Genomic DNA, 258,597 nt, shown 5'->3' on the forward strand with positions numbered 1-258,597 from the left:
CTGCCACAACATTCAGACCAGTAACTGGTCTTATATATGTTCTTTGTGACATGGAGCATTATCCTGCAGGAAGTAGCCTTTAGAAGATGGTGAACTGTGGCCATGAAGGGATGAACATGATCAAAAACAATACTCTGTGACATTCAGACCATGACTGATTGGTATTAAGGCCCAAGGTGAACCAAGAAAACATTCCCCACACCATCACACCACCGCCACCACCAGCCTGGACTGTTGACACAAGGCAGGTTGGGTCCATGGATTCATGCTGTTAGATTCTGTTCTTGGCTGACAGTAGCAGATCCTAACATGGTCCTCTGCTGTTGTATGTCTCGGTTCAATAATGTGCTCAGCGAGTGTATTCAGTGAAAGCAAATTTAAAGATCCCCTTCAAGTGCAGTGCTCTGCTTTGAATGATAGTTTGTGTCTGATGTTTTTTTTTTTTTTCACAGAAAAGTGTAATTATCTCATCAACATTTCATAAAAGTACACCTGACTGAATGTCCCACAAAATGAAGAATTGATTAATGTACAAATTAATTTAAAAAGTTTACCTGCTATCAAGTAACAACAAGAAGAACTCATTTTTGACTTGAGGGGGGTCAAAAACTGCATGAGGCAAACTGCACAATAGCACCCCCAAATGACATGTGTCACACCACAGAAAAATCTGCATAAACTAATGATTTTTACCAGTTGGATTTGACTATAAGTCTTGTCTCGCAGTGTCTTATAGGTCTTTCATGCAGAGTGTAATCACACAAAGGAAACTGTCCCACAGGGACTGTTTTATTGTAGTGCTCTGTCTTTTGACCTCCCCTAAGACAGAGTTCATGAGGATTCTATTGTTTTATTGTCACCAGAGCTAATAAATAAAATAATGCATTATTAAACATATTAAAAGTCTGCCTTTATATATATATGTATGTATGTATGTATGTATATATATATATATATATATGTGTGTGTGTGTGTGTATATATATATATATATATATATATATATATATATATATATATATATATATATATATATATATATATATATATATATATATATCAGATCAGTGTTTTGATGTGTCTTTTTTGTGTTTATCAATAAAAATATATAATTTTTTATTTGATGGAAAACTTGAATATTTATATTCTCTTATTAAAGTGTGTGATGCTCATCTTGATTTAGGGGATAGGGCTCTAGACGGGATTAGGAAGCCGCAAAATATAAATATAATTGTTAAATTGTTCAAGAACGAGTTACCCTTTATGTATTAGACCCCTGTGTTGCAGCTGAGAGAAAGATGTCCTCAGTAAACAAACAGAAGACAGTCCAAAACATGAGGCCTCGTTCTGATTAACAACAAACGTCATTTAAAGGGGGAGATGCCTGTCACGTGGTCCTGTTAGCTTCCTGTTTACCGCCTGTTGTACACTCAGACTGTAGTGGGCAGATTGCAACACAGCTCTCCACAGCTGGGGCTTTCATTCGCAACAACAACACACACGCATGCAGCGTTAAGATCCTGCAGATACAGGACTGACTTCTGTATAACTTTAATCCCTTTATTGTTATGGTCGTGGTTACCAAGGAGACATGAAGACGTGACATTGAAGAAACGTGAGCAGGCCGGGAAGGATCCTGGAGATTTCCTGACTACAGCTGACTGGAGTTCGGTCAGCTGGTGCGGAGAGCCGGCCAACACTTCCCCTTATGTCAGAAACGCAAGCGAAACAGTGGTGATGTGGTGGAGGACTACAAGGGTCTGAAATTGTGTCGAATGAGTTTTCGTGGATCTGGGATAAGTGGAAGCGACAACAAACGCCTGGGAAGCTGAGCTAGTCCATTAGCTAGTCGTGCTAACTCCGCTTTCAGCAGCCGCCCCGGTGTGAGTGGCTGGCAGCTCGGACTGGCTAACGGCTTCTGTTCTGAGAGGGGAGCAGCTCGCCGGTGCCCTGAATTCAGGAAGAGTCCCCGGCTCCGGCCCCCTCAAGCGGGCAGTCAGGAAGAAGCTGGCTGGGAAGGGATGGCCTGGTCGGTCTTCCCGATCCAAAGGACAAGGCTCTGCGGTGTTTGAAGGAGGTCGAGTTCGGCTAGAGGCCACCGCCGCGGGTCGAGTCGCTATGATGGCCGCCGCCTCCTCCTCCGCGGCCGGCGGCTTCACGGCGTCCGGGCTGTCGGTCAGAAAGAGCGAGGAAATAGCGGAGTTGATAGATTTGTTTTCCAAGACGCAGTACAGAGCAAAGGAAGTCACTCCACGGGTAAGACAGGGGTCATCATTCGGTGTGCTTTAGCTGCTTGACAACCTGTCATTCTGTCTTGTGAGCGGTACGCCGGACTGGCTTACAGATTCAAGGCATTTAAAGTTTTCTTATACATCAATAAAACAACATACAGTGTAGGTCCCTATTAATGACTTTTTAGGAACCATAAGGAACCAGAGCTCACTTCGTCTGTTTCAGCTCCATCAAGCAGCACTTATTTACATAAATCTATAGTGTTTTTATATACAAACACTGCTTTCTACCAAACACTCTGGGTTATTTTGGTGCATGTTAGTGCTACTTCCTTTTACTGTACTCACAATGTGCATTCATATCTGAAATGAATGCGATTCTGTTTGTGTATTGAATTTTTCCTGAACGTAATGAATGGAAAAGGCCATGAACTCACTTTACTGGTTTAGGGTGGAGTCTGCATCTAAGTATGCCACCATATCACACATAAATAGCAACCTGTGTGTATGACGTTTAGAGGGGCTAAGTGGATCTATGACTGATGACTGTCAACATCCTATTGGGTCATTGTAATAAATGGGTCATCAAGCTACCAGTGTAAAAGTGACAATTATCTTGAATTCTAAGTTATGCAGCTTTAATTTGTGGAAATAGCTTCCATATAAATTCCTAGATATTTGCCAGTTATCAATGTCTGAAGTAATGATGCAAACAATGATGAATTTGGACTCCATACCCAGTTGACCACAACATTCTGAGTATCTTTAAATGTTTTTGGCTGTCTTGTTTAGAACAAAATAAAATGAAATGACCCTATTCCCCAGCTCCATCATTCTCCAGTTGGTTGTTTTTTAGTTGTTTTTAAGCCACTCATGTTTTTGTTTTTCTTCAGGTGGAGGAAATAGAGAAGCGTTGTCTGGAGTTATTTGCCAGAGATTACAAGTACAGTATCATCCATAACACAAATGGAGAAGTATGTGGCCATTACCCCCGGCAGATCGTTTTCCTGGAGTACGAATGCACAGACGTCGAGAGCGACAGGTACCTCTCCCGCTACTCAGCCAGTTCACCATTTTCCGATACAAAGTCCAGTCCACTCAGTTACCAATTACTCCTTGTTTGTTTGGGTCACTCCTCTTATCATGCACACCTTACTGTGGTGCAGGGAGCAAAGGTCAGCCTCCATTTCCAGCCCCTGGGATCACATCAAGACAGCAGAGCGGTGAAGTGACTGTCCTGTCACATGAGCTCACATTGTTGCCGGAAATGGGAAACAATTTGCGATGACTCAATAAATCCTTATTTCCCACTGCTGATTAATGCAGTTTGACTGTTTTCCATTGTTGTGCTGGAAATAGAAGATGTGCTGTACTACAGAACCAAAACATCAAAAGCCTTCATGTAATGTACTGGCTGGCAAATTTCCCACCTATTGATTTGCAGCAGTACCCACAATGGATGTGTACGCTCAGGCATATTAATATTATTCTGGGTGATAGGATAGTTATGATAGTCACCCTGGTATTAATGTTATTACAGAATCTCAGTTGGAAAGTTTCTTCAACACACCTTCATATAACCAACCTTCAATCTTTATTCTGTGATGTTTGTTTATTTATTTATTTATTTTTTCAAACTATTTTTTGAAATTTTGTAGACTAAACCATCCATTGGTTTCAGAAATAATCAAACAGATGAAGTGATAATAAAAATAATTGTTTGCAGGGCTTTTATTTGATGAGTTCACATGATGCAGTGAATAATGATTTAAAAAGGGTAAAGGGTAAAGAGCCTGCATTATCACCTGCCATTGACTGATTGATGTGTATCATTCATTCTCATTCAGTCACTTAATCTCTTCCTGGCTGTTGTCAGTTCACTGTACGTGTTCCTCTTCTCCTGAGTTGATCGTTTCAAGTCTGTTTGGCCAGATTAGCATCAGAAAAATACCTTGATGAATGTAATGAAATGGTTAATGGTTGTAAAGTAATGATTTGTGGCTGAGGCTTAATGTCCCACTTAACTGGAGCCTACATCAGAACAATTGTTGTTAAGAACAGTTGATTATTTGGAGGCGGTGTTATTTCAGCTGTCGCTACAGTGTGTTGTTAACACTAATTGTTGATTGTGCTTTGTAATTACATTGTCTGTATATGTATGTGCTAAATCAGATTTTAGTGGAGTCTAATGGATACTGTTGGTTTTTTGTGTGTACAGGTTTGAGAGCACAGTACAGATCAGTAAGCTGCAAGACCTGGTGAACAGGAGTAAGCTGGCTCGCTGCAGAGGGAGGTTCATCTGCCCCGTCATCCTCTATAACGGCAAGGTACTGCTGTAAACAACTGTAAAGTCCGCACTCTGTCCTCAGTTTCAGTTTCACTTCTAGTCAACTTTCTGCTTACACAGTCTGACAAGTTTCATTACACTGTGGTGAAGTCCTCACTCTGTAATGGTTCTTAACATTTTTCTTTTTTGTTATACTTTGTCATTTGGAGTTTTACTGACATTCGATGAGAGGCGCCTGCTCCCTGGACAGGTCACCAGTCTGTCACAGGGCTTCATCCTTATCCAATATTACTTAGAAGAATATAAAAAAGAAAATCCAAATTTGCAGGTACACATATGATCTACTGTGCAAAACATTCCAGGCTGCACAAAACATAACACCCAAAAATCACCATTTTATTCTGACATTTTTTTACAGAATTCTCGATGCCAGGATGGAATAGGGTAGAGCTGACTGAACAATTAATTGAATAAATAAGTGAAAAAAATATTTGAAAATGTTCCATATTCAGTTGAACATTGAAGTCAAGTTTCTAAAAATAAAAATGCCTAGACCCACATCTTCCATTTTTACTGGTTTTCTTAGTCTCCAGTGATATTCAGTAGTTTCTTTGGATTTTAGAGTGTCGGTCAGACAAAGCAAGCAGCATACTTACTTTGACTTTGGGAAATTGGATTTTTTTTCTTTTACTACTTAGTGGTATTCTATGAACTAAATGATTTATTCAGAAAATGATCAACACATTCATAGATAATAAAAAAACCCTTTGGCTGTAGCCTGAAAATGAGAAGTTTACAATGTAATCACAGCGTCCCCTATTTGATTTTAGCCAGGGACCTGCCTTTCACATCACCCCCCACTTTTTCTCTTCCTTCACTTCCTGTCCCCAGAAACTTTTAAAATCCAAAACACTGTGGGACACTGGAGGAGACGACTTCAAAACCCCACACAACAACCAGCCCATGTGGCTTTGGTTGCTGTGTTTGAACTAGAAGAGCAAACTGAACTGAAAATACTAAAAATACTCCAGAGCAGCTCCACCATATTCAGCCCAACAAGAAATGTGTTTGTGTTGAATATTAATGGAGCATGTGTACAACAAATGCACACAGTCACTTGAACAACCCTGTGAGTCCAAAGACAAGGTGGATTTAAGTCAGAGAGAAGTTTGGGATTCCTTATTTAACCCCGCAAATGAAAATATCTTGTGAGTTGAATTGGTTTGTTTTGTGTTCACTTCTGTCTGCAATCACAGTCTTGCATTTCATGCAAAGCAACTTTTTCTGTGATACTTAAAATAAATGTTTTCCATAAATCTGATCCTGGCTACAGAAAATGTGAATTTAACACATGTAGTCTTACTTGCTCTGTAAGATAAATCATATTCTAGTTCAGATGTGGAGATAAGTACATTTGTTATGAACCTGTACTCACGCTGTAACACCGGCTGGTTATGAAGCTATAATAAGAAATACCTCAAAGAGTCGCCTCGTCTTAGAAGGAAATTTTCCAATTTTCAGTGTCCCCCCCCCACTTCCTACTTTCATGTTGTGGTTGGACAGGTGACAGACTATGAATTATTTCATGTGGGTATGAGCAGTAAAACCACACTGTCTGATCTTGTATTTTTTTTGTTCCTCATTGTAGCATATTTGCAGATCGTCCACTCTGGCAGGCTGGGGGGAGTTGTATGGACGCACGGGCTACAACTACATCTTCTCAGGTACAACGCACACACACACACACACACACACACACACACACACACACACACACACACACACACACACACACAAACTTCAGCCAAAACAGGAAGTTGTGGCCGACTTATTTTTCCATGGCAGGTTTCAGTTCTGTATGTGCAGCCACTCTGATCCGTGAGTGGCTGCAGCGGTTTGCAGACAGCTGTCAAACTTTTCCTACTAGGACCTAAAGTTCCTCTAAATAGATGGAGCGTGGCTTCATTCAGAATCACCAAGTCACCAATTACTACAAATATAAAGACATTTGTCTCCATCCAGAAGTTTCCATCCAAATGTGGCTAAATTTGAACAGAATTTGTATAAAATAGAAATGAACATACGTTTCCATCCACCGATGGAAACAGGTTTCTTATGCACAAAAATATGTATAAAAATAGCTGAACTTACAGCCTTTCTCATTATTATTATTATTATTATTATTATTACAAATGCTCGTTGAAATCAGACTACACTTCAGTAAAGTTTAGGCCAAGGCACAGTATTTTTAAGGAAAGCATACAACAGTGAGCATCCATGTTTCTGTTTGGGTTTAAGCCAAATTCTCTTCCCGCTGGTTGTGATTCTCTCTGATCGCTCTAAACGTTCAGCTCCTTATTCTCAGGCTTCACAGCCTTGAAGGAAGGGCCATCCGTTCCCGTCACTCCTTTAGTAATTGACTCACATCAAGCAGAGCAATGATCAGAAGGATAAAAGCCCTCTCTTGATGTTCCTCATTTCTAAAATACTTGACATGCACTAAAACAGGTTTGTGAAAGTTAGCAAATGAGTCTTTACCTCCACCAAGCAGGCTGCTTTCACTCGTGTCTGCTTGTTTGTCAGCACAGGAAGTACAGAGCTGATTTGTTCCAAACTTGGTGGAGGGATGGGGCGTGAACCCATTCCGTTATAGTGCAGATCTGGATGAGTCACTATGAATGTGAATTTCTTTTCTCTGAAGTCTGGTGTATGTTGTTTGATGTTGGCCTTCATGTCTTTCATGTGTTTTTATATCTAGTGGAAGTTTACCTCATGTCCATCTGGTATGGCTGTGTCCTTTTTTTTAGGGGGCAGTGATGACACGTGGACGGAGACAGAGGAGGTTCCAGAGGATGACAGTGCAGTCAGGTAATCAAATCACTTTAACCAGATTAGCGTCCGTCTGAGCCAAATCACTGTGTGACATTAATCGCTTTTCATGTCCATAACACGACAACAGTGAACGACCTCAGTGGAAGTGTTAAAAAAGTGAACTCCTACCAGAGTACCTACCGTTTCCTTTCTCGTCTAAATTCTCCTCCACTTTTATTCTTGTCCCTCACGCGCACTCTGTCCTCCTCTCTGTCCCCTCGTCCTCAGGAACGGAGACTCCCAGCTCTTCGACAAGGTTCGAGGCCACGACATTAAGCTGCTACGTTACCTCTCGGTTCGCTACATCTGTGACCTGATGGTGGAGAACAAGAAGGTTAAATTTGGCCTGAAGTAAGGAACAGCATTCACACTCTGGCTGTTATTTAGGTCACTGTTTACACTGGACTTTGCAGGAAGGAACCACATGGAAAGCATCTGACCAGTGACTCAGGGATTTTGCTTATTGCTTCAGATTGCTGCCGTCAGTTGAGTTGTGACGGTTGATGTGAGAGGTGTGCTGAGGCTTGTGTGTGTGTGTAAGGCTCGATCACATCATTCTGTGTATTTTAGTGGCGGATCCACTGGACTACATGTGGAAGAACAGATGGTACTGGTGATATTTTGGGGTATGCTTAAGTACAGGTTGACTGAAAATGCACAGTGAATAATCAAAGAGCACATTACATGCCAAGACTAAAGAAAGATGGAGGGAATGAGTCAGAATAAGATGTTAAAAAGGCAGGAAACTACTGTGGCTAGAAGAAGGAAGTGAAACCATTGGATTTACCTGCATGTATGCATAAATATGTCTTATCTGAGTTACAATTATGAACAAGCACTATCTATGTTAACTAATAAAACACAAATCATTTGATTGTTTTTGCCCATATTGAATACATCATCACAAAAAGCAGGCAAACTTGAGTCAGGAGTGAGGAAACCTGGAGTTAAATTTGAAACCAGAGGTTGAGGTTGAGCTTTTCTCAAGAAAACATCTGCTCATGTGAGCCATGGCCTGAAAAAAAAGAGACCCTAGAAGACCTATGACCAAGAATCACGGATTTGCAAAGAGTTTAGATATTCATCTGTGTAGAATGGCCCCTGTGTTGGCTAAAAATGTTGTGTACAACTGATCTCACCCGGTTCTTTGTCTCTGTCTGTGCAGCGTGACATCCTCTGAGAAGGCGGACAAGGCCCAACGCTATGCAGACTTCACCTTGCTCTCTGTGCCTTATCCAGGTAAACACCTACAACTCACGTCTTCAGTCACTGAAGCTAGTCAGAGCTAGTCAGAGTAATTGTACTATTTATTGGCAGCATGTTGCAGATACATCTGTATCAGCTTATATATCTGCAGATGAGTTAGAGGAAATTGCAATACGTCAGTGCCAAAGATCTATATGAGGTATAATATCAGGTAAAATATCATTATTGTTATATCATTAGTATTTTTAAACACTCAACTCTTTAATATCTACACTGGTATCAGGCATCTTCCCTGCTTCTTAGAACAGACCCTGCAACAAATGAAGAACAACTAGTAAAAAGACAGGAATAGCTTTTATTGACAAATCATTTCTTAGAAGTTCATTCCACAAAACATCAGTAGCTTTGACTGCTCGAATACATCACTAAAAAAAATGATTTAAAGAATACTTTCGAAACTGTGCATCCATCATTGTCATCTTTATAGAAGTGACTTTAAATCTTCCATAGACACGTTAGGGGAAAGAAGTCCTCCACAGATGTTCTTAAACATTTCTTATCATTTTCTGTCAGTTTAATGTGTGACCATATGATAACACATGATCTTTCTCTTGGCTTTATTCAGGGTGTGAGTTTTTTAAGGACTATAAAGACAGAGATTACACAGCCGAGGGTCTGGTGTTCAACTGGAATCAGGTACAGAGTCTGTTCAGTCTCTGATCATATGGCAGCAGACATGCAAATTAATTAAATGATTAATACATTGATAATTAGTTCAGCCATCAATTGATTAATTGATAGTCAGACTCATTGTCAAGAGTCAGTTAACTGGAAGGTAATTTTATTATACTTATGAACTGTGAGTAATTGATAATTGATTCATTATTGACATCACTATAAGGCAGCTTGGCCCTGTATTAATCTGATGTCCCTGTGTGTCCTCTGACAGGACTATGTGGATGCTCCTTTGACAATCCCTCTGTGCTTTACTCAGAACTTGAATATTGACTGGAGTCAATACCAGGTTACTACATCTTCTTTAACTTCTTCACTCAGTACACATTCTGCCAGCTGCACAGTGTTTCTCTCTAATATTTGTGGCGTGTCAGTGCCATCTGTTGTCCAACCTGCAAAGTGCTTTGGTCATCGTTCATAACCACTAGCATACAGTAATAGTCACAGTGTAACCACAGTGACTCACACTGTGAATCCAAACATTACTTTAGAATCCAAAAACACTGAATATCTGAGGCTGGATCTTGTTGAAATGTGTGTAAAATGCAGGTGCAACCATAAAAACATAGATATGGAACATTTGAACATCTCACTCTTCAGTGCTGTCATTCCTCAGTTATACCAGCAGTGTATTGACTCTTATGTGTATGTGTGTGTTTGATGTGTGTGTGTGTGTGTGTGTGTGTGGATCAGTCGTGGGACCTGGTGGAGCAGACCCAGAACTACCTGAAGCTGCTCCTCCACATCATCAACAATGATGGTAGGTGGTGGTGGTGGTGGTGGTTGTGTTTGTGGGAGTTGGATCCAAACCCTTCAGTTTACTTGCCTACAGCATGTATAGTTGGTTAGCTCACCGTGCAGTCAGTCCACGCAGGGTTTAGGGCTCCATGAGGACACACAGTCCACACAGTGTGTGCACTTCGGGCAGATGATAAAATTTACATCACACGCACCCTTGCGGAAATCCTGAATTGACCGTTTTATGAGGTTGGCAAACAGACTCATCTTTGCTATGGTAATTTGCCATCTACGGTGAAGAACCCGAAATACTTCCGCGCACTTTGGTGTTGTTTTGGTGATTTGAAGTTGTGAATATCCGATTAGCAAAGCCTTGCTCCCTCGTGTCCTCCTCCAATTTCATTTATTAGCCTAGTTTACTGATCAGGTCAGTAGGGCAGCGATACGTCAAGCTGGACCACAAGTTGAACTACTTTAACTACTTAACGACTAATTCGGTCATAGGCTGTAAATTCAAACTGGTCGTTACAGCGGGGATGTTTCTTTATTCATTATCCATTCACATATTCAACTGTCATCATGACTCGAGATCAAACCGGGGTTTTCTGGTGTTTCAGCGTTTACAAAAGCAAGAATAAAAATGAGGAAGACGTATAAGGCATTTGGACACATAAAAAAAAAAAATCCCCACAACATTTCTCAATTTTGAAAGACAAGGGAGGAACTACCCAGGGTTAGTGTGGTGTTCCTGATAAAGTTCTCCGTGAGTGTGTCTAGTTTATTCATAATGCTATAATGATCCATTTAGAGTGGTGTTGAAAGTGATTGTGTGTGTGTTGTTCCAGATGAGAGTGGCCTCCTGGTGCACTGCATATCAGGCTGGGACCGGACTCCTCTGTTCGTGTCCCTCCTCAGGCTCTCCCTGTGGGCAGTAAGTTCTCACCTCTTCTCCTTCTTTCCCTTTCTTTTTAAATCTCCTTTATTCTCCCCTGGTGTCACCCAGAAGCTCGTTTGGCCCCATCCAACATTCATTAGTGACTTCAGTAATCCCACGCTGAATCCATCTGCTTCGGCCCCAGCACCCCCTCTCATTCATACCTCTCCACATAAATTGAATTTACCATTTCAAAGGTGTGCTTTAATTACCCTCTTGGCTGACATGGTGTATACTGGAGGCTTTTCATGGAATGACAGAGTACACTCACGGAGTGCTTGTCAAACAGAATAAGAAATGTGTAGTAGGTGTCCAGAGCTGCATGACATGCTGTGGATGATTTGATCACGGGACTCACTTTTGTCACGTCTCGTCACAGGATGGCGCAGTGCACGCCAGCCTGGAGCCGGCCGAGATCCTGTATCTGACCATCAGCTACGACTGGTTCCTCTTCGGGTAAAAATAATTATTTAACATCATCACTATCATAATTTCATGACTTCCCTGTGATCCACATCTCACAGGGCAAGAGCTGGCATAAATACTTTAGAGGTGCATTTGCAGCTTCTCGGTGCCGTCCTGCTTTTGTGGCGTCTGTGTTTGTATGTGACGCATAATTGAAAAGTGACTGGTTAATGAAGCACTGGGAGCAGTGGGAGAGGAAGGCCAGGACAACATGAGATGAGACAAGTAGTAAGACTGTAGCTTTGCTCCTGACCACATCTTTTATCCTCCCACTGTCCACATTTTCTCTCTCTTACACACACATGCACACACACACACACACTTCCTTTGCTTGGCCAGTGTCCCAAGGGGACTTGGACAAACCTGCTGATGTATAATTACATGGGCTAGCTGGCACTGAAGGGGCTTGTTCCACCTCTGATGAGCTCACATTGGAGAGATCGTGCTGGTAATTATGAAAGGAGAAACCCAAGAGTGTGTGTGTGTGCATGTGTACATGTGTGTTTCTGTGGTCGTGTGGAGTTTGTTTTGAAACCATCGCAGCCCCTCACCAGTTCAAAGGGCTTTTTGAGGGTTAAGACTCAGTTTTAAGGTCCAGGTTAGAATTAGGTTTAGGTTAGGGAATGTGCTACATCAGCGAGTGTCCTCACAACTACAGAAAAGACCAACGGGGGTGTGTTAAGGAGGGAGTGAGAGAGAGATCAGTGAGGAAGGAGATAATGCAGAGAGACGGAGTGAGCACCCAGAGGTCCTGTAGCTTCTCATCAGGTGAAGTGATTCAGCTGAATCATATTTGGACACTGTCAGCAGCACCCGAACAGCTGTAATCACTGTGTCTCTCAAGAGAGCATAGTGTTTGTACTTTTTCTGAACAAGTAGTGTTGACATGCTTGTCTCATCTCGTGGTATCCAGCCAGATTCTTTTATATGCTGTGCTGCTGCTGCCCCCAATACAACTGAGGTGAATAGAATTTTGTTAATGCTCCTAAATACATTGGAAAATTCCATTTGAAATTTTCTCCAGCGGAAACAATGCTTTATTTATCCTGGATATGACGGATGTCTCTGTCAGCCATTTCTCAACTGTATATTTTTCCTCCACAATACAAAAATGGCATTTGTAGGATTGGATTCAGGTTCAGAGATTTTGTAACGTGTCTTTGCGTGAACTACACGGCCCTTTGTGGAATCGTTGTGAGTGTCAGCTGGTGTGTGATGAAGTACGTTTTTCTGTATCTGTTTCCAGTCACATGCTGCCAGATCGACTCTCCAAAGGGGAGGAGGTAAGTGTGTCTCCAGCTGAAGTTTATTTTGTCCATCATGATGATAGCAAGTAGATCAACAGGAAGACAGTGTTACATGCATCAGATCATAATCCAGTAGTTTAAATGCAATGTTTCTTTCAGATTAAAACAGATTTGCAGCAGTGAGGTTTCCAGATGAAAGCAGCAGAAATGAAACACCGATTTGTTCTGAGAAGCTGTGATGAAATGACAAAAGCATCTGAGGAAACAAATGGAATCGAAAAACTATTAGAATTCTCAGTTTGAAATTTCAAACTAAATAAGGACTGTTTTTTTTTCTAAAAAGTGCAGCCTCTTGGTTTTTTCCCCATATAATATTTTTTTTAATTTAAACCAATGAAACCCACTATGTCATTGTCTTAAACATAGATAATGGCCTTAACCAATCTGGTATCAGTTGTGCTCTGAATTGTCAGTGCAGATTAAGAGGCTGATTGGTGTCAGTGGTCTGAATCATGTGGCCCGTGTAGTGTGTGTTTCTGTGTTCACCTGCGCTCACAGACGAGTGAAATGAAATGAACGGTGCTGTGTTTCCTCCTCTGATTTAAACATTGTTCTTTCTCCCGCAGATTTTCTTTTTTTGCTTCAATTTTTTGAAGCACATTGTCTCAGAGAAGTTCTCTGCCGTTAAGAAACAGAGGTGTGTCCCTTCATTTAAGTAATTATGTTGTGTGTGTGTCTGTCATCTTTTTCTCTTTCTGTCTGTTGAAGTTGTCTGTTGTCAGAGTTTTTTACTCACGCTGTGAATGACCAGCTTCCTTTTTGCAAATTTCATCGTTGTGAATCCAGTATTCCTTCTTTTCTTCTGATCTATCAGATGTTATTTCATCATATCATCTTTTTCTTTCAGAAGGAAGAACTCCCACTTCAAAGACAGTGATTTCACTGTGGAAGACCTCTGCCAGCTAAGTAAGTCAGTGTGTTTCGTACATGCATCCCTCCACACCGGCCTCTAGGTCTTTGACGGACGGAGCTGATTTAATGAATTTATTAACACTATGTTTAATTAAAGTAGTGCTGTTTCCTCCGTTTTCATTCAGGAAACCTCCACATAATGTCTCTGTCAAAGGACAAGCTGCAACCATGAACAGGCCTTTAATATTTCTTTGTGTTATTGATTGCAAACGTCCTATTTTGCGATGCTACTTTGATTTTAATGAACTATGTTGTTAAAAAAAAGATAAGTATAAACACATGTCAGGATATGTCCTCAGTAGAGTCTGGGGTGATTTTTAATTTATTCTCATAATCTTTTCATTGAATTTTTAATGAGAGTGTTAAATCAGGATGTTTCATGGAAGCAGTTACTGGTGCTATTTCAGACATATTCCCCATGTTTTCCTTCTGACCTGCATTCATTTATTATAACGAAACTCATAAACTTGTGCAGGAAAAGTGTTAAACGTGTCATTATATTTTTTTATCTCAGCCCAACTCTGCGTCGCATTTTAGAAAGTTTCTTGTTTTGGTGACGTACTTGCGGGAGCACGGGGAGCTCCTGCCAGTTGCTTCTTGTCTGATGCAATGAGCAATCACAAAGGTTGTGAGTACTGTGAGCACACGGTGTTTGGGCAGAAACAAAGCAATGAGACTCTGGGTGATAACACAACGCTTTCATCTCGTTAGAAAATTGCAAAGGCTTGGATTCAAAACATCTTGCGTCACAAACCTCAATGTCTGTAGGCTTTTAAGCCTCAGCGGAGTCTTCAGGAGAATCGTCAGTACACCGCTCTGTGTCGCAGTTTCTGTTATGTAGCAGGTCTATGCTGGAAATGATGGAGGACCATTCAGTATTCATAACCCTTACACATAACAGGAAAGAGCATTTGACAGAGATTTATATTGAGAACCATTTTAAAAATCTGAAACGGTCTGTAATAAATATCTGTGTTAATTTAGCAATAAAAACCTGAAACCTGGACTAACAGGCCTCTCCTGTCTGGTTGCATACAGAATCGAGGGATCGTGGCAGCGTGACCAGTCTGAGCAGCGAGTTTTCCCTCATTACTGAGGAGGTGGGCGGCGCCTCCAGCCTCACCAATGACACTGTGGACCTGTTCTCCAGCCAACCCCAGGCCTCCAGCTGGTCAGTATCACAGGAAAAAAACAAATACACACACGTTAAATTCAGGTCATACATATTTATATCTATATCTCCTCCTCGCTAGATGTTCTGACAGTCCAGCCTCATAAGGGAATTCCACTGCACCGCTGTGTGTATTTACTATTTGGTTAATTAAATCTCTTTTCATAATAATGCGAACAGTGTTAACCATGATGAAGGTTAGTATTGAATTCCGTCCTCTGTCCTCTACACTGAGAGTCTGAACGTGGCCACAGCCCAATAATTTTAGTTAACTGTCAGATGTCGAGTGACGTGATGATCCAAAACAGTCAGCTGTTTTCCTTTCTTTTGTTTCATCATCACACAATATCAACATCAGTCATTCAGTAGTCTTTCATCACAGACTGTTAGTGCCACAGATACTCCTCCTCCTCCTCCTTCGTCGATGATGTTTTCTCCTCTCTCCTCAGGAGAAAAGGCCCCACCTCCTCTCCTCAGATGGTTGTTTGGAATAAGCAGAACCCTCTGGACGAACACCTCTCCCATCCACTTAACGAGGCCAGGTCTTCCAGCTCCTCCTCCTCCAACCAATCAGAACACGCTGTCACACGCACTGGCAGCAGCCCGTTGGCTGTCCCCGGGAGAAGGTGAGTCAGGGAGTCCAAGTTTGCGTGGCATCTTTATTTTTACACACACACACACACACACACACACTTGAGTAGTGTAAATTTTGGATGATCACCAGAGGCACAGTGCTTTAGCTCTGACTTCAAACCAGCGGAGCCTGTGGACTAAAGCTGTGAGCCACTCTCTTCCTCTGCTGCTCAGCGCTGACACTGAATATGAATGTTTTCATAATACTTTGTACATTAAACATATATAGTGTATGTACATTACAGCTGCCTTCATGTGAACCTGAAATGATGGGGGTATTTAGCACTGCTGTAACAAGCTTTACTAGTACTGATTACCCTCTTGCAGTATGATTAACATTAACCTAGTTAGGACTAACTACCTTGCCAGTATCCTGCATGGCTTATGTTGTCCACCAGTTTGCCAGCACACTGAGTTAGCCTTTCCTTCTCTGTCTCTGTCTCTCTGTCCCTCTCAGGTTAGCAGCAGACTACACTCGGTCAGGTTCCTCCCTCTCTACAGAGTATGGGAGTTGGCAGATAGTTTCTGGTTGCGGCAGCATCCATGACCACGCTCACTTCCCCCCACCACTGGCCTCAGCCTCCTCCACCTCGTCTGCTGTCGCTGCTGCCTATGATTCGCCCCTGCCCTTCAGTTTTAGGGATGATGGACCCGGTGGGAGAATGTAAGTAACCCTGCAGAGTTGTTTTTTTTTTTTTCAACAGTTCTCTCTGAGCGTCTCCAGGATTACCGTCAGAGGGGATACATTTTGAAAACACCACGCAGTCATCTTTTGTGTATGTTGTGGTTTAAAATGAATATTGTTCAGCAGCGATGGTTTCCTGTCAGGGAGTTTTTGTTGCTGCTCTCCGTCCCAGCAGCTGACGGAGGAGGAGAGTGAATGGAGGTGGATTGTCCACGGGGTTCTCCCTTTGACTCATCCTCCTACTCTCTGCTCTCAGCAGGGGACACCTTTTCATTTCTGCTGGATCTGACTGTCAAATTGAGTGTGTCCCTCCAGCATCACTTTCAGTTGAAAAAAGCAAATAATATCTATTCGTCTTAATCTGGAGGGAATGAAAGGAGCTGGGGAGAAGGGAGAGAAGCAGAGAGTTGATGAGGATGATGACTGTGTGAGCTCTTGAACACCTTGAGGCCCTGGCTTAATCTTTTTTCTTCTGTTTCTTCATATTATTATTTTTTTACAGCACTTTTAAAATAAAATCCATTTCCGTGCTTAAGCGTTTTCTTTCTGTCCTCTCATGTTGCACCCTCTTGATTGCCCCCCCCACCCCTCCCCCCGCTCCAGGTGTCCCTTCCCCTCTGAGCGTCAGGCCCGTCTGGAGGCAGTGCGGGAAGTCTTCCTGGCAGCCTACAGCTCCACCGTGGGCCTCAAGTCCTCAGCGCACAGCCCCTCCGGCGCTATCTCCGGCCTGCTGGAGCAGTTCGCCCGAGGGGTCGGCCTCCGAGGCACCAACGGCATCGTCTGAACCCTCTCAATGTGACTTCAGACCCTTCCTCTGCTTCCATCCACCCACAGCCGATTCAACATGTCTGGACTCAGTACAATAAAGTGCCAAATATCTCTGTTTAATTCAGGGGGTGAAGCATGACTTTCTTTTTTGGTTGATATTTTCTTTTTTTTTTTTTAATTTTATTTTAAATGCCCTGGATTTTTATTTTTTCTATGCTGCTCCAACTTTTCTGTGGACTCTTAATCTTTCATGTTGGGTTCATCTGTCACATTCAGGGAGGGAAATGTTTTCAGCCACAGTATCAAAAAGGGATAGTTAGAGAGTTAGAGGGCTTTGTAGCTGTAAATGGCTGAGAACATGGGGTCGGTACCTGTTACAGGCAGAATATAAACCATTCTTCCTTCCTCTGTTCTTCCTTTATGTCTTTTTTTTTTAATGCCTAAGGAGTCCTTGCAGTGACCTCCCCATGTACAGAAAGCAGTATGTTTTCAGGTGTCTTGTTTTGTGCTGCTGTTCTTTGCTGATCTAAGCACAGGAAAGCTGTTTCGTTCAGGTGGATGTTGAAGGAGAGAGAAACACAGCACGTCTTCTGTCAGAAATGGCACCAGGCTTTTTTCTTTTTTTTTTTTTGGTTTGTAATTTGACACGGTAGATTGAAATCTGAGTATCTAATCAGTTTTAGAGCTTACAGCTTTAGATATGGGGATTTTTTTTTTTAATTAAGTCTTGGTAACACAGTATTGAAATACCAAGAGTTGTTGGTCGCTGTAACTATTACTCCTGTTCATGCTGGGATCCTTCTGTAGAACGACTACACTGTAGAAATTCACTCTAAAGCTCAGCTAACATGAGGCTTCAGCGTTGTGGAAGGTTTATTGCTGGGGGGGGTTTGTCCTCGTGTTTCATCATATTTCTGTGACCTGATTAGAAATGTCAGTCTTGGCAAAAATCCCTTTGGGGGTTAATTGTTCAGTCTGACCACATCCAAGGGCCGAGGTGTTACAGGTGTTTACTGGAGGGTGGGATGGAAAGCTGCTGAGAGCGGCAAGATCAAGTGAAGTGTACAGCTGGGGATAAGGGTGCACACTTGTAAACATTGGTGCACTGTACAACCCAGCCCGGGTGTCTTGTCTGTGGACACCTGTCCAACCTCTGCGTGAAGAGGGAACACCTGTCACATAGGAAAGTTACAAAGATTGTCCTGAGAGTGTAGCTGTGCTTCGAGGTTAATCTCTCCACAGCCTGTGTGGACAGGAGGAATAATCACAGCAACCAGCAACTCTTCAAATGTACCTTTGGCATGTGAGAAGGAAAGTCTTGAAAAAAAAAAAAAATCTGATCCTGTTAAATCCAGATAACTTTCAAGTTTCATGTGATTTATAAATTTAGCTTTGATCATCAAACCTGTACAACAAGTGGATTCAGATAGAGCGGTTTTTTTGAAGATCATAACCAAGCAGATGAAGTGCTGAACACATCCAAGCTATATTTTTTCACCTCACCAGTGTATTATCTCCATATATCCTCTACTTGAGTCCATATCCACTCATTTCTTTTTTTGTTGTTCGGTAGCACTGACAGGTCCGTATAGAAGGCACGGAGCATTGTGGTGGTAAACGCCTTTGAACCGGTGCCCTTTTCGGTGTTCTCTCTGGCGGGACTCCAGTGAAGCGAGGTCCTTTCGATTCCTGCCAATGCTGAGATTTCTGCCCAGCCGTTAACCACACACACGCACGTTGTTCAGAAACCTGCGCGCCTTCTTTCAGGTCACGCTCGGACAGACATTTCTACCCCTCTTGGTAGATCCACAATTTTTAAGTCATTTTTCTCGACAGAAATTCTGTTGAGAGGTTTTATTTGAAACTACAGTTTTCGTGGCTGCCGTACCTCAGGACTGTTGTCGTCGTGCCTTTGTTCTCTTCAGTAACACTGGATCAGACCCCTGCTCTGTCTGGTCCAGTTTCAGGTGTATTTTCTGTTTCTGAAATGGTTTTAGGAGCTTGGGCTGGGAGGTCTGCTGCTGATTGTTAAGGAATGTTTTGACCGTAGAGTTTAAGCAGCGTTAGCTTTGCTATAAAGCTTTTTAGGGGTTTTCCTTTGATCGCTCTCTTGGTTGCCAGATAAGTAAAGTCTTTGTTGTTGTAGAGTAACCTAAAGCCGTCGAGTCTTATGGGATTTCAGTCAACGGACACAGTTGTCATTTACCTCCAGAGGAGTGAGACGTGAAGAGATTTTCCTTTCTGCCTTGACTGTAGCTGAAGGTAGTATTCAAGCAGGAATTTTGGGAAATACACTTTTTTTTCTCTTTGTCTCTGAGAGTGAAAATAGAAGGTTGACACTAATATCACGTTTGTGTGTTTGGGGACAGACCAGGAGTCAGGATTTGTTGACTCCAGCTCAGTCCTTAACACACAGACATCAGTCAGTCTTTGCATCTCACTTTCAGAAAGAAAGCAGATGAGCATGTTTTTCCCTAAGGTTCATGTCTTTGACTGGTAGCGTCCGGTGTTCTGCTGGACTCGAGGCCAAAGTCTGCTTTCTTAATACCACAAAACACATTGGTTAGAGCTGTTTTTTTTTTTTTAAAACCATGTGACTTTTCATCACTTTTTTTCTTGATGCAGTAAGAAATTTGTGAGAATTTGATTGGTATGACCACGTGTATCAGGTCTTTGCCAGGGACTGTCCAAATGGTTGCATTTTGTAGCTCCAAACAAACTGACAGTAGATCATTCTGTCCAGCTCTGTTTGAGACTAGTCGGCCTTTTTCTTATTCCAGGCATGGCCACTTCTCCCTGTCAGATTTTAAACTCTCTTTTTTAACATATCTTTCCTCAAGAAGACTTTGGATTGGTTTCATATCTTTTTTTTAAAAAAAAATGAAACCTATCATTATTTTATTCTGACATCATTTCCACTGTGTGCCAGTTACAGTACGGCTGCATTAAAAACCCTGTCATTTTCAAATAGCTGAAAATGGTCATTGACCTCTGAATTTCTTATTGTACTCCCCAAATGATTTTCTCACTCACTGGATTTGCATGACACGCTCAGAGTTTATCTCGGTTGTGAAATATAATGATTTTATTTGTTTTACTTTTTATTTCAGAATCTCTTTTATTGAATTGCTGTATTGCACTCATCCCGATCTCCGTGTAAAGACTTTGTACTGTTGATGCATTTCTAAGTCATTTGACCTGTTTTTCTTTTTTCTTTTGGTTATAAATTGTGCTTAATTGTTGGCAGGTAACAGGTCATAATGGAGGGGGAACTGAGCAGCAGGTAGCAAATTGTGAATAAAGAAAATAAGAACACATTTGTTACTTCAGTCTTGTTGGGATGAATTTGTTTTAGCAGATCATCTCTGTAGCTTTCTACTTGTGCTTCTGATGAATTCATTATCATCCACGATGAGCTGTGTTAACTATTTACACCATGTGATCGACATCCCCTAGCGACAGAGCTGATGTTAAGTGTTTTCCCTGAACACTCTGAAGACCTGTGCGTAAAGTGCAAATGAGAATTCAGTGTCAAATCTAACGTGGTTGCATAAAGCAGTTACATAACTGCACGTTTCAAATTCCCACTTCTATAGAGGTCAGAGGTCAAGGCCACCCACACACAGACACTGAAGCAGACCAGATGATTTCAGGAACCTGGACTCAACCCTGTCAGCCTGTGTGCTTTTTTTTAATCGAGTGCATCTTCCTGTTGGCTCTGAGGTGTGGCCGACGATGCCTCTAAATTATTCTCAGTGCTTATGAGATGTAGATAAACTACTCAGATGTAAAAAGTTTGGAAATGTAGGAGGGGTGGTTAATGCCACATAGGAGGAGCATGGCAGGCTTCTCACATTGTTACAAACCATTCCTCCTCCTGCTTTCCTTCTTCTTTTCCCTCTTTTTTTAAAAAATTTGCCTCTCCATCTTCTCCACTTCCTGCTTTGCTGTGTTCTTATCCTTCTCTCTGTTTCAGTTCCCTTGCAGATTATTTCATTTCTTTCTCTCTCCATTTTATTTTTCTTGCATTTTCTATCACCTTTATAATACCCTTTTTTCTTCCTGTTAGTCACAGAAACTTTTCATCTTATTTAAACAGCTTTGAGATCAGCAGGAAACACAAAATAAACCGTTTCCTCTCAAGCAAATATGAAATTCCACACCTATTATGTCCCAGACCAACCCAACTACAGTTCTGTAAGACTGAATGTTCAAGTAACCTCTTATAAATCTTAGCTGTTTTAGGGATAAATATAAAAAATGTCAAGAATAATTATTTTCTGCAATCTAAGGCCTGATCTCATGTTGTGGTCACAAGCACAGTGTGTTTGTAGTGGAGCTGACAGCACCATAGGAAGAGGCAGTAACACTGGCCCAGGAGAGTTAAAGGCTGAAGTATGAGAGATGGCAGCAGAGGCAGAGGAGCGTGGCTGGAAACTGAAGGCCTGCCCAGCAAAGGCTGGCTGAAGGGTTTGTTGCCAGATCACTTTTGTCCCCTGTAAACTGAACTCTGTCCTTTTAGACTCAGACAGGTAGTGTGTAAGACAGAGAATTAAACACAGCAACATTCACAGTACACTTTTCATTATAGACAAAACATCCAACGCAGGATAGTGATCAGTCATGAAAGAGAAACCGTGGAGAATATGCCAGTGTCATCAAACATGCAGGGGAAAGTAAAGAAATGATCACTCTGTTACAAAACTAAACCCAGAAGGAGGCAGTAGTGCAACATTCAGGAGGTCTGCTGCTGTAAAAGCTCAAAGAAGAAGAAGAAGAAGAAGAAGGGCTGTGACAAACAGGCTGATACTGCTGCCAGTTCCAGAGAATGACTGTGGGTTAGAAGAAAGGTGAATGACCGGGCCAACAGCAGGTGAGCACAGAATCCTGAGGTTCAGTGTTAGAACTGGTCAGGATGCAGACAGAGGTGGAAGGTGTGTGTTGCTTGCTTTGTTGAGGTAGCTCAAGAGGACAGGTTGTTAGGTTAGTGTGTTTGGTGGCTCAGGCAGCATGCTGCTTTGCTTCACATGCTGTTACCATATTAATTAGCTTAGCATTGTTGTTGTTAAATAGCATGCTTTTAGCTTCGGGTCTGGGATGTTATAGTGTTGAAACATGCTTCAGTTAAAGGAATCAAGTCAAAGGTGCTGCAGGGTGGGGATGGATTTCATCCTGTTGATGGACTTGCAAAGTCTCATGTAATCCTCACATGGTTGTACTTCATTTATGTGCACTGTAATTTCCTCCTTTAAGAAGATTTCTTCTTATTGTGAAGTTTTCCCTGATCTGGACTGAGGGTGTTGTACCGTTTTGTACAGTTGAGGCTAAATTTAATCCATGTCAATAAAACTGACTTAATATGATCACACAATGATAACACAAAAGGTATAAACAAACCCAACTGTACATTTTTAAACACAATTCAAATGCAACATCAGGAAATATGTGTGAAATGTAACAAACAGGTCAAGCATGTAAAAATAATAAAAAAAAAAACCCTCTTCCACCTGCTGTTGCCTCCACAGCTCCTCCTTTGGCACTAATCACCTCCCATACACAGACCACAAGTTGCGAGAAGAACTTGAGGAGGTCTCTGCCTCCACCTGGCGATGGCTGGAGAGAAATAAGGAGCGGAGAAGTGAGTAGGTCCGTGTCTGTTCTCCGGTCTCTCTCTCTCTCTCTCTCTCTCTCTCTCTCTCCCTCCCCCCCCTCTCTCTCTCTCTCTCGCCATGAATGAAAGCCTCCTCCTCAGGTATGCCTCTTAACCCTCAGCTGCGCTCCATCGACCGTCAACAGCAACAATTACTACTACCGGAGCCGGCTGGTTCACTCTTAGTCTGTCATCCTCCGGTGGATGCAACAAACACAGAGTAGCCAAAGGAAAATTAGCGCTGAAATATAAGTGCGAACTTCAAGGATTGAGAATAAGTGATATTTAAAAAAAAAAAAAAAAAAAAAAAAGCCTGAGCCATGGCGACAATAGGGGATTTCGACCCACTCAACTCCACCGTACCTGCGACAAAGATTGAAGTCACCGTTTCTTGCAGGTAAGCAAGAAACATTCTCCCACAGTCCGCACTTGTTAAGAATCAGCCTTTTTGCACTTAAGTATTTACACATTATTTGATATTTGACGTTAAAGTCAGTTTTATCGTCATGATTTTTTTTTAATGGGCTCTGATTTTCTGGTGCGTAATTTCCTGCCTTTTTTTTTTTTTAAACATTCAACTTCGACTTAGCCGCATGTTGTTAGTCAGTGTTGTGTGTCTTTAACGTGCACGGACCAACTCTTTCTTCCTAAGGAAAGAATTTGCATGTGCTGTGGGTGTAGAAGTGCGTGGGGGGTACAGTAACCAACAGTACCAGGATTTATTCTGAGTGCTTTGGAGAGCTCCGGAGAGCGCAACTGAACACATGAATGCGCCTACTGACAATAAAGAAAAGACACAGAGGGAGAACTGACTGGCCACACACTGACTGTGAGGCTCAGTAGGAACAGTACACTTTATTTATTTATTTACAATGGGATTTTTTTTTTAAATAAAAAAAAGTATGTAGGAATATTTTTTTTCAGTGATGCTATAAATCAACAACCACCAGACAAATATACAGGTTTAATAAAAAATAACTGTAAAAGATAATTGGAAATCTGTTTTGAAACATGGTCAGTGTTTGTGTGTGTGTGTGTGTGTGAGAAGAAGTCTTTGAAGCCGAGGCATAGCAGAAGAAAAGAATAAACAGAGAAGTGAAGAGCTGATGGTAGCCAGCAGGGTGTACTGTACGAATGTCTCCGTCGAGTCAAAAAGCTGATGAAGTGTTTGATTTGGCTCACAGACCAAACATATTCTCAGGACCGTCCTCATGTGTGTTTCTGCCCTTAGTCACTGAATGTAATTAGGATTTGCTGAATGCTGCAGGGCATGTGATGAACCCACACCCCAAAACCCACTGTCATCACTAACCTACAGTACAACACATGCAGGATAACACACTCACACTCTCTATGATTTTTATTTAATCCGAGTTCTAAAACCTTATTATGTACAAATGTCCACAGTTGATTCACATGACTGGGAATCAAAGGAAACCAGTTCACCTGTTAAAGTTTATTCATTCAACCGAGCATTTCCATGCAAAATGTTCACATGAATGTTTTTGCTTTATTATCAGTTATGGATTTTGTGCTTGGCTTCCTTCTGATTGGCTGTTGCTGTCTGTGCCTCGAGTAAAAAGCTGTTGTTTCATATTGTGAATTTAATACCCGATAAACAGCCAAAGGACCAAAACGCTGCATTTCAATGAAACTGCTGTGAGTCAGAAATGAGCATTTGGCCAAAAAACCTGCCTGTCTGTTAAAGGAAGGCCAGGGATCAGGTGATGGCAGAACGTCTGAACCCACCTAGTCTACATTTTATTTTGTAAATTATTTAAGTCATTGCCTGAGACTGAGCTTACCACAATAAAATGAAGAGGAGTGAAACTCACGATTTCTTTATAACCTGACTGAGGTTTGGTGAAGCCAGTGATTTCTTTTGCTTTTGTTGAGGAGCATGAAAAGCGAAATGTCTGGCTGTGAGAGCTTGGCGGCTCCATTCTTGACTAGTTCCAAGAAACCAAAACCAAAACTGAACAAAAAAAAAAAACTGAAGACGTGAACAATTTCAGCTGAGATTTGGTGTAAAGTGCTGCAGAACAAAACCTACACACTTCAAATTGCAGTTCGAAGCCAAAGTGCAATGCAAAGCGGCACTCAGTCATTGGAGAAGACAGTGACAGACTCGCAGAGAAACATGTGACTCTGCAGCATCCATCAGTTGGATGCAGTGTTTGAGTGTCTTTCAGGTAAAGTGTCTCACTGCTCTCATTATTAACCTCTGTTAGCTGAGGTAAACCCACTGTGGCAAAAAAAACAAACAAAAACCAAAAACCAAAATGACTTTAAGCTTAAATATACCACTAAGCACCAGCAGACCCCTTGGCAGAGTTGTGAATAATGGCCATGGTGTCCCTTCAGACAAAAGCATTTCCATGTCCCGGAGCAGGTCTCTATGCTAACAGAGCCTGAAGCTGCTGATTGTCACAGGCTGTTGTGTCTGGACGGGTTAGAGGGGGACCCTTTCAGTTCCCTGACACTGAAAGGATGGAGGGGGGGGGACAGAGAGAAGGAATCAGGAGAGACAGTCTTGGTTTAGCTGTGGATATTAAGCTGAAGGGGGCTTCTGTTAAATCAGGTGGTGGATGGTGATGGTCAGCCACAGTGACCCAGCGTGCCTCTCTCTCACACAGGCCTCTCTCACATGTGAAACACAGGTGGTGTAATGAATCATTTGGACAGTGACTGTGCTCCACTCAGGTGGGTCACTTCCAGCTCCCTCTTGCAGTACATGCTGCCTCACTGACTTGCTGGGACACTCATTAATGTTGTTGGTGACACCTGTAATCAAGTTATGCTTCTGTTGTGGTTTGTTTGCTCCTGGTTTTTGCTTTTATGCTTTTGACAGTCAGCTGACTGATCAAAAACACTGCTGCGCTGGACCTGCTTCACAGGTCACTTCCCGGCTGCTGAGAGAAAGTAGTTACACACATTTCATTGTTCCCATAATGTTTGCACTCCATTAGCTGAGCTGGATATAGTCTTGTCTGACTGAATGAGTAAATGTTTACTGTTACAGATCCTGTAGATAGATGTAGGTGTCACTTTTAAATGTCGTAGGTTCATTTTGAGGCTTTTGTTTTGAAAGTCCTTACCTGCAGTTTACTGTTATGGTCCCAGATTTGTTTAAGGTATAATCCTTAATATAACAGGCAGGTTAGTTGGTTACCCCAAATCACATTTGATTACATAACAATTTGTACACCCTCAAGTCTGAGATTATTCTTCTAAAATAATCATCAGAAATATTATAATGTTTTGCAGGAAGAAAGATAAGAGGGATTTTATTACAAAAATACTCAAACAACTTTTTTAAAACCTATTTTGGCCTTTAACAAGAATGAACAACAATAAATGGAGATAGATTTAGAGCTTGAAACAAATGTATATATTTTTTAATTTGAGTATGTGTTTAAGAGTCAGATATGTTTGAAAGGAGCTGGTTGAGACCAAAACAGTTTAAAGGAAAGTGAATATTATGAAATCTATGAATTTACGTCCATCTGCTTGAAAACTAAACATGATTCTGATTGAATACTAATGCTACTCTCTGTTTGATGTGTAAATTTAGGGACTTGTTTCCCAACACTTTAGAATTAGAATTTCCCAGGCCATAAGATGTCTTCAGTAGTGTTTTGCCTTCTGCATCACTTCCAGTATCATCTCCTGTGAACACTTTTGCAAGGATATGCAATTTGTAATGTACAATTACAGAATTTCCTACGTGGAAATACTGCCTATAAATAGCATTAAAACAGGTCTAGATTGTACAGGAAATCGTATGGATTGCGACTTTAAAATCAGCCTATTTTTAAGTGACTTTCTGAGTGCGTGTAGTTAAACCTCATGACACCACGCTTGGCTTGTAAAAGAGAACATCACTCCCGGCTGTCATCCTTTCTCGAGGTTTAGATTTCCCTTCCTGTCCCAATACTGACAACACGAGATAATTGGTCCTCTTGTTCCAGGAGACCAATGACATTCCTGCGAGCAGTCGGAGAACATGAAACAGATTTTGCTTTCCGTCTGGCATATAACCAAACACACAGTTCTCTAATGGCATTGAAGTTGACACGCATCAGCAGCTGAGCCTGTGACAGGAAACAAACCTTTCAAACAACAGAAATGAAGGTGGATTCGGATTCGGATGTCGTGCTGCCTGCGTCCTTAAAACTTTTTCATGTGGCCGCACGGGCTCATTACTGTGTGAACGTAGATGAATTTTCAGGGTAGGTTGTCTGAGGGTAAATATACAGTATGTGACTTTATTTCTAATAGGCTCTGTATTTCCACTGCAGGTGGTAATGAGGTGGATTCTTTTTTTCCATTCAGGTTAAGATGCTTGACACAGAGGTTTCTGTTCAAATTCAAAGACATGAATGGAAAAGGGAAATGAGAATCGGGGAGAGCGAGGAGGAATCGTGCCTGTGTGCAGGATTAGTATGTTAGTGATGAGACAGGCAGGCAGCTACAATTGACAACTCAGATATGCTTTAAGTATATTTACTCTGTATGTGACGGCTGTGTGACGTCACATTGGGTCAAAAATAGAAGAGGGAAAAGTCAATGATCAACAATGTTCCAATTTAGATGAAATGAAAAAGAGTTTGGACTCGAAGATGGATTTAGATTTCTCTCTGGTTTCAGAGTAGAGACTTAAAACCAAAAAAAGGATATAAAAAAGTTGAGTGAATATTGAATTTGCATTCAGCTGGGTGAGTAAATAAGCAGCTGTTTGCTAACAGGTTTGCTAATAATGAAAAAGAAGAAAGAAAATCTGTTATTGCAAGTTTAGGTAAATTTTAAGCAAAGTTCCGACCAATAATTATGAAGAGAATTCAAATCAGTGAGTATTTACATTGATTAGTGTTACTTTATCAGATTATTCTCAGTGGAGGACATCTTAAAGTCTCTCGTTTTACGTGTTTGAAGCATCTTACAAGTAAAGAAAATGGAGATAATGCTACAGGCGTTACTTTCACCTCACTCGTCTTAGTGTCCTCACTTCAGATCAGATGTGATCTGTGTGTCTGCTGTGGAGTCTTATTTCACTCTGCCACTAGGGAACAGAAGATTCTGTGCATTAAAAAAAAAAACAGTAACTTTTTTTTTTCTCTGATCACATACAACTTGTGGTATTTTTAGAGCCAACATTTTGTTCTACATTTTGTGGAGCAGTAGGGGTGTGTAGTGGTGGGTGGCAGTAATGGACTGATGCTGCGTCTGCACTAATGGAAATGAAAGAAGAAAAAGATGGAGTGAAAGCCGCTCCTCAAGTTTCATTTATACTCAAAATAAAAAAATAAAAAAATAAAATAAGGAGTGGTCTCATCTTACCTTTTATTTTTTTTGTATTATCTCATTTCCTTCTGTCTGGCTTATTTATAGAAGCTCTTCATACATTGATACATATTGAGTTGCATTGGTGCACAGTGGACAGCCCAAACATTTTTCACTCTGTTCTTCTGTCAGTGTGTGAGCATTTTTAAAAAAATATTATGGTAATTAACAGTTACACTCTTGCTTCTAAAAGCACCTCAGGAGCAAACTCCTCCTCCTCCTCCTCCCTGCCTCGTTACACTCCACCCAGCTCTTCACCTACATCCTTTGTTGTTTTTGCTGTCTTAGTTAATGTAGGAATCAGGAGCTTGCAAAGCTGTGACTCAGCCACAGCAAAGTCTTTTTGATTGGTTAGAAGGACGAGGCTCACTGCTACCAGGCTGTTCAGTGAGGCTTTGAACAGCGTGTCTCCACTTTCAGATATGTTTTATAAAATACTCCGATTAAAAAGTATTAGGACAAAGTTACAGCTTTAATGCAGGACTTTAGGTGTTTCCCTTTTCACATGTGGTCTCTTAAATTGGCATCAGACGATCAGGTGTATACAACACAACACTTCCAGGAGCATGTAGATGTGTACGTTCATAAGGGTAAAAATCCTTTATTGGATTGGCTGCGGTCAGAATTCTGACTGTGCTTATGCCTGTCAGCTATTCGCCTTCATCAGAGCTCAGTGGTGAAACATCACCGTGTGAGGATGCTTCCTCCGTGCTTTACTGGGCTGTTTCTGTCACACCGTGTATTTTTATATCAGAACATTATTCTGCTGTGTGAACACACACATCTGATTTGATCACTTTTCAGTATTGAATAACAGTATGGAGGCTCCGCCTTGAAAAGCAAGTGTTGGAAAATGACTCAGGTTTGGCTGCAGTGTAAGCATGTTGTGTTTTGTGTATGTAAACAGCTTTGTCAGATGATGTGTCAGTGCATACTGTATGTGGGTTAGACAGGCAGTCACATAGTGTAGAAGGAGGCCGTGTTGTTCTTCTGTCTTATATAATCGGCTGCCTGCCTGCCACCCAAACACATCTCCTCTGGATCCTGTTAGACAAGCTGAGTGTGGCAGCCACCCTGCAGTCTGCAGCTGGATTGTTTAAATGGGGCAAGTGGGAAATATGTGAGCCCCCCTCTCTCACAAGCAAAGCACCTATTAACCCCAATATTAGCCCGCCACGGGTCCCTGACTGGTGGGATGCCACGAGTATGAAAATAGCTCCCTGAAGTCTGACACTGACTAAAAAGGATGTTCTAGACAAGGTAGTTGATCATATTTGGGGGAGCTTTTATGATTGTATTCATTACAGGAAGTTGCTGAAAATGAGTTAGACAAGTATTTGGGTTATGTTTGGCTGACTGCAGAGCCTTATCACAAATTATTCTATTTGATCATTAAATTCATCAAGTTAAAAAAAAAAATATTTGTGGCTGAGAGACATTTTAATTAGATTTCACACCAGTTTTTAATGGCAGTGTTTCTGCTTAATCTGGGGGGGGGGGGGGGGGGGGGCGAAAGTGGCTGCAGACATCAAGAGTTGACTGATAATAAGATGTATGACTCATTTCTAATAAATGTTGTAAACAAATGAATTTAGAACTGAATCACTGATTTGTTTTTTTTCCTTTGGCTGATTGGCCAAGAAACAAGCTGAAAAGCCTGTCAAATGTAAACACAGTGTTCACTCTCATTTCAGTTTCAGAAAAAGATATGTGGCTCTTCAGCTGATAAACACTCCACTGTGTCCATCAGCTGTTAATGAACTTTCTTGTGTCCTAATCACTAATAAATGTAGACTAGACTAGTAATAAATAAAACTATGAACATGTACATCAAACAGTCAATGTACTGAGGAAATAAGTGTTAGATGGAGTTATGATAAAAATAATCTCCAGCTGTAGCCTCGGCTGATATGAGATGTTTTAATCTGAGGGTGCTGTAGGGCGCTGTATCAAAGTCAAGTAGTGTAGCTCTCACTTGAACAAAGAAGTCAGATTTCTCACATTGAAATTAGTGGGAATAGAGCAGCCAGCTTTGGGATTCATGCTGATTCATCTTCTACCATTTCAATTTCGGCTGTTAGAGCTTTAAGGTCCTGAAATCTGGACTCAGCGATCAGATATTGGAAGCTCAAACATGATCAATGAAAATCCTAGGTTTTTGAAAATCATATGGCGTTAGACGTTTGCTGTGTTTTTCAGTGGGGCTGTGATGGCGGCACAGTGTGGTTCAGTATGTGGCCTGATGCTAAAACGTGACATTGGTGGTTCTTTCAGAGTGAAATGCCAAGTAGGTCAGCGAGAACAGGGAGCCAGGACTTCTCAGTGGGAGAATGTCAATCACAGCAGGGGAGGGCTCTGATTGGATACCCAGCTTCCCCCATATCATGTCCCTGAAGGTCTCAAATATAAGGCCACATTACAAGCAAAAACCTTTGTCTCCTAAATGAGATTGGTGTCTCGCAGAGCACATTCTCTGCTCCTTTTGTAAAAGTGCAGCACCAAACAAAATCCTTCACAGTTTCAGATGAAAGACTTCAGACGTAGTCATACAAATATCTGATTATTTCCGTATTTCTGCAGAAAAGCTGCTTGTTCTCTCTGGTGATTCATTGCCTCTCGTTTTTGTGAAATCCCTGCTAACAAGCAACTCCTAATAAATCTCTCAATACACATGTTCATCCAAAGGGAGAAAATGCAAGCCAGCTTAGAGGAAAATTATTGAAAAATGGATCTAGAAAAAACAGAACTTTGCACCTCATTAGTCTGTGGCTCTGTTCATTTCATTCCCATTCATTTTCAGGGTACAGTGTTGTCAACGTTCAAACTCTTTAATACAAATATCTTGAAGCAGAAAAGAAACTCTTTACTACAGAAACCTGGCTAGCTGATGTTCAGTCCTGGCAGCAGAATATTTACTGTAAACAAAAAGATTACCCTAAAAACCATCAGGACAGCACCCTGTTTAAGTCCTGAATACTGTCTTCTGGTATATTCCTTTGAGACTGCATACAACCCCAACAACCTTTACCACTGAGGAAAGGTAACCAGTATGCAGCCTGAGTCACAGATGAGTCTATTAACATTTTTTAACAGCTCTGTCCGTCACCTTTCTATATTCTGGTGTCTGAACAGTAAGAAGACAATGTTCAAAGGGACTTTAGGACAAACATAAATATGAAACAATAAAAAGAAGAGGACAGAAATAAGATGTTCAGCCATTGGGATTAAGCAAATCTCTTTAAGTGTCAGTTAACAAAAATTACTATCACCCTTGTATCAAGGTTATGTGATGTCTTTATTTTGGCCTTTGACATTTCCAATAAATTGAAGGTTAGTGGAATTTTCTTTAAGCTCTTAAAAGGCCAGATAGTCCCCACATATTGTGGGGGACAGTCAACAGTCTCCTGTAATACAGTACAACTGCTCACTGAGGTTTTTTTTTTTTTTTTTTTTAAATCTGCTTTTCTGAAAACATCTATTATGATTTAATTAGTTACACACACAAAAAAAAAACAACTCCCATGAAATTTCTCCAGCTCAGCAGTGACGTCACCATCATCATAACCTGTTTCTCTCCTCTTATTATTTATCCTCGTCTTCATCTCTTTCTGTTCTTTTGGGATCCTGTTTAAAATAGAAGTGAGAAGCTTTGCTATTGTTGCAGTCGAGTCTGGACTATGGAGATAGACACGTCTATTCCCATAGCTCATCACTCAGCCTGGCCTGTCTGTCAAAGCTAGTGACATTTAACCAATGCCAAGCTAGTGCTGGGCTTGGACTTCTGGGAAATGGTGTTCATTAGAGGCTGCTAAAAATGGAAATATTGAATAAACAACAATATTTAATGGATTTTTTTTTTTTTAAGTTAACGATTTCAAATGGAGCAAACCGTGTGACACAATGCCGAGCATGGTTACGGTGCTCAGCTGTAGGTCATGTATGGATTTTTAGGAATAAAAGTATTATTACAGATTCAGTGGAAAGGTTTTCCTTCTTCTGGCAGAACATGAATTCTGGTTTCTCTTCACCTCTCTATCAGAGGTCTGTGACTTTGGTGGAGAGTTAAGACTGTTCAGCAGAGAATCGTAAAGACTGGAGGATGTGTGTGTGTGTGTGTGTGGGGGGGCCCATATGGCTCTGGCACGTCTGTGTTTCTGTTGGCAAGGGAGGGCTTCTGTAGTGAAGCTCAGGAATGAACATCAACATACTGAACGTAGACATGGACAGACCAGCATGAACAAGTGACGATACATACTGTGCTGCTCCATGCAGTCACTCTGACTCCCCCCTCCTCCATCACCCTTACCGCTACAAGCCCTGGAAAGAGGAGTGTTTCAGTGTGCCACTTACTGCTCCTCAGCTCTACACTGAATGCTGTATTTTTCTTTCTTTTTTCCTGATGCTCTTTATATTCGTGTGTATGTTTGATTCATTTCCTGTGCTACAGTTTTCCGTTTTATTAGTAATTGAGTAATTCCACAAATAAACAGAAATATATCAGAATGGTGCCCACATTACACCAATCACACACAACACTGACTGATTGTGTCGTGTTCTTATGCTCGAAGGGGAGGAAGTAAGCTGCTCCTGTGGGCTGGTGTAAGATAAATGGCTGTAGGCAGGGAGAGCTGCATGGCTTTCAATAGAGCTTCTTTACAGTAATAAAGCTGTGATATACCAGTTTGTTCTTACATCGTTCTGTTTGTCAACATGTGAATCTGTTTGGTAATTTGCTAAAACAGCTGCATCAGCTTGAAGTCACGTGACTCTGTCCAGACGCTGTGAAACCTCTCAGAGAGGATGCTGTGGTGGATGCTTGGCTGTGTGGACTTTCCTTTTCCCTTTACCAAGTAGTGTAGGTGAAGAACACCGTGATTAAAAAGTTATTTTCTATAGGGGCCCTATCATACTGACAGTTTTTGCCTTAGAAACGGTATAGGACCTAGGGCCCTTTTTACCTTGGGACAGTTTGAGGATCTGTGGCAGATATAATTGCCCTGTATGCACTGTGTATGTACCCTCTTTCCTGTGTATTTACTTTGTAGTAATTACATTAAACACAAATAGGAATATGTGCCCTGTGACAACAATACACTGTATGTTATGAACATGGTAACAAGATCATGTAATAATGCAGGACCCTCCTTTAATGCTGCAAACATTCCCTGACAGAGTTCATCACAGTAATTTAAAATAAGTGACATGCAGTGAACCTTGGGCTTTTGGGATTTTGGGCTCTCTGGGCATTGTCTGCCTCTGAGGGGTAATAAGTACTAACATTTTTACACAGCTCATCTTCTTTGTGTGTAAAATTCCTCAAATTAAAGCTGAAAGTCAGCACTTTAATCTCATAATCATCTTGAATTTCCAGTCCTCTGTGCTGGACCTCAGAGCCAGCTGTCCTAATAGTTTTACAGACTGCACTGCAGTGTGTATAAATAAATCAAGATGGAAGAGTGGACTTTATTTAATGTTTTGGTGATTCAGGTCAGACTGTCTCCTGTGCCCTGTGGCATCTGGTCACCCCAGAGATAGCATTTCCGTGTGTACACTGTAACTCCATATGGTGAAATGTGCCAATATGTTAACATGAAGCACCAGAGCCAAGGATCATATGTGCTGTGTCCTGATTCATTCTGTTTAATCAACAGCACACTGAAAAATTGTATTGTTTTTTTAGTAAGTACTGACTTTTTAAATGTGCTTAATTTTGTCACTTGTCTAGCATGCACTAGCATGCATACATAAAATCCACTTTGTTATAATGTGCTCTGGTGATACAGCTGTGCACGTGTCTATGACTTTTCATGACTTCATTGCTGCTGTCATGAAGTTAGTTGATAACCCAGTCACACAAAAGCTAGCATGTGACAATCCAGTGTTACTGCAAAGACGTCAGAGTGATGGAAACTGTTTATTAAATATAACTATGGTCAAAATCTAGGATCTCAGCCTCAGAGACAAAAAAAACAAAACAAAACCTTGCTCTAACTATCTGTCTCAGTCTCTAACAGTCTCTTTCCTTTTGTTGCAGAAACCTGTTAGACATGGACACCTTCTCGAAGTCAGATCCAGGTAACTGCTGCCACCTTCACATTCGTCCTTTTTAATCAAATTCAGTGTTCATGTCTGTAAATTCAGCTCTGATTTCACATCCTCCGCCTACCTTTTTACTCTGCGCAACACGTTAGTCCAACTGGATGAGTTCATTCAGCTTCATGCCTGCATTATTAAATCACTCCTTCATGCACCTTATCAGCACTCGTCAAGCGTCAGTGAGCAGTAACACAGCGAGCGTCTCCCAGAGCTTTAACAGAGACAGCACAGCGTCCCAAGGTAGAGCTGGAAAAGACTTTCAATCAAGTTTCTTCCCAATTAGGGCAACTAATCACTGGAGCCTGATTGACAGTTAATGATTACTGGCCACGCACACACACACACACACACACATGCACAGTATGGAAAAACAGTAACCTTTAGGAGCAGCAGTGAGCGGGGGGGAGAGGAAGAAAACAAGGGGAGGAGAATGGCAGAGAACAAGTGATTCAGAGAAAGAAAACATGATTTGCAATTAACAGTGAATGACAGAAAATAAATCACTTGGCTTTCAGAAAAGGTTTCGGCTTAACTGGCGAGACAGGGAGAGCCAGAGATTTGCATCTTCCTCTGCTGTGATAATACAGGAGTTAGCTGTACCTTTGGACCACACCAGTGTTATAGCTTATTGTAATCTATTTAATACATATGAACATAATTTTATCTAATTGTATTATATTGTACTTTTCATTACTGATTGTATTTTTTTTTTAAACTGGGCTGTTTGTTGTTAGTTTGAGGAGGATGATGATGAAATAAGAACATGACTAAATATATTTTTTGTCAATCTATAAAAACTAAATGAAAATTTCTAATTACAGGCCTAATTACAGTCAATTACAGTAAATGACCTAATTAGAGTTTAAATGTAAAGTGTGTCTATGGGACCACACACTGCTCCAAACTTGATCTAATCCAATGTTTTAGCTTCTCCTCTCAATGATAAGAAGTAAAGAGAACCTTTACCTTTAACCCTGCACTAAAAGAGAACAGTACCTGTAACCATGGTAACTGGAAGCAACAAAGATGACAGCTGTAGCTTCACAATCATTATGAGACAGAAATTTTAATGTACATGACACAATGAGACTAGAATTGCTGTACCTTTTGCTTGACGTTTATGTGTGTATTTGTCAGCAGTGTGTCCATGCAGGCCTGTTGGATTGTGTTTTCCACAGTGACTGTGCTTCTCTGTAGCACAGATGAAGGAGCCTCAGATCTCAGTGTCAAAGCACAAACAGTGCGATCACCAAAAAGAGAAGAAATTCTCTTTGAACATTAGTGGTACACTACAACCTGACAAAACCCATGTGAGCTTGTGTTGCCTTTGTGCTTAACACAACAAAATGTCTAAGTCCCCCTTAGGCAGAGGTGCTCTGTGTACTCTATGCTATTGTGTAACACGGTTGGTTCTGCAGTGGGAAATCTGTTTCAGCTTTATGGTACAAGAATCCTCTATAAGTACAGAAAGAGCTATGAGATGAGACACTTTCTGAGGTCCCTGCGGGGGATGAAGACCTTAAAGTGACACTTCTAACAGTTTGGGCTGTATTTCATCAATCTACACAGTCTAAAGCTCATGGTGCAAGTGCATGTAGGTTGTGTCCAAATCTGCTTTTGCTAGTTTAACAGCAGAAAAAAAGTTCTCAGCACCACCTAGCTTTAAAAGTCAGGTGCACCTGCAGCTTGGCAGATTGGCTCATAATGGCAGATTTGCCAGGCAGTAATAATCTTTTGCATGTTTGTGAGCCGCTTCATGTCCCTGTGTGTGTGACAAGCAGAGTGTACACATGCACCCACCTGTGTAGTCGCATTTTACTATCCTGACAATGCATCTTAAAAAAAATAACAGTGAACTACTGGACCGTTGACTTCAGACCAGGTTTGTGTTGATCATTTGAGTCCCTTTCTGCTTCCTCAAGATAGCAATGCACCAACCATGTGCCTGACCACAGCTCATTTATAGACAAACACGCCCATGGGTTTTCAGATGGGTACCGGAATACTAACAACTGCTTTGGTCTAAACTGGCAAAGACACTTGAGTTGTGCTTGGTGTGGCCAGGTGAAAGATAAGGCCCTTTAAGTCTAATACGGGAATCAGACAGCAAAGGGTTTCTGGGAAATGTAGTGTTAACATTAAGCAGAAGTTGCACTTTCAGTATCACTGGCACAAGATCTGCAGGACCTCAGGAATTCCTCAGAAACGTTAAATGTTTAAACTGCGCATGTCCCATATTTTGGTCAGCCACTGGTCAAATAGTGAACACGTCTGTTCATTTGTACTTTTACTGTTTTCAATTACATTTGCATATGAAGTTTCATTTGAAAATAGTTTTCTACCTTTACTGAGCAGTTAATAGTGAGAGGGCAGACAAGAAACCAAGGGGAGAGAAAGATATGACACGCAACAAAGGTTATATTCATGCTGTAATCATCAGGTCACCAGGGAGCTCATAACAACACAACTGACCAAGAGAAGAAGACTAAGAGCACAGCCATGACAACAGCTTTGGGAGGACGTAGATAGGCTCAGTGTTGCTTTGAGCTAAATGCTAACATCAGCATGCTAACATCCTCAGAATGACAATACCAACATGCTGATGGTTAGATGTTTACCATATTCTCCATCTTAGTAAGCATGTTAGTATGCTGACATCTGCTAATCAGCATTAAACACAAAGTACAGCTGATGATGATGGGACTGTCATTGGTTTCTCTGGTATTTGGTCATAAACCAATGTATGAGACAAATTCAAATTTTGACCTAATGATGCGTTAGAGAAACATGAATTCCTTTTCAACAGTTGATGAGACGTTTTATTAAAAACCAAAAATGTGAACCTGTTGCTGCAGCTAGATGAAAAGTCAGGAGATCACCACAGTCTGTGGATGACGAATGACTCCCCTTTACAAAAACAGACACTTTAAGGCCACTTTTGTTTTGCTTTCCTCGTGCATCGAGTATTGCACAACTGACGTGCAATTAATCTAATAACCACAGGTCTCCTGAGGGTTTTCCAGGTTGGTCACCTAGCCTTGCATAGTCAAAACTGGCTGAAACGTGCTAAATCAGACATTTAAATTTGTGTCTATCTGCTCTGATTGGCTGAACACTCCTTAATTAGGATAAGTATAATTAGGTTAAGGGTCCCCCCAGGGACAGTAATACAGTTAGAACCACTGCCTCAAGTGGATGTAACACTCCCACAAGAAAAATCTATACTTTTGTTTCCAGCTTTACTTGATGTAACATCTCACAAGACATCACACTTAAGACAACAATCAGTAATTATCAGAAAGCTCCCATGAAGCCCCAAACCTCAGGTAAACTGTCTGACTTTGTAAAATGTTGCTTCATCTGCAAGAACAAAAATGTAAATGTGATCTGGGATAAACTGTTCTGAACATGGATCTCATTAATCATATCAGAGAGTTTTCTAGAATTAAACAGTGACAGGCAGGCAGAAAGGAGATTTTCTACTGTGGATGTCAGTGAGGATTAAGGATGTTTAAATGAAAGATTCTGACAGTTATCTGGTTTATGTCCTACCTCTCTACTCGGTTTTAGGATTACCATCATCTTTGAATATCATTTTATAGATGTTAGTGTTAAAAGAACCTTGCCGGTGAAGCAGCTCCAGATAATAATGTGGCAGATTATGTAGAACTATCCATAATCAATAATCGGCTGCAAAATAAGAAAATCAGATTGTGTGTGATAGAAAGTGAAGGATCAGAGAGAAATAGAGATGCAGATTTTGGACAGAATATGCTTCTGGGTTTACCTACTGTTAGGAAGCACAGTTAAAAACGATCGCACGCACGCACGCACGCCCCACACAGTCATCAGTCAGCAGGCCAGGGGTCCATCACCAGACATGAGTCTTTCTTCCTGGGTGAGGCGGAGGTGGAGAGCCATGATGGAGGGTAATGATTGTTTCAGAGAGGTCTTGCACTTCAAAGCCGTCCTCCCCACCGGGGGGAAAGAGGGAAGCTGGACTCGCTGTGGCTACAATGCCCCCTCAGCTCTTTCATGTCCCCGCTTAGAGCCCTCTGTCGGACCCAGGCGTCCGGCCACAACAGGATGGGGTCAATACCTGCAGATAATGCCACACGGCCTTGACAGCTACTGATAAATGACAAAGTCAATTCACCCAGTAGATCCATGCCTGTAGATAACTGACTCAGTTTAGAGCTGGAGTCAAGAAATGGTAATAATCTATATTGATTCTCTACAGATCGACTGATCGGTGGCTAACTGTGTGTTAGAGGTCACATGCTGTCTGATTGGCTGCAAATGGACAAGTGGTTCCTCATCCATATTTGACATATACTCAGCCTAAATTGGCATTTTATAACTTTGAAAGTGGCTCCACTCATTATAACAAGGAAAAGGACTTCATCCAAAGCACATGGTGAAGCATTATAAATACATAGAACCCATTAGCAGTAAAGATGCACTTTATATAGCAGACTGTTTCAGAGAAACATGAAATTTCATTCAATGTTTAATGTCATGTTATTAAACACTTATCATTAATGTAAGACTAATTAACATGCACTCACAATTCACGCCACTAATGGTAACTTAATGTAAAGTCAGCAGATGTAGAAATACCTCCAGTGTCTTCAACTTAAAGCTGCAATAATCAATATTTTAATAATAGTAATGGATCAAATATGTACTGTGGAAGGAATCGCTTGTAGTGACGAACCATGGGAAGAGTTTCCTTTGGCTTGATGGAGCACTGAAGATCTGTGAGCTCGTTACTCTATGGCTATGGCCTGTAACTGTTTGTCTTATTAACCTCGTTTCCAGCTGCTCAATAAAAAAAAAGCTCTGATAAAAACACTGTAAGCTACCTGCCCATCACACACACACACACACATAGTTAGAGACTGGTTGGTGAACACAGTGGAGAATTTAGCAGCTTAGAGATGGATTATTGCCTCAAGGAGATGTTGGAGACCAAAAAAGAGCTAAAAAGATAGTGATTATTACCTGTTACATCTATCACATGAACAGAAAACATGTCTCCAAATAAATGTTAATGTTGCTCTTGATAAGATAATAATACCACATGTAGCTTGTCCTGCTGAAAGAAATTCAATAAATTCTGTGCTAACTCATTCAGTCAGTGCACCTGTCTGTTAGCCTGAATGGCTTCATCGCCTGTTGAGTGAGGTTTTGGCCACTGACAGTTGTTTCTTTACAGGTTGGGTTTAAAATCTTCCTTAGCAAGATCCAGAAAAATGTGGCCAGAAAGACTGGCTGATGAAAAACAAAGAACTCTGAAATCTCCTTATTTCCTTTGTTGACCTGAAAAAAGTTGAAATCATTAATAGATGGTTTCGTAGCATGTTAGCAACGTTGTCATTCATTTGTTCTGTTTTTGGCAACCTGTTGAATTTAAGTCTGTTACAGGGGTCAGGGTTGGGATTGCGCCTGAATCAGAATTTACCAAGCCAACCCTGATTTGATCATCTACAATAAACACTTTATGGCCTCTGCTGTGTTACAGTACAGCTCTGTTTACCTGCAGAGCAGCTGCACTAACAGTCCACATGAGTCTCATGTTTTCCCTTCAAGAAACCACGTAGCAAAAACATCACTTTTCCACACAGTCAGAGGAATAAATGTATGAGTGCGGGTCATAGTACAGTTATGAAAGTCTTGTGCAGAATGGAGCATCTTGTCCGACAGCGCAAGGTTCAATGTTCCAGGTTCAAGGTCTTTATTTGTCAAATGCACAACAGTTACAGACATGGCAGTATGTGCTGGCAATGAAATCCTCCAGCTTCAAGCTCTTCCACCGGTGCTAACATGTCAGGATGTAATGACAAATTTACAAAATAGCTAAAACAAAGGAGTGAAAAGTATCAAAGTCAATTAAATAGAAACATTGTCACCAGCAGTGACGGTGTTGACTTATCAGTGGCTTGTGCAGAGAATATCTGACCAGCAGTAGGTTATTGAGTGAGAGGTGCAGAGGTAGTGTAGGCGTATGTGTTGGTTGTTGGAGTGCGCATATGTGTGTGTCTTCTTGAGAAGGGGAGCGGGGTGAGTCTCAGGGCCTGTGGAAGGAAGCTGCTCTGTAACGTGGTGGCATGGGTCAGGTAGACGGCAGCAGAGAGGACAGTTTGTGGCTGTGGTCCCCTGATGATTCTCTGGGTTTTCCTCCCACACAGGTGGGCACAGATGTCCTCCAGAGCTGCCACTGCAGACCTGGTCTTGTGTTGTTGCTGTTCTCACTGCTCTGACTGTATCTCCAGTCAACTGACCTTGTCTGTCTGCTGCTTGGTGCTGAATGTTTTAGCTGAAAACAGCTGACTGTTCCTAGAAAAGATGGAGAGCTGAACGGCAGCGCTGGGTGATTACTCTGTTTGCAGCTGTGAGTGAGCTCCTTTCATGTTACTCACTGTCATTTGATCCGTTGTTAACATAAAAATATTGATTACTAGAAGTTAAGCCCTCCAACAGCCACTGCTGCAGCTTCTGTGCTGACCCCTCCTCCCAAACAGGAAACGCTCTGTATTCATTGTCTTTATTTTAATTGAGGTCACAATCACAGAGTACTGCATGTCAGCAACATTTGATAAATCAGCTGGGACTTATTATGAGCTCAACACTGTGCAAGAGGCCAACATGGCAATGAACTGCTGAGCTGTGGTCTGATGACTAGCATAAGATTCCCAGAGACTGAAGTTCTCAGGCAGCCTGTTAGTCCTCCTCTACAAGTCTGACTGAGCGGTGCCTCCCCTCCTTTACAAACATGGATGTAGATGAAATGATGTGCTATTACATTTTTGATAATGACCCAGAGGACACCCTGACGGTTGACTGTGCCCTCTATCTCGGAGAAAATAGCATCCTACTAAGCTATTCCTGCGCTGACTGTGGGAGACTGTGTTCACAGTCTGAGTGCACCGGGCTTCAGCTGTGCCTTCCTCTCTGTAGAAATGCCTCTGAGACCAGATTTTATTTCCAGCTATCATCTGCTCACATCCTTTTAAGTGGGCAGCGCTGATCAGGCAAAGCTCCCCCATGATAAGTTTCTCCTCACATCAATAATCCACCGCACAAATCTTTGCTTTCACACTTAGAAAGGCCCAAACCACTATCTGTTGACCGCTGCTTTGAAGTTTAGCCCAGAAATATAGAATCTCATCTTTTCAAAGTGCCCCTCTGTGACCTCTCCATATAACCCACTTTCTGAAACCATCTGTCTACACTTGCTTATCTCCTCTAGAACTCCTCAGTTAATTGACCTTTTTTTTTTTGGCCTGTGACACTGTGAAGTACAAAAGAACAATTTCCCCCACATAACCACAATGTACTTTAAAGAAAAGTTATCCCATTAAGCCATTTTACAAAAATCCCTGTAGTACCTTGTTATTTCCACTCCTCCCTTTTCCTCCTGATTTTATCTGGGTTTGAACTGTTCCCCTTCAGTGTCTGAGCAGACACTGTCCTCTGTATTATGATACAGGCACAGAAAGGAGTACATCTGAGAAATACCCCCAAATTATACACTGTTGCCCATAAAGTTGGAATATTTATCAGTTTTCAGACACAGTCCTCTTTTTATTCCTGTTTATACACATCAGTAATCACATTGGAAGAGCTCGACCAATAAATCCCATCTCTCTGAATGCTGTACACAAACTTTTTTACATTTTTACAGCTTCACATTTCTGATCCTCTTCAGTGTTCTGACTGCAGCAGGTTTTGGTTTTTGTCTGTGGACGTGATGTAGGTCTCAGACCCAGTGAGCAGTTCACTCAGTGCACTCGCTTGCATCATACAGTTAGAACTGCTTTTACATCTAAACCAATAAAATGACTTTGCATGAAAATTGGCTGTGAATTAAAATACATATTTTTTTATGTCATTATAATTTTTGTTTTTGTGCCATGAGAGATTTCAGATATGTGCAAATACAAAAGAGAACACAGGCAGTAAAAAAAAAAAAAACCCCAGAGGTCTCAGATCCAGATCTGGCACGAATCAAGAACTCCGAATGTGCTAAGTCAAACTGGAGACAGCCTGTACCATCTACCTTCTATCTCATACCTTGTACCTCATGCGATATCCTCGAACGTCCGTCTCCCCATAGTGCCAACCTGTTGACCGCAAACATCACACACACTGTAAATATTTCAGAAGTGCTGCCTCCATCTAGTAATGAACATGGCCTACATAGAGTGCATATGTTTGTGATCATGATGGATGTTCACAAACATATCCCTCCCCCCAACACACACACCTACACACACACACACTTACACACACTCACTTTGGCCCATAAATGCTTCACTTTCTCCCTTTCTACCGAATGGAGTCAGTTAGCCACCTGTCCCTTAACTCTTCCTCTCTGTTTTGGTATTTATTAATTTAGTTTGACCCTGTTTTTCTTTCCTCCTCCTTTCCTTTTTTTTCCTCTATGAAGAGGAGAGCGAAGAGAATCAGGATATCTGCCGGTCATCATGGCCTCTTGTCCCTCTCAAGCAGAAGCACCAACGATGCTTTCTCTGTGCTTCATGCCATTATCATGCACTGAAGGAGAGGAGAGAGAGGAGACAGGAGCAGGGGAGAGGAAAGAAGAGGGGGAGGGGGTGAGAGGAATCCAAAAAGACAAAAGGAGAGAATTATAGAGGAATTGAAAAGAGGTGAGGCATGGGCAGGCGTCAGATTAAATGAAAGGAGAGGAGTAGAAGTTGGAGAGAAGAGGACAGAAAAAGAGATGAGGAGAGAAGTGAGGAGAGGAGAACGGGTGGTTCTGTAATTTGTAATCCATCGATCTCAGTGTGACTGGTTGATCTTTTTCCAGACAGATCTGAAACCAAAAATAGATTCACAGTTTGCAGACTGCACAGGATTCTCACTATACTCACGAAAAAAAAAAAAAAACAAAACCCAAAAAACAAGAAAACAAAAAAAAAAACCAGCTCATTTTAGTTTGGGAGCAGCAGGAGGGTGACAACAGGAGGAGGAAGAGGAGCAGCTTTAATGGAAGTGCTGCACTGCTTTTAACCTTGAGATGGCCTGAGGAGTCCCTGAGTGTTTGGACAGCCAACTAACCTCTCAGCTGAAACACAACAGCACCAGGCTGAAAGCTCCTGTACTGTGTGTGTGTGTGTGAACTGAATGCTTTGTAATTATAACCTGTCTCCACCTTAACATGGTAATGGTAATCTGCTGACAAAGTTAGAATTTTTCGAGTTTCTGTTTCTGTAATTTTACTGTTGTATGTATAAAGTTTGCTGATTTTTGAAGTGAAAAAAAAAAAAAAAACTCCTGCAGCAAACAGACATCAAAAGCTTTAAATATTAATCCATCATTATGTTTTTGTTTCATGAACTTAGCAGCTATTCTTGATGAGTGTATGTAAATCACTTCTGATCTACCCTCAGATGTTGAGTGATGTTCAGGTCAGTCGTCCCTAAAGCTTCAGCTTATGTTTCTTGAAGTAGTTCATGGAGGATTTTGAGGTCTGCTCTGGATCATCATCCTGTTGTAGAAGTCAGCCTCTTTTCACTTTCAGTTTCTTGACTGGCTGCAGGACATTTACATCCAGGATTTGTTAATATTTAGCGGAATCTTTTTTTTCCCCCTCAATCAGTGCACTGTTTCCTGTGCTCCTGGCTGCCACATTACCCCAAATCATGATATTCCCTCCCTCATGGAGGTGGCCGACTGGTCTTTACGTCAAATGCTGCTGCTTTTTTTTTTTTCCTTCCAAACACACCTTGTGTGATTTTGGCCAAAGTTTCATCTGTCCATAGAATGTGTTGCAACAGTGCCTCTGTCTTATCCAGATGTTGCTCTGTAGACTTCAGATGTTGACTTTTGGGATGAGGTTGTAGGTCACAGTGGAACAAAGCACCACCACTGCTGTGTCAGCTAAACCTTCCTGTCGTTCCCCTGTTGGGGTTTTGCTTTGCCTTTCTGTCCAGCAGATGTGGAATTTTCTCTGAATCTTGCAGATAATGTCTTGACTTCCACGGTTCTTAACTTCTGTTTCTTGAATACATTTAGGAAATTTCAATTTGGAAACACTTTGATATCTTCAGCTGCTCTATAGGTATCTCTTTCATTTTCAGATCCTCAGTCACTTAGAGGAGCCAGTGGTGGCTGAGTGTTAATATAAAAGTTTTATTAAGTTCTGAGACTTGTAGAAAATAGAAGAGAGCCCAAACTTTTTTTATATGCCACGGCTGCCTCCACAACTTAGCACTGGATGTGAAAATTGTCAGGAACATAACCTGGGCATATCATCACCATTCTTGTCTGGATTGCACAGCAAAAAAATCATATCTCTCTTAAATATATATATATATATATATATATATATATATATATATATATATATATATATATGTACATTTTATAAATGTTTATGCTGTTTATGCAAATGTCTGAAATGATGGATGTTTCTCTTTCCAGTGGTGGTGCTGTACGTTCAAGGCCTGGGGACCAAGGAGTGGAGAGAGGTGAGTGAAAGACATTGAAATCCTAAGTGCAGATGAAACTGTAATTCTGTTTTCACACTGACGCTTCACTTATTGAAGATTAAAATGAGAAACTGGGTTCATCAGAAAGTCTGATGGGTTTTAGTGTACGATCAGGCAACGCCCAAAAAAAGCGAGGTGGACCTGACAGTCGGCTGAAGAAGGATTTAGAAGTGTGTCAAACCCTTCCGTAAGCTTAACCACGTGTTTGTAAACATGACGACGAAAGTCCGGTACCCCTGCTGCCATAGTTATTTCGTTATTTCTGGGGAAGTTTCTGTGGTTCTTATCAGAAGGTTGAGACAAACTACCTATGTGTCCGTTCAGGTCACACAGCTGTGTGCAGTGTCCTCTTTAGAGAATATCCAGCCCATAATCACAGAACACATGACGTGTACAGTTAAGTATTTGGACAGTTACACTTTTTTTGTTCTTCAGCGTTAGCACATTTAATTTGAAATAAACTAATTGATACTATCTGAGATGACTAGACTAGACTAGACTAAATGTTGTATGAACATACACTGCTCTGTAAGAAAACCTTGCCAAATCAACCTCCCTGTTTTTTTTTTTTTTTTTTTTTAAATCAGAATATGAGGAAATATTTTTTTAGGCTGCAGAAATATCTGCCAACTGCCATCCAAACTGTTCAGAAGCAGTAAACATAGTCCAGCATCGCCTAAATGTCAAAATGACCTCTTATATTAGCAGTGGTACACTCAACTGTGCCTTTGAAAGCGAGAGATGTGTTTTGAAATCAAATAAAGGAGCAGTGTGTAAGATTTAGGGAGACTGATTGATAAACGTGTAATATAATATTCATAATTCTGTTTTCATTAGTGTATAATGACCTGAAACTAAGAATGGTTGTGTTTTCATTGGTTTAGAATGAACCGTCCATGTCTTACATAAAGAGCGTGTCCTCTTCCATGGAGCACACCGTGTTTCTATCGTAGCCCAGAACAGACAAACCAAACACTGGCTCTAGAAAGGTCCTTTTGCATTTTTACATTACCTGAAGGCCACCGTAGGTTCTCCTACACACTTATAAAATGGAAGGGTGAGGGGAGGGGTATTCAGATGGTTGCAACCTCACAGGTAGATGCCACTAAATCCTGCACACCAGTGTGTAAGAATTTAAATCGTAGGGGTTGTAATGGTGGTGTTAATTTTATAAAGAAGTCTTTCATTTACTTTTAGGATTGAGAAAAGAAATGAGATGGCAACAAACAGGAAAAAAAAATCTTAGGCTGAAGGCTGAAGTTGAGAGTAACAGAAATCCTTTAAAATTACATTTGTCATTCTCAGCACATTTGTGATAACAAACCCAAAGCGGAATGATAAAAAGAGACCTGTGCTTTCCTGCAGTAAGGTCAGAGCTTAAGAGAGTCTGAGCAGACAAGGAGCCAAATGTCCTGTGACGGCAGACTGATCAGAGTCTTTTAAGGCAAACAGAAAGTAATAAAAACCAGGCCCCTCTGTGAAGCCGGAACGGCCAAATATAGGAATTCATAAATTGGAAAACACATCTGAGACGCCTTGGGAGGTCGGCCTTGGAACAGTGTGGCTGTGCAAACATATAGAAAACCTCAACTGTCTCTCTGTCTCTCTTCTCTCTGCCTCGGTGTCTCTCACTCTGTCTCGCAGTAATTTGTGCTTTGTGTCATCAAAGAAAATCAGTCTCACCTCAGTGGGGATTCACACACAGACACACAGATCTCAGTGAGCCTCAATCAGTCTCACAGGGAGAGCACGCTTTCAGCAGAGCAGCATACACTCACACACTCACACACACACACACACTCACACACCACTGTGGTCGATGCACTCACAGAGCAGTATGGATCAGTTTGCAGGTAAATGGTTCTGCTGCTTGTCACTGTAATCACAGCTATGTGATGCTGACGTATGGACTGATGAGGCTGCAGCTACATGCAGAATTCATGCAGCAGAGAGAGAGAGACAGAGAGAATGACTTAGATTTGCCTTGTGTTGGGTTGAATTTATAGTTTTTAGAAATCTGCCTTTTGATAAATAAACATGATGCACTTTATTTTATTGCACACAGAATTGGATACGGTGGCTTTGATGTGGGAAACCTTGAAATCAGACAAATCCTTTTTATCAGTGAATAGTCTTTTTTGTTGTTACAGAAGCTTTTCCATCCTGACAGGTTGACAGATGTGTTGATATTTTAGTAGAAGGCGTGAATTTATTTTTTCTGTATGAAGTAGCAGAGATTTTCCTTCTGTCAGTGGTTATTAATCCTATGAACACAGCTGATCAAGGACGCATCTGTGGGCTCTCTTTTGTTCTCTAAGTGTTTTATTTTGCTGTTACAAAAGTGCTTTTGATGGAGCATCAAAAAGTTGCTTTCAGTAATTTCAGGGCCAAAGTTTATCTTTATTTAAAGATGAAGAAGAAAAACTTTGAAAACCAATTTCCTTTGAGTAGAAAGAAAGGACAGTTACTGGGAAGATAAGTACTGAAAAATCCATCCATTCATACATGCCTGCTTATTCTGTTTAGGGTCAAGGGGTAATTTGAATTTATTAGGTCATGCTTGTGAAAAAACTGGATGCAATGTCATAATTACAAAGTACAGTGTCATCTGAAAATCGGAGACCACTTGTGCTCTCAGACATTTTTATGAATTAATACTGAGGCGTCTTGTAGTCCTGTGTCAAGGGAAATGTGTAAGGATTCTGCTGAGAGAACTGATCCATCTTATTTAGCACACATACAGTTCATGATCATTAAATCTGAATCCAGTCAACACCTTCGTGCTGTAGAACTGCATGATTCTCATTGGATGTTACCAGTCAGCTGACAGCCAAGCAGCCAGTGATTGTGAAGCATGAATGAATCGGACAATGTTGATTGAACAATATATTCCATTCAACAAAGTTTTTATATTTTGATAAGTCTCATGTCACTATAGCCAATAAATCTACTCCAAGGCTGTGTAGAACCAAAGCCATTTCTAAGTTAGTTCCAAACTATTGATATTCCACATTGTATTAAACGTCAAGGATTTACAAACAAATTTTTGTGTTTTCTTATAATTTCTATTGAAAGTAGTTGGAAATACTCCAAATAAATAATGAATAAGTCTGAACATGAATAAGTGTGAACATGAGAGCAGCTATAGTGCAGCTGGCCACAGTTTCAGTCACTGGTTTGGTGATGAATGCCAATAAATAGCTCACATTACTTACTGCAGACAGTCCTGTCAAAATAAAATCCGCTGGAAATGATTAATGTCTTTGATAAACAGCTCTGTATGTATAGACATTTGTTGTAGGTATACAGTATATGATAAGAATTTAATGCCTGGTCTTTAAAGCCTCCGTAATCCTCCTTCTCCAGACACAACTTTTGTTGCTCAGATCCTCATCTGTTATTCCTTATCACTGTCTTTTGACTTTTAGTTTTCTGGTTTGCGTCCAAGGGATTACAATTTAGAGACGGACTGACAGTGAGTGGCTAAAACTTAAAAGATTTCTTCTCCTCTTAGAGGGAATGGACTTTTTTAAACTTCAGAGAGAGTTGCTGGGAAAATGTTAGGTTGCTGGGAGCGATAGAACAGTAATCCTAACACCGATTTAGAAACTGTGCAGGATAAACTCTCAATCCTCCATCAGTGCAAAGACATCACAATTGGAAAATATCATAAAATGCCTCTTGCTTTTGTGAGAAGATATCAGTTTGTCTGGAAGCATCCTAAATTTTATTTTCCACATTGTGTGTTGTCTCTCTGCTATTGATTACAGCAGCAATTGAGGCACATGGTTTGGCTATAAATGTATGTTGTGCTGCTCTTTATTTTTATAAAAACCAAACTGATTGAAGAGCAGAGGAGCTTCTTTGGGCCTGTGTTGCCAGGTTGGAGTGCAGCCACAGTTGGAGATCTTCCATATGCTTCCAGGTCCCACTCAGCTGCCCACTTCATACTCTGCCAGTCTCCTCGGATGGTAGTCCATATCTTTCTGTCCGCAGGCAAAAGGAAGCAAGCAGCCTGCCTGCGACATGTGTATTGTCACCATCTTGTATTGTGTGGGCTGTCTGAACACACTGGCAGATTAGGCTCGAGCAACTTTTTGATGTAATTAGCAGAAATCTAATTCTCACACTAAGGGGGAGAGAGAGAGAGAGGGAGAAAAAAAAAATTACAGCTCTGCCAAAAACAAACTATCTAGATTTTGGGTGGGTGACAGGGACAAAACTGCACAGAAAAACTTACTTCTTGTTCAGTGTGTGTGTGTGTGTGTGTGTGTGACAGAGAGAGAGAGAGAGAGACAGGGAAACAGCTCATATTCCATATTATTAAATAAAACCAATCGCCTACTCCAACTGTTCCCGTCAGTGATGGTCTTGTTACACCCCAACCCCCCCACCCCACACCGCATTAAAAAAAAAAGGAAAAAAAAAATCCTTTTCTCAGTTTATAAATACTTTTACTTGCATACTCACTTAGAATTGCTTCTCTTTTTTTCTGTTACATCAGCGTCTTCAGTTTCTTGTCCTGTGACAGATCAGCAGGGTGGACAGTGTTGACGTTCACTGGACATCTTCTTCTTGTCATTAAGAAAAAAAAGAGAAATTGAAACCTTGCAGCTGTTTAGGGCCTCATAGCCACAAGGGGCCCCCAGATAAACTGAAAATGTAAACTCTACTTGGGTTTGTTTTAAGTTCCACTAATAAATCATTTGATCTTAACAGTGATGACTTGACCTAACATACTTGTATTGGTGAACCTACAGAGAATCTCCTCTGCACCAGTGCAATAACCGGATAACTATAATCTACTGTTTTTAAACATACATATCACTGTTTGTTAATGGTTGGTAATAATATGTTTATCCTGTGCAGTTTTGAATATCATATGCACATTATTTTGTACAACTAAGATTAAAATAGTCAGTTTAAAACTTTAACATTTTGTGTCTAAGACTGGGTCCAAATAACCATATTTTAGTTTGGGTAAACAAGCCAACAATAACATAAAAAATATATAAGTAAGCATATAAAATGAACCTTAGTGATGATGATGCTAAACTGGATACATTTTTAAACCAGTGATTATTTTAGTGTGTAAAATGTGCCATCAAGTTGCTATAATGCGTTTTAGCTTCTTTTAGCTCATTGTTTCAACTCCACTCTCATCAGCAATGTTATTTCATATGTTCACTGCAATGGTTAAAGGTACCCTGGTTAGTTTTTGACCACTAGTAGTTACTTTGTAACACTCAGTTGCCAGTGTAAAATGTTAACTTTTTTTTTTTTTTATTCTAAATGTTATTAATAGTAGTCAACTGTTGTTTTGTACATTTGGAGTGGGAAGTGTTGGCAGATCCTGCTCAGGGACCCCAAAAGTCTTGGTCCATCTCTGGAAAAGTGATATTTTTCTGTACCATGTTACTGAGTTAAGTGAGTTGAGTTCCTTCATTAGCTGGTTTCTGGCAGTGCCTGACTGCCAGCCTAACATGTTCCCCCAGGAGGCACACACAGCCATGCTAACCTACTTTTTTTTTTTGACAACTTCTGTGGAATAACAATAATAATGATCCTACCTACATTTTCAGTCCACATTGTGGGTGTTACATGAATTTCTGGATCTCTCATCCATTGGGACAAACTCACTCTCTGTCTCTCTGTCCTCCTTTCTCTCCGTCGAGTGTCTCCTCCACTTGTAGACAGTTCATTACAGATGCAGCACACTCAAATAGAGAGAAAAGCTGGCCTGATTGCCTCAGTGCTTTCAGGCTGTTTTCCTGCTTGCACTGCGATGCTGCTGGGAAGCACATGCACAGACACACACATTTAATTTAATGGACTGTCTTGTGCCTGTAACCCCCCTGAGTTTCACTTTTCTCATCAGCCACAGAGAGAATGAGTCCTCTGAAATCATTAGATGCTAGTCTACTACTGAGTTGCGTCACGTTCAGTCAAACATGATGCAATTTCAGCAACGTGCAAGGACAATAGAGACACATCCAAGGGCACTCAGTATCTTTGTGTATTTTATTTTATTTTGGCAGCATGCTGATGTTGGTTGCTCATACTGTGATCCAGGTACCTACATTAGATCACTGCGTGCAGTGGGGGTATCCTTTTCTCAGCCCTTCTTTTAAATCAGAGATTACTGATGTAAAATATCTTTCCTGCTGCTTCTTACAGGGCTGTAGGGATTTAATCAGTTCATAAGGATCATATTACCTTTGTATATTACATTACATTCATTTTGCAGTCACATTTGGAAGCAGGCTACTGCTGCGATGTTTGCCAAGAACAGTTTGTCATCCAGGGTCACTCCCGGGGTCACCATCATACAAGCTGGTTCCGTCATGGGGGCTGTCAGTGGTGATGGACAGGTCTTGATGAAGGGACCATTTCCCTTGCAGGAACAGAAGCTCAGTCTTATCCAGGCTGAGCTTTAGGTGATGCCCTCACATTCACTGTGAGATGTCAGCCAGGCGAGCAGTGATGCAGGTGTTCACCTGACTGACAGGAGGGTGAATAACAAACAATAGCTGGGTTTCACTGGCGTAGCAGTGGCTGGAGAAGCCATGCAATTGTAGACAGCTCCAAGCGTCCTGGTGTAGACGGAGACGAGGACAGGACCCAGCCCAGAATCAACAGAGTCAATACATGAGGTGGAGCCGATATAAGTGAAGTGACCCATGGTTGCATCGGTTTAGAGGGTTTGCTGAGGCCATCTGAGGTGGTTTTGATGCAGATAGCTGTTGAGGGATGGGAGCAGTGTTGGTCAATAATGGAGAGTAATATTCTAGAGTTTCCAGTTTTCTCTGTTTCTTCTTGGGAACATAATCCTTTCTGGTCACACATATTGCTTTGTTATAGGTAGTTATGGCTTATTTGTATATATGACAGTGAGCTGTGAGCCTTTTAAGCTCGCTAACACTGTTAATGTTTAACCATGAGGAGACTCTTTCAGTCGACCTTTAGTGGATCAGCAGATGAAAATTATTGTTGAAATTTTCAACCATGTCATTTAAAGAGCAGTTATAAGTCTGTGGCTTAAATGAGCTCAGAATATTAGCCTTTTTTTTTTTTTTTATCAGTGTAAACATTCAGCTCAGAGAATACCTGAAGAAATAGTGATGAATATCCCGGTGGCTGATATGATGTAACTAGATATACAACAATTAACGATAAGAGTGTCAGTATGATACAATGTATATAGAATATCATGTAATACAGTGGATTAATACTGAAGAAAATCATCTAAGTTACAAATAATATTTTATGTTTTATGTAAGTAGACACATACGTGTTATAATGTGTGAAAGTGTGTCTGCATATGACGTTAGTATATGATCGTTGGAGTGGAATAATTGATACTAGACAATTTCCCTTTGGGAAATCGCGAGAGTGGTGCATTGCACTGCTAGTAATGTTGTGTGCTTCGCAAAACCCAGTATTGACACTATTGTGTGTGTGTGTGTCTGAATGTGTTTGTGTTTGTCTGTGTGTGCCTGAGTGGATCTGTGTCAATACTGGGTTGTGCTTCGCACAACCCAGTATTGACTATTGTGTGTGTGTGTGTGTGTATGAGTCTGTGCGTGTGTCTGTGTTTGAGTGCCTCTGTCCTGTGTGCCTCTGTCAATATTGTGCGGTGCTGGCGCACCGCACAATATTGACTTTGTGTGTGTCAGTCTGTCTATGTGTGTGTCTGTGTTTGTTTGTGTCTGTGTGTGCCTGAGTGGGTCTGTGTCAATACTGGGTTGTGCTTCGCACAACCCAGTATTGACTATTGTGTGTGTGTGTGTGTGTGTATGAGTCTGTGCGTGTGTCTGTGTTTGAGTGCCTCTGTCAATATTGTGCGGTGCTGCCGCACCGCACAATATTGACTGTGGGTGTGTGTGTGTGTGTGTTTGTCTGTGTGTGCCTGAGTGGGTCTGTGTCAATACTGGGTTGTGCTTCGCACAACCCAGTATTGACTATTGTGTGTGTGTCTGTGTGCCTCTGTAAATATTGACTGTGTGTATGTGTGTGTGTGTCTGTGTCTGTGTCTGTGTCTGTGTCTGTGTCTGTGTCTGTGTCTGTGTCTGTCAAAAGGGGCCTGTGCTACGCACAGCCCCCTTTTGACCCCTATAGTTCTGCTATAGTTCTAATTACAAAGACAGAGAGACATAGAGTTATTACAGGGAGAGAGAGAGCCACAGCTCTTGCAGTCACGGTTGCCATGGGGATGAGCTTTCCCGCCGCTGAGGCAGCTCACAGGTGCTCTGACGAGCTCATTTTCGGCCGAATCGGGCCTGCCGAACAACTGCTATCCATGGGAAAACAAAACATGGTATCGCTAAACAAACGGCACCGTCAGAGAGACAAGACTTTAAGGAAGACCTGAATCTATTTTTTATGGTCCTACTGTCTAAAATGTGGATTTTACAGCAAGTTTCAAAAAAGGGGATTTTCTGCTTTTCTCCAAAAATCCTCTGCTCGATTAACATTGGAGTCAATGGAGCAGTTGAGAGCTCCTCTTGTCGCTAAAAGGCACGCCAAAGAAAAACCGTAAATCCTACAGAAAAAGTAAACACATTTTGAGAGAGAGGACAAGTGTGGCTATAACTTTGGAGAATTTCACTGCTCTAGAGTAAAATTTGTGGCCGTAGTCGTCGTGTAAAAAAAAAATTTCAGAGAGTTTTTTTAAAGCCTCTCCACTCTAACCTCCCACTCTAGCCTGGAACATTCCGCAATACACACTCATTGAAAAGCCTGAATTTTTTCAAAATCACTCATGATCAGTTGGAGCTCACAGTTTAAAAACTACACAACTTATGAAAAAGTTGAATACACCCCGAATACACGAGACTTGTGTCTACATTTTACAGTTTGAATGGTGTTTCTAGGTGAAAGTATGCCAGAGCAGTAGATGTTTGAAAAAGGGGGAGAATTCATTGATAATTTGCGACTTTTTTGAACTTTTCCCAGCCATTCTCTATGGGAAAATTTCGGCCGGTTTTTCGCGAATTTCTTCGCGAAACGTGAATATTCTGGAGAACAAAATACAAGCATACCGAGTTAGATCGAGCCGCACGTTTTGATGTATCATTTGTTAGTATGCGCTCAACGGTGTGGGACGAGTTACGAACCGAAAATCGTCCGGAAGAAGAAGAAGAAAAAGAAGAACCGGGAGAACAATAGTGTGCATGCTTTGCATTGCACACTAGGTACCTCTATAGCTGTGCTATAGAGGTGCCTAGTGTGCATGCAAAGCAATGCACCACTAATGAGGAGCTCTGATAATTCAGCTTTGAGGACAAGAACAAAACATTCAAATGATGTAAATTCACCCAGGTCGATGTCATTACACACAGACTGTAGAGAAGATGGCTGCAGTCTCTGCTCCTTTCCTGTCGTGTCTGACTGACTCTGTCAGCGTTGCTACACCACTAGTGCTGCTTAGCCTGTCAGATATGTCAGTCATAGATAGACTTTCAGTCATTGCCATTCTTGCATTTGTTTTGCTTGGTTACGGAGTCCTCAGTCAGAGTAGTGTGTGGCTGAATGTTTAATCTGGCCCTCGGCCTTGCAGTGCTTATAGGGCTATGTCTTGGGTTTGGCCTTAATGCTTGTGGTGTGATTAGCTTCCCTGAACAAAATTAATGTCATCACACATTTGGTTCAGAGTCGGTGGATCTTTTGCAATGAGAGTGTTGGAGTTTGATGATGGAGCATTGGTGCTGCCTTATTTGAACTTTTGCTCCGTCTGCAGTTGTAGCTGGTAATAGCTCTCTTTGGAAGAATATTTAGGAAATTAGATAATGTAAGAAAAATGAGCAAAGCATTTAGCAAACAGAGAACCGAGGAAAGAAAGTTTGTACAGTAGCACATGCAGAAGTACAAACGTCTTACACAACAACTATGTCAAATTAATATGTGGACTCTGCACACCAAGGAAATGTTGTCAGAAATGTTAATTACCAAAATTTTTATATTAAAATGTTCTCCGTATCATTACATGCAGGTATTCTGTTCTTTGCTTATCAGTGGCCATTAGTCCAGTGTTGATTTCCTGCAGCTAATGGTAGCCAAAGCCTGTTTGGACTGATTGACCATTGAGGATGATTTTGCTGTTTTCTGGTTTTATTCTGGTTTGTGCTTTCTCTCTAAAGCTTAAAGATTATTAACACATCTCATTTGTTTGATCCAATCACAACGCTTTGTGGTTATGTGTTCATTTGCCAAACACATTGGTCAGTCCTCTTTTCAGGTCGTCTCTTGTAATGTTAAAACCGAAGCCTACTGTTTGAAAATGGGAATAAAACTTGAAACTTAACCTCTGCCTTTCTTGTTGCCAGTCTGTACGCTAAAGACCCAAACAGGGATACATTAGAACAAAATAACAGCCAAATAAAAAGAAAATAACAGTCAGTTGCCTGCAGATAGTTGTATGGGGAGCAGAAGTCAGAATGTCATGCCCGAGGCTAGCCTCTGCTTCACTAGCTTCTTTAACTCAATGCAAAATCTCACTCAGCATGAAAAAACAAAGCATGTTGTGTATGTTTGCCACTGTCTGGTCCCAAACCCCTCATCACCTGGGGGGACCAGTTAGGTGGTGGACTTATTATGATTTCATGCAACAAGCTGCTGTCTCCCCCCCCCCCCCCGGTGCAGTGCTGTTCTTAAAGGAGACAAAGGAGAATAGTAGCAGAGAAAATCCTCCTGCAGATCCGATATCCCTCTTTACTGAATGATCCCTCAGGGGGTTTTGCTGTTCCTACATCCAGGAAAGTCCACTTTGCTCTTTAGCCTGTGCCTGGGCTGCCCTTAATTAAAGCCCTTCTGCTACGCCGATGGGATTTGTGCTAACTGTACATCTCCCTTATACTTTAAAGTGTTCCACTTGTCTTTCGTAGATTAAAACCGACTGCATGCACACATACTGGCCTCAGAGGAGGACCCTATCTTCGGCATAGCTTCATTTATAACACACGTTTTGTGGCCTGGAGGTAGAAACAAACAGTCCAGGTTGGATGTCACAGAGGCTCAGTGATTTGCACTGTTGCTGCACGGCAAGAAGGTGCTGGTTGTGAATCCTGGCTCTGGGTTTCCTTTGGGTGCTCTCCAGTTTTATCTCAAAGTCCAAAGGCATGCACATGAGTGGGACTGGGAACTCTAAATTGCTGGGACATGCTCCAGTCACCCATGAACCTGTGTCGGGAAAAACTGTAAATAAGCATGAAAAACAGATGGTCCCTTTCTCCTCTTCACTTTAGCTTCTCTCATTTCCCTTTTGAAATGGAAAATGTGAACATTTCACATGGTCAGAGGTGAAGGCCAGCTGATGCACATTCAACACATTCTGTTTTTTTTCCACACCATATATTGCAATTTCATATAAGCTATTGCAGTATATCATCAGTATGCAAAGTATCCTTCAACAGTTATATACAGTCAGTCAAGTAATTAAACCACACTGCCACACTATCAAACATATGCCATGAGAAAATAATTACGCTTCTTTTTTCTCTGCTGTCTTTATTATAGACAGCAGAGAGATGATGGGAAATGAGGGAGAGAAAAAAAAAGAGGGGTCACAGGCTGGATTTGAACTCAGGACATTATGGCTTTCAGTCAGCAGCTTTACCCTTCAGCTACAGTGATGCCCTGGAAATTTAAAGTCAGAAGTTAAATGCAGACAATAAGTGAGTGAAGACCAAGTGCAATAAATAAGGACTTTCATTTGGCAGATGGATTGGTTCACATTTAATGGACTGAAGCCCCAGTTGGGGGACAGTAACATCACAGAGGGAGGTGGGGAATGAAAAATTCACTGTGCTCTTCTGTAGTTTAACATTGTTTCAGAGAACATATTAACCATCTGGACACCACAGTATACGCTCTGTAAAAAACATAGATGAGAGGGAGTTGAAGGGGAGGCAAAGATATTGCAGGAACTGTTAATGACTACTTCAGTGAACTTTTTAATTTTTTATTTTAAGGTTTTAAGGTTAGGTTTTTAACATTTCTGTTTCATTGACATTGATGGTAGAGATAAACAGGAATGAATGAACATGCTGCTCATGTTTGATATGCTTCATGTGCTCCACCAGATGAACTACCAGGTTGTTGTTACTTCAGTGTATTTTTAATGGCATCAGTTTTACAAAATGTAAAGAAAAATGGTCCCTGAAAACACAGGGATCAAAAGATAATGTCCATAACCAGCTCTGGCTGACTCCATGTGTGACTCCATTTTCACACAAAGGTCAAATTTAAAAAAAAAAAAAAAAGGACAGTAGGTGAACAACCAGCACTTCATGCAGAAGTGGTTCCTAAATCCATCTTTTAAAAAAACAGGACAACGATCTGGACAGGATTTAAATTAAACCAAGAGCAGTCAGTTCACCAAAAAATAGTAGGTGATTGAGTTATAATTATTATCAGCTCACCTTTCCTGGAGAAATAAATCCAAGCCAAATGGGGCTTAAGTCCTGCAGAGGGCAGAGGGGCAGCACAGGTCAAACTCATTAATTAATTACTCGTCCTGCCCCTCCAGGCTCTTAAATCCAATGAGAATCCAATGAGCCTCTCTCTATCCTGTACCTCGAGACGTGTCAGGGCTCTTCCACTGTGAAGCCAGAGACACACAGTTAACTAGTAAATATGAAACAAAAGGCTGTGCTGTAAGGATCAGTGGGGCGGCGGGTGCCACTGCTGGGTGTTTTGGCAGCTGCCGGCAGAACAGCGGTGGCAGGAAGTCTTTAAGTTTCAACCCGCCCCTCTGACTCGCCCCAGAACTACTACACTGTAGGGGCTAGGACTCTTTCTCTATGTCTGTACTGCACTGTGTGTGTGCGTGTGTGTGTTAGTAGATTGGCTGTTTGATCCTCTTTGCACCTGGCAGGTATATGTCAAATCTGCATAGTATTAAAAAATGACTTATCCGGATTACAAGAGCAGTTGACATTAAAAGCTTCTCAGGCAGACACATAACAATTGGATTTATCTTTCCTCCACTTTCAAAGAGCAGAAACACTCATCACTTTCTCCTCTGATTTTCTATGTACTTTTCAATTTGGCAGTGACTGTCTCAGCTTAACAGGCAGCTGAATATAGACGACTCTGGAGTTCAGAATCAAGTTGCCAATTTTTTTTTCTGACTTTCTATCCAGTCATTTTTGTCTTTGTTAGCTCGTTTTAAACTGTCTTTACCTCACATGTATGGAATCCTGTTTTCAGCACAAGTACAAGAGAAATGACTGGTGCCTATAAAACTTTATAAACCTTTTGTGATGATCACTCAAAATATTGTTATGGTAAAGTTCAAAGTCAAAAAGATATGGTTTCCTACAAAATTACAATACAGTTTGCAGATAAAATTATTTTGTCAAATTGTTTTTGTGCTTTTTTAAATTATAAGTATGGAAATGCAGCAAACATTAGAGACTAACCTTTCTTTAACCATTAATGCACTGCTACATGTTAGGCTACTTCATGAACCAAACATTGAACCATACTGAGTCAGCACAGCTTGCAAATGCATTTTCTATTCAGCCGAGAGTCTTTGTTCTTAATGTAGGAATTTTCAGCCTCTTCCTTCAAATCACTTCAAGCTCTGAGACATTGTATGTTCAGTCTGTCCTGCTCACACAGCATCTACCCTCAGATGTTCAGTGACGTTCAGGTCAGTGGACTGTGAGAGTCGTTCCTAAAGCTTCAGCTTCTTTGTTTCGTTGTTTGTTTCTTGGATTTTGAGTGGTGGTCTGCTCTGGATCATCATCCTGTTGTAGAAGTCAGCCTCTTTTCACTTTCAGTTTCTTGACTGACTGCAGGACATTTACGTCCAGGATTTGTTCATATTTAGTGGAATCCATTCTTCCCTCTATCTGTGCAGTGTTTCCTGTGCCACTGGCTGCCACAGGACCCCAAATCATGATGTTTCCACCCCCATGGTTAACAGGAGGCTGGCTGATGTTTTCATCAAATGCTGCTGCTTTTTTTTTCTCCAAACACACATTTAGTGATGTTGGCCAAAGAGCTCAATTTTAACTGTGTTTCCAAAGCGACTCTGTCTTATCCAGGTGTTGCTCTGCAGACTTCAAATGTTGATTTTTGTGATGATGTTGCAGGTCAGGTTTCCTTTTTGATGACTCTTCCATGTAGACCCTGTTTGTGCAGCAGCCCTGCACAGTAGAACAATGTACCACCACCTGCTGTGTCAGCTAAACCTTCCTGTAGTTCCTCTCCAGTATTGTTTCAGGGTTTTTCTTTGCCTCTCTGTCCAGCAGACCTGCAGCTTTGTCTTCCACATCCTGTCCCAAAGCTACCATTTCTTGAAGCCATTTCAGAGAGAGAGAGAGGAAATTTCAATCTGGAAGCTTCCTCTTTTCAGCCTGTGGAGCTGTCATCAGCTGACAAGTCCTAATGCCTTGAACTGAATTCTTGATCTTCCTTATAAATCCTCATAAGTTAACAAAGGCCTGAATGAATGAATGAAGTTCTAAATGAATGAAGTTTTAAAAGCTGAGGGGTCCCAAAGTTTTGCACAGGCCACAATTACTGGTTAACTTAAAAAAAAAAAAAAAGTTTTAACTTTTTTTTAACACAGAGTTGCTGAAAAGCCAGTCAATAAGATAATGGTTTGCACTGCTGATTTGTGATGACGCTGATGAACAGTAGCCAACTGGTGTAGATGGTACTGTTCAGGATAATACCAGGGCTATTGAGACTGACCTCATCTTTCCTGTGCCAGTTTTCTTATATTTTTACCAACACTGTTGCCTAGAAATTAGTTTCTGCTCTACTAATTTGCAACAGTAAATACATTTTAAAGCAAACATATGCCAGCTGGACTATGTCGGTTGAGGAAATGTTGTTAATTAACGAATCTGGCAAGTGGCAAAATGTTGACACTGAACGTTTCAGTAAAATGCTCACGGATAAACTTTTTTCATGTTCAGAGCCTCACAGCAGCACTTGGTTAATGTTAGGGAAATGTCATGGTCTGGTTTAATACAGAAAAAGTCTGTAGTGAGTTGACATGTTTACTTTATCAGGACTGAATTAAAACTGCAGTCTTTGACCAACCTTAACTGACATGCCTCTGGTGCCAAGGCCCTGGGCTTTGTGTGGCCACCAGCCACCTTGGTAACCTCCCTGTGGCTTTTGTGTCTTACACAAATGTAGTCTCTCAAAAAACTGTTGCCTGTGAACATAACGTTGTACTGCAACATAACTGGGAAAACAAACAAGTTGTTTTTAAATGTAATTTCTTAGAGACAGTGTTGGTCTATGTGGCCGGCACACAGCCAATCAGATCGTGACTACTGCTCATCAGTGTCATCACAAACCAGCAGTGCAGACCATTAATAATCCTATTGGCAGACTTTCATCATGCGATAGATGGGATCGTTTGGAGCTGTGCAATACATAGCTGTATCGCCTCCATCAATCAGATAATTATAACAATCATAATGTTAATATGTCTCACCTGTCCCTGTCCTCTGATATACAACAAACACAGATCTCATTATAGACACACTATGATGAGAACATCTAATAAACTGGTGACCATTTTTTAATCTAATGCTTTAATGTCTGATTTACTTGTCTTTTTGATGGCAGCTATTGACAATATGACTTGTGTGTGTGTGTGTGTGTGTGTGTGTGTGTGTGTGTGTGTGTGTGTGTGTGTGTGTGTGTGTGTGTGTGTGTGTGTGTGTGTGTGTGTGTGTGTGTGTGTGTGTGTGTGTTGTGTGTTTAGACCTCTGTACCCCAGAGTTACCATAGATGAGATTCTCTTGTCTTCTACTGTGTGACTGGCAGAGGACAGCGGAAACCGGGGTGATGGTGGGGATATAGGTATTTGTCAGATCGATAGCTCATCACTGTCACCTGCCAGAAAGCATGATGGAACTGTCTTGTGCGTGGAGGAATGAGTGTGTGATTGTTCCGCAATCAACAGGAGATTCAGTTTGACAGGATGTGTTAGCAAATTACTGTCCTATTGTCAAACGGGCTGGCAGTATAGAACAGAACATAATGTATTTCAAAACAACAGTATAGGTGTCTAAGTCACCCCTGTATGAATTAATTCAATACATCCTCTGGGTATGGGCAGTTTAGCATTTTGCTATATGCTAAACATCGTTGGGGACCATCTGTTTTCATGTCCGACCAAACTAAGCTGATGAATCCAGCCAAAAGCTGCCAGCAAATACAGTTAATGTAATCTAAAAAATCTTTTTTTAATTTTTCATTCACCCGTATCTTCCTCAGGTATTATGTCTACTGAAAATCCTTTTATAAAATGTATAAGTCTTACTATCTGTAGTGAGGGGCAAACCTTTCTAGCTGGAGTAGTCCGGTTCCCTGATTTCTAGCTCTGTCTTTTTCAGTTCTGCCTGAATCCTTCTACAAATGATCAGACTTAATTGGCTCAGCAAAACCATTCATTTGTTATCATGGGATAATGAGATGATTAAATTGATTCTGCAAATTGCTGGATTTTAAAACTGAGCAGCCCTGGCAGCTCTCCTTGGCTTTGCTGACGACGCGTAGCCTTGGAAACCAAAGACATCTACATCATTTACATTCTCTGACAAATGGAAGTAAAGTCATTTTTACTCCAAATAAACTAATCGGATTATACATTTACATGACTTGTACTTGTTTGGTTTGAGCGTTTCATTAATCAGGCTAAGTCAGATTTATGGTGGATCCCTGTATTTCATACATTTGCAGAAGAAGCAACACAGCAGTGGGAGTTCCCACACTATTTGTTGCATTTCCCTTTCACTAAATGCACAGATTGATCAGCACAGTGTTGACCGTTTCTTTCTCTCTCCCTCTCTTGTCTCTGTCTTTCTTCCAGTTTGGTCGGACAGAGGTGATCGATAACACGCTGAACCCCGACTTTGTGAGGAAATTTGTCCTTGATTTCTTCTTTGAAGAAAAACAGAACCTGCGCTTTGATGTGTAAGTGGGAACATCTCCGCCTTTTCCCTCCACAGCACCGCTGTCTCTTCCCTTTGTTATACCAGGGAATGACTTCAATCAAGCCTCCTCTTATTTTGGCCTGCTGACTCATACCCACTAGGTTTAGAATCCTCCAGTCAAAGCTGATTACCATAAAACCATTTTGCCTGGATGACTCTCATCAAATTGTTAGATGGTAAATCAGCCATATCGAACAATATGTTACAAATTTCAGCATCACTAAGCTTTTACACTGAAGAACTCCAGAAACACAATTGATTTGTAAAACACAGAAGTCAGTGCTTGAATTTTAACATCACGCACGTTGTGAAGTGAGTTATATTTTCACATCGTCTGTTTAGATGACTGACTTGATATTTTTTCACATTCTTTTGCAGATTATTTCTTTTCACACTTTATAGCACAAACCTTTCTGATACCAAGAACAGTATCGCCAGTAAATGCACTCTTCATTCTGTCGACATGTGTGATAATTAGCCTAAAGATAGGATGGAAAAGTTCCTGGTGTCTTCATCCTGGGTCAGACCCATCCCCCCAGGGTGTCTGTAGTTAGAAATCTCAATTCTGAATGACTGCTGTATGGTATGTATGGAAATTTCTTTATCAAAGGTCAATCTGTCCACCCCTGAAATATGGTATTCTGCCTGTAGACAAACACAGTGACAAAACTGAGTAGTAATACTGCTGAAAATGGACTAAGCGCATCACTACATGTTTCATTCATTAAAGCTGCATTATACGCAGCCTTTTATTCTTATCTTTTTATGTTTGTCACATGTTTGTTGTTTTTAAGTCTATTGTCGTCAGCTCATTATTTATCTCAAAGTTGTTTTGCTTGGTTTTAAAGCTTTAAAGTATATCAACACGTCCTGGAATATTTATAGGTGAGTTAAAGGGAAATGACTGAGTCAGCAAATTGCTGATCATTTACAGATCTGCATAGCTTCTCTGTAGCTACGGATCCATTTCAAACTCTTTTGTTCATCTAATCAGTCACAGAGGAGACTGCAGGTACACAAATGCAGACAGGAGGATAAAACTTATGCCTTTCCCACCTTCATTCTCTCCACACAGTGGATCGATGCCTCCATAGGGGGTTCAAAGAAGAGACTCAGTATGGGGTCAGGTAGAGGAAGAGGCTAGAGAGCCTATCACGACTCTCAATGTGAACAGAGCTGCTTTTCACCCCTCTGATCCTCACTGTGTGGTCATTAACAGTGAAAATCAACAACACTAAGCTGTGGCATTGATTGAACTAATCCCAATCCTCAGTCGATACCTGAAGAAGCTGCAGTCTGAACTGATATGTCAGTTAGGATGCTACACATTTGACATCGGTGTTCAGTGTAGTCAGTGATGTAAAGTTAAATCAAAAGACTGTCATATGTAATGTCCAATTTCATCAGATGGTAACTAAGCAACAAAAAAGAAACTGACTGATTTGATCCAGCTGACAATGATTTATACTGTGAGTGAAAATTCATGCCAGTCTTATGGTGATGCTACTGTATATTCCTGTATGTGTTGTTCATCCATTATAGTTGATGATGACCGTGGCATGTGTCATTTTGTGAGTGTGCACATGTCTGTACAGACCAATCTGACTGTGGCACACAGGACAGGTCAGTGACGGTGTAGAGCTCTGAGCGGCAACTGCACAAACCTCCATGTGCTGCTGTCTCCCCAACATTAGCATGAGAGGCTGTGCTGCTTTCACAGAGGACTGTGCCTTCCTGGACTGTTTTCTTCCATGCAGATCAGTCCTGAGCTAGGGATTCTCAACTTTTCATGTCATTTTCTAAGCTCTTCAAGAAGGCTGTCTATATGTCCTTGTAGTGCTTTTTGGGGCCACCTTGCGCTCGATTTCTTTTTCACTTCGCCAAAGAAGACTTGTTTTGCCAGTCTCATGCTGAGCGTTCTGATCACATGGCCAGCCTTTCTGAGCTATGCCTTCGTAAGCAGGGTGGGGATGCTGGGAATATCGGTCCTGTTGAGGACTGTGACTTGTTCTTAAAGAATTTTTCATTAGTAACTAATGGGCCACAGATGGAGTTGGGAAGATGTATTGAGTGATGGACTAACCAACACAATCTTGTTTTTTTTCAAGCAGGTCCAGCTGCCTTTGTATAGTGCTTACTTAAACAACCAGAAGCCTTTCAAACTACCACATAAATGCTTTTAGTAAGGCCTGTTAAAGCAGGTACAGTATGAAATTAGGAATGGTTGGACCTGCCACTGGTACACATCGCCAGTATGAGTGAAGAATAGAGCAAATTAAACAAATCAGTTATTAAACATAATAAATATTCTATGATTGTAATGGCAAACCTTCAAGCTTTTAGTTCTTTGACACACCTTATGGTGGAACCTGGTCACATTGTCAGTGATGAACCTGGGATCATCAGGTGTTTTGGCTCTTAACAGTTGGGGTTGCTCAAGCCTTGTGACCTGCTAGTCCATTTTGCAGAGCATCACCCTTCGTCAACCAGAGCAAGTTCCAAGATGTTTGTAAAGGCTCTTCATCTTTGCATCCCACATACCCCCTACAGTCCCAGGATCCAGTGTGGTGCTCTCTCTGGCCTTGGCTCCACCCATTCCATTGACCCACCCTCTTTTATGACTATTAACTGAATGAACTGATGGAAAGAAACTCAGGCTGCTATTCTGGCTGGCTAGTACTGTCTGTTAGCTCACCAGTTACAGTGGTTCACTGGTTAGCCCTGCAGTCAGTTGCTGTGCCACCGAGCCTTTTCATATCAGTGATATTAGAGCACTGTGTTAACCCCGTGGAATAGACTTATTCTTTTTAATATCGAATGAAAGAAAAGGTTGGAAAATGTTATTTTGGCTGCACAAGAGTCCAAGTTTTTCATGGCACTGAGTGTTGAGTTTGACGCATGCTCCCCTGGGACAGCAGCTGCCCCGCTTAGTGAGGAGTCTTAATCTCCTGACAAAGTAAATCATTAATGCTAAATTATTAAGTAGTGCAAAATATAACACACACACATACACACACTTCAAAGCCCTGTGTGTGTTGTGAAGTGTTGTGCATCGTTGGTTTTGGTAGATAATGTAGACGCTACCTGAATCACTGTCCTTCACACGACAGCAAATCTAGTTGTTGTTGCTGCACAGAATGCACACTGTGACTTTATTTTCAGTGTTTTCACTTCAGGAAGGAGGAAAGAATAAATTAATCAAATCAGCTGTGTATTAGTGCTTTATGCACATTTTCCCCAAAACCTTTGACATACGTAATGAACACTGTCCCTGAATTCATAATGGTGCTCCACAAAGTGCTCTACCAAGAGTGGAAGTAATAACAGTAAGTAGATTACCTAATGCTGAAGATTGATCACCGATTAATCAATGGAAGCTGATAAATTACAAGGTTTTTTTTTTTTTTAACAACTTATGTGCAATTTTTGCTTTAGTAAGATTAGTAAGATGTTTAAATCACAAATTAAATAAAGCAATAAAATGCTGGAACTCAACATACGGCCTTCAAAAAAAAAAAAAAAACAAAAAAACAAAAAAAAAACAAAACCCAACCAAACAGAATTTAAAACAGTTCTGTGCAGCTTTTCATACATAAATTACATGAGAACTAAGCTTGAAGGGCGCTTAAAGAAAGCCTGACTCATTGCTTTAGTGAGAAGTGCTGTTTCTGATTGTTTCTTAACATATGCATATGTGACAGGTTTCATAACCACAGCAACAATGATTATCTGCAACAGATAGATGCTGTGAAATTCAGGAGCAGAGGACAAAGTGGACAGTGTGGACAGTTCTTCTGGAAAAAAAATACCATAAATAAACCAAACATAACTTTTTATAACAGTTCAAGACTCAGGTGTAAATTAATATTAATCTGAAGAAGTTCATATAGGATTTATGGAAACTTAGTAATAAAATAATAGCATCCATCTGATCCAACGTTCATCTAAAACAAACTTAAAGCATGTCACTAACGTGTTGTATGAGAACAGTTTTTTTCTGAGCCTTTGCAGCTTCTTAATCTGAGTCACAGACACAGGCACGTGACCACACCATGGAACAAAGTCATTTAAAACCTTGAAACTCATTCACAGTCTAAGGCAGTGGAGTGTGAGGGAGCCAGATAATAACACTGTGCAAAAATGGACAGCTGCGAAGACAAGAAGCACCCAGTTTGTCTCTTCCTGACTGGAATGGAGGGTTTTGGGAAATGTTGGTGGGTGTGAATCTGAACAGCAGCAGCTTCAGCGCCAAATGTTCCACCTGTCTGCTGCTTGGAAATATTATTTCTGTTCACAGTAAATATGAAAAACAAAACAACTTAAAGATTACCTATACTAACAGGATTCCATCACAGCCTCATTCACTGCAGATCAGTGCTGTAGGGATAATGTTTGCAGGGAGGGATTGTAAAATAGGAAACAGTCACAGTGAAGTGGCTTCATAAAAACACATCACCAACACATCTGTCATATTGAAAACCAATAAAACCTGCTGGTAGCACACACAGCATAGATGCCCCATTTCCAGCAAACATGAGTAGAGATGATGGGATATACAAATATCAACTGGCTTTGTTAGTAAATGTATAAATGTCAGTGAAAGGATCATTAACTGACCATTGTTCACTTATTAATTATTATAGTAACAAGTCAAGTGTGTTTTTTCTGGCACCACCAACACATAACAGCTCATGACCTTATCACATGTTCCTGATCAATAATCTACTGATGAAATATCCTTTTTATTATCACTGTTCTGTTATAAACACAGCTTCACATCCCCACACATCAAACCTGGTGAAAATACTGTCTTAGAAACGGGAATAAATGTGTGTTGAGTCTGTTTCCTGCTTGGCCCAGATATGGATTTGAGCTGCGTCCCAGGAGATTACTGTGGTCTCCCTGATATGGGGTTATGAGAGGGGATTCCAATAAAAGGGATCCCAGTAGAGGAAATCAATTATTAATCTCCCACCTCTCCACCTAGGTTATTTTTAGCCCACTGAATCACAATGTGGATAGATGTGGAGCAAAGTGATGTATTATTTCCATGAAAACGGGAGATGAATAGACTGAACTGATGAATTATGACAGAAAGAAAAATGTACATCGTCTGAGGTATTGTCACTTATTCTCCACGATGCTTTTTGTTCAGAAACATATTGTTTGAATGCTGGATTTACCTGGTAGTTATACTTCTGTTTTTCCATTGTGCTAAATTGTACTATAGACAATGCCTATGCAGCGGCTTGACAATTAAGGTTTGCAACAACATTCATGTGTTATTATATGTTTAAAACTAAAACCAAACATATAATAACATTTCATAAAACATTTCTAGTTTAATGAAATTACCCAAACAGGTAGAAGTAGTGCATTTGTTGAGGACTGGGTGGGTGGTTGTGTGTGATCATGGTAATGAACATGTCACCCAGTGCAACAGTGTGGCTCACTGATGTGTTTTTAATAGTTGTTGGCTAACAATGGAGCTCTATGGCACGGAGGAATAAGATACAGTATCAGCCTGTGGTCACACTGTGTGTAATACTTGTTATTAGGATCATTTCATTGCTGTTTTATTGGATATCTTAGAGACAGCTGCTGCATCTACTGCCAGGCAGTGTCAATATTCTGTTTTATAAATCAGTGGCAGCAGGATGCCGCTCCACTGCTGCAGATGCCAGCTACTTCTAATGCTCCTCAACAACATGTTCCAAACACTACAGGCGGCTGCTATCCATCAACTCTATCTAATTATGCTGATACATGGAACAGGTTGTAGCTCAAAATAGATGAAATTGTCATCATTATGACATGATTAATATAACCAGTTTTGCTACTAATGTCATAAATATTTGTTTATTGTCCTGGATAATCAAACTTTGAAACCGAGACTGTCTCTCTTCACTGATCTGTTCTGTCCTGGTGAGGAGGTTTATGATTCAGGAACCAAACCTACTACAGTAGGTCTAAAATGTGACATAACTGTGATTTGGGTTATTAACATAAATTAGCATATATTTAGGAAAACCTACTGAGGAGAACAAACAATGCCACTTTTTTTTTTTTGGTGAACATAAGGTGAACATAAAAGCCTCTTCTCCTCAGAGAAGTCATAAAATCTTCCTAGTAGATGCAGTATTTGGAGACAGTTGTTTTCCAACAGCTTTCAAATTAGACCACGCAGACTGACAGAGAAAATTCTGAACACAACATTAAAGAGGAAGGAAGCTGCCTCAATAACTAAACCTGTAGCAGCGAGAGCTTATCAAAGACACACCAGGCCAGTCCGGTGCAGAACCAAACAAATAGCAGCCATTCTAAAAGAGCACACACCTAGCCGTGAGTGCTAATTCCATCACACTGACAGCACAGGTGTTACAATCATTGGTTATTGTAGAAAAATGTAATTAAGGCTGTTCTACATTTTGTTTCTGCACCCTAAAGGAATGAATCAGACCTTAAGTTAACGCACCATGCAGTGGTGTGTAATTAGGTTTTACATGTGTGCTGCACTCTGCTGTTTCCAGGCTTAGACTGTGAATAGAATAAACCTCATCCATGATGCAAACTGAATATGTAAATCGCATCATGACTGCCTTCATATTGTGATACACTCCTTGTTACATTAATTCATATTCCTCTTTCTTTACAGCCCTGAAACCAAGTAAATATACAACATTCCCTAAAACATAGTGAGAACAACATTAAAGACCTCAGGAGCTGCAGATGTGAAGAAAGCTCAAATGAAGTCATTTGATTTTGTTGTTCATTGTCTCAACATTTAAAATGCCATTAAAAGCTAATGAGTCTCTGTAATGAAGCAATTTAAATGTGTCCTACCATCAGTGTCCTTTCCCCTCCAGTTCTAAAGGTCACATCAGGTCACTGAGCCGCATGCATAGAAAGTTTATAAGTGAAGGAAGTTTCCCATAGTGCCCGGATATATGTGTTCAATTACTGTAAAGCGCTGTCTTTTGAAAGAGGATTTGCAGAGCCAGCACCCAGTGAGCCAGAGGTGTAGCTCAAAATGGCCAAAATGTTTTCCCACTTTGACCAGACCACATATTGGCTGTGGACTGGTCATAAAATAAAAGATGGATTCTTTTCAAATCATCTTTTTATCACAACCATGTGGAAAAAATCAGAACATATAAATGAACTAAATAATTATATATGTTATATGTAACGTAATAATTTTATATATTATTTTTAATGTTTTAATATGTTTTAATGAAGATTCCCAAAGTTTCACAAAATTCTGAGCAGTTACCAAGGTCCAACTCAGCAACCTGATGATTAGATCATGTATGAGGTAATGATAAATATCATAAGAACAGATTTCGTTTTTTATGAGTATGACTAAATGTATCAGTTGAAAGCCACAAAGAGGAAATCCAAGTTTTTTTAATAAACCAGAATCTCAGGAGTCTCTGGGACAATCCCTGAATCTAACCTAAGCACAGACTCTGATTAGGTGAGAGGGAGATTTGAAGAAATATGAGTGTGACTTGCACTGTTCAGACAAACTGTTTTCATTGTTTACCTTCATTTCTGATACAAAGCCCAGCTCCCCTGCCTGCTGCCATGTAAATGAAGGTCATTAGATTTTTTTAGCAACCCTCTTGCTCCTCCGCACTCAAATCTCATTTTGTCATCGCTCACAGGCTTATCCTCCTGTGTGGTAATTTCATTTGATCAAACCCAGGCTTGGCTCAGAGTTCAATGCGACATCGCTGGAGAAGGAGATTTTTAGAAAGTGAGTGTGGGGGATGAGAGAGATTTCAGCTGAAATCAGGAAGCGGAGAGATTGAAGACTAGCGACGATACAGTGAGGGCCGAAATACAGTATAGTGAAAGTGTGTGTGGGGGGTGTGGAGAGACTGTTTTAAATGGCGGAGAGCACTGCATCTGGTACTTTTGATCAAGCTGCAGTGCCACGGTTGGTGGTATATGCAGATGGTGACTCTCTTACATTCCCTCTCAATTCCATTATTTCCATTAGTCCGCAGCTTTTACCTCCCTCTTCAAAGCCCTGTAACCCAACACTTGGCATAGGCTGAACCTAGAAAAAATGAAACCCAGAAAGCAGCAGGCAGTTGAAGTGATTTTAGTGGAGTACTGTAGCCACATTCATTTTCCAAAATAACTCCATCATTTCATGCCCTCTAAATCGGCATAACTGGAAGAGGTGGTGTGTAAATTGTGACAGTTATATTCCCGCCTTTTCCTGATGCACGACGTGTTGGTCAGCCCCTTGATGCCGAGTGAATGTCAGGCTGGTGTCTTTTCTGACCATGCAGAACCCTCACCTGTCATCACAGCCCTGTAAGACCGAGGGTACTGAAGTACTGAAGAGAGAGAAGCAAGGGATAAAACCTTGAAAGCAGGAGAGAGGCATGAGTGGAAACATCAAAGTAAAGGAGAGAAAGGATGGGTGGAGAGGAGAGACTGCGGTAGAGGAACATCTCCTTCAGAATATACAGAATTTGTACACAGATATTATTAATGCAAATGCTTTTTTTGCCAAATGCATTTTGAAGGATTATGTTCATTGAAAAACATCAGAGTTTATGCTGTATTCATGCCGTATCACTCAGTGCAGAGTAATTACACGCAGTGTGAATTACACTTCATGTAGGGTCCTTATTGTAATTCTCAGAGAGAGAGAGAGATCAAGATTTTTTAACTGCAACAATATCTTGGTCTTTGCAAACAGAGCCACAGATGTGTCACCAAACTATAAAATAAAAAATGGCTGAAATCTTCACTGTAATTCATATAATGGAAAAGACATTTATTCTGTTTGCCTGTGTTTTCATCGTCATCTAACTGCTACAAATATTTAACTGCTGTACTTTTTAGTTTTTTAGCAGGCTAACAACGTTAGCCGGTGTTTTGCAGGTGTTTGGCCACAAACCAAAGTGCTGGACAAGGTTCAATCTGAAAGTTTAGCCAGAGGACACATTAAGGTATTGCCAAAATAAATCATTTACTCAAAACCACAAATGCTCACCTTGTGGTGGCACTAGAATAAAAGTCAGGGATCACAGGACAATTAGGAGTCTTCCTCTGTGGACCATGTGTGCCTGTGCAAAATGTTGGACCGTAGTGACCAGTCCATCCAATATTCAACTAATGGGTAAGACTAACCAATGGAGCTATGTTAGAAAAATGCATGAATAGTGTCAGAATAGTGGAAGAGTATCCAATTCTTTACATCCTGCCTTCCATGTTTGGTTTACAGTACTACACTCACCAAGCACTTTATTAGGAACACGTGTACACCTGCTTATTCGTGCAATTATTCAATCAGCCAATCACATGGCAGCAGTGTAATGCAGATACGGGCCAAGGGCTTCAGTTAATGTTCACATCAAAAATCAGAATGGGGTGTGTTTCATGCAAATACTGAACGAGGCTTTATCCTGTCTTGTGCCATCTTTAATGAAGTGCTTTGAGTTTCCTAAACTTAACTGTAAAAACACTGACGGTGAAGGAGAACAGGGCAGAGCACCCAGGGATGTAAAACATTCCCTCTCACTTTGTGTGTGAAAAAGCATAGCATCAGTAACTGGGGAAGTTTTGTGCCAGCTCTTCTTTACACTGATGACTCAGTCAGTCATCTTCTCCAGGTCTGCCTGCCCGTACAGTACATCTGTAGAGTTGTATATTTGTATATGTTGTGTATAGTATAAAGCTGGGATAACGATCTCAGTGCAGTACTTAGTGCTGTTCCTCCTCTGAGTTGAAAAAAAATTTTATTTTCACATCTTCTTAATGAACCTTCATGCTCCATCTGCCATAGGCAGCTATGGAACGGGTGAAAATGTTAATTACTGTCAGGTTAAGTATGTGACTCTGTAACTGAAGCTGAGGCAGAGATGAGAAAACAGGTGAAAAGATTGTTGGCGGCTTCTGCAGAGTCAGTGTTGTCCTCTGTCCTCTATATAGACACCAGAAAGACGGAGAAATCCAGAGAGAGATGAGGACGGATGTTATTCAACACACATTTACTTTGTTGAGCAGAATCATTTACAAACCCATGGTGACGGCTCTTAAGAGACAACCCTATGTGCTTATTTTCAACTAAATTACAACAGCAAATAATAGTAATTAATAAGAAATTAATAAATAATAATTTTGTAGGAAACATAAGCACTGACTGGATTATGCTCACAGGCAACATGTTTTTGAATAAATGAAGCTGCACATTAATTTAACAGCCACAGAGTCACCAAGAGGGCGGGAGTACAAATTGCACGATTGTTACACCAGAGACTGGGGTTTGCTGTCATATCCAGAAAACCCTGTTATGTTTTTGTCTTGTGTCTATATTGTCTCGTGGCTTCTGGTTTTATTTTGAAATCTTCTCTCCTCTCGTTTCAGGTAACTTGCCTCTTCCCCTTGTGTTTCCTCCCTGGTCTGATTGTCTTCCCCCGCCCTGATTGTTTCCACCTGTTTCCCATTACCTTGTCTGTATATATTGTTTGCGTTGCCTTTTATCTTGTGCCAGTTCGTCTTGTTGTATCGTCAGAGAACCAGCGGCTGTTTCTTGTTTAATCCCTTGCCAAGTCAGGTCTTGTATTACATTGATACCTTTTGTTTGCATTTTTCCTCTATGAGCGATTTTCTTTTGGTATTTTGATAATAAAAACAGTTTATTTGTGCTTTGCCTGTTGACTCGTGCATCTGGGTTCGAGTCCTTGTTCGGTCATAACATTTGGAAAACAAACATGTTGCCTTTGAAAATTGTATTAATACGTTCAGCGTCAATGTGTTTGCAACAAATTCATATGTTATCATTATGTTAATGGAAATAGAAATAGAAATAAATTATTTTTTTATCACTCTTTCCAAGGGGACTTACGAGGGTGTTCTTTTTTCATTAAGGCTGTGCTCTCTGCGTTTCCTATATGGATGTCTGTGATAGTAGTGTGCGTGCTCAAGGAATCCACCTTAAAGTCTACTGTTTTTTGTTCGTTTGCAGGTACAACGTGGACACCAGGAGCTCCAACCTGTCCAAACATGTAAGCAGTCTTTGAAAAATCCTATTTATATGTTCAACAGTGATGTTGTACAGAGGCCTGAAACTGACAGGAAGCAGTAAAAAAAAAAATCAACAGAAGAGTCAAATTGAGTTGAAATTCAATTTATTTTACTTCTCTGAATTAACGAAAAAACATTTGTTTCCTATTTTTCAGTCTTAGTGCACATTTAATCATTTACCTATAGACTTTTTCACAGCAGATATTTAATAGCAGAGGTGAAATGAATAGGAATGTGTGGCTAGTTGTTAGCTAAACACAGTGAGCAGCCTTTTAGCTACCTAGAAAATTAATTTACCTGAACATTCTCTCTGCACTGAGCAACAAAGACAGTCATTTATCCCATGTGGAATACTGCAGCCGATAACCTTCATCACTTTGAAAGAAAGATGAATGTGTTTAACTTGAGGTGTTTTCATTGTGTCTCTCCAGCTTTTCCTCTAACCTGTATCTACCTTTCCTTACTGCCTCCTTACCTGGATGAGCAGAAGGTAAGCTGACATCATGTGTCTTCCCTTTAGTTCATTTCTCCTTGTTACCTGCTGGACATTCCCCCCTCTTAGCTAATGTCTTAGGACTGTGTTAAACATACAGCTTTCAGTGTGTTTCTGTGTCGGAAGTCAAAGTGATTTGAAAGTGAAGGGAATCACCGTGCCTCACAGATAATAGACCATCTGGGCTGGATTGTGACAAGATCTCTCATCTCTGAGACTTCGACTCAAAATCCCACAACAGAATGTTGCTCAGTCACCTGTTCATTTCACTGCATTTTAATGACAATTAAGTTCTTTATTAAATCAGGGGAAATGCTTAATTTTTTTATATCATATAAATTATATTCTCTGATGATTATGTGCGTTTAACTGTCACCCAGATGTAATTAATTAATCTTTAGAGCCATAGGTGTTGTTAAGTGTGAGTGAGTGAGTGAGTCAGGTCTTAGATGTGCTGAAAATAGACGTCTCTGAGGCTCTGTTTATGGCACAACATCTTTCAGCTGCCACTTTGGTAAATTTGTCAACAAGAGTAAACTGACTACTTGATACTTGGCACAAACTCGCAGACATAAGGTTATAATACTTAATGTAAATATATATAACATAATAAATAAGTGAATTAAACACTCTCCAACCATTAGGTGTTTTTAAATAGGCATCAAAAAACGTTTTAATGTAGTTACAGCAGGAGCGTCGGTAGGTCAGTCTGCATTTATCAATATAAATTTATATGAGACATTTTCACTGTATTTGTTGTGCGCAGCTACTTCATAGTGTATAAAAAGGTTCTCCTAAAGGTCTTTAAATCCCTGCAGACACCTGAAGGCAGCAGGACAGACATGTAGATGCAGTGGCATTATGCACGAATGTCCACTGTGTTTATCGCATGCAAACAACACCAGGCTGCAACAAAATAACAGCACACTCCTCTACACACATCAGACACTTATTGCTTGATGTTCAGCTGTTTACGTGGGAGATATTGGATCACCAGAGCTCATTAATACTGTGTCATGAACTCCTACCCAACTTTTTAAAAAACATGTTCAGTTCAGGTTTTATTTTGATGAAACTATTTGCAACGAGGAAAACAGGAAAACAGTAAAATGATCTCTTCTCATCCCATCTCATCTTCAACCGCTTACCTGGGGGTGGGTCGCGGGGGCAGCAGTCTAAGCAGAGACGTCCAGACTTCCATCTCCCTGGACAGGACAAAGATACAGTCCCTCCAGTGTGTCCTAGGTCTTCCCCGGGGGCCTCCTCCCGGTGGGACATGCCCGGAAACAGGTCCGCCTTACTGCCGGCAATGCTCCGGTCGTACAGAGACCGGACAGCCCTTAGCAGAGGGCCCTGGATCCCATACTCCCAGAGAACCCCCACAGGATGCCACGAGGGACATGGTCAAACGCCTTCTCCAGGTCCACAAAACACATCTGGACTGGTTAGGCGAACTCCCATGAACCCTCGAGCACCCTATAGAGCAGGGGTCTGCTGTGGCTCCCTGTAACTTTGGAAAAAAAACAATGAGTATTTAATTTAATTCTAAATTTGAAGATTATAGTGATCTTGTAAAATTAAAATAAAACGTTTTTAATTTTTTGTTGCTCAAAATATGCGTCACAACCGCAGATGTGCGACACCCGGCGGCAACATTTTCAGGTTGACAGCTGACTGCATGGTCCAGTACATGTGATAAAGTGATGATGGAACACAGAAGCAGCACTTGTGAGATTGAAATGTTGTCAACATGGTTTTCTGTTGAAGTTTTGCTGGTGATCTTTTAATCATGTCATCTTGTTGCACCTTCTTCTTCTGCAAGGATTTAATCGCTCCACCAACTTTTTTTTTATTTTTTATTTTTTTTATCTCAATGCAACCAAGTCATTTTCTTGTGCCAATTATTCCGAAATTCAGTTACATTTTCCGCTACATTTGCATGGACTTGACTATTGAGTTAATGAGTGAATAAGTCAACGCATGAATGAGTGCGAGAGAGAGGGTGAGTAAGTGAGGGAGCATGTAAACCACCGAGGGTGAATGTATGAGAAGAAGTGACTACAGTATCACAAAATCCCTGCTGTTTGTTGTGTTGTATTTTTGCAGTGGATAGCCTCTTAAAGCTAACTAAATCTATATGTAAATGAAAACTTCTCATTCAGTCACCATATGAGTCTCCACTGATGTAAATATTGAAAAGATAACGGTAATGATGCACTGCTGTGGAGCTGTATGTGTATAGCTCAGCTGTATTGTGTAGCATTAACTGTGTGCTGGTCTCTTCTCCTGTGTGAAGGACTTCCTGGGTCAGATGTTCTGTACATTGGGGGAGATCATCGGCTCGACTGGCAGCAGGCTGGAAAGGACACTGTCGTGAGTACAGAACATACACACGTATATTACTCTGAAGTTTGTGTGGAAAGTCTCACTTACTTTTTTAATGTCATTCACAAAATGCAGAAGCATTGAACTGACATGTTATATACAGGAGCTGAATGAAATTAAGTGGCCAACAGTTGAAAGCAAAACACACAGGCGTTAATGTATCATTCCACTGTCTCTAGTTCACAACAGTTTAATCCCATCTAACCCCCAGCTGACAAACTCAGGGACTTGCAGGTGATAGTTCACTATTAGTCAACAATGGTCAGCAGTAGAAACAGTGAATCACTCTGGTTTGAGATGGTAAAGTTGCCTTTCTGATGTGCCATCGTGTTGTTTAGCGTCATACCAGACTGCAGCAGTACTCTTATACACGGTGCACAGTCTGTGATCACTCTGCTCAATATTTATTTTACGATCCAGCCCGAAATCATGACACCACATGGTATTTCAGGGCTGATTTGTCAGATGGGACAGTTCGTATGACCTTAGCATGTTTTCCACGTAAGACCACACACCTGTGGCTCTGAAGTGTTCTGCTATATATCTGCCCTGTTTCCCGAGTTTACGTGCATCAGCAGTGTTATCACGTTCACTTCTCAGAGGAGAACATCTCAGCTTCTGTACCTTGACTACTACTTCTCTCTGTACATCGAGTCTGCTGTGTGTTATGGGTATAAAATGACACATGTCAAGTGATGCAAGGTTGCACAGTGATGGCGTGTTACCTACTCTTTCTACATGACTCCTCATGTAAGTCCCACAAGACATGTTCACAGTCAAAGGCTTTTTTATTATGGATGAAGCATTTGAACTCACTGGAGTACAAACGTAAATGTCATTGCACTTCACATGGAATATCATCTCACCTGCACAGAGATGAGGAACAGTATTCTGTAATACTGTGAACTGTGGGTCCTTATTCTTTAGGACTGTAAATAAAATACAGCAGGTCGTGCATCTTCAACCAGCAGATGAGCATTTCATCAGTAGATGTTAGTGATGTTATGATGACAGAGATGGAGCCTTTTCTCTCAGATCCTGAATCTTCAGCATCCTTTCATTTCTTCAAGCTGTTACATTAACTTGTGGCTGCCTGTCAGTCTGTTTGTGATTAGAATCAAATGCTGATTTGTCCTTGTGGACACTGGACCTTAACCTCTTTGTTTTTGGGGAGTATTTCTGCCTTTTTTGTTTTTAATGTTTAACAGTGATAATGGAGATAGATGGGAAAGGAAGGGAGAGAGTGAGGGGATGACATGCAGCAAAGGGCCCAGGCTGGATCTGAACCCAAGCTGCTGCTGTAAGGTTTCAACCGTAACACATGGTACGCGCCTAGCCAGGTGAGCCGCCGGTGCACCCACTCATCATTTCCTCCTACAATCAGGAGGTCGGAAGGCTCCAGGCTACAGGAAGCCCGGAAAAATGCACCGGCAGTCCCCAGCTCCTTTAGATATCATTAAGGCGTCCTTGAGCGAGGGGGAGCTTTTACCCTTCAACTGGAGCTCCTCATTGGCCAGTAGTGGAAAGCTGTGGTTGCACTGGGAAGCTCCCAAGTGTAAATGCAGCCCTTATACAGGTCTGTAGTACATACAGTATGGATCATCCTGGAGATATTAAATGTTAACAATTGACCCTCTGCCATTCAGGGTGCTACATTTTGCAGCAATACCCAGTGCTGCAGTAAGAATACAAGAAATATGATCCAATGCTGATGAAATCCTGAGTGTCACCTGTCGACCTTTGATCGGTCTGTCATCATCACCTCGACCGCAGACAGCAGGTCTGACAAATTGACAGCTTCTCTTCCCACCTTGGAGAGAGCAGAGGAGCGAGTGCTGTGTTTGCCTGAGGCAGACAACGTGAAACAAGATGAAGCTACTACTTCGCCAAGCCTCTTGTTTATGTGTTTTGAGAGCCTGGAGGGCTTCCACATGTTCTGTTCATAATTAGACGGTCACTGTGATGGGCTGAGTGGTAACGTGTGTGTGTGTGTGTGTGTGTGTGTGTGTTTGAAGCATGATGATGTTGTTCTTCAGGTATTATCTTGCAGAAGACAAGTAGGAAGTGAATAGAGATTCTTTGTTTGGTTATGGGGATATAAATGAAAACCAAAGCGGATATCAATACAATTGATTGGTGAAAGCCTACCGTCAAAATGAAAACATAAACAACCTCAACCTCAGTGAATGAAAAGCTCATATACAGAGTGGTAAAGCACACACCTAATGATCAGCCACCTATAGATCATATTCCCAGTGTGAAACCATCCCCTGTCAGAGCCGACCAGGCTGCTGCTCCTTGTGTTGTCATTTATCTTTATTGAAGCCTGCAGGAGCATTTCCTAATTCAGATAGCTTGTCACTGAGAGGGAGGGGGAGAGGGGCATGGGTTGTGTTAGCAAGGCGAGAAGTGTGTTTTATTACAGGAGACTGCAGCCTGGATGGAAGGCACACATCCAGGTTTATGAAAGCAGCTTTCATGTTAAACCCAAAACATTTGATGGACAGGGACATGCAGGAGTTGGATCAGTTCAGTGTCAGTAAAACAGCCATGAAAATGTGACTGTGATATTATAACAACAGTCTGACAAGCAATGCGAAAACTTCTCATCCAGTCATAACAGTTGTTGTCACTGTTGTTGGCTCTCGAGGAGCTTTGTGTAATCCTGTTTGAGACGACAAATGTAGACAAATAGAAACTCCGTGTTACTATGACTACTACTTCTTTTAAGTATATCACAATTGGCACTACCTGATTAAATTTACTGCAGGATCATATGACATCTTGTCCTGTCTGTTAGGTTTGGGCAATAAAAGCACTTTGGTTAAGGTTAAGATGGGAAAGATGGTGATTCTGGTGAAATGTAAATAAACAAGTTGTGTCAGAAGTCAAGTTTCATTTTTCTGAAACTTTCACTATCAATGCATATGTGACTTAAAATAATCAACATATTCTCATTATGTTAATAGAAAACATAATCCAGTTGCAGTTCTGTTTCCTGCAAAGGGTATTTACTATTGCAGTTTAGTTGTGTAGAAAGCTTCATTTAGAGACAGGGCCGACATCTGGCTGTTACAACACAGCTGATACCAGACACACTGACAGGAATGATAAGGAACCCAGGAAGAGGAGGATACACTTGGTATGACAGTATGTAAGAGTTTCAAGTTCAAGGAGCAGACACACACACGCGCGCACACACACACAGAAATTATGAAAGTATGTTGACCCTCTTTTAATGACAGACAGGTTTCCAAGGCAACTGAAATCATGAAGTGTACTTTATATTCTGTGCTGCAGAAAAACCCAGCTAGGTGAGCTGCTTCCTCCATGCTGCTCTCTTCTCCTGTGCTTGAGATGACATCAGAACCATGGCGAGGATCTATTTTCAGATGTTGGGTGGGGAGAGGAAGAGAGCCCTGTGGCATTTAGCACATGGATGACAGGATTAGGAGGGAAACCCACCTCAAGCATCGAGTCATGACGCACCCACTTCTTTTTAGGCAGCTTAAGGGCTTGCAGGCTGGAAAATATCTGCGATAGCAATCATCCACCTGCCGACCTAAACTGAATCGCCTCCTGTGCTGTGGTAATGTTCTCCACAGTCAAGATCTGCATAAAGTAGTGTGGCTGCTGTGGCAGTTGATACATGACCAAGTGGAAAGGCATAATGAAAGTCTATTAAGATATTTGGCATTTTCAAACAGCAACAGACCATGTTGTGTCTGAACTGGGTTTGTCTGGTTTTTGACAGGAACCAGTGAAAGATTACTTGATCAGATGCTGAGAATTACTGGATCTATATTTGGAAGGGGGATGACTTCTCTTCAGAGCCATGTCTGATTTGCAACCCTTTGGCCTTTTTCTGACGGAGTTGAGTCATTAATCTCAGTTAAACCAGTCACTTCACACAGTATTAACATCTTTGGTTGAACAAAAAAAATCATTAATGAGCAGTGTGCATATCAGCTGGCACACTTTATTAACTTGTGTGTTTAATGAGGGCTTTGCCTCTGAGATGTAAATCTCTGTCTGTTGGCAGTCCCTCTGATTAAATATTTAAAAGCCATACGCAGATGTATGCTTGATGCGTCCATGCCCATCCAGCGTGCCACTGATCCACAAACTGGCGAGAGCTCAACTCTTTGATCAGTCCCTATCACTCCTGACTGTTAACAGACCCTCACACTCATTTGTCACTTGACTCCATGCCACCACCACCATTTTTGGCCCACCCAGTGTTTAACACCAGCTCTGTTCATCTGACATGAACCTGATGACTCCCAGCTCTCTGAAAGTTTCTGATTACAATCTGAGAGCAACATCCAACCGTGTAGCTTTGTCTTTGATGTGTATGATGAGTTGTGACAGAGCAGGATGTTTGCTTTTTGATCTGAACTGTCGTCTCTGCATCCTTGTGCTTGCCTGAGTTGTATAAGTTTTCAGAGAGAATCTTGCCGTGGAAAGGAGACTTGAGTTCCTGTGTGGGAGCCTCTGGGTGTCGAGGCTGTGGCTGCTGCTAAGCCTTTAGACAGAGCTATACTTTGAGATGAAGCAAGATCACAGGGCTGTGTGTGTGTGTGTGTTTGCCAAGTGAGGAGAGCTTTGAATTGATGCTTTTGGACTCTAGAGACCAGAGTGTAGGGGAAATAGTTCGGGGTGGCGGCGAGCCTTGATAGATCTCCTAAAAGTCTGTTTCCAGGTTTCCCAGGTATCCCTCCCCATCACAGTCTGCAGCTTCTTAGCCTGCCACAGTTTCCTGCTGACCCCTTTGTCAAAAGAGCAAGTTAAGGGATTAAACCTCCAAAACAGATCTAAAAGAATAGCTCCACAGTCAGGTCTGGATAAACCCACGGCCTTGGGGAGAAACTGTAGGGCCCTGTTAAACACACACATCCCCCAACTAGATGCTCCCACACTGGAACACTATATCCAAGGGCCTGTGTTTATAAAACTGCCAAAAATAAAAATTTGGACCTAGGCAAGGGATTAAAATCCTTCGCTTTTACTCCAATTCACAAACTTAAGAATAAAATCTTCTTTTTTAAAATAGATCCCAGATGACTGCAGTACATAGACCACATTCCCATTCACCCTGAATGTGTATACATGGCTCTCTCTCTATATATCTCTCTATCTATGAAAATAATGTACCAGACCCACCGTTAATTTTGTTTTGGGGGCTTAATCAGACTTTTGCCAAAATGGAGGACTGTCATATGTGTCTCCTCGCAACAAGCTGTGAAGAAGGTTTCCGACGTAAAATCAAAGAAGCAATGACACACTCCATAGTTGTTGGCAGCCACTTCATAGTTTGCCAGCCACCTTAAATGTAACTACGTAACACTAAGTTACACAAACGTCCTATTTTTGTCATGATGTTGCCACTAATATTAACTTAATTTGTCCGCAGACACGTCCCAAATTCTCTCTTTCATCCCTTTGATGAATTATGAAAACCATCACTGCAGTTGGCTGTTATCTCATCAAAATGGAATGTGATTCAAAATCAACAGAGCTAAGTTCCAGACCATCATCCCTCAGACTGAATTTGCAGCTTAGCTGGTCATCAGCAGAGCTAAGCTACATACTGTCAGCCATCAGACTGTTTTGTCTGCAGTGTGTCAAGGTGATGTGGATCATAATGTTAGTGGAACATATTCATTGTATTCACTCTGAGCCACTACATCTACTTTTAGCACTCAGCTGCTGTGGGTTCACTGTAATCAGATTAGCTTGATGCTGACTTGACATGGGTGGACAGTGCAATTGCTGGTTTGTTTTGAAATGATGATGCTTGGGATACCCTTCTTCTGATACCCTTCACTGCTCGGACTTTATGGGAGAATTTAATGTGCCAGCATTCTGCAGCAATGCTTTAATATGGAAGATTGCTTTTCATTTCTCCATTTCCTACAACCTGTCGACATTGGTTTCTTTTAATCAGGACTACGTTATAACTGCCACCCTGATGATGAAATTCTTCTAAACTTAATGTTGGGATTTTAACACAAACTATGATCTTTTGACAACCCTAACCAAGTTGTCTTTGTGCCTAAACTTGACGGTTAAGTTTTAACCAAACCATATCATAATCATAAAATATATTTATTTTTCACAAATGATCTGTACTGGTTTTGGAGAGTCCAGGCAAATTATGTCATCCAGCTAATATTTGTGTCTGATCAGTTTGACTCATTTTTAGGACTTATTGTTCAGTGAGTTTGTGAGTTTGATCAAACACAGATCTGTTTAAGAATATTCACCATGTAAAAACAATATACATTAATATTCAGTATTAAAACTAGAAACACAAGGTAACAATGGGACTTTGTGAGAAGCAGACCTTCATATTTGACCTTATCTACACTCGCTTCATGATTCTTGGGAAGATTAGATGGCTGACCAGAAACCCTAAGTGTAATTGAAACTAAGAAAACTTAGAGTCAGATTGAATTCAGATCATAATGAGCACAACTATGTCTGTAAGCCACCTGTGCAAGTACTCGGTCTCTACAGGGTCTTTACTCCTGTTACAATGGCTGAAATGATCCCAGAACCAGTCACATTCGCCCTCTGAGGATAAATTTAGGGTCGTACAGAAGGAATAACGTACAGTTTATCTGATCCCTGTATGAGCTGAATGAGCTGTGTGGGTGAGACAGCTGTGTGATCAAGAGCCTATAAAGACAAGCAAAACTTTTGTCTCACTGATCCATGCAAGTCATTCCTTTCTTACCCTCTGGACTGGAGCAAGGCCAACCCTGATTTGCATGTAGCCAGAACAAACCAAGACAGATTGTTAACAGATTTGTGATCTGACTTATGGAAACACACACAGTATGTGTGGTTGGGTTAGGGTTGTGTAAATCTAACCTGGATTTTATCCAAATTCCAAACACTTGAAATGACAGTTGCAAATGAGGTCTTGCCTGTATCAGTAATCTTGGAGGCATGAGCCATGCAAAATCCCAGAAACTACAAAAAAGAAAAAAAAAAAAAAAAGTCTCTTCATCAGACATTTTTCCACAAAGACAAACCTTCCTGGTCCTCCACTGAATCTCTTTTTCTTTGTCAGTTTCTTGGCAAATAATGTTGAACCTTCCAGGCAAATTTAACCCTCATTTGCATAAACATGTTCAATTTTCAACCTCTCCCTTTTTCTCAGTCGCAACCATCCCACAATCCCTTGAGAAGCAATTCACTCACATCAAATAAGAAAATAAATCAGAGCAGACTTGCTGGGGTTGAATGCGTTCCTCTTCAGCTCCTGAGAGGTCCTGGACACTCTAGAGCAGTTCACTGACACTGAGCAGATATTTGCTCTGTTTTTTTCCATTATGGACTCAAATGATGTAACATATTTTCCTACGGCCATTTTCTTTCTTCCGTCTTTCCTCCCTCTCCCTCTGCCTCTGCTTTAATAACTCTGAGCCCATCCATAGGTCACTGTGCCATCATGAATTGCTACCCTGGCCTACCTATTTATTTCATACATGCATAATTAAATCCCCTCCACTACAGAGGACAGAGTCACGTTCCCAAAATAAATTAAATCCAAGCAAACATCAATTTACAGGAGGAACAAGCTGTCACAGTGCTTTATTGAGATGTATGAGCTGGAGGGTCCGAGTTAAATCAGCAGAGGAGGACGGTGACAGTACAAACCACCACCTCCATCCAACACCCTCCAACTTCCTACTAAAACCCAAAGTGTTGAATGACTTTCTTACAATGTACAAAAGAAATGATAAAATTATGGAGTTTTCCTTTTTTTTTTTTTTTTTTTTTTTTTTTTTTTTGATATTTCCATTTTCTTTGTTCAGTATAGACAGACCGATACCAGCTGAATAAATGTGTCCTTTTGGTCCCATTCAGCCCTTTCATGTAGACAGTGGTTAAAAATTAAATGATGTACCACTGGACTGAAACCAATCAGAAAGTTATTACACTGACTCACTGTGAGCCAGTTAAATCATTTTGGCGTACAACAGCCTGACTCCAAATGTCGGGGATGTTCATTGCCGACAGGTGTTTTTATTAGCTGCTTTGTCCTTGCCCCCCCCCCCCCCCCCCCCCCCCCCGCCCCCGCCTCATAGATGTGCAGAACAGCATCCTGGCAGCTCGCTGCTCTTAAATTTCTGTAATTACAATCCACATTGTGAGCGCCTCTTAGCCCTGAGAAGATTAAGATCCAGATGAAAAATGTTGGTGGTGGGTTCCCCCGCTTCCCTCATTCACATCTCCCTCCCTCTGAGTGTTTTCTACATCTCATCGCTGACCGTTGGTTTTAACCCTCTTAATCAAAGTGTGCCCTCTGTGCCATTAGGAGAAGACCTTGGATATATCATTTTGGGTGAAAGTTTCATTTCTTGCTTTCTGCTCTCCCAAGTGCTGCAACAAATCTGAGCTGAAATAGCTGCAGAGCACTTAAATGATGCCGGATGCAGTTCCACAAATTACACTCAGTCCCTCGGACACCTAGACACACAACTCTGGTCTGTGGTGTTAGGACTCACTTTACTTTTGAATGATGTATTTGTACATGAATAATGAAACACGGGAAGAGAGGAAAGCGAATAAAAACTTTGGAGGTGAGAGGAGGACAACCAAAAAGCTCTACAACTTAAAAAGCAAACAATGCAGCTGATGTATTGTAGGAGAACGTACAGATCCTCAGCCCCATGTCAGCCCCCATGTCTTTGCACTCAGTACTCCATCACAGCTGAGCAACAACTCAAACAGCCTCCTTCCATACTTCTGGAGTAGTACAAGCACTGATTTTATTATGAGAACAAGATATCTGACCCCTACATCGCACCCACTCACTTGACTGAAAATTGTTTACCGACCATAAGCTGCAAAACTTCTTTCTCTTCATGGTTTGGTTCCATTCCATATAGTTTTGACTTAAACTAGCTTCTGTAGGCTATTGAAAGGTTTTACAAATATTAAATCTATGTGCTTTCAAAATTCATATTTAACTTAAAATAACAATCACAATATCATAAAAACCATAACAGTTGTCTTACTAATTTTTAGTTGCCATGCCACATTTAGCAACTGGGGAAGACTGGCAGCAAGGCTGAGTTGCTGCTCTGTTGAGCTCTCAAAATGTCCACGAGAACAAGCTTGAATACACTGCTCAAAAAAATATTTACGGAACACTTTGAAAACACATTAGATCTTAATGGGAAAAAAATCATTGCCAGTTATCTATACTTATATGGACTGGGTAATGTGTTAGAAAAAAAAGGATACCACATCGTTGATGGAAATGAAAACGATCAACCTAAAAAGGGCTGAATTCAAAGACAGCTCGAAAATCAAAGTGAAAAAATGATGCGGCAGGCTGGTCCATTTTGCTGAAATTTCATTGCAGCAACTTTCATCCTGATACCTGATGGCAGTCAGGGTGCCGTTGTCTAGCCTGTAGAGGTCTGTGCGTCCCCCTATGGATCTGCCGCCCCAGATCATCACTGACCCACCACATAAGCGGTCATGCTGAACAATGTTACAGGCAGCATAACGTTCTCCATGGCTTCTCCAGACCCTCTCATGTCTGTCACATGTGCTCAGGGTGAACCATGTCTCATCTGTGAAAAGCACAGGGCATCAGTGGCAGACCTGCCAATTCTGGTGTTCTATGGCAAATGCCAATCGAGCTCCACGGTGCTGGGCAGTGAGCACAGGGCCCACTAGAGGATGTTGGGCCCTCAAGCCACCTTCATGAATGTTTGTTTCTGATTGTTTGGTCAGAGACATTCACACCAGTGGCCTGCTGGAGGTCATTTTGTAGGGCTCTGGCAGTGCTCATCCTGTTCCTACTTGCACAAAGGAGCAGATACCGGTCCTGCTGATGGGTTAAGGACCTTCTACTGCCCTGTCCAGCTCTCCTACAGTAACTGTCTCCTGGAATCTCCTCCATGCTCTTGAGACTGTGCTGGGAGACACAGCAAATCATCTGGCAATGGCATGTATTGATGTGCCATCCTGGCATCCTGGAGGAGTTGGACTGCCTGTGCAACCTCTGTAGGGTCCAGGTGTCGCCTCATGCTACCAGTAGTGACACTGAGCCAAATGCTAAACCAGTGAAAAACAGTCAGAAAAGATGAGGAGGGAAAAAATGTCTGTGGCCTCCACCTAAAAACCCATTCCTGTTTTGGGGGTTGTCTCAATGTTGCCCTGTAGTGCACCTGTTGTTAATTTCATTAACACCAAAGCAGCTGAAACTGATTAACAACCCCCTCTGCTACTTAACTAACCAGATCAATATCCCAGAAGTTTAACTGACTTATGCTATATTCTGATTAAAATGTGTTACTTTAATTTTTTTGAGCATTGTAAATCAACAAATTAGCTGCATGCTGAAACAAAGGCTCTGATTACACTTGACATTTTAAGTGTTTCATAGGCAGATACAAGGACAGCTAAACCAAGCTGCCCTGGTTTTCTGACATAAACCTTGAACTTGTCACAACCAGCACAGGGGCTGGAGATGGGCCAAGGGAACTGGGAAGCATCAAGGGAAGGGTTCCAGACATGCCTAGATAAAAATCAATCAAGTCCAGCAGGCCAAGTGGAGGGGCTCTGGAGGTGGGATCAGCAGAGCAACTCCAGCTAGGCCAGCCCAGAGGCTGGAGAGCTGATGAGTGGGACACCTTCAGGCAGACAGCCCAGAGACAGCCCAGAGGCCAAACAGATAGGCAGAAATGCCTGGGAGGTAGGGCAGACCGATGACACTGGTTCAGTGGGCATCAGAAAAATCAGGGATGAAGGCAGGATCAGTCTGGTGGGCGGTGGAGAAGGTAGGATCCACCTGGAGACATGAGAGAGCGTCCAGAGTTAGGATCAGACAGGAGGCTTGTGGACAGGAGCACACAGGATGCTAGCTGACGGGGTGCAGGCTGGGAATCAGAGATGTTTCATAAGTCCTTAAACTAGTCATGTAAGGAAGTCCTGATCCACTGCTTGTAGGATGCTTCCCCTTGTGCCACCCTCAAAGCAGCCTCTTTGTAATCCCTACCTTTTCCACTGTTCACATAACAGTTCCTAAAGTTCTTCCCCAAACGAGTCTGCTGGGTCCATGGCTGGTTGGTTCATACTGTCACAGCTTGCTGATAACAGCACAGGCAAGGAGGAGCCAAATGCGGACTAAGAGGCTGGATGATGCAGTGAAGGATCTTTAACAATAGAAATCTGCTCACAGGCAGATGTGCTTATGGGCAGACTGGTGAGTTGACAGGCAGGCAGGCTCAGGCAACAGGTAACAGATCTAGGTACCAGGCTGACAAGGAAATACACAGGAACATAAGTAGGAGGCAGATACACTTGGAAAACATGCTGGAATATAAGCAGATTAAAAAGCAATGGGCTGGTGACAGCAACAGGTATAAATACAGACCAGGGTTCTGAGCAAACTAGGAACAGGTGTGTGAGTAGAACTGAAGACAGGAAATAAGTCTGTAGAGTTGTGGTGGGGGTGGAGAATATGGCTTGGAAGGGGTGAGCAGTGGCTGGAGACAAGGGGAACTGGGAAGCAGACTATAGTAGACCTTAGAAAGGAACAGAGGAAATCCTTGCAAGTTATTAATATAAGATCCATTATCTCACTCTCCTCAGCTGAGTGGATGTTGGTTGAATATGATTCAAACTGTGCACTGAAGCTTCAAGCACCACTGTGGCTGTTTTACATACATAATAAAAATCAGTGAAATGCAAAAACTTTGCTGGCAAAAGTGTCCCATTGACAGTATCTACACTCAGCAATGCAAGCTGAATATAGTTCCCCAAGCTGTTTACACTACATAAAAATTTACCTTACTTTTGTAAGGTAAAATGACAGTTGCACAGGATGAGAACATGGAGATACTTGGAGTTGTATACCTCACATTTGAAAAGAGCTACCCTGATATTAGTCATGCCCACGATGACAAGATAACAATATGTGACAAGGAGAAAGACCCACTGTCATAAGATTCTGTAGCATTAGGCTACACTTTATTTAAAATGGCCTTAATACTGTATATTTTAAGTGGTCATGGACTTTAGATTGATATGAATAGTAGTTAAAAACTTAAACCTTTATCAATCATTTTTATTAAATTTATTTTTTGGCCACTTGGGAGGAGCGCAGTAAGCTTCAAACAACAGACAACAGAGACTGAGGTGTTTAGAATCAGATACCTATTTATCCATCCATCGCACACTTTTTAGATCTGTTTTTGGTCTCCACCAATTATTGGGTGAAATATATTCCTTTTACTTGCTAAATGCGAAGCTGTGTTCACCAACTAACATTGGCTATGATCTGATTCTTGGCAGGTAAAGAGTATGGAAAGATGAGAGCAGTGATCACGTGGGCAGAATGTTTGTGCTCAGTTTTACAGATGTAAAAACAACAGACACACAAAATAACAAAGTGAATATACATTTGCTGAGAACAGAGTGAGTCTGTAGAGAACATCAGTAGTAAACAATGTTGTGTTCAGTTTTGTATTTCACTGGTGGAGTATTTTTATGCCTTGTCAATGCCTCTGTTCATTCCTTTGTCTCCCGGCCTTTCTCCTCTCTGTAAGCAGACTTTTTGGCACATCCAATGCTCAGACTTGCATAAACAATAAACATAATTTCCACAGTGGGGTGTTTGAACTTTGTCCAAATAGATAATTAGCTGGAGATGCCAAAGCGTGCCACCCACTGTCTCCCTGTCACCCCCGCGCTGTGAGGAGATGCTGGCAAAGAAAACTGATCCATTTCTACCAGGCAGGCCCTTCTCCGGCTGCCGGGAGGGATCTTGAGGAGTTCTTGAGGGTTTTTGTCAGGAGGCTTTTTACCAGTTTGGGCTATTTATAGTGCTGTTTACCCTGCAGGTGATCACCATGTTTTATTTAGGCTCACTAAATGACTGACTGGGTGGTACTTAAGCTGATTATCCCTTCTTATCATTGCTGGATCCTTGTATCTCCAGGATGGGTGATATTTTTTATTTTGTATGTTTTTGTGGTATTTTATTCAAATAAAAGTTAAAAACAGAGGCAATGAGGCATGAGTGTTCATAGTTCAAGAACTGATAGTATAATCTATGCTGATATCATGCAGGGACATACATGGGGAAAAGATTAAAGTTAATCAAAGCCTAAATCTGTCCATCCATCCATTTCTGCCATGCAGTCCTCAGTCATTGTGCAGCGGTGCAGTGAGCTAATCAGGAGAATAGCTCCCATGTTCTTTTCCCCGTGTCCTTCTGCTCCTCCTGGGGTTTCCTGAGGTTTTCTTGGGCCAAGACAAGATGACTGTGATCCCCTCAACGTGTTTGGGCTTTCCCTGGGGTTGTTTCCAGAATACCAGGTGTCCAGGAGGCAGCCAGATGTAGCATTGTAGCAGTACAGCAGTGTTTTTCTGAACACACTGTTTAACTGATTTTTAGTCACAGAGCTCTAGGCATGGCAACGTCTGTCAGGTGATTGGTCCACCTCTTTGGTCCAGTGGTGAAACATCTCAACATCTGTTTGTTGGATTCCCATGAAATTTTCCGCAGATATTAAAGTTCCCCAGTGAATAAATCCCACTCACTTTGGTCAGCTCCTGACATTTTGCTGTATCTAGTGCTATAAGCAGTTTTCACTTACTCAGTGAAATATCTCAACATCTACCAGACTGACCACCTGTGTGTGGTGGTGTGTATCTGTCCCTGAAAGACAGATACATCATTAGAGAACAGAGCAAAGTTTCCATAATGAAAGCACGACAACGCTACATTAAATCTTTACAAGACAATTTGTGGAGGGATCAAAGTTTGCAAATAAAGTAAAATCCCCCCCTCCCCCCACACACACAGATTCTCTCTCCTGTCTCTTTCGCTCTTATTTACATCAGAACAAAAGACACCTTGTCAAGTGGAGAGCTCTTGAATATGAGCTGTATTTTTGTTGTTTTTTTCTGATCACGTAGATGTGGTTCATGGCCTCATCTCTTCTCTGTAGTTTTATCTCCAGTGTTTTCCTCATCCAGGCTTGCTTTAAGGGGCAAAACATGATTTCTTGTGCATGACTATTTGTGACTAAGACCATATGTTGACTAGAAACAGCTTGTCATTCCAGACAGGTGGCCATTATGATTCAGTGAAAACTTTAAAAAGAGTTGTTTGCAGTTTGATGTGAGGAGCTTAATCCCATCACTCCAGTCCCTCCTTACAATATAATGTTTGATACTTTTTTGCAGCAGGTATCAGCTGTGCTGGGAGGAGAACATTTTCTGTTTTCTGAGATCAGATCTTCATCATCAGCTGTGACTTTCTTAAATTCATGTAGTCTTCAGATTTATTCCTGAAATCCAGTTGTTTGGAAACTATCTGGGATTTTTTTTTCTAAGACTTGAGCAATTTTTATTAGGGATGCAAAATTTGGCATCACTGCAATTTATTTAATCCTTTGCTATTCAGACATCCTCCACCTGCCTCCACAGTGTCTCTGCACCAAATCACTTGTAGAATCTTCCAGAGGCTCTCTGGGCATCACCTGTACACCTCATACAGTACTCCACTAGGTCCTGAAGCAGAGCTGGTCCTGGCTGAAGTCCTTGTGGGTGTCCTTCCAGGTGGGTTCTCCGGTGCTGAACCCACCGTGGGAGGTGGTATGTCCCAAATGACTCTGAGAGGCCCTAGCTTTGTTGTGCAGGAAGTAGTCTGCCTCTTCCTTAGAGTAGGCAAGATGGCTGCTGTGCTTCTGCTCCACAAGCTGCTTTATGAATGTAAATTGTTCAGCTAAGTTGATTGCATTTGTTCATAATTGTAACTTGACCATAATTGACACATTTATACATAAATGCAGGAAATTCAAAAGAGTTTGTTTAGTTTTTCTTGCTTCTGTATTTCTGTTCTGTATTTTTTTGTTTTTACTTATTTTGCAAAATGTGCTAAATTTAGCAGGGCATCAGCTGATTCTATTTAGCCATGCGTTTCACAGCATCAGAGACCATGGCCCCATCTTCACTTTCACTGCTGGAATTACAGTAGCTTGGAACATTTTCTTTGCGGCTGCTACAGTTTCAGGTTTGATTTGTGACCTTTGACCTGTGCTGTCTTTCCCCCTGTTTCTCTTCAGCAAGCAGTAGTGCATAATTAGTGCAGAGGAGCTGAGGAGATGCTTAATTAGTGACAGCAAGTGATACTTAAAAAAAAAACTATGTATAATTCATAGTAATGCAAATTGCACTGCTTTACAAGGGTCTGGTGTCTTCACTGTCATGACCAAACGTCCAATCCAACATTAAATGAAGGCTTCGGTTTGCTGTAGACTGACTGTGCCCTGATGCCTGATGTTTAAACAGCATCCAGCCATGAAACACAGAGGCCTCTTACATACATTTATAACATTTATAAATGTTGTATCAAAAACATAGTTTTATCCACTTTCCCAGCAGGTAATACACTGTATGACAGAACAGTCATTCATCGTGTCTGCTTCAGAGATCTCTGTCATACTATGTGTTGTAGACTATACATAGTATTGACAGAGGAGGGAACAACAACACTGACAGAACTCAATGTGAGACTGGGCTGGAGAGCTTACTTAGATATAAGGGAGTTCAGGAATGGGCAACTAAGATGGCACTGGTGCTAACTTAATATATCTTGGCCAAACCTTCTAATTTTGGAGATAAGATTTTATATGACACATTAGTTGACATCAAATATCTATATATATCTATAATGAAACTTCTAAAATTAACTTTTTAATTAAATACATTTAAAAAAAAAGGCATATTTCATAAATGTCCCATAGCTCACCCATTCCCACAGTGATCTGATGGTAAAGCAGGAGTCATTTCAAATGATCCAGCTCAGATTCTGCTCCTGTTTTTAAACCATTTCATATAAAGTACATGGAGGCTGTTAGAATGAGCTCCGGTGTGGCTCCATACTGGGTTAGCAGTGGGAAACCCTGTTCTGTGTCTCCCTCCATCACTCTTTCCATCACTACCCCCCATACTTCACAGGAGCAGCAAAAGGAGGTCAGAATGTCTCTGGAGATTTTCTCACATCCAGCCAACAGCTCCAGGCCAGCAGCTCTCTAACCCTTCAGTCAGCATGAACTCTATACAGTCCATCAATCCTTTATTAATCAGTGAATGAGTCTAAATAGAAAGGAGAAGACAACTGTGATATTATATCACATTGTAAGAAGCCATGTTCTTGTCTGTCTTAATTGACTCTGTCCTAAAATAGCCTCGGTAAATGTGCAGTAAGCTGAGTCTGAGCCAAGACTTCATATTTTCTCAAACAATGCCAGCTTCTCACATCAAGACATAAATTACAGCTCCTCGCTCCTTTTTTTCCACCTCACCCCTGACACTGGCAGAACTTTGCCATTAACTGTTCCCTTGAGTGTAATGAGGGTAATAAGCATGGCAGGGATCGCACCACTCACGGATCAAACCGTTCCGCGTGCCTTTCACTGCCCCTCCTTAGATGCTCAGCCTCGGTCATATTGGCCATTTATTATTAAAAGCAACATAGTAGTTGCTTGCTGGGCTTTTGCATCTAACCTAGATAGGATGTGGTGTCCAGACTGCTCACTTTGGACATGAGATAACCCCAAGCATTTAAGATAATAGCAGTGTGGAGGCTATACGGCCAATGAACGTACAGCGTGTCTCTGTGTGACAAAATCCAGACTCAAAATCCAGTCTTAAAATGCATCACAGAGATCTGTATTTATTTGGTGTCAATTGCAAATTAAGAAGCAAGGCTTATCTTTTGTGCTATAAAAGTCAGTGGGGAAACAAGCCCTGTAATAGGGGTGTTCCAGTCTGGTTTTACTATGAACCGTAGTAAAAAAAAAACCTTTGACTACTATCGTTGCCACATCTGTCTTTTTTAACCGCCAGTGAGTCCCTCTACCTGTAAAACAGAGGCAGAAGACCCAGAGTGGTACCAGTGAAGCAGGGTTGTGAGTAGAATATCACCAGGCAGAATACAGGCTCGCCAGTCTATGTCATTGCTTGCTGTAAGTTAGCGTTAGTCAACCAACTGAAGCGTAATTAGCACATTACACATATACAGTATACATGTAGTAGGTGTTCCTCCTTTTGGGCCAGCTGCAGCTCTGCCCATTATAAAGGCTGCTCACACCACCTCATAGATGGAGAAGAGCAAGACCAAAAGTATTTCTTATATTTGTCTGGTAGTGGCATGATAGAGGTGTACTTGGGGGGAAGGCAGTGCTTAGAGGCTTGTAAGAGTCCAGTTTAACTGTTGCACTTTGGCACTTTGTCGGTTCAATGAAAAGTCAGGGGGTCACTAAAAGTCATTGTCTAAAATCCACAAATGTCTGTACTGTGTGCCGATCTGTCGAGTAGATTTGGAGACATTTTTACTGCAAAATTGAAAATTCTAGATTTTTTTTAAAGTTTATTACTGTTTTTGCAGAGTCCTTCAAACATTGCAACAGTTACAGTTCATGGTTCAGTGCTGCTGTGAAATTGAGAGAAAACCTTGTGTTAAGTAAATAAATGTAAGCCCTGATTGTTGTATTTCAGAAAAATGTCATATTTTTTTTTATAAAATTGTCAAGTACCTGACTCTGACCTGCCCTCATTTGAAATGTTATTTTCCAGCATTTGGAGAGTTTGGAGTGTTTGTCCTTATGTAGGCTAAACCAGTGGCAAGTTTCCAGAAAGACAACAACAGCAACAGTCTTTCTGTCTCCTCTCATTCACTTTCTGTTGCTTTCTGTTCAAAAACTTCTCAATAATCCACTTAAGCACCAGCGAAAAGAGAAAAGAGAATTACCCATAATGACCCCTCGCCGCCAATTAAAAAGCTCTCCGCTCATCTCGCGTGAAATTTCTCGTCACATTTCACAGGAGGGTGAGCGTGAAGCAAGAAACACAAACATGCATAATGAATCGTCCTCCTTTTCCTGAAAAAGGCCAATGTTCATTATCGACTCCGGGGGGGATGCTGGAGAAGGGCGCACATTCCCCTCTTATGCTCATCTGCTATTCTGACTCTCTCTTTACTTGTGTCTTCATGGATGAAAAGATTTTTCAAAAGAGTTTCCAATGCTATACTCCTCTCTCATGAGTTACAATGTCTGCCTGACACACTTTTTCTTGATTTATTCATAAAAAAAAAAAAAAAAAACACATTCACCTTTCCCTCCAATCTGTCCCTACATGCAGTGCCCTTTTTTGGGATTACATTTCTATTTTAAGGGCTCCCCCTTCTGATGCCTGGCGGGGTTGGTTCATTTTGTCTGCTTTGGCTCGTTGAACTGTCCAACTACCACAAACTTCAAACAGCCTGATAATGAATTTATAGAAACAGCTCCTGAGACCCAAAGTGCTTCCAGTTCTTCATTTGGGGAATTGGCTCATTCCCCACGCAAAGGGAACAAACCTCATCCCTGCTGTTTAACAACAGGCTGCAAATTGCTTGGCTTAATGAGGTCAGCAGAACCACAATGTCTGCAAAAGGCAGAGGTGCAATCCGAAGGCCACCACACCAGATATTCTCCCCACCCAGGCTGCACCTTAGCATCCTCTCTCACAAAGTCATGCAGAATTGGGGAAAAGACATAAACCCAGCCAACACTGAGATCATGCTTATCTTCCTGCAGAGCATGTGGACACAGCTCTCACTGCAGTTATACCACGACCAAACAGCTGGTCCAACTGCACGTACTTCTGCAAAACACCCAGTGGAAGGTGAAGCTCAATGGTCATGGCCATGGCCATAAAAAAAAAAAATCCAGCACGAGGAAGTCTTTATTGTTCCTAGTAATCAAGATCTGACCCAGGATCTGAATCATGCAAGGTCCAAATTATATTTAGCTTAATGTTCCAGTTCTACTGGTGTGTTTCTCTGTGTCAGACAGGGTCTGACTGCTCTCAGGTCCCTCTTGCATTTGTCCTCTTTTTTTTTGGAAATTAATTACAACAACTCACCAGGTTTGGGTAGACTTTCCTCGGGTTACTCTCAGATCTGGTTTAACATTTTGGGTCTGAGGTTCTTTACTGCAAGGCTCTGTTATCACTCTATTTATTCTTTCATTCATAGGATAGAGGAGGGTACACAGAGGCATGTGCAGTTAGATGAACTTTGGGTAGCAGGTGGCTGATTAGTTACTATCAGGGAGAGCAATGGAGCAAAAGAGACAGGGAGGTAGAGGTGTCAAGTGCCAAGTGCCAGGCTTTGTTTAAAGGGAGGGAGGAAAGAAGAAGATGAAGTACTACTATAACTTTCTTTAAGTCCTTTTCTCTCTTCTTTAATTCATTCTTTTTTCTATTCATTGGATAGTGGCCTCCTGAACACCCACACAAAGATGGTTTGATTAAAGTGATAAAACTCCTATCCTTCCTGTGTGCTGCAGTTACCTGAGTTGAGTTTCTGTCAGCTACATTTCTGCTGCTGTTAGTGATGTTGGTTTCTTTGTCCGTTCATTAACGGAGCCCTGTCACTTCTCAAGCTAAATCCCCAGTACTTCCTCTGTAATGTCAAACAAATTAAAGGCAGGAGCTCTTCAGTGTGCTCAAGACATGTGCACTTGTTCTGTGCTACAGAAATTCTTCCCAGAAAAAAAAAAGACCCACGTCTAGGTTTGAAATTCGTGTGAAAATGGGCTGTAAAAAAAACATACTGTGCCAGTGAGTGCCCCTCATGCACACTTCAGAACATGGTTACAGACCCTTTTGTTGACTGAGCCCAGTGTGATTTGGTGGAGAGGAAATGAGTCAGTGAGTAATATGCTACTATTATTTTAGCCAGTTTCACTGAGCTTGTGTGATTTTTGTCGAGTACACACCTGGGACTTTATTTAACCATAAAAACAGCCCCAGAACAACTGGAACTTTTAAAAGAACCACTGTGGGATGATCTGAGCTGTTTTTTTTTTTTTTTTGATTAGTAAATATTACTTCAATTGAGTCAATTTTTAAAAGTTACACTTTAATTAAAAAACTAGCTCTCACTACTTAAATCATGTTGCATTCCTGTGATGCTTGATAAGCCAACAAGTTAGCAAAAGTTTGACTTAGTGATTGACCCCATCCACCATGATGTGATGGCGCAGCACTGAACAGATGATTCATCTGATTTCAAGCGGGGTGCATGTTCCCCCCATGTTAGCATGAGGCCCTTCCATTTTGTCCGGCTTACTCTCACAGTCCAAAGACATGTAGGTCAGGTTAATTAGTGACTCTAAATTGTCCATAGGTGTTATAGACTGCCAACCTGTTCGGGGTGTACCAAGATGTAATTTAGTAGTTACATTGTTCTGTAAGCTTGCGTGAGTGAAGTAATATGATTTGGTGTGAAGTCAAGCCAAGTTCTAATGATATTTCTCTGATCTTGCAGATCAACGCCAAACAACAGAACAACAAATGGATCTGTTTAGAACTAGTTTGTGTGAACATGCCCTTTTTGTTTCCCAGTCATTTTTTTGTGTCCTCTTGTACACGTGCCTCACACACTAACCGGCTCTTTCCTACTTCAATTCTTTCCTTGTGCTTCCCACTTACCATCAACCTGACTCACATCTCCCCTCTCCTATTCCCAAACCAAGACGACTTCCCTCCTCTCCTCCTCTCCTCTCCTCCTCTCCTCTCTCCATCCTCTGCTCTCTCTGGAGAACGTGAAAGCTTTTCATCAGAGAGCTGTGTAATTGAATGAGCTGCTCATGCTGTCAGTCGTCCTTCGTCCTGTCATTCCCATCAGTGGGTGACAGGAGAGAAAGGGGTGGAGGGTGTGCGTATGTGCAGGCAGAGGCCAGTGTTGCCAGTTACCCCCACCCACCACCACTGCCCCCCTCCTCTTTTGCTATTCCCTCCTCTGTAATCAGAATGAACATCAGCTTTTCTATGCAGAAAGCCCAGTTGGGAGTGACAGAGGGACAATCTCACACGTCAGGAATGGATACATGCGTGTGATCACTGTACACATATGACTGCATGCATGTTTCATGTGTACACACACACTTGCACACCAATGTACCCTCGTCTCTCCTCTTCCATGCCCGTCTCCCTGACACCAGGCCGAGTAGAGAATTAGTGTTGCAGCACGGCATTGGTAACGTCTTCTTCTGATTTATCGCTGTCCTGCAGGACACTGTTTAAAACACAGAGACTGCAGCTGAAACTTGAAATTCTGGTAGTCATGAGTCATTTAACAGTGAAGACTCAACCTTGGCAAACCAATTCATTGTCTCTGAAATGTTTGCTTTGCTTACACAAATTCAACCTGTTCTTGCTGAAATAATTCTTAAGATGCAAAAACGTGACCACATATAAAACGGAGGAAAGTAATGAATCTTTACTTACTTAATTCTGTTCATGCCCTGAGGGACATACATTTACCAAACACATTATTAGGAACACCTGTGCACCTGCGTATTCATGCAATTATTCAATCAGCCAGTCATATGGCAGCAGTGCAATGCATAAAACCATGCAGCCATAGGTCGGAGCTTCAGTTAATGTTCAGACTGTTTCAAGCCGACAGAAATTAAATCATCAACATAATTAAAGGTGAACAATGAGCAAAGTACCTGCCTTGCAACCGAAGTGAGCCGGTGAGCATCCGTTCATTTGTTTGAAGAGACAGGCGAAAAGTGATTCCAAACATAAATTGTCTGAAAGAACATATTATATTGAAAATAAATAAAAAAATACATGGTTTGACAATAATTATAGTGCAGCACGTCAAGGGATGAGTCAGAATGGTACAGGACTAGTTAACTAGTTAAGATGATGTTCTCTAGTGTTAATGATTACCTTTTTCTAGGTTGTAAAGAGTGTTGACGTTCTGCCATTAATTTCATTATCATGACAAAACATCTTTGGGCTGAAGATTGGTGGTTGTGGTGGTTTGTTGTGGAGGTGAGAAGGCCATTTGGTAGGTCCACAAAGTCTCTGAAAAGTTTTATTCAAAATTCATCATTTATCTCCTGGTGGAATTCAGAAAAGGAGAAATGTCCTGCCTACACAAAAGCATCTCAGAATGCGCAACATGCCCAACCTAGAGGAGAACGGCCTACAACAGCAGAAGCCACGTTGGCTTCCAGTCCTGTCAGCCAAGAACAGAAATTTGAGGCTGCAGTGGACACAGGCTCACCAAAACCAGACAGTTGAAGACTGGAACACCGTAGTCTGGTCTGATGAATCTGGATTTCTGCTGAGGCTGCAGATAGTTGGGTCAGAGTTCGGTGTCAACAGCATGAATCAATGGACCCAACCTGGTGGTGGTGTGATGGTGTGGGGGGTGTTTTCTTGGTTCACTTTGGGAGTTAATACCAATCAATGAATGAACACCACAGTCTATCTGAGTAAAACTGGTTTCATGAACATGACAGAGAGTTCAGTGAACTTCAGTGTCCTCCCCAGTCTGCAGACCTGAATCCAGTAGAACTCCTTTGAGATGTGGTAGAACAGGAGATTGGCAGCTTGAATGTGCAGCTGATAAATCTGCAGAAATGATGTGATGAGTCATGTCAACATGGAGCAGATTCTCAGAGGAAAGTTTCCAACATCTTGTGGAATCAGTGACAAGAAGAACTGAGGCTGATTTAAGAGAAGAGGGAGGAACTACCCAGGATTAGTGTGGTGCTGCTGATAAATTGCTCCATCCATCATCCTTATGCTTGTCAACATGTTGAATCCCTTCCAAAATTAAATTCATCTTGCCTAGCCCATTACTTGATTTCAGATTTAGTCTACCAACATTTACTTGTTCCAAGATTACTAAAGTGATATTTTTTCATCTCACTGAGAACTTTTGCTGTGTTAGAAGTTTCGTGCATGGTTTGGATGTTTGATGTTCCTTGGTGGATCTTGCTTTTTGGCCTCAGTAGATTTTCTTTTGCAGCCCTGACATCCAGCAGACTTATGTGTGCTCAGAATCTGCTGAAAACCAGGTGTTTGTTACATTTCTTTGTTTCAGCAACAGAACTTTGGGGTGGCTTTGCCTTTGATAGACTTCAAATGTCTTACTAAAGTCTATTTAATTGATTAAAAAAAATAGGAGTTGAGTGGTTATGCAACAAGGGAGTTAATTCAGATTTGTACTCAGGGTGTTACATTTAGATACAGTACTACAATGTATGTCTATATTTATTTGACTTTTTTATAATCTCTCCCTTGTGCTGAGGTTTCTCTAAATGTGCATTTGTGAAGTGTGAAAGCTGCTTTAGAACTCGGGTGTGGTCCAGAACAGTGAACAGTGGAAGTTGAATAGCATAACTAGTTGAATGTGTCACTAACGTCATCCAACTTGGCCAATACTGATCACATATCACCATGGCAACAATTCATTCACAGTGAAGCAAGGGTCACTCATGTGGCATCAGAGACACAGAGGACATCGCTCTGTCTCTGTAGAGTTGATATGATGAGGACTGGCCTATATGGGACAGACTGCTGGAGGCTATCACTGCAGCCTAATAACAGGCTCAGGGGAGAGTGCTCCATTTTCTCTGTTTAGAATGGCTTTAAAGGTGGAAAGTGCACTGTAAAATCCTAGAGCGATATATTTCTCTTATCGGCTGAAGTAGTTTTGACAGTGGAATTGTGGGTATGTATTGTAGATATAGTACATTACACCAGTGCTAAAAATGCTAGTGTTTAATGTTGAATCATTCAAAAACTATAGTCAGAGACTCTCACATGATTTGTTTTGTACAAAAGCCAGCTTTTAGTGGAAATAGTTTCGTCCTAAATTCTGTTCAGTGATAAAGTCTGAGAATATACTGTCACAGTATCACAACTGTTTTTGATACTCATTGCAGAGAGGAAGCAGTTTCGCAGAATAATATTGCATTTTAATTGAAAATTAAGTATGTTGTACATAATTTATCGCAACTAAGAAGTCAAACGCTGATTAAAATGTCAAAGTGGTTGAAAGAAGTGGCCTGAGCAGCAATACAAACTGAAATATTCACTTTAATGCTGATACCACTGTTTAAATTCTGTCTAGTGAGAGGTTTGAGAATTTCTTTAAATATTATTGCCATTTAATCAACAAACATGTAGCTTCTTCTAACTTCCTAACTTACACACCTGCTATTTTGAGAGCATAGTTGCATTCACACTGACAGATATGGCAACTTGCAGTGCATTATGGGTACTCAATATCACGTGAAACAGGGGCAAGGAAAAATAAAAGCACGTTCATTTTTAAGTCGTGAGCTAACAGAGAGATATTTTGGCGGATGATGCAACAATTGCGGTGAAATGTTGCCGTCATCATTTCCTGTAAGTGCACGACTGCATTCGATTTGACACAACACGGCCCTATATCCAAAATGAGACAGTGCACAGTCATGCTCGCAGCTCTGTGTGGATGTGCTGAGCTAAATGGCAGCATCAGCTTGCTCACATACGCTCAATAACAATGTTAACATACTGATGATAAGCAGGTGTTTTCAGTCTGCCTGTTTAGACTTGCATCTCCTCTTCAAAGTTCAAATGTAATTACTGAGTTTAGCTCCAGAGGCTGTTTTGTTAACAACAAAAATGAATCTTACATTGAAACTGAAGCTGAATGGGTTCATTGCTTGTTTGTGATGCTGTTCTTATTACTTGCCTCTGATTTTGTTTCATATTCCTGCACATTTACTCTCTGTGCTGAAAAGGCATCATAGCAATACATTACTTTACAGTACTGACCTGTCCACTAATTATACAGTCTTATAGATTTATTTTATTTGTTTGATTGTTTATAGCATGTTTTGTCAAAAAACACCTCTGTGGTCATTGGACAGCACTGACATGACAGTGGCTCCTAAATGTTTTATCAAACTTTTTTGTTTCCCCTCTGTTGAGCAGATTAAGATGTTTTCTCTCTCCTCTGTCCGGCTGCCAAAATCAGGATTAGAACAGAGGAGGAGTTGACAGTAATGTTGAGTCACTGCATCTCACTTAAGCTATGTTTTTACAGACACTTAATATTTTCATAAGAGGATGCTGGAATTGAGCATCACTCAAAGATAATGTGGTAAATGTGATAAATTATTACAGTCTTTTTATATAGATATATATATATTTAGTAAGATTACCATTAGGCTAATTTTTTTTAAATCCCAGCAACCAATTTTATGACAGTTTGTTAGTTTATTATTAGACTGATTGAAGTGTATCTAAATTACATTCACGTTCCACAATATACTTTAAATAAAGTTTCCCAAAACGGACATCTTGCCTGACATTTTAAACTGAGTTAGGACCAACAAAGCTGGCGTCTCTTGTAAATAACAATGATGAAGTAGTTTGTAGCAAACAGGTTGTGCCTGTGATTCCTCAGGCTTCACTCTGCTTTTTCATGTCACTTAGACCTCATTCTGCTCGTTACATTGCTGTATATTGGTGCTCGTCAACATTAATATTTATGGTGATGCTGCTGTCTTGGCCTGGTTTCCCCTGAAAAAAAAAAGAAAGACTTTTTTAAATCTCTGTGGGATTAACCTGGTTAAATAAAAGGTAATAAAGAAAAGAAAGATTAAAATAAATCCCAACCCTCTCATGGTGCATTTGATTTGCATGTAATTAATAATGGAATCAAGAATACATTAGCTTATATAGAGCAAAGTTCAATTCAAATATGAGCATCGATAATATGATTATTTCAGTGCAGAAATTTTGACATAAAAAACTGCAAAAAAAAGACTTCAGAGGAAGAAGAGTTAGACTGTGCTAATGATGTCAAAGTATATTTTTAGACATCATATTCTTCTCTTTCAGAAAAAAATTTAAAGTCCAAGTTTCACTTCATTCACCGGGACAAAAGTTACTGGACAACTGGCTGAGATATTTTATTGATAGCATTTGAAGTCCTGGTTTATCTTAGCTTTTGAAAACTAGATGACCAGATGTTATTTAGATGGTAATACTCTTTTGCATATTTGACAGGGACAGTGCATGTTAATGACATACATCAGTATAAAATACAAGATGTCTACATGCCGGATTGTAGCAAGAATGCTAATCTACAGCCATAGTCCCTAGATGGGTAACATAAAACAAAAACAAGTAACAATACACAAACACAAATATACAATACACAAGTAGGAAAGACAAATATATTATGGAGTCATTAAAAGTGATCGCATATCTGATCTGAGCCAAAGTTAAATTAATATTTTATTATGTTTGAGATGTGTCTTTAACATAGGATATGTAGGACACTCTGTTATTGTAAGTGGTAACCCATTCCAATATTTACTTACCTTTACTGGTGGCACAGTTTGTTCAAATGTGGTGCGTCTGTGAGGCACAGTCTGTCAGTGCCACTCTCAGCCCTCTGTAAGAGGTCGTGGGGCAAATCCCTGCAGAACCTCACACATAAATCAAGTAGATTTGAAAAATGTTTGATTTTATTTTTTTCCCATTCCCGTGTGCACCTTCATTAAGGTCCATAAGAAAATTGGCTTTGGCCTTTCGTACTCTCTATGACTCCACTTTTGAGGACTTTCCTCCAATCAGTCAGAGCTGCCTCAAGATTTTGCTGTTGATTCTTTGGAACTGCGTCATAATAGGATGAGATTTTAAAAGAATTTGACTTTTTTTTTTTTTAAAGCTTATACATGCTAATGCAGGCCAGAGAACACCAAGAGAGAATAAAACATAGCTGTGTTGATATTGTATATATTGAGCCCCAGTGAGTGGTAACTCCCCTGGTGGTTGTGTACTTGGACTAGTGAAACCTGTTGGTTGTGGGCCAGGATCTGCATCTGAGGGCACTTTGGCATCTCTACTGTTTAGGAGCTTGGTGATCAAAAGGCTTTGGCTCCTCTGGGCTGGGAGACAACCTTGACTGATGTTTCCTTGCATGAAACAGTATTATACTGAGAGCAAAAATAATGCAGCTACATACCATTATTATAATCCAGTTTTAGAATGAACGTTCAGATGGAAAAAATCCATAACACACACACACAGCACCTGCCAGGCTGTGTGTATGTGCACAGCAGCAGCCATAGTTCTCAGTTTCAACATTTTATACACCAACAAAAACATTCACTTAAAGATTTCAGATTAAAAAAAAGGAGATTATTTTTCTGTATTATTTATTTAAATTGTTTAAGTAGAAACATTTTCTGTGCTAACAGGGAGAATTACAGCCACAATCATTACTGTCCTCATCTACTTAAACAGGTATGAATATATGCTTCTTCAATCATTTCGCTGTAGTTCCACACCACATCAAAGACACTGGACTCCATCACCTATAACAAGCAGGGGTGGATGCCATCCAAGAGCTTCACTGATTCACAGTGCTTTGAATGCACTGCATTTACATTCATTTGTATGCATTTATTTATAGCTGCACCAGGGTACCATTACACCGCACACATAGTCATAAGGCTGATGGTTTGCTGCTGCCAATCACTGGTGAAAACCCCTGTCACCGATGTTGTGTATGTGACCATAGAGACGTTATATAATATGCATGTCATCTTAACGAACTCAGCTTCATATAACTTGACAGAATTTTCCACCAGTGTTTGCTTTCTCAGTTGACCGAGTTACTTGCAGAGCGAGACAAACATGGCTCTGTGTTAGAGAGTGCTCTGAGGGTGGAAGAGGTGGTCATAGCCTTTTTTCTTCAATAAAAATCGCAGCACCAAAATGTGGAAAAGAAATTCTGCATTACATTTAAAATCAAGGACGTTTTTTAATAGTTTCTTGAATCTAAACTCAGTCAGTTAATTTGTAACTACATCTGCTAGGTAAATGTAAAAAAGCAATATCTCCCTTGATCTGACATGTTTCCATCAGGACACTAGTCTCACTGGTGATACAAATCCAATAGATTTTTGGCGCTAAACATTCTTTACATAAGTTGCTCTTCTGTCTTCCTGTCTTGAAAAATAGAAGAATCAAAGAATCAGGGTTTGGGAGATTTAGCGCTCTGTGGAAAAAAGCTTTCTTCAGTTGTGATTCTTCCTGCTCTGGCAGCCAGAGGAGCGACACCAATGCACAGGAGGTGCTTTTAACTTTAACACACAGTTTTCCCAAGAGTCAGCTTCATAGTCTCTGTCGTCGCAGATGAATATTACGGCACAGTTGACTTCACTGAGAAAGCCTATAATTTTAAATTTCAGTTCTCACACAAAGGTTTCCTTCCCTGTGTATAGACACTTTTCCCTTTTACAAACAATCAATGATCTGCACAACACTGGGGTAGTAAGCTTATATATGGGCATTTTCACTATTTACTGAAAACCCCTTACATTACTGTTTAGAGCTGAATTTGTATGCAACACACATCCTTGCATTGTATAACTTTTTTTCTTTTAACCACACAACACCTTTGATAGACATATAAGGTGTTGTACAAACATCAGCTAACAGCACGAGTCAGAAGTACAGAAGCCCACTCACACAATTAATGGTAGCATTAAATAATGTGGCCTGCTGTTTGCCTTATATTTGTAACATTAGCATGTATAAACATCCTGCTCTTTCCTGTGCTGCATTGATACAAAAACTCACATTAACAGTAGCTGCAGTTTGCAGACCCAGACTCCTGCCAACTGTCAGAACAGGATTTAATCAGTGTTATTGATTCATCATACAGGATCATGAAAAGAGCTTCGACACATTTTCCATCTAAAGCCATCAGTCTGCTCCTCTGTCAACTGTCATTCTAAACACACACCAGCCTCACAAATGTTAGGAATGTTCACAGCCTCAGAAAAACACAGTAACAGCATGAACTGTCTCACCTTACAGACTGACGTTTTTTCCTGCAGTGTCTTTATGAAACCCATGGTTCTGATCAGATCACTGGAGCTAATTGCTAATTATATACTTTGAGCTAACAAGCAGGGATCTTTCTTGGGGTAATCACTCATTATTTTTGTGTATTATGCAGTTTTAGAAACAAAAACAACTTTTCATGTTGACATCCTCGTAAGCTCTCAGTCATTTTGGTTTGCTTTCTTCCCCTGCCTGTGAACACATCTCGCTGGTGACGTCGCTTGGAAACCTGTCTGTAGAGGACGCCTCAGGCTGTATCCTTTCCCAAAATAAGACAAGATTTACTGAAGATTAACAGAAGAAGAAAAAAACCCTATTTACTGTTACAGTCACTGCTCGTTCTTGGGGCCCCATCACACCAGAACTGATAAAAACAAGATTTTAGACAAAAATCTACTCACTTCAATGGGTGAATGGTTGAAATGTAAATCAGTTGCCTGCAGAGGTGAAGAAAGTTTATTCCTTGTTCAGCTTTGGTGACATTTGGCTCATACGTGTGTGTTATGTTGTGACTCTGGAGAAGATTTTCAAGTCTTTCTAAGGGCTTGGTTACAAACTGGGGGTATTTACCTTGCAGAGGGTGTCTGCTGAAGCAGAGGCTGCATTATGGGGAGTGAAGAATCTGCCACATGACCCAAACCTTGCAGGTCTTGGCGCAGTCCTGGGTTTGTTTTGGGTTCGAGCTGATTTATTGCATAAAACTTTAAGGTTGGGTTTAGTTATTTTCAAATGTAACTGATTATCAAATTTCTCTTTTCTCTTTTGCTGAGCTGAATTTGAATTTATGAAAGTCATTTGATCAAATCAAATCAAATCAGGCTTTATTGTCACTTTGCTGTACATACAACTGCAGTGCAGACAAAATGAGACAGCGTTTCTCCTGGGGTCAGGAGAGTGAAGGTAAAACTCATAATAAATAAAATATTAAATAAAAAAAGCCTAAACACTCAAATCCCTGCAAACAGCCCCCCTCCCCCCGGCCCTCCACCCCTAAAACTCCAACACCCACTCCCCACCCCCACACACCTCCCCAAACATATTGCAAGATGCCTATTGTGCAAGATTGTCAGTAAATGTCTATAGCAGCAGACTGTCATTAAAGTGCCAGTGCTAAGCATTAAAGTGGCCAGTGCCGGGTAAAACACCCATTTAAACTGTCTTTGGGTTAGTAATGGTGGATATGTCTGTGATTCAGCAGTTCAGTACTCTAAGAGCTTGTGGTAGGAAGCTGTTGATGAGTCTGGATGTTCTGCCTTTTATGCTCCGATACCTTTTGCCCGAAGGCAGCAGTTTGAAAAATCTGTGGAGAGAGTGTGAGGAGTCCTTAGAGATGTTCAGAGCTCTGCTCCTGCAGCGGCTCCGGAAGAGATCTTGGACAGAGGGGAGAGAAACTCCAATAATCTCCTCTGCCTCTCTGACTATTCTCTGTAAGGCTTTTCCGTCAGCCATACTGCAGCTGGAGTACCAAGTGGACATGCAGTATGTCAGGACGCCTTCCACCAGTCCTGAGGATGCTGGTGGGGAGAGAAGCTTTTTTCAGCCTCCTTAGGAAGTGCAGTCTCTGCTGGGCCCGCTTTGTTGTCACTGAGGTGTTATTCTTCCAGCACAGGTCCTGTGAGATCTGCACTCCGAGGAACCTGATGTTCTCTACTCTCTCCACGGGGTGGCCGCTGATGCTGAGGGGAGCATGCTCAGTCTGAGTCCTCTGGAAGTTGATGATCATTTCCTTGGTTTTGTCCACATTCAGCACCAGGTTGTTCAGTCTGCACCAGTCCACCAGGTGACCACTTCCTCCCTGTACATTGATTTGTCATTTCCCTGGATGACTCCCACCACTGTGTTGTCATCCGCAAACTTTGTAATCAGGTTCCCCTCATTTCTGGCTGCACAGTCATGTGTTAGTAGTGTAAACAGTAGTGGACTGAGTACACAACCTTGAGGAGAACCGGTGCTCAGCGTGGGTTTGGAGATGTTTTTTCCAACCCATACAGACTGTGGTCTCTCGGTCAGGAAGTCCTGGATCCAGAGACGTGGCAGTGTGCAGGCTGAGTAGGAGGAGTTTCTCCACTAATCTCTGTGGGGTGATGGTATTAAACGCTGAGCTGAAATCAATGTACAGGATACTGGTGGAGGTGGTGGATATCGCATCCTCTGTGGAGCGGTTGGGACGGTATGCAAACTGGAGGGGGTCGAATGATGCAGGGAGGCTGGCTTTGATGTGTGGTTTGACGAGCTGTTCAAAACACTTCATTACAATCGATGTTAGTGAGACGGGGTGGTAGTCATTCAGGCAGGGGACGACTGGTTTCTTTGCCACTGGTACTATGGTGGATGTTTTGAAGCATGTAGGAACGGTGGCCTGATTGAGCGAGATATTAAAGATGTCGGCCAGGTCCTCCGCCAGCTCACCAGCGCAGTCTCTCATGACACGTCCTGGGATGTTGTCTGGGCCTGCTGCTTTCCGTGGGTTTACCTTATTCAGGATCCTCCGTGTATCTGCTACGCTGATGGTGTGAGCTGGCCCAATGGATGGTGAAGGGTCGGCCCTCCTTCTGGTTGTCGGCTTTGGTTCCTCAAAGCGTGCAAAGAAGTTGTTGAGCCTGTTAGGAAGGGAGGCGTCGTCATCCTCAACTCTCTGCCTGGATTTGTAATCCGTCAGCGCCTGGACTCCCTGCCACATTCATCTGGTGTTTCCTGTGTCACAGAGGTGTCATGGATTTTCTCTGCGTAGGTGCGTTTTGCAGCCTTGATCCCCTTGGAGAGTGCAGTCCTGGCTGAGCGGAGGCCAGGGGACTTGTCCCCTGCCCTGAAGGCTCTGTCTCTGGCTGTCAATAGTGAGTGCACTGTTGTCATCCAGGGTTTCTGGTTACCACGTGCCATGAAGGTCTTGGCTACCATGACATCCTCTGTACACTTTGCGATGTAGCAGGATGCAAATATATACACAAGAGGAAAGAGAAAGTGTTAACACTGTGTGGACAGGAAGTTTAGCGTGAGCAGCATGTTAGCTGAGCAGCTTCAGTCTTTTGTCTGTGCCTATTGAGACTTAGTGTGGATCACCTGAGTCCAACCCACGATCACTGTAGTTATGCAATAGACTTGAGTCACTGACTTGTGCTTCAGGTCACTTTTATGTGCTTATAGCATCAGTGAAACATGATCCATTACATGGCCTGTGTTGACAGCTGTACTGGTGTCCTGATGCACATCATCTCATCAGGACATGTTACTGTGCTGCTTCCCAGGGTCAGTGTCAGCTCCCCAGAAAAACAGGAATTTATCACTTTCCCTTCCCACTGATGAGGACTTTAAATTAAATTCACCTCGGGGCGTCACCCTGCCAGAAGGGAAAATCGATAACCAATTAATTAATTTAGTCTCAATCCTGGAGGATGCTCCTGAGATCCACTGACCCATGAACAATGACTGCGAAGCTTCACACAAACAAACACTTAATCAGGTTATTTATGAATGAAACTCTGAACTAGTATTGTTAAACTGTCAACTACTTAAACTACTAAGAGCTACTAATCATACACAAGTAAATAAATGCAGTGATGATGGAGCCACACAGTAAACAGCTAATCTCTTAGTAGCAAAGTCTCCCATGTTTAAATGCTGCTGAATGATGCCAAGCACATGTTATATAAGTTAGCATGAGATCATATATTGACCCAGCAGACAGAGGAGAGAGTTCCAGGCTTTGGTGGGCAGTTTTTGTATACTGCTGTGTCTGTTTAGAGTTGTGTAACTCTCTCTCTATTTGTGTGTATGTGTGAGTGTGTGTGTATGGTTTGTGTGGACAAATTTTATTTTGAAACCATTGTTGTGAGGGCATCTGGTTGTAACAGCTCAGGTTTAGGGTAAGGGGGTTAGGGAATGTGTCATGTCAGTGAGTGTCCTCACACCTACAGAGAGACCAAGGTGTGTGGATGTGCACATGTATGTGTGTGAGCTTGTGTAACATGTGGGAGTGGGGACCCACATCAGGCAGTGGAACGTGGGAGGAAGACAAGAAATGTGTGGGAAAACTCCTGCTGAACGAATTGACACACTCTCCCTCCCTCTCTCTCTTTCTCTAGCTACACACACACACACACACACACACATACACACACATAAATGTACACACACTTTCTTTGATGACTTTCATCTTTAAGTTATCATCTTTGCTGTATTGATATCCACCATCCTCCTGTGCCTCTGCCCCGGCGAAGCAGCGGCAGCTTTACAACCACTGAGCTTTGAGTAGCAGCGTTGTGGCGAGAATGTAAATAGTACCCTCTGTGATGAGCGGTGACAGTGTGTGTGTGGTGTTGTGTGCATGAGTGTGTGTTTGCCATGCTACAAGTATCCTCTCTGTCCCATGTGACCATGCAAAAGTCATTATCAGTGCGACTGCTGCCTGCAGACGCCCATACATCACTGTGAGCTTTCTTCGTTAAAGTGGGAGGCTCAGCAGAGATTGATTAGAAAGAGACCCACACTGAGAGGAAACTGGGATAGGATTTCATTCTTGTTTCAAGTGAAAGTGTTTGAGTTTTACTTGCCCTCGTGCAGCCAGGGTTACGTGACTGTGTTCACAAAAGTAGCTGCGGACGGGACAATAGACTGTCTGTGAGATGAAACCACGGTTCAAGGGCACAGGAAACAGCCTCTCAAGGAGAATATATGTGTGCATCGTTATCATCTCTGCTTCTCTCCAGCAAAATTGATGGTGTGCATGTGTTCGGTGTGTTTGTGCCCGTGTGTGTGTCACAGATGTTTATGGTGACATCCCTGAATCTCAGCCTGCATTTTAACAGAGCTGCAGCATCAGGTGGCCTGCTCACAGCAGCGCTGCTCTGGGTGGATGGAACGAATCGTGGTGTCGTCTTGTGAGGTGGAGTGTGACTCACGGGCAAAGGGAATTATCGAGTGGATGATAAAGGTTTTTCAGCTTTTTTTCTGGGTTTGACTTTGACTTTGACTTGGAAACTTTTAATTATGGAGCTTTTTTTTCTGTCTGTGTGTTGATTCCTGGGCCAGATACTTGATAGTTGTGGTCTTATGAGCTGCTATCAGCGTTTGGATGTGTATAGATCAAAGACCTGAGCAATACTCAAATCTAATTATACAGTTTATCACAGGGGCCTGCAGGAAAAACACATCATGAGCAATATACAGACATATCAAATCTGAATGATGCCACAAATCACACTCACAGGTACACAACTTATACTCAGATTTAAGATGAGCTCAGAGGGCAAAAACAGCGACACAAATGAATAACAACAACATCTGTGGGAGATGACTGAGGGGAAATTGTAAAGATTATTATCAGTCAGCACGTTCTACTATTAAATTGTTCCTTTATTTTTATTTCTGAGAAGAACATTTGTCCACCTCCAGCAAACACGAGGAAAATGTTTAACCAAAATTGCTCCTTTCATTGAACCTAAAAACAACATATTTATAAAACATTTGTTTCATGTATATGGATGAAACAACAAGGGGCTGTGCTGTGGTACAGCACATGAGATGCCACACACCATATGTTCCTTTAGCACAGAAGGAAATCTTGTGTTATGAACATCAAATTAAATTTTTGCTTTAGTTTCTTTGCATGAATTTTTGCTTGTTTTTGTAGTCACTGTTTATTAACCACAAATAGTTGCAATGTCAATGCCACACACAGTGGCTGTGGGAGTGTGTGTGTGTGTGTGCGCAAAATCTTTGTTCAGTGTCACGCATATATAAATTCATGCATCCGCTTAGCATCTAATACATCTAATGTTGACTGTGTGCACAGTCAGTCCCGCTTTAAAAATCTGCTTTGTGTTCAGTCTGAACCTACCTTAGAGAAGATACGAGGAGCCTAAAAAACAATCCTGTCATTTTAACATAGAACAGGAGGAGCAGCTTTAAGGCAGAGCAGAAAACAGGGGCTTCCTCCTTCTGCAAAAAAGGATTTCAGGCCTTGTTGACTAATCCAGATACAATTTCAATACAATTACAGAGATTGTCTCATAATTCCACAGTGAATGGAAACGTCCTATCTCCCCTTAGAGAAATTAGGAGGCAGGAGCTGAGCTGTGATCAGACAGAAGATTGGTGGCGTGTCTCTAGAGTAGAAGTCCTCTTTTTTTTCCACCTATATATGATAATTGTGAGTTATGAGGATCTGCTCTGGGGTCAGTATGTCTGTCACAGCTGCTGTGATTAATCACCAGGATTTAAAATGAAGAGCTGCGATGGGAATGGTCCCGGTCACGGTTAAAAGAAGCCAACACTGGCTAAACGTAGGACACAGGAAACAAACAATTCCAGCCTCCTCCCTCTGTGGACTCTTTGCTCTATAACTACTGACAGTGAAAGATCACATGACACACATGAAGTATTCAGATCCTTTACTCAGCGCCTGGTTGAAGCATGTTTGGCAGTGATTACAGCCTCAGGTCGTTTTGGGTACGAAGCAACATTTTTGCAAATTTATTAAAAAGGAAAAATTGAAACTGAAGTATTCAGACCATTTGCTTTGACCGCTGAATTTCAGCTCAGACGCCTCCCGTGTTTCAGCACCTTGACTGCAGTCTGCCTGTGGTAAATTCAGTTGATTGTGTCAATAAAAGGTCTCACGGCTGACACTGCATATCAGAGTCATGAGGGCCAAGGAACTTCTCTCAGAGGAGAGAGGATCCCGTCAAGGCACAGGTCTGAGGAAGGCTGCAAAAACAAAAAATCTGCTGCATTGAAGGCTCCCAAAAGCACAGCAGCCTCCATCATTTTTAAATGGAAGAAGTTTGGAGCAAGCAGGACTCTTCCCAGAGCTGGGCAAGGAGAGAGGTGGCCAGTCACTCTGGTTGAACTTGGGAGATCCTGTGTGGAGATGGGAGAAACTCCCAGAGGGACAACCATCACTGCAGTGCTCCACTGCTCCGGGCTTTATGGCAGAGTGGCCAGATGAATCCTCTCCTCAGTGAAAGACACATGAAAGCTGCTTGGAGTTTGCAAAGAAGGCTTAAGAGGATCTGTAAAGAAGAACGGCAGAAAATCACCAAATCCAGGTATGCAGATCTTGTCATGTCACACCCAAGAAGACTGGAGGCTGTTATCACTGCCAAAAGTGCTTCAGCTAAGTACTGATGCTAGGCAGTCATACTAATCAGTCACTGACAAATTGATTAATTAGCACTGTTGAGTACAGACTTTATATCACTTGTGATTGGTTCTCAGGAAACCAACAGAGGCAAACAGCTCGCTTTGTGGCAAATTCTAGTTGTAGTATTTACAACCACAAATAACTAAATATTGCTTTTGTAGTCCTCCATAATTTCCCCAGTTCACACCAGGTACTTAGAACTACTGTCCACATGCGATCGGATAAGAGACATATATTAATGTCAGATATAAACTGGGCCTTTCTCTCGTTCCCTCTCTCTCAGTGGGATCCCCGGGAAGAAGTGTGGAAGCATCATCTTCACAGCTGAGGAGCTCAGTAACTGCCGGGTTAGTATCTGTCTTTGTATGCGCCTTTATTCTGCCGAGCCGTTCTGTATAAAAGGTACAAACTGGGTCCACAGCTGTGTAAAAGAGAGGGCCGGCATGGCGGTACTACGACGCTGTTGTGTGTTGAATGCCAAAAGGGTCACAAAGCAGCTTGTTTTTTCACCTTCACCAGACATGTTTAAGAAAAATAAATAAATAAATAAAGACGTACAGGACAGCACAATTTATTGCAGCAGATGGTATTTCCACTATAGCTCCTCCTCCCCACAAAAAGGAAGTTTTTGAGTTTGAAAAATCAATTTATGCAGACATTGTTTTTGGATGTCCTTTGTTATTTGTGTCTCCAAATGTCTCGTGCCAACAGGTGCCACAGTGAAAAGACAGAGTTGAGGACAAATGGATCGATGAAGGACAATCAAAATCAAAGGACAACAGCCTACATTACAACAGTCATGTTAAATTATCTTAGTGGACTGCATTTATGGGAACTGAACAACACTATTCATCCCTGAGGGGAAATACTGGTCTTCAGCAGTACACTGGGACTGTGTACAGGATAAGTGCAAAATAACAAACATCAAGACAAACAAGAATTAAACCAAGTGACCATAAAAGCATGAAACAAAACAACACAGATTAGTCTTTATGGGAGGGAGGAGATATGGAGATAATTACAGGCTAATTCTAGGTGTGCCTGCAAGCGTTTTGAGAAGCACCTGATGGCAGCAGATGTTTCAAAGGCCACTTGACATATGACGCCTATTAAACGGTGCATTGCACCAATTTCTGCTGCTCTGTACATTTTTTTTAATGATAATGAAGATGATAATGAAGACAAAAAAAAAAAAAAAAAAAACACACATGCTTTGTGACCCATTTGTTGTTCCATGTTTGTGTTGCATGTTATGCCTCTGATTCCAAACACCAGCATCTAAAATCACACACTGGGGCAGCGTTATGCTGGCATAGTGATTGTGAGTGGTCTTCTTAACGGTATAGTGATCTCTGTTTAAAAGAGGTAAGTGTTTCTTCAGGTTTACACACACACACACACACACACACACACACACACACACTGTGCGATACAAACAGTCCAAGACAGGGGTCAGAAAGCTAAGCACTACAGTCTGAATTCGTGACAGTTACATTCTGTGTTTCCATTTTTAACTTTGCACAGGGGCTTCAGAATAATTTTGTCATCTGTCACCTGAAGTGAATTTGTACTTTTCCTTCAAAGTGGTGATGAGAGCTACTCATGAATTATTTATCCAGTCTTACGGCGCACTTTTCTTGGCACGGTGTGTAAATAATTGGACACTCCAATCAAAGAGAGAAGCATGTGCAAGCACACACACACACCACACGCGAACACACTCACCATGGTTTTACAGTATGTGCTTTTATATGCAAACTCAATTACACCCATGCTGTGTTGTGAATACTGAGGAAACTGTTTGCTGTAATGAATACACAGAATTAACTTTAACCTTTCTCATATTCAGAAATATATGACATGGATGTGAGAAAGGTTAAACTGAAACCACAGGGCATTTAACAGTGATGACAGTATACTGCAGAGCCCTTGAGGCTTAAGAACTCCATTTCATTTATATGGCATCAAAAATAACAGAAGCTATGTCAGGGCACTTTTCATATATTTCATATATTATACTGTTTTATAATAATCTGTTGGTTTATTGTAAAAAAAAAAAAATGTCTCTTACTTCATGGATAAAAAATCAGTTCTATCTAAGATTACAAAGAGAAATTTAAACTTGTATTTCCCATAAATGTGGCCATTGAGGGTTGAGTAATATTACATTTGTGACCTGTGTTATAGAGTTTCCAGAAAACAAGCACAACACAACATATATTGGTCCAGCTGCACAAGCTTCCTACAGCTTTCGAAATGTACAGGAGTTTTACATGAATCGATACAAACTCTGGTCTCTGAGTCTGACCAAAAGTAAACATAGAAAGTAGCTGCCTGAGATGGACATTATGATTGGACTTGTTTGAAGTGATTCATGTAAAAATGAGGTTTATTTTGAAAGATGTAGGAGGCTTACAGAGGTCGCTCTGATATATGTTGTTTTGTGTAAGTCCTTGTTTTCCTGGAATCTCTACAGTGGAGGTGGTGAGTGCAAAGTTAGCACGACCTATAGATCCACAGTGGCCACATTTAGCCAAGTCCCAAGTGGAGAAGTGCCAAGTCTTAACCTGTGGGTTTTGAACTTTTATTTTTCTGGGATACAGGAAGGTATCAGGTGGTAAGGTTCAAGTCCGGGTGAACTTATGAGTAAACTGTGGTAAATTCTGAACTAAAGCAGACTTAAAAAGCAATGAAAGATGTAAAAATGAACTGCTGTTGTTCTCCCAGGACATAGCCACCATGCAGTTCTGTGCCAACAAGCTGGACAAAAAGGATTTCTTTGGCAAGTCTGACCCTTTCCTTGTCTTCTACCGGAGCAACGAGGACGGGACGTAAGTGTGTATTCTTATTAGGTGTGTGTATTTGTTGGACTGACTGTAAATCTTCAGCTGTACAGTCCATCTGTCAGTCCCTCAGCTGAGGTGAATGTGCTGCTCCTCCGTCACTACTCATCCCTTCTTACTGAAAATCTGACAGCAGATTTCTCTGTTGGATTCAGTCCCACGAGGAGTCTGAAAGCTTTTTGCCCGTCAGTCAGGAACAGGGCTAATAGATTTTTTTTTTTGACACTGAGACAGAACGTTCTAATCTGTACTTACTGATGACTGTAGTCTTCAATATTTCAGACGCAGAGTTCAGGATCAAAACCCTCTGCGACCCTGAGCTGTTTCTGCTCTCTTATGCTGGAGATTTTATTCAGTTGACTGTTTTTCAACAGAATATCTGTATCTCTGTATGAGTTACCTTTAAAGACTCACCCAATGAGAGAGCAAAAGTATTAGACACATATCAGTAATTTAGATTTTTTTTTTTGCATTTGCTTCAGGAAGTGGAGATCAAAGCACAGTAGAAACCTGTTTGACAGATTTCCTGTGTTTTATGATCAAATGTTTTGTTGATCAATGTTTTCCTGACTTTTCATCCTGATCATGTTGAGTTGTTTGTGTGTCCAGGTTCACCATCTGCCACAAGACTGAGGTGATCAAGAACAACCTGAACCCTGTTTGGCAGCCGTTCACCATCCCTGTTCGAGCCCTTTGTAATGGAGACTATGACAGGTGAGAGGACAGAGCAGGGGTCAGAGGTTAATCAAATCAATTCAGCTTTATTTACAGCAGTTTCAGAAAATATTCAGACCCCTTATGCACACTTTATTGTGTTATAGATTTGATTTTAAATTAATTAAATTGCCATTTTTTTTGCCAATCAATCTACCTTCAATAACCCAAAAGACAAAGTGAACACGTTTTTAGAAACGATTTCAAATCATTAAATTAAACTCTGAAATTTCTTATTTACAAAAGTATTCAAACCCTTTGCTGAGACACTCCAGACTGTGGACAGGTGCATCCTGCTTGCTTTAATTATCCTTGAAGTGTGTCTAGAACTTGATTGGTTGCTTGTCTGAAGTCCACCTGCAGCAAACTGAATTGATTGGACATAGTTTAGAAAGGGACCCACCTGTGTATATAAGGCCCCACAATTCACACTGGATGTCAGGACAAAAAGCAAGCACCATGAAGTCCAAGGAACTTTCTGTAAACTCCTCTGTGAATCAGGGCAAGGGTATAAAACCGTCTCTAAAACTCAGAGTATTCACAGTAGCACAGTGGCCTATGAGTTGTGAAACCACCAGGTGAGTTGGCCAGGGCCTTCAACAAAGTAATGAACTAAGGGTCTGAATACTTCTGTAAATGGAAGATTTCAGTCTTTGATTTTTTTTTTATAAATTTACAAAAAATGTAAAAACAAATTTTCACTGTCTTTGTGGTTGACTGAGAGTAGGCTGGAGAGTAAAATGGACATTCACAAAAAAGCGAAGGGCTCTGAACTTTCTTTATAATCTGAAGCCACTGCATATCATCCAATATCACACATTTTCCTCAGAAGATGTTACAATCTGTGCAGCATAAAACACTCTCTGTTGGATAAGAAAAAAACTCCCCCAAGACCCCCTGACAAAATGTGTATAGACTGTGAAGATATGAAGATATGAAAGGCTGTACTTACAGGGTCACAGGCCTTACGCAGCTGAATATTGAAAATACTAATAATTAAAATCTCATCAGAGTAAGATAAATTCTCTAGATTCTTGTGATGAATCTACTATAAAGACTAGTAACATTGCAGACTGCTTGATATGTGTCTTGCGTTGTCAGAATATGGGTGAGGCAGCAGAGGCTGGACTCTGTGGTAGTCAGAATAATGCCAGCAGTCGGCCATGCTGTCAGTCTCAGGCCAGTGCTGGTGTTATTGAGACCAACATGGAGGCAATGCAGCAACAGTCACACAGATATCTGAACTACAGCATTTTTACAGGCTATCATAAGTCTTAACCTAAACAAAACACAATCCATGTCTTATAACCTCACTGTAAACTCAACTCCTAACGTTAAAGCAGGGCCTCGTAGAGACGAGGAGCGGCCAGAGTGAAGTCGGATGTTCTCAGATTCAGATTTCAGACTGGTTCTGATAATGATAGAACAACAGGAGTACTCACTATCACACCTACGCACACACACCTGTCCCTTGAACATGATACTAAGAATTGTGTGTATCCAAAGTCTAATATATCTCATTCATATGCATTGTTGGCCAAATTTTTACTCAACCCCACAGACACAGTCTTCCTTCTGGAAATACTCACCAGAGCTGTAGATGTGTGTGTATCTGCCCCTGGAAATAGTCCCCATAAGCACTATTTTCTTTTATTACAGTAATATTTGCTTGGGATATAACTGAGCTTCTTCTCAAATGAAAGTGTCTGTTTTTGTGCCAGTTTTGAAGATTTACATCTTAAGTAGGAACCAGTGGGCTCCAGGCAGAGTACCATAGATGGAGTATGGGAGTCAGAAAATACTGAGAGATTGACTAACACATTATTGGTTTTGGGCTTAATGGTATTCAGGCAGGGAGCGTGACATAATTCAGGTTCATAGGAGTAATAATAATAAGAATTAATGACACTAATATTTGGGGCAGTAGGTGGCCCACAGTTGCAGATCCAGACTTTAAAGCTCGGGAGGCAGATGAACCTGCAGAGAGCGACCAGAGGAGAGAAGAGAGACAAGAAAGAACAAAACTACAGGAGAGAGAAGATGTTAGTAACATGTATTAATGGGATGTGAATGAATACAGATGGGGAGGGAGATTATAAGAGAGGAACTCAGTGCATGATGGGAAGTCTCTTGGCAATCTAGGCTAATAGCTTTCCTATAGTTGAAGGAAAGCCAGAGCCAGCTCTAACTATACACTTCATCAAAGAGGAAAGTTTTTAGTCTATGTTTAAGCATGGAGAGGGTGTCTGCCTCCCAGACCCAAACTGGTAGATGAAGAGGAGCCTGAGAGCTGAAGGATCTGCCTTCCATTGGTGTCTTTCCTTTAAAATCATTTTTTCTTTCAGGCATCATGAGGTGGGTGTAATCTGACACTGCCTGCAATCTGTGTTTTGTATCTTATGTCGTTGTTAAACTCTTTAAGGTGATTATAAGACATGTAAAGACCAAGAAAAGTTTACTTCCTGGCTTAACTTTCGCTCCGTTGATCGATCTCATCCGTCTCTGAGCTGTTTCTCTTTCTCACACTCATTCTTTCTCCTCTCTGTGAATCTCACCTCCGTCTGTCTCACCTCTGCTCCCTCATCTCACCTCCCTACAGGACAGTCAAGGTGGATGTTTACGACTGGGACCGAGATGGGAGGTAAGATCTCTCACTTGCCCTTTTTTGTTCTTTGTTCTTTTTTATTTTCCTTGAGTCATTTTCAGCTCCACACTAAATCCCTCAAAATGTCAAATCTTGTTTTGTCTGACCCAAGGGGCCCTCCACCTGCCTGGCACACGCTGAATGATAAATCAAAAACAACTTGCAGGTTGCAGTTGCACTTGCTGAGTGGACAGAAGGTCAGGATGTATGAGCTCTTTGTGGGCTTAATTGGAAATTTCATGTGGGGTTTTGAGTGTGTCAGGCCGCGTGTTACTGCTTTCCATAAATTTCAGCCTGGATCCATTTGAAATTCTTGTAGTATCATTTTTTTAATCCCTGGTCCCAGTTTTCCGAATCCCTTTCCCACAATCTGCAAGACATGAGAAAACTAAAGGGTAAAGGTTTGTCTTTGCAGCGTTCTGGCAAAGTACATCAGTCTAACACTGCCATCAGGCTGTGATTCTTTTGCATGTTTGCACGGTTCTTTTTCAGCATTTGACAGGCAAGCAATCACCATCGTCGTGCCAAGGAATGAGTATTTTGATGAGTCATTGTCAGAGACTTCAGACCTCAGCTTCAAGATGGTGAATTGTGACAAAAAGAGCTACTCTCTAATCATTCTGCCAGGGAGTGCAGGATGTGTCCTTCACAAAAAGTGTTACCCAGAAGTAAAAAGAAGACTCTTCAAGTCTTTCTGTCAGAAACTGACAGACTAAAACATGACAAGTTTGGCAGTGCCAGTACTTGTGTTAGAAGACCGTTTTATTGTTGAGAAAGTAGTTCAGCTGCCAGCGACGTCTCGTCAGAGCAGAGCTGCACTGTGACAGAAATAAAGAGGGGATGGTTTGACATGAAGTTAGATGCTAAAAAATCTGTCTAAAGCAAAGTAGACTATGACTATGAGAGGTGGTCAAGGGGATGACAGTTATGGAAGTACAGTATTAGTCGTGACAGCATAGGTAATGTTACACTGTCGAGTGCAACAAAGAATGATATGTGTAAGTGTGCTGATGACATAAGATTTGAGAGAGCACAAAACCATTCTGAGAACTACTCAGTCTGCAAGTCAACATCTGAGAGTGCATAGGACAGAATTCATAAAAGCTGAATCAGATTTGAGATAATCGTGTGTGCTTGTGTCTGAGTCTGTTCTCTAAGTGTTCTCCAGCTGCTTTGGCAGCTTCTGAGAACTTGGGAGCGGTGGGATTGGTGGGAAGGCTTGAAGGACCACCATCTCACCATCAATCAGACCTTTAGGGCAGAGCTGTTAGGTGTAAGCCAGTCTTGAGTAAAATGCATTTGACAACCTGCCATGAAACTTGTCAAACAACAAAAACTGAACCCTGTGGACAGAAGTCCAAACATTATGTTGGGTGAACACCAGGCACTGCTCATCACCTGGCTAATACCATCCCTATGGTGAAGCATGGTGGAGGCAGCATCATGCTACTGACGTGCTTCTCAGTGCCAGGTAAAGAGAGACTGGTCAGAATTTAGGGAAGGATGATTGCAGCCAAACACAGAGAGGTCCTTGAAGAAAACACACGACCTGAGCCTGGTTGAACTTTCAACATGACCTGAAGCATATACAGCCAAGACACACTGGAGTGGCTTCAGGACAAGTCTCCCACTGTCTGACTGTCTTTGAGTGACCCAGCCAAAGCCCAGATTCAACCCTATAGAACATCTGTGCAGAGACCTGAAGATGACAGTTCACAGAAGCATCCAATTCACATCCAATCAGGCAGAACTTGAGGCTCTCTACATTAGGGTCAGATTTTTTTTCTTTCCTGTGTGTTCACAGGACCCACAGAGTGTCCGGTGTTCTTGTATATAACCAGTGTACATACACTTTCCTACCATCTCAAATTGAAACTGTTGCTGTGAGATGCTACGAACACAATAACCCAAACACTACTGACAAGAAATACCATGTACACACTTTTTGTCTACCCATCTTTCTTCCAGTCATGACTTTATCGGAGAGTTCACCACCAGCTACAGAGAACTGTCCAGAGGCCAAAGCCAGTTCAATGTCTACGAGGTAAAGTACAAGTGTTTCAAAGAATCAGCAAAAAAACTGAAAAGGAATCTAATTTTCTCTAAAACTCTGTTTTCCTTAATGTGTGAAGGATTTCAAAAATGAAGTGTTTTGGGGGGAACCTCCAACAGCATCGGTAGTTCCTTCACAGTGTTATGTGTTATTCATTTCAGTAATATTTTGTATTATGATAACATATTCTTGACATCCACCCACAGGAGCTCAGACATGCACTGAATGACTTCACCTTTCTGCTCAGACATCAGACTAATTTCTTGTTTCCTGTCTTCTGTGGTCAAGGTTCTGAATCCTAAAAAGAAAGGCAAGAAGAAGAAATACATCAATTCGGGGACGGTAAGGCCTGTTGGAGGGTGTTTCATCAGCCGCCATGTTTCATGGACATGACTCATAGCAGCTGTGACATTTCCGAGCAGCAAACGGATGGTGTTTGCCATGACCGCCTTTATGATCTTCCATCTCTGTCCTCTCTCTCCGGTGCTCTCTTCCTGTTTGTTATTTTCTTCTTCGCTTTTTCCCCTTTCACGCTATGTCTCTGTCTTCAAGGTCACTCTGCTGTCTTTCAAAGTGGAGTCAGAATACACGTTTGTCGACTTCATCAGAGGAGGGTAAGAGCTCAGCCTCTTATATTTTATCATTGCAGAGTGGGACCTTGAAATCACAGTAAAATCAAAGCATGCGTGATATGTAAACACAAATTAGAATACAGAAAATGCCTCCAGGTGAAATGCTGCTGCCGCACAGAGTCTCTATGGGAAGCCATTAAAGAACTCTACCAGGGTCCCTTCTTTCTGTTTTCTCCCTACTCATCTGTTTACTCCTGGCATTTTGTTCACTATTGCACTCAATTCAATAAAAAGTTACTGAAGAGAGAAAATCAAGCTATCCAAGCTAACAAGCTTACTAACGGTCATGCATACCATGGATTCCTGTCTTATAACTGTCTGCAAATAATCTCAGTTTTTGCTCTGAGAGAGAAGGTTAACTGAAAGTGGGCAGAGATCAGGTTGCCAGGCTTGTGGATGTAAAAGCTCTTTTCATTCTTCTGTAGACAGTAAAACTCATTTGATATTAAATGGTAAAAGCACCACGGTTGAGCTTCGTAAAACCAAACTGTGCTAGAACTTTTCTCAGTAGCGGCTGATAGTAAACGGCAAACAGGAAGAGCCAGTTGTGTGGTTTGGGTTTGTCCCTCATGAGGGGGGAGTTGCAACCACATAGTTGTTCAGGTGCTCTGGATGCTTTGTGAAGCACGTGGTGTGTAGACTGGGCCTGAGCGTCTGTGTGCGTATAGGTTCCATACGTTGATTGGTGCTCTAATCCAGCTCAGAGGACCATAAACATGAGGTGAGTCTCCAGGGTGTTAGTTTGTCAGAGCTGGCTCTGATGTTAAAGAACACTGAATCAGACTTTCCCTGTTATGGTGCTTTACTTGGCTGTGGTCTGTAACAATGATTCAAACAAGGAAACTATCAATGTAACAAACACAGTGCAATTAAGTACATACTCATTTGCAGATAAGGACTGTAATTGCTAATTACTCAAAGATGTCAACGACCAATTTACAGCTAATGTACTGCTTCCCACAAGGTTTATAAGATAGAGGAATTGCGAGCATATATGTTACCAATATGTGTTAACAATAATCAAGCAAAGATCTAGTTTGCAAATTTAAATTATCACACTCACCTCTGTAATTGTTAAAATTAAACTTTCAAATGCAAATTCCAAATTCTGGGTTTTTGGGAGGGGGGGGTTATAAACAATTTTGAAAAATCTGACACATGGTGGGTATTTTAAATGCAAATTCCAGTATATGAAGTCAATAAAGTATTCATTACTCTCCCAGTAGAATACTGTATTACTGCTAACTGAGTGTTATTAGAATATTGGCAGTGTGGAGAAGGGTTTGTAAAAGGATCAAGATCTTCATTTTGGGAAATAAAAGCTACGAAGCATATAAATGAACAGTGACGTGGTTGAATACAATCAGATATGTATGTTTTTTTTTCCAAAGCAAGTGTAGAGTATGTGATGTGGTCTAACATATGATTTGAATAAAATTGTGGGAGAAAGATGTAGAAAGTATTCAGTATAAGATAGTCAGATGTAAAGATGTTGAATATCAGCACAACAGGAGTTATCTCAATTCAGAAACCCTGTCATTGGACTTGAGAAGTCCACATTATTTGAACGTCAGTGCAGATCCCCTGCCTTGTGTTTTTGAAGTGACAGTAGTGAGCTGCTGATGAGTTTCACAGTCTAGCCTGAACAGCTGTAAATGGGCTCCCATCTGAAGACACTGGCACAGTCCTAACCTCTCTGTTTTGATTCATACTGATGTGCTCCATCTCCCACCAGGACACAACTCAATTTCACTGTGGCCATAGACTTCACAGCGTCCAACGGTAGGACAGCATTTAATGTCTGTGCATGCAGGAAATGTCCACACATCTGTTGTTCAGTTAAAATGCTTTTTTTCCTACAGTGTCTGTGATTGTCAGTCTCTGTCTTACACCAGTGGAATTGTACGGAACTCTGGAAGGGACATTTTTCAAAATGACTGTGCTTGCTCATGTTGGGAACTATTGGGTTTCTCTCCATAATACTGTTAGATCTTGACCTTACTCTGTAAATTGCCTTGAGATAACATATATTATAATTTGGTGCTCTATAAATAAACCTGAATTGAAATTGGACATGAATTTACTGCAGCACATAAAGTATAGCACAAAGCTCATTTCCATTCACTGTCCCTGCATGAAGGCCAGCAGTGTTTGTAAGGGTGACAAAGTAAAAAATAGTCACAGACAGCTGCAGTGACTGAAAAATTTACACCTCAAAACAAACACAGTTTAAAGTTTAAACTCTAAACTCGAAGGTCTGTACACTTCTGTGTGACTAAGCCATCTGAAAAATGTACAACGGAACATGATTTTGTCCCCACCAACACTGTGTATGAATCAATCAACAAAAGAGGAATGTAGCATGTCCCACATACTGTTCCCCATAATGCAGATAGCCCTCCACTGAGTGACTCTCAGCAGAAAGAGGAGAGATGACAGGAAATCTGGAGAGAGAGAGAGAGACATGGGAAATGAGATGCAATAAAAGATTTAGCCAGAAGTCTTACTGTCATTGCTGGTGGCAGGACACAAGTAAACATTTCACAGGACAATGCTGAACGTTTGTGACAGCATGCAAAAAAAAAAAAGAAATTATTTTATCTTTTAGTATGTATATTTAAGTATATTTATTTTTAATGATATTCTCTTGCATTTCCCTTCTGGGGCTCCATTGTTGTGTCTTGAGCTAGGATCTCTCAGAATTAAGAAAATTAAGAGCACATCTCCCTGAAAACCTGCCACTTCCCATTTCACATCTTAAGCCTGTCTCCTAGAAATTGCATTTCTAAACTGCAACAACAAATACATTTATACAAAACATAATCACCAGCTGAATTATGTTCAGAGGCAATGTGTGTTTTTGAATTGAAGTGCTACATTTATTAACAACAGCTGAGTCAAAGGGAGGTGGTTGGGCTGGAGCCCTGTTGCCTAGGTTACACAGGGCTGTGGCCTAGCTCACGTTTCCTACAAAACGTATTTGTTGCTGCAGTTGAGGTGAGTAGAAATGCCATTTCTGTATGACAGGGTCATGTCTGCTACAGAGCGCACAGCAATGAACATATGGAGAAGTGATTTTAGAATGCAAATGCACTGCTCAAGTGTGATGGGATTGAGTTGGTGCTTCTCTCTCCAGGTAACCCATCCCAGCCCACCTCACTGCACTACATGAGTCCGTACCAGATGAATGCATATGCCATGGCTCTAAAAGCTGTAGGGGAGATCATCCAGGACTATGACAGTGACAAACTCTTCCCAGCATACGGCTTCGGAGCTAAACTTCCCCCAGACGGCAAGATCTCCCACGCTTTCCCACTGGTAAGAGACACTGAGACAGACTGTTTGAGTACAAGTGCATGACATTTTGTGATAGTCAGACAATGGGGGGCTTAATTTTTTTTCACACTCAGTACTAACAGAATCTTAAATTCAACTGTTTACACATGTGTATTTGCAATAGTGCTGATGGAGAGTCCATTTCCATTTTGGACTTTCCTCAAGGCTGAAAAAAAAAAAAGCAGTCGAACACTCAAGACAAGTCAAGACAAACAGAAGTATGAGTCTACAGCAGCACCACTGATGTGAGAGACCCTTTAATATTGGACAATGACTCTGGAAAAAGCTTTTGTTAATACAACTGAAGAAACTTGAGTGCTTTCCATTCCAACTGCTCTAATAGCTTCTTTTTTTTTTAAATGAACATTACATCAAATGAGAATAATCCTTCCTCTCTGTTCCCCTCAGTTCTGCTGAGCATTTTACTCTGTTTTGTATCATTGCTTTGGTTTTCCAATACAGTCAACCACCATTTCCATTGCCATCTCAGGCTCTGGTTTTTAGTGAAAAGGTCAGATAAACCAGCACCAAACAGCTGACAAACACAGTTAGCAACTACATGGGGAGCATAGGGGAGCACTGAGCAGCTAAAGAGTCAGATATTTTTCACAAGAGGTGGTGGAGACCAAAATAGAACTACAAGGAGACTGACTGCATCTCTAATACTGTAAACTGGCTTCAGTCACTTAAACAGAACCTCATTCCAGCAATGTTTTCATTTAATAACTGTTATCATAGAGCCTTTAATAGGCCCTTTAACTGTGTCTTCTTTCTTCCCCCTAATATCAGACAGAGTAACATCAACAACTTCAGTCAATGGTTTCATGCTATTCCACTGTATAGCATGAAAACTCCACAGGGCACCTTTAGTACACAACCAACAGTGTGCATTTTTTCTTATCCTTCATCCTATATGTGCAAATATACAGTCATTACATAATATGCTGTGTAATGCCACAGTGTGCTTTGTAAAAAGCTAGAGGACTAGCATGATCTTTGAAAGGTTTGCCTCTCTACAGTCCAGACTCATACTGCAGAGCCTGCAAGGATGTTGTTTCATAAAGGTTTTAATAGTCATCAAATATGAGTAATCATAACAATTAGTATGCAAATCCTAAACTTCAACTTCAATTAACATTCAAATTAGAAAGATTATGTATCTGGATAACCTAAATTATCCCCTGCACTGCACTGAACAACACACAGCAGTTCTACTCAGGACTTGTTAAGTAAATGAAAGGAAAGGTTGCACAATCCCACAAGCTGTAGGCTTTGTGGAGTAGTCTTGTGAAGTGGATGACTGAGGCAGAGGAAAGGAACAAAAGGTGGGAGGAAGAAAACACTGAATCACGCTGCACATCAAGAGAAAAGAAGTTATCTGTTTGATGGTATGGCAGTGATGGAGAAATAATACAGATCAGACAGACAGGCAACAGCACACAGAGACACTTGGAGAATGCACTGCTTAGCTTAGCATTGTCAGTAAGCAGGATGGCAACAATAGCAATTAGCAATGCAGCAAAATTCACAAAAAAAAAAAAAAAAAGGCTTATCTTTTGATTCCAAATGACTGTCTCACTGGACAGATGCTGAAGAAGAGATGAGGAGAAAACTGGAGAGGAATATAAAAATGGAGAGTCTAAATTCAGTGCAGATCCGAGCCTGCAAGATAAGTTTAGTAGTTTTTTTTTTTTTCTAAAGATGATAATATGGCTAGAAATTTTCAGATGCGTGACATTCCTCAGGTCTTTCATTAGTGGACTGAGTTTCCCTGACCTGAAACTGTCGTTTTTAATCAGGTTTGTCAAATCCCATAATCCTCCTGGTTCCCTCCCAGTCAGAAGGCAGTGGTGGACAAGAGCATCGGCATCTGGCTTGTCTAGATTCATCACTTTGTGTAACTTTGCTCATTTCCATACGAGCAGCCGCTCAATCAGCTCGCCCAATTAGAATTCACCTTAGCGTGGCAAATCCCGCCACTGCGTCATGCTAAGGCAACTCTAATTAGAAATCTATTGTTTGGAAAGTGGTTCAAGTATGTCGAGCAATCTGGAGTTCATCAACATCATGTAAAGTTTTAGTGCTTTGTCTCATAATGTGAATCACACATAATGTGAGATCATGAGCACAGTGAGAAAATAACCTGTGCACATGTGTGCTGTTTATTCAATGACAAAGTGAGGCTGGTTTTGCACACAAAGCCTCTTCATTTTATATCACTGGTTCATGTAAAGGTCAGAATAATTCATTAACCAGCAGCACTTGTATATATTAACTCCTAATAAAGAACATATGAGCCTATGCAGTTTCGAATAGCACACATTTGCCATAAATTAAAAGTCAATGTACCTTGAAAGAGTCTCTCCTTCACAAGGGCATTAGATCAAATATTTGTCTTTCATGAGGGTGATTTGACACTTATTAACTTGGAGCTTCTGAAGCAGAACTCCTCTGCTTTAGTGCCTAATTAACACTGGCTTCTGAATCAGTTTTTGATGCTTCCATATTATGAAACGGAAACTTCTCAAGTCTCAGAGGAAACAATTAAAAAGCAATCTCAGAGAGAGACAGAAAAGCAGAACGCCTCTGAGCGTGAACCTGCCTTGGAAAAAGAGGAAATGATCGGCCAAAACAGCCACTGTATCAGTTTACTGGAAAAAGAAACACGAAGATGTATTTTAATAAACTGTCAGCTTCTTCTGGTGTTGGAAACACACTGAATGTAGCTGAACTCTGATGCAGTGGTAAATGGTTTTCATCGGGCACGCTGTTTTCACGGTGGCTAATTCTACTCTTCAGCACAGCAGCTTCTCTGCAATCTAAATGTGAGTAACATTATGCAAAGATAATCCAGCTTTTACCGTAACAGGGCAACCAGGGACCTTCACTGTGGTAAACAAACATTTAAGCCTCCCTGTTTCACTCTATGTGCTAATTCTATTGAAGTTTTGCATCTGAAGTGTCTGCACAGAGGAAAGATGCCAGCATGCAGATTAAAATTACAGGAAAATACAGTGCAGAGCAGAAATTCAGGAGCAGTTCACAGTTACATATTGTGGTACTGTGACTGTAACTCCAGGGTTGTGTTGAAAAATGAAATGGAACATCTGTTTCATGGAAAAACATTATTACTGACTGTTTCAGGAAATTCCAGATGTAAAATTTTCACATTTACACACTTTCACACTTCATTTCACACTTTCTGTTACGTTCCTTTGTACTAACTGCCAAAATAGTACACAGTCAATATTGGCACAAACAAAATCTATAGGTGGTCAATGCTTATAGTATGAGACAGTCTGTCTTTCAAGTTTTAAATAAAAATGGGCTAAATTTATTTATTTATTTTTTTTTTTTTGTGATCCCTTGTGGGAGGAAGCCTCACAGAAAAAAAAATAAGAAAGGTTAAAGATAAGATGAAAATGTTGCGTGAGGCCCAGTGTTTAGCAAGTATCAAAGGACCTCACTTTATACATTCAGCCAAATAATCAGCGATGATTAGTCCTCCCTCGTGCGCTCAGACAGAGCAGGAAGGGAATTTTATAGATGGCACGACTTCATGCACAATCAATAGAAAGATGAGATTAGACACAAATTCTCACTGGTCTATAATTTGCTTCCCTTTCTGTCTGAAAGTCAGTGAGACCTCTGCAAACTAATGAATAAGCTGGCCCATTATATTTATTAAATCCATGTATGTATGAATGATTGGATGTTATTTGCCTGATGGACCCTGTAAGAAGTACCAGTGCATTTTCTGTGGATATCAAATGGATTAAATTAAATTAAGAAGTAATACATAAAAGCAAGAGAACATCCGTATTGTTCTGATCAGGTAGAGTTCTTTATTCTTCAGAAACACAGACTTAAGTGTGTTTTTCGAATAAGCCCTCAGTTTTTTAAATTGGTTATCAGCAACGGATAATTGACCTTGGCTGGGTTGAAAATGTATTGTGAGGATGAGAGAATGAATGTGTAGTTCACAGTGAAGCAGAGACAGTTTTTCAAGGAGTTAAAAGAAGCTGATTTGTTAGAAATAAGAAGGTTTATGTCAATTATCCATCCGTTTTTAAGATGAAGAATGGGATCTTTCTCCCTGTTGATGTATCTTTCCTTTCACTGAAAAAAAGGAGATGAAAGGGCTTTGCACAGGTTTGACACATTTGACTGATCCTTAGTCTCAAGGGCTGACAAGTCCAGGCAGAACAAAGCAGTGTCAGAGTGATCAGATTCAGAGGTGTCACGTGTGAAAATCCACACGTAATTCAAGCTATTTGAACATGTGTGAAAAATATATCCTTGATTCAGTCAGTGGCCACTTTGTTTGGTACAGCTGTTTGATAATGTAAGTATCTAATCAGCTAATAATGTTGCAGGGACTCGGTGCATAAAGGCTTAGAGACACAGCCAAAAGGTTCAGATGTTTAGATAAAACATCCCAATTAGGAAGAATTTCTTTCTAACCTCTTTCTTACCTCATGGCATTAACACGTGACCTGTATCTGGATAAGGAAGTGGCTGGTGTTAATGCAGGTGTACATACTTGCAGAATGCAGCTTGATTCATATGTGATCTGATGGTGGAGGTGGTCTGGCTCGTGTCGTGATCAGATCTTGTCCAGGTGTGACCCCTTTTTTAAGAGAAAGGTCTGCCCAAAAATCTGAAACCTCATACTCACGTAAGCAAGTATGAGTAAGTAAGTACCTCAGCCCTGTCTCTCAACCCCACCAAATTAATTTGATTAGTAGTAGGAAATTAGTATTTGAAGATATTTTTATCCTAATAATAAAATATATTTATGTGACAGACTGGAGAGCATCTGCACATTTGGAGCTTTTAAAGGAGCTGATGATTTTGCCTCTTCCAGCTCAAAGTCCTGGCCTGTAGCATCTGTAGGAACAATATCCAGTTTCCTTTTTCTAATTCTTTTCCTGGCTCACAGAGAGACACAAGAAGAAACATGTTAAAGACAAAAGCAACAGCAATATAAACTTTAATTAACTTTGAGTTTAAAATCTTTCCTCATCAGACTATTGATGTTTTTTCATATTAGTTTACTGTTGTTACTGTGCATTGATAATAAAATGAGATTTAGCTAATCTTTGGTCTTAGATAACTGTGTCCCTGAAACCTTTATAAATCAGCATGTCACTGTCTCTTCAAGTCTCAGTTGCCTTCTTTAATGCAGCATCTCTACATTTCATTAGCTTCCACAGATTTTTATTAAACCAGGATAGATTATTTTTATTTTCAGATATTATCTTCCATCCATCCATCCATCCATCCATTTTCTATACCGCTTATTCACTCTCAGTCCCATTAATGACTTTGTCCACTCACTTTCCAGCTGGTCTGATGCATTGATTGTCTTATTTGGAGTGAAGGCAAGTTAAAAGCAGCTCTGTTGTAGCTTTATCCGGCTTTACTAAATAACAAGGGGCTCGCTGGGTAGAAAATCACAGGGGTCTTTCTTTTGGGAATTATTTGGCATTTATTTGTTATTTGTACTTTTTATAATTGCCTAGCATTGGCTAATTTACACTTCTACTATCAACCTGTTAATAGTCGCACATCAATAAAACATTGCTTTATTTTATTTTATGCCATCATCCACCATTACATCTCCAATAAGAATAAAGAACTTTTTAACATATAAAGTTCCTAAAGACCCATCAGCTAAAAAAAAAAAGAAGCTCTTTAACTGGTGAAGGTTCTTTGTAGACCACAAAGCCCTTTGAAGAGCCATTTCCGAACCTCCACTTTTCTGTGTGTGAACTGTGAAACCTTGAATGATGTATTCAGTGTGAACAAGACCAATGCAATGATCTGTGGATTATTAGTTAAAATAGATTGTTCATTTTTGTAACTTCTGTCAAGATCTGATCATATTTTAAGACATATTTATATATTAAAGCAGTTCATTTCAAATGGCTCACTCACTTTTTCTTGCCACTGTACATTTATGAGGCATAATGAGGCAGAAGTTGCATTCAGCACCTTTGTTAGACCAAGGATACACGTGTTGTGTGTTGGTGAGAAGCATTTGGCATTCTGTTTACATGGAGGGATGGTACCTTTTCAAATGGTGCCTTTTTAAATCTGTTGTGTTTCCTGTCTGCATATCTTGCCACAGATAACACTGTTTTTTACCCATCTTGTGCTTACACGTCAGCTATGTAAGCCTATCACTGTAATGTGATGGAGTGATTGTGCAGATAAAAGTTGGTCATCAGGCCTGCTGAATACACAGACTTTCATCCCCAAAAGAATCAACTGGCCTGTGCAAGTTATGCCTACTGTTTCTTAATTAGCTACTCTTTTTTTAATTTAGCCAGTTTTAAAGTTAAAACATTGGTCATTCAAAATCTATGCTGGAGTGTAATTGTTTCCCAAGTATGATGTATAAAGGGATGTAAAGAATTAAATAATGAAAATGTCTCAGAGGTTTCTGAGCTCTTTGTCCTACATAGCTTAGGTCTTCAAACTTAATGTTAAACAGTGATTGAATGGCAGTATAAAAGTGTTTTAGATGAGGGGCAGGAGCAATGGCACATTTTGCTGTGTGTACTAACAAATGCAGAGCCCGAGATTTAAAAAACAAAAAGGCTGATGAACAGATAAGACAAGATAAAAAAATCCTTATTGGTTTCCTTCCAATAGATTCAGTGTTTTCTCTCTTGCAGAGCTCAAACACAGAGAACCCAAACTGTGTGGGGATCGATGGTGTACTAGAGGCATATTTCCAGAGCCTGCGAACGGTTCAGCTTTATGGCCCAACCAACTTTGCTCCTGTCATCAACCAGGTGGCTCGGTGAGACACACACACACACACACTGCTGTGTTAACGGGCTGTGCTGTACCTATTGTAATTGCAATTTAGTTTTCTTCCTTCCTTCTCACCAAGATACCAGATCCTTTGTGTATTAGATTGAGATGTCTAGACCTCTTAATACCTCAAAAAAATTAACTATAAAGCATTCCACAGAACGTGTCTATAGTTGCAGAGGTGACATCAATGAAATTCAGTGCTAAACTATGAAGCAAAACCTATACCATAGGTTTGTATGGTGGTACCTATAGCATAGGCACCATTAAGCCACTTGCGTCGATGGTAAATGGACTGCACTTGTATGATTGCACATAGTGTCTTTCTACCGTAGAGGTTTACAGAGTGCTTTACAATTTAGCCTCCCTTTTACCCATTCACACACACGCACACACCAATGACGATGGCACTGCCATGAAAAGACGCTGGCCTTCGCATCAGGAGCAACTTCATGTCAAGCATGTTCTCACAATGCAGAAGTGTGCGATGGAAACTGGTCCTCATTCAGATAGCAGGGTAAACACACAGACATCCACCTCTGCACAGATGCATATTACACACAATACATGCACAAACACAGGCACACATACAGTATACACACACTCAGATAGTTTCATACATGCATAAAATCTGCAAATTTCCATGTGTTTCATATGCATGTGTTACTTATCCTGCACCTTCATGGGAAGCCAGCTGTTTAGGTTCAGTATGCATATCATGAATACAAACAGACGATATCTGAGGTGACTTGATGGCAACGAGCAGGAGACGTAGAGCCATGACAGAAACTGTCTTTTATCTCTGTCTCTGTAGAGAGACATATTCTGATTTTAATAATGATAATTAAAGCATTGTATTAGTGACAGGTTGGAATAAAATAACATCACCATCAAGGATTAGCTTTTGATTCACAGTGTGAACATCTTATTGAATGCACAACTAATGGAGCAGGTAGTTAAAAGATTCATACAGACAATGTGTTTGTTGTAGCCGACTGAGATCTGCCATCTTGTTTTCATGGGGTGTTGGAGAAGATCAATAAATACTCATACCACTGCCTTCTACCATCACATTGACCTTAGATTTGGAGCTGGCTGAGACTTCTAAGCTGCCTGATATGCATGTGATTTGTCCTCCAGCTAAAGCAGACACAGATACACACTCACACACACTTTCAGAAGACTATTTGCTTTTTCAGAACAGTTTCCCCCAAAACTTTAAAGCTTATAACTGGCTTTGTGAGTCCACAACATGCATTCACTCAGAAATACCACCCACGTATTAATGAGGACATAACTGGCTCAGGTCTGGCTTAGGCCTCAAGACCATTTCAGCCAAGACGTATATAGTGCTGTCTGACGGCTCAGTGTCTAATTACAGTAATGCAGGTTATGTAGTGTTTGTAGACTGGAGAGTTATGGCTTATGGATCAAAGTATACAAAGTATACAGATAAAAATAGTAGCTTTGTGTTACATGGACAGAGTTTGTGTTAATCAATGTACATCTCAGTAACAGATGACATCTCCTTCATCCATCCAGTGTTTCAGGAATAGCACAGGTACAGAGTTATTCAAAGAATTACAAAGAACCACAGTGTCATTGTAAAGTTTAATGACCACATGGTCTGTAAATGAGTGATCCCTTTAGATCACCTGCACAGAGATCCTGTGGTTTTAATGCTGGAGGCTTAGAATTCTTAAATGACAACACTGTAATAAATGTAAGGTGCCAGTTTTGTTTTACAGTCCACAACTTCACTCTTTGGCTCCATTTATGTGCAAATAAGCAACTGTTTGCTAATGCATTAACTTCACTACTAACTTCTAAGTGAAGATAAGTCCTAAAGTCGGAATAAACTGGAATTATCTTTGAGGTTTAGACAACTTGAGCTAATGGGTTAGGAATTAGGGAAAGACTGTTATTGTCAAGTTTAAGCAAGTCTTATTAAAGGAAACTGTCACTGACTGTTGCTTGGAGTCAGGACAGGACAAATGCTGCTGACAGGCACAGTGTCTCTTCACACAGAGACAACTTGCTTGAGAAGAGGAATGCATTATGTATATAGTGCTGTCTGATGGAATGCAACCATAACGGTATGTCCTTCAGTTGTAGGATGTGACTCATGAGGGGATGAAAATCAGATCAGGACAGTTGAGTCAGACCAGCCCAACAATCCCCACCTGCAGATACATCACCACCCATACTGGCCATGTCAGACTACTAAGAATTATGTAGTTAGTAAACAGAGATTTCTTAATTAATGATGATCATTTGTAAAACCATACAATGCTTTATAATAGTAATAATATAATGATGTTAGTTTGAGGTTATAATTGGTTTAAGCATGTCCTCAAAAACTACCATATGACCATATTACAGTGTAATATGGTATGTTTTTCATGGTTAACTCTCTCTGTACTAACTACACTTATTACTATCGGTATGAGATTAGAATTCAAATAGGACAGTACAGTGGTAAATACATCACCAACATAATTCATTTTAGAGGCTTCTCTTCTTTCTAAGTCTGAGATAATAAACACTGACAAAATGCTTTGAGTATTCTGTATAATTAGCATTAGAATTTCTGATGAAACCAGAACAGAAAACAGAGCAATCTAAACCTAGATCATTTTAGGTTTTACTACTTTGGCTGTAAAAGCTTGACTAGACTTTCTGAATCCACTTTGCTGGTCCTAGATGCATTAACTAGTTACTTTGACGCATTTGGTGCCTCTATTTTTAGATTAAATTCTTTTCCCTGAACATTTAAGCCACTCCTTTACATTTTTTTTGTTTTGTTATTCATGTAAAAAAGAGTCAGCTACAGTCCCACTGCTCAACGTTAAAACTGTTCTCTAAGTTACTTCCACACAAATGGAGACAGGTAATCAAATATCATCTACTACTTAGCATTGTGACTAACAGGGAAACCACTTGGTGTTCCCGAAGGGCACTCTACCCTTGCTCAGTAGCCCTCCTTTTAGGGGTGAAGGGTTTCCAGGTGCCAAGGGTCTCCCCTGAAATCTGAATGAACCCCATTAATTCCCCCACTACCAGAGAAGAAAGGTTCATAGGTTGTTGGCTTGGTTGTTGGATTGGAAAACAAGTCTACTGGGTACAGGCCCAGGGTTCCCAGGAAAAGAGCTTTGATATGAAGTGTTGCTAAAATTTCTTGTTGGAAAGTTGATTAAAAATGATTACAAAGAGATGCAAAACAAACACAAAGAGATGAAAAGAAAAAACACTGGCCCTGTTCAGACCTGGCATTAACATGGGTCTTGGGTGACCCTACAGGTGTGTGCACCAAAGACACATTGAGGACACATTTAACATCACTCAGACCACATTCAGAAGTGGTCTGGGGCACATATGGCCACACTTTTTTGGAGTTTGAATACAAATGTGTCCTTGGCCACATTGAAGGACCGCCTACCCAACAGACATCCTCTGTGTACGTGGATGTACGTACTCATTTGTCCACAAATGCAAGTCGTGCAAATCGTGTAAAGCTAGCTTTGTCCACAGCGTCTGAAAATTTTTAAACACCCATAGAGATCTATTACAAGTGTGTCAAACATCTTTGGCAATTTGATTTGCCTGGAACACAACAAGCAATAGACTCAGTCTGTGTTGTTTTGATCTCCTCTTCTCCAGAATGACCACAAAGTGACTCAGTACAACCTTGAGAAGGAAGAAAGACCAAAAAAGACACACCGACCAGAAAGAGACACAAACTGACCACAAAGAGACACAAAACAGCCTCAAAAAGTTTCCCTCTGGGTGTCTTGCTCTAGTAGAATGTGATAGGGTCCTGTGGCCTATTTTTTCATAATCTGTCCAGGTCTATAGGTTATTTGTTGTTGCAAAGAGCAGCTATTGATGTTGTTTAATATTAGAGTATTTAAAGTTTTATATTTTGCGCTGCATTATTATGTTGAGTAAACAATATCAGTAATGTAAAGTTAATTGTCCTCATTTATCACTGCTGTGTACAAACAGAAATGTTTGTAAGCCATGTGTGGCATCATTTCTAAGCAAAGTGTGGGATTCACCGATTTGTACTCATGCTTGAGAATGTGCATAAATTTACACATCAGCACACGAACAGCACCTTGTGTTAGAAATGCTCTAATGAAATACCATCAACCAAAAGTGGAGGCACTTTAGTTAAACCAGTTAAATAATATAAAAGGCAGCACTGAGGTATTATAACTTGTGTAAAATGGCACTTGCATTGCTGGAGGATCTGGCACAAGCTACATTACGTATGTAGCGAGAACGCATTTTCAAGGATCGTGCATATTTTTTTGCTAAGAGCAACCCTTGACTTATTAGTAGAATTCATCTTTTAAGGCATATTTTATTGTATCTCTGCAACCAACTGTCCCCGGTGTTAGAAAGGGAGGTGAAACGCACCAATGCAGTTCTAGTACATGCTCAAGTTCTCTCCACCCTGGGATTTTTGGCCGCTGGAATGTTCCAACGGGAGATAGTGGATCCATTTGACATTTCACAAGCAACCATGAGCTGAATATTGCCTGCGGTCCTTCATGGCATTATTTTAAACATTACATTTTCCTTACAGTGCTGTGCAATAAGCCAGAGTGAAAATAGATTTCCATATCTGGATTTCCCACTGTCATTGGAGCAATTGACTGCACCCACATTGCAATAAAGCTAATTTCATTAACTGTTCTTCATTTGGATGAAGCAGGATTCACCACAGCTCCAACCTGCAAAATGCAAGCAATTTTTTTTTTTATTTTATCTTTTTTGTCAAGCCATTTTCTGAGGGTTCCAAAAAGTACTGCTTTTTTGTTGTTGCCCCACTCTGGTCCTCCCATTCAAAAGTTGCCCCTGCCGGCTTTGTCTTTTCTTTTACTGATTTCTTTTGTCTTTGAGCCTTTTGTTTTAGTATCTAACATTTAACAGTGGATTCAGTTGCTCGATAAAGTATTTCAACCATATGTGTCACAAATTGAATGAACTATTACTTTCTGATTATTTTCTGAACATCTTCACACCCACAGTGTCAATGCTTCAGTGATTCAGTCACATAAATAGAGAGGAATAACTTAACAAAGCAGCACATATCGTACTATAAGCTCCTTTTACAAACAAATTAAATTTTACCAATAAAAGCAGAGCCGGCGTTAAGTTAAATGGATTTTGGCTGGTTATTACCTGCTATTGTATTTTTAGCTCCCATATGAAGCAATAATATCCTGTCCCAGTTGAGTGTGTTTGTGGTTGGATAATCAAATGGAGTGTAGCAGTGCTGTGTTGTTCATCTGTGGGCTCAAGAGCTTCAAAACACATACCCATCCATTCAGAGAGACAGAGAGAACATAAAACTTTATTTCCTCTCTCCCTGCCCTCGCACTTTCTTTCTTTCTTTTTTGTTTTTTTTTCATGTCTCCAGATATTTTTGGCATGTGAGTGATCATCAGATGCACTTCTCTTCTTCTGTTCACTTTTTTCTTCTTTTGCTTTTTGACTTCTTCCCTCTATACCTTCACCACTGTCCTCTGTACTCTACCTCTTCCTCCCCCACATCCTTGTTGTCTTTCCCACCCTAACATTTCCTGTTGTCTCCCATCTGCTGTCCCTGTTCTTCGTCTTCATTTTTTTAATAATCTCTCCATTTTTCTCCTCTTGATCCAGCACTTCCTCACGCTGCTCCTCTTCCTTGTCCTCATCCTTCCTGTCCTCTTCCACCTATTCATCCACCTCTACTCTGCTGTTGTCATCCATGTGGGAGGTTTAGAGTAGTGATGAAAACAAAGAGAGAGGAGGAGGAGGTGGAAGATGCATGGTGTCATCCATATGCACAGAAATATACACAGCCAAATGCAACTACCTGGAACAACAATCATAATATTACAGCCAGTGAAAGACACACTGGTTCTTCAATACCTTTAATTCTGACACACAGTCAGAATTAAAGGTATTGCTGTTGAGTCCCGTGGTGAGGTCTATGAAGACTGAGAATCAAAGTCTACAACTTATGGTACAGAACCTGTAAAAGCCCCTTTAGGAACTTTCACATATTTTTGTGTTTTGATTCAGTTTCACACACCTGTGTATGTCAGCTGCATACTGTGATACCTGAGAGGGTTAGAGCCAGAAATGTTCATGGTGTCATACCAGCTGCTGATATACTCTCTTTGTTTATAATTTACTAATGATTGATTATTACTGAGTCCAAGCCAGGTTTGTGGTGGAAAGATGAGTAAGCATGAGTTTAAGTAAGTCAAATCTGAAGTCGATTGATTTGTGACTCACATGCCTCTGAAGTGAACGTCTCTGGTGCTCTCCAAATGCTTTATAGTTAAAGTATAAATGAGAAAGAGAATAAAACCAGAGAACAGACGTTCGACTACACATCAGAGAAGGTGACGTGTCTATAGGACCTTCACTCAGTGAGGGACAGTATGACGTGCACTCCATCTCTGTGTGTGAGTACACTTAACAGCTTATCATTAAAGGTATATCATCCATTCATTTTGCAATGTAAATTAATAGAGTCCCCTTGTAGAGACTGTAGCTTCACCAGCGTGAAATATCTTTAAAACGTAACTATTCCCAACTATGTGCTTAAATTAAGGTATGGTGGTCTTTACAGGTCTGTGTGTCTCAAACCACCTTTCAAATGTCCGAGGATTCACTCTGACCACTCATTCTGAGTTCAAACTACTTAGTTAAATCTTATCTGGTTGGATAGTTTAGGGCCCTATACTGTCATATACATGAGTGGATCCAACCAGACTTGCCATCAGCTCTGATCTCGTCTGGGGAGAGATGAAGCGTGAACTGTGAGGGTAAAATAAAATTAATTGCTGCCCTTTTTGACCTCAGCTGCTTATTAATTGGTAGAGCATTATTCCGCTTCCTGTGTTGCTATACTCTCTGCATTTTGAGTTGGGTCGATTCTGATCAGGTCTGACTGTCCTAGGAAGAACTTTGAGAGGTGTTTATTTCTGCACATCAGTTCCAGCTCCGTGGTGGTGGAATGAGCTCAGTCAGGACAGCAGAGTCAGTGCCCATCTTCTGCAGTGGCCCACCTTTTCAAATTACATCTCAATGCTTGTTAGCACTAACTTACATCTTATCAAAAAATAAATAAATACATACATTCTAATACTTTCAGTGCTGTAGCACATTTTTAATCGTTTCTTTAAAGGGGACAATTGGCTTTGGACAAAAGAATTTGATAAATGAATCTAACAATACTGCTCAACTACTCTGAGACCACGAGAACTGTGATTGGTCAGCTTCAGTTGCCTGTGTTTCCTCCAGTGCCATAGCCCGGGAATTAATATCAGTCCAAAGAAGGTGGAGTCATTTCATAATCAGTATTATAACCTTTAATTAAACTTTACGGTTTCAGTTACACTCTTCACTCTTACCCTGTTTTCTTTAACCTGTCTTCACATTTCAGAGTCAAAATTCAATCATCGGCTTTGCTGTCAAGAGATGTTTTGAAATGCTCAGCTTTCAGGCATGCATCAGTATGATGTTCAACTGCTAAATGCTAATTCCTGTGACTGGCTTCAGCAGTAGCATTAACACCCTTTTGCTTGGCGACATTAGCAGCTGGCAGTGTCCCTCTGTCCACTTTAACCATAGCTCATGTTGCACTGCTTTCTCCATGGTTTTTCTCCATGTTTCTGTGAAGATAGACAAATTAGTAGTTTTTCATCCAGTACATTCATTTTACATTGCAAATGGTCAAACACAACCTTAAGTATCTAAGTAATCTGTACACATGCCTGTAGTGTTGCAGTGGTGCTATTATCAGCAGGTTAAATCCAGCACTGATTCATGAATTAATTCCTGTGCCAGGGGCATCTTCAACAGAACCAACCACCACTTCTGCATTTAGAGGCAGGTGACACAAATTTGTTTATGAAATCCATGTGTTGTGAACATTCATATTGTCCACATTTACATTTTTTACCCCATTAGGGAGAAATAACACAAAAAAGACAGTGGCTCTGTGGATAAGTGAAGCAACAGAAGCTTCTGCAGACTTCATTTCATTTTGAGACAGAACAAACTGCTGTAGCAGCACAATTTGTTTCCCACTTCCATTGTTTCACCTGTTGAAACACTTTCCCATTATTCTGCAGAGAGAGAGAGAGTGAGAGAGCAGGGGAGCAGGGGGTTGGAAGAGGAAGATGGGGGAGGAAAAAAGATGGAGACACAATAGGGACAGATGAGATAGGCAGGAGGAATCCAGCAGACAGAAAGACAGTTTGCCATTTTGCCTGCTCTCAGCCTCAGGCCAGACTGAGGGAGTGAGCCAATCAAACAGTGAGTCAGACAGCAGGTCTCCCTTCTCCCTGCTGGGATCTTAGCATTACCTGTGACAAACACACACTCACACACTCACACTCACCAGTGTAGAACAAAAATACTCTATTATGCAATACTGTTTTAAGTGGACTATTTTTCGAGAAGTCTGCTCTGGCACAGAAGATTTCTTCATCCTCTCTTACACATACATCAACTTAACAGATTTTCTGTGGGAATTATCAGGTAAAGCCATCACAATCAAGAACCTTTAAGAGGTAAAAATTCACTCAGAGATACCTCTGTGCAAGTTCTCATTCATCCAGGTCATAGTTATCCTATCCTTTGACGGCAACTGAACTTCTTTTTTGAAGCTTGAAGATATTGAGCCTCCCATCTGAGAAGCTTCTTCAGTTCAAACATTTAAACCCATTTCTTCCCCGCCTAGTGGGCTGTCCCCTGAGAGCAATCAAAACCACCTTGGCAGAGCCATCCACACCTTTGAGCAGCACCTTGCTAGAAGTAGGGGCTTCCTCTAGTGGACTCGTTAGCACCTGAGGGGGTGCCATAGCTAGTCGCTGAAACTAAGCATCATGTGAGTCATTAGAGTCATGTTAGTGTCACAATCCACTGCAAACCACCCACAAACAGAGGGGTCTTAAACCAGCTCCTCTGTTCAGTGATGGATGTTCTACTTTGACATAGATGGCCTCCTTAACTCCTCTCTCAAAACATCTATGTTCTCGGTCCAAAATATGAACATCATTGTCCTCAAAGGAGTGTCCATTCTCCTTAAGAGTTGTCAGGTGTCATCCACATATCTGAACCAATGGGCTGGAGAGGGACCCTTGAAGGAGTACAGAGTTTTGCTCTCCGCTTCCTCCGCAATAGGTGACAGAGGGGAACCCATGGCGCAGCCATGTTTCTGTCTGTAGAAGCATCCACTATATTTGGAATAGGTTGTGGTGGGGCAGAGGTCTAATGAGGTGCAGATCTGGTCCAGGGTGAGCTTGGTATGGTTGTTTAGGGAGTGCTCTTCCACAGGCCTTTTTCTGACTGTTTTCACTGCCTCACCTGTATGTATACAGGTAAACAGTGAAATGTCTTCAAATGAGACATAGTTAGAGATAGTTTCATCTGAAATGTTCAAATAAGATATTCAAATAAGGAAAAATGTCCTTTTAAACATAGTTACACTAATGTTGTATTTAGACTGACATTAGCACTGCATGATCGAATGTAGGCCTTTTATTCATGTCCATCAGACCACTGCATTGTTACAGCAGAGGTGTTGATGCACAGGGCTCACGGGGTCATAAGTCAAAAAAGTTGAACCTGGCTCAACTTTGGCAGCAACACAGACCAACCTCACCTGGCAGCACATTCTGTTGGCCTATCGAGTTCGTGCACAGTCCTGAGACAGCAGAGATTGAGCCAGAGTGAGCCATTGCAACAATAACCACCTTGAAACAGAACATGTCACGTTGCTATAACATCTCTGTGCCCAACAGGCCCCATAAAATCAGTACTGTCAGCAGGTGTCACGTTTCTAGAGTTTGCCAGCTGTTGTCAATCAACTCTAATTTTGTGGCTTTGCCAAACTTCGGAATGCAAATGTTGGCTGCTGTCTGGTAGCTTGATAATCAGATTGAATTGCCATTTCATTTCACTTCATTCATTCTGTTTGAGTCACTGGACAAATGAAAATGTGGGCAGTGATTCAGAGCTCCAGGAAGCAGGATACATGCTTTTTTAAACCTGCATCACATCCTCATCTGTATGCTCATCCAAAGATTAGCTGTCACAGACAAAAAACATTCTGTATTGTTTTGTTATTTACTAAGGAAGTGATTAAGATGTGTTCTCTCTTTTTTGTTTTTTGTCTGTACATAAACACTTTATACCGCACATGGATTTCAAGCCCCATACATTCAAGCGTGATAACAGATGAGAACAATTAACAATGCTAGCTGATTGTAAACAGATTCCTTAGCCGCTTCGTGCAGCACATCAGTATTTTGAGGTCATTGTTTTATTGGGACATTCAGAACTTTCAGGGCTGAGGAGCATCCTGTCAGTCTGAAAATACATTAATGTAACATTAAATTAACGTTAGCTCAGCAATCAGAGAGGAGTCTGAGAGCTAAGAACAGGATCATCAGCTAATATATGTTATAGTCAGCTTTATTTCTCTGACGTTATTTTCAAGTAGCTATAGTTACCACATACAGATTGCACTGCACTGGAAAACTATACAACAGTCACCACAAAATTTAGTGCCACTTTTGAACTGTATCACCCACATGCAACTATCCAGTTCACAGATACTGTTGCAAGCCCAGGTCAAATATATCCACACCTTCACTTCAATAAACCAACATGCTTTGACTCTTCATGCGCATTAAACCTTTTGAAGATCACTGAACTTTGCCACAATTTATCACAAAATAAATGAAAGGCTGCAAATTGCATTAAATGTTTTTTAGAGAAGTCACTGCAAGTTCAGTCAACTGGTGACAAGAGAGCTCAACGAGATCCTGGTAGGACCTCAGTCATGTCTTCAACTAACTTAAAGTTCTCTGAGATGTTAAACACCTGGAGCACAGTCTGCAAATGAAATGCATCAAACAATCCCATCGCAAATGTGTTTAACCTAACCTGTGTATGTGTTATAATGTTAGATGTGCTGAAGAAGTGACTGATGGCTCCCAGTACTTTGTGCTGCTGATGATTACAGACGGCGTTATCTCAGACATGGCTCAGACCAAAGAGGCTGTCGTTAATGTAAGTAGACACAAGACTGCACTTAAAATACAACACTGTTTAATATGTGATTTTCCTTTTCTTTTCAAAAGTTTAACAGCTGGACACAGGATGTCTGATACTTTACATGTCCATTCTCAGTATATCTGCACTGGAGGTTTTAAGTTTCTACATCACACTTGTGTAAGTTGGATGCTGGACCATGACTGGCTTCCAGACTAGCTGTTTCACCAGAGTGGGGTTCTAACACAGGACTCTCCCAACCACAGATACACATTCAGTCATGCTCATAGGTCCTCACTCACTTAAACATGTTTCTCTATATTTCTTCTATGTGTCACAATGGCAGCTCAGTGGTTCAATAGACTATGACCAAAACAACAATAAACAGTCAGTGTGAAAGCAGACCAGGGCAGTCAGGTTGAGAGTGAACTCTAGACTAGAAAATAGTCTAAATATGTTTTCCTCTCATTGCAGCCAAGTGTACTCAGGCATGTACTGTATATATACTGTACATCCAAGCATGTTATGAACAGTGTGTAATTTTGAGTCGGGGAACAGTAGACTGACTTACACACCCCCTGTGTTTTCTCCACAGGCAGCCTCCCTGCCCATGTCTATCATCATAGTAGGAGTGGGCCCTGCTGAGTTTGATGGTAAGTGTGTGTGTGTGTGTGTTCTATCAGTCAGTTTGGAGCATTTCAGAGACATCATCTGTTCAGTGGATGCAGAGGAGCATTTTCTTCATTTCCATCCACTGTATTATGGCTGCATTGTGAGAATAATGAGAACCTGGAAATTTTCAGCCTATTTAATGCCTTTCAAAGCTTTCATGTCATATGCATGTAAATCCTCTGTTTAACTCCCTCACCCATCCCCACTTACACACCTGCAATATCAGTCAGTCATCCACGCTGTTTAATAATTACTACAGGACTGTGGTAAGCCACGGGCAGACAGCACAGCAGAACAGAAAAAAAAACATGTCACTGAAAAACCCAGCCTGTAAATATGGAATAGCAAATACTGAGGCACCAGGGTGACAGGCCCTCATGTTAAAACTGGCTGAGTTATGGATGCAATGAGAGCGAATGGGGACTTGAAAATATGTCTGCATTTGACTTAAATGCTTTATTGTATAAGTGGTTTAGATCATCTGGATAAACCGTTGCTGTGGTCAGATAGCTCTTTGTTCTTTCTCTTGGACTTTGTAGAGGTGATGCTGCTTTGCAATGAGAGACTGGCCTCCCCTAAATAAACAACCCTATAGGTCGTCTGTGCAAGCAGCTTATTGTGACCCAGAGTTACATTTTATTGTTAGGAGACTTCTTGCGCTGATTTTAATTGTTACCTCAGCAAAGGAGGAAGTCATGTGACCCACCCAAAACAACATCAAATAACATAAATAGAAATAAATATGGGTGCTTTATGTAAACATTGTCTGTTGCTCCTTTCCATGTGCTGTGGTGGTCCTCCTCGTCCTCCTCCTTGTCCTCCCCTCTGCAGAATGTTTGAAGGTCTGCATCTGCTGAAAGTGTCACACACACTCAGAGTGTTTCAGGTCAATAGGTCTGGCTATGGTATGCAAAAACCCACTGTTATGGCTACCTTAGGTCTCTAAAATGCTAATTTACAACAGTGTCTGTTGTAAATAAGCATCACAAATGTGTAAGTGAGAAAATAACGTCCCCCTCCTCCATTTGCCACAACCCTCTTCTACCCCCCTCCCTGGGAAAACCCCACCCTGCATCATCACTCCCCTCCACCAGTTTTCTGCAGGGTGATATAAAGAGAGCACTTATAAATGTTCTGAAAAAGACAAACTTTCAAAGTTGCAAACGAGGCAGCACAGTATAGCACCCGTCATGTTGGGAAAAGTGAGGTGACAACGACCGCAAAGCGGTTTTCTCTGAGCCGAAGGGAAATGAAGAAGGAGGCATGATCCATGAAGAAACCCTGATAGAAGACATGGTTTTAGGTAGAAGAAAGGTTATTCAACATATCCCCATCCTCTGTCTGCACCGTTGCTCTTCAAAACCTTCCAGGGGACGGAAAGATCTGATGAGCTAATACATTCACCTGTAATTTATCCTGAGGATTTTTAAAGTACCATATAATTACTGTTCAGACTGATGGTGTGGCTGTATTTGCCTCAATGAAATACATTTTGAGTGAGCATCATGACGCTCATGCGTCTATGGTTTCTGTACTAAGTGAAAATTCTACCCACTTGGATGGTCAGAGGCCTGAAGAGTAACATCATCCAGAATAATCAAATGATTTTGCAGACTCAGGCAGGCCTTCTACAAATTTAATATTTTTATTTGTCTTTTGCAGTTCAGCATACATAGGTTGAAATGAAGTACAAATCCACAACACATTTTCAGGTACAGCGTTCAAGTACAACATCTTTTAAATTTTCCAAAATAGGTTTTTCCCCCTTGATGCTCTGGAATAGGGTCTGTCTATGGCGATGAGGGTACTGGCGATGCTGCTCGGGCATCGTCAGTGGGCGAGCTAGGGGAGGTGAGGGTTTGAAGAGCATTTTCTAGGGGCTGAAAATAATGTTCAAGGTTTGAAGGGTTTGCTGCCGCCGAGAAAAGCACAAGATGTTGGAGAGCATTTTCTATAGGGCGAAAGTAATTTTCCACACCAGAATTTTCTGCTCCAGAATTTTGAAAAACAGGTGGAAGGTTGTTCAATTCTTCTACGATTGCTTCTAACTGGTCAGGAACTCCTCATCCATTTTCAAATGTACTAAAAATGTACATCTTTCTATTCCTATGTTTATCGTCATTTATTTGTACATTTACTTTTTTTCAAATAAATATATACAAGGAAATAACTTTTTAAACTTATTCTAAGTCATTATGACTTCTAAGTTAAACAGCACTCCGCCGGCCTCTATGGTGGCGCTGTTCTCTAAACATCACCGGAAGACTCACTTCCTATCCGGGCTTCAGTTCAAAGTTTGACAGCGGTAGAAACGAGGAGGTGATCCATAAACGGCGTTTCGTTTGGTTTTGTTTTTGAAAAAAAAAAAAACATAAAGCCGCAGACTTACCCGTTACACTAGCAGTGTCGATGCGCTTTCTGTCCGGAACTCCTGGCTGGATATTTGTGGAGGACGGATCCGAGCAGGGATAGAAAATTATCCTTTTCCGTGCGAGCTCCGCATCGCTGTGGAGAGGCTGCAAGCTCGCACAGCTGGCCGGTGTAGGGCGATCACACCTGATTACCTCTAACGGTCCGGCAGTCTTCGTGAGTTTCCGCACACCCCAATCGGCGGAAGTCTGTGTCGCTATGGGGGGGGGGGGGGGGGGCAGAGCTCCCAAGGCTTCACCCTGACCCCGCGGACAAAACAACAACTCGCCTTTTTCGTACTTAATCGCAGAACCCCCCCCCCCCCTCCGGACAGTCCGTGGGGCTCGGAAGAACATTCACGCCTCACTTTTCCCAACATGACGGGTGCTATACTGTGTTAGGGTTAGGGTTAGGGTTGCCGTGTTTGCAACTTCTTTTTCAGAACATTTACAAGCGCTCTCAGCTACTATATCACCCTGCAGAAAACTGGTGGAGGGGAGTGATGATGCAGGGTGGGGTTTTCTCAGGGGGGTATGAGTGGGTTGAGGCAATTGGAGGATGGGGACGTTATTTTCTCACTTACATATTCATGCCCATAAAACCACACACACCGTTGTAAATTAGCATTTTAGAGACCTAAGGTAGACATAACAGTGGGTTTTTGCATACCATAGCCTGACCTATTGACCTGAAACACTCTGAGTGTGTGTGACACTTTCAGCAGATGCAGACCTTCAAACATTCTGCAGAGGGGAGGACGAGGAGGAGGAGGAGGAGGACCACCACAGCACATGGAAAGGAGCTTCTACAGACAATGTTTACATAAAGCACCCAGTGTTTACATAAAGCACCCATTTTTATTCAACGCCAGGTCAGGGGGGTCATAAATGATTTTGACAGAAGGGTGTACCCTAACTCTACCATTCCATGAGCTTAACTGCGTGTTGAACCTGACAGTGAAGGTCTGGAGTGCATGCTGCTGTGAGGGGCACAAGTTCATGACACATTCCTACAGTCTTTATGGTCGCTCTGGTTGGAGGGAGGAGTTGTTGTGGAATCACTGTGTGTTGATGACTGTAACACACTATAATAACTGATAGGAACGAGGCCAAAACAAGTTGTTTTGAAACCTTCATGGTTTGATTTTACCGTTATTTATGCCTCTATGGACATTCATGCTTTAGTCATCCTGCACACCACAAGGCTTATAAAGACTTCAGATGTGCACACACTGTGTCTATCAGACACCTTGACCTATTTACTAAATCAGTTTCCATGGAGATGTAAAATTCTTTGCTTTTCAAAGGGAGTCTGGCTTCCTCCTGTTTAGGGGGAGGAAGTTTAGAGAACAAATAGTTTAACACGCCCTCTTTCACACTAATCAGAGGTACTGTTTGTTATTTAAAGTGGAAAAGCCACCTGCTGTTCTCTGATCAAAGATTACAAACCATCAAACTTCATCACATTTGAGGAGGTCACACTGCTCAAAGACAGACGCTGCCTTTCTGATTTCCTGCACTGAATACTGTCTGTGGGAGAGAGGGAGCTTGATGTGAAAAGAATAATGATTCTCAGATGGTAATGTTTAATGGTTCCAGTGACATTACAACTTGAAATGAAACAGATTCATTTCACACAGCAGAGTTGCTGGGTCATGATGAGCTGTTGTACAAAGTTAAGAGGTTTGATATAGTTATGAATGTTTTTCCTCCGTGCTGTTCAGCTCTGAGCTGTGCATACAGACAGAAAGCTGTAGTTTTTCTCTCCCCATTTTGTGATGAGTGAGATGGTAATTTGAAATTTACCAGAATGTATTAATTTTCATTAGCCTTGGCATAAACACATTGTGACTATGGACCCAGGTGTAGTCTCTCATGTTCTGAGACGTCTTCCATTTGACTGAGGAACACGTCGAGAAATTCTTCCTTTCAAACAGAACATTTCAACAAGCTAGATGTGTAATTATACACCAGCCAATAACAGCATGTATTTAATTCAACTGTCAGATTGTTTTCCTTCACAGTTCAGTTTATTGAAGGAAAGCTGTGCTTGATAACAGCTTTGGTTACATTTTTACAGCTCTACACATCAGTTTTCTCAGTTAGGATAACAATTGTATCATTATAATGATAATATAATCCAATTTCCAAATTTCAGCAATTACTGTGGTCAGCACAAAAATATCATTACCAATAGAACTGAAGTTACAAAAGTGAAACCTGAAGGCAAAAAACCCCTAGTATTTCTTTAAAGTTGCACTAACCATTATATTTTTAATTAGCTTTATTAGCTGTGATACATCCACTGTACACTACTTTCCCAGCATCAAACAGACAGTTAAAGGCTAGCTGCTGAACAGCTCAGTCAGATTGTTTTACATTGTAAATAAGACTGTTGCAGGGATCAAACTGCATGATATTCTTGTCTTTTGAGATGGTCTCTGTGATCAGATTAGATGAAAGAATTCATGCAGTCATTGGCCTAAACACATGACAGACTTGGTCCCCAGCCAATCCTATGTTGCCATTTTGTGTAGCGCCCATAGGTGGATAATGTGCCAGGGCACTACTTTAGTGTTTACCTGACAGCACCATTAACAAAATGTTTATTGATGTGATCATACTTATGTTTGTGTGAGTGTGTGTCCAAATTTGAATTTGATCGTTGCTTAGTCATCACCATTTAATCTTATGGAGAAAAACTTCTGATCCTCCTAAATGACTGGGAGAACGTATATTGCCATAACTTTTATTAGAAGTGATTAAAATTCATATTCAAACACAGACAATTTAAAATAATGTCCCTTTTTAAAAAGTAAAAGATGTTTATTAGACTACTATCATGTGTGAAGGCTGGACCAATCACAACAGGCCATTTTACGTTACACTACAGAGTTTGTTCAGCAGCAGATGATGGCTGGATGATAAGGATAAATTAAGTCAAACAGGCGTTGATTTATTAATATCTTAAAATAATTAGAACAGAGTCAACCAGAATCTGTGCCTGTGCCTCGTCATCACAGGTGTCTCCACCACCATCTCTGCCCGATAGCTAGAATCAAGTTAACACTGGGCAGCACCTGAGTGGACTCCATATGGGACATGGTCTGTTGGCAGGACAGGAGGGGCTATAACTGAAGGAGTAGGCTTCTAGTTTCACCCAGGTCAAAGTCAGTCAAGTTCACAAGGATGTATTCCCATCTTTCCTTCACTGAGCTCATCCACCGCGACTGCCCCTGTCTCTTCGTCTTCAGCTTAGAGCTTCTTCTCACATTGGTATGAGGCGTACGCATTTTGTATGTGTGTGTTACATGAAAGAGCATCGTATTTTTATATACGTCTCGTAATAAATACAAACCGTTTCAGGTAAACAATAATCTCAGCAGTGAAAGTGTTTTAGAAAAAGATTTAAAATGTGCCATAATCAACCAGACGAATTATTGGCTTTTCCAGAACATCATATCAGTCATTTCTGTTTTAGCAAGACTACCAGTTGGAAACCATCAAGGGAAGGCAAACAGTATTAACTTGTGTAAATAAAAAGCTCTGCCAAAATTACTTTGGCCCATCCAAAACTGAAATCCTGGCGCTGTGCCTGAGATGATGAATCCATCTCTGGATCCTCCCAGCTGGACAGTTTGATCTGTTCATGCTGAGGCAAGTTCTTAATGTAATGTGAAGTTCGGTCTGCTTTACAGAGGAGCAAAATAAAGAGAGACTCCACAGGTTAATTTGCTAAATGATTGGAAATTCGAGGGGTGACTGATAAGTTTGTGGAATAAGGAAGAAGGAAAACTTTTTATGTCTAGTGTTTATTTTTCAACATAGTCCCCTCCCACATTTACAGACTCAGTGCAGCAGTCATGGAGCATGTGTAACGAGAGCTGTATAACTCATCTCCTTCTACCTGAGGCCACTAACTTATCAGTCAGCCTTCATAAATTAGCAGATGAAAAGGGTTAATAAGGAAGCTGTTGTAGCTTAAAGAACAGAGAGCGTTGGTTGGGACCTGTTATTCAGTGCAGGGCGAAGGTAGTGGTCAAAGGTGAAAAGCTGTGTGTGACGACTGAAGCAGCGTCACAGGTGTAGAAGCACAGAATGTAGAGGAGCGTAGAGAGACAACAAGACAACAAGAACTTATTAATAAATCCATCGACCTTACTCACCAGTTTAATCACTGAATACTGTACAGACACGAGTTCACTTTATTTGAATTAGATAAGACTGATGTATGAGAGACTTGCAGGAATTAAAATGACAAGAGCACAGCTTCAGTGCTGTGTTTGGTAAATCGTCTTTGAAATTCTTTTTGCTGGCCTTCAATCAGTGCCAGTCTGGGCTCGACAAAACGCTGTGCAGATTCTGTCACTCAGCGTACAAAACTTGTTGACGTGTGCCTGATTTACCCTCTGTGATGCTTGAAAAGCTTCAAAAGCAGACACTTTGCTTGCAAAATAGGATAAATAAAGCACCCTTCTTGTGATTTTTGCGCTCAACATGTATTCAGCTGCCATTTGCCCAGGTCTGCTCTCTTGGTGAGTAAACCTCCACACATGACTCAGCCCCAGTCAGAACCAAGGAAGCACCATGTGGGGATCAGCCTTTAGAAATCAGAATTTATTATAACCAATTCTGCTTTCACTTGCAACATCCCCTCTGCCATCTCTGCTTCTCTCTGTTCTCTGTTTGTCTTTCCATGCTGCGAAGAATACATTTCACATATATTTCAGGCTCTGTGGAGAGATATGTTTCAAAATGTGTGAGTGTAGTTTCCATTCAAAAAAATCTCTGAAGACAACAGAAGATTAACTTTTGCTGATTAATGAACTGAGAAATATTAAACACTCTCACCTTTCAATAAAATTGTCAGATTCGACTTTTTTCTTTTTCTTTTTCTTTTTTTGCCAGTTCTGTTTTTTTTCTTTTTGTCTTTCAAGGTTTCCACCAGTCCTTTTACTTTTAGACTCATAATCCTGCATATGTTTTTCTTCTTCAACCCAGACACAGAAAACAAGACATGCTGTCTACATTTGCATCATGTCTAGTTTGTTCAGCAAACTGCATGTGGGACGGACTTTATCTAACACCTCTATACTTAACATTTGAATGTTGTGATTGTTGTCTGCAGCTATGGAGGAGCTGGATGGGGATGAGGTGAGAGTGTCCTCCAGGGGACGCTTTGCTGAGAGAGACATCGTCCAGGTGCAGTATATTCTACATATACACTTGTTTCATTGTGACCAGCATGGAGTTTTATTTTGTTAAACTTCAGCCTATATCCTCTGTGTGGTGTACATGACTCTAAATTGGATCCTGCAGCACAGAGGTTTGTGGAAATAAAGCTAGCTAGGATAAGTCAGGATGTTTTTCCCCCTGCTACCTGATGCATACCTCTAAATGTGTTGAGCATCTTTCAGGTCACAAAAGCACAGGGAACAATGGCATAAGTCAATATCATCTGTGATAGTATTGTATTAAGGCTATGTGTGTATCTTTGTACGGGTTTGCAGCTGAACAGAATCAGCAGTCAGTTTGTAATGTTATTAAAAGTGGCAGTGCTCTCATTTATACGGCTGACAGTTATTTTGGTAACATATACAACCAAAGTAGGCAGAAGAAGGCCAAAGTCTTCGGTGTCAGTGTCTTACGAGTGTGAGTATATTTCCTGTAGGCAGCGTCTACCAATGTAAACTTGAGTCATATCAAACTTGTGAATATACCAGTAGCAAGTATTCAATAATTCATTCTGTGCCAGCACTACAGATAGGGAAAGGCAGGGAGAGGAGTGGCTGGATGAAAGGAGAGATCATTACACAGAGCAAAGCACCCTCCTATTAACCCCCCCCCCCCCCCCAAAAAAAAACCCCACAAAGTCCAACTGCACCTGAATATAACACAGTCGCCTGGTGTAGTGAAGTGGAGCTTCTGCCTGCCTGCCTCAGTCTGCTCTGGAAGAACACAATTAGAGAGCCAACCAAGTTACTACACAGCATGTAGACATGTTCCCTGAATACTCGCTCAACCTGATTTCCTGATTGACCTGGTTACTTAAGTGCATGGAAATTCAATGAATGAGACACTGGGTAAGAAAGGACAGATGTCCCAAAATTTAACTTGAGTGTGGGATAAATGCTGATGAAGTTCACCGTGTCTGCAAATTTGTCCACAGAACAATGGGCCATGTTAACAAGCTAGTATAGAAAACTGGGGACGCTTTTATCAGTTCTTCTCTGCTTCTGATTTGGACTTTGGATTCCTGTTTCTGTTGAATCCCATTCTTGGCATATTATTTGAGACAGAAGACAAGAAAACAAGATGTTTTTAAAGCAAAAACTCTTTTTATTTCCACCAGATTAAGGCTGTCGATGACTTTTAAATTCTGGGGTATTTTTATTTTCATTTCTTTTTGATAATAATGTTTTAAAAAAGAAAGAAAAGAAAAGAAACCTGTTTTGCTCTTGTTTTTACTTTGAAGGATTTGCTTTAATTAGCTTTTTTATGACTGTGACAACCAAAATCCTTCACTCCTACACCACTTTTCCAACTGTTCTCTGAAACACTGCAATCTTTTGAGCTGTTGCTCTAGTCTTCCACACTGTGAACATGATGTGGAAATCCTTTCTGAAAATCAGCTTACTGGTCAGGTCCCAGACTCCAAGACAACATCCCTTCGTTCCCTGTGTTCACTGTAGTACGTATGTATACATATGCTTATGGATCCTAGTGACAGGTGACAGAGTGAGATGAAAAGACAGGGAAAGTAAATATATTTATTGTCCATCCTCACACACCAATGACATCCTGGTCTGAAGCGAACAGTTTTCTGACGGGTTATGTCACGGTTCATCAGAGACTGACTTTGGTCAGCACTGATAACAAATAATGAGTTTCTGCGCAGATTAAAAAAAAAGAGTATAACAAATCATGAGTTTTGTATATGGAGGAGAATTTACATCACAAAGCCAATCTTCCCCACTCGCGTGTCAGCAAACTTAACATAAAGTCACACAATGTACTAAGTGAATGTAAGAATTTCCCTCACAAACACTATACAGGTGTTGATGTGAGAGTAACCACCATTGTAACCCTAACCCTACACACAGTTACTGAAGCGCCAAACTTCTTCCATGAATCCAAAATCAGAACTGAATTCAGTACAGCTCCAAACTGATTTTCAATAGAAACAACAAACTGGATACCAACAACAAAACAATTTAACAAATACCAAATTTAGGAACATTTGCCTGTTGTCATCATCATCATCCATTTTCCTTTTCCCATCAGTTCGTACCTTTCCGGGACTACATCGACCGCTCAGGCAACCAGGTCCTGAGCATGGCCCGTCTGGCCAAGGACGTCCTGGCAGAGATCCCCGACCAGCTGCTGTCCTTCATGAAGAGTCGGGGGATCGAACCCCGGCCCCCCCTGCCCGCCACCTCTGACTCTCCCTCAGTGTCCACCACCACAAGCACCACCAAGGAACGCAACATGCATGCCTGAAAATACGGGCATTGTACGTAGTGTGCAATTTGAGCAAACAGAGATGTGTGTTTGTGTCTGTGTGTGTACTTGTGTGTGTTGCATGGTTTCAGGGGTGGTTGACAGTAACCAAGTCAGGATTGTTTCCACAGTAAATTTAAAGGGATACCAACAGAAGAGAACACATTCCATTAAAAATGTTTGTGGCAAGGTTTCCTCTGACGAGACCCGCATCAGAAGTGCAGAAAATACACTTCAGATCCTTTTAACGTTTCTCGTTCTGACTTTTGTCAGCACCAAACACGATACTCCTTCTGCAGGTGCAACACACAGCTCTGCAATGACACACAACTGCATTTAAATCATAGGCTTTAAAAGTACATTAGCAAGTTTTTCCTCTATCATCAGTTCCAACATTTCAAATAAGAGACAAAAGCCACCATGGACCTTTTATAAGAACCAGACTTCTCCTGCTGAAGTGGAGTCTCCATCCACCCCACTTCAGTTTCTGAACTGTTCCAGCTCACGTGGTGAGTGTCTAATCTAATAGAGCTATAAATCCTGAAGTAGCCAGAAATTTAATTTCTATCAATTGTAAAGAAAGACAGCACTGAGACGGATGTCCCTTTCCTTATTTATTAATTCTCAGGGCTTTTTAAAGGCTTGACAATAACACAGGGAACTGAAAATAGTCCAGGAGAAATTAAATCCTGTCCTGGTTGTGGCATCTGAGCGCTCGTGGACACCAGTTCTTTTTATTGCTTCATGAAAGTGTATGCTGTATATTATTCTATGCTGAACATGAAATTCAAATAAGTTTTTTTTTCAAGGGTTGATGAATGCTCTACATTTCAAGGTCAACATTCAGAGATGGGGCATTGGCAAGTCTAAACTAATCCCACATGGACATGAAGGAGGGTGCTTGTAAGCACCTCCTGAAAGCAGGAAATATATAAGAATATATAAGGCCATGAAACTGACTGGAGATGGAGAAGAGACTGAAATATCCTCCACTCCAGCGTCTCCACTTCCTCCAGCAACAGTAGGATTTAACAACATCAGGCAGTGCAAATTATTTCAGCCCTGGCTGCAAATCTGGACATAACCATATCTGTGCACGCTGCTGTCCACCTTCTTCCTTTAAATTGTAACTCTTTCAGCTGGAGCTTTCATTTGGGATGAATCATTCATGAGGTTTGGGTGCCTCTGTCTCAGGCTGTCTGGAGCATGTACCTGTATGTAATGAATAGTGCTGGTCAGGGTGCATTTCACAGTCCAGAATACTTCATATGTAGCAGAGAATGTGTGAAAGCGTCAGGGTCACCTTTACTTTTCTTTATTTTTTCCTGCAAAGAGGAAGAAGAAGATTGAAGTGGAGAAAGAGGTTTGGTTTACTCTCAGTTTGTTTGGTTCACCTTCATAAAACGAATGTAATCTAATACAACAACACTGCAATACATCCATGAAGGTTGTAATGTGTTTTTATTGAGACTGTGTTAAACTCTTGTTGATTTATACTCTATGATCATTTTGGAGGATGTAGTTTGTGGTGTTGTTGACCTGTATTACATTATACAGAGGCGTTTCTGTTATTTAGCCTCCCTCCATTGAATTGAATGGGGTGGACAAAATAATAGAAACACCTATCATTATAATTCAGTACAACTGAACGGAATCACAAACAGCAGAAAATGATCATAGAGTTCAACACCTCTGTAACACAGTTCTAACATAACCTGAGCATTAAAACCTTCATGGATGTATTGCAGGGCTGTTGTGTTAGATTGCATTTGTTTTATGTAGGTGTAGCTAATAAACGGACAACCGAGTGCATAGTGCTGTGTCAGTGAGACTGTCTTCAGAGAGTTGTAATGTGCTGACTGCGTTTGAAAATGTATGCACACTTTTCCCTCATCAGTCCTGCTGTTTGATATATAGCTGCTGATTACCTGTGTCTGCCTGTCAACAGCAGCTGTATCAACCAGCTGACTGGCAGTGAATATTGTATTTCCTCAGACTGATTTTATTTTTTATGCCTTTGCTGTGTGCATGGATGATTCACGCAAAAGTGAGCTAGTGCTTGACTAGAAACCACAGATAGGATTTACTGTAACAGGCTGAGCTCGCTTTCTCTCATTTTGACTCCTAGAAACACATACTGTGGTGTCTGGTTAGATCCTTTTGTCTCTGACCTTTGAAACGCGGAGGAATGGTTGAACCTGACAGCAACACAAATAGTATAAAGCTGGAGAGGTTTCTTTCAAGCCAATAATAACAATAATGAATGGTTTCATCAGCATCCATCTGGATTAGTGGGCATGTGTCACGTTGTATCTGAAAGGAAAAGGATATGTGGCCTTATTTCTGTCATAATTCTACAAGTATGTGTGAGGGAGGACTCTATTTTTATATGACAACACAGGAAATCCATGTTATTTTGCATGCTTATTTGGCTGATATGCTGCCAATGATTGTACTTGTTTAGGAAAACTATCTGTATCTTTATTCATATCTGAAAATGACTTCAAACAATATTCCCATGTGTGTTGACTTGTGTACTGTGCAGGAGCCTTCTTTCTGTTTCTACTGTTATTGTGTACAGTATACTTGAAGGAACTGCCAATTTAATAATCCAAAACATGTAGGAGATACATGAATAGTAGGGTAGATTTGTATCACTCAGTGTTTGAAACATGCATGCACGTGTGTGTTCTGATCAACAAGTACACTAACCCAAAGTCACATAACTTTCTGGATATTTTTGTATGAAGCATGTTGAGCTTTCTATACAGTGTGTACAGTATTAGTTAATTACACTGACAATTTACTGCTCACTATTTCTCCTCAGTCAAATGTGTTCCATGTACATGTAGGTCGAATGTAAATACACCTAAAGTGATGTACAGAATCTTTTGTGAACAGTCTTCCTTCCATTTTTTTCCAATCCTCTCTAAATGTGTCTCTGTTATTTTTGTCTCCATTGTTGGTCAGAAATCATTTATATGTTTGTCACTGTTGTCTATATTTTGCTTGGGAACCAAATAAATATATTATTTAAGGCTCATCTGTAGTCTGTGCCTAGCACCTTAGGCACTGTCGAATATTTTTTTATTTTGGGGGATTAACTTAAGAAATGGGAAATGGGATCACATTGTTGCATATGATTGTGTGTGCAGTGGGTCATAAAGATTCTCTTTGCATTCTGCAGAGGTGTGTCTATGTTTCAAAGCTTAATTATATTTCTTTATTTTTCACTTTAGCCCACATCCTAACAGAAAGGACCAAAAAAATATATATATATATGTCGCATAAAGCTGTCAGATGCAGTAATAGGAATATTCATCAGTTTGTTACCATGAAAATCATTATTCCACACACACGTACATACAAACATACGTGTGTGAGTGTGTATAAATAATGTTATTCTGCTTTGCCTCTTCTAGTTATTAACAGTGAAACGAATTGTTCCTACCATATTCTGAGATATCAAGGAGAGAGGGAGATTCAAACCACCTCCCTACTGCAATAACTTTCCTGCAGTCCCATAGTCCATTATAATACCATAAAGTGCAATACAAATTATATATTGTCTGTTAACCCATACAGCTTATAAAGCTGTCAAACTAAGTTATATCTCTTGAGTGTGGTAAGATCTTTTTTAAAATCTAATATCCTGTTTCGTTTTCTAATCCATGATATGTTCTTCGATCGAAACATCATAATGTGAAGGTCAGTAAAGGATGCGTAATGAAGAGTGAATCATAAACACTGTCTAAACCGTGAGGATGCTCTGCTCTTCATATTGGTTTAATCACGGAGGAAAGCGAGAAACCACAGTGTTTTCACTCTGAGGAGGAAATGTGTTTTACAGTACTACACTGCCTCTCAGTGGAAGTAGAAGGGAAAAAAACACTGACGGGCTGGAAATGTTGATTTATCATAAGAGTTTTGGTTTCACATTGCAATTAAAGGCTAAACCGTCATTAGCAGCAAGAGTCCAACCTGTGCATCTAAAAAAAACTCTGCAATGAAAAGTTGAATCGCCAAACTTCACAGAGAAAATGCACAATTTTGAAGCGTGTTGGTAGTTCATAAATAATATCGCTTCACGGGTCATCCAGGATGCCTTCCCCACCAGCATTTCCACGGTGGCCCTGAAAGCATCACTCGGCCTGCTGTAAACTGTGTAGTGGCTCTGTGGATCACCTCCGTCTACTGGGGCGGGCCTTTTCTGTGTCGCTGCTACAGGGATACCAAGATGGAAATTCAGGGGCTATCTGATGCCCAAAACATTCACTCTCAACATGGCGCCCTACATAGAACCACTTCGCCTCCACTTCGATCAGCGACAGGATCGGGACCTCGTTTTATTTGCACCGAAAACGAAGCGGGCGGACAACTGGGGCCGCATGAAGCACAAAGAGACAGCAACAACAACACCAGGCCGAGGACATCAACGTTTCGCCTACTGGCGGAAAATGGCAGCGGGACGGGGAGTTTGTCTGTTAGCAAACCGCAGCCAACCGATAAAACTATTTTACCGGGTAACCGACCGAGTTCTGGACTCCACAACGTCAACACGGAGAAAGAAAATGATCTCAACGCACTACTCGGTCCTCAAGAGTCCGTCAGAAGTACCTGGAAGTACGGTATAGACAGTGTGGATAGTATAATGCAAATGGCGCTGCCTCTGTTTGAAGGGGAAGAGGAACCGATGCCGCAGCGGCAGCTAACGTTACCATTTCCAGTTTTACGGCAGCAGCGTGAGGACGGCGCCTTCAAGCAGCCTTTACTGGCCAGCCGAGGCGTTCCTGCGCCGGGGAGCTCCAGCACAGAGAACAGGGCAGACAGAAGCACCCAGGAATTGTATGTTGTTTTTAATGTTGTTCAAGAGGATGGCAACAGCGAGACATGCAAACACCAACCGGATGTATCATCTGAGGACGGCGATAAAATAAAAAAGCAGGAGTGCTCTAAAGCAGGTCCCTGTGGCTCCATGGAGGTTGGAAACAGCAGTAGCGTTCTTCTCTGTGAATCTAACGATAACTTGAACTGTCTTGATACCCAGGCCTTGAAAAAAACTGAGCATGTTTTCAGTTTACTAAAAGCTAATTCTACCGCGGTGAATGCTAATCAGGCTGCCTGTCACCACACTGTCGAAGACGTAGTTTTGACAAACAAATATGGCGATAAGATTTGTGGCCAGATTTGTACCGAAAACGATGAAGGCAAACTGGTCAGGGATCTTTCGCCGCAGTCCCGTATTGACGAGGGCAGTGCCTTGATTTCAGGGAACTCGGGCATCGTGGAGGCCATGGACACCTCAGACTTTATTTCAGACTCAACGGGGCTGCAGGACAGTACAAACCCAGCCAGGGCCTCCACAAGTCCGCCTGCCAGCGAAACCTTTTCCGGAACTATCACGATAAACAACCAAAGCATCATAGTAACCATAGAAAACGGGGTACTGACTCTCGCTGCCCCACCAGAGGGGCATGTACACAAAGAGGATGACATGGTTAGCTTGAAGGAGCATCTAGGCATGAAAGACCATGAAGATATTGTTCTTCTTAATTATGACAGTGGCACAAAATCCATCGGGAAGATCAGCACGCTAGCGGTGTCCAGCACCAGCCAGCAGGAAGAGCCCAGACCTGGTTTGTCTGTGAGTGACTCAGAGCTGGCTTTGGTGGATGACTGCTCGTTGTCAGAGCTGGGCACTTCCCTGGACTCCTGTTCCACCGTCAAGCAGGAGGCTGGGGCTCTGTGTGCTGTCACAGAGGCTGACCTGGTCACCCCGTCCCCCAAAGGCACTGTGGGGGACTGCGACAACGAGGACTTCCAGTCTGTGCCACCTATCAGGTCTAAGAAAGAGACTGTGGCCTCTTTTGGCTGCCCGGAGCCTGGCTGCTCCAGCACATTTGACGCACGTCAAAAGCTTAAAGTTCACCTCCTGAACCATGCAGGGGACCCACGGCCCTACCAGTGCACCGTGGAGGGCTGCGGCTGGGCCTTTGCCACCTCTTACAAACTAAAGCGGCATCTTCAGTCCCATGACAAGCAGCGGCCGCATACCTGCCAGTTCGAAGGCTGTGGGCGACGTTTCACCACAGTGTACAACCTTAAGGCTCATGTCAAAGTCCATGAACATGACAATTCCTTCATTTGTGAGATCTGCAGTGAGAAGTTCCGCAGTGCTGCACGGCTCACCAATCACCAGAGGGTCCACTTTGAGCCCCAGAGGCCCCACAAGTGTGAATTCCCAGGTAACACAAGCTAATTTTCAATGTCTTATCTATTCTGTGTGCACTTATTTCACTTGCTGCTGTCTGGTGTTGTACAACCCCACAAAGGTTGCACTGGATAAGAAGCAAATTGCCTCGATGGAAAGCCTTTTAAAAGTTGCACACAGGATTTGGAAATGTTAATGTGTAAGATGATGCTAGAAAACCACACACATTACAGTCATGTTTACCTGCTCCATCAGCCTGATGCTTTACTTCTCACTGACTGCTGTTCGGGAAGCCTGTGTAATGTTAACTAAAAAATTTGCTCCAGAATTAAATGCAGGACTTTGAATTTTTAAAATCCCACTGCTGCTATTAGGTTAATGTGTAAAAATCTAATAGCTGATCATATGTTCTTGGTACAAAATGCACTTTTCAGTCTTCCATTATCTTCCTGCAGGCTGTGAGAAAACCTTCATCACCTTCAGTGCCCTCTTCTCACATAATCGCACTCACTTCAGAGAAACAGGCCACTTCAGCTGCACCTACCCAGGCTGCGATAAGATGTATGACAAGGCCTGTCGCCTCAAGATCCATATGAGGAGTCACACTGGTAAGCAGATATTAGATTTGAGTGTCAGTAACACTGCCTCCCCGCTGCTTTGTGCTGGAGGCTCTCATGCTCCTTAAGTGGGAGGACCGGCGACTCGTGGCTCTAGTCAAACCTTGCTTTTTAATTCTGCAGTAGTTAGCATTCAGGCTACAGAGCTGTTTGAGGCTGTTTTTTTACAGAATAAGTCATTCCCCAATCACATGTTGCTGTGAATGTGTTGCTGTCTGTTCACTCACTCACAAGACTAAGAATGTCCCGGAACTGAATTGTATGAACCGTACTGCATGGGTTACTTTGGTTAAAACTCGACCAGCTTTGTGATACCACAAAGACTGGATTAATCCCAAACCTAGCATATTGCCAGCTAAAATGTGTTGGTGGTATCAGCCTCAGATGATGTGAACTGGTAAATTAACAATTTCCTTGTTTCCAGGTGAGAGACCCTTTGTCTGTGACTCGGAGGGCTGTGCCTGGTCCTTCACCAGCATGTCAAAGTTACTCCGGCACAAACGGTAAGTCGTCAAATATGTGAAGGAGTAGGACAACAAATATATGCATTTGTATGTAATATATTCATATAAATGTGTGTGTGTGTATATATATCAGTAAACATGTTCATGTTCACTAAATGTTATCATGTTGTACTGTGGAAATTAAGTTATTACAATGTGCGCTAAAAGGTTATTTTAAGTTAGAAGTAACACAAGGTACTTTACATATATAATATTCTGATTATAATCTGTATAAAAGCTCAGAGAGAATAAAAATGAACCTCAGCCAGACCCATGAAAAGTTGAAACGTGTTCACAAACTGATCAAAATAAAAATCATACCATGTAAATGATTTAACTTGATTACTTTCTGACTGCGTTCTTTCTGTGCACGCCCTCCGTCTTGAGGTAGATGCATTGGGATGTATGTTTCTCTACTTCCTAAAAATGTTGGCTTCCAAACTGAGCTGGTCTTCAGCAAGAAATGTGTGTTTAATACAGTTTCTTAGAGATCTGAATCTTATTGGACCCCCGGATGGTAGAAATTAGAAATAAGATTAAAAAAAAATAAGAAAGAAATAGATATCCATTGAGCAGAGGGAATACATGATGTATTTATCTAAATTTATTTTAATTAAATACATTCACAGATTTAAACACCAGATCGTATTAAACCACATCCCATTTAAACAGTTGAGCCAAAATTTTCTACTTTATTCAGTCCACAGTTTCTGGGACTGTTATGACTCAGCCAGAGTCAGCGAGCCATCCTATCTTATATCAACTCTAGAGATTACATCTACAAGAGGAACAGACTGAAAAAACGACTGCATGCTTAGCTGCGCTCTTGGTTTGTTTGTTGGAGAGACAGCTTGTAGCCAGTGATACAAGATGTAGCCAATGATAAGCCACGGAAGTCGACTGAACAGTGTGTGGCTTCAGCTTTATTCAGTCTGTACCTGCCCGGTAACTCACCCTGTCTGCCCAGCTGTATGCACATACCAGACAGATGTCTCGTCAACACAAACAGTCCACAGGAAGTAGGAAGCAGAGTTTCTGTTTCTGCCATGTCTGCCCTCAAAGTAGTAATTAAAGTGGATCTGCTGTACTTAGTTGAAGCATGTGTGTGGTCAGACACCCCAATGTATCACTGACCTCCTCCTCCCTTTTATGGCCAATCGGGATCTTAGGTCTGCTGAACAAAAATTACTGGCTGTCTTTTGAACCCACTATAAAACCAGAGGTCACTGTGCTTTTCAGGCTGTTTAACCCAGTTTATGGAATTCGCTTCCCATATTGTTGCAATCCCCAGATGCCTGTGAGATCTTTGTGAAAATGTGTTTGTTCAGACAGGCCTTTGGTAGCTGCTCAGTTTTATTTATTGCTTTTATTGGCTTACTTCCTCAGTTGTGTTTGGAACACCTGTGCTTGTCTCTGTGTCTCTGTCCTCTTTTGTTTGTTGTTGATGTGGTTTTTAACTGTCAGCTCTGTGCCATTTGTTATCATTGCTATTTTTTATATTGTTATTAATAGTGTATTTTCTAATGACTCTAAGGACTGTGTTTTTGTGTCTATGAAAGGTGCTGTACAAATAGACTTTACCTGCTTTACATTTTCTACTGACAGTCTATATGATATAAATTTTTAATTAAAATATGTAAAATGATGATGCCTTTGTAAATGGTGCAGATTTTGTATTATTTATGCTTAACTGTTTTACACATGTAGGTCTAAAAATATAGATGGATTGTGTTTTAGTTGTTTTACACACTGATGTAACTCAATCATCAAGAATCAAATCAAACTGAATTGAATTGAACCATATTGGAATTTTTCCGTTCTGGATTTTCTGAAATTGGATCAGTGCCAGTATCCAGCCCTGCTGTTAGTCCACCCATTAAACCTAATGATGTATGAGAATGTCATACTTGACCACAGTCGTCTTCTCTATGTCCATCAGGAAACATGATGATGACCGTCGCTTTGTCTGTAAAGAGGAGGGCTGTGGAAAGTCCTTTACCCGGGCGGAGCACCTCAAGGGTCACAGTATCACCCATCTGGGCACCAAGCCCTTCCAGTGCCACGCAGAAGGTAGGTACAGGAAGCAGGAGCAAAATGTGTGGGAGAAAGTCAGTGGTTATACTGTGCGTGTTGTTTTAAAATCAAATAAGACTTATTTGATTAGTTGCAAATGAACCGAGAGAAGTTTTTCCATTTCCATTTCACATTTTCGGGAACCAGTAATCCTGTTATGACATTTGTCTCCGGTGTGGTTTCCTTCAGGCTGTAATGCCAAGTTCTCAGCGCGCAGCAGCCTGTACATCCACTCCAAGAAGCATAAGCAGGACACCAGCACCCTGAGGACCCGCTGTCCTGTGGCCAACTGCTCCAAGCATTTCTCCTCCCGCAGCAGCCTTAAGAGCCACATGCTCAAACACCACCACCTCAGTCCCGGTTAGTAAATATTAGCCTGCTTTAGCAGAACTAGAACAATGCACCAAAACAGTTGAGATGTTGTTATGTATTCTTCAGGTTATGTATTGTGTAGTTAAATACGCTGCATGTTCCTCTCCTAATAGAATCTGTTGTTTGTCACTGTCATTATATTTGTCTCATTTAAAGAGGAAGTGCATCTTTGGCTTTACCTCACCAGTTACTCAGTGACCACAGACTCTGTCCTCTGATGGGAGCTGAGACGCTTTGCGTCATCCTTTCTCCATGATTAGACTGTGGTCACTGAGTCTCTGTTTGGGCAGGATCTGTCTCTGCTTTGTGTCTCTGACAGTAAAGACACTGCCTTATATTCTCTCTCTCTGTCTTACACTCACACACACACACACACACACAAAGATATTGCAGCAGGGGTTATGCATGATTTATAGACAAGTTGGGCGAACATGGACACACATGCATTGGCTAGAAGCAAGCAGTACCTGTGGGCATATAGAGATACAGAGAGTTGTCAGATTGCACAGCTCACTTGTCAGGATGGACAGATGGACAGGGAACAGCAATGGTTTGCTTTAAATTAAGAGCACAGTCAGTTGTGCTGAGTAATGGAGTTTGTTCATTAGAATCATCAGGAAAAGATTTTTCTGTTTGTGTCTTCAGTCATCAACAGCTCTGATAACCAACTGGCACAAGCGTAGTTGGTCTAAAACGGTTTTCCCAAACTAAAATAGCTAATTCAGTAGATGCTGAGGGGAAATGTTTACGATCCTGTGACTTTTCCCTCTTATCCATCCCAGATGTCCTGAACCAAATGGAGACCACACCCACCCTGACCCCCAGTAGCGAGCTCATCAGCTCCAACTCTACAACAGTTGCTGGGCCTGGTATTGCTGGAGGCGACCAACTGACCAACTTGGACCTCAGCTCTCTTTTCTCCGCTGTGCCTGGAGGCACTGCGCCCACTGCTGGTATCGGAGTGGGAATTCCTGTCAGTGGTAGCAGCTCTAATGGCACCTTCACCATGGACCTCTCCCTGGTCAGCTCAGGCATCCTCACCATCGACCCCTCCTCAGTTGGGACCACACTCGGTACCAGCACTAGCACCACGTTGGCAAAGACTGTGGACCCTCTTATCCTTGCAGCCAGTGCTGACATGGGCCCCCACCACGGTCTGGAGGGAACAGTGGGTGACGTCTTGCCCCCACAGGGCACCCTGAACCTGGATGATGTGCAGACGGTTACCCCGGAGGCGCTGGGAACCCTTACAGCTCTCAGCATGCAGGGTGCTGGTACCACTGTAGACCCCTCTCTGCAGCACCCACTCAGCTCCTCCAGCGCTTTGAGCGTGGAGGCCACAGCCACCCTGGCTGTCGCTCCTGTGGCTGAGCTCCTGGCCTCACCCTCTACGGTGGTGGAGGTTGGTGGGCAGGGAGGAGCGGGGCCTCTGCTGGGCTGTGTGGAGGTGCTGGGGCCTCCGGACGGAGGAAAAGTCCTCACCCAGTTTGTTTTCCCCACTCACAGCAGCAGCAGCTTCAGCCCTCAGAAAGACCCAGAACTCAACGCTGTGTCACCAAGCAGCTTCCTAGTGAGTAGCTACACAGCATTTTTTTGGGCTGTCTTTAATTGAAAATTGAGATATTTATAACCTCTGCAAAGTGTACAGTTCCGGAGGAAATGCTGAACATTTGCTTTTTTGTGTTCTTTACTGTGAAAGGGTAGGACGTTTGGGAAATTGCACAAATATCTGCCATTATCAGCTTTGGTTATTTGGACAGAATGAGACATTTGAAGAGTTGCTGGGCTCTGCATAATTATGATAGATATATATTTGACATTTTATTGACCAAACAGTTGATCTGTAATCTGGAAAATGATTGGCACAGTAAGTGATAATAAAATTAACTGGCTGCAGTCCTAATCCATATCCATTTTGTGTGTCAGGAGAGTGGCGGCTCAGCCAGGACGGACTACAGAGCCATCCAGCTGGCCAAGAAGAAGAAGAAGCAGCAAAGAGGCCCATCAGCCTCCTCTGGTAACACTCACATTAACCAGTTTCAGGCTTTTATTTAATGTTCCTCTCTCAGAGTGAACGGAGACTAAAGTGACTGTACAACAGAGTCATGGCGATGTTGTCTTTGTCCAACCCAGGGAGTTCAGGATCGAGCCAGAGGAAAACTAAAGGATCCAAGGCTGCCATTGTTCCAGCACCGCTGGCTCCCTCTGGTGCTCGTTATGGTGAAGGAGCCGCAACAGCCAATGGGGGCCTGACTCTGCGCGACCCTGTCACCGGGGCCCAGTATGTCCAGATTCAGCTGCTGCAGGTGAGATCCCCAGACATCTGACTACAGTACAGTTGGCTTCCCAGCTAGTCTGTGTGCTAGATCTGATGTAGTCACCTGACATTGAAATAATCCTTTGACCTGTGCTGAGAGAAGCATTGTCTAAATGTGGTGGCACATACAGCATCACTGTTGTTGAATGACGTGCTGATCAAAGGGTGTGTACATGCAGGACGATCCAGGCAGCGATGGCGATCTGGCCTTCCAGCTGAGTTCTCAGCCCTCCAGCTCCCACTCCCAGCTCACTGTCGACCTGCCTGTCAACATTTTACAGGTGAGTCAGCTTTCATCTGCAATTTCTGATGCCTCTTATTTACAGCAACACAGCTAGCAGAGTCACACAAGTCCACTTGGTGATACAGTGAAGTTATAATTTATTAACAATGACAAAGTGATAAATAATTATAAGAAGAGAACAGAAATAACTCAATTACTCAGATGCCGTTGCTAAGCTCTGACTGGCCTTTCAGTCACCACTGTGACTCTGTGTTCACAGGAACCTTCAGTGATGGCCGAGGACGACAACGGGTCCGACAACTCCCAGTTCACAGGAAGCACAATCAACCTTCAGGACTTGGAGTGACCACAGAGCTGCAGGTCAGAGGTCTGCTGCAGTGATCGATCTCTCTCTGGTACCTCATCACTGTCCACGGTTTACATCAGCAAACATACCTTGAGATGTTTGACTCCATCAAATTTGTTGACCTGTCTTTTCCCAGGACTTTGAAAGCCTTTTTGGACATGTGGTCAATATGGTTGGGGTGGGGGGGTGGGGGGGTGGGGGGGTGGGTGGGCATGACTTTACAGATAATGCACCTTGAGAGGAGGGTATGAGGATTATTTGTTCCGAGGATTATTATGTGTTTATTTCTAAAGTCCATTTTGTACCAAAATCAAACCTGAGAGCACTCTCACGTCAAAAAGACACATCAAAGGCTCCCTATTCCTCTACGTCCTGTGGGTGTTAACAGTATGGGTGTCTAATCCATGGTGCCACTTTGCCACTCACGCACACTCAGTGTGCCGTCTACGCTCCAGTTGCCTTACAGACACCTCACACTGTGCACAACTCCACCGGCAGGTTATCTGCTTTATTCGTTGCCATTTTGATTTCTTAAGTTTTGTTAGATTTATTTTTCTATGGCAAGTAGCAAGTTCATGTTGAAAAACATGCCTGTTCATGTGTTTATATACAGTATGTCATGAGTTACTACTTTCTTGTAATAATTTCATGTTTATTTATTATTTAGCTGTGGGTTTACAGAATGGCAGAGCCAAACAAGAGATGAATTAAAGAATTATAGCACAATCAGAACAGTTTGTGCAGAGGCCCTCTTTTCACTTATCATCATATGCTGTGTTTTCACTTTGACCAGATAATTTTCAGTCCCCTTCACTTTTTGCACACTGTGAACTTCCATCTTCAGGTCCCTGCACAGATGTTCTGTGGGGTTTAAGTCTGGACTTTGACTGGTCCACTCAAGGACAGTAAGCCACTCCAGTGTGTCTTGGCTGTTTGCTACTGGTCACTGTCGTACTGAAAGGTGAACCGTCACCTCAGCCTCAGGCTGCATGCACACGGAGCGAATGGTTTTATACCCTTGCCCTGATCTGTGCCTCAGGTGAACTCCCGTGTTCCAGACACATCTCTAGGATTCTTTAAGCAATCAGGATGCACCTGATCACAGTTTGGAGCGACACAGCAAAGGGCCCACAGTGAGCCATGTTCTCCACACCATCACACCACCACCACCAGCAGCCTGGATGGTTGACACAAGCCAATTTGGGTCATGCTGTTGATGCCAAGTTCTGACCCCACCATCTGTAGCCTCAGCAGGAATCCAGATCAATCAGACCAGGCTACGGTTTTCCAGTCTTCATCTGTCCAGTGTTAGTGAGCCTGTGTCCACTGCAGCCTCAGAGCTCTGTTCTTGGCTGAGCGGACTGGAACCTGACGTGGTCTCTGCTGTTGTAGACCATCCACGTTGAGGTTGAACGTGTTGTTCGTTCTACTCACCACAGTTATAAAGAATCACCGTAGCCTTTCTGTCAGCTCCAACCAGTCTGGCCTTTTCTCTCTCATCAACAAGCTGTCTCCGTCCTCAGAGCTGCTTTTTCACAGGGTGGTTTTTGTTTTTAGTTCCATTCTGAGTAGAAACTCTAGAGACTGTTGTGTGTGAAAAGATCAGCAGTTTCAGAAACACACTGGCCAACTTTAGGCGAAAGTACCATCAGAGCAGTATAAAAATATTCCATCAGGTGCTAGGATACAGTTTAAGGACCTCCTGTCATCCTGGAGCCAATTAAAAAAAAAAAAAAGGATTGGAGAGCATGTAAATTAATTTTGGGATGATAGTTGGAAAAAAAATAGTAATGTTACAATAACTGTCAGAGTGGTAATGGCATCACAAGAAAATGCACAGCAGACCCTGACCTCTGACCTCGCAACAGGCGCAGTTCCAATGAGTCAACTCAATGACACAAGCTTGTAAGACATAAATGTTGACATTACCACTTAACATTTGACTGTTTGATGTTCACTTACACTAGCTTTCTCGCTAACAAGTCAGCAGCTAATGTTTGCATTGACCAGCTCCTCCACCGTAGACACACATGCTAGCTAACTCAGTAACATTAGAGATGTTTGAACTTTATGTCCCAAGACAATTTGACTTCAGCTGACCATCAAGTAAGTTAGCAAGGCAACAGCTGCTCTAGGTGTGTGTGTGTGTGTGTGTTGTGTGTGTGTGTGTGTGTGTGTGTGTGAGAGAGAGAGAGAGAGAGAGAGAGTAACAGACACAAACTGGTCTCCACCTGCTTTCAGTCCACTCAGTTTCTGCTAACTGTCACATCACACACCCATTTTCTCACACAGTGAAGAACCACTTCAGAACTGGTAAGACCGCAGCGTGAAAAGAGGACACTGACAGAGTTTAGATAAGTCATGGTGAAAATAGTTTAGAGCCCCGAGGAGTCACGGGTGTAAACTGTAACAGTGTGTTCTGTTTTATGAACCTTTTACATCTTTTTTCTGTGGCAGCATTTTTTCCACTCTGAGAGAAAAAGTCTTGGTTTCTTACTATAAACTTTTAAAGCCTCTGAAATACACACTGATTTCATACTGTCCTTTCTCCACATTCCTTAAGGGGACAAATATGTTGTAAGTCTTTCTTAATTCGTCTCTCTTTCCCTCCCCTGCTGTGGGGGAACAGGGTCTTCTGCCTTCGTTAAAGGGTCAGTTCACCCAAATCCCAAATTAAAAAAACATGAAGCCATGTCCCTTTGTGTAGTTCTATTTGTGGACCAAGAGATGGCGCCCAAGTCATACAGAGCATCCCACATGGCTCTACACAGAGGGCAGCACCTAGCTAATGCAAGGTTTACTACTGTATATAAGCATGTGTTGGCACCTGGACTCATTTAAATCCTCATAAGGAAGTCAGAGGATTATTAAGGCGGGAGTGTGTGAGTAACAGGAGATGTTATGCTTATGTTGGACTGAAATGAATATCGGGAATATCATGTGGCTATTGTTATCATTTGTTTTCCTCGTTGCCTTGCGTTGAGTCTTGAACTGCCACCTACCTCTTTGACCTTTTGACCCCACTACATTCATTGCTTACTTACACACCCACACAGCGAGAGTTAAACAAGGCTTATCATTAACTGTCTACACTTTGGATTAGGGAGTGTTTTCTGACCTACATGATGCTTAAATCTGACTGCAGATCAGCGCAGTGACTTAAATTGGACCCAAATGTCAAAATCCCAGAAGTAGGTTGTTGGATGTTTAGTAGATCGGATGTTTTGGACTTGGGTTTCCACAGAGCAGGGCAGAAGAAAATGCTGTAAATTACAGACTTATCTGGAGGCAAAGCTCAGGTCTGTGCCATTGTCACATTGTGTCTGAAAGCCCCATTGACCTGATGCATGTTGGACTTAAAACAGTGCATGCTGGGTAGAAATTTTGCCCCCCTTTTTTTCCCGGTGCTGCAGAACTTGCAGAACATGACATCAGAACCTCGCAGGTGTGTCGTGGCTGCAGGTTTCTGAGTCAGCGCCCTGCAGCTGCTCTGTTCAGGCTGCACCAACTGGGAACCACCTCTGTGACAACAGAACTTTGCTCTAACTGGCTTAAGGCTTCACTGACATGCATGTTAAAGACTCATTTAGAGACCCTGGAGGTTTCACTGCAGCATTACACTGCATGTTCCATACTCACATAGAAAGAGTGACACCTTTTAATTTGTTTTTGGTTTTTTTTATTCCTCTGTTTATTGAAGAGAGCAGCTCTCTCTTTTTCAGAATCCTCCTGATCCTCCTGACACAGCACCTCCTGCCCCATGACAGGGCAGACATTATGACCTTTCTTAGCAGGAAAAGCACAGATGTTACTAATACCATTAACAATGGTTCCTTTCTATTCATGAGTCCCAGTAAAATGTGACAGTGGGCGAGCATGTACAGGACCAGGACCCTGAAACCAAAACAGCTGAGTGGAATTCACTGAGTTTAATTTAGTTTTTTTCCACCTGTGTTTTTCCTGTTGTGATCTGTTGATCTGAAAATGTCTTGTGTTAAAATATATTGTGGTTAAATTGCATGTAGTCTAACGTACATTGTGCAGAGAGAAAAAAAATATCTAAGAAATGTTAGGTCTCTCTTTTGCCTTCTTTCTCATCACTTAGAGTTATATATTGAACTCCTTCAGAGTCCCTGTCAGAGCAGCAGCCATAGCTTGTTAAATGAAGTGACTTTTTTTTTCACAGCGGACTTTTTGATATGTTGTAGCACAGGTTTAATTACACTGTTAATGACTGCAGGTCTGTCTGTCGGCTCCAGGGTTCTGGTGCTGTTCATGCTGGATCATTGATGCGGCTCACTGGGACACTTACATGGACTTAATGTCATTAGGCACAGTTGTTCTTCTCCTGCTACAACAGGTTATAATGCTGTAAAAAAAAAAAAGTGTTTTTCAGGTTATGAATAACCATCACGTTTGGTGAATCCTGGCTCGGAGCATGACAGGTAAGGCTGCTTTTTTATTCAGTTATCGGAGAATCTGAGCACCATCTGGAGCTTTAAGAATGGGATGGTAATGGAGGTGAATGTGACTGTGAAAGCAGCGGGGGTTATTTTCTGTAAATAAGACTACATTTCCTGTTTCACAGCTGACACTGGGATTTCCACACAGCCATCAGTCTTCATGGCTGAATTCCATCTTTTTATCTCTTGGCCTGTCTCTGATGGATGGAAGGTGAGGAAACTGCTCTCTTTCTCTGCCAGAGGCAAATCTCTCAGATCTATGGCCTAGTTTAAGATAAGGCTTTGAACTTGGCACCGTACAACATTAAATTACACCATACAGTGTGTTGCATTACTGCATACAAGGACCTGCTGTGTCTTACTGAGGCACCTAGTAATCATTACTTTCACCCACCTCTGTTGGTGACGAGCAGGAAGTACAGAGGCACTGAAAGGTCAGAGAGAGGCCAGAGGTTGTTACAACAAATACTGTTATATATTCGTATTACAGATGTCCTTAGGTACTGGACTCTGTTACTGTGATGGTGCATTAATCATGTCAGGTAGCTCTGTGGCACCTGGTATGGTGGGACAAATTACAATTTTATCATTCTTATTAGTACGTGGAGTCCAGTGATGTTGCGTCCATTTAAAATAAATCATCCTGCTTAGTTACATCCAGAAGACTTCTTTAGTACTGATGTCTCCTCATCAGGCTTGTAGCATCTCTAGCATCTTACCATCTGAAATCAAGAGCTTGTGCACATCCCTGTTCAGACAGAGTGAGAGTCAGAGAGAAAGAAGTAGGGCAAAGTGACTAATCCTCGAATCAGCAGCCTATAATCTGTGAGCCCGACACAGCCCCTGGCTGCATGGACAGTCTCACGGCTTTTGGCTCCAGCTGTTTGATGGCTGGATTAAGAGGTCAAGTGGGATCAGTCAGAAATGATGCTCTGCCTGTTGCACAGCGTGGTAGGCCTAATAACATCCAGTTACTGTAACATATTCTGTAGGGGCCCCCGTGCAGAGCCTGGTCAAGCCCTTTATACTTCACTGGAGACTGTGTGAGGTCAGAGGGGGAGACAGGGTGTAACGGTGTGAGGAGGGGGGTGATGGCATGAGATGATTAGCAGAACACAGACGTGTTGATTTAGAATTTGTTGGTGATATATTCTTCTTATTGTCAGCTAATCCCATGAAGGACCAAACCCAACAATGAACTGATCCAACTAACACATGTTGTCTCTACATCCAGAGATGTATCTTATTCCTCTGTGCCACAGACACTGTTGTCCAAAAACCATTTGTTTTACCCGTCCTGCTGCTGGAAACACTTACTACAGCTTAGAACACCATTTCCTCCTGTCTGAATACTGTTTGTTGAAAACTGCAGTGCAGAGCTGTTGGAGGAAATCACTCAACATTTACTGAAAATTAAACAGATCTGTGCGGTTATTTCAAAGAGTGAAATCTTCAGTAGGAACCAGTGGGCCACACACAGTCTCCCCCATTAACCAGTTTAACACTTTGGAAGGACATGTCAGGCTATTAAGACCAGCTGAGGAAGCCCAGCACCCTATCTATAACACAAGGAACAACAACACAAAATATGAGTTTGTTAGAATTGTCAACTTCTTGAACAGTAACCACAGTAACAGTAGACAAGAGTGCAGTAAGAGAGCAAAATTCTTATTTAACCATTTTTAGTCGGAGGTTGAGATCATTAAAAATGACCCTTGTGCATGGTAACATTTTGATTTTATTTATTTATTTTCCAGCACAAAAATTGGTGAGACCAAAACTGAGCTAAGAGGAGAGTGAATATTAGTTCTTTGACTTAGTAGGTGGCCAGAGACATGGTTCCTAATGAATGATGTCTCTCTGTGCCTGATGGGCACCTGCCTGCTCACTCATTTGTTAATTTACCAAGGTGATAATATGTCTATGTTCTGTTTACAGCTTGTTCTGCTGCCTCAAAGAGACCGGGAAACAAATAATAAAAAATTTTCTTTAATTAATTAATGCTTCTTTAAGTAAAAGTAACAACACCAGAAAAATATTCTGTTGCAAATTATAGTCATGCGTACAATATTTAATTCAAGTAAAAGAACAGAAGTTTGATCAGCTTTATACATGAGTAAATGTTCGTATGCAAATGATCATGCAGAATGACTCCTGTGTTATATCATCACTTATAGCTGTAGTGGTAGTGGAGGTGGAGGAGGAGGAGGAGGAGGAGGAGGGAAGGGAAGGGAAGCATGGCGTTTCCGTAGTGTAGTGGTTATCACGTTCGCCTAACACGCGAAAGGTCCCCGGTTCGAAACCGGGCGGAAACATTATTGCTCTGTATATGACAATTAAATTCTGAATCCACTGTTGTGTTACTGTCACTGACATGTAAACATTGAGTGGAGTAAATCTATTTCCTTCTCACATGTACCGTTTTGCGAAATATCTTGCCCTGTACTTAATGATGTGGCTAAAGTTAAAAAATATTTCCAGCCCTTATTTCCATGTGTAGTTACAGTAAGTAAAAGTCTTAAAATGGCTGTTGTTACTGTAAGTGTTTATTTAACCAGTCACCAGTCAGCACCGTGCTTTTCTCTACAGGAACAGAAGAACAAAGGCCCATCAGAACAGATAGATCTTCTGTTCCAGTTGTAGTGGTAGTGGAGGAGGAGGAGGAACAGGGAGAACAGAGTTTCCGTAGTGTAGTGGTTATCACGTTCGCCTCACACGCGAAAGGTCCCCGGTTCGAAACTGGGCGGAAACATTATTGCTCTGTATATTCAAGATTCAAGAGTCTTTATTGTCACTATGCGAGCATAACGAAGTTTTGCAGAGAATCCCGGCTTAAAGGCACACATATAAATAACACAAATACTTAAAAAAGAACACTTATATAAAATATAAACACACAGTAAGTAAAGTAAAGTAATAAAGTGCAGCTTAGTGCAGTCCAGTGTATGGAATGCTGTCAGTGTTGATTGTCTTCTGTGTGGTTGTCACCAGGGGTGTGTGTGTGTGTGTGTGTGTGTGTGTGTGTGTGTGTGTGTGTGTGTGTGTCTGTCTGTCTGTCTGTCTGTCTGTCTGTCTGTCTGTCTGTCTGGGTGTGAGTGTGTGTGTGTGTGAGAAGGTGGGTGTATGTGGCCGGAGGGCGGAGGGTGCCTGTGTAAGGGTTCTATAGGGGGATAGATGTGAGTGTTTCACTGCGGGGAGTTTGTGCTCGTTTTAATGTTCCTGTACCGCTTTCCTGATGGAAGCGGTACAAACAGTGAGTTGCCTGGGTGGGTGGGATCTGTCGCAATGCGTCTGGCCCTTTTCTGGTCTCGGGCAGTGTACACTGAGTCCAGATCTGGTAGGCGACAGCCTACAATCCCCTGTGCTGTCCTCACCACCCGGGCTAAGTCCTTCCTGTCCTGTGCTGTGCAGCTGCCATACCACACTGTCACACTGAGACACAGGATGCTTTCGATAGTGGCCCTGTAAAAGTTTGTGAGCAGCTGAGAAGACAGTCCAGTCTGCTTCAGCTTCCTGAGAAAGAAGAGCCGTTGTTGGGCCTTTTTCACCAGATGTGAAGTGTTCACAGACCACGAGAGGTCAGAGGAAATGTGGATGCCCAGGAACTTTATGCTGTCCACACGCTCCACCGCCTCCCCATGTATGCAGAGAGGAGCGTGTTCAGTCTTCCTGGACCTCCTATAGTCCACTATGACCTCCTTGGTCTTGCTGATGTTCAGGATGAGGTTATTCCTATTACACCACTGTGTCAGATTCTGGACCTCTTCTCTGCAGTGGGTCTCATCATTGTTGGATATGAGACCCACCACGGTGGTGTCGTCCGCAAACTTCACAACCATGTTTGTGGGGTGGATGGCAGAGCAGTTGTGTGTGAAGAGTGTGAAGAGGGCAGGGCTGAGCACACAACCTTGCGGTGTGCCAGTGTTGAGGATCAGTGGGGCAGATGTAGACTCTCCTATCCTCACCACCTGGGGCCTGTTGGTGGGGAAGTCACTGATCCAGGAGCAGAACGGTGTTGACAAACCCAGGTTATGGAGCTTCAGGGCCAGCATGTCCGGGGGAATAGGTTAAAGGCTGAGCTGAAGTCCACAGATAGCATCCTAACATAGGTGTTAGGATGCTGCAGGTGAGTCAGGGCCGTGTGAAGTGCTAACGAGACAGCATCCTCCGTAGAACGGTTCTCCCAGTAGGCAAACTGGAGGCTGTCCAGGCCAGTGGGGATGGCGTCCTTGATGTACTTTAGGAGGATCCTCTCCAAGCACTTCATGATGACTGGAGTCAGAGCGATGGAGGACATATAGGGACCATGGAAAGCTGCATGGACAGCTTGAAAATGTCCAGAAAAACTCCTGCCAGTTGCTCAGCGCATGACTTCAGGGTACGACCTGACAGCTTGTCTGGACCTGCAGCCTTGTTGATGTTGATCCTCCTCATTGCGGAGGTCACTTGGTGCAGCTGCAGGACGAGAGGCTGATGCTGCACCTCTGGCTGAGGTAGATGTACAGTCCTTCTGCAGCCTGAGCGTGAGCCTGAAGCGTGCAAAGAAACTGTTTAAGGTGTCAGGCAGAGTGGGGTCATGGCCGACCTGTTGGTCGCTGCGCTTGTAATCCATGATGGTCCTGATATCTTTCCACATGTTGTGTGGGTTGTTGTCATTGACGTGCTCCTCAATGCGCTGCTTGTACCTGTGTTTCGCTACCTGGATGCCCTTTTTCAGATCTTTCCGGGCCCTGCTGTAAGCCAGCCTATCTCCTGATCTATAGGCTGCATCCCGGGCTTTTAGCAGGGTCCACAAGATCAGCGTCTGCTTTGAACACACCCCATTCTGTTTGCTCAAAGCAGTCCTGTAAGGCTGAGGAAGCCTCCTCAGTCCAAACCTTAAATCTTGAATCCACTGTTGTGTTATTGTCACTGACATGTAAACATTGAGTGGAGTAAATCTATTTCCTTCTCAAATGTACCGTTTTGCGAAATATCTTGCCCTGTACTTAATGATGTGGCTAAAGTTAAAAAATATTTCCAGCCCTTATTTCCATGTGTAGTTACAGTAAGTAAAAGTCTTAAAATGGCTGTTGTTACTGTAAGTGTTTATTTAACCCTGTCACCAGTCAGCACCGTGCTTTTCTCTACAGGAACAGAAGAACAAAGGCCCATCAGAACAGATAGATCTTCCATGTGATCACTAACGTAATGAGCACAAAGACAAAAGAATTAAAAACACGGTGCTGCCTCAGACTATTTTTAGTTCCTTCCTCCAAGGCACTAAAATGTGGAAAGGAGGGGTAGGAGAAGTCTGCCACCTCGTAGCCAATTATATGGATACACCTAATTGCAACTGCCATTCCCAGAATAGCACACACACACACACACTCTCACTCTCCTTGTGATCATGTTAAAGAACAACCTAATGCTTTTGAAACACTTCCCGTCAAGCTCGACTGGTTCACCCACATCGCTCCTGACGGGGCAAGTTCCTCTCTGACTGAGGAAGTGTTGTTGTTGCTGTGAGACCAGTTAGACCCACAGTGACCTACACTTACCCTCGACAGGCCTCTGATAGGCCTCTGGTGTCGTGCTGGTACAGCAGCATGATACTGGAGTTACAGCACAGAAATGGAAAATACATACCTGCAGTAGAGCAGCAAAACAGTCTCATCACAAGGTCCATTTTATCAGCTGCCCTGGAGCTTTTGATCATATCTTCAGCAAATGGAGTTTGCCCAGTTTATGGATCTGATTGAAAATACTGAAATATACTGTAACAGTTAATATTATTATATATTTGTATATATTCAAGATATTGCTCACACACTAAAAATCACTGGGTCAAAAATGACATAGTGCTTCACACAGGTTGTCCACCAGGAGGCACTGACAAGCTTGTTTTCATCACAGCCCACTGCTGGCTAAGCTGACTATGCGATTAAAAATGTTAAGTTACACAGATCTCCAGGGCGACCCCTTATCATTCACCAAACAGTATCTCTACCAACATCCCATCCTTTCTAAATTGCTAGCGTTGTGTTTAGGGAAGGTTTTATTAAATCAGATTCATATGGATCAGACAGGTTTTATTGGGACACTCCTCATTTGACAGCATGAGACGGTTCTTTAACTGAACGTATTGTGTGAGGCTCGGAGTCCATCCAGTCACTGCTGTTACCTCAGATGCTGGAAAAGGATTTGATTCAGTCGTGTTGAGTGGAACTTTGTTTTTGAGATACAGAGTCCCACTGCTTGTATTTACAACAGCATGGAGGTGCAAACCCCCAAGGACCAAACCTAAAATCCATCAGGGACCACCTGATTCTTTAAATTTCTACAAATCAATCATTTCATTAATGCAGAACATGGAGAGAATGTATTGCTGTTTTCATTTCCAACTGGATGGTTCGGTTGGTGAAAAAATCAGAGTTAATGAGGCTGATCTTCAATATTTATACCGATGTGATGAAGCTAATAGGCCATGAAGAAGTTAACACACGTAGAAAATGGATGAAGGCTGCTGGGAAAGAATATGTGTTATCAGTCAAAGGTTTCTGTTCAACATTAAATATAAGGCATTACAATATAATCTGATCTATAGAGTATATTTGATACCACAGGGGATTCACTTAACAAGCACAAAGTCCTCCCTGATATATCTAAGATGGAAAGTAGAGGTGGGATATTTTATTTGTTTTTGTGGAAACTTTGTCCACAGTCACTGGAGTAAATATACTTTTGGGAGCTGGTTTGTTTCTTTCAGGGAACATATGTCAAAGCTCGCAGCTCTTACCAGTAATATCAAAAATGTTTCTAAGAACAACAGAAATAGCAGCCAAGGAATGTATTGCAGTGTTCTGGACAGCAATCCCCCCTGTGTATCAGTGTGGTTTGATGAGTTGTTACCTTGTGTTTCTTATGAAAAAATGATTTGGGGAAATGAATGAATGGATGGATGAATTTGAGCTTTTTTTTGTATTCTCCTGTGTTTTGGGGAGGGTGTTTATATATTGATATATTTATCTACATGTGTTGTTGGATAAACTGGGAAATTGACTGAATGTGAGTTATTGTGAGGGGGAATGATACGTGGTGTTTTGGAGGGATTTTTGTTTTGGCTCCAGGCGACAATAACCCCTGCTAACACAACGAAGAATATATTAGTCAAAGCAGCTTCGTGTAGTTACCTGTGAAGCAGTTCAACTACAGATAGAGTGCAGTAAATAGCAGCTTGTTTAGCAGAGGTTAAACACCAACACTGGTACCTGTTGCTTTAAGTGATGTGATGCCAGAAACTGGAGAAGGTTACTTTTGCTCATCAAGACTCAGCTTGACTTGTAGTAGTGATGTGACTTTCCCAGTAGGACCTGAGTAAAAACACCTTATCTTCTGCTTTAATGATATAACCTGTTCTTATATCTTTGTCTTACTGTTTTATTATTCAAGTAAGAAGCGAACAGGTGTGTCCATTCAGTTATTTTTCCACTCCCTGCACCTTTTTCCCCCCAAATTTTAGGTCATTTCTATGGCATTTGCTTTTAAACTGCACAAAAATAAAATTCCAGCTCAACTGACTTGGCTTTAAACCGAAACACTCATAAGCAGCTCTGGTGAAATCTATCAGGTTGATCGCAGAAATCATGAAGATATTTCCAGAATCTGATCTCACGTACTGCGGGTTACAAACTAGGATCATCCAGATTTTTAAACTGGTGTTTCTGCTAATGAAAACATTACAGGTGCTTCCGTCCTCCTCTGTATCCTGCAATCCAACTGACCCACTTCTGTTTTCTCTTCTCTGTGCTTGTTATTTATCGTGATCACAGGTTACAACTCTTGAGTCTCACATGTTGTCCCACGCAGCAGAACCTCAGAGTGACGGACCGGACGACCCGCCTCCATCCCACCGCAACCGTCCAATGAGGCTGCAGAGCGGGGACGAGCCTTCAGCAGCAGCCTCTTATTTCTCACTACAGTAACCCTGGCACACACACTGGCAGTCATGTGACGGTCATATAGTACAACTCAGTGAGCGCTCAGTCCAGTCGTATTCTGCTGCTGCTGAATGGCGTGTCTCAAGGGCAAACGCTGCTCCGGTAATAGACTCCTGCAACGGATAAAAACCATCCACCCCGCACCGTTTGCTTTGGGAATGTATTTGCTCTGAGGGAACACGGTAAGTGTGTGTGTGTGTGTGGGGGGGGGGTCATGTTCTCTGTTAATGGGTTCGGGGCTGCAGGGTGCGCGTCTGTCTGCGCGGTGCCATATGCTGCAGCAGGCTGGACGAAAACATGTTTACGTTGAGAGCGGAGACGCGCGCCAACTCATGCGTTATGCAGCGCGGAGGGGACGGGCAGGAAAACACTGCACACGCAGCCTGTTGTGCATCACAATCTTCGGATTTGTGCTCTGCGGCAGTTTTAACAAGCGGATGGAAATGAATGGATTTTTAACTTTTGGTCTCCTGCTTGCAGCGGCGCATCAGAGGGGATTTATAAGCTCTCTGATCCACGCTGCCTGCGAGATCTGACTGCATGAGGCAGATCACGGTTATGTAATTATTATTATACAAATATCAAAGATGAAATTTTGTCGAGTTGCAGTTGTCAACATGAGCATGTGCAATGCATAGAAATGTGCCCCGCAAAGCGCTTGTTGGACTATAATAACTCTATATAATGACTGATGTGTAAAATATTCGGCCTCCCAGCTTCAGAGGCTGCGATGTGACTGATTTACTGCACTTTAATTGTCCCGTAAACAAGCAGAGCAGGTGATTTATGTGTGCAGCGGAGGAGCGCACACTGCTGCCGACTGCCCCATGCGGTGTTCTCTGATAATAATGTTGACAGTTTTTTTTTTTCCTTTCCTCTGGCTGGGTTTACTCTCGGTCACTGAGACCACGCAGGGGCCCCTGGAAAGGGAGCAGGAGATAGAGGCGGGAGGGTGGATGAAGGGGGGGAAGTGAGTGTGACCGACGCTCCCTGTTTAAGGAAAATAACCTGTTTGTGAAGTCTGTTGTGGGACATTTAACTCACTTTATCATTATTTTTTTTCACCTGAAACAACTGTGGCCTACTGATCTTTGTCATAAACCTGTGGCTTAATACTTAAACTGGCCCCAATAAAAGGAGATAAACTTGTCGAAAAACAATCTCATTACAATAACAAGGTGATTAAAAAGCATGAAGTTAAGCAATATTAGAAAATAGCCATAAAGAGTGATAAAATCCCTACTGCTACCATAGAGGATGACAAAGTACCATGAGGTCAATATGTGAAGACTCTATAAGAAAGTAATAGGTAACTAATACCATAGAAAATGCAAATATCATCACAAACAAATCTGACTTGTTCATGGCTGTTTTACAGAAGCTCTCTCTGCCGCTCCACAGACAGAGTGTACTCTATACAGTCTCCATAAATACTGTGTTGTACTGATGCCACAGGAGATAAAAAAGTAACCAAGCACAGTAATGACTTCAGTTTATATGGGAATACTGTAGTGATGGAATGTGAAAACAATGCATATATTTTATGTGAATCTTTTAAGTTTTACAGATGTGGTTCTGTGCAGTGAACATAAAGTATACTTGTATGGTGGATGTTTTCTCTTCATAATGATGATTGCGGTGATATGTGGTGACACAGCTGAGGATGGAGGGTCCCAACGAGCTGGATAATTCTGAGAAGTCACAAGATAATTAGAGATAGAAAACAAGAAGACAAAACATACAAAAGTAAGCTGGGCAAAATATTCTTAACTCAAGGTCCACTTTCTGGATTTATTTTGGGGCTCTCTCATGGCTTTTATCGGCAGATATATGACTTTTTTTCTTTACCGTCAAGATTGAACCCCCAAGCTCAGATATATTATGATATATATTATTAATATGTGCTTTTATTTTTTTGAAATACAGGGGAGTTTTCAGGACTATAAAAACTTGGTAAAAGGAATCACTGAGAAGGGAACATTGCTATTTGGTTGAACTGTTCATAGCTCATAGAAATCTGTGTTGAGTGATTACAGGTGGGGATTATTTAGGTGTGAAGGGTCAAGCAATGAGGTTTGGAACCACTGCAGTAAAAATACTGTTTAAGTTCAAAATAAATGATACAGTCCTCCTGTAAAAAACAATCCTGTAGGCTGTCCATGCAAGCAGCTGCAGTTTATTGTTGTTTTATTGTTAGGCGACCTCTAGCGGCTGGAGTAAGTATGACAGGAACAAAGGAGGAAGTGAGGTGAGGCAGTATATTAAGCAAGAAAGTCCATGGTTGGAGGAAGAGGTTTTGGGGTGGATGGATGGGTCAACAAAACACAGGACTTTATCTACGTGTGTCCTTAAGGACGAACTTATTCTCAACCAAACCACAATCCACCTTAAATCTAACCAAGTAGTTTTTGTACCTAAAACTAACCAAACTGTAACCGTTCCACAACCTTCACCATGTGTTTCTTATTGTTACCACGGTGATGAATCTCTAGTACACTCCTATGGGTCACATTATTGTTACCATGACGACAAAGGTTTGGTATGCCTGCTGCTGGAATGCGCCTATGGGTTGTAGCCAAGGGTAGGGCCAGACGGCCTATATGGTCATTGAATTTGGAGAACTGGAACAAACATATTGGCAGAGTAACTCCTTTGTGTTATGTAATAAATGATTAAGTTATTTTTTTCACTGTGTATGTCGTCAGTGACATTTTGATGTGGCTGCTCCTAAATGATAGCAGCACTCAGCTATCAGCTTGGAAGTCTAAAGTGCTTCTGCAGAGTTTTAGGTTTTTCACAGACTGTGACTAACATCTCATACAGACTGACAAATGGATAAGAAAACATGGAACCTTATCATGGTTTTCAAGGGAGATTATATAATCATTTAATGTTCTTTCTTCCATCAGACCATATCATTCTGAATATGAGCAGTTGGCCCATGTGGGATTAAGATTAACAGACTTCTTTTTTTTCTGTTTAGACACACTGTATCCTGACTGGAGACCTTGGATTGCAAGAGTGTTTCCCCAACACTTACTTTTCCCAGTCTGAGAAAGAATGCCAGGTGTTTCACTTCTCACCGGAGTGGGAAGTGTGACCTTGGTGACCTGGGTTTGTTTGGCCTGACTTTCCCAGCCGCACAAGGAATAATTCTCTTACAAATCATTCTAAACACAGACTCTGAGTCCAACAAGAGACAAAGGTTTGGCACTAGCCAGGGATGGTAGATAACTTCCCAGTGAGTGAGGAGTCCTTTCTTCCTTACAGTGGCTCTCCACCGGCCTACCAGCTGTCTGACATGGTGACAGACCTGGGCTCATACCAGGTGATGCCATCACCACTTTCAGAGGACGACCTGAGTGAATCGTCCAGCCCTCGTTCCTGCTCCAGCCCAGACTCCCAGGTGCTGAGCTCCAGCTATGGCAGCAACTCCAGTGCTGAGAGCCAGGATAGCATCCTGGACCACCTGCTGTCCCAGGCCTCTTTAGGAGGTGCCAGCAGTGTCCTGGCAGGGTCTGTGGCACCTGCACCATTATCCACTTTCCTCTGGGACTCACGAAAAGATGAGCCCTCCAAACGTGACCCCATAAAGGAGGAAAATTTTGATTTCCTCAACTGGTCCAATGTGGAGACAGAGGAGCAACTTGGAGGGTCATTTCAGCCCACTCTGGAAGAGATCGAAGAATTCTTGGAGGAGAATATGGAGGTGGTGACAATGAAGCAGGAGATCCGAGAAAGTTGCCCAGGGTTGGGAGTGGGACTGGAGGAAGCTCTTGGTTTAGAAGTTGGTGTCGAGTGGTCCGCGGAGACCTCCTCTGAGCGGAAGCTAGAGCCAGAGGCCAAGTATTCAGACCAAACTGTCCCCACCGCCAGCACTGCCGACCTGGCCACTGCTACCCCCAGTGAGACCAAAGCTACATTAGTTAACCCCACACATGTATCCAGCACAGGGGCCAAGAATGCATCAGTAAACAAACCTTCATCCGCTGACAGTGGCACTAGCGGAATGCCAGTTATCCTACAGATTCAGCCTCTTCAGATCAAGCAGGAGCCCACAGTAGCGCCTCTTACCCCAGTAGTCCAGCCCCCACAGCCTCCCCCAGCCTCAGACATCAAAATTGCACAGCTACTAGTCAACATCCAAGGTCAGACCTTTGCCCTGGTGCCCCATATCCTGCCCTCCCCCAACCTTAACATCTCTTCCAAGTTTGTACGCATTGCTCCTGTCCCCATTGCAGCCAAGCCTCTTGGGCTTGGGGATACCTCAGGCAGCCAGGGATCAGGGATTCTTAGTGGAAGTCAAAAGTTCCAGAAGAATCCAGTGGCGGATCTTATAAAAATGCACAAATGCACTTTTCCTGGCTGCACCAAGATTTACACCAAGAGCAGCCACCTGAAGGCCCACCTGAGGAGACACACAGGGGAAAAGCCTTTCGCCTGCAACTGGCAGGGCTGTGGATGGAGGTGAGCACTGGGAAAATTACTATTCACTGCAGCCTTTTGTATTTATGTGCTTGTTATTTTAGAAGATTAGACGAAGAGATTGACTCCTTTTTATGACTGGTTACATAAAACTTGTTTAAAGATTTGTTTATTTGTAGGTCTGAGCAATAACAGCACACTCTATCGTGCATCTGGATGTTGTAAAAGGACTTAACCCCCATTTGTTAGTGTGTCCTATCTGCAGCAGCAATTATATGTCAGTGGGACATGGTCTGTGTGCTGTGCGCGGTGTCATGTTGCTCAGTGGAACCATGTGCTGTGCAGATTTTAATTGACACTTGAACTGACCTGTTTCTTTGAGAGTAATCTATTAGCACTGGCAAGAGGGCTTAGAGGGTCTCCAGAGCCAGACCCCCCGCACCCTCCAAAGTTCCAAGCAACTTAAAATGAGAGACGCGGCTTGTCAACATGAATGTCATTATTCATAATAGAGTCCATTACAATGGGAACACAACTTTACTGTGTCTGTTTGTGGGATGCCAGCAGTAGACTTCAACTGTGAGACAGGAAGTATACAGTTGTTCAAGGAACTGTATTAGAAAAACCAAGCAAAAACGCTCATCCTGTTTTCTTTTCTCTAAGCTCTGCAGCTGAAGCGCTCTTAATGGCTGTCATGCAGCCTCCTAAGTGTTAATTGCAATGATGTGAGGTGGAGGGTTTGCTGCACAGTCACACTTCTTGTCAGACAGTGAGATATCTGGGATGTGCAAGAATAGCTGGGGTGTCTTTTTTTTTTTTTTTACAGATGTAAACTAAATCTGGGACAGAGCATGTGGGCTGGAGTCACGTGGGCACAACATGGGCACCTCCTGTTGAGACTCAGCAGCTGTGCAGTTGCTGGGGCAGTATGAGTGTGTGTGTGTGTATGCGTACTGGTGTATGCTAAGTATAAAACAGCAAGATCTAATTTGGAACCTGCTGTGTGTAATGGAGAAAGGCGGAGAGAGAGCTTGGATGTCTTCATCAGTGAGACAGTTTCTTTGCTCATTAAAGTGAAGTGTCTTGAGCTGCCAGAGTTGAGCGGACTGTTCCTGAGGACATCAGGTCAGCCAGTGAGACTGACTCAACTGTAAAATGAGCACAAACACATCATTTTTGTAGCGTGAATATGAAACAGCCAATGTCATCAAAGCTTAAACTGTTTCACTGAATTGACATGGGCATGTTCAGTCGTGACGCCCTCACTGTCTAAGAGTCACAGGCTAACAGGTGACTTCATATTTTTTTTTGTTATGGTAATGTTATTTCAGGAAATTGCATTTTAATATTCAGCAAACAGCTTTAAATCATCCATAATTTTGACACCTCTGCTGTCAAAAAAAATAAAAAAAATCCATGTGCTGTGTTCGGCATGGCTTACAAGTTTAATATGTTTTGCTTTAACAAAGAGAACAATAGAAACTTAATCTACTGATTGGACAACAGCAGTTGTGTAGTGGTGCCTTGGTAGGTGGGTATACTATAGCTTCAATGGACCTAACCCTCTGACCCCCCTGCACTTAAATGTATCTGTTGCTATAAGGTAAATCCCACAGAGGGGGGTGTATACCATACACCTGAATATATGCACCACCACACCTTTGGGCAACAGGGTGTCTGTCTGTAACTGTGGATTTTTTAATTTGAAGAGATCATCACAGAACAAACTGTTCTTTTTTTCCTCCCACATTGAATGACTGAGTGACTGACTGCATTACTGCATCACTGAGTTATGAGTGGGTTTCCGCCAGTAGGAAAGAAGGAGAGGAAGTTAGCTACCTTCACAAGGTGGCTAAACAGGACGTGGAAATATTAAACAGAATTTAATATTTATATACATACATTGAAAAGATATATCAACAAATTAAAAATTACTTTTCTGCTCTTTCCTCAATTGTTAAATGCCAACACTGATGCAGTTTTTATCCACCTTTAACATGACAACATTCATTCTATACCTGTATTATATATGATCTATTTAACTGTATTTAACGGAATTAGATCATCTTTTTATCCGTGTTGTGTATGCTTTTTATCACAATGTAATATGTCTTAACTATTATACATATTGTATTATTCTTATTCATTTTGGATGTCTAACGACATCAGGCAAAGGGACTTCCCAGGAAAACCAGAGCTGAATCGAGGGCAGCTGGACTTGGTTGTAGGTCTTGAAGACTTTTCACCTCATCCAAGAGGCTTCTTCGGTTTTGAACTAAAAAAGCTTCCTGAGCTTATTATTTAATTGCACTTTATTTTCATTTTATGAAGTTATATTGAATAGCTGTTCTAAGCATCAACACACACTCAGTTCAAGGACTCGCCACTGTGCACGATACATGATGTGTGCACTTTTCATGTTCTTTGCATGTGTGCAGTGATCTATGTATATGTTATGCTAATATTTACTTGTGCATAAACACATTAATCAAGCCGTCATGTATTTTTGCCTCTACCTGCTAGAGCTTGCAGAGATCAGTATTGGAGGAGCCTGGTCTTTTAAACATTCAATCATTTATAAACCCTCCTTTTACATGCAGGTACTGACCGATCCTTAATATCCCATAAAAGCTTTGTGTTGGTCCATTTGACTATAGAACCAACCTGGCAACCTGCCACCTGTTCTTGTAATACTGCACAAGTGTGTCCTAATACATGTGGGGAGCTGCAGAAATTTGTGTGGTAGAAATCCAGGCTGTGTGTTCCAACTAACAAAGGGCTCTTGTCTGTACACAAAAGGCAGGATCTAGTTTGGATGGAAGTGCGTGTGTGCGCTCGTGTGTGTGTGTGTGTGTGTGTGTGTGTGTGTGTGTGTGTGTGTGTGTGTGTGTGTAACTCACTGTATGTGATGGGGTAAATGAGGGGGCTGACCATCAGAAAAAAGAGGTTAGGAAACGTCTAAGAGATGCGAGCGAATGGAGTAAGCAACAGAGAGTAACTGAGATCTTTAGTTTTGCACACAATCACTTGAAGGGAACAGCAGTGAGGAAGTGAAGTGAACAAACACACAGTGTTGAATAGTAACCATGACTGTGGTCTAGGAACGTCCAGGCTGCCATGCTGCATAAAAGGGAAGAGAGGGATTAGTTAAGGTTCCTCATATAAACTGGGAGGAACAGGGAGGGATTGGCTGGATGGAAAGATGAACTGACTGTGATACTGTATAGTTAAATGTATAACAATGTCAGCCCAGACTCAACTCAATTTACAAAGCAAAGACTCGTCCACAAAGATTAAATACCAAAGCTCCAGTTCTCAGTGTACTAAACTGCTTCACTAAATAGCAAATACTTTGATAAATGCTATTAAGATTCAGGTTTCTAACAATTAGCAACTGTTAGTGTTTTTGTAATATGGCAGGAAGATTCATAAACTTTGAAAAAGGCTGGATTTAGCCTTGTATGGACCCTTGGAGAAAAAATTACTATTGGTTCCCTATTGACCCCATCCCCTCTGCATTTATTTTAGAACCGTGTATAACATAATATAAACTAAAATAAATAAACCTAGATTTTGACACAGGGCCCCTCTACAAATTTCCAAGAACCAAATGAAACCTGAAGCTTGTGTGGGGCCCCTAACTTTAACCAATTGATTGTTGACCCTTGAGTATAGCTGATGTAGCCATGTGTGTTTTTAATGTCAGTTAGCAACAACTCACCCATTCTTGTTCTGTGAAGTGATGTTTTTGTGTTACAGCATCCAAAAAGAAAAAAGACTTTGACATTATAGTACATTATTCTTGTTGCAGTTGTGATGACGCTGGGATAGATCATAAGCAAAGATTGTTCTAAGAGGACTTTGCTCTTTGAATTGTTTTTTGAGCACCGCCTTTATCATTTAGGTTATTATAAACCATAGTTACCTGTTACTAGTTAGTGTTACCACCACCATGTTTCTCACATCTACCAAGGGTAAATACATCAGTTCATCTGCAGCACCACAATTTCATGCCAGCAATCCATGCTGCATTTGAGCTGAGCTGTTGTTGACAATTATGGTCAGTTTGAGAAAACAACAATTAGCAGCTAACGTTAATTACTAGGAATGTCCAGATGTTGGTGCCATATGTTTTATCATCTTTGTAGTACAAAAGTGCTGCAATGCTACAGTAACTTTGCTAACCTTCCTTTACGCAGACCAGCTCTGTAACTTTACAGCAACAGATCCTGAGTAACACTTGACCAGTTTTTAGATAATTAGATAAATGACCACTATGTATTTCTTCCTCCAACCTTACTCTTCTTCTTTGTGTTTAATGGCAGATTAGGCATCATTTGGCACATTAGTACCACCCAATGTATAAAGTCCTTCCATATAACGGATCTGGCTCTCCTTGCTCCACTCATGCTCAGCGGTTTAGTTGCTCGACTCGAATTTGTTGTTAAAATCACTCCTGTTCCTTTCCTTAAAAATCACAAATTTTACAGCGAAGGAAGCCAAGACAAAAAGTTTGTGTGACAGAAGGCATGAGTGACATGAAATCGTGAGATTTGGCTTGATTGCGTGAATCTTATGCTCAGTGCGTGAGAGTTAACCGCCCTGAGTGAAGCCCTTATGGATGTTTTTTAATGTGAAGAAATGTGCTGCTGTTATTCAAGTAGTTATTCAAACTTTAGCTCACATGCAATGAAAACAAATCCCTTTAATAGAGAGACAACAGCTTCAAATTGGTGCAGTTGGGACTAAAAGTGGATAAAACATGATGAATCCTGTCACTGTTTGCTCCCTCTCATAGCAACAGATCCAAACCAGATGCTGGAATGTCAGACTTCAGAATAGCAGCAATAGTGTTGCTGTTTACACAATGAGACCATCTATACAAAATACGTAGAACAATTTGAAGATCAAATTTGGATGCGCACAGTTTCCTGGAAGACGGTGCAATTTTTGAAACGTTGTTAAGCCAATGGCATGTTTTGTTTTCAAGAATGGTACAGTAAATATATCCTGTGATATTTTTGTTGGGTCCATTGGGATCCCAGTCCCTTTGAGTCCTTCTGGTTAGTTACTTGTTTCAAAGGACTAGTAAGCATGGGGGTAGGTGTTTTGGGTGCTATTGGAATGGTGTTATTGGTAAGGTCTCCCTGTATTAACTGCTCTCCCATGCTGCATGTATGTTAATGATGGTATTGCTGCAGCAGGTTTACGCTAGCCTTAGCTGTAAACGTGCTGTATATGACAGAGAGTAAAACAGGTTTTTACTGCAGCTCCTTAAGTGTTGCTTAAGTACAGTGTATGATTGTATCAATTCATTATCTCAGAAGAGAGGTCAGAAGAGCAACATGTGGGATGCAGAGCGTGGCTGGGGACAGTCACTTTCAGAGAACTAGGTTGCTGGGAAGAAGCCCCCAGAGCTGTCATCCCCGTGGCTCCAGCCAAGTAGTGTTTGTCTCGTATGCCAACCCTGCTGCGATGTTTTGCTTGTCCAAATGAGTTACAGACAAGTTGTAGCATCAACTTGGGAGGCTCATGACAGATAATTATGCTGTTAAATCGGCTCGGTTAGAAACGGCCACCGCAGCCATTGTGTACATGTTGGGAAAAACAGGGAAGTTGCCAGAACCGAATACCAAATAACAGTGTGAGGGCGGTGGAAAGATGAAGGTTTCTTCACATGTCTCTTATTGCATCATGCATCGGTAATTGTCAAGTTCGGTGCTGTAAAATATCTTTAGTGCAGAAACACAGCAATGTTTTCTCTAAAGATAAATGCTTTGTCACATCTAGTTGTTTGTTCAAAGAAGCCAAGACGAATAGTTTCCTTACAAACAGAACAACAGTTTGTCTCAGCAGGTTGGGAACTGAAACTACCGAGTCAGATAAACAAATCAATAAATCGTCAGCGTATATATTCACAAGGCTTACAACATTACCACATTGGACACCATGAATACCTGGAAGTCCTATTGCAAGAGGTTCTATAGAAATATCAAAAAGAAGGGGAGAAAGGATTGCCCCCGCCTCATGCTATGTTAGCTATGTAGCTAAAACTGTGGAGATTTTTCTGCAACGGTGAGAATAGAAGATACTGTATCAGAATGCATTATTTTACCCCCTCTATAAAGCCCAGCTCCAGCCCCCTGGCCCTCTGGAGCCACAATATGAGCTCCTTCTCTTTCTAGAAGTGGACCTGGGCAATAGTGGTGCAGGGCTTGGTTGCAAGGTCTGGTGTGTTGATGACCAACAAGACTTTAAGTCAATCTCTGGGAAGTTTCAGAATTAGGGCCTTGACAAATTCTGCTGGTTTACTCCATCAATAGATTCCGCCTCCTCCAGCAGTTCTTTTTGAGAGCTTTGTACGTGAATTTTGTCATGTTGACTCATCAGATTTGTGACTCAAGTTCACATGTCTGACCTTCTCAGTTTGTGTTTATCAAATATAAAACATCTCTTGTTCATCTTTCTCGCAGGTTTTCACGGTCGGATGAGCTGTCTCGACACCGGCGGTCCCACTCGGGGGTCAAGCCCTACCAGTGTCCTGTATGTGAGAAGAAGTTTGCTCGCAGCGACCACCTGTCAAAACACATCAAAGTCCACCGTTTTCCACGAAGCAGCCGGACAGTTCGCTCAGCAAACTGACGCCCTGCTCATATCACTGGGATTACTGGGAATGCTGGGATGACTCTCATACAGACATAAGCCACAAGAGCAAGGTGGTAGTGTGAACGTATGGGTGTGTGCGCACATTTTTGGGCCTTCGTCAAGTCGAATGAATATGTGAGTGGAATAACGCCTTGCTTTTTATTTCATCTGTCTGTGATTGTTCTAATTTATTGTACAAAAGTAAGCCAACACAGATAACACCCTGTCTGTAATTAGCTGAAGGTTGTTGTTGCTGTTGGCGCTTTGGTATGTTGTACTCCTTATGTTTGTTCTGTCCTTATCTCATGCCTCAGCAGAAGATAAGATAAACGTATTTTCATTCAGTCTGGATTATGTGATAGGTCTGGTTATAGCCTTGCGTGTCCATTCTACCTGGATAAAAACAACTGCCTTTTATCTTCCTGAAAGCTGCCAATGTCTTGCACATTCCTCGTCTTATGCAATGTTGAAGAAGTTTGACTGAAGTTCGCTGGGATCCTCATTCGCTACTATCAGATAACCGCTCTTCCTGAGGTCCACAGGCCTGTGATGGTCCTCTGATAGCTTTGTCCTACTTTTTGCTGCCTTGCACCACAGTTCATTGACTGAAAAGGTGGATAATGTATTTGTCATTCAACTTGGTGTTGATGGACAGGGAAAGAACTGTAGTACTACATAGACATGAACTACTGATTGCATAAGAAAGTAAAGGTAATCTCACAATAAGCTTCCAGGACTCTTCTCACATTTTTACAGCAACTGTGTAAATCTGCTGAGACTCAAGAAGGAGAACGACAGAGCAACACGAGAAATGCAAAAGTGAAACACAACTAAAAGGTTAAGCGCACAGTGATTGTTAAATCAGCCTTCTTATCAGTGTTAAGTGGTCTTTGTTGTTGTTTTATTAAGCTATCATATGTACCCACTTGCTGGTATTTTTATCACTTTTCTGGCCTTATTGTACCATGGAGCCAAATAGTTTTGGAAATCAGGCTTTTCAGTCATCCATGTGTCCATCAGGTGTTAAGTGACTGTTCAAAAGATGTCATAAAATGGCCCACGTCATTCTGTGCATATCCACGGAACTGAATGTCTCAGTGTGCTATTATTATTTGAAGTTTTATTTTGCTGACGACTTAACACAAAAGCTGCCTCAACTCTGCTTTATCTGTTACTGGAGACGCCCTGGCAGCCTTTAACCTCAGCTGGCAGTTACGTTACTTTGAGGTGACATCAATGGACACACTACACACCATGGTGCTGAACTACCAGGAGGATTCTGGGAAATGTAGTAACAACATCCTCTTTGAGGCCATGACACTCTTTGTAATGCCCTAATTGCTCTCAGACATTGTTTGCTGCGTGCACCATGCCCCGCTGTGAATATGTAGGGGTGTGGCGATGCCGTCCATGGGTAATTCATGTATGTAAAGTGATAACATGCAGGGGCACACGACATTGTACATCATTCCTCTCATTCAGTTTTTGAATTTTTAATGCTTGTGTGAACACAGGTGTTTTATTGCATCCTCTGACTGTATGTAAATTTGCAGGAGCGTGCATCACTGCATCCAGGAAAGACACAGAGACTATTCTGATGCCATATCTTAAAACAAATCAGTGGTTGTGAAGATTTCTAGTTTCAACCTAAATGTGTACATAACTTAACATTTCAGTACATATGAATATATTATATATATTTTTCTTTGTTCTATTCAAGATGCATTTACAAATAAAACTGAAAAGAAACAAACCTGTCTGCATTGTCTTTCATGAGTACTTTCAGACCAGTGAACTCAGTGGTGTAATATTTTGCAAAGAGGTCAATCTCTCACCCTGCCACCCCTGCTTCATCATCCTTGTTTATTAGACTAAGTTTATTAGTCTTTGCTTGCTCCAGAGGTGACACAATAAGGCTCAGCATACAATACACAACCCAGCCAAGAAAAAAAGTAAGTAAGTACGCTTTTCATGTTAATGTTCATTCATTTTCATGTTCATGTTAAAAAACATTATGTATTTCACTATTGGGAAGTCATGATTATCCCTCTCCAATCCCTGTTTAACAAAACAACTTCAGCTCCAGATCCACTTAAGAGCTTTCGAACGTATCACACAGTCCTCATCACTTTGCTCAGTTGCCATGGAAGTGGAGATGGTCAAACAGAATGTGAAGCTCTGACTTGGCAGGAATCAGCTCCTTGTCTGTTTTACACTTTCCAAGTTTTGCTCAGGAGCCAAAATCACATTAGCAGAAAGATGTGACTGACTGTTCATACATTACTCAGGTTTCTCCAGTTGTTCTGTTGTTCAGGAGAATAAATGGGCATCTAATGCCTTGTTGATCTAGTGTCATGTTCCCTACTGTTTAAATACATGGTGATTGTACTGTATCAATATAACATCACACATGGCGAAATTGTCGTCTGTGACTTTTGATTATAACTCTGCCTGACACCACATACACTGTTTAACCAGGGCTGGTCCTCCCTGGTGAGCCAGTATAACTACTGATAACACACTGACATCACTTTAGATGAATTCATCAGTGGACATGGTTTTCACTGACGCACACATAAGAGCCAGAATTTGTTGCTGCATCTAATGTGGCAAATGCAAGAAGTTGCAGACTCAGCCTTTATATGAAGGCTGTTCAATTATTGCAATGGACGTGGGTGATGATGTAATCTGGTTCAGGTCTGTAATTCATCCGTCCCTGTGTGGAAGAATTTACCTCGACCTCAACTGCTCACAGACATGTACCAGAGGCCACATCTGGTTTGGGTCATGAGCTACATTACAAAATATGGGCACATAAAGAATGTAAATATTGTTATTACTAAATGTTAAACTAAGAAATGTTAATCCTCTTAGCTGATACAAGGTGCCCCAATACAAGAGAATTACAAATGTTAATAAGGAACAAATAGCAGGTCTAAGGTAATCATCCAGAGTACAGAATGATTGAGACCTAAAGGATAAGGCTGTTATTTTTTCTTATCTTTATCAGTGTCAACAAAAAACAGTCTGTCTCATCACACACAGCTTATAAACTATTTCTTACCAGAGAAGACAAAACTCTAGCAACATGTTACTCTTAAAAAATGGAATTTGTTGGGGTCTATTTTCAGTGGCAGATTAATCCACATTTGATGCTCTAGTGAGTATTTGGAGCATCAGTACAGTGTGTGTGGGACTGGGTCAAAATAAACTACAGTGTGTGTGTGTGTGTGTGTGTGTGTGTTCATGGTAATGAAGGAACGTGTCATTCAGTGTGGCTTCAGGCACAGAATTGAATTGTGGGTCGCCCTTGTTTTGGAAGCTCTCAGAGTCCAAAACACAGTCACTGTAGTTTGTTACTATTCATTAGACAGCCTGTGCAGACACCTGGACTGATTACAATAGGAATGGATCTGTTCCATCAGACGTGTGTGTGAGATGGATGGCTGAAAAACACGACTGAAACACTGTGTGTCTGAAAGGCCTCAGTGTGTAGGCTATTATTGCTCACACCAAGATCAGTTAAATGATGCTATATTTCTCACCCATGCAAGTATTTAAACTACATTATTAATCCACCTTAGTGTCCTGTCGTGCCACAGGACACAAGACACCCTTGTTTTAGGAACCTCATTTACCATGACTGTGTGCCATAAGGAAGCTCAGTGTGTACTGTACATACACACTGAGTATCTTATCAGTGCTCCCGCTGACTTTATGGTGTTCAGACAAACTCAAGGTTACATGCTGATGGCAGGAGGTGCTTTATGTTTGAATTTAAGTTCAGTTAGCGTTGACCGAACAGATTGTCCGGGCTGATTAATTGGCTTTGGGGATTGCACAGAGCTGCAGTTTGTCAGGAGGTGTGTGCAGAATCACTGTGATCTATCATAAATACTGTGAACCTGATGATAGATACAACATGGGGTGATGATGACTGTGTGTTCTGCACTATGTATGTCCAAGAGAGGACTGTTTATCTTGGATGTGTTTGTGCAACTGAATATGTGTGCGTCCACGTGTTCCACTTGCATGTGTATCAATTTGTTTGCCAGGCAACCTGAGGTACCTCAGCCTGCACAGACACGCCAGCCTTCCACATGCAACCATTTCCTGTTAGAGGGGAAACAGTGGGACAATAGGTTGCTCATACCCCCCGCCCCCCTTCTCATTTGCCCTGAATACATCACCTCATGCACATCTGCACAATACATTCAGGGTTTTTTTTTTGTGAATTATAGGGAAACTGCAACTCCTTTACTGACAAAATACTGAACACCAGTAAGCAACACACACTGCACAGCAGCAGTTAATGATAAATTACTGTTACGGCTTTAGTCAGGTTGCATCTTCCAGAACTGCAGAGCAAATACAAAACATAAGCTTTAGGAAATGAATATATTTTAATTACTGTACAAATCCTGTTCAGCAAATGTGTGTATGCACAATTGAATTTGAAAATATGTATCGATTTTAGCTAATGAGTCATACCCACGACTACACATCTGTAAACCAGTTGCAAACTATCTCTACAATGATCCGTTGTCTGGTATGCTGGGATAAACCCAACAAGGTACATTTATGTGCATGGTTAGTTTAGCTTAGCATTCAGATTGGAAGCAGGGCAAAACAGCTAGGCTCCCTATATGACTATCTTGAATCAATAGGCCCAATAACACTTCATTTGATATTTTACTTTTTTTTTACTTTTGGCAGATTCAGGTGAGCTATTCCTTTATGCCTAGACTACATACGTGTTGGCAGTTTGTGTGCTTACTTTTTTCTGTCAGCATCATTAATGTGTTAATGTAATGTAAAGTGGATCTTAATTATATTTCACGTGGTGAAAGACTTTAAAATACATATCTGGAAGGAGGGCAGAAGGTCAGCTTATCAAACATTAACAGCTGCTCTTCTGTTCATTATTTTTGCCAAGGCTAGCTTCACAGGGGCACTTTGAACCATGGCTTGTAATATCCAGAAATTATGTAATATTTAGTTCATGAAACATTAGCAGCTATGTAAAGACGTCAGAGGGAAGGTAATGAAACACTGTTGCCTGTTAAAATGTTCTTTTGTGTGAGGGTCATGATGTTCCACTGCTAAGGTAAGAAAATGAACCTTTTAATGAACCTTTACGTTTGTTCCTACATGCAGTCAGATGTTCCCCCCCTGCAAGGGCACTGTGCTCCATCTCAAGACGTACAGTAACAGCATGTGCAGAATGTTGGCTCCATTAGAAACTACAAGTCCAAGTTCAGTCTGGAAAATATCCTGCAAAACATTATTTTAGATGTGAATAATGGTCTCATCTGCACCTTGTGTCTGGATTATTTCTTTTGTTGTGTTTCTGTGAAGACCTGGCAGCTCCCACAGGCAGTCATCAACATCATCGCTCTTCTGGGAGAACACAGCTGTGGGCCATCACACACATAATAATAATAATAATAATAATAATAATAATAATAATAATAATAATATGACTTTGTATTTCAGTTCACAGAGGTAAAAATAAAAAAAGATGAAATTAAAATCAACATCATTCAATATAAGCTTATATATATATATATATATATATATATATATATATATATATATATATATATATGTATATGTCTTAAGAAGTGAAATGGGGAACTGATTCTGCAAGTCTGGTTTCCTCTGGCAGGCTGGGGGCCATGACAGCAAAGACCCTGTCACCTTTGGTTTTCGACTTACACCAGCAACGCACTAACAGAGGATCTCAGACTGCTTACTGGCTTGTAGAGGGATAAAAGCTTGGAAATTTAGAAAGGAGCCAGCCCGTGGCAGCCAGTGCCAGGATAGTGAAACAGGGCTGATATGATCACAGTGTTTGGTGTGGGTTAGGAGCCGAGCTGCAGCATTTTTAACTGGAGGCGGTGGATTGATTCCTGGCTGAGACAGGTGTTTAGCGAGTTGGAGTAGCTGAGGTGAGAAGAAAGACGCATGGATGAATTTCTCCAGAACTGAACCTTGGGAGATGCCATATAGTATGTTTGCAGGGGATGAAACTGAGCCAGCCATCAACACAGAGGAGCATACCCACCTCTCAAGTCTGTCAGTTAAGGTATGTTAGTATGTTATGGTCTACAGTGTCAAAGTGGCACCAAAAGGTCCAAAAGAACTAAAAATGGAGCCGTCAGCCTTTGGCTGAAGATGCTGGTAACTGTATCAATATTATTGAAAGAAATAAAATCATTGCATAAAAAGGATTTGATTTAACAGGTATTCCTGAGCAGCAGGGAAGAGAGCTCAGGGGAACATACTGTTGTTTACATTGACTTTTCTGACTATGAGGTGTGTAAAATGTATTTTTGGTGTACTGTAATTAATTCTGACAGAAGGAATAGGTTCAGTATATGTAGTGACAGGGACAGAGGGTATATAGAACCTATCACACAGGTAGGGGGAGCTAGAGGGGGCAGTGATTTTCTATAGGTACAGAGAAGAAGAATTGACGCCTATGGAAGCGGCTTGAGCAGGTGTAGGTGATTGCAAACAGTCTTGTATGTTGAGAGGACTGGACCACACAATAAATAAAAGCCCACAGAATTTGACTACACCATCTGTTGGGATGAGTCGTGATCCTTGAACAAGTTAAATTGTCACTAAAGTCCTTGTTGTGAGAGCTACATGCGGGCCGGAGCCAGGTGTGCGGACTGGACAAACTGACTTTGAGAGCCCTTTGAAACGTTAAAATGAGATTTAAATCGTTGTCGTTGCGCTCAGGCTCTCGGCGGAGGCTCCCGTTCGTCCCTAAATGCAGCGCTGTTCTTGTGATGGAGGTCGGAGCGAACACAGTAAAGTCAGAAGTTTGTCCAAAATGGCGCCATGGAAACAGCCTGTGATAGAATGAATGACGGCCTCCTGCCCATCCTACTGCGCTGCAGCCCGGCTGTGGAGTACAGGGCCGCCCGATCTGAGAGGGCTACTACAGGCGGAGGAGACACTGCGGTCACTGGAACGATCTTCGCTGGAAGGGGGGTCCACCGGATCATCTACCGGGTTCTGTATTTAACGTCCGGTGCATTGGTGGAGCTGGTGGCGACCGATGCTTCTGCAACCAGATCTCGGCTTCAGGAACCTAGGCTTAACTGTGAGTATTTAAATTTGCACTACACACACACACACACACACACACACACACACACACACACACACACACACACACACACACACTACAGCTGAATCCAGTTTAAGAAATAACAAAATAACAGGAACATGGAAGACTGAAAACAAGTTTAAAAAAAAAAAAAAAAAAAAAAAATTCTCCATTTCTCCATTTCTCCCTCTCACTCACCACTGATCATTTTTCACTACCTTGCTGGTGTAACTGTCCTAAAGCTGTCAGTCAGTAAAACCGTCTGCATGTCAAACTCATGAGATGATCAAATGTGCAGCAGGAAAAACAGCTGCTGTTGAGCTCAATTAGTTCCCACTTCAGGGAGAATCTCTCTAACCACCAGGTATCAAACATTTTCAACAAGTCCAACCTAGATAAAATCCAGGAACTATAACATCTAGACCACACTGCATGGCTGACCCCATTATGACACATTGTGCTGAATCCGTTCCAAAATAACACAGGAGTTAATCATCATTCTCTCGCCTTAACTTTCTCCCCTTTTCTCTCCGTCTCTGTACCCAGACTACTCCCACGCAAAATATGCAACCTCTACTCTTAAGCAATTGTCCGTCCACTGAGACGTCTGCAGTGTCTGCAGTGTCTATTTTCACTCTTATTCTCTGTGTCGCTGTGTGCAGAAGCTGCCAGTGAGTGCCAAATTCTGTCCTCCTGAAACCACACAGGAAGAGCAGATTTCAACAGTAAACCGCTGTAAATAGGACCTTGCTCAGACTGGCTGGGACCAGAGGGGAGCTGATGTACTGATGCCAGGAGGTTTTTTATGTAGGGAAACGTACCTGGTGGGCTGAAACCATGTAACCTTAATTTTACTGTACCATTATGTTGCAGTTAGAACAATGCATGCAGCGTACACGTCAATGCAAAAAATACACGTGTGATTGGTTTGTATAATGTACCTGAAATGGTTCATTTTGTTTATTGGATATTGTGTCTTTGTCCTCTTCTGGTTGCTCTTTGTTAATTCACAGCCCAATGGTCAGCACTGCAGAAACAGTAAATAAGCTTAGTTGCAGCTCTTGCCTCTTTTTTCTAAGAGATAGTAAGTGGAAACTTGTCGGACGAAGCTTCTCTTATTTTTCTTTTACACTCATTGGTGATGAAATAATGTAAAAGGAAGCAGAGGAGTCAGCAACAGTCCCCAGTAATTTCAAAATAAGTGCACAGAGTCACCACTTTCCAGTGTTTGCTCAACCAAACACCATTTAAATAGATTTCCTGCCCAGCAGCGTAGCTGACTCTTAGATAGCCACAGCAAACACAGTGTCTGGATTTACAGTCATTGAAGTCACTGTAATGGCTGCACTGATTTTGACATGTACCTGACATGTAACTGTAGTGTACCCACCCGGTGGAGGCCAAGTCATGACCATGAGCCAAGTCACCAAGTGCTTGCTCATGGGGGAAATGTTGGGTCTCTGTAAATAATATTATGAAGAGTACTTCACTTGACTCGTGTGGCCCGTGTGTTCACAAATATTTATATCACCAGAACTGTGTGTGTGGATGCAGACCTGGTGCCCTGTGCCTCTGTTAGACAGCTGTCAGACAGAAATAAATGCAGGTGCAAATAATTTTAACTGTCAGTTTATTTATGGAGAAACATACAGCGATATTGGTAATGTTGGAGGACATCACCACACTGTTGCTCTGCTTGATATAAAACACCTGTGTTTGAAAGCTCCTGAACGTATTATACACGGAATTCTCAAAGCATGACCTCTGACCTCACAATGAAAACTCAGGCATGGTTTTTATATTTTAAGTGAAGCCATGGTTCAGGTGCTATTTTGCCTCTGATGGAAATATTAGAATGTAAATTCATAACCAGCAGTTCCCTCACAAGACAGTTTCAAAATGTCTTACTGATTTAATCCTGTTTAATTAATCTGTAAAAAAGAAAAAATCCAAGTTTCACACTTCTTTGCCCACTTAAAGATAACACGTTTAATTAACACTGTTTCCCAACAGTCCATACGCATCTTTTAATCTTCCAGCAAATTAAAAGATTATTTAAATCTAAGATTAACTAAATTCACTTTTATGTATTGCAATCTGTACATGAAAACTAATATTTAAATGAAGCAAATTAAAGTTGGGTTTTTTTTGTGTGTGTCTATCTGACATTGCACATCTTTAATTATTAAATTATTGTTATAGCATTTAATTGTATGGGACCTCTCTGGATTGCTGCCATTATTGATTAATAAAAAATCCTACAATAACTAATTTCATTTTTTTTGCTTTTAGTCCCAGCATTGTTCACGTCTTAGTATTTTGCACTGAGCAAAGCATGTTTCTCTGTGGAAGCCAGACTCAGGGAGCGGTCGTCTCTTGGTAGGTACAGTCAGGTCAGATCACAGCCATGTGGTAAAACCCCAACACGTGTCTGAGGTGAGCCACCCTCCATTCACAGCAGTAATCCTCTGTGTTTGCTGGTGTGAGCAAGAAGACCTGGAAAACATCCAGGCAAAACTCAATGAAAACCCTCAACTTATTTTCTGCTTGAGTCAATAAAGGTTTAACAAGGGAACAGGCCCTGTTATATTTGTACAAGAAAAGTATTTTTCTCAGTCTTTTCTTGTTGTTTGTGGTAACTGATCTGTGAGGTTAATGCTTGTGAGGTCAGATCTTTTCATCCACTGACTCTCTGAACTCTGTGATTCATAGTCCTCACAGATGTCCATGAATCATCCCTGCTGTGGGATGTCATCAGACATGTGGTATCTCCCCTGGAGATGCTCTGCCATGCCTCAGCTGAAAACTTAACTATTGCCTTTGGTCTGATTTGCAGTGACACACCCTCTCAGCTGGACTGAGATCAGGTGCGAGACAAGACCATCCCACTGCTGGGCCATAAAACCCCCCCCTGGCTGCATTGGCTCTGTGTTTAAGACTGTCAAAGAGGAGGCTGCAGCAGCTTCACCATTCACCCTGTAGGTGGATGTGAACACAGACTGCTTAAAGCTGAGTCTGTGCTTTAATCTCACTCACTGTTTCATTTTAAATCAAATAAGAGCAAACAGAAAAAAATGCATCACTTCCCTAAGTATTAACTGTACTGGATGTACTGGCTATTTCCTAGTTCTCCTGGTACACTCATATAGTAGGCAGCCTCAGGAGTCTATGTTGATGATGAGGGTGAGTTTATAGATCAGCTTACCCACGGAGAACCCACGCTTATCAAAAAGGGGCATAGGACATTTATAAAATTGATTTTAAAAAATGTGCAGGATAGGACAAAGTCCACAACAAATAGATTTGCGCATTCAAGTGTAACTACTATTGATCTGATATTTTGTAATACACCAAATAAATGCTCAAATGCCAAACCAATCACATTGTCTTGGACAGATCACAACATTATATGCACAGCAAAATATACCAAAGTACCAAAGAAGTGACTATAAGGAGACACCTTGAAGGACTGAGACTAAAGGTATCACAGAGGTTTGGTCACTACTCCCTGGGACCGTTTGTATCTTCAGGATGATATTGTGTTGTTGACTGTTGCAGTAAACTGCCATTATAGATCATTACGCTCCAGACTGGAGTCTGACCTTAAGCTATAAAGAAGATGTAGAGATTTTGTGGTAGCACATTGTAGAACAGTATAAATAAGTACGAACAAATCTGGAATACGGTGGAGACTTTCCTCAGTGGGTCGGACACAGCAGTACAGTCTCCTTCACTTTGTCATAGATTTAATTGTAAATGGATTTTTGCCCATGAATCTACACATCAAACATGTTTTTAAACATTTTTGCGCATTTATTAAAAATCAAAAACTGAAATCTCTCATTCATCCCTATCATATCAACCTCTCTCACTCTCTTTCTTATGTTTTTTTTTTTTTTCACATTAAGCCACCATCTAAATTTGTGTACTGGCCCACTGGGAAATGTCCCGGTTCTCCCGGTGGCCTCTCCACCACTGTACTAAGGTGGTGTTCCACCATGAGCTTCATCCTGAACAGCTCTTGTGCGACTTGGTATAGATTTTACAAATTTTGTGAAACACTGCTGGATGGATGAACAGCAAGATATTCCTTCATTAAATGTGCTTTCATGGAGGCGTAGGTAGATTTAGGTATTTGAACTTACAATTAATGCTGTCGTTTTATGGCTCTATGTTTCGCAGTGTCATTTTTTGTGTCCGTCCACCACTTTGGTTCAGACATTCATGAACCCTACTAACTTTGGTGATCCCCTGAATTTTCCTTTTTTGCCACAATGAGGGTCACATTTGTGTTTTTGAGTGAGATGCCATGAAATTTGGTTCAGCTGGATGAATTATCTTACCAACTTCATCCTCCTTTTGAGGTTGTTAGCATGCTGATGTTTGCACTTAGCTCAGAGCATTGTCTCTATACAGTGCAGTACAACCTCACAGCAGGGCTAACATGGCTGTACACTCTTATTCTGGTGAGGGTCGTAAGATGTTTCTGACACACACTGCTGTGTGAGCTGTTAGGATCACACAGCAGTGTTAAACTCTGGGAATCCAGAGATGTACAAATGTACATGATACATTTGTAATGTTTCTCCTGTACAGTCGAATTTTTGTCGCCATGACTTCCACCTGCTGTCCATCCCTAAATCCCATTGGATTGGTGAGGAGTAGTGCAGTCTGGCAGAGCACAGTCACGCTCTCCATTAAAAATAATAGTCTTGGTTTGTGCAGCGTCATCCTTTTGTGTTGTTGGTGTGAGAGCACTGGTAGCCAATACGCTGATCCAACTTTAATATTCTGCGTGGTGCTCAGCCACCGTACGTTGGTGCTGAGGATCAGCTGCATGACAAGAATGTAAAATGTCCCTGAAACCAGCCTGTCAATCAAGTCCAACTCTCTTTTTATCTTCCTTGTATTCATCTGTGTGGACTGTGCTACAGCAATCAATAAACTTTCATATAAATGATGGACTTTGTGAAATCAGTCTGCATAATAACCAAAAGAGCCCACTTACCTACATGAAAACTTGCATACATTAATGCAGTCATTTGGGAAATGAAAGCTTTCTGCTAACACAGCATGTGTAAACCGTGTCTGCTTCTCTGATTCCAGTGTGAGGAGGAAATGTGTCCCTACAGTACACACACTAAACTCTCCATCACTTTGAGCACAGCTTTTAAAAGATGATGGTAACATAATTATGTTTATGTGATTAAAAAATTTTTAAAAATAGATGAAACTAATTATTTTTCCATGTGCCAGGTCCACACCCAAAATATCTCAATTGAGAATTTATTTGTAGGTGCAGATTTTGTAGCATTGTTGCTCTAGCAGCCTCACCTGAAATGTGCATAGACGTCTGTTTGCAGATATCTGCAAATTTTTGTTTGATTTTTGCTGTTATATAAATGTATTGAAGATACAAATACTTTAAAGCTGCGCACTATCATAGATGAGGGTCTGGATAAAAGTTGCGTTTCAGCACTGTCACTAACTCCAACAGTCGGTGAATCATCCGATCATTTGTGGGCTGTTGAGGGGAACAGGTCGAGCTAACCAGGCCCTCTCCTCTGAAAGCACACCGACTCTTATGTAATAAAGCATCAAACGGTGGCACTCAGAGGGACAGTTGCACAATATGGTGACACTGCGTTTAGCACGCTGGGAGATTATGACATGCAGTGTCAGCTGTCTGTGTAGGGATTTCTCAAGGATGAAAGTGTGAGTGTGGATATGTGTGTTTGCAGGAGTCAGACTTTTGATATCTCTGCTGGCTGGATTTCATCGACCTCCATACAACTCAAGTCCCCTTTATATATTTGATGCTCTTAACCCCAGGTGGCCAATGTACGCGTGACATGTGCTCACAGGAAGGCTGAATGGGGAAATAATGCACCTGCACTGGTTTGTCTATTCAGTTTCATGCATGAAAATATCAGACCATAAGTCTGGCCTGCTTTTGTCTCATCGATCAGTAGGTTCATAACATAACGTGGTTGCTTAATGACTCTGGAACTCTATAAACGTACCTTTGGCATCGTTACATGGGGTTGATGGTGCCAAACCAAGGATAAAATGTTACAATCAACCGCGTGACCTCAAACGCAGGACACAGACGCAGAGCTGGAGGAGAATGAGAGAAGGTGTATTGGTTGGTTGCAGGGAGTGGAGGTGAATGGGGAATGAGGATTCGGGCGGGGGGGGGCAAAGATGTGGACGTGACAGCGCAGCAGGAAGTGATGAGCATGTTGCTGGAGGACATGGGATCAGACAAAGGTTCAGTCTGAGAATACACTGTTCTAAGGAGCCTGAAACCAAACTGGCTGAAACAATGATTTGGCAAAGAGTGAATGAAGAACCAGGGTAGATACACTTGATGGGCTGATGAGTAGATGGTTTGCAGATGTTCAGGCAAACTGCCAATCAGTAAGCTGGTTAGCAATCTGCAATCAGATTGGCAGAGAGAGACAGACATGGGAGACACAGGAAAGGGACAACACCAGAAACAGGAGGAGTAAAGAGGAGTCACGACTGTCACCATGACATAAAATGAGTTTAATGTACAAACAAGCTTGAATGGAGCGATGCAGGGGCTCCTGATGATCATAGGAAAACATTCACCCATCACCACCAACCCCGTGGCAGTGTTAGTGAGCGGCAGAGTTACAGGTGTCAGTGGTACGACTTTTTTTGTAGTGTTACTGTTTTCAAAATCAGGTCAAGTTTTCAGCAGCAAGCACACTCTCTCTGTTCAGTAGCAGAATAGCGCAGCAGAATGTAAATCACTGTATTTTATTTTCTCTCGCAGAGAAAAAAGCTCCAGCTGCAGAATCTGTCATGCACCTACACTTCACAGGCCAATTTGATGTTATGGAGCAGGCACGCATGTGGTTTCAGTTTATACTGGGTGTTTACTACATAGATGTGCTGACACGTTTGTTGAGGGATGCAGTGTCTATTATTATATTGCTTATATTGCTACTTTTTATGAGTAGCTTGTATATCCTGCTCCTTTCAACATAGATGTTGCATGGCTATAGCTTAAAGTGTCACCTTGTAAACAAGCAAAAGTTATGTTTACATTCAGCGCTACTCACCAAAACACATTGTGTGCATCCCAGAGGTTTAATGGGTGCATTGAATGCATTTCCTTCCTCATAGAAAATTTGTAATTTTAAAAGTATTTTGAATCCACACTTAGTAGCTAGCAGTTTTCCCATTCACTGTGTTTATTGGTGTATTGCTGCAATTCTTGGCACGCTGCCAACACCAGTCTGTGAGCGTAATAGTGTAAAACCATTGGTAGGAACGTAAAACACATCGTACACATGCATGGGACCCAATCATAAATAAATAATAATAATAAAAAAGACTCACTAGTGATACTAGAGGTCAAAAACTCAACAGAGAGATTTAACTACTTCCAATCCACAGTAGTTTACAGTTTCAAACCTCTCCAACACTGGCCCCTGGTTAAAAAAAAGCTATTTTGTCTTTCCTGGTGCTTCATCAGTGGGTGGGAAGCCAGAGAGGGATCATGTCCCTTTTGGTAATTAGCACCTTGTATAAAAAAATCTTTAATCTTTTGTGCTCCCTGTTCTCTGAGTTTGTCATATACATGTAATATAATTGCAAACATACTGCATTGTGTGTGTGTGTGTGTGTGTGTGTAAGTAAAATGTTGTTGGACTGCATACAGTTCTACTTGTGTACAGACTTTTAGTCTACAGTCAACCTGTGTGTGTGTGTTTCTGTATTGGGGGATTTGGAACAGGGGCTGAGTGCTGCAATTTCAGTATAAGTAGGTACAGCAACATATGTTTCTCATAGGCATGGCCCTGCTTTAAATGAACCCCCTTCTCCACACAAGAACGCAGTGAACAGTTTATGTCTTCAATTATATTTAAAAGAATTCAACAAGAACCAAAATGATGATAAAGATTTCCATATGAGGAATGTGGATTACTTTTGCAGAATGTTATTTTTGGAGAAAACTGTCATGGAAACGCTTCATGAAAACCGTTTCCATTCATCCTAACCAGCCAAAACTAATGCAATAACCTCGATAAAAGAGCTGGAGCGTGATGGTAATATTTTCAGAATGAGAAAGTAAAGTTTGATAATGTAATGATTCCTCGTGACAATGGATGTTAACCACAGAGACATTACACTAAAGCGCAAACCAGTCTTTTGGAAAAAGAGACTCAAGATGTGTCTGGAACGATGGGATGGTATTTAAAATACCCCTTAGGTGTGTAATTTTCCACTTTGAGCAGATATCAGAATTGAACTCAGACACTGAAGTTGGGCTTGCTTTCACTGCTTAATTACTGCAGTTTGTATCAGTGTCCTTTGATTATATAAAGGCGATTTGACAGGCCACATTTAAAGCCAAAAAAAAAAGATGTTTATCATGAACCATGTCAAATGAAATGATATTGGATATTTAGGGAAATATTGGCAGCTTAGATCAGGAGACAGTTTCTCTGTTGTTGTCTTTTTTGATGTCTCTACATTCAGTTTCAGTAGTGAGCTGAGCCAAGCTCAGCTGTTACTGGATATGTAGTAGTGTAGTAGGATGTGTAGAGCTGTTAACTGCTACATGAAGACATCTTAAAAAGAAACTACATGAGGGTTAGTCACCATGGTCATGAAAACTGAGCACTCCTGGGCAGGAATATCAACATGTTGGCTGGCGTTGTGGCTGCTGTGATACCATCACAAGATATGTCTCTAGTTTGAGCTAATGTCTTAGAATGGATGGGACTGATTGAGTCTTGTGATCCACAACAGGTCTCAGTAATGTTAAAGAAGGGGAACTGGGATGAGCGTATCAGCAGAGGTTATAATGACTGAACAGTACACCTGTGTGAGTGTGACGTAAGGACTGCAGCAGGACAAACAAAAAAAAAAGAGATTAAATGCATCTTTTTCCATCTTCTAAGATCATCGTAACATACTTATTATCTCATTCTTCATTTTTTTATGCACAAGGAAAATTAAATCAGTTTAATTAACCATGAAACACTGTGAACGATCCAATTTCGACTTTATTGTTTTTTTCCCTGAAGTTTCCCCCTTATCTGAGCAGAGGATCAAAGGACAAAGCGTGTCCATAGACCTCAGAGACAAATTAGCAAAACACTAGCTTTGGGTTATATAATTAAAAAAAAAAAAAACTTGGCTCTGGGGTGTAGTGGAGTAGATAATTAAAATACAAACGTCCAAGTGCCTCAAAATTGTACATCAGTACAGTGCAAGAATAAATGTAGTTAGTTACTTTCAACCACTGGTTATCGGTGTGTAAACTCACACATTGCGACACTCTATGCTTCGTGCCACTGACCTGCTGGGAGCTGATGACGACAGTGGCTGTGTGCTCTTGTCAATATTTGTGCAGGCAGATGGTGTTCCAGAGGGTCCCCAGGACCCCAGGTCCGCCTGTTTATTGATAAGCAAAGCCAGAACAAACACAGGTAAGCAGCGGATGACGACAGCAGAGATGATACCACCCTGTCAATCACACCCGCTGCCACCCCCCCCCCCCCCCCCCCCCCCCCCCACCCACCCCCCAAAAAAAAAATGGTCGCCGTTTTCCATCAGCATGTCAGTGTTGCCAGAGAGCCTCACCAACTTTGCCACAGGGTTGAAGAAGCTTACATGCTTAAACACCATAGACAAGAATAGTAGCATCTGTATAAAACCTCTGTATAAAACCTCTGCCTCTGTATAGTATGAGAATTTCCCAGTGTAGACAGGTAACACACCTTTGGGTTTACTGTGGTGAAGACTCAGTAAGATTTAATCTTGAAATGAAAACATCACTTCCAGAAGAAAACTTCATGCCATTTAACCTGACTCACCGGAGTTAACAGGAACATGCAGAACCCATCCAGCCACCTGTCCTCCTCACCTGAGTTATTGTATTAAGCAAACTTTCTAGTCATGCCTCCTCCCCCGTCTATTCTCTTCCTTGCACCAAGAAACGCACCATTTTTTATCTTTTGCATTTTAATCAGGAAGCACTGTATTTCCATTTTAAAGTCTTCTGCTCAGTCAGGTAATTCTGCTTAAGCTGCTGAAACAAATGAAGCTTTTACCACCAGCTTTTGTCTGAGTCTCGCTGATTCCTTCTACAGAAGGTCAGTATGAGCAAACATGGGGACAATCATTGCCCCACAGCCTTTTCATAATGATACATGAAAAAGCATTGGTAGGTGCTCCAGCTGAGAATAACTGTGATATTTCACCCTGAGACTAATTCACAGTGCTGGGTTCAAGAACCCTCTGAGAAGTGTTCCCCAAATTAGGAAATTATAATCTTCATATCTCCATTCATTGTATTTGGATTTGGTGGTTATCTTCCTCTGTAGCTGTCACACACACCAACAAAAAACATCTTCTGTCACTAAGCTGAGTTATTCACGCTGCCAAATGATATCTGATATCTGCCTGCCTGTCTGCCTGCCTGTCTGCCTGCCTGTCTGCCTGCCTGTCTGCCTGCCTGTCTGCCTGCCTGTCTGCCTGCCTGCCTGCCTGCCTGTCTGCCTGCCTGTCTGTCTGTCTGTCTGTCCCTTCCACTGAATAGCGTTTAGCAGATCCAGCAGCCTGGACAGAGGTCTACGATCCTGTCCGTGTCCAGCCCATGTGATTTCAGACTCAGCCTCTACCCCCTGCCTGGTTCCCTGCCTGGCTGCTCCTCCCCTTTACACACCTGTCCCCATTTACCTAATTATCTCCTCTGTATATACACCTCCCTGTTTCCTCTACTCCTTGCCAAGCTTTCCAGACCCTTGTTTGCGTGCCTGTCTGATTCCTGTTTGTGAGTGTCTGTCTGACTGTTCAGCTGTGATCCTGCCTGTTATGCTGTTTTATCAGATACATATATACATAAAGACTCTGAGTGTCCCTCGGGATGCTGGACTGTGATCCTTGATGTTGTAAGTGGTGGGTAGAGTTAAATTGAGATATTGATCTGTGTGAGTAGATTTCCTGTACATTGTGGTCTTTATGCTCTTGTCAGCCCATGCATGAACACAGATGTCTGGTGACAGAAGCTTACCCTGATCTTCCTGTTCATGTGTGAACGTGATGTGGGTGTTAATGTTATTGCTATTGTTATTGCTTTAACTGGTACCAGATGTCAGGTACTGGTCAAAATGTTCCATGTACAAGTTATGGTGATGGGTCACCCCATTACTGTTTTACCTGGTCTTTTGATAGTTGTTGTTGTTAACGTTTTAATAAACCTGTGTATTAGTACATCAATAAACAAGACTGCTGCCTTTACAAGTACATGCAAATATAAGCATTTCATGCACCCAGTGACAGTGCTGATGTAAAGCAGGTGTAATGCATACTGTGTTCTCCATCTCTGTTTAGCATGTTAGCATGCTGACATTTTCTAATTAGCACTAAACACAAGGTACAGTGGAGGCTGATTGAATTGAATTAGTCTTTAGTATTTATGTCATAAACCAAACTCCTGGACAAAAGATGAATTCTCACCTGGTGGTGGCTGCACTTGAAAGGTCAGGATCGCCAAAGTCAGGGGATCAAAGAATGGATTATGGATATGAATCAAAGATTAATCTTTTACAGACCATCAATGTTTGAAAAAAATTGATCTAAGTTTGGATATTATTTATCAAGCTTTCAGTGGATATTTTGAAAATATCTGAATAAAACTATGTGGGATATCTCTGTAGTAAGGGTGTGTTCACAACCAGCAAGTTTTGGAGCAGCTTATCCAAAATCTGGATTGATTTCCTGCTTCAGTTTGGTTTGTTTGGCCAAATGAAAGCTGTGACTCAACATCATTTTCTACTTCAGGACAAGTTTAGGGTTTGTTTGGAGTGAGAATCTAGTCCAAACCAAAGACTGAAATCAGCCCCAGAAGACAAACGTTTATATGTTGACATCCGATAGCAGCAGTGCTTTGTGCTTGGACAGCACGGAGTATAAAGACATAACCTGTAATCTGGAGCAGAGTTTATGTTGGGCTATTTTTTTTTTCCTCCCTGTGTTCTCAGCTGGTTTGAACACTATAGAAAGTAACTGTAGAAAAAGCTTGTTATGCTTTGCTAAAATTACAGAGCATGAAATTGAGTTTGTTTTGCATCATCACTGCAGTGCACATAACACTTCAGTCATCTTCAAGTGGGGGATGTCTCACATTCTCCGGCTTTAAAGAAATGACACCAGAGCTTTACAGCACTGTGACTCTCACTGTGAAACTCTACACCCTCTCAGTATGTACAGTATCCACCAGCAGTGCCCGCTCTATCGAGGGGTACCGTATAGTACACATGTTGATCTTGCAGATATCAGGAAGCATGCATATATATATATTTCAGTCGCCCTGAATGAGCATTCAGTAAACACGTTACATAACACTCCATCAACAGGGCCTTATTTCAGAGTAAATACTCGTTTCCATTACAAGCTTTAAAAGCAGTCATATGTCAACAGGAGATGAACTAACCATTGACAGCAGTGTGGCAGAAGGTCGTCTGCTCTATGTCCAAACACAGGAAACATATTTTCTGCAATATGTTTGTTAATTAATCTCAGTTCATTAGGCTCAGCAGCTTAATGGAAGCAGCATCACGGCCAATAAATCATAATCAGAAAATTAGCATTTCAGACATTAGTTATGGAGATGGATAAGTCTCTGAGTTTATCCTAAGTTAGTGTGTGAAGGTAGTGAAGCATTTAGTAGCTGAATATTTTTCTCAGGAGTTGGTGATGATCAAAAGTCAAAGAGAGAGTGAGTATTGGACTCAAATTCACCAGGTGACCAAACCAGAACTTCCAGTTCGTGGAAGGAAAAAAGTAACAGAGTATAGACTCAATACAACAACTTAAACAACTGGAACAACATGCAACAAAAGCAGCTGGGAGAATAAGCAGGCCAGTGCATATTCACAACATTAACATGTAACATTATCAACAGGAGTGGTTACAGTACTTTGAGTTGGCTTTCATGTTGGTTGGGGAGGTGAATGTAAGCTGTTACCATTTAATTATAATTACTCACACAGAGTGTTACTGTGTTTGCTGGAGAACAAGTTATCCAGTGTTTTAGCTTCTCATCATCTCAAATTAAACCTAGACAGTGAGTAGTATTCTGGTGAACAAGAGAGTGAAAACAGGTTCTGAATCATCAGCTACCTGTGTTCTGCAGAGGAAAAGCACAATCTGCAATTATTCAAACAGCCAGAATTCCCACATATCCATTTTCAGAGTGTCCGCTCAAGGATTTGAACTTTGCACAAAGTTAATCTTTAGTGAACTGTGACACGAAAATAAAATAAAATAAAATAAAATAAAATAAAATAAAATAAAATAAAATAAAATAAAATAAAATAAAATAAAATAAGCTACAACTTATCTGTTTTGCACCACTTTCATATAAAGCCAGTTAACTCACCAGCTTACCCCTGTGAGCAGTCACCAAGCCTTCCAGCCTCACCAGTTTTGTGTGGACAAGTGAATGTCACTTTGTCCTGTGGCCACCTCTGACTTGCCACAGCTGTGTACATGAATGACATCTTTGGATGCTTTCTTCAAACTGTTTATCTGTGCATGTTGATTTCTTTAATGTCAGGTTGTTAGCTGCTTCATTTTCCTTGAGACTTGGCAAAATATCAGCTTTTTACTACATAGAATTTGGATCCTTATGAAAGGACTTCTCCATACAGGAGTGTGGGTTGTCTTTGAGAGCAGGACTCTGTACTGTTCGTAAAGGGAGAGTGTGTGTACATGTGTGTGCCTGTATAAATTTTTCCCTTGTAGCTCTCCTTAGTCCCTCAGGCGTTTTCCTAGAACCAGGTTTGTTTAAAGCACATGCAGCTTGGAGCCAAGTCACTGGCTTGTCTGCTCTCTCTCTCTCTCTCTCTCTCTCTGTCTCTCTCTCTCTCTCTCTCTCTCTCTCTCTCTCTCTCTCTCTCTCTCTGCCTCTCTCTTTCAATTCTATTCAGTTTAATTCAGTTCAGTTCAGTTCAGTTCACTATGCTTTGACATGAATTTCAGGCGAACAATCTTGCCAAAGCATTAAAGATAATACAATTGAATAATTCTGTCTCTTACACACACGCACACAGATGAAGACAGGAAATGATCCCCCGGTCTTTCCCTACATAACGAGTGTTGTGTGTGTTACAGCACAAAAACTTAACCAAGATGCCAAAACACTGCAAATCAGTTTAAGGACTGATGGAGTACAGTACAATAAAAACATATGTTATTACTACTACATAACAGCAACTACTGCCACTACTAACCCTCAAAATATTTGTTCAAATGTGTTATTACTTTATCAGTGCTTAATGTGCATACTGAGGTCTGTTTGGTAAAGCTGAGTGACTTAGTGCAGTGACCTTTAATCCAGTCTGATCAGAGATGAGGACGTTTAAAAGCAAACCGTCAGTGGAGAACTTGGATCTGATTACTGCTTGTGTCTGTGGACCAGGATATCATGCTACGTTTACTTGCTGTTGACTGAGCTATACGATTTCACTGCAGTGCATTCTGACACAGTATAGGCACACGAGCTATCATATTCACTGTGCTTACGTGGAAACGGAGACAAGCGAAAAATCATCATCTTCTGCTTTTGGGAGAATCGCGTCTCTCTACTCGAAAAGTTCATCATCAAGCTGACAAAGTGGTATAAAGGGACCTATGCGGTTCTTTACTGAGTGTCTCAGATAGTTCTAACACTCTTTTGGTTTTTGATCCACCCACAGTGCTCGCTGACATGGAACCAGGGCTTTGATTTGACTCAAAGACAGAACCTTGTTTTATTTCCCAGAGTTCCCTGTTTTTCTCCTAACCCAGTCAGTATGCTGCTCATCAGTGCTGGAAACTCAGACAACCCAACTGGTACCCAGAGAATGGTACCATATGGTACCTAGGTAATTAATGAGCTAAGTTAACACTTGTAGATGTTTGCAGTGTCCTTGACTCTTATTTGTCCTCAGAACTATGAGCGGCCGTCTTGAGAGGTAGGCAGATCTCCCAGGTCACTGATCGTTTTAATATGTTTCTGATAGTTTGGTTCCTGACCTCTGAATCTGCTCTTTTTTCCTCTGGTTGGAACAACAACAGTTTTGTAGGTGGGATTAAAAATGGGAACATATATATTGATTTATATAAACCTTTAAGTTAAATGCTCCTACTACTGCAGTTTCTGAAGTAGAAGTCCCATTATTTTTCTTCCTTTAGACAATGTTATGTGGCTCACAGATGATACTTCTGTGGCTTGGATTGACACTGAACTTTCTTCAATCCTCAGCGTAAAGGATGAGAAAACTATGTTCGAAAAGAACTGGTACAGGTTCAAGCCTGTGAATGTAAAACCTTCAGGGGAGATTATAGCAACCGACTCCCAAGAAACATCCAGTCATGATCATGATTGAAACTGTCCCATGTGCTGATAGCAGCAGGTGGAAACTGAAACTTACACCACTGAGAAAACTGAGTTCATAATCTGCAGTTTAAACAAGTACACTCTGAATTCTGGATAATTTTCTGATTAATTCAGTTATGATTAATCACAGCAGCTAGTTTTTTCCCCCCAGCTGCAACAACAAAACATTTTAATTTCACTCCTCTCTGATTTGCATCTCTGATTGGCTTTTCCTCCATAGCAAGGCTCATGGGAATTGTGGAATTCAGATCCATCTGCTGTGACAGGCCGGAGGAAAAAAACAGGATTTTTAAACAAAGTTGAAATAATTCTGTCTAAAGTAAAAGTGGAGATATCATTAAAGAAAAAAAAAAAAGATATTTATCCACCCCTTATAACTAGTTGGTTACTATGATTAAAGTAGGATTATACTATGATTATATAATTATGATTATGTCACCTGAAAGACCCCTATGTCTCGTAACTCCCTGATAGTATGAACACAGAGAACTCACAGTCAGGACAGATGTAATCATGTGTGACCCTGTTTTACACTTTGAGAGGAGCCCGGCTGTTGTACTCAAACAGACCAGCATATTGTGCTGATGCTGTTGTCCTTTGTTCCAGTCCTTTCTGGCAGGCCTCTTGGGAACTGTTTTGCAGGGTTGATATTTGTACCATCTGAAGTATAATTATCCAGGACAGGTGACCAAAATGTACCTGTAAAGAAAAATACTTTATTAATGAGTATGTCCTGCCCCCTTGTCCCACACAGATGCAGCAACAAGAAAATGATCTCTCACCATAGCTTCCCAACAGCCACACCATTCATTGTGTAGGCGTGCCACTGCTGCTGTGAACTGGCCTCTCGTCCTCGTCCTTGCGGTGACAGGTATGTGCTTTTCCTACCTGAACACCACACAGTTTGATATGTGCAGTTTCTCACTCTGGCTTAAATTTTACATTTGGATAATGCAGTGACACATTGACAAAGGTGCAAATGTGAACTGTATAAACTGTACAGATAATTTGTTCAGTAGATAAACAACAGCGGTATTCCAATGATGCTTTCAAACACGAGATAAAAAATAGTTTCACGTCAGAAACATGATTTAGTGCCAGAGAGTGAACCGTAACTGTAACAGCCTACTACGTTTTAGAGGATTGCTGCTGTGCACTGGGTTCAGGTTGACGTGATACAAACCTGTACCTTAATCTGTCAGAAATGTCTTTATTGGTGGATCAAATGTTTCACATCTGCTCTCATGAGGGCTCATTATGTGCCAGTTATTACACATGACATGAAAAATGGACTTTGTTACAAAACTGTACCTCTATTTTTGAGTGTGTAATCTGGCTGCCAGATTCCCAGGCCCAGTGGACCAGGAACATTTGGCATTTGGCTTGTTGTGGCAGGGCTGGCATTTGAAGGATGAACAGTGACACAGTGAGTGGGAGCAAAGCAGGAATGGGACAAGGGGCCTTTATACTTGGGACAGTTTTTTTTCCTCTGTCTGCCTGAGGTAGCGGTGTAGTCCAGCGTACAAAGTGAGAACCCCATTCTGTTCTATTTGTATGGCAGAGAGGGCCCTAATGAGGTCTCATGGGAGGAGTGATGTTTTTATTTCTGGGATGGCATGTCAGGCTGCGGAGATATACTACATGGACTGCAGAAATGTGAATGAGCTGTAAAGTTGTGTCATTGTTAATGTGTTTGGAAGAATGGATGCACTTTAACGTCTGCTGACAGTCATGTGTGCTTTCATGTTATTTGAGGTCCATTTCCTGATCAAATAGAAGGAGTTCAGGGAGGTGAAATATGCTCAGAGTAGTGTTCACAGATGGCTCATTCCCATACACTGGCACCCTGCACGAAGTCACACTCCTTATCAAAATGGGTGGGTAGTAAAACAGATGGGTAAACTATAGGGACCATGGTTCTCTGGAGTAGGCCTACACCAGAGATTTAGCCTTACACAATAACATTGTTCAGACTCACAACAGGCAGTTTCTAAAAACCTCTTCCTGGTGCCTGCTTTACCCACTATGCAACTTGAATGCATGTAGATCACTTGCAGATTTGGATGTAATATGCTAGTAGCAGCTAATGTAGTCTGACACTGAGATGTGGAGCAGGCTACAAAGCTACAAAAATTTTTGCAGCTTCCTTTAGAGACACAAGCAGCTTTAAACATCTTTCTTCATGTCTGCAGAGGTTCTCCCCAACACCTGACACACATTTATGTGTAAAATTGTTGGTGTTCCATTTTAATAGATGCCTTGCTAAGTTGCTAACATGCTAAATTTTGTGTTAAGCTGAGAAAACTTTTTCTCTCAAAGTTAATGACAGTATAATAATAAAAGTTCAGTTGTTTTAATGCAAACCACAGGCCAGTGACTTTACAAAGGGTTTAAATGATCTGCGTGAAGATTCTTACTTTTTTAGACACTGTTGTTTCCCTGAACAAATATTATGGATCACACTACATACTAAGATCCACCATCTTAAAACAAGCCTATTTAACTTTTGCTGAATAGCAGCCGCTGTGGCCACAAGTTGCAGTGGCACCATACTGATGAATGCTAAAACTTAGCATAACAATTGTCACAGTGTAACATTCAGCCAGTTGGTTCAGTAAAGCTCTTTATAAGGCAACATCTACTTCAGATTCACTAACATCAGCCACCATGAGTTATTGATTATAAGAGACCAAGCAAGGCTGTAAAAGCAAAATTCCTCAGTGTATTTAATTGTATAGTGTATTTAAAGGGTGCATTTTATTGGGTGCAATTTGACTTTTCATTTGTAAATAGACAAATTTCTGATATCTTCTTGAAAGAAGTTAGAAGTGACACAGTCTTGCTTTAAAGAGAAGCCAGATTTCCGAGGTCGCTGATTAGTTCTACTCCCACAGTTCTGGAAATTATAATCCTAAACTTCGGCCAACTGCTTTGGCCGTATTTGTGACAGACTGATGAGATGAAAATCTCTCTGTAGTGTTTTCAAAAAGCTCCTGTCCACCTTGTTGCGAGACCTCTTTGCCTTGAGATATGCATTTTGGAATCCAAGCTCCATTTTCAACATGTATGTGTAGGTAGTCTGTTTTAGTCTAGCTAATCATCCAGCCACTGCTCGTTACTATTAGAGGACTATTAATATGGCCACCAGGATGTGTTATATCACACGAAGGGCCCTGCACCTCGAAATTATCTTCCATCAAAGTAGTCAAGGTGTAAGGCAAAGCGTGTCTTCCATGATAATGTGATAACAGAGAGCTCACAGTCAGGACAGATTTAATCATGTGTGACCCCATTTTACACTATGCGAGGAGCCTGGCAGCTATACTTACAAATAGACCGGCACATTGTGCTGATACTAAATATCCTTCGTTCCAGTTCTTTCTAGCAGGCCTCCTGGGGAAAAGAGCGCTATCTTACAGCTGCCCCCCTTTTTCCTGGGTCAGTATTTTACAGTCATAAAAACGCGCTGTTGTTTTTCCGGGCAGAAGGAAGGGGAGAGCAGGGTAGTGTACAGAGGTGCAAAATAGATCTACAGTAGATGAAGAAGAAATATGCAAGGAAGAATTTAATTTTAATTAATATTTGCAATGTGCGGGAGGAATAGTGTTTCCAAGTCACTGTACTTTCTCAAGTCATGAAAAATGACATCACTTGCCCTCGTTGCGTGACAGCCAGCTTTGTGTTGTTGTGACAAACTTTCACAATTGTGCGGCTGATACCTCAAGTTTACTTCCTTGTCCTACCTTTCCTGTCCTCAGGTCTTTGGACACAGAATAGATTACACCACAGATGTAAAGAATGAAAACTCAAATTTCAACATGTGTCTCAGTTGGTTTAGCTCCTTTACTCCAACACAACTTAGTCTTAATCTCTACACTCTCTTTCTGAGAAATATTAATCAGCAGCAAATGCTATGCACATGAGAAACCTGGTTTCCTTAAATGGGTAGATTAAGGGGAGTTTTCATATTAGGTAAGACTGCTTTGTACCAAGCCTGAGTAAATAAAATGTACTGTTGTTGTGTTCAATAAAGAACATGAGAGAAGAACAAGCTGTTTTGATAGTGCTGACCTTTCGGGGAACACAGAGCCTGAGTCCAAAATAGAAGAGTCTGTCATAGCTTAGGCCTATGTGTGGTTGCAGCATTTAGTTTTATTTAACCTCCTCTGTTGGAGGATAAACTGTTCTAAAAAAAAAAAAAGCAGTGTTTTGTTTTGAAAGAGGAGCCCGTGGTACAAATATGTCTTTTGGATAAACTATGTGAACTTGTCGGCCTGTTAGCGGCCAAGCTAAGCTAACAAGTTTGCTGATCAATAGCATGTTCTTTAGCTTGGAGAGCTTCATGTTTCTGCTGCAGGAACTTGCTATTAACGGAAATAGTGTGCAATGGTGAACAAAATGCGTGGTGGCAGTCGACTGAACAGTAGAGAGCAAACAGAAAGAACCTCTGGGAACTGTCGTGACTGACTAGCACTATCCCAGACACACAGGTCAGCAGCAACAACAGTTAGCTTGACAGCTACAGCGGTTCCCCAGCTAGCTGCAGTCACTACGTCAACAAGCCTCTGGGCCATTTTACATGGGCGAGTATTAACGTCTGTAAATTTACTGTTAGTTGGAGTCTTTTCTCTCCACAGTGTGTTTTCAGCAACATCAGGCAGAAGTTGTCTCATTGACAAAGCTCTGATTAATCCACTGTGCTGCATACAACATGCTTAATGTTTGTCTGCTGAATTTGTAAATAAGCAGTGGTTACTTAGGTTGTTGTGGAATTCTTCTTCCCTAAATGGTGAGAAATTAAAGTAAAAAAAACTTAGTTACTGCAACTTCAAACCTAAATCTAAACTTTTACTTTGGTAAGTTTACATGTTTTGAAAGAGATATGTCCTGATAAAGACAAACAAAGGACTAATTGGAGGGGGCTATTTTTTGGGGAATTCTTCAACTTCCTATTTTCTTCAGTGAGGTCCAGAAGTCTGAAACCACTTTCCCATTCACTTGAATGGCCTCAGACTCATGGAGCCCAGTGTTTTCATACAGCAGGAGGATATGATCAAGTGTTTTTACCGATTTAATCAGTAAATTGGCCCCAACAACATCGGTCTGTGGCCTGTATGATGTCAATGCGGAAGGATTATGTATAGTCAGTGTTATGTATAGTCAGTGCATTTTTTGTTCACTTGAATAAATTATTCTTACTGAATGCTGGATGATGCAGCATCTGTGCATCATTATTAGTACATCTGCTGAAAGTGACATCGGATTGGCTACAAGAACAGAGCACAACACAGGATAATGGCAGTAGCCAATAGGCCATTCAGTCAGAATATCTGACTCTAACAGTAACATCTCAAATATACAGAGTGAAGCCCATAATGACAATGCAGAATTGATCAACCATTCTTTGACCTCCTGTTGGCATTGGGGTTTTAATGGTGGGGCTGCAAAGGTCCTTTCACCCCTGCTGCTCTGACAGTCCCACACCGTCTACACCCGGTCATGCTTGGTTTGGCCAAAACAGAGCCTCAAATTTAAACCAGACACTGGCACACACACACACACACACACACTGAAATTGGGGACATGTTTCCAATGGTTGCCACATGTCTGATGGAGCTTGGGAAAGATTTTCCTCATGAATGTAAATGTATAGACACTGCGTTGTTTTCTAATACTGAGGAGACTCTCACTTATTGTACTAGCATACACACATGCCTGCACACACGCAAACACACACAAATGTGTCCATGCTTATGTGCATCCATTTGAATGGGTGCGCATGTGCATCTTCAAACAATGTAACACACACACACACACACACACACACACACACATAAACAACAAAACAAATCTGTTAGGCCTCAACAAATGTTGATTTTGTGTGTGCATTCCTGCACTGAGGACACACACAAACACACTGACAAAATTACACACAAAAGAGGAGGAAGGAAGACAAGTGGGGCATGAAATCTCCCTGTGTAAAAAGTGAATTCATTAATTTTTCAAAATAAAAGCAGGTCAGTGTGCAGTTGTGTGCTTGTATGCTGTCAGTTAACAGGTGTCAATGTTAAATACTAATGAACAGTAGATAATTAAAATTAAATGCAAATAGTGTTTCCTTAACATCCTTCTGCATCACACACATTTTATTGATTTGTCAGTCTGTAATAGATTTTGAAATTGTGACTGTGGCTGACTTCCCACTGCTGAGTACTTCCAAAGCCGCTGAGGCTGCAGCACTGCCAGAGTTCTGTGATTTTGTAGCATCTGACACTGATTTTGGAACAAAAGTTGAAGCAGTTAGAGCTGAAACGGTCACTCCAAAATCAACCGGGAATGCTCTCTACTGAAGAAGCAGTTCCAGTCAAAAGACAGGTTTTAGTGCAGAGCCGCAGCTCAGAAAAGTTAATCTCACTCTTACAAAGTTCTCCTCCATCTCTCTCAGAGGAGTTTACAGTCCGTGTAACCACATTACTCCCTCCATCAGCTTTCCAACATTTGTTTTTTTTCCTCAGTGTTTTTTGCCTTTTCCACATGTTGCAGCATAAATGGAGAAGGCAAACAGTTTACTGACAGATGTCAAGAAGTCTGTGTTCGTGTGGCACATTTGGTCATATTCCCTCATCTTTTAATAAGTTTTTTTTGTCTGTCTGTCAAGAAATCTGTGTTGATGAAAGTCAGTCTTTAAATGTGGTGTGCTAGTCTCTGTAGGTTTTAGTAGTCTTCACTTCCCAAGCCTTGTGTCAGACAGATTCATATCTAGTGTAACAGTTCATATTCTGCAGAATTGCCTGTTTATAATCACTGATGGTGTTTTTGAATGTTCAGTGTAGAGCTGAAGAGATGAATGGCAGCAAATGAATCAGTAATGAAAACAGAGCTGTTGTTAAGGTTAATGCTACACATCCTTTCTACAGTGACGACAATATATGGCAAATACAAGGTGGAAAACGCACGGAGAAAGGCTGTGGTTAAGGTGGAAAAAAGGCTTTGTTAATTCTGTCAGGCCGGGCTCAGACAAAGGACTCAAATGCACAACACGACTCAGACTCAGAGGACAATGAGTGAAGGCTGGTTTATAAACAGGCAAGGGTCGGTACACGGTAAGTCAGAATAATCAGGCAAAGGTATCCAAATCGGCAGGCAATACTCGAGAAAAACACAAGGGAAAGCTAGGTCAATGATCACTGGAAGACGAACTGGCAGAGAACAAAGGAGAAGGCACAACTTAAATACATGAGGGGGTGGAGAGATAATAGGAAACAGGTGCAACACATTAGGGTGGGGCCAGGTAATCAAACAGGCGGGAAACACAGGAGGGCAGGAAGTAAATCTGAAAAGAGACAGAGGGTTAGAGCTACAAAGTAAAACAAGAACACAACAAACAGACATAACCAGAATCAAGGGCTAATCGTGACAGTACCCCCCCTCTAGGGCCGACTCCAGACAGCCCAGGCTCTTCAGGGTGTTCTCTATGAAAGTCCCGAATGAGGGCAGGATCCAAGATGTTACTAGAAGAGACCCAGCACCTCTCCTCTGGACCATATCCCTCCCAGTCCACTAAGTACTGGCGACCTCGACCCCCCCGCCGCACTGCCAGCAGCCGCCGAACAGAATAGACTGGTTCTCCATCAATGAGTTGGGGGGGAGGAGGGGGCTTGGAGGCGGGAACTAAAGAGCTCTCTTGAGTGGGTTTGATTCGGCTTACATGAAAGGTAGGGTGAATCATCATGGTCCTAGGAAGTTTCAGCCTAACAGCCAGTGGGTTAATCACCTTGGAAACCGTGAAAGAGCCGATGAAGCGAGGGGCCAGCTTCCGAGACTCCACTCTCAGGGGCAGGTCTCTAGTTGATAACCACACTTGATGGCCAGGTCTGTAGGTTGGGACAGGGATTCTATGACGATCTGCCGCCTTCTTGTAACGCTGAGAGCTGTGCCATAACATCTGACGGGCCTTGTTCCAGATGTGCCTGCAACGCCTCACTAAACCCCAAGCTGATGGTACCTTGATCTCCTTCTCCAGGGCTGGAAACAGGGGCGGTTGGTATCCATAGACGCACTGAAAAGGAGACATACCAGAAGAAGAGCAGGGCAGTGTGTTGTGGGCATATTCAACCCAAATCAGATGCTTACACCATGACGTGGGGTTCTGGGAGGTAAGGCATCGTAGTCCCGTTTTGAGTTCCTGATTGAGACGCTCGGTCTGTCCATTAGATTGTGGATGGTAGCCAGAGGAAAGACTGACCGTGGCTCCTAGCAGTGAGCAAAACTCTTGCCAAAAACGGGAGACAAACTGGGGCCCCCGGTCGGAAACCACATCCCTGGGAAAACCATGAAGTCTAAAAACATGACAAAGAATGGCCTCTGCTGTCTCTTTGGCAGAGGGGAGCTTGGGCAATGGAATGAAGTGTACCATTTTGGAAAAACGATCCACAACTGTAAGGATAGTGGTGTTACCGTCTGAGGGAGGAAGTCCTGTGACGAAATCAAGGGAAATATGAGACCATGGACGATTGGGCACAGGAAGAGGTTGCAGCAAACCAGACGAGGGGTGTCGGGATGTTTTGTTTCGGGCACAGACAGGACAGGCGGACACATATTCCTTGACCTCCCTCTCCATGGCCGGCCACCAGAAGCGCTGTTGGATGATGAACATAATGCTCTTGATTCCAGGATGACAGGAGATGCGGGAGGCGTGTGACCAATGGATGACCTGAGAACGTAAACCAGAGGGAAGAAATAACCGGTTTGGGGGAACCCCGCCCGGAACATCAACACTTTCAAGGGCACGTTTGACTCGTTGCTCTATCGCCCAGGTGACAGCCCCCACCACACATGAGGAAGGCAGAATAGTAGTGGGAACCCTAAGTTTGGGGTCCGGGTCAAACAGGCGAGACAGAGCATCAGGCTTAGTATTCTTCGACCCAGGACGATAGGACAGGGTGAAATTAAACCTGATGAAGAATAGGGCCCACCTGGCTTGATGAGCGTTAAGTCTCTTGGCGGACCGAATATACTCTAGGTTTTTGTGGTCAGTCCACACAAGGAATGGTAGCTCGGCCCCCTCTAGCCAGTGTCTCCACTCTTCCAGCGCCACTTTGATGGCCAGCAACTCCCTGTCTCCCACATCATAATTCCTCTCTGCTGGGGATAATTTGTGAGACTAAAAAGCACAAGGATGAAGTCTGTTGTCTCTCACTGACCTTTGGGAGAGGATGCTCCAGTACCAACATCCGATGCACCTCCACAACAAACTGTCGTTTAGGATCGGGGAGGCTCAGAACGGGTGCCGAGGTGAAGCTCTCTTTGAGTCTCTTGAATGCCTTGTCCGCCCTAGTAGACCACTGAAAAGGGACTTTAGGAGAAGTCAGTTCATGCAAAGGCGCTGCCACCATGCTGAAATTCCTCACGAACTTCCTGTAAAAGTTAGCGAACCCCAGGAAACGTTGGACCTGTTTCCTATTAATGGGGGTTGGCCATTCAGCGACAGCACTGACCTTAGCTGGATCCATCCGCACCTCTCCCTCAGAGATGATGAATCCCAGGAACGACACTGTGGAAACATGAAATTCACATTTCTCTGCCTTGACATACAATTGATTGTCCAGAAGTCGTTGGAGGACCTGTCGAACATGTCGAGTGTGAGTCACCTCATCGGGGAGAAGATGAGGATGTCATCCAGATACACAAACACATACACATTCAGCATCTCCCGGAGAACATCATTCACCAAAGCCTGGAAGACGGCTGGATCATTGGTCAGTCCAAATGGCATCACCAGATACTCGTAGTGACCACTAGGAGTATTGAAAGCAGTCTTCCACTCATCCCCCTCCCTAATCCGAACCATGTGGTAAGCATAACGTAGGTCTAGCTTAGAAAACACTCTGGCTCCTCTCAACAGTTCGAAAGCAGTGGAAATCAAAGGGAGGGGGTACCTGTTCTTGATCGTGATGGCGTTCAACCCTTGGTAGTCAATGCAGGGACGAAGGGTCCTGTCCTTCTTGTCGACGAAGAAAAACCCAACTCCGGCTGGAGTTGAGGAAGGGCGAATGATCCCTGCCGCCAGAGAAGAGTCTATGTATTCCTTCATGGACTGCACCTCCGGTTCAGACAATGAGTAGAGTCTCCCCTTGGGAGGAGAGGTTCCAGGGAGGAGGTAAATGGCGCAGTCGAAAGGACGATGAGGAGGCAGGGAGGTGGCCTTGGACTTGTTGAAGGTCTTTAAGGTCCCAATAATGGGGAGGCACATGGGACAGATCAGGAAAATCTGTCTCGGTGGAATCCTGGGGAGCCTGAATGGAACTGAAAGACGCTGAAGAAACACACTTCTCCCTGGGAAAACAAGTCTCCTTGCAATTCTCCCCCAAAGAAACCACAATCCCTTTAACCAAATCAATTACAGGATTATGTTTTAACAACCAGGTGCGTCCCAGAATTAAGGGGTGAGAAGGAGCTCTGTACAAATGAAAACTTATTGTCTCTTTGTGGTGGTCGGGGAAGGTATGTTCAACTGGCTGTGACCTGTGAGTTACCCGGCAGAGTAAACGTCCATCCAGAGCACTGGCTTCCAGGGGTTCAGGGAGTTGTGTCTTAGCTAGGCCCAGTTTTAGGGCCAAGTCAAAGTCCATGAATTCAGCATCTGACCCCGAATCCACCAACACAGCCTGTTTTAGAGAGAAAGAGGGTAACAAGGGGCAATGTATGAGAGGGACAAACAGTACATGTGGTATGGCTCACCAGTGCCCTCTTCCTCACTGATGAGCACTTGGCAGGTGGCCAGGAAATGCCCCAACTGCCCGCAGTAGAGGCACCTCCCCTCCCGCAGTCGGCGCTGTCGCTCCTCCGGAGTCAGCCGTGTCCGTCCCAGCTGCATGGGTTCCTCCGACGCAGTAGGGGGCACTGGAGGGGCAGGTTGCTGACGCCAAAGGGAAGGCTCTTAACTGGAGGGCTGCCTCCTCTGATGAGGCGGGGACTCACGCTGCCTTTCTCTGTCTCTCTCCGTTAGCCTCTTATCGATTTTGATTGCCAAGGCGATGAGAGAGTCCAAATCCACGGGAAGCTCTAAAGGAGCAAGTTGATCTTTCACTGCGCCGGATAGTCCGTGAATGAACGCGTCAAACATCGCCGACTGATTCCAGCCGCTCTCTGCTGCTAAGGTGCGGAACTGAATGGCGTAATCGGCGACCCGCCGCTCACCTTGTCCGACTAATGCACGGGCCGCCTCTCGGCCTGGAGTGATGTGTTGGAAGATCTGTGTGAACGTCTTTGAGAACAGAGAGAAAGAGGAACACACCGGGGATCTCCGATTCCACTCCGCCGTGGCCCAGGCTTCGGCTCTACCGGTGAGATGGGAAATGACGTAAGCTATCTTGGCTCTGTCGGTTGGGAAGGCTGCGGCTTGCAGCTCAAAATGTAGGTCACATTGAGTAAGAAGCGCCCTGCAATCCCCGGAATCTCCAGAAAACTTTTCTGGTCGGGAGAGGTGAAGCGGTAATGCGGGGTAGTGAGGAGGAGGAGCAGGATCGGGTGCGGATGCTACCAGAGGACTGGCTGGGCTCACTGCTGCCGCAGTAGTTTGACTTTGCAGTCTCTGGAACTGTTCATTCAGAAGAGCTAGTTGTTCCCCGACAGCAGTCATGACACTCCCCTGTCGGTCTGCCACCTCCCTCATCTCGTGTCTCAGAAGACTAATCTGTTCCTCCTGGTTGCGGATCTTGTTCTCTTGGATCTGGAGGACGAGGTGGACCTGGTCGGCGTTGGCTGAGTCCATATTGGCCAGTTCGTACTATCAGGCCAGGCTCAGACAAAGGACTCAAATGCACAACACGACTCAGACTCAGAGGACGATGAGTGAAGGCAGGTTTATAAACAGGCAAGGGTCGGTACACGGTAAGTCAGAATAATCAGGCAAAGGTATCCAAATCGGCAGGCAATACTCGAGAAAAACACAAGGGAAAGCTAGGTCAATGATCACTGGAAGACGAACTGGCAGAGAACAAAGGAGAAGGCACAACTTAAATACATGAGGGGGTGGAGAGATAATAGGAAACAGGTGCAACACATTAGGGTGGGGCCAGGTAATCAAACAGGCGGGAAACACAGGAGGGCAGGAAGTAAATCTGAAAAGAGACAGAGGGTTAGAGCTACAAAGTAAAACAAGAACACAACAAACAGACATAACCAGAATCAAGGGCTAGTCGTGACAAATTCAAGGTCTGAGACAAGATGCTATCTCCAATCTCCAGTGTGGTAGTCAGATACGTTACACATTTTCACTCACCCGCATTTTTCACTCTCCTGCATGAACAGTAATGCAGAGTGTTTGCTGTTGAACTGAAATTAGCAAAATTCCAGGGAAGACTGGATGTTAGGTGTTTCCCAAGCTTAAAGCTGTCCTGTGTAGTTTTCTTGTAAACAACAAAAGTTATGTTTACATTCACCATTACTCACTAAAATCCACAGTGTGTATCCATGAGGTCATGTTGAATGCAGTTCCTCCTTCATAACACATTTTCAAAACTGACTTTTAATTTAATCTCTGAGATCTGGGCCACCTTACCGCGTTTTTGTTGTTGACTGCGTTACCGTCGTTAAGTCATGTTGCTACAAATCCTCTCATCCTTCATGTATCAGAAATAAAGTTAGTGAGCAAAATGTTATAAAAAGAGAGATGGCCAAAACCATTAAAACAAAGTCCAGGCTGTAAAAAATGAATTAGGTTTTTGTATCAAACAAACATGTTTCCAGGTGCAGTGTTATTGATGTCAGTCATTATCCATTGTACATTATTGTATTTGTTGTTTTGTTGATGATGTGCTGGATGCAATGGTACAACAAATTTATATACATGTTGTATACGTAGTGGTGTGTGTGTGTGTGTGTGTGTGTGTGTGTGTGTGTGTGTGTGTTTGTGTTTGTGTTTGAATCTGTCTGAGGTTATAAGATCTGTGTACACTCTCATGCCAAGATGTAAATACTATCATTTATCTTGTTGCTGTGTGCCGGTCACACTCAATTTGTAGTGGTGAATTACTGCCCGACTGTGTCCCAAGCTGGTGCCCACAAAGGAAATGTTTGATTTTCTGGCAAACAAAGCTGTCGAACTGCTCATATATTTATGTATGAAGTACGTTTACACGGACCTTTAGCTCTCAGTGAAGCCATTTTACGCATTGGTATTCATGTGAGCCATTTGTTAACATATCAAATCCATAAACAAAAGCAGACAGATCATATTGTTCATACCTCTGACACATTCCCCGGGAAAACTGAGAGCACACACTGTAGGAGTTCACCTTTTTCTGTGTGGTGGTTTTGTCACATGCCAATTTCTGTCACGGAAAAACCTGCCACATTATACCTGTATACTCCCTTAAAAAGGCACATAACATTATCTGCTATGTGATGCCAAGGTTGAAGGCACTTTGTGTACATACAAACATGCTGATTTTGTCCTAGATTTGGTCATAATAAGCAGTAAGACACAGCTGAACACAGACCATCCTGCTCTCCACAAGTTGTAGGGATGAATTTGAAATAGTGAGATTTGCTGCAGTCAGACGTTAACATATCTCTAATTAAATCTTTTGTTTCCGACCACTTTTAGCCATGTCTCTGACATTCCCAACCGGCATTCCTACTTTGAATTTGGTGATAATTAGCTATTAGCGTATACTGGATTGGAGTTTTAATTGATAAGTATTGGCATTTCAGAGCTTACCACTTGAGAGAGCCCGATGAATCTACACAAATGCAGGATTTAGTGTTCTCACTGGATTTCAAGAGGTTTCTTAATGCTCAGACTTATACTGTCATCATTGTAAACACAGCAGTACATGTTTCTGTGAAGGAGAACCTGAGGAAGAGATGAGAACAGGCTAAAGATAGGATATAGATGGCAGATATATGATATGATGGCAGCTTCCTGTGAAGAAACTAGGTGTCACAGCTATAGCACAGAGGCAGTTTGGGGAGGTCACCTCTTGATCACATTCTCCATGTCAGTCCACACCACGGCCTGATAGCTGGGGTGTTATGTTGTTTATGTCAGAGCGATGGATTCCTCTGGGAGTGGAGGGAGAGAGAGAGAGAGAGAGAAAGAGCGTGCGCTTATGTTTGCTATGTACTGTATGTACCACTGTGTGTGTGTGTTTGACTTGGCTGCTACAAAGATAAAAGTGAGACATCTGAATATGGCCAAGGTGAGATTCCTCTTCAGAGGTGTGATGAATGACAACTGATTCATCTGTCATACAGTGGAAGTGAGACATTGTTTATGTTCTCACACACACGCACGCACACACACTTACAGGACAGTAAAACTGGGTGTAAACTTGGGGATAGACTCTGGATTCCCATCACGCAAAACGTGCTCCAACCTAAAAGACAAGGTTAGGAAAAAATCATCCTCATTGTTATATATATGTCATGGTCAGGACAACCATGTTGATTGCTGGGACTGTTTTCTTTTTTTTCTTGACCACTAGTTGATGGTGAAGTAGCAGCACCACACTCTTCCTTAATGTTGGGGTGTGAATACTGATCTCTTGTTTCAAAGTTACTCACTTTGTACAATCACTTCCAACTCAAGAGTTTTTGTTGTGCTATTAGACAAAACACTTGGGCCATTTCCAAGTGGTGCAGTTTGTGGTGTGAAAGGACTTTGTGACAGTGCATCCGTTTGTGTGATTTTTGCTAAAACTACAAGTAGCTGATCAGGAAGTGACCTTATAATCCATCTGGATAAGTCATGTGTATATTTCTACATATACAAACCAGAACTAAAATGCATCAATATATGATTTTCCCCAGACTAAACGGTGAGGACAGTCTCATCTGTGTGTCCCATACATGTGGCAGCTCTTTCTTGCATTTGTAAACTGGCATTAATTGGCCTCAGTTTGTGGTGCTACAACTTTCAACGGTCCATCTACAGTGACTAAAAATAAATAACCTTTGATCGATAATTAGATAAGAGGTTTTGTTTGCAGTTTATCCATCTGTGCTTTCTTTAAAGCAGGGGATTAATGTCTAATGACTAATGCAAGTGGTATTGTAATCAGTGACTGATCTCAGGACGTAAACACATTAAGTCATAACCACTGAGACTTAAACAATATATTTCAATATATTTAACTCACAGTGTATTGATAGAGTCCAAACACAGTTTTGACACATTGATGTGTGAAGGGATGGGTCCCTACATCCCAAACCCTGGTCAACTCTACTGTTTTAACCCACTTCAAATAGCAGGGCTGGGAAACACACAGAGGTTGTCTTTCAAGGCCCTGTCCGTTTTTATACTATATAAAAGAATGAATCAGAAAAAAATTCCCTGATGTTGCAGATAAATCCAAACAGCCCCTCACCTCTACGAGTAAGGAAGAAATGAGCTTCACTTTTCCCAGACATGTAAGTCAAATATGAGCAGGCTGCACAGCTTACCTCTGTCACATTTTACATGTGAATGTTTTTCTTTCATTCAGTAGGTGGAGGAAAATGTGCTGTTATCATGTAGATATGGGCAGATAGGATCTTTTAGCAGCCAGAGTCTGCAGTTTCTTTGAAATTGTCTTGTTGCAGTGACTACAGATCAACCCATAACTGAGAGGACACGTCCAAAACATGGCAACCTAAATTAACGCCTGCCTTGCTGCCTCACAAATGACCTCCTATCTAAATGGTAATGTCTATTCATGCATCGCATATAGGCTTCTGCAGGATGCCATTTTAAACTCACTGGCATCTGCAGGTTTGTGCCTCTGCCTTTGATGACTTGTTGACATGCTGGACTGTTTCAGCTTTTGTCTGTCGTGGCCTCCCTTTTGTTCTTGGCGAGTGCAGGCAACCTTTTTGACCCAGCAAGCATTTGATACATGAGAACATCATTACTAAAAGAAAAGCTTTGCATTTTCACAGAGACTGTCCCTCACAAGTGAAACTGCACTGGACATTCAGTTCAAATGCTTTAAATGACCTGCGTTTATTCTAGGTTTTCTAGACTGTCATCTGTCTGAGGTAAAGTATGTGTCATAGCACCACAAAACCATTTAGGGAGGTGGTCAGGCAAATGGTTTGGTGTATAAACTGTTTGACTCTGGAAACTTCAGTCTGTTGTTCACAGCCCCTCTCCAACCAAGAGTCATCACTGGTTTCTTTTAACCATGACCACCATTTTTCTCAAACCTTAAAACTGCAATAGTTGTTTTGTTGGCCACTTGAGGGCACTATAACAAGTTCTAAATGTTGAAATATTGTCACCTTTTAATTTGGTGAGGTGAATTTATTTGCATACAACTGCTTATTTACACATCCAGCAACATTAGCATCCATTTGGAGTTGGCCACCAGATGAATGTACGTAGAATATTCTCTCTCTTTTAGCTCTGTTTTTGGTCTCCACCAAATCCTGAGAAAAATCTGTCCCTTTACCTGTTAAATGCTCCACTTTGTTCACTTGCCAGGTGCTGTCCACATACAACTCTCTGCTGTTTGATGCTAAGCAGGTAGTGTACAGTGGATGTTCTTTGAATTATGGAAAAATATTCACAATTTTTGTTCTTTGTAAACAGTTTTGAATTAAACTTAGATCATAATTTCTTTTTCAACATCAAGTTAATGCACACAATGCAGGATGACACTGGTGGTTCTAGATATAGAGCCACCAGAGTGTTGTTAAACTGACACGTGTCAGTGACCCAGCAGAGGGACAGACACACACACTCAGACACACACATAGCCGTGAGAACCGGCCAAAATGTCCTCAGTCTGTAAGGTCTATAACTCAGATTGGTCTTCACAATGTGTAGCCAAACAGGTATACCGACACACACACACAGTTACCATGCGCTACATGATGCATGACTTTCACATTCTTGGGCCTGAAAATATGTCTGCACGTCATAAAAGTCCAAAATAGTGGTTGTCACGCTGAAATGTGTTTGTGTGTGAGTGTGAGTGCGTGTATATTTGTGTGACTGGTCATTGTTGTCACTCCCTCCACTTCACACTCACAAGGGCGTTTGGAGAGCAAAACAACCTCAACATGTGACGTTAGGAAATCCAGGTCATTGAAATCCAGGGAGGGGAGAGTGGGGGAGAGAGAGAGGAAGAGGGGAAGGAGACGTGGAGGGGTCGGGGTGGGGGGATCTGTTGCACAGCACATTTGTATGCCAGTTCACAAATGTGTATGTTTGTGACCTCATGAGTGAAGTGTGTAAAGAAAGCAAATAAACCTATGTCTTCCATCTAGGAAGACAAGCAGGAAAGCTCACACATACACACGCATACATGCACACACACTCCTTGCTTTCTCCATTGTACATGTGTGTGTGTGTGTTGCATGCATCAGTATGTGAGTGACAGTGTTGCTGGGAAAGAGGGACCCCTGGCTTTAAAACCAAGTGTGTGATAATGGGGCTCTGGTTATGTAACAGAAAGCAGAGTGTATGCATGTGTGTGTATGTGTGTGTGTGTGTGTGTGTGGTGGGGGTTGGGGTTGGACGGGGGCTCGAGGGGAACAAGCAGGGGTTTCTTCTCTGAAATGCGTGAAGGAATGCCCATAAGTCCATAGACACTACATTTGGCTCCAGCCCTGTTAACACACTTCAAACTTTACAACATCCTTACACTCTGATAGGTTATTATCATTTTCACACCTCTGGCTTTTGATTACATTTCCACCTTTATTTGCACTGCACAGAAAAGTTCCACCCCGACAAGGCTTTGAATATATAATGACCCATAAAGATCTCTCTACTCTTAAAACCGCAGGTGGAGGCAACAAACTGTTTCCCTGTCTTTAAAAGACTCACGTGGGGCAGATATTACATAACTTATTGACTAACTCACTTTCTGAAGAACGCTTTCATACAACATTAAAGAAACAATGTGCAGATTTTTCATATGAATGACTCTGGCAACCCCCAGTGGTGCAATAAAAACACAAGACAGCAGTGCTTTCCCCTCCCCCCGCCACAGATCAAACCCAGTTACACTGAGAATAGGTACAACAGCTTATATTCCTCGTATTTCACTTTTTTCAAACAAAAACGTCTGTTAAATTGACATTGAAATGTTATTAAAATTAAGTGGAAAATGCTAAATCTACATAAAAACGTTGCATACATTGTTTGTTCACTACACTACACAGGGTACCTTTAAGATCAAATTAGGTCTCCACGAGAATCTGCTGGATAATTTTATCTGCCCATGTTCACAGAGACATCCACTGTCATGCAGCCCATAGTACTTCATGAGCAGCATGTGGACACACAGTATAATATAAACAGAACATTGTGTGCATCTGTTCTCCGCCCTGCCCACCATGTCTGTGCCCATTGCTGGGTAGATCAGGGCTCTTATGAGTGATATTTAACCAGGCATCTAAACTAATCGAGTTGTAAACAGTAGAATTACATAGTTGAATTAAACAGCTCATTTTAGAAAATGGATCAAACATGAGTGTGTATTTGGTTTGCCACGCAGTGTGTTGTCAGATGATGCTGTATTTGAAGCCAGGTTCAGCTTATTTGCCAAATGATCCCACAAAGTCTCATGGAAATGAACGGGCACAGTGCCCGTTCAAAACGTGCTTGTTGTCTCATTAATCGTTCAATATTTTATTCAGTCCTCTAATAATCATCATCTAATTTCCATTTATTATTTTTGTGTGGCTGTAATTTGTGGAGCTGTTGTGATCACTGGAGCAGCACAGCTGGAAGCTTCCTTCTCATATCCTACATGTATATTTAAAGACAACACACAAAGATATCTTTCAGTGTGTGATATTTAAGTTCTCTTCTTCACCTATGACTAGCTCTTGCATTGAATAGTGCTGGGAACTCTGGGAAGTCTGTGGGAGTTTGTCCTCTGCTCCTTAAGGAACCCTTCTCCCTCTCTCTCTTCTCTTAAAAAGAAAATAAAAACATGCCACATACACAATAATGATGGAGGCACAGGCAAGAGCTGTTTTTCAGCTATGATATGAATGCCACATTATACCTGCCAAACAGATCCTATGGCTGAATCGTGATGAGTGGTTTATGTTGAACAGCTGTCAGTAGAGGTTAAGGCACTGCTTTGTTCAGCCTGGAAGATTTTCTCCAAGAGACAACAACTGAGAGAGAGAGGGTGTGTGTGTGTGTGTGTGTGTCTAAGTCTGTGTCTGTGTGTAATAGAGAGTAGGTGATAGAGTCTGGAGGTCTAGACCGTCATAATGCTAACCAGCTGTGGTCAGACAGGGTCCTGTTATCATATCTAAGGCTCACCATAACTACTCACAGTATAGTGGTAGTCAGTAAGTAAGTATAGGTGCACATTAAATGTTACCATATTCATTTTAACCACACTGTAAATAACGCAGATGTGGATAGGATGGATGTCATGCTGTGTGTTGCTGTTTAGTTTCTGTCAGTGCTTGAGTTAGAATAAAAAAGGTGCCAGTGTTCTATAAAAAAAAAAACAAAAAAAACAAAAAAAAAACATACACATGCAGCATTTGGGGGCATGAATCATGCACAAAAAATTATTAACTCCTGTGGGCACAAATTCATATATTAAATTTATATATTACATATATTACAATATAAGTTTATATTTATATGTGTATATAGATGTATAAAAGTTTGGCACAGGGATAAGTTTGTGTGAAAAGCCTCAAAAATATTCAGAAGATCAGATCAGATCCAGAGGATGAGAGGACAAATAAAAAAAAAAAACATTGTAGTAATAGACATAGAAAAATGGAGGACACATATAAGTTCTGTCTCTCGTTTATAAACCAGAATTAATGAGCCATAAGTGTGTTGTTTGTCATATGTCTTGTGTATCTTTGTCATAGTCACAGCTTCCTTCTGCTGTGTCGTTACACAAAGGAACCAAACATGAGCAGGGAACAGGTTGAACATATCTGCAAAAACATCTGGCACATTTCCTGAGGACACTCCCCAGGTATGTCCTTCAGTGTGTCCTTGCTCACAGTTTGGCTCACATCTGCAGAGGAAACTGGGAGCGCTGGCTCTTGTACACCTGGGGTTGCTGGGACCTTCCCCTGTGGCTCAGTTCTGAGAGCTTTGGATCAAATGTTGTTCAGTTGCTCTGGCAGTGCAGCATTGTTGTTGATTCCCTGACTGTTTTTCTTCTCCTGTATTCGGTGATGTGTCTCGAGCCTTGTCATGTGTGTCTGGCATCAGCAGTGTTACAGTGGTGGTTGATTCATAATATTGAGTTCAGTCCAGTTCAACTTTATTGTTATTATACTAATATTCATACAGTATGAGGAAAAGCTTATATACTAGTCTCTCAGTCATGGTACAACATCCATGACATGTCATAAATACAACAGTGCAACATAACAGTCCAGGACAACAGTACACAATTGTAGAACTGTATAGTGAGGTAGTATGGTCGTGTAGTTAGTCTCACTAAGCCAAAGGTCCAAATAAAGTAGAGTGTTATTATAAAAATCACTGTAATTTTTTTTCCAGATTTCTAAATATGGTTGTATTTTTTCCAGCTCTCATAACAAAACAACAGCATCAGTAAGTCAGGGCTCAACTACATCAACAAAAAGTAAGCAGCTGGGTTTGCCACACCATCTGCCATCAACAGTGGGACAAGAGTCTGACCGGTTAGTTTGTTTTCAATTTCTAATCTTGATTCGAGCTCTGAGCTCTGTGGCCAGGTAGCTCTGCTCCTACGGCTCAACCAATCAGCATCAAGCTGTCAGCTGGATCAGGCGAGCAGGGCTAGAGATCGAACAGATACTTTCTCACACAGACATAGCATAACATAGTTGCTAAAAGGTTCAGGGTATTTGTAATCTGCTACACACCCAATATAACCACTGGTTTAAGGGTTCCCAGACTTCCATTTGCCAGATGATGAACTCATTTTGGGCAAAATACACTGTTCAAAAAAATTAAAGGAACACTTTTTAATCAGAATATAGCATCAAGTCAGTTAAACTTCTGGGATATTGATCTGGTTAGTTAAGTAGCAGAGGGGGTTGTTAATCAGTTTCAGCTGCTTTGGTGTTAATGAAATTAACAACAGGTGCACTACATTGAGACAACCCCCAAACCAGGAATGGGTTTACAGGTGGAGGCCACTGACATTTTTTCCCTCCTCATCTTTTCTGACTGTTTTTCACTGGTTTAGCATTTGGCTCAGTGTCACTACTGGTAGCATGAGGTGATACCTGGACCCTACAGAGGTTGCACAGGCAGTCCAACTCCTCCAGGATGCCAGGATGGCACATCAATACATGCCATTGCCAGAAGGTTTGCTGTGTTTCTCAGCACAGTCTGAAGAGCACTGACGAGATTCCAGGAGACAGAAAGTTACTCTAGGAGAGCTGGACAGGGCCGTAGAAGGTCCTTAACCCATCAGCAGGTGCAGCTGGAGGATGAAGGAATTGAAACCATTGACTGGCCCCCACGCTCGCCTGACCTAAATCATACAATACAACACCTCTGGGACATCATGTTTTGGTCCATTCGGTGCCGCCAGGTTGCACCTCAGACTGTCCAGGAGCTCAGTGATGCTCTGGTCCAGATCTGGGAGGAAATAACCCAGGACACCATCCGTCGTCTCATTAGGAGCATGCCCCGATGTGATGATGCAGCCTGCTGCATCATTTTTTCACTCTGATTTTTCGGGCTGTCTTTGAATTCACACCTTTGTAGGTTGATCATTTCCATCAACGATGTGGTATCCTTTCGTTCCTAACACATTACCCAGTCCATATCAGTATAGATATCTGGCCTGATTTTTTTTTCCCCCATTGAGATCTGATGTGTTTTCAAAGTGTTCCTTTAATTTTTTTGAGCAGTGTAATAAAAGGGTGGGCACAAGACAGCTACAGTATTTCAGTTTAATAAAATGGTGCGGTCGGTGTATCTTGGTTTAAATGTTCCACAGTGTATGAATGTGTGTGATTCAACATGAGGTACCACACTCCTACTGTAGAAGTAGATTGTTAATCTTTATGGTGAAATAAAAGTCAGATCAAACACTTGTCTTGTTCAGATTAGGAGATTTCAGATTTCTCTTCAGGTGCTGCAGAATCTTCTGTGTGAACGGTGTCTAACAGTTACACAGGTTCACTCAGCTGAACTGAGGCTATTATAAGCTAAAGCTAATAATGTGCATAAGTATCTGCCGTTGTTTAACATATGTTAGTTAGCATTCCTATGAGTCATATTAGAGGGGTGGTGTAAATGACCTTTGACCCAGACAACCTATACGTATGGTCGTCAGGTTGAATGAGTTGTTGGTTTATTCACCCTAAGCAGCCAATGCACTGGCTATACTTACCAGCTGTGTTTGTGTTTAGCTCAGTGTGCAACTAAGCTCACGCTGTTGATTTAGTTCTTTTGTGATGCTGGTCTTGTGTGTTTGCTTGATTACTTGTTTATGAAGCATCTTTGAGTACTACACAAACAATTCAGATATTCTCTATAGTGGATTTGCTTTTCTTCCACTTTACCCTATATTTCAAATTTTACATTTAAAGCTATATAACAGGCCCTGTGAATGTAGTGTTACTATATCTTAGTCCATTGAAATATGTGGCTGTCTCCAGTGAATCAGCTTCCAGATTAGCACCATGAGATCCCCTGTGTATCCTTTCTCTTTCTGGAGGCTGCATCTGTAAAATGCAGCAGAAAACACACGCCTGCATACACTGAGGACAATCTGCCAGAGGCTACATCAACATGAGCCTGTGGTTTAAGACAACAAACTGTAAAAGTTTCCTGGGTGCAAATCCAGTCAAGGTCAAGGTGAAGTGCAGCTTTCAGTCATTTGTATTTTATTTGATATGGAGAATTTTAACCTCATAATAACCTTTGTGCTTTGAAAAGTAAAAGACACAAGAGACAAGAAACAGTGACAGTGTCAAACACAAGACCCAGGCTGCTGAGACACAGCCGTGATTTACAGTGTCAGTGTAAACAATGGACCTTAAGTGATTCATGACTAAGGATAATTGTACTTGTGTGTCCTCAAAAGCTATTTAGAAACATACTTTACATAACTGCTCGCCCTCAATGACACACACACTCTTCCATGTCACATTTTTGGGCAAAGAAACAAAATGGCTCTTAAAAAAAAAAAGGCTTTTTCCTTTTCGACTTCCTTTTTTATCCACATATCTTTTTTTTCTTTTTACCATGCAGTGCATAAACACATACCAGTGACAAAACCTATATATATATATGTAAATGTGTGTATATATATTTGATTCACCCTGCAGTTAAATACACTTGTGACCAAAGTCAAACATTGCCCACAAAGTTTGTCTGTTGCATCAGTTCCCACAAATGTGTTTGAGGTCGCTTTGTTTTCACCTTCTGTCCAGTTCATCCCAGACCAGCTCCACAGGGTTTGAGTCTGCAGACTGTGCTGGTCTTCATCATGTGAAACCACCGTCTGCTCCTTTTCTTCTAAGGTTTTGGGTCATTTTTCTTGCTGTAGGATGAAGCTCTGACCAACCAGTCTGTCTTCCCTTGTTACATGTATTTTTCGTCCCACTCTGGTACCAGTATATAGTACTGTATTACTATAATTATTCATCAGTTCCACTTGTTGTCCTGCATCGCAGTGGTACATGCTCTGAATTTGTATCAGAATTCTCAAGAGTTTTCATCACATTTGTCCTTAGTACAGGTAAAGTAATCATAGGTGATGTACCACTCCTTAGTCACTTTTGAATTCTTATTACTGGACTACACAAAAATGTCTTTACTGGATGTCTGTCTAATGGTGCTGCAGCTGAATTTAAGGAAGTGATTCCATCAGCACTTAATTCAGTGTCATGCCTCAATATAACAGAGGATCCTTGTGCCAACTTCAGTCCCTCTCAAACTGACCGTCTTGGTTTAGTGCTGCAGGCTCAGTGTGAATGAAACTCGACCTTATCACGCCTCTAAAAAACAAGGTAATAAAACAAAAGAGGTTTGCTTTGTCGTTTAGCTCCCAAACCTGCAAATTAAAGCCAACGTCACAAAAATGTCATCCCACCAAACTGGAAGAATGGTTTAATGTTACAGGTGTAATGTTATGTATCTGTAACTCTACACAACATCTGTGCATGTTCAAAATGTGATGGGTTGCATTGTGGGACTGTTATCCGACAGTCCATGCCATGGATTCTGCTTTGTCTTTCCTTAAACATTTTTCACAGCAGACAGTTCTACTTGTCGTAGTGGGGAGGACACAGGTCTTACTGAGAACATGAAGGATTAAATGCTCTTAATGTTGCCCGAGATGATGCTTTCTTGGTGTTTTTTTTTTTTTTTTTTTTTTGGACGCCAAGAACAAAACCACTGCTCACAAAATGGCACAAAACTACAAGGTGAAACTTTGCCAAAGAAGAAGAAAAGAGGCCTGATGAACACTGGCAGCACATTCTTTGGTCAAATGAAACCAAATTACGTTTGTTTGGATCTGATGGAGTCCAGCATGTTTGCTGTGGAATAAAAAAATAAAGAGTTTGGATTCAATCAGCACCCCTTCTTTGGGTGTTTGTTAAACTTCTTGTAGTATCTGCCTCTGAGTTATCCTCCATTTGAGGACTGTTGGTCTTGAATTAAGTTATTATTTTGTGGAATTGCAGCTTTTCTCTATTCCTAAAAATTCTTTTTCATATCAAATGCTGTGGTTGTAAAGTGACTTGTATTTGAGTTTAACCCCAGTAACACAATTATTGACTGTCCAAAAGTTCCAAATATATTTAGGTCAATCTGAGCTCCATCAATCTCCATCAACTTGAACCCGTTTTAAACCAGCCATGTATAATGTATTATCTACACGTTATGTCAGTGTGACAGGTACATATTTAAACAACTTAGTAGGTAAAAAAAACAAAAAACGTGGGGTTGGAACTGTAACCTCTATAGATTTAATGTAATGAAATCATCATTGCTCACTGCCGTCACCACATTACCTCCTTCACAAGGCCCAGCAGGATAATCCCCCCTCAGGACAATCTGAGGTGCAAAGGCTTTGTTTCCCAGGTTTCCATTTGCTACATCTTTAAATGTCCCTGTAGATTAATCAGTCACTGAGAAGAAAGGAGCTCTTTTTCCTTAAAGTTCACTCCAGGACTTGGACCGCATTGGTCATGATGTTTGTGTTTTCCTCTCTGGGCCCCAGACTGACTCCCTGGAGGAAGCCACAGGTCAAAGCAAGGGAGAAATGTGCCAGTGAAAGCCAGGTTGAGGACAGTCCCTTGATCACACTCAGCTTTAAGGGGAAACAAATAGCACAGACGTATGAAATGAGTGAGAAAACTCCACAAACGGCTGAAGTGGGTTTGGAGCCTCGTCAGTGGTGCTGGGAATGTGGCTGATTTATGAGGGTGATTTCATTCTTGTGTGCTTCTTCTAAACTGATAGTATGTTTGTTTGTGTGTGTGTGTGTGTGTGTGTGTGTGTGTCTGTAAAAAGATCTGGAAAAACTGGAACAGAATCTGGTCCAGATATTAATCCATGACAAGCAACATGTTTGTGTATAAATGAAATCAGGAGGAAACAGCACTACAACCCATGCAGTTCTGCTGTGTTCCTCTGTGTCCCTGTGGGAATGTTTTCCTCAGAGGGAGGCTTTTGCTCCGCTTGTTATTTGTATCTCGGAATTAAAACCTGAGGCCTGAGACACTTTTTTATCTCCCCCGTTAGACATTAGACAGACACGTGTTGTGGTTTCAAGGCTATAATAGAGGCAGGGAGAGGAAATAAGGCAAACATCCCACATGTTTTATGCAAAGTCTTCTCTCTCTATCATTGTTATGATTACCATTTGTGCTGCTGCTTTCCTGGAAAGGAAGGCTTTTCAGCGGAATGGTATTTTTCAGAATATTCTGTGCAGTGATGGGATGCACACCAGTGTCTAAATATGACGTTTGCAAAGATGTAGCGCTGCCAGAGCACACCATAACTTTGCGTTTGTGCCACAAGTTTGCATAATCTGGTTGACTTGAAGATCCAGTCATCACTAAAGGGTCAAAGTTATCACATTGACCTTTAAGGTGTATTTATTGATTCATAATGTCATGCGCTGAATAACATGCAAGAAAACATTCCACCTTCAAAGTTGTCAGTAGCCTGTGAGCGGCATGGTGAATCATTTTTTCTACCAAGCTAACATTAACCAGTAAAGATGAAAAGGCAGAAAAACATCCTCTCATTCATCCTTCACTCTTCTGACGGTTTCATTATTTGTGATGCATTTGTAGAGAAACATTACAAAGCCAGCGTATTAAACTTGGGCAGCTTGTGCTGCATCCACAGCCTGATGGAGATGACAGTTTACCTGTTAGATGAGCTTTGACTCTGCCTGCACTAAAACTTTTCCTCAGACTGGATGTTTCCAATGCAGCTTCATTCACTCTGCATGTGTAAGTAAATGAAATCCTTCAAAACACAAACTGCTGCCTTCATTCACCTTCACTGCTTAATACCATGTTAATTACAGCCATCTACATCCAATCATCTAATACGTCTGATTGTTGGTCACTTATAGTTAACTACTGTATGTAAACCTGCCACTGTAGGAACAGTGGTAACACAACCTTTGAAACAAGCAACAACTTAACTGTGCATGTGCATGTATGTGTGTCGTAGGTGCGCTCCGGTACTTAAAAAAACGCACCACACCTTTGGACATTTGTTAACATTAACACACACAGGCAAACACATGCACACACATGAATGTCATATCCTAGTAACAAGACATAAATGGCGCAGTTTGATGAGTAATGTGGCCTAGTACATTTTGCCTCTGTGTATGTGTGTATGTGTGTGTTTGTGTACACATAAACAAGAGGCAGGATTTCAGTGTTGACATCCAAAGTGTGAGAAATGAGGCTTGAAATTAGGGAGCGATAAAAATTAAAGTGGTATTTCTGCAGCCTAAGCTAGTGTATGCATTCATGCTGTATGCTGAGTGAACCATTTATTTCCTGTCTGTTTTGCAAGATTATTAAAACATCGTCATTTTAACTCCCACAGCAGGTCTACTTCACAATTTAGCCTTAGAGAAAAAGGAAAACATTGGTAGTTTCAGCCTGTTTTTCCTTCTCCTGTCCTTTTAGCAGTGTAAAGGTGTTAATGATTTGTTATTAACTCAACATGTATCCCACATGTCCATGAAGTCTCACATTCTGGCTCTGAGACTCAGGCTTTATTGTCTTTTAACACACTCTCTTGGGCTCATCTCAGTATTTACTCTGTCGTTCTCCTGACAGATGAAAACCTGACATGATGGAAACTCAGCATGTGAAAACACTCAGGCCAGAGTTTCTCTCAGAGTCCACTACCTAGCCTTAAAGTCAGAGCATAAGTTTTTCCTGGTTACGTCATATGGTCTTGGGTCAGGGGTCTATCAGCAGGGGACCAGCAAAAGAAAAAAACAAAAACAAAAACAAAAAACAGCAGTTTGTGGTAACTGAACAATATCAGACCACACTGAAACTGTGTGAGCACTATAGATGAATAGAATACTGTGAGTTATTCTCTGTCTTGTGTTGAGCTTATGAAGACCAGAGGCTAAGATATCCTCTACAGTGTATATCACAATAACAGCTGGAGGGATCATGATATACACAGCTTTATTATCCGGCCTCATATCACACTAGTGCAGTGCCCATTCAACATGTGGCTGTCAGTAGGGGCTGATTGCTTAGCCTGCATTAATCCAGGTTGCAGCTTTATTGAGAGCATCATCCAGACAGTTTCATACTCGACACTGCGCTTCCCTGGATCCTCAGCAATGCATCTGCCATGATGTAGCTGAGTCTCCTAAATCTACTGTGAAACCTTGCTCCCTAATGCTTTGTGTGTCAAGAAAGCTCAGTAAATACAGTGTTACACAATGAAAGCATGGATCTGTTTTGTTTTCAGCTGACCCTGGGGGGCGGGGGGGGCGGGGGGGGCGGGGGGGGGGGGGGGGGGGGGGGGGGGGGGCGGGCGGCAGACAGTGTCACAGAAATAGCATAAACATTCAATGTAGGCGACTCGCTGTCGTCTGTTTCAGCTGGAGTCGGCCGCTCCGCTCTACTCCAGTAATGTGTGGGTGACGGCGCAGAACGTGCCGTCACAGCTGAGTTCTGCCTTTCTTAACCGTGGCATGTGCGCTGGCCCTCGTACTGTAGTTCTGCCTTTTTCTTCACTTCAAGTAACATGTAGAAAAGCAGTGTTTTGAAGCGTTCTCTGTTTCTCATCCAAAAAACTTCACAGTCGACACTGCACTTCCTTGGGTCCTCGCCAGTACACCCACGAAGCTTGAAGTCAGATGAGTGGTTGTAGAGAAAATTGAAATACACACAGACAGAGATTCTTCCATTTATAGTTCGATAACCACAGCTTTGAACACACACAGAGTAGATATTAAGACAGGGTAATGATATGCCGGACAGCTCATCCTTTTCCCCAACCCTGTGTTTTGGAAAAAATCCCATTGGTTTCTAATAGATGTTTGTTAAATGAGTTGAAAGAAAATTACAAGAGGTCGATGTAATATGGGCTGCAGGAGCAGGCTCGGCTCTACGGACGAAGCCGCATGTGTTTGTATCGGCTCGTCATCTTGTGCTGGAAGAGTTTAGTCAGCCCAGCTCAGAGCAGCAGAAAAACATGGTTCTTCAAACAGCCTGACGTCCTCAAATGAAAGGATGTCTATAAATTAAGCCATAATATCCACACACATACAGAGCGTATTAGTCTGTGGGTCTGGTTTCTCTTATGTAATGTTGGCTTGTTTCTGTAGGGATGTATTAGGTGATGTATTATGAGATCACCCTCTGGTTCTTAGTCCATAATGTGCAATGGAAATTCATATTCAGGTAGAAACTGGAGGATCATCTCCAAACAATGAATCAAACATTGATCCAGGTGCAAAGTTTAACATCAGCCTCAGTCCACCTAGTCAGTAAACTGCAGGTTATGAACCAGAGTCAGCCAAGAAAGCCGAGAGAAGCCAGACCTTTGACGTAATGAGAGTTCTGGTTAGTAATTTTATGCCTCATTGATAATTGCAATGTTTCCTTGCCTGCGGATTTAAAGCTATTGAACCACAAGTCTTTTTGCTTTTCTGTGGGTTTAGTTGGAAAAAATGCAGGCTACAACTAAATATAAGCTTCGGCTTGATAAATAACCAGATCAGCTGGGCTGTTCTTCAGATTTCTGCTGTGCTGAGTGGGTTACCTAGGTGACATGCATCACATTTCCCACAGGGAATGCGAGCTCTGGAGTTGGATTTTACAATGAAAGATAGACACCTCAGCCAAATGAGCCACAGGGGCAGCCCATCGGTTCGGCTTTAACAGAGAGTGTTCACCTTAGACAGGAAGTTCAGTTGTTCAATTACTGCAGCACAGACGTGAAGAGCGTGACCCAAGCTATGTAAATCTTCTCTAAATCTGTCAGTCATCAACAATCTGTGTCTAGACTTCAGCATACATTAGGGCAGAAGGCAGTGTCCGTCCGTCTGTCCATGATGATGTCCTCGATGATAAATTGCCTCATGTGATGTTACTTGAGTCTGCATCAGTTGGATCTGAAGACTGTAAGTTAGAAAATGAGAAAATCTGGGGGTTTAGAGTTAGAAAGAAGTGGACCACTGAAACCTGCTCCTCATCTCTGCCTGGGCACTAAAGGCTCAAGGCTAAATGAACATTTTTAAAGCATTAAACACCCAAACCTCTGACCTCTGACCAAAGCGTCGGTGATAGAGTGTGATTGTGGGTAATGTAGGAAGCAGGTTTCAGCTGGGCTTAAAATAAAAGCATATCTGTTCCATCCGAGGTGAGACAGGACACTGAAAAACACACTCTCTGTGTAGACACACTGTAATGCTTATATGTTGTGGGCGGCAGAATGCAGAGAAAACATGAAGGAGAAAAGACTTCACTGGCAAACGTGCAGCGTGGAAAAGTAAAGTTTGAAAGAACTGGCAACATCTTGAAACACAGTAAGGAGTTTCTCCACGGCCATATCTCCACGTCCTGTACGGGGTTGTCAAAATAAAGGCAAAACGGTGCGCCTCATATTTTGCAGTCGAAACACTGTGCCCTGTGTGATCGAAACTGAAAAAGCTGCTGCAGTCATCCATGAGTGCTCAACCTAATGCCAACCTCTCTCCAAACTACTCAGGCCCGTGTCATACATACATTTAAGTTTGTAGAGCAAACACAGCGTGAGGTATTCCCCTGACACTGTAATGACCTGGCTACAGTACATCTGAACTGAACTGCCATGATGTGAGCTGTTTTTGGGGAGATTAGTGGACATTTTATGGCTTTTGACAGAACTGTAAAAATGCGACCTCATTATGTCTAAAGGCTAAAATGGAGTGAGCACTTACATCAACCCACAGAAAATTAGCCTGTTAGCCTTTACGTTGTTGGATAAGTAAAGTTCTATTTATTTATTTATTTATTTATTTATTTATTTATTTATTTAACCAAAAAAGATTATCAACAGCCAAGTGTGGATAAAAATAATGCTCACTGGTCATGTATAACTCACATACATATGCATATAGACAGACCTGTGGCTTTTCCCCAACACATGCTATACAGTCACTTATTTGGTTTAAATGTACAGATGCCTTTTCAGGAAACAGATGGAGGTTTGTTATGCAACTCCAAGATCAACTCCATGTTTGCTTGAGCCCGAGCAGTGGGATCGTCCCCGGTACCACTGATATCAAACCCTGCGGTTTGTCTTCCTCTTGACTGGGCTCTCTGTCCCAGCAGAGAACCGCTCTCCTTGTTCCCTTTTATTCATCCAGTCTGCCCTGCGACTGGGGACCGCTTACCCAGCGTAACCTGCGACCATGATGAATCGCTGCTTTAAAAACTGCGACTAAATCGGGTTTATGTTGGTCTGCGGTGACGTTGCGTGCTAGACAGACAGACCGGCTTGTCAGAGTCTGTTTGGTAGAAAACAGTGTGTGTATTGTCTGCTGTGTGTTTGGAATAGTGTGTCACCCTGTGTGTGTTTCGCCATGGAAACCTTAGGTATGATGTCATGTCTTGTCACCAGACGTTTGTCAGTGAAAGGCTGGTTTTACTGTGTGATTGACAGCACTGAGAAGATTTTGTGCCCAGTTGGTAATTGGTGGTAAACATAGATGCACCTTGATACAAGCACATGTAAGCATTCATTTGCGTAAACATGTCAGTGGACTGATGACTGATTCAGACACGTAAAGTTTTGACATGGTGACATGTTTTTCACAAAGAACAGTAAGAACTGAATGTCTTTTTCCAAGGGTGGAAACAACAAGTTCAGAGGTAACAGCTGCAATTTTTTTATTGAAGTGAGCTCCAGTAGTGTTCCCTTGAACTTTCTTTCTGTTCTTTGTTCTCGTGCCTGTGCAGCCTAGGTGGAGGTATAAGATCTGGATTTCCCCATTTGCATTCATTCTCATGAAATATAACTTTGACAGATAATCCGTTTGCTTTATTGCTTTATTATTCCAGGTGAGTTCTTTAGAGCCAGTAATGTCACTTGTATTTAGTTTTGGTGTAAATTGAGAAAAGCCTGTGAGCTAGCACAGGAGCTAACTTTGACCTATGATCTATTTTATCCTATCAAAGCTTGTTTGCTCTTTTCTTTGCCAGTGCTGCTGTTTCATTGCTCCCTATAAGTATCTCCACAGTCATTTTTGCTCTTTGTTTAGTATTCAAATAATAATATAGATAATAATATGTAATGATAATTCAGGTTGGGTCTTATTTCTGTAGTTCTGACCAGCATTTCTACCAAGAATGATACATTTTTCATCAACAGTCACAGTAAGTGCCAACCTTGGTGACTGCTTCACAATAAAACCCACTGTGCTTTACTAGTTGGACGCCTTTAAAGACCCTGTTCATATCTGGCATTAACATGTGTCTCAGGAGATCTGATCACAGGTGGACAGCTCTAAGTTTGTCATTTCACACCTGGCATCAAAATTTTTCTCCACATACATTTTGAGTGACCGCTTGTGATCAGATCTCACTTCTCCACTCTATATACAAATAAACATGTACATAATTTTTGTTTGCAAAGACCAAATGTGTTGTTGTTTTTGACTGGAGGCAGCAAGGCAGTTCCCAGGCCTGGTCTGCAGGACAGTAAAAGAAGAGGAAGACACCTGTACTTAGAGCTGTCCCCGTCTGATCAGATCATCAGAGAGACATGTTAATGGCAGGTCTGAGCAGGGCCATAGAGTAACTTGCTGATCATCATTAGTATCAAACACAGGGGACTTGATTTCAATGATTATAACTTTAAAGTGTGGAGTGATGAGGCCAGAGCCTAAATACCAAACATTATCTGCAAGGCTAAAAGTGAACTTACATGTTATATAAGCTGCTCTATGGGAGGCTGAATAAACTGACATTATAATGTTCTACAAAATCTGTAGACCTACTGGAAGCAGGCAAAATGGTTAAGAATTGGCACAGAAGCCAGGAGAAAGGAAAGCACAGGGGCTTTAAGTGCAAACATATGTGGTACAATGCATGCTGATACACCACAGATGTGTGTGTGTGTGTGTGTGAGTGAGTGAGTGAGTGAGTGAGTGTGCATCTTAAATGAGCCCAAATGCATGAGAGAGAAGTGGAAGGACACAGTGTCAGTGATACAGTGCAGTATCTTGGATCCTGGCGAACTCCTCACAGGCCAGAATGTAATTTTGGATTTCATTGTTCTGCTCTGCTGCTTGTGAGTGATTACAGGCCTGATTGAGATGAACGTGGGCTCATAGCTCCGCCTCAGCTCGATGTCTGCTGATATCTGAGCGCTGGCCATTTTAAACATTCACATAAAGCTGTCACTGTGCCAAAAATGCATGAGTCATTATCCTAAACACAGCAAACGCACTAAACATGGTGGATAGTCAACAGATATAGAAGGTCTGCGGTCCTACCATCTGCACACAAGCATGTCCTTACATAGAAGTGCATAATCAGATTGTGCAGTCCAGTGAGATTTCCAAAGTTATACATCCAATCATCAAATCATTATAGTGAGATTGCAGAGTTTGGAAAGAGAGGCAAAACTGAAAAACAGAACATTTTGTTTTCTGATTAGCAACCGATCCTTTAGTAGTTTTAAGTTTCTTGTTCCTGTCACATCCAGTGTTTCATCATCAAAATGCATTTCACTGAGCTCTGTGGCAAAACACTCTCCTGGCAGAAAGAGAAGATGCACCTATTACTCTGTGTTATGTGACCTGGTTCTTCAAGCAGAAGGTATTTCTTCGGATATCTGGACAAACATAAAGACAAGTTATGGACGTCCCTGCTCAATTTGAGAGTGAAGAGGGACAAAAACGGAAAAAGGAAACGCATGCCTGAGAGGACACAAAAAAATGAAACTGAAGAGGGCACAGAAAAACAACTTATTTTTCGTTACAGTGGAAAGCATCATCCGTGATCTGAATGCAAGGTTCTAAAACCGCAGCAACCATATGTGAAACATTTGCGCCCATTCTGAAGCTGACAGAAATGGCTGGAGAGCAGATGAAGACAACATGCCGGGGACAACACTGACAGGGAAATACCACAAGCATCTCACAACTGAGTCTGAAAATGAAATGCTACACCTGAGCACTACAGTAGCACTATATATGTCTCTCTGTGTGAGTAACGTTGAGCTTGATATTCCAAGTATCACACAGTAATTGTGAGTGACAATATGTTGAGAAAAGACACTTGAAATGTGGTTGAAATGTATAAATGTAACACGGCTGCAGCCAGCCGTGCTGTCTCCTTTAAATGGATTCACAGAGTTTGTACTGGGCCTCCCAGATGATACCTCAGACTGGATGAGGCAGGTGGATCACTGTGTGCTCAGAGGGCAGGTAACTCATAGCTGGACTAAATGCACAGCTCAGCTATGTGAAATAGGAAGCCGAGGCAGTGAAACCCCGCTCAGTATTCTCATCCACACGACGCAGCATACCTCCAGCACATGGCTGCCTGTGCTGAGGTGCCATAAATCCACTGGACTGCTTTCATGTGAGAGCAGAGCTAAATTGACAACAAATGTTGTCCCTCTTTTCCTCGGCCTCCTCGAGGTTCTGACAAAGTGCTTCCAGAGGAAAGCTGCAAACGGCTTCATGTCCTGAGGGCTCACATTTATGCAACGAGATGTTAAATGAACTCATGCTTCTTTGGACCCACCAGAACCCGTTTCACTCTTCACGCTGGACTCTGCAGGTGGTTGAGGGTTTGAATCCCTGCCCAGCAGCTAATGATCTGGTGTTGATTTACAGCATGGCCCTAACATACTTTTCTCAAACAAGCACACAGGTAGCCCCGTGGCTTGCACAGTGTATTTCTGCTCTTCCCCACTTCAAACTACAGTCTTCATCATCTGAGACCCAGTTTAGATCAGACAGGATTCATGATACGTTCCATCTCAATAATAAACACGTGCTAAGAGTGCGGTGGAGAACTGGGTCAGAAAACAAGCCCCAGGTGAGTTGTAGAAACATCTCTGGTCAAATCCGGAGCGTGGAAAGTGAGGTTGGTTTCATGGGCTCCGCCAAGCAAATAAACAGAAAGAACACATCACAGCGAGGTTAGAATCAGTGCATTTTTTTAGACCAGTTTTCAGTCCAAAAACTGCTCTGAGCAAAGCCTCCATCCACAGATATGTGGACTGAAATCATCCAGCAGCTGACCACAGTCCAACTGCGTTATTTAAGGCTTTTGTAAACTCACAGCTTCCAACCAGGAATGTGGTACATCATTTATTAAGCTGTTTTCTTACTGTGTGTCAACACTAACACAGGACGGGAATTTGTGATAACTTGATGGATGAGGCTGCGTTTAAATCCCATATAACAGCACAGCAGCCAATGATTTACTGTAAGAACAGTTAGAAAGCAGATACAGGGCCCCTGTTTAAAGGGATCCAGAGGTAAGAAAACATGAGCATGTGACTCTTGTATATACAGATGCAAACTAAGCTTGGCTAAGTTAAGCTAAGCTATAGTTAGATGAAGTAAGATGGAATGAGTTAAAAATGAGATAAACTAATGTGGTAAAATATAAATCAGCCTAATGTCGTAGTGGGATTAATTCATTTCTGTGACTGATCTTATGTGTCACTTCCTTTTCTGCCACTAAAATATAAGAGCACATAGACAAATATTCTGCTATGAGTAGAATAAAAGCTCCTCAGAGTGAAATGTTCAAATGTGCTTATTGAACTGCCTGGAGCACTTGGAGCACTCTGTAGTATGTTGTTCACTTTATTCTGTTGAAATCACACCTGTTTAACTTCCCTAAAATCATGAAACCTCCTTTATTCATGTTTCGCTCATCTTTGCACTTCTAACATATGATCATGCAGGCAAAAGGTTTTTCTGTTTAACTGGTAGATGGAAGAAAGAATAATGAGTGATTCTTTCCCTCTTTCCTCTGTAATCCAAGTCAGTTATTGGACAGTCTGTACTGACAGGCTTTCATTGACTAACGGACTAACATCCAATCTTCTCCTCAGGCAATCGACGGCCTCGTTGGCCGAATTTCATTAAGGAAGATCTCTCACGTTCTGCCTTGGTCCTTTATGGGTTACTCTTGGTTATAAACTCCTGATCTATGGACCCGTTCAGACCTGGTATTAACCAGCGTCTCGGCTGATCTGAGTGGACAGCTCTAAGTCCAGGTGTGAATGCACCCAACATGCATTGAGGATGCATTTGAGATACGATCTTTCACTTATGCTTTCCCACTCTGTCATATCCATCCGTTCACAATTCTGACATCACCATATCTTTTTATCTCTTTATCTCTTTCCTTATCTTTTTCTTTTCTTCCTCAAGCCAACCAATCACTGGATGCAAACATTTCATTTCTGTCCGTTTATCTTTTAGACCTACTATTGCTCAGCCCACCTCCTCCCCATCCCCACCATAAGCTCCATGATATCCAGCAACACTTCTGTCAGCTATCTGCTGGTTCTACTCCACCACCAGACTCCAGGGGGACCCTGTCCTATCTCCTAACTTCATGTGGTCCGACTCTTAATGAAGATGCTTCACATCGATGGAATCTAATCACCTGAAACTTCCTTAGTCAGGTGTGTTATTCACTCTCACTCGATCTTTCCTTGCTGAAATATTGTTCATAATAATGATAATAATACACTTTGGATATTTAACAAGTAAAAACATCAAATATGAGTTGAATCAATATCAAATCTCAAATATGAATTAAGTACAAATGAATCAGCTTTGAATTGCAGTGTACTGTGTTTTTTAAATTGTATCTCTGTTGTTTTTCTCTCAGATCATCAGATTAAATCATCTGAGGACAGATGTGAACCGGTCTGTAGCCACGATTTACTAAGGTCCAAATTCTCTCAACCCTCCCAAAGAAATGTTTTACTACATCTTTACTACATCTTCTTCTACCTTAGGCCCCAAACATCAAACAGTCTTAGTATTTCTTTCACAGCGACCACACTGCATTAAATGAATATGTAGGGATTTTTTTGTCAAGGTTGACAGTGCCAGCTATTACCAGGTAGCTAGCATTTTCCATGACCCATAACCCATGTTCCTAAGCTCCCAGCACCACCTTTTTTTATTTTCTGTTATTAGAAGATACTGATATTCAGTTCTAGGAAATTCCTGAAACCTCACCAGAAGAAATGGAAATTTTTTTCTTCACTTCAAAACATATGTTTTTTGTAGAGTCCTGGCATAAAGGCACATACACACACACACACATTCACAGAGGGCAGCACAATGCTGATTTGGAAAAAAAAAACAGAATTCGGTGGAGTCAAAACATACACACGTATAAAGTACAGCACCTTCGAAACATCATGTTCTCCTGCCAGTGAGAGGAACAGGGGGAGCAGAAATAAAAGCAACAAAGAGTTTATTTGCTACACTTCAGCAAATAAATCTTTGTGGCTGACATCTTTAGAAAGATGTCAGCCACATGTTCAGGTTTAGCCCTGAGCTGGTGGTGGCACACTGTGTATACACACTCTTCCTGCTCCTGATTGGGTTTTGCTCCTGGACAGTGTGTCACCAGTGAAGGGAGTGTAAAGTATATTTGGTTCTTCCAAACAGAAATGCAGTAATGGGACAGACAAATGGTAATTCTAATGGTAAATAACTATGTGAACCAGCTGAAGAGAAGAGAAGAAAGGCTTTAGCATGCTATATGACCGTCTCCACTGGACAGCAGCACTGGCTTGCAGCTGCGACTCAAACACTATCATGGGTAGGCCTGAGGTTTAGACTGTTGTTTCCACAAATGTCCAAAATATGCACATTAGCTGCAGTATCATTCATATTTATTTACCTCATATAAAAAATAGGTGAATGCAGTCCATCTTTAACACTTCAAAAACCAGTCCAGAAGCTGACTGGATTTAATTTTAGATCATCACTTTTCTACAAGGTAGTGCTACAAGAGATTTTTCCCCGCAAATTAGCAGGAATAAGTACAATAAAAAAGAAAAAAAAAGAAAAACAGCTTTTTTGCTGTCAGTTTGACAAATCATGTTTGGATGGCCTACGGTGGTGAACACTTGTATTTGCCCACTCACACAGCCTGCCTTTGTACAGGTTCTACATAGAAACAAATAATTTGTACAGTAAATTTAGCTCCATGAACTGACCTAATTGTTTGAGCAACCCTGCTCTCTGATTCCTAACATGGAGCACATCGCTGAAACACAGTGACAGCTCACTTCAGTTAGAGAGCTCCATTCTCAGTCAATAGCACATTTTATTGCACCACAGAGGAGAAGGGAGGGAGTAATGATGGGGTGGGAAGTATTTTCATCACGGTCCCTAAGCAGTGCAAAGGCAAAGTGTTTCAGCAGCAGTTATCATGCAAGCCAGGAGTGTTTGGCTGCTGTTTCTTCAGCAAGGCCTCTGGAGAGACACACATGGCTGAGGCTGACAGCTCAGTGTCCTCTGCGCAGTAGTGGAGAGGACACACTGAGGACACACCAATCAAACTGAACAGATTTCAGAGACAAAGTCCGATAATGTCAGCTCACTGAGGAGCTGACGGTGGGCCAGCTGTGGCTCAGGAGGTAGGAAGGCTTGTTCACTAATCGCTAGGTCTGTGGTTTGATCCCCAGCTCCTCCAGTCCACTGGTCCTTGGACAAGATACTGAACCCCAAATTCCCCCTGATGGCACCATTGTGTGTCTGGGATGTATGAATGTGTGTGTAAATGGTTGAATGTGGCATATAGTGTAAAGCACTTGTGAGTGGTCAATTCGACTAGAAAATCACAGTCTGTTTACCCAGTGTGTCCTTTCCTGGGAAGTGAATACATGTTGCACAGAAATGTGTACCCCTCAAGGAATACATCACCCATAAACTATGTGTTGAGTTCACGAGGAACGTTCACTCCCCTCTTGAAAGGAAGCTCTCAAAAAGTTTGTGGTTTGCTCCTTTGTGGAGGACAGTGAGCTGCAGTCAGCCTGGATCCGTGGCAGCTACAACAGAGTCAAGTGGTGACACAGAGTCACAAAAAAGTAACACAACCTTCACAGAAACTTCTCCACCACGATCCTTTGGCTCAGTAAATAAGCCTAACGATGTAAATATTGGACTTGCATTCATCAGGTGGACACAGATACGAATCCAAATGACTGATAATGTTGTTCTGTAACTGCTGGATATGTAAATAAGCTGCTGTTTGCTTACAAGATCGCTATAGTAACCTATTTACCAGTGGCGTACTATCAGGACAAGCATGGCAAGCAGTGTTTGACCAGTTAAAGCTATAAATAGACGTCAATTAGAACGATACCAACAGCGTTCGGTCCCATGAAGAGTCTGAAATTACCTGTTTGCATCCAGCTTGTAACTTACTGCCCTCTTGTGGTCGCTGTCATTTTCGTGGGCGTGTCCTGTTGACAAAGACTTGTCAGAGGGTGGAGCAGTGTTTTATGGACACTTGCTCATGCGAGTTGTTGATAATCCTTGGATCTGTGACAGGTGACGGGCTATACTGTAACTAACTACAGACAAGCTTGTCAAGCTGACCTCGATTCAACTTCCTGCGTCTTTCTTGCCATCTGCTGATTTAACCGTAGCCTCTCCCCTGTGCTCCCTGGTCCAGAGAATGAGCCAGGAAATATTAAGGCAAGACAATACAGGATTGTCCATTGTCAGTTAATGATAAATATTTTGAGGATTACCATAGAAATGATTTTAGTGGGCACAGGCTCACAAAAACTGGACACATGAAGACTGCGCTAATGAATCTGGATCTCTGCTGAGGCTGCAGATGGTAGGGTCAGAACTTGGTGTCAACAGCATGAATCCAGTTACTGACTGACAAAGCCATGAATTAAAATTAACTCAGTGCTGATGAAAAGTTCATTTATTCATATTTGTTTGTATCAGACAGTCTGAGAACTTCATAAGATAAAATTTGTGTATTACAAAAAACATGCTCAGATATTTGAATGGTTTGTGAAGTTCACTCTCTAGGTCTCTGTCTTGCCAAATTACTGTTACGCCATATTTACAGCACTTTGACAGGGACACTTCTCCAAAGCTGTCTCTGGTGTAATGCCTCCTCGCTCATCTACTCACAGTAAATTCAAGATATTTTGAATGCAGGAAATGTGCCTCCCATAAATTTTTCCACATCAGATTCACAGGCTAATGGTTTTCCTTGGCTCAGTCTTCTTGCGATAAGTGAATTGTCTCTGGCATGACTATGCTTTCTCTCAGAAAAAAAAAAAAAAAAAGCTGATGCAAGATGTTTCTGATTTATACTGCACTCTAAAATAAGTACCTCGCTCCACAGACTTTGGGTAACCTTGCTTTCTCTGACTGTGTCTCGACAGACTCTGCCCTATCGTTCGATTATGTAACCGCTGCTTTTCACTGGGTAAGTGTTCAGGTAAGATCTGCCCTCAATAGCATCTGAACATAACACACGTATAACGCATTTCTTTAGCCTTAACCAACTGCATGGTGTGACCGAGGAGATTTAGAGTGTAGAAGGGACTAAAGAGACCCAACAGCTGGGAAGGCTTTTCACTGTCACACAGTGGGAGCACTGGGAAGGGAAACACCTGCACTGTAATGGAGGGGAGACTCTGGATCAGCCGTGTAAATCCAGGCTGCCAAAAAGGTGACTGACGCACATGTACGACACGTCGGAGCGTCACGCTCTCAGTAATGGGTTTGTGCTACATGTGGGAATGACTGTGTGTGAGTTGGAAATAAGTATTCACTAGTAAAAGTACAATATGTAGCATTTTAACATCAATATAACAAGTATAGTTATTATTAATGAATATTATAAAATATAAAGACAGGGATCTGTTCATGCAGAGGAAATGAAGACTGTTTCAGTGAGTTTCTCATTATGGCAGATGGTGGAGTTCAGAGTCCAGCAGAGGTGTCAGACATTAACAACCAAAGTTTAATTAAAATGCTGCTTATGTGGGTTTTAAAAAAGAAAACACCAGCACTAACACCACACTGTAGTCTCATTTTCTACTCTGAAGTCATCCCTTTCTAGTTCAAATTACACTCATCTGCAACTCATTTGCATCAGCAAATTACGTTCACTGGCAACATGCAGTGCCACTGCTGGAGGCAGTGTGACTTTCATTCTGTAAAGCTCAGGGAAATACAAGGACATGGTCAGCGTGGTTTCCCCCCCCCAGATATATGTTGCTTATGCAAAATAGTCGTATGTGAAGGTAAAGTAACGGTAACATTATTATTAAAATAGTGTAGCACCATTAACATGTGCATACACATCCATTTATTCAATGTGTAAACACTACATCAGTTTTGAAACATGTACCGACTGGGATTCACAGTGTGCCAACACAGCTACTGTGAATAACACCACTGATTTATCTGCATCTGGACAGGGTGGGACCAGTCTGAGGACTACTACGCATCTCCAATGTGAACACACTGAGACGTTTTCACCCCTGACCCTCTCCACTCTGTGCCTACAGTTCTGTCTGCCACCACAAGAGGGCAAGGACCTTTGGAAGAGCTGCAGGACTCAGCCAGAGAAACATCAATGGCAGACCAGGGAATCTTTTAGGAGGTAAAAGGCACACTTTGGGATAAAAAAGAATCAAACTTTAACTCTAGATTAACAACCTGAAAGGTTTATACTAATCTCTACTCCTGGAAATGCCATGTCAGCAATGGCCCATCACTGTACTGCACACAGCTCACTCAAGATTTGTGTGAATACTGTTTTGTGGTACACCAAAGAACATCAAAGGGACAGAGGAAGCAGAAGCTCCAACCTTGAAGAATCCATAGTTTTGACAGAGCAGCTGCCCAAAATGAGACTGTGCGACTTTTACTGAATGAAAAACACCACAGCCACAAGTGGCAGTTGCAGGATACTGGTCAAATGTTCTGTGACAGTGCCACAAGTAGAGAAGAGTCATAAAGTCTTAAGTTTTCCAACACTCCTGGTCATACCAGACCAAATAAGGCTTTAGCAGTAAAATCCCTGGGTGTATTAATGTGAGTAAGGGTGTGTTTTAATACTCATAAATATAATGTTTTATTTGTAAGAAATAAAATGTGTTATTTGATCTTTCAAAAGTTACACAGTCTTGCTTTAAAGGAACTGGTTCACACTGTGAGAGCTGATTGTTCATGAGAGGATCAATAAGTCTGTCTGGGAAGTATAAAGCTAGAGGCAGCAGTTGGTTCACTAAGCTTTGCAGAAATACTGGTAGCAGGGGAACGCAGCACCTCTAAAGCTAACTAACATGGGCAGAGCCAGACCAGCTATTTCTCTCTGCTTCCAGTTTTTATGGTAAGCTAAGCTAAGTGCCAGCTGGGTATATTTTCATATTTATCTTATAGACATGAGAGTGTCACTCTGGGCAAGAAGGTAAAGCATAATTCCTAAAATGTCAAATTATTCCTTGACGTTTTATCACATCACCGAGCAGAGAAGATTTTCCAGCTGTAGTTATACTGACAGTATAATACATTTTGGCCAAACCAGCTTGCAACCAGGGTGAATTTCCTCATGTTAATCCCTATAAATCAGCATGTAGTTAGGACCTGCTTCATGTCACTGAAATATCATTGAAACAATGTTTGTCATAAACTTAGATGCAGTTCAAAAACCTGTCAACCAGATTTAGCCAAGTTTTAAGATGAATAGATGGCTTTGACCTGCAAATGATTGGAAACTGTTCTTAACTTAACTTCTAACCATAACTCTGCTTTCACAACAGATTTGAATCATTATTTAACACAAGCAAGCAAACATTAGATCCTACACTTCCCATAATGCAACTCAGAGGCTTCTTTGATTAGCTGCTCCCTGTCTGGTAAATGCTGTATTACACAACTGCAGCACTGGTAAACTGACCGTGGTGTGTAAAATGTGGTGAAGTGCGCCTTTAAGCTGCAACTTGCAAAGAGTTTTGCTCAGCAGTTTTACTACAGGAAGTTCTCACTGTCTCATCTCATTTCAGTAAAAGTTGAATTTTCAGGCCTTACACCGCCCCCCACTTCACCACCCAGTCCTGTCTCTGTTCCCCTTGGCTCTGTGACTGGATGGGCTTACGTAAGTTGTTGGTCTGAACCCCTGGCAGCGTCCTGGGATTTTTATTAACTGGGCTGTATAATATTTTTATACTTCATGGTCCTTTCAGTGACTGCCAGCCCTGCCAGTCCAGCAGCCGGTGCCAAGGTGAACATGGCCGGCCTGGACCAGGGCTTTAGACAGAAAGTCATGGGATGCCAGCACATAAACACATGAAGCACACACACACACACACACACACACATATAGTACCAAAATAATGCCCTCTGTCACTCATGCATGTTAACTCACTGTAGTATGTTGTCCTCCATCGTCACTGACTCTTGCAGTTTAGCTGTGTGAGAGACAAATGCTGCAATTAGCATCTGGCAACAGTCTGAGCAGCTGCTGTGGAAGAGGATGAAAATTAGTTATAAGACACAGTTTCCTCTTTGGTCCATTTCAAATGGGACAGATTGCTGATGAAACAGAAGCACTGACAAATCATACTTGTATTTATGTTTGTTGTTTCCTTTAAAGCTGTAGAAAGTTAATTAATGTCAGGGCTGTGTGTGCTCGAGAGCAGTGTTAGAAGGAGAATGTGTGTGTGTTTGTTGTGCGTGGGGAGGGGCAGGTGTTTCAGTTTATTCCAGGAAAGCTGATGGAGGACACGCTCTGCGCAGTGTGTATTTATAGCCAGTGAATCTTAGTGTGGAGCCGTGTGGTGCCTGAGCTCGGTGTGAAAATACACTCAGACTGCAGGATACACAACGGCGTCTCCTCCAGAGAGCTGTCAGCCAATCAGGACAGACACACACATACACACAAGTTATAATTATAATCTGTGTGATGGATCTGTGGAGCTCCGGGCTGCACTGCAGAGCACAAAGCATCCTCTTCACTGCCAACATGAGGAGGAACACCAGCGGCAGTCCAGTTTTTGGTAACCCAAGAGCTGTTTCTACAGGTTACTTTTTAAAGGTCGTGAAAACCCAGAGAAATTTTCACCAAGATCCTCTGAAGAGTTGTTGACCTCCTTTTATGTAGTTTAATGTTTACTGTGAAACACACTCGCTAAGTTACTGCTCTGAAAGTTTGGATGAATGAGATACTTTTCCTCTTGATTTCAAAATTGTTCATTTAGTAAGTGGAAGACTTATCTGTCAAGATTTTCTTCTTAAAGGTGACAGTAATTTAATGCTGATGATATCTCCTCCAGGACCACAGAGGATATTAGACAAAAAAAAAAAATCAGCAACATCACATCAGCAGACAGACTTCATGAATTTATGACAGAACTATTGTAACAGACTGCATTAGCTTTAACCAGGTGGATCTAATATGCTGCCAAATGAAGGTACGAACTAGTGCTCTCTTTGATACAGGAGCTGGAGTCTGTTTCATGGTAGAGTGCGACCCCTTGTGTCTGAAAAAGGAAGGACAGTTTGGCAGGATTCTGACACATCACCAGATGATGTGACAGTAAAAGACTGTTCTAAAAAGACAACTTAAAACCACAATTAAATAGAATTATAGTCATTAGGAACATTTATTTAGGTTTAATATATTAACAGTATGCACAAAGCGTAGACATGAATGCACACACACACACACACACACACTGAAACCATCCAATCACTGTGTTTGCAGTGCTGGTCTGATAGTTTACTGTAAGCTGAGTGGATCATTAACTGGACTGATTAGGGAGGACCAGAACCAACCAGTTCATGTTGAGCCATGGTACACACACACACACACACACACACACACACACACACACACACACACACACACACACACACACACACACACACACACAATGCAGTTAAAGTTAAAATTGTTTTTAGAGCGAAGTCTAGGAATCTTTCTGGTCTTGCCTAACTGGATGTTTTATACTCAGTGCAGATCAGGACCAGAGTTTACTGCTCAGAGCTGAAATGCTTTATAGTGCTGGTGATGCAGTGCAGAAAATAAATCACTGTAGGCAACTGAAGAAATATGTGGCATGACAGTAAGTCAGTAGAGTAGTGGTGTGTGCAAGTGCTGAATGGTAAAAAGAAAAAGCCAAGGCCAGGAAACCTGGAGTTTCCCCCCTCTCTTTCATCATCCCGGCACAGCTGTGTGGTGCACTCTGATAGCACCAGGAACACTGGGCCCAGGTGTTCCCAATAAATGACGACCCGAGCACACCTACTGGGCCCTATTTAAACAATCGAAACACACAGTCTGAAGCTCATGGAGCATTTGCATTTAGGTTGTGTTCAAATTCACTTTTGCTAGTTTAACGGCAGAAGAAACAAGGTCTCAGCACCAGGTGCATGGTTCCAAAGAGTTCCACTCAGTTTCTTAAATCATGGGTGAGTGCCATCTCCCTTTGTCTATAACAGTCAGGTGCACTTGCAGCTTGGCAGATTACAATCATAATGGCAGATTTGCCAGGTAGTAAGAATATTTTTATTTTTTATGTTTGTAAGCTGCTATGCGTCTGCGTGTGTGTAACAAGCAGAGTGTCCATGTGTTGTGCACCTACCTGTCTCGTCACATTTTACTATCCTGACAATGTATCCTTAAAATAACAGTGAAATACTGGGCCTTTGACTTCAGACCAGGTTTGTGCTGATCAGTCACTTTCCGCTGCCTCAAAATAGCAATGTACCAACCATGTACCTGACCACAGCTCAGTGTTAGACAAACCATAGTTGTTTTATTATTTAAACAACATGGGCGCTGGACAGGAAAATGACAGCTGGTCTGAAACTGGCAGAGGCTTTCCGATGAAAAGCGCTCAGTGCTGCTTTACCCTTGTTTAGGACAGAACCCAAAGACTGTTTGCAGGTGAGGCAGCTGCACAGTGCTGCTTCTTAGGCCTTAAAAGGGTGTGAGCTCCCTCTAGAGGTGTATCTAAGTAGCACATCACAAATATCTGTATTAGGTGCAGATGTACTGTACTGTTCCTGTTGCTCTTGTTATTGCAGTAGTAGAGTCACATTATTACAGAAGCTTCTGCTCTATGCTGTTATTTATCTGCGTATGTACAGTACCAGTCAAACGCTTGGACCTTTCTTTATTTTTATTACTTTTTACATTGTAGATTCATACTGAAGACATCAAAACTATGAAGGAACACATGGAATTATGTAGTTAACAAAAAATAAAACCAAGTTAGACCAGCCAGAATATGTTTTATATTTTATATTCTTTGAAGTAGCCACCTTTTTTGCTTTGATGACAGCTTTGCACACTCTTGGCATTCTCTGTCAGTTTCATGAGGTAGTCACCTGGAGTGGTTTTCAGTTAACAGGTGTCCCTCGTCAAGAGTTAATTTGTTGAATTTCTTGCCTTCTTAATGTGTTTGAGACCATCAGTTGTGTTTTGCAGAAGCAGGGTTGGTGCACAAGTAACAGCCCTGTTTGACTGCTGTTATAATACATATTATGGCAAGAACCACTCAGCTTTTAAGTAATTGTTTGATGGATGTGTTTGCACTAAGATTTGTTTTTTTGTTATTAAACCATCTTAAAGCCCAATTAGTTCCTGAAGTTTGACTATGTTCAAAACATGTTAAATTCACTTAATTTCACTTGTATTTCTAAATGAATGCAGGGTCAATGCTGAAATTCATGCATGGAGGAACCCAGGAGCCAGAGGAAGATACTACCAACCATCTATCAGGACTTTAGTTACACAAGACACACCACACACAACCAGCAGGTAAGTATGCTCTTACTATTTAGTTCTAGTTTTCTTATTCATAACAATGATAATGAAAACAAATGTCATCACTTTAATTTTTATTGCTCTTCCAAATCTTTGCTTGAATGAGTGAGTGTCCCTTTGTGTGTCCAGAGAACCTGCCTTGAGGGGGTCATTCCTGTTTCCTCATCTCAAATGAATTTTGTACTTTAGTCTTATATTTCACAACTAAACATTTACATACATGTTATCTATATTCATGTTGTGACAGCTATTTGTACTTGTTCTTTTAACAATGAATTTTGTTTCCCTCTTGGCCAGATCACCAAGGGATTTTAATCCCAATGAGATATTTATTGTTTCAATAAAGAAAGAAAACTAAATAATGACTTTTGACCTTCCATGTCATAAAAGGCTGTAAAAGGGTCAGAATACTGAAAGGCTAAAAACATTGCTATTGGTCAAAGGACTGCCTCATTAAAGGGCTGCTGGCAGACGATGTTTCAGTACTCTGTGTCCCATAATATCATGAGCAGAGGATGTGTAACCTCTGGCATGAGAGATCAAAACAATGTGAATACAATGCAGTAAACTGATAATGTAAAGATGGAAGTGACTCTTACTGAAAGCTCTGCACCACTGCTGCTTTTTCTTCAGTATAGCTGTGCACGTAGAATTCCTTAAACTGACACAAATTGTAGGTTAATATATTATATATTATATAATATATAATATTGTAGGTTAATATGAAAAATTCATGAAAATGTAACCAAATTGCAGTTTTCATAATGTGTGTGATGCTGAATGTCAGTAAACTGAAATCTGTATGGCTTTGTTGACCTTTGTCGACACACAGACTTTGAACTTCCTATCCCTGACCTTTCTTACCTTTCATAACAAGAACATCAAAAAGCTTATCAGCTCCAAAGTTACTTTCTGAATTTTGAATAACCTGGTGTAATCTGTGAATTAGTTCTGAGAATGGTGGGCTTGTGTGTTCTCACTGGTCACAGTCATTATTTCTACTCAACCTTACGATCAGTGTGCGAGTGGGTGTGTACAGCTGTGGCAGTAATCTAGGAGATGTCATAACTGATTTTTCCACTGCATGTGTGCGATTTGACTTGGTGTGTGGTGCTAGAACTTTTTAATAGATCGATAAACAGGTTGTGTAACAGTTGTCATGGATCTGGAGGTTTTGGCACAATTTAATCTTTGGATAACAATTAACCAAAGTAGAGTTTATGGCTGCTGAAAGACCTGCTATTACTGCCTGCTGCTGTGGTATGTGTTTCACTGCACATGTTACTTTAATGTGCAAACTGCTGCTGAGAAACATTGTAATGCAACAGTCTTGTATATCAGTGAAACTAAACAGAAAAATTAAAGGAACACTTTTTAATCAGAATATATCATCAAGTCAGTTAAACTTCTGGGATATTGATCTGGTTAGTTAAGTAGCAGAGTGGGTTGTTAATCAGTTTCAGCTGCTTTGGTGTTAATGAAATTAACAACAGGTGCACTACAGGGGCAACATTGAGACAACCCCCAAAACAGGAATGGGTTTACAGGTGGAGGCCACAGACATTTTTTCCCTCC

General features: G+C 41.6%; 4 protein-coding genes and 2 non-coding genes across 9 annotated transcripts; all 6 read left to right on the plus strand.

Moving 5' to 3' along the window:
- Positions 1–1,434: 1,434 nt before the first annotated feature.
- mtmr14 (myotubularin related protein 14) lies at positions 1,435–18,331 on the plus strand. Its single transcript, XM_041034906.1, has 19 exons — positions 1,435–2,255; positions 3,124–3,272; positions 4,449–4,557; positions 6,166–6,241; positions 7,325–7,385; positions 7,617–7,739; positions 8,554–8,627; positions 9,220–9,290; positions 9,544–9,618; positions 10,023–10,089; positions 10,913–10,998; positions 11,381–11,457; positions 12,713–12,749; positions 13,340–13,410; positions 13,621–13,679; positions 14,724–14,856; positions 15,306–15,482; positions 15,947–16,153; positions 16,778–18,331. Exons 1-19 carry the CDS (start codon positions 2,118–2,120, stop codon positions 16,956–16,958), a joined length of 1,971 nt encoding a protein of 656 aa, XP_040890840.1. The 5' UTR covers positions 1,435–2,117; the 3' UTR covers positions 16,959–18,331.
- Positions 18,332–22,912: 4,581 nt separating this feature from the next.
- On the plus strand, positions 22,913–152,088 carry LOC121179841 (copine-9-like). Of its 3 annotated transcripts, none has more exons than XM_041034909.1 (21): positions 22,913–22,989; positions 33,970–34,010; positions 44,481–44,527; positions 61,392–61,495; positions 72,506–72,552; positions 73,158–73,165; positions 75,354–75,430; positions 111,622–111,685; positions 114,066–114,169; positions 114,791–114,895; positions 117,495–117,536; positions 119,508–119,583; positions 119,881–119,934; positions 120,145–120,206; positions 121,960–122,006; positions 123,361–123,542; positions 130,244–130,371; positions 141,368–141,470; positions 142,048–142,105; positions 149,661–149,734; positions 151,817–152,088. In XM_041034909.1, exons 1-21 carry the CDS (start codon positions 22,913–22,915, stop codon positions 152,030–152,032), a joined length of 1,716 nt encoding a protein of 571 aa, XP_040890843.1. In that variant the 3' UTR covers positions 152,033–152,088. The 3 variants fall into 3 exon arrangements, with proteins under 3 accessions (XP_040890843.1, XP_040890842.1, XP_040890844.1); XM_041034908.1 differs by lacking the exon at positions 73,158–73,165 and adding an exon at positions 73,052–73,054 and having other exon boundaries at positions 72,506–72,545; positions 119,472–119,583; XM_041034910.1 differs by lacking the exon at positions 73,158–73,165 and adding an exon at positions 73,052–73,054 and having other exon boundaries at positions 72,506–72,545.
- Positions 152,089–156,260: 4,172 nt separating this feature from the next.
- Positions 156,261–165,449, plus strand: si:dkey-156n14.3 (zinc finger protein ZXDC). Its single transcript, XM_041034905.1, has 10 exons — positions 156,261–158,277; positions 158,699–158,851; positions 159,285–159,363; positions 161,303–161,433; positions 161,626–161,796; positions 162,591–163,378; positions 163,735–163,825; positions 163,942–164,114; positions 164,305–164,406; positions 164,629–165,449. The coding sequence occupies exons 1-10, from the start codon at positions 156,270–156,272 to the stop codon at positions 164,713–164,715; spliced, it is 3,783 nt and encodes a 1,260-aa protein (XP_040890839.1). The 5' UTR covers positions 156,261–156,269; the 3' UTR covers positions 164,716–165,449.
- A 5,971-nt stretch (positions 165,450–171,420) lies between these two features.
- Positions 171,421–171,493, plus strand: trnav-aac. Its single transcript has one exon. It is a non-coding gene; the product is annotated as a tRNA-Val (tRNA).
- A 364-nt stretch (positions 171,494–171,857) lies between these two features.
- On the plus strand, positions 171,858–171,930 carry trnav-cac. The gene has a single exon. It is a non-coding gene; the product is annotated as a tRNA-Val (tRNA).
- A 5,274-nt stretch (positions 171,931–177,204) lies between these two features.
- Positions 177,205–189,966, plus strand: LOC121179796 (Krueppel-like factor 15). Of its 2 annotated transcripts, none has more exons than XM_041034837.1 (3): positions 177,205–177,339; positions 180,141–181,624; positions 188,056–189,966. In XM_041034837.1, the coding sequence occupies exons 2-3, from the start codon at positions 180,381–180,383 to the stop codon at positions 188,222–188,224; spliced, it is 1,413 nt and encodes a 470-aa protein (XP_040890771.1). In that variant the 5' UTR covers positions 177,205–177,339; positions 180,141–180,380; the 3' UTR covers positions 188,225–189,966. The 2 variants fall into 2 exon arrangements, with proteins under 2 accessions (XP_040890771.1, XP_040890772.1); XM_041034838.1 differs by lacking the exon at positions 177,205–177,339 and adding an exon at positions 178,816–178,903.
- Positions 189,967–258,597: the final 68,631 nt, after the last annotated feature.

The sequence above is a fragment of the Toxotes jaculatrix genome, chromosome 3, assembly GCF_017976425.1.
Source record: "Toxotes jaculatrix isolate fToxJac2 chromosome 3, fToxJac2.pri, whole genome shotgun sequence".
NCBI lineage: Eukaryota > Metazoa > Chordata > Actinopteri > Toxotidae > Toxotes > Toxotes jaculatrix.

What these genes read in the sequence shown, in the direction of transcription:
- LOC121179796 (XM_041034837.1), top strand. Translation starts at nt 180,381, where the DNA reads ATGGTAGATAACTTCCCAGTGAGTGAGGAGTCCTTTCTTCCTTACAGT. An exon ending in TGGCAGGGCTGTGGATGGAG is followed by an intron (nt 181,625 to 188,055) that starts GTGAGCACTGGG and finishes TCTTTCTCGCAG; the next exon opens with GTTTTCACGGTCGGATGAGC.
- mtmr14 (XM_041034906.1), top strand. Translation starts at nt 2,118, where the DNA reads ATGATGGCCGCCGCCTCCTCCTCCGCGGCCGGCGGCTTCACGGCGTCC. An exon ending in GCTCTCTGTGCCTTATCCAG is followed by an intron (nt 8,628 to 9,219) that starts GTAAACACCTAC and finishes GGCTTTATTCAG; the next exon opens with GGTGTGAGTTTTTTAAGGAC. An exon ending in GACTCTCCAAAGGGGAGGAG is followed by an intron (nt 12,750 to 13,339) that starts GTAAGTGTGTCT and finishes TTTCTCCCGCAG; the next exon opens with ATTTTCTTTTTTTGCTTCAA.
- si:dkey-156n14.3 (XM_041034905.1), top strand. Translation starts at nt 156,270, where the DNA reads ATGGAAATTCAGGGGCTATCTGATGCCCAAAACATTCACTCTCAACAT. An exon ending in AAGTTACTCCGGCACAAACG is followed by an intron (nt 159,364 to 161,302) that starts GTAAGTCGTCAA and finishes TATGTCCATCAG; the next exon opens with GAAACATGATGATGACCGTC. An exon ending in TGCCTGTCAACATTTTACAG is followed by an intron (nt 164,407 to 164,628) that starts GTGAGTCAGCTT and finishes CTGTGTTCACAG; the next exon opens with GAACCTTCAGTGATGGCCGA.
- LOC121179841 (XM_041034908.1), top strand. Translation starts at nt 22,913, where the DNA reads ATGGCGACAATAGGGGATTTCGACCCACTCAACTCCACCGTACCTGCG. An exon ending in CAGAACCTGCGCTTTGATGT is followed by an intron (nt 61,496 to 72,505) that starts GTAAGTGGGAAC and finishes GTTCGTTTGCAG; the next exon opens with GTACAACGTGGACACCAGGA. An exon ending in AATACATCAATTCGGGGACG is followed by an intron (nt 119,935 to 120,144) that starts GTAAGGCCTGTT and finishes TCTGTCTTCAAG; the next exon opens with GTCACTCTGCTGTCTTTCAA.